The 288358-nt window shown below is 40.5% G+C and overlaps 2 protein-coding genes across 5 annotated transcripts in view; both read right to left on the reverse strand.

Annotated features, from left to right (window-relative positions):
- The window catches only part of AGXT2 (alanine--glyoxylate aminotransferase 2), a 46787-nt gene extending 36955 nt beyond the window's left edge, over positions 1-9832 (reverse strand). The window contains exons 1-3 of one of the 2 annotated variants that reach the window (XM_061187694.1): positions 9745-9832; positions 2202-2287; positions 983-1167 (exon numbers count right to left, since the gene is read on the reverse strand). In XM_061187694.1, the coding sequence (XP_061043677.1) occupies positions 983-1167; positions 2202-2287; positions 9745-9832 (359 nt within the window). Of the gene's footprint in view, positions 1-982; positions 1168-2201; positions 2291-9744 lie in introns of both variants that reach the window. The other variant, XM_061187695.1, reaches the window with a different exon arrangement.
- An 18104-nt stretch (positions 9833-27936) lies between these two features.
- On the reverse strand, positions 27937-202715 carry PRLR (prolactin receptor). Of its 3 annotated transcripts, XM_061187696.1 has the most exons (10): positions 202394-202715; positions 77619-77679; positions 44463-44575; positions 41601-41733; positions 40025-40194; positions 35289-35458; positions 33334-33475; positions 31976-32075; positions 31417-31486; positions 27937-29595 (listed from the first exon to the last, which is right to left on the reverse strand). In XM_061187696.1, the coding sequence occupies exons 3-10, from the start codon at positions 44530-44532 to the stop codon at positions 28573-28575; spliced, it is 1878 nt and encodes a 625-aa protein (XP_061043679.1). In that variant the 5' UTR covers positions 44533-44575; positions 77619-77679; positions 202394-202715; the 3' UTR covers positions 27937-28572. The 3 variants fall into 3 exon arrangements, with proteins under 3 accessions (XP_061043679.1, XP_061043681.1, XP_061043682.1); XM_061187698.1 differs by lacking the exons at positions 33334-33475; positions 35289-35458; XM_061187699.1 differs by lacking the exons at positions 41601-41733; positions 77619-77679; positions 202394-202715 and having other exon boundaries at positions 44463-44523.
- Positions 202716-288358: the final 85643 nt, after the last annotated feature.

Raw genomic sequence — 288358 nt, forward strand, 5'->3', positions numbered from 1 at the left:
GCAGCGTCTCTGCATGTAGGTTGCCTGAGGACGTCTGTTCCCGCTCAGACAGGACGGGGTTAAAGGAGCAGCTGACTAGGGGGCTCTGGCTCACTCAGGCCGGGGGGAGGGAGGGGTACGGATGCGTGGTGAGCCTGCGGCGGCAGAGGCCGGCGTGACGTTGCAACAGCCTGAGACGCGCCGTGTGTTCTCCCGGGGAAGTTGTCCGCGCTGATAGCCGCGGCTCGCGCCTGTCTCTGGAGCTTGTTTAGGCGGTGCTCTGAATCCCCTCTCCTCGCGCACCCCGAAACAATGGTCTCTTGCCTCTTCGGCAGCTCCAGACCTTTTCCCGGACTCCCTCCCGGCTAGCCGTGGTGCACTAGCCCCCTTCAGGCTGTGTTCACGCTGCCAACCCCAGTCCTCTCCCTGCGATCCGACCGAAGCCCGAGCCTCAGCTCCCAGCCCCCGCCCGCCCCGGCGGCTGAGCAGACAAGCCTCTCGGGCTGGTGAGTGCTGCTCGGCACCGATCCTCTGTGCGGGAATCTCTCCGCTTTGCCCTCCGCACCCCTGTGGCTGCGCTCTCCTCCGTGGCTCTGAAGCTTCCCCCCTCCGCCACCCCCATCTCCGCCAGTGAAGGGGCTTCCTAGTGTGTGGAAACCTTTCCTCCTTCACAGCTCCCTCCCACTGGTGCAGGTCCCGTCCCTAAGCTTTTGTCTCTATTATTTCTTTTTTCTTTTGCCCTACCCAGGTACGTGGGGATTTTCTTGCCTTTTGGGAAGTCTGAGGTCTTCTGCCAGCATTCAGTAGGTGTTCTGTAGGAGTTGTTCCACATGTAGATATATTTTTGTTTTTTTTGTGGGGAGGAGGGTGATCTCCACATCTTACTCCTCCGCCATCTTGAAGTGCCCCCCTTAACTGAGGTTCTGAATCACGAACATGATCATTAGCCTGTTTTCCATATATTTTTCCGGAGTGAAAATCCCAGAATATTAAGGATACTCACGGGTGGCAGTGACCAACACTGACAGTGACAATCCCAGAAAAGAAATCCAGGTATCTGTTTCCTTCATAATCAAAGAGCCACTCCATGTGCCCCTGGTGGAGCAACAAGGGCTCTGAGAAATAGGCTGTCAGCACAGGAGAAAGATGTTGCTTGTGGATCTCCAGGACTCGATCATAGGCAAGGGACTGTAGGTAGGCAAGATTTAAGTGTTTAACATCTTCCTTATCCCCACATTGCTTACAACATCACTAGCGGGTCCATATAGCAGGGCCTGGCCTCCCCACCAACCCGGCACAGGGCTGCTGCCCTCGCTCATCAGGGCAGCTCTTTGCCCAGTGACCTCCTTGCAGGACAGACACCCAGGTCCTTCCTCTCAAGTGGAGGAAATTATTCATGTGGCCCTTTAATCCCTTTCTAGATCAAACATGGAGAAGGGGGATGGAATTTTCTACCTCTCAATGGAAAGCCTTGGCGTTGAGTTAATTCTAGCTGTGAAAAAAAGTAAAAGACTTTGGAAGTAAATGTCTGAAGTAATGTGGTGTTTTTCCTCTGTAGTTTTTTTTGAGAATAAAAGAATGAAGTGCTTGTGGTGTTTATGTCTTTAATTACAAAGCCTCTGTCCTATAGTTCTCTTCTCTGTGGGTCCCTCCTGACTCTATTAATTCTACAATTTCTAACTTATGAATATAATGTAGGATGAAGGGGTGTTGGGGAGAGAGGGAGAGAGACAGAGACACAGAGAGGGAGAGAGAGAATGAGTCCAATATTTATTAGCCTGAGAGCAAAATGATAACTTTATAGTTTTTGGTGGAGGACTCAGGAAGGTCAGATTATGCATTGACATATGAGATAGAATAAAATGTGAGCCTTCACATTTGTGATCTATGTATTTCTTTGTGTGTGTACATCTATGCCTACATCCCTGTGATACATATATTGTCATGGGCAGTCTCTTCCTTGCATTCTCTGTCTCCTTCTGTTTAGTCTCTCCATCTCTGCCTCTGTCTGTCTCTGTCTCACACACACACCAACTCATGCAATGCCACTGAATGGGGTAAGAGAGTTCAGATGCTCCCAGTGACTTAAGGGATAGGACATCTGAGATGGATGGCTCAGTGGCAGGCAGGGCCGTCTGTGGGTCCTTCTTGAGGAAGCAACTACTTGAGGTCTCCCAAGAAGAACCACCTCGTTGGGGTATTCCTACAGCTCTTACTCTCACCTGGTATCTTTCAGGTGTGAAGTCACACGGAGGCATGCTGGGCTTTGTATGAAGACCGAGCTTGGTTACAGATGTCCAGAAAGCACCTGCTGAAAGTGAAGTGAGTTAATGTCCTCAGCTAAACATCACACAGGCACGTTCGTAAGAATCATCTATAGTTACCTGAATCAAAGTCCTGAGGCACTTTTGTTTATTTCTTATTTAAATCAGCCTTTGGATTTAAAACTGAGGTATCTTTTTTTAAAAAAATAAATTTATTTATTTATTTTTGGCTGCATTGGGTCTTCATCGCTGTGCGTGGGCTTTCTCTAGTTGCGGCGAGCGGGGGCTACTCTTCGTTGCGGTGCACGGGCTTCTCATTGCTGTGGCTTCTCTTGTTGCGGACCACGGGCTCTAGGCACGTGGGCTACAGTAGTTGTGGCTCGCGGGCTCTAGAACGCAGGCTCAGTAGTTGTGGCGCACGGGCTTAGTTGCTCCGCGGCATGTGGGATCTTCCCGGACCAGGGCTCGAACCCACGTGCCCTGCATTGGCAGGCGGATTCTTAACCACTGCGCCACCAGGGAAGTCCTCTTTCTTTTTTTTTTTTTTTTTTTTTTTTTTAGCAGCTCAGAAAGAGTTTTTACTCACAAGGCAGCCAAGCGAGGAGACTGGAGGACAAGTCTCAGAACTGCCTCCCCAGTTGGGATATTTATGGAATAAGCAGGGTGGTCTTAGATGTGGGGAAAGGTAATCGGTGGTAGGGAAGAAGATGAGGTAATTGGTGCTCTGCGCAGGTGCATCTCGGTTACGAAGTCTGCATATTCAAAACCGAGGCGCCGAGCGGGACCGGATGGTGGAATTTTCCAGCCTCTGACGTCACCAGGCCAGTGAGCACAGGCCCCAAACTGAGGTATCTTAATAATGAATTTTCTTTTTTTTGGCTGTGTCACGCGGCTTATAGGATATTAGTTCTCTGACCAGGGTTTGAACCCAGGCCCTCGGCAGTGAGAGTGCGGAGTCCTAGCCACTGGACCACCAGGGAAGTCCCAATAATGAATTTTCTTAAACAACAAGGTCCTACTGTACTGCACAGGGAACTACATTCATTATCCCGTGATAAACCATAATGGAAAAGAATATTTAAAAGAATATATGTGTATAACTGAGTCACTGCTGTACAGCAGAAATTAACACAACATTGTAAATCAACTATACTTCAATCAAATTAAAAATAAAAATTAAAAAATAATGAATTTTCTGGAGGAAAAAAGAGAGCTCCTCTCAAATCTAGTCAGGAGAGGCACAGAGGATACTGGGGGAAGTCATGGTTTCTCCCACCTGGGTCCCTCACAAGCTTGGGAAGTTCCTCCCTCTGTCACCTGTATGGACTGTAATTCTCTGTTCAGTTCAAACTTCTGCCAGGGCCGGGGGTTGCAGGAGTCCATCCTCTGTCAATAGAGGTGCTTTCTAAACTTTGACCTTCCTAGTCCCTGAATCCCAGTGCCTAGCCCAGTTCCCAGTACTGGGTTGGCTCCAACAAACAAAGAACGAATGGCTTTTGACTATTCTTGTAGGGGATGAGGAGAGAGAGGTGCTAGGCCATGTACTATAATAATAAATACATGAAAGGAGATCTGGAAGACAAAACCTTCCTGTAAAACACAACTTGAAGTCCATGACAACACAAGACCATGGCAAAGAAAAGATAAGCTGAGCCAGAGGAATCATTAAATATTTGGAGCTAGAAGGAAGCTTAGTTTTTTTGGGGGGGGGGTGGTCAAAATGCTCATTTTATAGATGTAGAAACCAGCCTAAAGTGGTAAATTAATTTGTTTAAGATCACCAAGCTAGTTAGCTGCAGAACAAGAACAAAACTCCCAGTTTCTGACTCCCAGCCTGGTACCGTTTCGCTCATTCACTGGCCACCTCCATCCTCCTCCGCCAGCACAGATTTTGACCCCTCTATAGCAGTGGGATGGAATAATAGAATCAGAGAACATCGGAGCTGGAAGAGATATCTAGAAACCTTATAAGTACTCTTAGAAAAGAATGCTGCTAATCTTGAGGATTCAAGGTCAGTATGGAGAAAATTTTACAGGTGGAGAGAGCTGAGGAAATGATGTCTCTTGTTCAGCATGAAGGTTTGAATCCATGGATGTAATGTTGGTGTTTTGTGTGGCTATAAAGTCACCCTCCTGAGAAACACAATGAACAATTGTGTTTTTAAATGAATCTGGAAAGTAATGACACTGACTCTCTTTCTTTCAGAGAAAACTCATCCACTTTTCTGCTCTAAATAATCACGAATGTCGTTAATTTGCTCTTACTTTAAAAGCAAGTGGCTTTTGGCTATCCATACATAGAAATGACCCAAAAAATAATAGCTAAGTTTTCTGAGAATTTCACCTTTTCAAAAGCTTTTCATTGTGTCTCTCTACATTAGTTACTGTTCTAATATGGGGAAAACAATTCTGAGTGTTTCTAAGAATTCGAATTCTCTTCACTCCTGCAGTCTCATTTTACTATCTGCAAAATTGGAGTTACCCATTGAGGAGGCTGAAAGGTCTCTTGACTTCAAAGTTACAGGAAATTATGAAAGTCTGGAGGGGGAAGAAAGAGAGTTGGAAAAATTTGATAAAGAAAAGCTTGAATTTTAAATGGTCAAGTTAGGTATATTCATTCATTCATTTGTTTATTCACCAAACTGATAGGAATATGATGGCTGAATGAGTGCTCAAAATGAAATACATAAAATTCTGCTCTCAGGAAGGAAGGAAGGATGGAAGGAAGGAAGATTAGCAAGCAAGTAGGAAAAATAATGTCAGTAAGTGAAATAAGTCTAGATTACATCTCACACTTGTATGTAGAATCCAAAAAATGAAACAAATGAATGACTATGACAAAACAGAAACAGACTCAGAGATATAGAGAACAAACTAGTGGTTACCAGTGGGGAGAAGGATGAGGGGGAGGGGCCAGGTAGGGGTAGGGGATGAAGAGGTACAACTACTATGTATAAAATAAATAAGGTACAAGGATATATTGTACAGCACAGGGCATATAGCCAGTATTTCATTATAACTTTAAATGGAGTATTATCTATAAAAATATTGAATCACTATGTTGCACACTTGAAATTAATATAGTATTGTCAATCAACTGTACTTTGATAAAAAAAGAAAAAAAGTCTAGACAACATCTTCAAACAGCTGAAAACCTCTCTCGCTAAACAACCCAAACTCAAAAATAACAGTACATATAATAGTTGGTTGACAAAAAGAAAGAAAATGCTTCAGTTTTCATTATTTGCTGTAAGAAATTCAAACCTAAACATGTTGATAGTTGCCTGCATTCTTTATTCAAAATAGCCTATGTTTTGAGGGTGACGTAGAGTTGAGGGTTGATAAAGCTTCTCTTGGGCTCCTGGAAATTGTGTGTGCGCGTGTGTGCACCTGCCTGTTTGCACGCCTGGGGCCCGGGAGTATGGGGCTAGTGGTGGTGGGGAGAAGACAGCACCAAGGGGGTCGGGGAAGGGATAATGAAATCTGGGTTAATAAAACTGAATCCCACATCTATTTTGGCATATAAATTTTTTTTTGTCCCTGTTTTATCATTTTGACTGGTCTGATGTTGCCTTTTTAAGCCTGATGCTGAACATGGATGACAGCTAATGATTTTCATTAAATTCATTAAATTCATCAACTTCCACTCAATTCATCTGAACAACTCAAGACATTTAAAGATGGCATTTGGGGGAGGGAGGGGGAGGAATAAATTAGGAGTATAGGATTAATAGATACACATCACTTTATGTAAAATAGCTACACAACAGGGATTTACTGTATAGCACAGGGAACTATATTCAATATCTTGTAATAATCTATAATGGAAAAGAATCTGAAAAAAAAGATACATGTATAACTGAATCACTTTGCTGTACACCTGAAACTTACACAATATTGTAAACCAACTCTACTTCAAATAAAAAGATGGTTCCGTTTGGAGACCACCACCACTCTTGCCAAGTGGGAAACTAGATTTAATTTTCCGGCTGCCTAATTCTCACCAACAGAGTTCCACAACAGACAAGTCACCTTAGCTCTGTGTTCTTTCCCCCCAAATCATAGTATCAAAAAGTGAAAACCTGTTGGGCAAGGTAAGTGAGAGAAATCCGGTTTTGTAGACATTTGAAAATTCTAGGGGAAATTCTCTTTGTAATGACAAAGATTTTTCTAATATCCACAACCAGCTTTCAACACAGGGTGGGTATTTATTAAGAGCCTGTGACTCTTTCAAATTAAAAAAAGGTTATAAATATTTGAAAATACACAATGGACATACTTGGTAGAACATTAAGGGAATTTATTAAAGTGCTAACGATGACTTATTTCTGCATAGCATATTAGGTCACTTTAAAAAACTTGTCACTTTGGGTATCTCATCTGATACTCGGGCTAGCCAGCGAGTTAGGAGAGGAAGATTTTATCCCTTACCTTAGAGCTGAGGCCGTGATTAAACGTGACGTGTTCGCAGCTTTGAGGTCCCACCCTCACCCCCCATGGGGCTGAGGGCCTGAGGCCACCTCCTTTCTCCCTTCATAAACTGTCCCACAGTCTGCAGGAAGTTACGGAGGATGCTCAGCCTTGATTGAACTGTGTGCTCTAGGTGACCGGATAATAATACCAGCTGCCTGTCTCCCGCCAGGGAAGCCAAGGGAAGGGTGTGAGACCTCTGAAGGGTGAATCAGATGTCCCCGCTTCTGGATCTGAAGTCTTGAGCAAAGGACCAGGATGGAGGGGCTAGCTGGAGGTCCTCATTAGAGCCATGATGTGCTTCCGAGGCTGTTCCTGCCTGGAGTTCCTGCTGTTTCCACGGGGCTTTCCCTGGTATCTTTGCAAGTCCAGTCCTGCCCACCTCCTCACCTTCCTATTGATTCTTATAGCCCCTCCCACCTTCCCTCTGTATCCTTCCAATAAATGTCCTTTTCCCTAAGTAAACCAAGGCCAGTTGCCATTGTTCACCAGCAAGAGCTCTGCCTGATTCCCAGGCTGGTGGCTCCATCCTTCCTTTGGTACTTTTGGGGGCAGGCCTTCTCTGAGCCCCTCCTGGCCCTCTGTTGGGCTTAGCTCAGTCCGCAGATGGCAGCAAGGATGGCCTGGAGGGGCAGGCGGGACACCTACCCTTAGGGCTAATTTGAATGTTTTTCTTAGAAAAGGCTTTGCAGGAGGCTTGGGAAGTTTCTCAGCTGGAAATGGGTGTTATTTGCAATCCACTTGCCCTCCTGGGCACCCCTCCTTGTGGGAGAGAAGGCAGTTGATAGCAAAATGGTATGTTTGAGCATATACCCCACCTGCCTAGACATGTTATAAATTTAATAATCTTTAGCTAATTAGTAAGAAAGAAGGCATGGCTGAGATATTTTCTCCATTCTTTTATCCTGAAAACAAATTGCTTCTGTAACTTTGTGGACATAGCCTAAAGTGATTGTGCCTATCAAACAGAGGTAAGGCTGAACATTGTATGCACACATATATCACATAATATACATGCAGATGTTCTACAAGGATTGTGACATACTCTTTTTTTTGGCTGCACCATGCAGCATGCGGGATCTCAGTTCCCCAACCAGGATTGAACCTTCGCCCCCTGCAGTGGAAGCTCGGAGTCCTAACCACTGGACTGCCAGGGAAGTCCTGTGACACATTTTTATTTTTGCATATCTGACAGCTTTTAACACCAGGTGATCTTCCTGTCTAACATGGCCCCCTGCCTCCCCCTCCGCCCATTTTATTTTTCTATTGCCTCACCATGATTTGGTTTGATTTACAGCATGTATCTCGACTGGATTTCATTTTTTCATATTTACCTGTTTATCTGTTTATGCTCAGTCTCCCCCACTGGGATACATAAGGGCTGAGATTTTGTTTTGCTCAGATGTGGGTAGGTGCTCACATACTTATTGCCTAATGTCTATTTGCACCCCACAGATTCTTAAGAAGGGTGTGTTCAATGAGTGTGTGTTTGGATGAACAAACAAGCAGGCAGGTATTTAGGACTAGTAGGTAAGAAAGTAGAAGCCAAGTCCCAAAGGTTTTGGAAAGACCAGGTAAAAAGTATGACATCCATGTCTACGTGTCCTGGGTTTGCAAGATTACTTTTCCCCTGGAGTGTCCTTGGTGGAGCCATGTGAAGGGGTCCTCAGTGAGTTGATCAAGATCTCTAGGCACCGAGCCTCACCTGTAATTTCCCATCTCCTGCTCCCACCATCAGCCCAGCTCCACAACCCTCAGGGCAGGGGTAGGAAAGGGGAAGAGGCAGCAGAGAGGGCATTTTCTCTTACTTTGTCAACAACCGGTACTTTTAGGATAGCGTCCTCTTTACCGAGCATAAGACTCTGGGTATAATTCTAGCTCCTTCTCAGGAAATGTTGGAGTTAAATAGTGTTCTGGAGAAAGACCCATGACTGGGGGAAAAGACAAATCCAAACAGGATTGGAAAAAGGGTGGGTAAGAAAGGGCCTGGTGGAATCGCTCTGACTTTGGAGCCAGACAGACCTGGCTTTGAACCCCAAGTTGCCACTTCTATGTTTCTGCCTTTGACCAAATTTCTTAATTATCCTTTATTCTTCTGTCTCCTCATCTGTGAAATGGGATAATAGTACTCCCTAAGAAGTTTGATTGAAGATGAGAGGAGATAATGCATTTAAAGCATCAGATATGTATTAAGTTTCAAAGAATTGCAATTGTTAAGGGGGAAAAAAGCAAATGGAAGAGGAAGGAAGGAGATAGGAAAAGGAAAGATGAGGAGAGAATGAAGATAAAATTGATCATGATGGGCAATGGAAAAGGGTCCCCTCTGTTTGTTCGGGGCCTGTGGGGCACAGGGTCCCACTATGATACATCAATGTGCAAATGCCTACTTACGCTCGAGTTTGCAGCAGGGAAGTTGGTGAGGAGGTGGTAGGCTCCTAGTGAAACAAGATAGGCACATGAAGCCACCACCAGACCTGGCTACCCCAGGTCTGTTACTGCTGGAGAAAGAGGAGAGTCTGAGTGGAAGAAGAGGGCTCAGGGTCTAGACCTGGCTTGAGTGACTTTGGGCAAATGACTACACTTCTCTGAGGCTGTTTCCTTGTTAGTAATTGAGGGGGTGGTACCACTTTCTGGAGGCCTGGTGGAAATTTGTGAAGATGCTTTATGTTTTTTAAAATAGTTATCCTCAAGCATCTGTATACTACAGTTAATACTTTATTATTTTGAATTTCTTTCTTTTTCTTTCTTCTTTATGTTACTGCGACTGTTTTTATTTTGAAATTGTGTATAGTCAGATTTTATTATCCATGAATTTCATTTCAGGACGAAAGGAAGCATTACAAAATATTGGACAGGAGAAGGGGACAGTGGGTCTGAAAAGGCGAGGTCTAGCTCACAGGTCTTAGTTGACTTGTCTCTAAGACCCTATCTGGGTCTAACATTCCAGAATTCCAGGCAACAGGCTCCAGAGCTCAGCCCTTCCCCTCTCGCTGACCCTCTGCTGACCCACGTCCCTCTGGTTTCCACTCACCTTTGGGGGAAGGGCATGTCTTGGGAGTCCTGGGAGTTGAGGTCTCCAGGTACAAAGCTCTCAGCAAATATCTCCAGGCTAGAGTCATCTCTCCCAGTCAGGAAGCAAATCCCCGTGGAAGCAGGTCTGAGGAAGGGCTCCACTGCTCACTCACCAGCTGGACTTTGAGATTAGGACGGAAGGGGAGGAGCTCCCCAGGGGAGTCCTGGAGGGGTTACTGCTTCCACTTCCGGCGGGTCCCAAGGGGAGAGAAAGAGAAAGGGAGTGGGAGAGAGGGAAGGAGGGAGGGAGGGAGAGGGAAAAGAGAAGGCAGGCAGGCAGGCAAAGCAAAGGTCTTCTGGACTATTTTGCTAGTTTTATGTCCCATCGGGGTCTCATCAGGATGAGAGTCTCTCTGCGGAAGGGTGGTGATGGGCCTGGAGGAAGGGTCAGGATATAGTTGCAGGGGTCAGAGACTTAGAAAGGAGAGGAGTGAAAAAGAGAGAGAGAAGGAAGATATCCATGAATTAAATGGGTAAAGACACTGGTTTTCGTATTGGGGGTCTTGGAGGAAGACAAGAGGGACTAATGGGGAAGGGGGTAGTCCACGGGAAAGGAGAAGGGCACCAAAAAGCTAGGGACGGCTCTGGACAGCTGCGTATCCCCTTAGGTATCTGAATAGGGCAAGAAGGTGAGAGCTGAGGAGTTAGGGTGCTTTATTTTTATTATGTTTTAATTTCTTAAATTCCCATTTGTCACTCCTGACTCCCCTGCACCCCTAATCTCCATAAGCAACTATTTTGTGTGTTTAATATATACCTTTTTGTTGGTATGTATTCTCGTAAAATGTTTATTGTTTGGGGTGAATGCATTTTTTAAAAAAATTTATTTATTTTTGGCTGTGTTGGGTCTTCGTTGCCGCGCACGGGCTTTCTCTAGTTGTGGTGAGCAGGGGCTACTCTTCATTGCGGTGCACGGGCTCCTACTTGCAGTATCTTCTCTTATTGCAGAACGTGGGCTCTAGGTGCGCGGGCTCAGTAGTTGTGGCTCGTGGGCTCTAGAGCGCAGGCCCAGTAGGTGTGGTGCACCGGCTTCTTTGCTCCACTATATGTGGGGTCCTTATGGGACCAGGGCTCGAACCCGTGTCCCCTGCATTGGCAGGCAGATTCTTAACCACTTCACCACCATGGAAGTCCTATGCATTTTTAATTTATGTCAATAGGTGTGCTTTTGTTTTTTTTCACTCAGAACCATGTTTTAAAAATCCATCCAGGTTGCTGTGAGTAGATCTCTTCCGGGTTTCCAGCTGCTCTGGACTGGGTGTCCATGTGCCTTTGCCAGGCAGTGCCTAAGAAGGGAGAGTGACAAGGGCAGTAGGAGCTGGGAGGGTGAGGGGGTGTTGGGTTGATAACTGGCTCCCATACACAGAGGGCAAGGAAGAGCCAGGCCTCTCCACAGTGGTAGGTGGCAGATTTAATAAACAAGGGAACTTATGAGGCGTGTCTTGGGAGAGTAGGTCTCTGCATCTGCCCACTGGAATCTTAAAATTTTATATAGAGGCCTTAATTGGGTTCAGTAACGTACACCGTCCAGTCATGTACACATTACTCTCCCAAGGCTGCATCCTTGGACCAGCTCTCACTGTGCGAATGACGGGAAGAATGTATATTCCAAGGACGGAGGAGGGGGTGAGGAGCCTCTGAGTGCGTGGATCCAGCTCGCAGGTCAGCCAGTGGTCACGTCCTCTCAACTTTCTCCTCCAGCAGGGTGGGGCTGGGGGAACCGCATACAGGGTGGACGTCTTGTATCACCTTGCACAGAGGACAACTGGCTTGGCCACATCCCCCACATCTGGGAAATAACCTTTTATCCCAAATGCCCATCAGAGGTGAGGTTACCAGGTAAGCACAGAAAAATTTTAAATTCAATGTCAAGTGTCCCCTTTTGCGTGGGCTCCCAGCTCCCAGCCCATCCTGCTCTGGGGGCTGTAGGAAGTGGTTCTGTGATCTGGCTGGTCAAGTGCTGTGGGAATGACACATGTCAGCAAGGCCAGTGGTGAGGCGAGGCCAATGGTGATGCAGCCTCTCCCTGGGGTGCCCAAGCTGTCACGGTGTTGGACTGAGGTGAGAAAATGCTGAGTTCCTGAGGTCTGGCAAGTGTTCCTCAGCTCTACTGGGCTGTGATCTATTTTGCTTCTGCGAGCACTGGAGGCTGTAAACTCCTTGGATTTGAGATTTTTCTTGGGCTGTAAGTTTAAAGGCTATTATGGTGAGAGGTGCCCAACAGCATCAGGGGCTGCCTAGGGTGGGAAAGCAAAACACAGCATTCTGAACAACTTCACAGTGAGAAGTTGTACCTTCTTTATTTAAAAGGAAAAATGTTTATTTTGATCACTGTAATGTAATGTATGCTTTTCGTGAAAACAACAAACTCAAACCTGCCTAGAAAGCATGAGAGAAAGTAAAAATCACCAAAAAATCTAACCTTTATATTTTAGTAAAGATTCTTTCAGAAATTTTTTTTATGTGTGTACCTGTGTATATACATGATGTTTCATAAACTGCTTATAGTCAATAATATAGCTTTTCATTCAAAAAATGTAGATCTGGGTCATCACTCCTAATTCTTTCATAATATTTCTTGATATATTTTATTTAATTTTGGAAAATTCTTGGTCACTGTTACTTCAATAGTTTTTCCCTGTTCTTTCTTCTCCTTCTGATATTTCAATTATACACATATTACACTTTTAGAAATTGTCCCACAGTTCTTGGAGGTTCTGTTATTTTTTTTCCCCCTCTATATTTTCTCATTGCATTTTAATCTGGGAAGTTTCTATTACCCATCTTCAGAGTTCACTGATTATTTCCTCAGCCATGTTCAGTCTACTCATGAGCCAATCAAAGACATTTTTCATTTCTGTTTGCTGTTGTTATGTGTTTTTGATTTCTAGCATTCCTTTCAATTCTTTCTTGCAGTTTCCATCTCTCTGTTTACATTACCCATTTGATATTATATAATATCTGCCTTTCCCATTAGGGCCTTAAATGTATTGATCATAATTATTTTAAATTGTCTGATAACTCCAGTATTTGTGTTATAGCTGAGTCTGGTTCTCATGCTTACTTTGCCTCTTCAGACTGTATTTTTTTTTCCTATCATTTTAGCATCCCTGCAACTTTTTAATGAAAGCTGGTTGTGATGTATTGGGTAATAGGACCTGAGGTAAATAAGCCTTTACTGTGAGATTTTATGTTAATCTGGTTAGAAGCTGAGATGTGTTTGTTTTCTGTAACTGTAAGTGCCAGAGGATTCAAATTCCTCTAGTGTCCTTGTTTTTGTCCCCTGTTATCTTAGGGTTCCCTTAAGAAATTCTCTTTAAATAGAACCAAGGCAGCTCTTTCAGCTGTAATCCACTGTTACTATACTGGAGGCTTAAAACTCTTATGATTAGATCTTAGTCTTTTAGCGGGCCTATGTCTCTGGTCTGGGCTGTGATCTTCACAAGTATTTCTCTATAAATTCTCTGTAAGTATAAACTAAAAAAATTTTCTGCCCTCGACTCCCTCCTCTGGCTTCTTTTTCCCAGTTTGTTTCCTTGAAGACCTTACCCCTTTTGACTATGTTCTTTTCTTTCTCCCTTAGGTGAGGTAGGAAGCATAGAGGTGGCTGCAGTGGGAGCGACGCCCTTCACACAGCTGATATAGGGTTCTGGCAAAGTCATCTGCCCCGGAGAGCAGATCTTTGTTAAGGTGAAGTCTCCGTGCACATCGTGTGATAGTTACTCTTCCCCTTTCCCAGCCAGAGCAATGAAGGGATCTTCACCATGACAAGGGATCTTCACCTGGTGATGTGCCCGTAAGTAAGGCCCAGAAAAGTTAAGGTCCTCCTAAAACTCTGGCAACCAGGGAGTTTCTCATTCTCGCGCTAGTCCACACTCAGCCTCTAGCAATTTGTCAAAATTACTGTTTAATGTTTCTACCAGTTATGGCTCCAGGTTAAGAAGGTCTTGCCTGTGCCTTTGAAGATCTGCCTGTATTTCTAGATTTCAGAGTGACAATTCACTATGCAACCTCACTTCTCTGATGGGTTCAAGAAAAGTCATTGGTTTTCAGTTTGTTCAGCTTCCTCTTGTAAAAATGGGAGTGACATCTTCCAAGCCCTTTACATGGTGGAGAAGCTGGAAGTCTACATATATTTTATTTAGTGAGTCCCTATTGATGGACAGCTATATTTCCTCCAGCATCCTAGGACATAGAACTTTGTGCACTAGATTAACTGTTTTTTCCTTTGGAGAAATACTTGAAGAGGGATTTCCAGGTCAAAATGTATGTCTGTTTTAAATGCACTCCAGTAAGTTGGCAGTTTATAATTCAATTAACATGGCACAAAGTTGTTTTCCAAGATGTTGGGTCTTTTGATCTTTTTAGAATTACAGTGATATCCACTGAGTCTGAAAACTGGGATGAGGAGGAAACTTGGGTTCCCTCCCGATCTAGGAGGCATTTGAAATAACACTCCAAGATCTTCCTCTAGTTTCAGAGGTAAAAAGACTATTAAACAGAAATTATTTCCAAGTTATAAGGGATGTTAAGAGACTTCTGCTCTGGTTCTTTTTGTTCTCTCTCCTTCGAGCAGATCAGGTGTAATTTTCTTCATTTTCTATAAGACCAGAGAAGATGAGGAACTACCCCATGACTGGTAAATAGGAAGGACAGGATATCAGTCAAGAGACTTGCCATCTCTATTTCCCAAATAATGAATTACTTTGAAGATACAGAATATACTTCATCAGCTAGGAAAATATTGGAATTTCTCTTTGAAAAAGATAATTGGCAAAAGAGGAAACATGGAAATTCTGTTGTCATGTTAATAATTATAGGGTTTTTTTTATTTGTACACAGGTTCACTAATGATTTATCAGTTAAATCCTGAGTGAACTTTGCTCTTTGACCCCAATCCTTCTGTCAATACCAGAGCAGGTTCCGTAAGATAACAGCTTTTCCAAAGTGATCCTTTCTCTCTCCTAACTCATGGATTGAAGGAAAGGGAAACATTTTGGAAATGTCAGATAAAACCCAATTTACATGAAACCTCCTATGACAGGTATTCCATTTCAGTGAACGGACTCTGAAGGAGGGCATGAGCAGGTGTTGAGACTGAGGGGCAGAGATGGCAGGTGTGCTGGGGAGAAGAACTGCTGGAGATGAGGCTCAAACACTGCAACCCTTAGAGTTTCAGGCAGCACTGATTTTCTTGAAAAATGGTACAAAGTCCTTCAATTTAGTTATTAGGATGAACTCTTTGAGCAAAGCTCATCTGGAATTATTAGAGTTAATTCTTTTTTTAAATAAATTTATTTATTTATGGCTGTGTTGGGTCTTCGTTGCTGCATGCAGGTTTTCTCTAGTTGCGGTGAGCGGGGGCTATTCTTTGCTGCGGTTTGGGCCTTCTCATTGAGGTGGCTTCTCTTGTTGCAGAGCACGGGCTCTAGGTGCACAGGCTTCAGTAGTTGTGGCACGTGGGCTCAGTAGCTGTGGCTCGTGAGCTCTAGAGCGCAGGCTCAGTAGTTGTGGCGCCCGGGCTTAGTCACTCTGTGGCATGTGGGATCTTCCTGGACCAGGGCTCGAACCCGTGTCCCCTGCATTGGCAGGCGGATTCTTAACCACTGGGCCACCTGGGAAGCCCTGAGTTAATATTTTTTTAAAGTCAGCCTGGTAAGACTTGGGGACACAGTGGTTACCCCAGCTTTCCCACTAGACTGTGATCCCCGGGAGAGCAGAAAGCACGTCCTAATGCTTCCTGAATCCTAACACAGTGCCTGGCACACATGCTTATCAAGTGATGTTCAACAGTACATATAGTTGAATGACTAATAGACCACTTAATGGAGGAAGTGTTAAAAGGAGGGTCTTGAATGTTCAAATTAATTCCTTTTTGGTAGAATGTATGGCAGAAACATTTTTGTGCATAGGCCCCTTAGCAGTTGGATTTCTCCAGTTGTTCATTCCCTTGAACTTCACAAACAAAGCATGCTGTCTCTCCCAATCTCAGCAGGATGAGATTTGTCAGAATTTGGCTCCCTGTGACTGGGGTTGATTCTGCAGGGTAGAGGAGCTGCCCTGAAGTTTGGGCCCTCAGATACAGTGAATTAGCTGACTAGGACCTTTACTTATATCCCATTCCTATAATGACTGTTACAGAATTGTTTGATTTAAATGACAAATTGCAAATAGATTTAGATTGCAAATGAAAAATGAAGGAAGATTGCATCAAATGAGAAAAAGGGAACTGATTTATCACCTAAAAGAAAAAATTCTCAAGTAGAATGAGAAAACAAAATCTAGCTATATCGTGTTTATAAAAGAAACATTTAAAACGTAATGACATAAAACAATTGAAAGTAAAGGAATGGAAAGAGATTCATCAGAGAATTACCACCCAAAAGAAACTAGTGTAGCAATATCAGTATCAGACAAGAAAAATAAGGGTTTTAAGACAAAGAGTCATTAAAGATAAAGGGGATCATATTTAATGATGAAAGGAATAATTTGTTAGGAAGATACACCTAATAATATGGCCTCAAAATGTATAAAGCAAAAATTGATAGAATTACAAGGAGAAAGAGGAATTTCTATAATTCTAGAAGATTTTAACTTATTTACAAATCACCTCAGAAAATTATATCTTAAACAGCACAAAAGATGAATCTCATAAATGTAAAATACTTAAATAAAATGTTACCAAAATGAATGCAGCAAAGATTGCAAAAATACATCATGACCAAGTAGAATTAATTCCAAGAATGTGAGGGTAATTTAATATTAAAGTATTTTCTCTAAATAAATTCTCCGTTATAATTTACATGTTAACTGAATAACAGAGAAAAGTCACATTATCATATAAATAAATTTGAGAGCCTTTAACACCAATTCAAGATAAAAAAAAATATTATTAACAAACAAGGAATAGAAAGGAGTTTCCTTAACATAGCCAAGTGCATCTGCAAAAACCTACAGGAAACATACTTAATGGTGAACTTTTAGTAGCATTTTCTTTAATGTCAAGATCAACAAAGAATGTCCACTATTCTGCTTCTATTCAACCTTGTACTGGAAATCCAACCCCAAGAAATAGATCAGGAAAATGATATAAGAGTTATAAGGATCAGAAAAGAAGAAAACCCAGTTGTTACATTCTGATGATATAGTTGTAAAAACGGAAAATCCAAGAAAACTTACAAGTTACAAGGATTAATAATTAGAGTTCAATAAGGTTTCAGGATATAGGATCAATATTAAAAAAATCAGTGGTTCCTATATACAAGCAGCAACCACTTAGAATAAGATAATCTTTAAAAAGATACCATTTGCAATAGCAACAAAAACATGGTGCCTAGGAATGAATCTAATAAAACACATGTAGACGTTTATGAAGAATAGCATAAAGCTTTATTAAAAACAAAAGTAAATGAAGTGATATACCATGTTCATGATTAGGAAGACACAATATTATAAAGATGTGATTTCTCCCAGAATTAATACATAAATTCTATAAACAACAATTTAAATCCCAGAACAAGTTTTTAGGAAAGTTGATAGGCTTATCTCAAAATTCATGTGATGAGTAAATGGTCCAGAATTGACAGAATAATTTTGAAGAAGGTATGGAGGTGTAGGAATTAATTTACCAGATAGCAAGACTGTATAAAACTAGGGTAATAAAACAGGGGAACATTGGAGCATGGATAGATAAAGAGACCACTGGACTGGAATAGAAGCCCAGACTTAAGACTTACGCTTATGTAGGGACTCAGAAGATGACAAAGATGGCATAAAAGATGAGCAAATCAGGGATGAGTTATTCAGATCCCGAATGGATTCATTAGGACAATGAAAATTAAAATGGCAACAATAAATTATTTTATGCTCATCAAATTGTCAAAAATTAAATATCTGACAATACTAGGTAATGATTAAGGAGTGAACTCCTACACTGCTGACTAGGGTAGACATTGGTACAACCGCTTTGAGAGCAATTTATCAGTATTGAGAAAATGTTAAGATATGTGTCCCATATGATCCAATAATTTCACTTCTAGATGTACATCCTGGAGAAAGTCTTGCAAACACTTAAAATGTGAAACTTGCATAAGAATATTCTTTGCAGAGTCATTTATAATAGTGGAAATGGAAAGTTGATCAACCCAGGGATTAACAAATAAATGTTACATATGTACACAACTGCATACAGCAGATAAAAATCAATCAACTGGAGCTGTTTGGATCTCAAAAACCCAAAGCTGAATGAAAAAAAATCAAGGTGAGTAATGATGTATGTTATTATCTATGTAAAATTTATAAACACCAGAATAATTATATATATTGTTTATAGATACCTATGTATGAAGTAAATGCATTTTTAAAATGGCCAGGAAGGATATACAACTGTAGGATTGTGGTTACCACTGGAGAGGGAGATAGAGAATTTGGTTATTGAGGGATGCCAATTCCTGCATCCATCATGTTTCAGTTATTAAAAAGAAAAGGTATGCAAATGTAAAATAGATAGCTAGTGGGAAGCAGCCACATAGCATAGGGAGATCAGTTTGGTCCTTTGTGACCACCTAGAGGGGTGGGATAGGGAGGGTGGGAGGGAGACGCAAGAGGGAGGAGATATGGGGATATATGTCTGTATAGCTGATTCACTTTGTTATACAGCAGAAGCTAACACACCATTGTAAAGCAATTATACTCCAATAAAGATGTTAAAAAAAAAAAAAAAGAAAAGGTATGGTAAAAAGGTAATATTTGTGAAATTTGGATGTTGGTAAGTGGATCTTTTTGTTGTATCATCCTCCCTAATTTTCAAGTGTGTATGAAATATTTTATGCAATAGACAAAATATTATAAATGGAAGAGTCAACTACAGCTGGAGTTCTAAGTGAAGACATGGGATAATTCCAGGTAGGGGGAAGCAAACAAAAGAAAATGTGTATTGTCAGTGCTGAGATTTGTGGCTTAAGCTTCATTTGGGAGAGTTGGTTGTTTATCAGATTTGGAACCTCTCATCTTTGTTGTTCCCAGAAGGCCCAAGGAACTTCTGAGTGCTTCCAAGCATCTTTGCATTTTTAAAGCTTGGGTCTGGCAAATGGCTAAAGACTGGAGGAACTTGAGGGCAGTGGAAAGAGAAGATGTAGAATTTAGCTGGGTTGGAAGCAAGATGTCAGTTTTGATTTAGAAATAGTAGGAAATAAAATCAGAGAATATGTTGAAAGAGGAGTACAAGAATGTATGCCTGGAAAAAAAAATGCCTTTGATGAGTGTTCTAAGCCAAATATTTTAGCATGTGTCTGCATTAGTATTTAGATTGCTGTTTTTTTTTCCTTCTTTTAAAAATGTATGTCCTAATAAAGTTTGTTGAAACAAAGAAAAAAACCCCCCAAACTTACATTAAATATAAAATACGTGTTTCAGGGGCTTCCCTGGTGGCGCAGTGGTTGAGAGTCTGCCTGCCAATGCAGGGGACACGGGTTCGAGCCCGGGTCTGGGAGGATCCCACATGCCGCGGAGCAACTGGGCCCGTGAGCCACAATTACTGAGCCTGCGCGTCTGGAGCTTGTGCTCTGCAACAAGAGAGGCCGCGATAGTGAGAGGCCCGCGCACTGCAATGAGGAGTGGCCCCTGCTTGCCACAACTAGAGAAAGCCCTCGCGCAGAAACGAAGACCCAACACAGCCATAAAAATAAATAAAAACAAATAAATTAAAAAAAAAAAAAAGTTGAAGTGATGAAATATTTAAAAAAAAAAAAAAATACGTGTTTCACATATATAGAAAAAGACCCTCCAAAAATCATTGCTTAGGAAGTAATTTATTGATTCAATTTAAATTAACCATTGCTACCATTGCAAAAGCAGTTGCTCTGAAAAAGTATTGAAAAATGTATCATGAGATTACATAGTTCAGTAACAATATCAATATTGATCATGTGAAGCAAAACTACTGGCAAATGTCATTGAAGCTCATTTTATAATTTCTAATAATTTATGCAGCGAATGTGTGTCACCTTAAAAATGTACCTGTGACGTTTACAAATTCTTTCAAACACATTTATAAATACAGTAATAAAAATTCCTGAGCTCCCTTAGCTTATACCAGTGTTCGCCAACCGACAATCCATGTGGTGTTTGACTAACACCCTCTAGCCTTTACTTAAAAAATATTTTGTCGCATTTGTAAAAGTATCTGTGCTTCAAGTCTGTTTGTAAGTGTAAGTCTTAATGTGAACCTGATCATAATAAGAGAAAAATGCTTAACACTTGTATGGGCAGCAGGAGTTGAGGGGTGAGGTGAGTAGGCCAGGTTGTAGACAAAAGAATCCCAATTTAAGTGTTGAGACCTCCAAAGTAGAATATGCTTTATAGTATGGGTTTTGTCTCACTTGCATTCTTCAGAAGGATTCTCAGAAGTAAATCTGCAAGAATCTGCTTCCCTGGCCAGTAAGGTCCTATTGGAGGCTTTTCAATAACCCCATTTCTTATAGTCCTGCCCTATCTCCCAGCCCTAAGATTTCAAGGTTTCTGTTAAATAGATATTATATCTCCCAGTCCCTCAAAATAGTGGGGGATTTAGAATGTGTAAAAGTTGGTTAGTAAGTTGTAGAGTTTAGTGGGGTTAAGTTTTCAGATGCGGTTCTGGCAAGATGTGGCAACATATAATTTCTGTTTTCTTTTAGGAAAGCACATGCGATAATTTTGGAAAATTAGCTACACATTACTTTTCCAACTCGTCATTAATTATATGAACGCCGTGTCTGGTGACTAACACTATAATTTTTTCCAGCTTAAAAGTAAAAGTGTGTCTAGTATTTAAAGGCAGATGGCACCAATGTAAGCATGGGGGAGTCAGTGTTTCTTTGACAGAAGCCAAGTTTTAGGGAGTGATACTCACTAAATGAGAAATTTCTCATTCCCTGGTAAGACATGGCATTAGGGGATTTAGGAGGCAAAGAAGAATTTGTAAAGCAAACCCCACACCATCCCACAATTCTGTAACACAAGCATGAACAGTAGGTAAAGATTTCTAGATCTAGATCCATTAAAAGTAAAAAGTTATCATTTTACACTTAATCCAATGAATTTGGTCAGAAAAGATGTTGTTAGTAATATGGATGAATCATACTGTTCAAAAGCATTCCATTTTTTAATGGCTTGGTTTTACCTTTATTTTATAATACTTAAATGAGCTTCTCTGATCTGATCCCCATGTGCTTGGTTCCATCTCACGTTATTTTTAGCAGCTTCTTGTGTGAGGGATGGGGTGAAGGAGGGAGATTACGTTTTGCAATCACGTGGAAGGGTGAAGAGAAAGGAGGAAAATTGTTTTGGTCCAATTTACATAAACAATTTCTGGATTATAGATCCTTAGCAGCAAAAATCCATCAAGAAAATTGTTTCAGCCATGAACGTGTTATTTTGCTATTTACATATCAAATAAAAATAAATAGAGGAAGGGGAGGCAAGGGGAATAAGTATTTATTGAGCCAGGCACTGAGCTGGGTGTTTTCAACAGCATGAATACAAATATAATGATCATATGTTACTGGGATGATTTTGTTTGGCAAGCGTTGTTTTTGGCGTGCAGTAAAAATGAAGACGCTCTGGTAATAGCGATTAGCAGAATCCCCCATACTGCTGACAAGGATTTAACTGTCCATGTTGCCCCCTCAAAACGGAAGGAGACAAATGAATAAATCCATGGGAAAGAGAAAGCACAATGTGCAATAACCAAAGATTTACAGAATTAAAGATGCAAGATAAATCAGATGACTATAGTCTTCCATAATTCTTTAAGGCTAAAAAAAATAGGCATTACAATAAGTTCATGTAGAAATGAGTTTTCAAAATCAAAACAAGATTATTTCTGATATATGGCTGATTTTCCCCATACCATAATATCTTTGATGGTTAAAATCAAATAAGGAAAAGATTTATTTCTAGGGGCTTTAGGGAAGTCAAATTGTGAGAAATATCGCTATTGTGGCTTTGGGTAACCACCTTGAGGTGACTTACGGTTAGGAAAAAATCTGCATCTATAGTTTTGTTGGTTTTTACCTGGTGACTTACTATGTATTCTTTCTGGCTCTTATTCGTCAGCCAGTTTTTATAAAATGGAAAAATGGTTATTGAGAAAACCTAGCATAAACCTACTGACTGGTGAATTAGAAGGTGTATTGTCATGTAAAAACAAAACAAAACCCCAGTAACATAGTGTAAAAATCACTTCTAATTTCCTATGTAATGTTTAAGAATTTTGCTTGGCATTTTCTGGGAAGAGAGAAAAAGCAGAGGTAGTGGTAGCTTTGAAAATATGGAACCTTTTGCTATTCCATAGCCTTCACTTCAATATGGCTTTACAGAAGACACAGATCACCTAACAGTCCGGTTCTATAGGTTGCTTCGGTTTCCGCGTGAGACACATAAATTGTCTGAAATGACTGATCAAGCAGAAAAACAAGCCTCATGATGCAAATAACATTCAAGAAGTATAAGAGGTCACATGAAGCAAAGCTGGGGGGGTTGACTTTTAAACAGTTGTTGGATTGTACTTTAAACACTTACCCCAGAGCAGCTGTACAAGGGCAACTTATACTACTTCTAACAAAGATTAAGAAAAAAATTAGTACATTCATGGTTTCATCAGAAAGATATGATTACATATTTTTTTCAGTTTTGTTTTCCAGACATAGAAACAATCATACTGAAATACATATAGATAGATTCTAAGTCATTAAATAATTATTTTCCTTTGTATTACATGGTGAGTTTCACAACAGGAGGATTATGTATCTCAATGTGTCATACAGTTTTTGAACCACATAAAGCAATATAATATAAAATCATATAACAGCTACTTTAAAGTCAGGAATATCACATGGCAAATACACAACTATAGCACTGAAAATAGTCGAAGTGGGAGATGTGACATCTTTCATTTCTAAATGATAAGCAGTTTGAAGGAAGGCCATTAGAACAAGAAGGGAGGTAGTTACTTTTAAAACTTCAAAATCATTTTATCAGGAATTTTATAAAACAAATTGCTGTTCAGGAAAATCTTTGCCATATAGTTTTTCAATTTCAGATAACACAACAACAAGATATTTTCCCCCCTCAGGATTTGTGAAATTTGCATGGAAAAAACTCAGACTGGATTTTGAAGTGTGTCCAGGTGAAGCATAATTTGACCATAACTATTAAACTATCATTTTTGATATTACTACTTAAGTAGCTAAAGTTTTTAGAGTTAATTGTTTTTTTTTTTAATCAGCAGCAGGTAAAAAGTTAACTAATAGACTGTGATTATCTAAGGGTCTCTCTCTTCACTGACAACAACCATGTAAACAGTACATGTTTTTCCCCTTTACACATCTCAGTGCTTCCTGACATGAAATCAGAGCATAAATCAAAGGAATCAATGTGGACAAAACAGTCGTGGGCATATGGTGTTGTGAGTTACGTACATCTCTTAGCCATAAGCTCAGAACACTGAATAGATTATAGAGTGACTATGTCCAATAAAATTTGGGTTTAGCAGGCTACTCTCGGCATTTTGTGGAATGCTAAGATGCCCAAACATTTGGAAACACCCTATCTTTCTATCTCTTTCCTTTTATTGAAATAGATACCATGTAATGGTCTCAGACCAAAAATCAGCTTCTTGAAAGACACAAATCTAGGGAGAGAACTCCTGTTTGATTTGCAGATGACATGTATACTGATCATGAAATAAGTCCAGGCCATAACTATAAGTAGAACTTCTGGTTAGGTCATAAGCTCTCAAGCAATCATTTTGTATTTTTAAGTTTCTGCTTAAGACCTCCACGGCTGAGTCGTCAATGTAGCTGGATTTATTAATGGCCTTTGAATGAATGAATTGGGCTAGAATCTCTAAGCCTGAGGACCTTTAAACGGGGTAACTTGTGACCCTCAACCTGGGCCTTGATATCTGTGTGGCTGATTTAACACTTGACTCAGTCCTTTGACTCAGGCCAAAGTCATCGTTTATGCATAATTTAGTTTCTTGCAAATCCTATGGTTGCTACTGCAACTCTCAGGAAAAATAAAAGCCCTGGAGTGAGAGCATAAGAAGCCTACAAGATGGACAGCTAAGGAGAAGAGAAGAAGCAAGGATGCTGAATGAAATCCATCTGACTTGGAGGAATGGATCTGTTTTTCTCTTCAGCAGTGTCACAGTCACATTGTCCACGGCTTCAGGTTAAGGCCACACCAGCAATATTTCCCTGTACTGTCCCTGGGCCTTCTATGGAAACCCTGGACTTTACTTAGATCATGAGCATCAAAGACAGTTAGAGCCGGAAGGGGTCTTAGAAACATTTTAGGCCAATCCACTCGTTTAACAGGTGAGGGAACTAGTGGCTAGAGTTTAAAGGACTTGCCTAAGATCACACAGCCTGTTTAGTGGCAGCAGGATGACCTCGACCTGGAAATTGAGCGCTCAGCCCACTACCCTAGCAACAACACAATTATGCATGGGCTGAAAAAGGAGAAAAAGAAATTGGTTCACTGAAGTACACACGAGGCTTTCATCAATGACAAATCCACGTTAGCAACCCTGTGGATGGTAATCCAGAGGCCTTTACAGCTTTCTGCATGTGTGCGAATTTCCACGGTGCATGCATTGCCCTTCTCAGGCCCTGGCATGCAAGTCCAAGCCATTCAGAAGTACATTAATATGTTTTCAAATTGAGGGTCTCAAGTAACAGGGTGGCAGGCTTATTCCAAAATCCTAGCCAGAGTCAATTTCTTGTCAGACAAAGTAAGTTACACTATTCACATCAGCTCTGTGGCAAGTCAATGAAACAATAAATTAAAATCCACTCAATAGTTGCTGATTGGACCTTGGACCGTTTAGTCATTCCCTTTCTGGCTTTTTCATTCATTTATCTAAAATGTAAGATTTACTTTCTAATCGATACACTTTTCCTGCGAAAAGGAAACTTCAAAAAAATAAAAAAGTAAAGAAAGGCACTTTGTAAGATGTGTACAAATCTGTTTCTTTCATGTCTACTCTAAGGAGATAGCGAAATTACTACAGGCAGCGTCAAGTCTTTCTGCCAGTGATGGGCAGTGGCGGGCAGCCTGGAGAAAGAGGCAGATTTGGGGACAGACCCTCCTTAGTCAAGCTGCACCCTGGGGCTCAGGTGCCTCTGGTTGTTCATCGGATTCTCCCGTTCAGTTGGGTCACTACAGGACAGTCAAACTCCTTCATCTCGTATGGATGGTAAGGGATTGACCAGCTTTGGACCAAACCAGTGAAAGCAAGTATTTAGTACATAACTGCCTACCGGAATTGGCCTTAGGCACTTAGGAGATGGAGAGTCTGTTAAATGTCAGTGACATGGCTGATTATAACTTGTGCTCATTTGAGGTGCCTTGTACGCATTTGCTAAAACTGACCAGAGAAGATTTTGCAGTTTGAGTTATAAGCTTCCATAAACCATCTATTGGCTATCCCTTTTCCGTGTGCTTTGTAACTTGAATATTTAAGTGTTTGTTTATAAAAATATGACCTTTATAATTAAGAGCTTAAGGCTTTTAAAACCAAATGTGCAATGGTGGTGCATAATTCACGGGAGAAAAAAAACCAAACCAGAATCAGCCACCTGATATAAGAAAAGTGTATTTCTTTCTAAAAATCAAAGCCTCTTTCAATGTCTTTTTAAAAATATCTCATGCCTCTTCTCTCTACACACATATTTGCACATAATCTTAGACTATGATTCTATACCTACATGATTTATAAAATGCATGCGCAATATGTTAAGATCAGTTGGACTTGATGATTTGCAAGTGAAATAAAACGAGCACATCACTGAAGAGGACTTGTATTTCTATGATAAAGGGCAACTATTTGTTAGCTTAATTATGATACAAGGCATTGGTTAATTATCTTTGCTGGACACTATTCAGTGAATCATGGAATCAAGGAGTCGGAGTTTAAAAGGACATTAGAGATTATCCGGCCTAACATTTCCTTCAGAGGAAACTGAGGCCCAGAGAAGGGAGTTGATCTGTCTAAGGTAACATAATTAGCATTAGAAGCTGGGTCTCTTGACCCCCAATCTGCATACTTTCATTCGACTAGGGGATTCCTTGACAGAAAATAGGCTAGACCATGAAAAAAACATAGTTTATTAAAGAGTGCTAACTGACCATAGAATTATAGCCTTGGCTTTAGTTAACAAGTGGTAGTAATTTACTTGCTAATTGGTGTTTTTTTAAGGATTTAGTTTGTCTTCAGCCATGACATTTTTTCCCATATATGCCAAATTATATATCAAAAGCAGACTATTTTTGAATTTTCATACTATCAGAGTGATTGATATACATCTTGGAGGAGATTGGACTGTTTTGGGGAAAGGTTTAATCTGTATCGGCTTTGAAGGGCAGAGTCTTTTGTCAATGCCTCTCAAGGTGGAATATATTCCCTGGCCCTCTTAGAAGTTGTGTGTACTTTTGCAGGTCATTCTCTACCATTATGTGAATCCTAAACCACTAATGTGTTTTAAAAAATGGTGCCTTTTTCTTACAGTACTGTTCAGTGCAAGTCAAATAGACTCGACCTGTACTTTCCAGGAGAGGATTGCTCCATGCACTAAAATAAGCTTTAGTGGAAATGATCATCTCGGGCAATGCTTCTCAAACTGCACTGCGCACATGAATCATCTGGGGATCTTAGCAAAATGCAGATTCTGATTCTGTGGGTTTGAGGCCGGGGTGGGGTGGAGATTCTGCATTTCCAAGCAGCGCCCAGGGGATGCTGACGTAGCTGGTCAGACCATATTTTGAGTAGCAAGGATCTAGGGGATTGAATAAACTTGGACAACTTTCCCAAATAGCCCCCTCACTCTTAACATGTTGTTTGCATATTGGGAGAATAGAGCCTCAGATTTATTACTTTTGCATTTCTGGAAGCTCTGGCAACGTGTTCACTTTCACACATCAGGCCACTTCTGAGTCCAGTTCCTATCAACATGGACTTATTGGGCTGGAATATTTAGCTCACAGAGGGAGCTCACATTCTCTATGTTCCAGCTAGTGAGTGGACACAGAAATGGATTTGCTGTCAGGTGAAATGGACATAGAGGCAGGCACTTCGATGAGTCACGGATGTGCTCTTTAAAATGGAGATCCAGGCTTCTGACTGCCCTTGGAGAGCCTGCCCTTGGAACTGACTTGGGGCTTCCAACTACCATACCCTGGCCTTTGTAGTGGTTCCCACTAATCCACAGATGCCTGGTTTCTTGGAACTTTTCTTTGGATACTTCTGACGTGAGTTCTCTCCCTGCCCCTGCCAATATTTTGCAAGTGGATCTACTGGATCTACTCCTGAGGGACAGGAACTCCTGGCTTTACTTAAAATGTCCTTGCTGCCCAAGATCATTCAGAAAAGCAGAACAAGAACCCTCTCTCTAGGACAGTGCGTTCGATGTTACCACTCTCCTTTTTCATTGTAGCTTTATGAATATTCACCCAGAGAAGAGCAGAAGCCCCGGAGTAGCCCTAAATTACAAGAGAAGTAATTTCTGGTCTGTGGAGAGCCCTAAAACTCTAGCTCTGTGATTGTTGTTTAAAGTATCCTAGGGATAAAAAGAATTAGCTAAACTATACTACACTGTGTTGGAAACTGAATATTGTCATCCGCTTCATATTCCTCAGTGGGCTTTGGGTTGGTGTGGCATTTTATTCCACAAACAGGGACTGCATGTATCATTCTGTACTGTAAATACTCCTTATAACCACATAGCAGAAAATACTGTACCCACTGAATACGTAAACAGCTGTCCTGGGAAGGTAGAAAACAGTGTTTTACTTACCTAAGTGATAGAAAAATAGTCTTCAAAAATACATTGTTAAACTTACGGGTTTATATTAAAGTAGAATTTGTATGTACAGTAAGGCAGTACTTCCGTTAGCGATTATCTTTTAAATTAAAGTTAGTCTTTTGGGATTTTTTTTTCACTAACAGAAGACTAGGGTGTGTAATAAATTATCTATCATGCTGAAATGAAGCAGGAAAACATTTTAGAAGGATTCACCACATGAAACTCATTTGCCTCTTATGTAAGAAAATTTCACTTTCTAAAACTCTATTCTCCAGAAACTTCAGAATGAAACACAATTTAGGGGGGGAAAATCCATGCTTAATAAATTCAAACTATTTTAAGAAAAAATCGGAGGCATCCTTTTTATTTGAATATTGGCAATGCGTCATTAAGGTAATAGGAACGGATGTAAACAATTTGTCAGGTGTTCTAGAATGCACTCTTTCTTTTTAAGTGTGTTTAATTTGGTTAATCCTAATAAAATGAAAGAGGAGTGCAAAGGTTAAGCAATTGGTCTTCAAAAGTGGTTTTCATGGCATTTTTCTCATATCTACCACCTTCCTGTGGTAAACAGTTTTGACTAGTTCATATCCTTCTGTCACATACCAGACCATGAAAGCCTGTTCCAGGGGATATACCTATTGGCACTGTCCCTCAAGAATACTAAGCAATGTGCTTTTATTTCATTGAACACATAATTTTATAACTGATAGCAAAACGTAAATCTACAAATCACACGAAACTAAACGATTTGCTCTGGAATCAGCTGTTGGAGAAAGAGGCAACTGGTTGAAAATGGATCATGAAGAGGAGTGACCTGGGAGTTTGGTAGTGCCATTCTAACCCTGTTCTCGAGCCTTCTCTGGTAGAGTGCATTTCATGTACTCTGTAGTGTTACCTGAAGGAAAATCACATTTTAACCCATCCTTCCATGAATCAAGCTCTCACTGAAAGGAGTGCATAAAGCCTGTGGGATGCAGGTAATCCAACCCACCGAGCTGGAGTCTGCAGTTGCTCGGGGCCGCGGGGAAGGAGGCCAGGTCTACCTCGGCTGGATTCTGTGGCAGGGATGGCGGGGCCTCCTTGGCTGGTTCTTCAAACGGAGCCAGGTCTTGCGCTCGCCGATCCTGCACCAACACCAGGATGTTGTTATCCATCACCCGGGACACCTTCGAGTACTCCTTGCTGGTTTCAGGGGTGCTGGTCTTCTCCGTCCAGCCGCTGTTCTCGTTTGGTTTCGGGAGCAGTGCCAGCGCTCCATCTTTGCTGACTTTGTGGATCTCCACATACTCCAGGGGTTTAGCAGAGATCGAGGGGGTCTTGTCCTGGGGCAGCAGCCGTGCCGCCTCTTGGTCAGTCTTGGAACGGAAGCTTTCTGACTCCCTCTGTTCAGCTGCCTTTCCTTCCCCGCCAGTCTCAATGGTTTGCGAGGGTTTGAAAGCATGTGTGTCTGTTTTGTCCAACAAAGTGGATGCAGCACCTGCCGTGCCCAGGCCCAGCTTACACACATCAGCAACGCTGTGGTAAGATGATCTGGGGTAGGCCAGGCTGGGGGGCTGCAGCAAAGGCCACGTTGAAGGTTGGGATCCGCTGGCATGAAAAGAGGGGATTTTGCCTTCCACGCTTGTGCTCTGAGGGTCTTGGGGCTGGGTAATGTTTGTTTCAGGTTTCTCTGCCTTCTCAAGGCCCTCAGGAGTGTGGAACTTGGAGGGATTGGCCCGAGGTTCATCACACTTTTCAGACAAAAGGGAAGGGCTGTCGCAGCTGCCCCGGCCAGAGTCGCTGTCGGGATCCAAGTGTGTGGGCCTCACGCCTTGCCCCGGGTGTTCTTTGGAGTGAGCCGGCATCAGCTGCTGGCCCTCACTGTCATCCACCTCTAAGAACTCCACCAGTAAGTCCTCGCAGTCGGAAGTGGGAGGGAAGTCTTGGCAGCCCAGGGCGCTCAGAAGTTCTTCGGACTTGCCCTTCTATTAAACACAGACACAAGGCAAGAACGCTGTCAGGTTTGTAACATTCCAAATCGACATCGCAGCCAAGTCTGTGTTCCTGACTGTGGGCAGGTGGGATGTGGTCACAGCCTAGCAGAATTTCCCAAACGTCAGACATTTGTGTCCCAGGCCATCTAGAATCACCTCCTGGACTATTACTCACCCAATATTTTTCTTTAAGTCAATTCACGATTTTAACTTAGTCTTTCTCTAAGCAATAATGATCACGAGTTGAATGGGCAAGTAGTATCTGTGCATATAATAAAAATATAACTATTAAATAAGAAAAGCTTGGGAAACATCTAAACCCATAGTGCTCATGTGTGCACTTGGTACTGGGACTCACTAGTTCTGAAATCTGGTTGCTGGCCTCCTAACTGGCTCCCTCACCCCACGTTCTAGAGTCTGGTAGTGGGAAGTTGATTCTCATCGTTTCCTTCTTCTCTCCCTTCTCCTCTTCCTTGCTTCTCCCTCCCCATCCCTCCCTTCACCTCCCATTCCACTCCTTCATTTCCTTCGGCTCCATTTCCCCTCCCTCCACTCCTCCCCTGCTTCCTGCCAGCCCATATTCCCTCCACCTCCTTCGGTTCCTCTCCCTCCTCCTTCTCCTCTCTATCCTCCTCTCCCCCCACTTCTCCTCTGGCCTCCTCTTCTTATTTTCCACGCTTCTCCAGATGCTCTGACTTAGGTCAGGGACTGCTGCCTAAATCTTGGCTCTATTACTTATTAAAGGGTCTATGACTTTGGATAAGCTGTTCTGTGATCCTCAGTTTCTCCATTTGTAAAATGGGAATAATAGTACCCATCTGGGAAAGTTCTTTTGAGAATTAGGGGTAATGGCATTAAAAATCCAAGAACTTTTTTTTCTGACACAAAAAGCAGTTTTTAAAAGTCATTAAGTCCCTGTGGCTACAAGGTCAAATTGCAAGCTAAACAATAATTCATTTAGTTAGCTGAGATGTTCATGCTGGGTCTATAAAGGTCAGTGCCAGAGACTGGATAGCAGAATAAGAGCCCAAATTCTGGGGCTCTAGTTCCTGCTCTGCTATCTGCAATCAAAGTGAATGCCATCAAGCCAAATTCCCCAGGACTCTCGCTTCACATTCTTGTGCTTTTGGCCTCACAGTGGCTGGGGTCAAGTGACAATGTGTAGGTGACTGCTTTTATATACATCAGTGTTAAGCAGAAAGTCAAATTGAAACTATATATTTCAACCTGCAGAGAAATTTAAAATGTTCTAACACCTCTTGTCATTCGAAACATTTACATTTAATTCCCACTTGAATCGGTCTAAATGGGCCCTGGCAAACACCAGTTCCACTGTACTGAGCCAGTCTTAACTGAGCTCTCAAACTGAGCAAAAATTGCAATAGGATATTCTGTTACTATGGCCTTCTGTAAGGAACATTCAAGTGAGAGCTTACACCAAGTATGACGGAGGGGCTGGTGGTAGGTTCCTTGTTCGTATTCATCAAAATATTCACCCTCTTTCTCAATTGATTATTTGTACAAAATGTTTTTGATGGGGCATATGAAAAGACCTGATAAACCTAGCAAGCGTTCCTATGTGTTTTGAGGTTTTCTTGGCTTTCTTTCATTGCCCTCTGACACTTAGTATCTGATGGTAAGTACCCTCATGCCTCCCACATCTTTCTGTAAACACACCTGCTGAAGAGGAGGGACAGCTGGTCCAGGATGGCCGAGCTGACCAGGCTGCACTGATGGGAACTGTGTGCTCGTGTGTAAAGATAATGAGTTTAGAGAAGCTGGTCACAATACATTCTTACCTCTGGCACTTACCTCCAGCAGATGAGTATCAAATCCTTTTATTTTTGGCCCAGGAACTGGAGGGAGGATGCAGGTCACCATGCTATAAAAAGATTTGTGAGATAAGATAAATGCACATGTTTTCACTTTGTAATTTTTGAAAGATTAGCATTATCTCCAAATAGCTGCTACATGGACTATGGTGGGTGGAAGTTAGAGCTCCGAGGCTACGTGAAACTAACAATCAGTGGTGAAGACAATGAATAATTCTAGAGGTCAACATCAAAATGAATGCTGGCTAACTAACTCTGGCTGATTCTGAAATGACTAGGGGATTATTTGCTGTTTTTGCCAGATTTTTACTATTTCACAACTGTGAGCCTCCATTTGATGGAAAGAGCATCAACTTCAAATGTGTCTATTCTGCTTTTGCTAGCACTGATAAAAGTTGTTCATGGCGAACACACTGCAACTAATGGCTAAAATGAGGTGCTTGAATTATCTGTAGGTTTCCATCATTTTTGTATTGTCTTTTTTGGCCATTATCCCTGACAACCATGATTGGGAGGAGGGTTGATAGACAGTGAAGTACCTGTAGCCTTTCAAAGCCACTGCCCAGACCATAATCAAACAGATGACAGCAGAAAGAATGGCCACAAAGATCCACACGGTTGCATCTTTCATTGAGAAGTCTAAAAAGCAAACAGCCAGAAAGTTTTGATCACATACAGCATCATTAAAAACAAACAAAAACACAAAACAAATCAATGAAACTTTTGAACATAAGTTCCGCCCCTCCACACCTTTTCTGATTTGAACATCAACCCAGAGTAACATTAATGATGGATTTAATTTTTTCCAATATTATTAAATTTTAAAGTTGCATATATTTTACAGTACTCTAAAATTTTCAAAATTCTTAAAAATATTATTTGATTTGATACTTATATAGGAAGTCCAAGGGTACATGGTCAGTTGCAGTAATAATAATTTAAAAAGCTAACATTTATTAAGTTCTTAGTAAAAACCACATGGTGTTAAGCCCTTTACATACATTGCCTGTATGTAAAGATGAGGAACTGAGACTCTAAGAGTGGTTTACCCAGAGGCATGTAGCTATAAAGTTGCAGTCTGGGATTTGAACCCAGGCCTTCTGCCTCTAGACCCTGTGCTTTTATTTCGTAAGAGCCAGGCTGGACTGGATGCACACTCTTATGGCCTGTAATTCGGTGTTCTTTCCAGTATGCCAATGCAAGCCCTGATACTTTGGCCAGGCAAGTTGTCACGAGAGCTAGGCTTCGCCATGCAGTTCTGGGCAAGACTTCTAACTCCACTGACCTTTGGTTTCCTCCCTTTCAGTTCCTAACGGCAATTCTGTTCTCTCTGAATATTTGAGATGGTTGGGAGGAACAAACAAGGTAAAGACTTTGTAAACTGTAAAGTACTTGAGAAATGCAAATGATTCATTCCCTGTAGAATGCCAGACACCATGTTTAATGGCACTTAAAGAACTGGGTGCCTTTTATATACTGTTCCTTGACTAAGAGACCAACATGTAATTGTCTTCAAGGACTGAAAATCAATTCATGCTTTTCAGATGGGATAGTGCCTTACAAATTTTGGGAGAACTAGATGATGACCTTGAATGATAGGAATGGGGCAGATAGGGAGGGCAGAATGACTGACCATCAAGCCCTCTGAGACATTTCAAGCCCATGACTGCAGACTTATCCTAGAAACTGGTCCTCACTGACAGTGACCCAGGGAGCAATGCTATACTTCCAAATGTCTTTGTGTTGAGTGGAGAGATGATAAACTCACCTCTACTCATTCTTCTGGCTAAGACTCAAAATAGTTTCTCTGTTAGTAGTTACTACATACAAATTTACTAAACTCATTCTATTTTAAAAATATTTAGGAGTATAAGCAAAAGGGAGCCAAGACACTCACCATTAGGTGTCTGGATGGAGCTCTCTGGGCTCCACTCACTCCAGAATCCATGGTCTGGCTTGCAGTGAACCTGGACAAGGTATTTCTGTCCTGGATATAAGCTGAGAATCTTAAACTGAGTCTGCTGCCCAGCGAAATGAGTCTAAGGGAGGCCAAGGAAAACAGAAGTCACTCTGACTTGTGTTATGAAGAAAGAGACTTTTTCTTTAGGCAATAAACTATTGGAGGAGTGAGGCCAAATGATCACACTTAGTAAATACCCTGTTCACACCATTCCACCCTCTCAGCCCATCCCTTCCTCCTGTTAAATACTGCTCACACAAAAATCAATAGGCTTTCTATCTCTCCATTTGGAACTCTACTTCAGAAAGACAAATGTTCTGCTCCCTACACCTTGCTTTCTAAATTCTACATTATGGAAGGTGACTAGTTAATAAAATTGGAAAATTGTTCTTTTCTAAACTCTAATAAAATAATTGATTCAAGGATCATTCACTGATGTAAAGCCACTAGGTGGAAGAGAACTGGGAATTCATGAACACTGAAGCAACTGTGCACAAATTAAACATGACTTTACAATCAAGGGATCAAGATGTGATCTCCCCGATCCAGAGGCCACTTTTAACATCATTTATGGTAGGTTGAGCAGATGGTCTTTGTTTCCTGATATGATAGAGTATGAAGCATATATATCACCTCTGAAGTTTTCTTGCCAAAAATTGTTCACCTGGAATCTAATCAAGTCTTTAGATCTAATGTCTGGTTACAGGAAATATGGGGACAGAGAAATTGGCTAAATGACCTCACAAAGAACTAATCAGACAAATGCAGAAGGTGGGGCATTCTATGTGACAAGTGGCCCAGCCTCCTGAGCACGTTGAGAGTGAAGCGATATATCAGCCAGCCACAGTGAGTGATCCTGGAGTGGATTCTGGTTTGAACAAACCAGCTGTTAAAAATATTTTTTGAAGCAATTGGGGGAATTAAAATATGGACTGGCCATTAAATGATATTAAGGGATTCAAAAAGATGATATTAAGGAATTTCAATTAATTTTCTACGTGCGATCCTATTATTTTGGCTATATTTGGAAATATTCCCTTTTTAAAAGAGACATATACTGGGAATCTAAAAAACAAACCAAAAAAATGGTCATGAAGAACCTAGGGGCAAGACAGGAAAAAAGACGCAGACCTACTAGAGAATGGACTTGAGGATATGGGGAGGGGGAAGGGTAAGCTGGCACAAAGTGAGAGAGTGGCATGGACATATATACACTACCAAATGTAAAATAGATAGCTAGTGGGAAGCAGCTGCATAGCACAGGGAGATCAGCTCCGTGCTTTGTGACCACCTAGAGAGGTGGGATAGGGAGGGTAGAGGGAGGGAGATGCAAGAGGGAAGAGATATGGGGATATATGTATATGTATAACTGATTCACTTTGTTATAAAGCAGAAACTAACACACCATTGTAAAGCAATTATACTCCAATAAAGATGTTAAAAAAAAAGAAGAGACATATACTAAACTATTTAAGAGTAGATTATCACAATGCCTATAATTTATTGTACTATTTGTTTACAATGAAGTATTTTAAAGTGAATAAAAATGCCATTAGCTATGGACTGGTTACACTGACATTTTTTCCTCTCACTTAGTGCCATTTAAGTACTCTCACAGATGTTAGATCTAAGATATCCTGAGGGAGGTGGGTTGAAAACCTGGCAGAAGTGGCTGTTCAGTTGCAAGGAGCTAGTCCTGGGAGAGCTGTAAAGATGAGCCCCCATCCATCCCAGTGGAGGGGAGAAGGCCCTTCCACACATGGGTGGGTAACATCAGCACCAGGAAGGCAACATGGTGGCCCAATAATTAGGGGGCATGACCTATTCTCAGGTGGGGTACTTCATCTTTGCCAAAGGACAGGGTTCCCTCCAAAAGCTTCCGGTTGACTCACCTCCCACTCAGCTGCTTTCTCAGGTTTTAATCGAATTTCATACTGGAGTGTGAGCCAACCAGACCTTACATCAACCAGGGTGGGTGGAAACCATTTTATCCACAGATACGGTTTGCTGTCTTCTGGCTGTTTTAATTCCAAAGTCAGGTTCACAGGAGGGTCTGGTTCAACTGTAGATATGAAAGAAACTCCATATTTAGTCAAATATGGGTATTTGAATCCAGAACTATATGACTTAGAGGCAGATCTCTCTACCTTTTTTCTCTCCATGGTTATGAGACACTTGGTATTTGATGTCAGGTTCCTTTAAGTACAGGTCTGTGAACGCCTCCTTAAGAGTGAGGTGCCTAGGCCATACTCCCCAAAGCAATCTACAGATTTAATGTGACCCCTACCAAATTACCCATGACATTTTTCACAGAAATAGAACAAATAATCCTAAAATTTATATGGAACCATAAAAGACCCAGAATTGCCAAAGCAATCCTGAGGAAAAATAACAAAGTAGGAGGCATAACCCTCACAGACTTCAGACAATACTACAAAGCTACAGTAATCAAAACAGTGTGGTATTGGCACAAAAACAGACATATGGATCAATGGAACAGAACAGAGAGCCCAGAAATAAACCCACACACCTATGGTCAATTAATCTTCCACAAGGGAGGCAAGAATATACAGTGGAGAAAAGACAATCTCTTCAGCAAGTGGTGTTGGGAAAGTTGGCTAGCCACATGTAAATCAATGAAGTTAGAACACTCCCTCATACCATGCACAAAAATAAATTCAAAATGGGTTAAAGACAAATATAAGACATGACACCATAAAACTTTTAGAAGAGAATATAGGCAAAACATTCTCTGACATAAATCGTACCAATGTTTTCTTAGGTCTGTCTACCAAGGCAATAGAAATAAAAGCAAAAATAAACAAATGGGACCTAAGCAAACTTACAAGCTTTTGCACACCAAAGGAAACCATATACAAAATGAAAAGACAACGTACAGAATGGGAGAAAATACTTGCAAACGACGCAACCAACAAGGGCTTAATTTCCAAAATATACAAACAGCTCATACAATTCAATATCAAAAAAAAAAAACCAATTGAAAAATGGGCAAAAGACCTAAATAGACATTTCTCCAAAGAAGACATACAGATGGCCAACAGGCACATGAAAAAATGCTCAACATCACAAATTATTAGAGAAATGCAAATCAAAACTACAATGAGGTGTCACCTCACACCGGTCAGAATGGCCATCATTAAAAAAATCTACAAATAACAAATGCTGGAGAGGGTGTGTAGAAAAGGGAACTCTCCTACACAGTTGGTGGGAATGTAAATTGGTGCAGCCACTATGGAAAACTGAACGGAGGTTCCTCAAAAATCTAAAAATAGGGTTGTGATATGGTCTAGCAATCCCACTCCTGGGCATATATCCAGACAAAACTATAATTCAAAAAGATACATGCACCTCTATGTTCATAGCAGCACTATTCACAATAGCCAAGACATGGAAACAACCTAAATGTCCATCAACAGATGAATGGATAAAGAAGATGTGAGATACACACACACACAATGGAATACTACTCAGCCATAAAAAATAATGAAATAATGCCATTTGTAGCAACATGGATGGACCTAGAGATTATCATACTAAGTGAAGTAAGTCAGAAAGAGAAAGACAAATACCATATGATATCACTTGTATGTGGAATCTAAAATATGGTACAAATGAACTTATCTACGAAACAGACTCGTAGACATAGAGAACAGACTTGTGGTTGCCAAGGAGGAAGGGGGGTGGCGGAGGGATGGAGTGGGAGTTTGGGATTAGGAGATGCAAACTCATATATTGAATGGGTAAACAACAAGGTCCTACTGTATAGCACAGGGAACTATACTCAGTATACTGTGATAAACCATAATGGAAAAGAATATAAAAAAGTACATATATATATATGTATAACTGAATCATTTTGCTGTGCAGCAGAAATTAACACAACATTGTAAATCAACTATACTTGAATAAAATAAATTAAAAAAAAAGAGTGAGGGCCCTAGGGCACTGGCTTGCCTTACCCTCGTCTCAGTCCTGCTGGTCAGTCACATTTTCTCCATTCATTTCTTACCTCCTCAAATCAGTCTCCATTCCAGGTGAGAGAAGAGCGAGTGTAACTCTAGTGGACTTGGCATTATACCTTACAGTTGCCTAAAAAAACAGCTTTAGAAAATTTGCCACTAGTCCTAATGCTTGTATGTTACTAAGTAAATACCTAAGAAAGATTGTTTTATATGGACTTACTAAATAAACATCAGCTATTTAATATAAGTTTTAATTTGAACACAAGACTGAGAAATGTTGATCAAAACATCTTTGTACAAAGGTGCAAGTAAAATGTTCAAGATGAATCCCTGAAAGCAAAGTTTCTCAACCTCAGCATTATGTGTATTTTGGACCAGATAATTCTTTGTGGTAGGGGCCTTCCTGAGCATTGTAGGACGTTAGCAGCATCTCTGGCCTCTCCCCATTAGAGGCCCTCTCTCCCTGTGTTGCAAACACCAAAATTATTTCCTGCCATTGCCAAGTACCCTATGGGAGGCAAAGAGCACCCAGTTGAGAATCACGTTTCAAGTGTCTTCAGCATAGCTAAATATTTCTCAGTGACAACAACGAAATCTATTTCTGAGAGATTATGTGCCAATATCCTGTACTGCAGGTTATCGCTGGATGAGATTCAAGCTGGTAGACTTTATTGTGGTTAAAACTGCGTTGTAAATGAACTTCTGTGGCCTGTCACCAACGCTGTATGCTGCAGGGTTATATGAGAATTCCATGAACACTTCTTTTATTATTTTGAAAAGTATGGCCCAACACATACTTTCACCAGAGAATTTGTTTTCCAGAGTTAGTATGAATTTGATCCATTCATTAATTTCACTTTTTAAACATACTACTTTTCTTTAGTGATCCCATTTTTGTTTTTGTGGATAATCTTCATTACAGCAGTTGTACATTTCAGAACTTCTCTTGCTTTCACTGTTTTGACCTTAAATATTAAATATTTTAACACTTGAGGGCAGAATATTTGAGGGCAAGGAAATTTAAGAAAGAAACTATGAAAATGGAATTATTGGGTGTTTAGCATTTTAAAGACTTCATATCTCAAGTAAATTTATATGAATGGAATTTATTTTATTCCTACTTGTCAGTGGGGTTACTTTTTGATTTTCTTAAGCTAAGATCAAATTCTGTTTCCATCCCCATGCTCATTGCAATAATTTGCTGGGGAGAGACAGAATTCAAATGCGTACCAGTTGATGTTGGAAGCTTTTCTAGTTTTTAAGGATCAGTCACTGATAACACACCAGTGGGATGATATACAGCCCAGTACTTGAGAGTGCTAGCCTGATTTTCCTTGTTGGTTGGTGTTAGGTAAGTCAGGAAGACTTGGGTGACCTTGAACCTAATTAGCTACTCCTTAGGTTAGCTAAGGCCAAGCCATCTCTTGTCCTAAGCCATCTCTTGTCCTAAGCCATCTCTTGTCCTAAGATTCCCTTTGTCGTCCCTGCTAAACCATACAGCTCACTGCAGTTATGTCTCATTGCCCTGCAACTCAATGTTGATCATGCAAAGCAAGAAGCAGCTCTCAGGTCGATTTTGCTTCACTTTGCTAATGACTTCTCCAAACATCGTGGTTGTGATCCTGGCCTTCAGCTTTCTGTTCAAGCAGCACTATTTACTCCCCAAATTCTTTATTTTGAAAAGAATAGCTCCAGTTGCTAAGAAACATATGTATATTGAGAATTGAATTTGGGGCAAAGCAGTTTGGAGCAATTCCTGTGGGTGGAGAAGCAGATGAGACTCTTCTAAGAGGTGCTACTCCATGAAGCAGCTCTGTCTTTCAGGGAGAGAAATCTCAGAAAAGAAATCCCAGCTTGCCAAGGGAGAAGGGGACATCGGTTGCAGGGGGAGGGCTGGAGAGAAGGATTGATAAGGGAAGCTAAATAGAACATTCCTGTTGGGTGCAAGGGAATGGGAAGAAGGGTCAAAGGAAGGCATAAGGATTTTATTGTCTTACCATCATAAATAAAAATTGGTTTACTCAGCCATAAAAAAGAATGAAATAATGCCATTTGCCGTGATATGGATGGACCTAGTGATTATCATACGGAGTGAAGTAAGTCAGACAGAGAAAGACAAGTATTATATGATATCACTTATTATGGAATCGAAAAAAAGGGTACAAATGAACTTATTTACAAAACAGAAATAGAGTCACAGAGGTAGACAACAAACTTATGGTTACCAAGGGGGAAGGAGGGGGAGGGATAGATTGGGAGATTGGGATTGACATATACACACTACTATATATAAAATAGATAACTAATAAGGACCCACTGTATAGCACAGGAAGCTCTACTCAATACTCTGTAATGACCTATATGGGAAAAGAATCTAAAAAAGAGTGGATATATGTATATGTATAACTGATTCACTTTGCTGTACAGCAGAAACTAACACAACTTTGTAAATCAACTATACTCCAATAAAAATTAATTAAATCCAAAAAACTGGTTTAAAACACTCAGTTGGCAAGGATGGTGTGAATTTTCTCATCTTTCTTTATGGGAATCTATCCATAAGCCAAGAAGACTCAAACTGAGTTTGACTATTGGTAGATTCATATTGGAGTAACAAATTCCTCACCAATCACCCTTCCCCTTACCTATGTAAGTCACGTCCACGTAACGTGGATCCGAGGAACTGCTTCCCATCTGGTTCGTGGCATTTACTGTGATGATGTATATCGTCCATATGGAGGTGTGCTTCTTGTTAAAGTAGCAGGAGTTGGGGCCACCGGTTTTGTAGTCTGGACATTCATGGCTGAATGTCTCTCTGCAACGAGTAATATATTAGGAGTCAGTAAGAAAGTGGTAAAAGGAGTCTAGTTTTTTCTTAGTAGATCAATACCACTGGATTTTGGGGAACAGGCATTCCAGATGCAAGAACCAGAGCTGAAGAAGGGCTCCCCAAGTTCTTCTGCCCTGCCCATGTCAGCTGGGGGTGACAAAGGGAAGAGAGTGCTGGAGAAGGGGTGGCAGGGTCATGTCAGAGCCCCAGTGACTCTGTTTCTTACCAACCCTTCCTGTCTACAGGTTGCTGTGGGCTTTGTGATATATGGCCCCTGCCAATAAACACTTGAGTTTTCTGTGGCCAGTGCACCGCTTTCCTCAGGGAACCACCATTGGGTCATCTCAGGACACTGGGACTTTCCCCTGCACATACACATGGGGTGGTGGAGAATGCACAAGGCAGCATTTATTGCACATATGTTTTGAATTACATTTCATTAAAAAATGATTAAAGGGAATACAAACGGCAGTATATTTCCAATTACACTAAGTCAGCCACAGAGAAAAGTGACTCTGAAAGGAGATATTTCAGGCCCACGAGGCTCCTTAGGCTGCTCACATTTAGACTTGGGGGCCTCCCCGCAAGACTCACCACAGAGGTGTGCAGGCTTATTCCACTTCGCTTGCCACTTGGAGTTCCTGAGATCTGTTTGCCTGACACCCCTTTGGGTCCCAGAAGGGATGACAGCTTTGTGTACCACTAAGTGCTGTCACTGGGAAGTGAGCCAGCTGTTTCTACTAGTAAATGTTTTCTTCACTGGGGAAGGATACAGCCGTCCCTGGATTTCCAGGAGGGTCTCACTGTAACTGTGACTAACTCCTTGCCCAGAGATCACCGTGTTTACTCTGCACTGCAATTTTAGCTCCCAATATGCCTTCTGGGAGATCACGGGTCCATGGATTTCCTAAGGGAAACACCTCACCTTCCTTTTCTTGTAGGGCTTGTTATTTTCTTGCACGAGAAACAAGTTCGAAAAGCTAATGTACCACGGTTGTCAAAGATGACATGATAATACCCTTAGGTTACAAAAGTAATGATTACAAAAAATGATAAATGGCACAAGGTTGATAGATAAGCATCTAAAGTTAACTAGCACTTAGGAAACACTTATACGTGACCTTGGGCTACAACCTAAACTTATGACAGGCAATGGGAGCATTGCTGGATTGTGTTGCCGCGGTGGTGGCTGAGCTTATGCACGTGAGGGAGCTCGGCAGGGACGTTAAGGGGAAGATGTGGACGCGTATGTTTGATTCCCTCCCCCAGTAGCAGGAGCCTTATCAGTGTCCATTCAGGGAAGCGTGGCAATTAACCCAGAGTCAGTGTTCCTGTGGCTGGAGAGTGAGGACACCCAGGTGCGCTCTGCTAGGAGAGAAGAGAACGTTTACCCTTCCTTGCGGTAAGTCAGCGTGTAATTGGTAGGTAATCTTCCATCTGCCCCAGGCTTCCACCAGCAGGTGAATGTTTCCTTTTCGGGAGAACGACATTTAAAGATCTCAGGTTTCCCAGGAGGTGACTGTCCTAGAAAAAGCCAGAAGCCACTGGCGTCAATATTAAGGTCCGTTCAACGCTTTGACCATTCTGCTGGTGACAGAAGCAGATGGATGGGGCCGGGCCAGTGATGAGGCCTCGGCGGCAGTAGGCCTAGGGATGGAGGGCTCAGAAGTGCCGAGGTGTCAACATCCAGCAACACTCCTCTGTGGGCTGCCCTGAAGATGGCAGGACTCAGAGAGAGAGAGCTTTGCGGTGGGGGGTGTGTGTGTGCGCGCGCGCATACTGTGAGATAGAGATACTGCACCATTTGATGTAGTTTCAACAACGGTGAGCATCGAGTGCTAGGGATACATATGGACTGAGAAGGAGGACGTGGCCCTTCTATAATCCCAGGGAGTCTATGGAGCGGATACACACCCACAGCCCCATAAAAAGAATTCTCCCCCAGGCACGAGCATCCTGTGGTCATTTGCTGATCCAATGCTCTCTGGACCTCTCCCCTCTGGCTCACTAACCACCATCTTTCTGCCATTCCCACACAGTGAACCCAGCTCTCTTCTCTTGCTCTTTCACTGTATCACCGAGGCTCCCCCTTGAGCTGCTTCCTCCCCATCTTCTCTGTCCCTTCCTTTTCCCCTTCACTCTCCCTTGATTCCATTCAGCTTTGACCTCTGATTCAGCCTTACAGTCTGGTTCCCCATCCTCCCTGCCTCCATTTCCTAATTTGGGTTTTTGGTCCCTTTTCCTTTATATTTCCCGCTCTCTCCCTGGGTCTTTATGTGGCGAGGTGGCAAAGGGTTCCCTTGTAATTCTTGGCTCTTGTTGGGGTAGGAGGCATGGGAGCTCCTAGAGGTGGGCGAGTGGGTAGCTTCTCTTGCGGTTACTAGCTACCGTCATTATCTAGGAGCTGTATTTAGTCCCAGCTGGAAGCTAGCAGGGCTGAAAGAGCTGATGTGGACAACCCAATGTCAAGTGGAGGAAGCTTCTGAGTTCCCTAATCCCCAAAGTTCTTGGTGAGCTGGCTCCCTCTTCCGTTCCTGATCTGTCAGGTCCAAAGAGGGAAACAGTGGCCCTGAGTTTGCCCTGATGCTGCTGGGCTGGGGGGCCCATCCACACTGAGCCACGTAACCCCAGGTGGTGTTTAGTTCAGGAAATCAGGAGCAGAGAGAAGAGCTTCCAGGTGGTGGTCCCTCAGCCTCTGGGGCTTCTCTGTTTTCTGCCACACTTGCCCTTCACCCCTCACGCTGGCTCCCGGGTAGAACTGCTAGCAGGTCAGAAAGAGCAAGTTTGGAGGAGAACACAGGTGGGAAGACAGGGCACTAGGCAAAACCGCTGGAAAGAAGAACTGAATGGAATGGGACGGTGCGGTGCACGGGCTGGGGCCAAGGTCACCGGGCTGAGTGTCAGCCGGACCCCAGCCGCCTCCCAGCCCCCCGAAAACGGTCCACGCCAGACAGCCTGGGGTCAGCTCTGCTGATGTTTGTAATGTGGCTCGTCCTCTGGGGAACATTTCTTCAGGGTAATTTCACAGGGTGAAGCGATTTTTTGTTTGTTTGTTGTTGTGGCTAGGGAGGAGTACGTGAGGTAGAAAGGAAAGTTTACTTTTCAAAAAGCACAAAACTTATGGCTCAATAATGAGCATATTTAGAAGCCAGTTAAGGCCACTGTTGATTATTTGAATACTTAAAATTTCCTTATGGATTATACTGATCTCTGCGTTCCTTTTTCTCTGAAAGCTTCTCTCTCTCACATTTCACTGGTTATTAATAGTACCTCGAGGAAACTCAAGAGAGGAGGGTAAAGTTGTGAAATTATAATTAGTTAAATGTTTCTTTCACCCACTTTAGAGGAGATGGTTACAATGAATGGACTGTCTCACTATCCCTGTAAAATGCACACAAACACAGGAACAACCACAGAGGTACCACACACAGGTACACACACATACACACACACACACACATGCTCAAATAGAGCCCATATCAGAAGCACACCCACATACCACAGAGGAATAATATACACAGATACATACTTGTAGAAGTATACACCAGTACACACACAGGTACATACACAGAAATATACACCCACAAATGTGTACACAGACAGGTATACACAGAGAAGCATTTGCAATCAGGCACATATAGGGAAGTTAAGATATACACAGGTATACAAAAGTATACACACCCAGAAATACGCAGGGGTAGACACACTGAAATGTACACACACAGGCTCGCACACTCTAGTCTAGTTGTAAATTTCATTTCCCCATAACAGATTTGGCTCTGTACCCGTTTCCCACCATGTAACAGCAATCCCCTTATAACTCTTTACAGGTTTTCAAAGATTTTTCTCACACATCTTTTCATCTGAGGTGGAAGAAACATCACTATTCTCATTTTGAAAATGTATAAATCCAGAGAGGTTAGGTAATTGGCTCAAGGTTGCACAGCTAGTAAGGGACAGAACCTGAACTGAAACTCTGGTCTGTTGTTGGTACAGCTCTTTCCCTGCACTCCCAGAATGAGGATGGAAGTCAGAGCATAGTGACAGGATTTTGCATTAATTTCATTCATTCTTTGCCTTAATTTTTGCATTCGTTTTAATCCCCAAAATATTGTAAATAATTTAATAGCAGCAAATGACATGGACATTTTCATTTCTCATAACTGCATTGCAAGAGGACTGTGATGGATTCTCCCCTCCTCTCATATAAACACCCCAGGGAATGAAAGAGAACAGGACAGTCTCTTACTTACCATTCAGAAGGTTGGTGTTGAGAAAGAGTAGCAAAATGAAAACCACTGTGGAGGCCGCATTTTCCTTCATGTTGGCTCCCTTCTCTTTCCACAGGAAATGTATCAGAGGTTCACTGAAAGAGAAGGCACAGGCAACTTTTTTGAAACGACAGTCTGGTTAGGCACATGCACCACTTTACTCTGGGTGTTTGCAACTGATTCTTGCTCCTTGCTGAACACGAATAGCAAAACAGGAGGAAAGGAATGTAGGAAAATGTAACAAGGATGGCTTGGCTCAGAAGCATAGCTGCACACATGCTGGGAAAAATGCCACCACCAGAGGTCATCAGATGACAACGTTCAAGGGCAGCCCAGCCGCAGCTGGCTCTTTGCACACACCCCAAGGAAAAATTGTTCTCTTTGCACCCCACAGTCACCTAACAATAGATCACCTGTTTTACGTGACATAGATTGTATTCCCTACAAAAGAATTGTTCTGGGAGGGCTTTGATCCTCCAGCCAAAATTAAGCCAGGCTGAAAAAGTCAGTGCATTCAGTTTAACTCCAACCTGGCCTCACGGATGCCACCAAGTAAGGGGGGTTTCCCCTGAAGGTTCAGGTTGAGAAGATTCTGGAAGCCTTCTGGGCTATGGGCATGGCTGTGAACGATGCAGTGAACTCTAGTGAACCTCCACATGGTTTCTTTCTCCCCTTTGGAAAAGCCCCATAAACAAGAAATGACAAATCCCAGTAATAATTCAAGTCCCTTGGGTTTGAAGAATTAAGCAAATTTTGAACCTGCAGGGGTTGAGAGTTTTGAGAAATTTATTATTATATTATTATTTTTACCCTTGGAACAACTTTTAAAGCCTCTAAATGTCCTTCTAAGAAAAAAGGATTTTTAAAGACATTTGGAAAAGGTTCATTAGTCTTTTTGGACTCCACACAACTCTCGGAAAACAAGAGATTTGATGAAGTAAGTGTAAATTCTTGGAAACCCATGGCTTACATTTTCCCTTTAAAATTTATGGGGTTTTTTAAATCAGGGGAAGGGCATCCAGGGGCAAGGCTGCCCATCTAGGGACATTGGAAATGACTGAGTGCTGTTTGATGAGCCCTGAAAAGACCAGCCTTTGTCCATTCCTCCTGGTCAGAGGGCGGATCACCATCTGCCAGCCGCACACCACCTAACAGACAACTTCTTGAAGCCTTCTCCACCTGAGATGTACTACTCCCTCTGAGATGTACTCGGAAATAGAAATCTTAGTGACAATAGAGGTTCGGTGTACACAGGCGCCATCAAGGGACTCTCTCATAACTGGGGCTCCTGGTTCAGTAACAACTCCTGTGAAGTAGCCAGTATCCTGTTCTTTGGGGACCTTCTAGTTGCTTTTTCAGGATTCTTTTTGAATATCCTCCCAGGTTACACGTTCTAAGCCACCTGCTCTATCTAACCCCTGAGGGTCATCTAATTAAATCAAGATGCTAAAGGCTCATAATGGGTTTCAAGTCATTCCTCCTATGTATGGAGCACTTATCATGGGCCAGGCACTGTGCTGAGTGTCTTTAAAAAATTTTTTTTCCGGCTGCGTTGCGCAGCATGTGGGATCTTAGTTCCCTAACCAGGGATCGAACCCACATCCCCTGCATTGGAAGGGCAGAGTCTTAACCACTGGCCCGCCAGGGAAGTCCCTGCGCTGAGTGTCTTAATCATCCAAATTGCACTGAGCCCTCACAATACCCCTGTGCGTAGCATGGGCTATTACAATCCCCCCTTTTTTAAATTTAATTTTTATTTTATATGGGAGTAGGTTCATTTACAATGTTGTTTCAGGTGTACAGCAAAGTGGTTCAGTTACACATATACATATATCCATTCTTTTTCAGATTCTTTTCCCGTATAGGTTATTACAGAATATTGGACAGAGTTCCCTGTGCTATACAGTACGTTCTTGTTGATTATCAATTTTATACATAGTAGTGTGTATATGTTTATCCCAGCCTCCTAATTAACCCCTCCCCTCCAACCTTTCCCCTTTGGTAACCATAAGTTTGTTTTCTAAGTCTGTGAGTCTGTTTCCTTTTTGTAAATAAGTTCATTTGTATCATTTTTAAAGATTCCACATGTAAGTGATATCATCCGATATTTGTCTTTCTCTATTACCATCCTTTTTAACAGAAGAGGAAATGAAAGTGTAGAAAGGTGTAGTAAATTGTCAGTCACGTGCCATTGGGAGAGAGGAATCTGGCAAATCTGAGAGCGTCTGATGAATCATCCTCATTTGTGGACAGTGTGTGATGAACATGCAATTATTCCCCATTCTACGGGGGAGACGGTGGAGACCACGGTGACTGAGTCAAGGTGAACAGCACCCCAGCCTGGAGCGGGTGTGGAGTCAAGAGAGCCAGGACTCAGCGAGCTCAACCACCATACTTGTGCCTGAGGATCTCAAACACTGCTGTTCTCCCTAATCCAGCTTCACTGGATCCATCTAGACCTGAAAGAGTTTTTTGTCCTAAAGATCTGATCTCAGCCTGGCTTGGGGATGGGAATTCTACCTACTGGCTGAAGAAGTTCTATAATATCCTTTTATTGAAACTTCCCTTCTCTTTTTGCATCAAAATACTTGAGATCAACTGCTATAAATCACACCTTTTGGGCGAGGTCACGTGCTAACTAGACAGCTCTTCCAAATCAGGGCTCCACGTGTTTGGAAAAAGAAATGACTGGTTGGGAAGCAGGGTGGAGCAGGCAGGAGCAGATACTGTCATCACTTATGCTTCCTGGTATGTTGGTCCAGGCTCAAAGAAACTCTCCTAAATAAAGTTTTCCAATAAAAGTGCTTTCAGGAAGCATTTTATAAACTAAAAAGAAATAAACTCCTCTGGGATTTCCTAAGATATCCTGGAATCTGTTGACTAGCCACGGGTAGTTTCTGATGCCTTGAAACCCCCATGTCAGGGAATTGGACACACTCATAGTGGTCTCGTTACTGTGTTTCAATAAATAATGATTCCCAACTCATCCTGCAACTGACTCTCCAGCAGGGTAAACACAGTGGGGTAAGTAAACCTTCAGAGAGAAAGATAACCCCAACTGCCCACTTCGCTATGCCGACTGTTAACCTGATCATCTATTGTGGTCTCTCCCCACACTGGGCATACCTCCCTCTGTCCACTGATCATTTTTATGGCTGGTGGACACGAGGCTGGGGATAAATTTGGTTTTTGTCTCAAACTAAAAATAGAGTTACAGTATGATCCAGCAATCCCACCCTTGGGCATATATCCGGAAAGGACAAAAATTCTAATTCGAAAAGATACATGCACCCCAATGTTCACAGCAGCACTATTTACAATAGCCAAGACATAGAAGCAATCTAAGTGTCCATCAACAGATGAATGGATAAAGAAGATGTGGTGTATATATACAATGGAATATTACTCAGCCATAAAAAAGAGTGAAATAATGCCATTTGCAGCAATGTGGATTACCTAGAGATTATCATACTAAGTAAAATAAGTCAGACAAAGACAAATATAATATGATATAACTTACATGTGGAATCTAAAAAAATTGATACAAATTAGCTTATTTACAAGATAGAAACAGGCTCACAGACATCGAAAACAAACTTATGGTTACCAAAGGGGAAAGTCGGGGGGAGGGATAAATTAGGAGGTTGGGATTAACAGATACACACCACTGTACATAAACAAGATCCTACTGTTTAGCACAGGGAACTATATTCAATACCTTGTAATAACCTATAATGGAAAATAATCCAAAAAAGAATATTTGGGTCAGATATTATATTCAGATCTGAAGTCTGAATCACTTTGCTGTACACCAGAAACTAACACAACATTGTAAACCAACTATACTTCAATAAAAAAAGTGTGAATAACTTAAAAAAATTTTTTGTTTTTGTTTCTCTGAGTCAACTCCCCCATTGCAGCAGGATCTTGGCCAAGATTATTCACTCTAACTGGGGCTGGAACATCCAGAGTGTCCACAGACTGCTTTTAGTGATGGTTATAGTGGTAAATGGCTCCAAATATTTGGAGTCCAGCTAGGAAAAAGTTAGCCCTATACTCCCACCAGAGGACAGTTATCTTGGTTTCACTCCTCAGTAGCTCCCCTAGTGTGACTGTGGCTTAAAAATGCAAAAAGTAAAACTGAAAAGCAGGTCTGTAGCAAGTCAGCAGCCTCCATGCCTTGCCCATGACAAACTGCCTCGGCTTCCTCGCTTCTGAATCCTCAGAGACTCTCCCATCTTTATGCTCCTCCGTAATCTTATTCAAATATGCCTTCTCTCGGTGCTATGTCCCACTCTGGTATGACCCCACAAACCCTCTTCTTCCTCATCTTGCTCTGCATTAATGCTCATCCTGTTCAGATTCTCTCTGTCCAAACGCTTCCCTTCATCACTCTTTTCCATTAAGCCAAGTCTCATCTACACAGGCCAAGAGTTGAGAAAGCAGGGGCAGGACAGGAGTGGAGACGCAGACGTAGAGAATAGACTTGAGGACACGGGGAGGGGGAAGGGTAAGCTGGGACGAAGCGAGAGAGTGGCATGGACATATATACACCACCAAATGTGAAGTGGATAGCTAGTGGGAAGCAGCCGCATAGCACAGGGAGATCAGCTCGGTGCTTTGTGACCACCTAGAAGGGTGGGATAGGGAGGGTGGGAGAGAGACACAAGGAGGAGATATGGAGATATATGTATACGTATAGCTGATTCACTTTGTTATACAGCAGAAACTAACACACCATTGTAAAGCAATTATACTCCAATAAAGGTGTTAAAAAAAAAAAAACCAAACCTGAGCTTTCACCCTTTACCCCCTGGTAGACTCTATCTGCACATGCTGGCTCACCCAGGCCCTGAGCCAATCCCAAACGCCAGAAATCTCAGCGCTACCATTTTGTGGGACTTGCTCCCAAGACCTGGTGTCAGGTGGTCTTGAAGTGAATGCAATTCTCACCTTGTCTTGCCTCATCTGCTACTGTTGCCCCAATGCTCTACTCAGATTTTGACTCAGTTTCCCTGACTCTGGAAATGAACCTAGCATGCTGGGCAGGGATTCTGAAGACCTACCTAGCTCTTGCAAGCCCAATTCCCATGGATAAGCAGGGCCCCATCCAAGATTTGAATTTCTTTAAAGAATGTCACACATGTGAAATGCACAAGTCATAAGTATTCTGCTCAGTGAATTATCGCAAAGTGAATATGTCTATGTTACCATCAGGTCAAGAAATAGAACACTAATAGCATCCCAGGAATCTCCCTGGTGCCTCCCCACAATCTCTACCCACCCCTTCCCAAGAGGAACCACTCTTCTGACTTTTAACACTGCAGATTAGTTTTGCTTACTTTTGGACTTTACAGAAATAGAATCATACAATATGCATTTTTTGAGTGTGTGTGTCTGGCTTCTTTCATTTCACATTGTTGTATGATTCAAGCTTATTGTTACATGGACTCGTACAAAATTCATTTTCACTTCACCTCATTCATCTTCATTCATATTACACTGAATGAAAGACCATAATTTATTTCCTCCTTCTACTCTTGATGGACATTTGAGGGTTCCAGTTTTTGGTAAACTTTGGATTATGCTAAGATTGATCAAGACTCCGATGGCAGGGGAGCCCTGCACACCTCATACCCACTTTGCGCTCCTCCCCAACTTTCAGTTCTCTACCATAAATGGTTAGGACACCACCTGCCATACCTCCTGACTATAAACGCAAATTAAGTTCCAAATGCCTGTCTGGTCCTAAAAATGCAAACAATCTCATTTCTTGCAAACAAATTTGAAATACATTCACCCATTGTTTGAAATGTTGGGAATTGTGTTAGCTGCTTCCTTTGGGGTCTGCTGGGTTGGCGTCCTCTGCCCGCTGGGTCTCCTTACCTGCTGCTCTACCTGTTAGATGGCCTGAGACTAAAAAAACAGGGCGAGAACCCCACAGGTACCTTTTGATTTCCAGGAATCTGGCATGTCTTTCCAATACAGAATGCTAATATTTAGTTTGGAAAGCAGAGGACATAATCTGCTAAGGGTGGGGAGAACAGCAGGAGGGATTAGCTATTTCACACCAGGCTCAAGATTAAGGCCGTTTTACAAGCTCTGCACAAAGTCAATGGTCAATGACTATAGAGAGAATAAGTGAATCACTGAAGCCTTAAAGTTGAAAAAGCAGAACAAGAATCTGAGATAGGGGATGCAAATCTGCATGCAGAAGAACTGGTCCTGTGCTAGTATTGTCCAACACTGGACTTGCAGCCACCTTAGCGTTCTGTCTTTGACAGGGGAATCTGAAGAGGTTTTCAAGATAACATGGCAGCCACTCCTGAATGCAGGCATTGAATGTTGCGGATACAGTGCTAGGAGAACCCTGGCCTGAGGGTGGGGAGATGAAGGTCCTAGCTCTTCCTGGGTTGCATGCAAACATGTGCCCACAGCACTGAAGTGTTTATCTGTCCATAGCCCAGAAATCATAGTTACACATTTGTTTGTGCAATTTCACAGCAGGACGTTTGCTCATATGTCATCCATTATTATTTTTCTTTTCTTTTCTTTTTTTTAATCACTGCAATGATCAAGTTTACATTTTAATGCTTCTCAAACAGGTTGCCTTCTCATTCCCTGTCCTGAGATATCCTTTGATGGGAAACATCTGGCACTTTCCATAAGGGAATCACTTCTATATAAAACGACCATCCCAGTCGAACCCAGCAGTTTACTCAGAACATCATGGCTGTGTGGATGTTACTAGAAACAGTAGAGAGACTGTTAGAAAATGTCCACCTCTGATTCCAGACACCCCCTCCCTCCTCTCGTGTGAATCCCAGAACTTCTCGAACTTCTTGAAGACTCTCTGTCTGTGAAAATGCATCCAAGCAGAGGGAGTATGCTGTGCATGACCACAGCTGTGCGATGTAAGAGGTAGACAATTAGCCGAGATCGAATTTGTCCAAACTGGAGCCAAATCAGGGTTGGTACTGCACCCGGGACTTACACAGAAAGATCTCCTGGCCCCTAACCTAATCGGGGTAAACCGCTCACGGTGATGTATGCGCCTTTGCACGGGAGTCACTTTAATAAAACAGAACCCTGAATGCTTCCCCACGGCTGGAGGCATCGCTTCCAAATCCAATTACACCAACTCCTCTCACTGGCCGCAACATGCCAGCAGCATTTTTGCTCTCAGAGAGGCTTATTTTCACTCAGCCTCCTGGGCTTGAAGGCAAGAATAGGAATTGGGTGAGTTTCAATTTTCCCCAGTCAGTGCACACTTCAGACAGATGGTGGAAATTGCCCTTTGGCCTGATTTTCAGAGGAACTAGTTCCTCATAAGACCATCAATTAACAACAATTAAAAAAAAAAATCCACAAATTGTACATTAGGTTTTGCAGTTTACAAAGCTCTTCCAGACTCCAGTGGTTTTCAGTCCAGGATTCACATTAGAACCATGTAGGGAACTTCTTAAGAGGACCAACTCTTATGTCTTCCCAGAGGTTCTGATTGATTCAGAATTGGGTCCACTGGCACATGGACATTTTAACAAAGCCCTCCAGATGATTTCAATGTAAAGTCAGGGCTGGGAACCACTGATGCCGCCTAACACATATAATGCCTCTGCTAGGAGGCTTCCCTCGATGGGAGAGGAAACCGAGGCTCAGAGAGGTAACTGGCTTTGCCCACCATCACACAGCTCAGCCAGCACAGCAGAAATGGGAATCCAGTCTTTAGACTGGGAGTCCTGCCTCAAATTAACAACAACATCAAAGACAAAATGACAAAACATTTACACGGAGATCTGTAGTGTTTAAAGCACTTTCACATCATGGTCATATTTTATTCTTACAATAATCCTGTGCAGAGGCAGGAAAGCTATTATTGTTCCTACTACTATGTCATGGCTCCCATGATGAGGAAATGGAAGCCCAAGGGGGTAAGTGGTTTAAACCAACAAGCTTATCTTAAGAGCGTCCAGTGTGCTCGGAACTGCGTGGTGATAAAATCAGCAAACCCTCGCGTAGGACACACTACATGCCAGGCACTGAGATGTAAGTTCTATGAATATGTCCATTTTACAGATGAGGACACTGGAGCCCAGAGAGGCTCCATGAGTTGTTCGAGGTCACACAGCTAGTGAGCAGTGTACGGAGGGAGAGGAACTCTGCAGCTGGGCTCCATGATCTGGGTTGTTAACCGCCATGCTTTGCACTTCTGATGGCTACAAAGGAGTAGTGGCCCCTACCTTCAAGAAGCTCCAACGCACAGAACGCAGCCCGGCCATGGCTTGGTGGACAGGTCAGAGGACCTTGGGACCACGGGTTCTGAGCCGTCTAAGGCATCCCTCTTTCTGATAAAGGGCTCTCTCAACACACTCTCCCTTCCCAAAGTCGGCTCTGATACAGGGTGCTGCGGGGATCTAGGTATGGTCCTTCAATAGCAGTGGATATGCCTGGGGTACTGCTTCTAGAGTCTGTTCTGGGCACCACTGCCCATCCCAGATACAACGGGTCAAAATTTTTGGAGGGCGGGACCTTGGAAGGGGCATTTTTTAAATTAAAAAATGTTATTGGAATATAATTGTGCAGTATTAGCTAAAACCTCTATCAAGTCACATAACAATTATTTCTGTGATGGGAACAATTAAGAGCTAGTCGCTTAGAAACTTTGAAGTTTACATTGTTGTCTATAATCACTATGCTCTGCATGAGATCTCCAGGGCTTATTTATCTACTGATTGCAAGCTGGTACTGGAAGGGGCGTTTTTAACAAGCACTTAGGTGATTCTTTTGAAGCCCTGGTTATAGCATAAAGGACTAGGCAAGGCAGCTACTGGTTAGGAGGTAGGATTGGATCCTCCTCCATCCTCTGGGCCTGGAAAGGGCATTTTCCTTAAAGGACTGACCTGAGTTGAGGGTTCCTTGTGAGGAGGGCTACGAGGTCAAGGGCACTCTCCCCGGGGGGTGTAGGTCTACACCAGGAAGCAACTGTTACATTTTCAAGGAATGTTGTAAGCCAGCGGGCTTCCTGTTGGTAGCTTGAAATCAGCCGTAGTGGGAGCACTTATATGGTGGGAATTGGCAAATGCTACAAATCAGAATGTTTTTTTCTTCTTTTTTTTTCTCCTGGAAGAGCAGTTGTTAAACTTTGACCAGCATACCCCTCACTCCACCTCTCTGGGCTCGGCGTCCCCCCATGTAAGAGGAGGACTTGGGGGTAGTTGAAACGTTCAGGCCAGCTTAATGCAGGTTTGCAGGGAGCCTTTTCTGACTGGGGGAGACCTCGTGAACCCAGGATCCCTTCCCTCCTCCCTTTCCTCTCATCTGCCTCCCTCGCTGTGCTGACTTAACCCGGCCTTCCTCGGGGTCCTGGTCAGACTCCCCCCATTGCTGCCTCTGCTTGCTGAGGCTGCAAGGTTATTATTTTGCTCCTTCCTGCTGACAACTGCATCGGAGGTTAGCGGGACCTCCAGTTGCTTAACACGTTAGCTTTCTAGATACGGTACACAACACCAAAATCAAACAAACGAACCCCCCGTAACCGTAAGCTAAAAACTCAGCTCACCTTGACCCTCGTAAGTGCGCCTCTCACAGTAGCCTGGCGCTTCTGTGATAGAACATTTTCCGTGTGTGTCTATTCACCCAGCCCGGAGAGTGCCCTGACCTGCCTGCCACAGCTTTCCATAGATAGCTGGGGCCACTTGAGCTCCACCTGCAGGCTCTGGGCAGAATGTCCATGCAGTGAGAGAAGCCCAGGGAAGGCTTGCATCGGGTCCTGTTCTGTTCCTGGTGCTGGAATCCTGCGGGGTCAACTGTTAAGACCCCATTTCTTCCATAACAGGCCCTTCAGGCCCTGGATCTCTGCCCGGTGCCCAGATCAGTGGCTGACTCCTAGGGCCGGCCTGCACCCCCATATGCTGTTGGCCCCAGCACCCGTGGTGTGTGGCTGGACCGTCTTTCTGAATGCCTGGCAGGATTCCCGGATACCGCCTCCTTGCAGCCTAGCTTGTCGCCTGACCCCTCCCGTCTCGCGCTGTCCCTCTCACTGCCCACGCTCCTGCTCTTCTTGGGTGGAAGGATAGGTTTCAAGGTCCGGGCTCCTCCTGGCCCTGATCCCTCTCATTCCTAGAGAGCAGTAAAGCACCTCTCTGCATTCTTCTTTTTTTAATAAATTTATTTATTTATTTATTTTATTTTTGGCCGCGTTGGGTCTTCGTTGCTGCGCGCGGGCTTTCTCTAGTTGCAGCGAGCGGGGTCTCCTCTTTGTTGCGGTGCGCGGGCTTCTCATTGCGGTGGCTTCTCTTGTTGCGGAGCACGGGCTCTAGGCGCACGGGCTTCAGTAGTTGTGGCTCACAGGCTCTAGAGCGCAGGCTCAGTAGTTGTGGCTCGTGGGCTTCATTGCTCTGCAGCACGTGGGATCTTCCCGGACCAGGGCTCGAACCCGTGTCCCCTACGTTGGCAGGTGGATTCTTAACCACTGCGCCACCAGGGAAGTCCCCGGAAGTCCCCCTCTGCATATCAACCAAGTTTAATCTCTGCACACTTCCAAAGGTTTCACACCTTCTCATTTACTCATTTTGCTCAGTAATTCTATTAGCTGTGCCTGTTTTCACAACTGCCTCACCTCCCTGTCAAAATATGCTCAGCCTTGTCTAACATGCATGTGCAGGCACACAGACTAATAATAACAGCCCAAATCAGCCCCCTTCCTCTCACCCTGCAGCCCAGAGCAGGTGAACAATTGCTGCCATGTGACTCCTGCACATTCCCAGAAAAATCCCTCGGCCATTTAAAGAGATCATGGGTGTGTCCTCTTCCACCTTGGAGGAAATTCATTGGTGAAATTGGAAGTGGCAGCAGCCACGTGACAGAAAAAGAGGATCGGGACTCAATCAGAAGATCAGCTTGAATTATGCCAGGGGAGGGCGGGCCTGGCCAGGTCTGAGTAATAAGGTAACTTTTTTTTTTTTTCTGTTTCACCAGGATAATTAAATATGGTTGAGTATTCATTCATTCATTTATCAAATATTAATATTTATCTCCTTCACCTTCTTCAGGCCATTGCTTAAACGTCACCTTATCAGCAAGATCTTCATTGACCACTGTCTTCAAACCCCATCTCCAGCACTGCTCCACATTCTTCACCCCCACCCCACTTTACTGTTCTCCACAGCTCATACCATCAACTGACCCGTGATATTTTTCCTCATTTGTTTGTTGATGGTGTGTTTCCCTCCACTAGTCTGTAAGCTCCATTAGAGCAGAGACTATGCAGGACAGTGCGTAGGGCAGTGGCCTAAATCCCAGTGATCTCAGAATGTTCAGTTTTGTCTATGTTCTGGAAAACATGTCATGTCTTACTGAAACAATGTCTGCCCCTTCCAGAGGAAATTGGTTTCCTTGCTCCCCTAAAATTGTAGCATAGCAGCAACTAGCTAATCCATGGTGCTGGGATCCTCCCATTTCTCTTCCCTTCAGAGTATTTAAGAAGAGAGATTTTGGAGCCAAATTATCTGAGCTGGAATCCTGTTCTGTCATTTACTAGATGTGTGATCACAGGTAACTTACTTAACTTCACTGTGCCTTAGTTTCCTCATCTATAAAATGGGAATAATGCACGGATCAACCTCGCAGAGCTATGATGAAGATTCAAAGAGTTGGTATTGGTAATGGGCTTAAAATAGTGCCCAGTCTACCATGAAGACTGTATAAATGTTTGTTAAATTTCCTCCATTCTCCCATTGCTGACTGCTTCTCCCTCCTAACTCTCCTACCCAAGAACTTTCCACAGTGGAAGAACTAAGAGCTAAGGTAGAGTGGCATCCTTTCCATGGGAAATGTTGCAATTAGAATTTCAGTGGAGGCAATGGGGGTGTGAGCAGATTGGATTAGAGTCCCCAACTCTTTGCTCCCTCCCAGTCAGAGGATTCCATATCCCCATCCATTGTCATTAGACACACTCATGTGTAAACAAAGAAGAACAAAGAGTTTGCTCACTCCCCAACTCTACAAGGATGAAGTTGTCAGCCACTGCAGTGCACCCTAAGAGGAATTGAGGATGAAAAATGGGACGAGGCACTCGGCTTTGGAAAAACAGCCCCTTGGATAGTTGGATGCACAGATCAGGGAGAATTTTAATGAACCCAGATTCTTTCATCTTCCCACACATAGAAGAGCAAAAAAATCATTAACTTGAGATATCCATTCTTGTGACTAGCAGTAATCTTTTATATTTTTAAATTTTTATTGAAATATAGTTGGTTGATTTACAATGTTGTGTTAGTTTCAGATGTACAGAAAGGTGATTCAGTTAAATCTATCTATCTGTCTATCTATCTATCTTAGATTCTTTTCCATTATAGGTTATTACAAGATATAAGTATAGTTGCCTGTGCTATAGAGTAGGTCTTTGTTGTTGGTTATCTATTTTATATATAGTAGTGTATGCATTTCAGCATTAATCTTGTACAAGATGTATACTGAATTGCATGTATTTCCTAGCCAAAAATCATATATAAACTCTCTCCTCCTTTACCTCTTCAGAACGGTTCCCTCCGAGCTACCAAGGGGCTGTCTCCCAGATTATAGTCCTCAGTAAGGTCCTTGAATAAAACTTAAACTCACAACTCTTACACTGTGCGTTTTTCTTTAAGGCTTCACATGCACCCTGTGGGTGGAGTACACATCTCATCTCAATGAATTTGGACTTGGCCACATGAAAAACTCTAGTCAATGGAATGTGAGTGGTGGTGATTGTTTTTGCTGTATCCAAACAGAGCCTTAAATACAATTGCATGGTATTGTATTTATTGGCTGAGGCCTTCCTGCTCTTGTTCTCCATATGTCCTCCGGATGTGCCACATGGTGCCTACTCCCTCCATCTGGGTTCCAGAATGAGAAAACAGGTGGAGCCCAGATAAGCTCAGCTGAGTCCAGCCAATCCCAGCAGAGCCACGGCTAGCCTGCTGCTGAGCCACAGTCCTTACGGAAAGGGAGCAAAAAGGAAATGTGTTGTCAGCCACTGAGAGAGCACCATTTGTTACCACTGCAGAACTGACTAATCCAGGGCAAGAGTAGTAGGAGGAGAACATATGTTTTGCAAGACTGTTCAAACGAGATTATTTTTTCACAGAGGGATCTCTGTGTGTGTTATATATGGGTCTGTGAATGTGCTGTTCATCCAATCACAAAACAACTTAAATAATAATCACTCATATTGGTAACAACCTTGTCTACTATGTATATTTCCATTTCTAGAAATGTGGGCTTGGGAAGTGAGAAGGGAAGTTAAAAATAAAATGAAAAACAATAAATTGTTGACCAACTGGCATTACCTCTCTGGCTCCCTGGTTATTTGTCTCAAGAGGAAATGAACAGCAAGAGTTCTAGAATCATGGCATTTTGGATATGAAAGTAGCCAAAAGACACGAAAGGATTCTGATCCAACCTCTCCCTTTTAGAGGTTGGGCAACTAAGGCCTGGAGAGATGAAGTGCTTTGGCCAAGTGCCTGATGGGAGAATCTTTAGAGCACTGAGAGCGGGCTGTGTGCACATCTGAGAAAGTTGCAATATCTAAGAAGAAATTTTCAAGAATGTGTCGAAAGCATTTTTCCTCTCTAATTCCTGTTTTTTTCTACATCTCGGTTAGAACTCTGGGAGACCACAGGAGTAGCAAAAGCTTCTAGTGTCCATCAGAATTTGGTTCTCCTTTTCCTTCTGGGCAGAGAGTTAAAGTTTGCTTCATTGGCTCCCCTGTAGTTAGACAGAGGCAGGTGAAGGAGTTGGGGCCTCTGAAAGTGGGCAGAAATGATGTACTTTTCGTCTAGTCCTGGTCTATAAGATATTCACACATCCTCTCTCTCTCTCTCTGATCCATTACTGCCCAGAGGATGATGAAATGGAAGACTTCAGTCCTATGGGCTTAGTACAGCCCATAGATGGAAGGGTCCTGCATCCTCTTCTGATGCCCACTGGACTGGGACATGGGTGAGAAACAAATTTTGGTTGTTAAGCTTCTGAGACAGAGAGAGGTTGGGTGTTATAACGGCTAGCCTTACTTAGATGACTAATCCAGGGATAATCCAGAGACAATCAGTGCAGCTTAGTTTAGATGGTAACTACCATATTTAACCAAGTAGAAGAGCTGTAAATAAGAAGGAAGCCTCTGACATCTGGCCCACTGCCACTGTTCCTTCTTGAATACCATCGTCAAAGTCTCCGAGTAACCTGTGCCTTGCTTCCTCTGCATTTTCAGCCCCACACACTGTCACATTCATATGTGTCCACAGGTGTTCAACAACACTTGTTGATGGCTGACTGACTACTTTTATAAAGCCGTACACAATATATTATTTTGATTCACAGATCCATTGAAAGAGCACTTGACTTGAGCTCTACAATACATTCTTCCCATTAAGCAACAGGTCTTCCATATTACTGAGGGCTATGTTCTGAGACCCTATGGATTCTTCCAATAAAGCTGCTCATGTTCATCAATTCGAACTCTAGGACAGATGGGAGACAAAGCCAACTGAGATGTGGTTGCTGGATAAGTGAGCTTTGAATAGTGATGCACTTCTGTAGCCCAGAGTAAGACAACAGCACTTAGAAAAAGAGAATATAATATGCTTAACACCTTAAAAGGTAAGTGCTATTGTCAATTATAAAAGAATCCCTCTATAGATTTCTTAATAAGTCCACCATCCTATTAGTGTATATCAACAACCAGTAGGCCTAACTCCCAATTGGTTGCTAGATTTCCTGTGTCAATGCATTTGCACATGGAAATAGAAAGGCCCATGCAAATGTCTGCGTATTTGGCTACCGTGACATTGGCCTGGCAGAACCCAGTAAATCATTGTTGACTCACTGCTTTACAATAATAGCATCACCTCTTTGTACAACGTGTAGTTGATGGTGTGTCTTCCAGACAACCCTCTCTGAGATTACCAAGGAAAAAAAAGATTAGGAAGTCCGTATCTAAAAGCTTAGCCAATTTCTCCTTATCTTTGTAAACATTCTTGTAATATTATCCATAATCATTTTTCATCCTTGGCCTGGCAGACATCCCATACCATGTTTCTCAACTCAGCTTCAGAGACAGAAATTAATTTTAATATTATGACAAGAACAATATAATTTGGAAGGGAAGTTTGCTGCTTTGCTGATACCTCCAGTTCTGTTAATTACCAACTTATTTACAAGTCAAAATATAAATGGCTTGGGATGCTTTTATGGGAGTGCTTCAGCAGAGGGACTGATCTGCACCTGGATGTCTGGAATGCCTTTCTGAATGTCCTTGATTGCTTAAAAAACTAAAAATAGAACTGCCATACGACCCAGCAATACCACTATTGGGCATATACCCTGAGAAAACCATAATTCAAAAAGAGACGTGAGCCACAATATTCATTGCAGCACTATTTACAATAGCCAGGACATGGAAGCAACCTAAGTGTCCATCGACAGATGAATGAATAAAGAAGATGTGGCACATATATACAATGGAATATTACTCAGCCATAAAAAGAAACGAAATTGAGTTATTTGTAGTGAGGTGGATGGACCTAGAGTCTGTCATACAGAGTGAAGTAAGTCAGAAAGAGAAAAACAAATACCATATGCTAACACATATATATGGAATATAAATATAAATATATATGGAATATATATATGGAATCTAAAAAAAAAAATGGTTCTGATAAACCTAGGGGCAGGACAGGAATAAAGACGCAGATGTAGAGAATGGACTTGAGGACATGGGGAGGGGGAAGGGTAAGCTGAGACGAAGTGAGAGAGTGGCATGGACATATATACACTACCAAGTGTAAAATAGATAGCTAGTGGGAAGCAGCCGCATAGCACAGGGAGATCAGCTCGGTGCTTTGTGACCACCTAGAGGGGTGGGATAGGGAGGATGGGAGGGAGACGCAAGAGGGAGGGGATATGGGGATATATGTATACGTATAGCTGATTCACTTTGTTATACAGCAGAAACTAACACAACTTTGTAAAGCAATTATACTCCAATAAATATGTTTAAAAAAAAAAAAAGACCCATTATAATCCCCGCCTTTTCTTTCAGGCTCTGTGCATGTGCCAGGCACACAGAGCTAAAGTGTGGCCAGTGAGTCAGTCTGGGAAGGGCAGCAGATAATGTTCCCTTTAATGTCCTGTGCAGTTCAGAAGAGAGGTTTCCTGCTTAGGAGAAGTCCTCAGGAGCACTTACATGCTTACTGGATGAAGGATGAGTGAACCAAGGGTCACAGCCTCCAACGGGCTGTCTTCGTTCTCACTCTTTACCCCTCTGGAGGTCACATTTAGCCCCATGTCACTTCATGGATTAACAGGAGCAAGCATTTTGTGGGTGGACAGGTACCACATATCACGGCAGGTCCTTGGCCAAATTCCTTATCAGGCATCTCTGTCTTCCCCTCCAAAGTTCTTCTCCTTGTCAGTTGCCTTGTCTTGCCCCTTTATCTTCCTTTCACTCCGCCCTAAATCCCCTTGGAAGTCCCAAGCCATCCTGCTCTCCCTCAGCTTCTGTGTCTCACAGACTAAAATACCAGGCTGATATCTAGAGAAATAACCATGAGTGTTCCTCAAAGTATGCCCCATGGGGGAAGCCTTCCCATCACATGCCTTGTTATACTCTTTGCCCCACAGAAACGGCTCCCTTTCTATGCAGGCACAAGGTTGCACGGAAAATGTGATCTCTCCGTGTTGTTTCAGAAGCAATGGAGATTGACACATGGCTGCCCACTCAAAAGCCCAGCTGCCTCCTTTGCCTCAATTTCGGCTTTCCTTCCTTCAGGCAGGGACTTCCTTGGGTCTCCTCAAAGCGGGGGATGCCCTGTCCACAGAGCACCCAGGACCTGACCCTATCACAGAACTGATAATGAAACCCGATTTACCTTTCTTCCTGAACCCGCCCGGGCCGGTAGCTCATGGATGTCAAGAACTGTGTTTATTATTTTATTATTTTTTCTTCTATGTTCCTCATCCTTAATATAAATCTCAATAAATGGTTTTGAATAAATACATGTATTGGGTGTCAGCTGCATCTAGAGGGAAGTTGGTAAGGCTTTTATCCTCTAATGGACTCTAAATCATTGGCGTATGTGGTTGAGAGGGTAATGCCTTGTCTATATTGGGTGGTTTAAAAATTGATAATAATGGCAATGTGTGTTTTGATAGGATTTCCAATTTTCAAAGTATTTTCTTATAAAATATTTATTTTATTCTTTTCCCAACACCGTGAGATTTCTGGATGGTATCACTGAGTTTGCAAATGCTTGTGGCTGTTCAACAGTAGAGGCAGGGCTGGCACCTTGCCTTCTGAGTGTAAATTGGTGAAATCTTTCTGGTAATACATGTTAAAAGCCTTAAGAATGTAGATACACTTTGTTTTTTTTTTTAGAACAGTATACATAGTTGCCTGTCATTTTTATTTTTTCTCTTTATTTTTAACATCTTTATTGGAGTATAATTGCTTTACAATGGTGTGTTAGTTTCTGCTTTATAACAAAGTGAGTCAGCTATACAGATACATATATCCCCATATCTCCTCCCTCTTGAGTCTCTCTCCCATCCCTCTAGGTGGTCACAAAGCACCTAGCTGATCTCCCTGGGCTATGCAGCTGCTTCCCACTAGCTATCTATTTTACATTTGGTAGTGTATATATGTCCATGCCACTCTCTTCGTCCCAGCTTACCCTTCCCCCTCCCTGTGTCCTCAAGTCCATTCTCTACGTCTGCGTCTTTATTCCTGTCCTGCCCCTAGGTTCTTCAGAACCACTTGTTGTTGTTTTTTTTAGATTCCATATATATGTGTTAGCATACAGTATTTGTTTTTCTCTTTCTGACTTACTTCACTCTGTATGACAGACTCTAGGTCCATCCACTTCACTACAAATAACTCAATTTCATTTCTTTTTATGGCTGAGTAATATTCCATTGTATATATATGTGCCACATCTTCTTTATCCATTCTTCTGTCAATGGACACTTAAGTTGCTTCCATGTCCTAGCTATTGTAAATAGAGCTGCAATGAACATTGTGGTACATGACTCTTTTTGAATTATGGTTTTTTCAGGGTATATGCCCAGTAGTGGGATTGCTGGGTCGTATGGCAGTTCTATTTTTAGTTTTTTAAGGAACCTCCATACTGTTGTAGATACACTTTGAATTGGAAAATACACTTCTAGAAATTTATCCAAAGGAAAAGAGATGTGCAAAAACAATTTTGTACACACACAAAAAATCCCCCCTGTGCTATTTATAAAAAAAGAATATTGGGAAAAAAATCTAAATATCAAATCATAAAGGCTTATTTAACTAGATCATGGTATAGATATTCAGCAAAATATTATTTAATTTAAAAAATAATGTGATAAAACTTTTAATGATATGGAAACATGTGAAAGAAAGAAGATAACTGGGTACAGGAAGTGGATGTGTTTGACCTCAATTCTAATATATGTATCTCCACATGTGCACAGAAGAAAAACTGGGAATATATATATGCACCCAGTATATTAGCAGTGGTTATCTCTGGGAGGATGATTCTAAAATTAAAAAATATTATTTTTGTAATAAAATAAAGTATTACTAAAATACCTAAACAAAATTAAAAGTTATTACTTTTATAATTGAGGGGGAAAATCCCAATAAAAAATTTAACATCATAAAAACAATCCCTTCATGGACACCTGGCGTTTTGGAATGTAAATACATGGATGAAGTCCCCACTAGGGTGGGATACAGAAATTGGTTATACGTGTCATGGCACAATTTTCAGCTGTTGACAGCCAGCCTCCCCGTGTTAATTAGTGGTTGTGTCTGAGCACGTGACCCATCTCTTGGGCAATAAAGAGGGGTTTCAACAGTTCTTGATGTCCTGCTTACTTGTTTTTAAGAACTCCCTCCACTTCTCAGAATTCCATTATTATGTCCATCTTAGGGTTATTTAAAATCCCCAGGGGCAACTAGCTATTATTTGCCTTTAAGCTTCTGACAAATGGATGAGAGGCAATTTCATGGAAAACCCCTTGCACTGAGCCTCAGAAAAGGGTGCGGTCATCTTATTAAAACGGAGTTTAAGAAGTTCAGCTGGGTTCTCTCTGGGAAGCTGGGTACTTGTTTTACCCCGGCCCCTCACCTTCTGGTCATCCTTGGGATACAAAGCAAAAGGAATTAGAAGTTTAAAGTGTGGAAAAGAGGGAAAGAAGGTGGAGAAAGTGGGAGAATCTGGAAGTCCAAAGGGTGGTAAGGAAGAGGGGCAGCTGGTGGACTCAAGGGTTAAAGCCCCACTCTCTTGTCTATGGCCAGAAATCTGAGCATCTGTGCCACGTCCTGAAACCACTCCCAGTGCCAAAGTCCCTCTCTCCCCTTACCTTGCTCCATCTTGTACTGGCACATCCTGTCCCTACCTGATTTAATCACCTGTTCTCACTCTTGTACGATATGTTCTTTCAAACTTCCTTCTTCATTCAAAGCATCTGGGCTACTTACACAGCAAGATAATTACTTGTCTCTCTTACTGGCTTATATTTACTCTTTTTTTCTTCTTTTCCCTTTACTCAGCTTCCCTCAGGAGCCCTCTCTTAGCAGAAAAGCCACCTGTCCAATCAAAGATGTAATGGCCAGGGATCTGAGCTAGGCTGGATCTGTGGGGAGAGCAAAAAGTACTCCCAGTGCAGACTCCTTGAGAAAAAAAGGAAGGAGGAATGAGAACCAGGATTCACCCCTTTAAATGCATTTTCAGAAAACTTCAGGATGACTCTAGTTTAGTGGCTGGAACACCTATCCATCCATCCATCCATCCATCCATCCATCTTTCAAACATCCACTGAGCATCTCTGATGCAGCAGGCATGGACAGGGCCCTGATAATTTAGTCTTGTGCTAAAGCAACCCTCCTAGTACTTAGGGTGGTAGAGAAGAGAAAAGCTAGTATAACACTTTACTGTAAATGACACAAGTATTAAGAAGGAGCTCTGCAGGGGCCATGAGAGCCAACAGCAGGCAGATTTGACCTACTCAAGGAGGGTGGGGGCTTCCCTGGGGAGGCTACCTGAGGGATGACGAGTAGAAAGTCCTTCTTTCTCTATTCACAGCCCTGCGTATAAATGGGTATAGCAGATGCTCCTGGTTGCTTCTCCAACAACCATTTCCCCTTTGTTTTTGCACACAGAGCCCAGTTTTGTCAGCTATCAGCTGTCCAGTCCCAGGGGATGGGGCGTTATCGTTCTAAGGTAACTGTGGTAATCTCACTTCCCATTTATCTGTGATTGGTTTAGGACTGGTTATTCCACCCATTTCTGCACACTGAGACATGGCAGAAGTCTTCTGGGGTCTGCTGGGGAAGATTTTCCTCCCTGGTCAAAAGAGAGAGGGTGGAAGAGAAGGGTCCCCAGATAAAAAGGGTCTGGGTCCTTGGTTGTATTATGATCTCCTAAAGCAAACCTGGGACTGGTTTTCTCAGGACTTCTTTGGCGAGTGTTACACGTCCATGGTTTAGTCTGCTTTTAGCCAGGCATCTGGCCTTTGGGGGATGATTTCATCAAAGTCTGGCATGGACAGCTCAGTGGTCTAATTGGTGAACTGGGTATGTTTTCAACCCTAGTGGCCTCTACGGGTGGAAACGGTGGATGTGAGTGAGAAGTATCAGGATGCTTCTGTGAAGGGAAGGAACAAAGTAGCTTGTGGCTGGGGTATTGCTTTATTGGGCGCATTCAAAGTAATCATATCCTCACTATTGCTTTATCTGTTTGAATATCCTTTTGATTTTTTTCTTTTCAGTTCTCTGGACAATGGCAGATTTAGTGCTAGCAGTCATTAAAAGTGAAAGTCCAATAATTACTCTGCCTATCTGATTTTTGATGTGCATGCTCTGTCCAAGAAAATACGGAATCTGATTGGTTATTTAGCCATGTATGTAAATAGCTCCCACGTTGTGAGACATTTTCTCAAATTTGAGGAAAGTCATCAACATTTGGCACCAACCACTGAAAGTCCTATAAATGGACTAATCTGATTCAGTTTTCTGGATACTTTTCTAGCAAACAAAAGCCACCCGCATGTTCCAGGGTCTCCCACTGCAGACTCAGAGTTTTGGGAGCCAGGAAAACTGTATCTTCCTGCGTCTCGGGCACAGGAAAACAGACTTGGCAGCTCTGGTGCCCAGGCTGTCATGCACGCCATTTCCTCTTTACCATTAATGTTTGTCTGGGAGGGGTCTTCCAGGAAAAGTCACATCCTTTTTCTCAGTCTAGTCCTTTGCTTGGCCATTAGCAAGTGTTATTTGGTAATGAAGAGTCCACGAGATGGTCAGGGCTTGGGGCTGGACGTGAACTGAGGTTGCAGTATGATCCAGGTGGAGGTCACACACTTCGGGGCTGGCACACTTAGGGATCTGGACAGGTACAAAGTAACCCTCATTCACCTGAGAGGTGACGCAAGCTGCAGAAAGAATTGGACAGTGGTTTCTAGAGCTGGTTCTGCCATTTCTCAGTCAGATTGATTTGGGCCCATCTCTTCCTCTTTCTGAGATGAATTTCTTTTAATAGAAACTGTCGAGAGGGTCACATCTGTCTTGCTTTCCTCAGCCAACTATTGTGAGGATGAGATGAATTAATGTTATGAAAATGCTTCATGGGACTCCAAGTGCTATGTGAGTGTGAACCAGTGGTCAGTAAGAGGTGAATGCTCCCAGATCCTCCACGTCTCTCTGACTCTTTGAGTGGAGGTCTAATTCCAGATGGAGAAGGTCCTCCTTTCTCCCTGAATGTCTTTTGATTTAGGAACTCCCAAGTATCCTTGCTTTAGGACTCTAGGTTACTGAGGGGCTGCCATGTGCTGCCATGGTGATGATTTCCCTTTGGCTGGGAGCCCAGTGACCCTTGTGTCCCTCTTGGCTCAGGATTCAGGACACGGTCATTTGCTTCACAAGAAGCCACAGATCCCAGGGGCCATACAATGGAGGAAATGGGGCCCAAAGCCAATGCCAATCGCTCCTTTATTTGCAGGTGTCAACACCAAGAGCTTTGTGGTGGGGTGGCTTCATGTTTGCTCAGGGCTGGAGTCTGGGCAAAGCACACAAAGTTTGCCTTTGGTGCCCTTTTGCTTTCTCTTTCGAATTCTGTTCTCTCTCCTACTCCTCTCTGTCCTTCCCTACACAGAGGTCATTTCAGGCTCCCTCTGCTTCCCAGAACTCTGTGTTGGCAGTACCAGCAAAGTCAAGAGGAGTTCCACACAACAGAACTCCCTACGATGATGGAAATGGTCTATGTCTTCTCTGTCCAATATGGCAACCATAGCCATATGTGACTGTCAAACATTTGAAATGTGGCCAGTGTGACCGAGGAACTGAATTTTTAATATTATTTAATTTCAATGAATTTACATTAAAATTACCACATGAAGCCAGTGGCTAGTGTGTTCGACGGTGCAGGTCTGGAGCTCAATACCTCAATCATTTCAGTCCTTCCACTCCAATCACAACTAACCTGTCCTGCAGATGATGGATAAAGAAGATGTGGGACATGTATACAATGGAATACTACTCAGCCATAGAAAGAATGAAATAATGCCATTTGCAGCAACATGGATGCAAATAGAGATTATCATACTAAGTGAAGTAAGACAGAAAGAGAAAGACAAATATCATATAATATCACTTATATGTGGAATCTAAAATACGACACAAATGAATCTGTCTACAAAACAGAAACAGACTCCTGAACACAAAGAACAGACTTCTGGTTGCCAAGGGGAAGGGGGTTGGGGAAAGGATGGAGTGTAAGGTTGGGGTTAGGGGAGACCTTCAAGATGGCGGAGGAGTAAGATATGGAGATCACCTTCCTGCCCACAAATACACCAGAAATACATCTACATGTGGAACAGCTCCTACAGAACACCTGCTGAACGCTGGCAGAAGACCTCAGACCTCCCAAAAGGCAAGAAACTCCCCACATACCTGGGTAGGGCAAAAGAAAAAAAAAGAAACAGACAAAACAGTAGGGATGGGACCTGCACCAGTGGGAGGGAGCTGTGAAGGAGGAAAGGTTTCCACACACTAGGAAGCCCCTTCGCGGGTGGAGACTGCGGGTGGTGGAGGGGGGAAGCTTCGGAGCCACGGAGGAGAGCGCAGCCACAGGGGTGCAGAGGGCAAAGTGGAGAGATTCCCGCACAGAGGAGCAGTGCCGACCAGCAGTCACCAGCCCGAGAGGCTTGTCTGCTCCCCCGCCGGGGCGGGAGGGGGCTGGGAGCTGAGGCTCGGGCTTCGGTCGGATCCCAGGGAGAGGACTGGGGTTGGCAGCGTGATCACAGCCTGAAGGGGGCTAGTGCACCACAGCTGGCCGGGAGGGCGTCCGGGGAAAAGTCTGGAGCTGCCGAAGTGGCAAGAGACCATTGTTTTGGGGTGCGTGAGGAGAGGGGATTCAGAGCACCCCCTAAACGAGCTCCAGAGACGGGCGCGAGCCGCGGCGATCAGCACGGACCACAGAGACGGGTATGAGACGCTAAGGCTGCTGCTGCTGCCACCAAGAAGCCTGTGTGCGAGCACAGGTCACTATCCACACCGCCCCTCCCAGGAGCCTGTGCAGCCCGCCACTGCCAGGGTCCCGTGATCCAGCGACAACTTCCCCGGGAGAACGCATGGCGTGCCTCAGGCTGTTGCAATGTCATGCTGGCCTCTGCCGCCGCAGGCTCGCCCTGCATCCGTACCCTTCCCTCCCCCCGGCCTGAGTGAGCCAGAGCCCCTGAATCAGCTGCTCCTTTAACCCTGTCCTGTCTGAGCGAAGAACAGATGCCCTCAGGCGACCTACATGCAAAGGCGGGTCCAAATCCAAAGCTGAACCCCAAGAGCTGTGCGAACAAAGAAGAGAAAGGGAAATCTCTCCCAGCAGCCTCAGGAGCAGCGGGTTAAATCTCCACAATCAACTTGATGTACCCTGCATCTGTGGAATACCTGAACAGACAACAAATCATCCCAAATTGAGGAGGTGGACTTTGGGAGCAACTGTAGACTTAGGATTTGCTGTCTGCGACTGACTGGTTTCTGGTTTTATGTTTATCTTAGTTTAGTATTTAGAGATTATTATCATTGGTAGATGTGTTTATTGATTTGGTTGCTCTTTTCCTTTTTTTAATATATAGATATATATATATTTTTCCTTTTTTCTCTTTTTGTGTGTATGTGTAAGCTTCTTTGTGTGATTTGTCTGTATAGCTTTGCTTTTACCATTTTTCCTAGGGTTCTCTCTGTCTGTTTTTTTTTTTTAGTATAGTTTTTAGTGCTTGTTATCATTGGTGGATTTGTTTTTTGGTTTGGTTGTTCTCTTCTTTCTTCTTTCTTTTTTTAAAAATTCCTTTTAATTTTTTAATTTTTAATAATTTTTTTATTTTAATAACTTTATTTCTTTTTATTTTCTTTCTTTCTTTCTTTCTTTCTTTCTTTCTTTCTTTCTTTCTTTCTTTCTTTCTTTCTTTCTTCCTTCCTTCCTTCCTTCCTTCCTTCCTTCCTTCCTTCCTTCCTTTCTTTCTTCCTTCCTTCCTTCCTTTTTTTCTTTCTTTCTTTCTTTCTCCCTCCCTTTTCTTCTGAGCCATGTGGCTGACAGGGTCTTGGTGCTCCAGCCAGGTGTCAGGCTTGGGCCTCTGAGGTGGGAGAGCCAAGTTCAGGAAATTGGTCCACCAGAGACCTCCTGGCTCCATGTAATATCAAGCGGCAAAAGCTCTCCCAGAGATCTCCATCTCAATGCTAAGACCCAGCTCCACTCAACAACCAGCAAGCTACAGTGCTGGACACCCTATGACAAACAACTAGGAAGACAGGAACACAACCCCACCCATTAGCAGACAGGCTGCCTAAAATTATAACAAGGTCACAGACACCCCAAATCACACCACCGGATGTGGTCCTGCCCACCAGAAAGACAACATCCAGCCACATCCACCAGAACACAGGCACTAGTCCCCTCCACCAGGAAGCCTACACAACCCACTGAACCAACCTTAGCCACTGGGGGCAGACACCAAAAACAACGGGAACTAAGAACCTGCAACCTGCAAAAAGGAGACTCCAAACACAGTAACTTAAGCAAAATGAGAAGACAGAGAAATACACAGCGGATGAAGGAGCAAGGTAAAAACCCACCAGACCAAACAAATGAAGAGGAAATAGGCAGTCTATCTGAAAAAGAATTCAGAGTAATGATAGTAAAGATGATCCAAAATCTTGGAAATAGAATGGAGAAAATACAAGAAACGTTTAACAAGGACCTAGAAGAACTAAGGAGGAAACAAACAATGATGAACAACACAATAAATGAAATTAAAAATTCTCTAGAAGGAATCAATAGCAGAATAACTGAGGCAGAAGAATGGATAAGTGACCTGGAAGATAAAATAGTGGAAATAACTATGGCAGAGCAGAATAAAGAAAAAAGAATGAAAATAATTGAGGACAGTCTCAGAGACCTCTGGGATAACATTAAATGCACCAACATTCGAATTATAGGGGCACCAGAAGAAGAAGAGAAAAAGAAAGAGACTGAGAAAATATTTGAAGAGATTATAGTTGAAAACTTCCCTAATATGGGAAAGGAAATAGTCAAGTGCAGGAAGCGAAGAGAGTCCCAAACAGGATAAATCCAAGGACAAACTTGCCAAGATATATATTAATCAAACTATCAAAAATAAATACAAAGAAAAAATATTAAAAGCAGCAAGGGAAAAAAACATAACATACAAGGGAATCACCATAAGGTTAACAGCTGACCTTTCAGCAGAAACTCTGCAAGCCAGAAGGGAGTGGCAAGACATATTTAAAGTGATGAAAGGGAAAAACCTACAACCAAGATTACTGTACCCAGCAAGGATCTCATTCAGATTAGGTGGAGAGATTGAAACCTTTACAGACAAGCAAAAGCTAAGAGAATTCAGCACCACCAAACCAGCTTTACAACAAATGCTAAAGGAAATTCTCTAGGCAGGAAACACAAGAGAAGGAAAAGACCTACAGTAACAAACCCAAAACAATTAAGAAAATGGTAATAGGAACATACATATCGATATTTACCTTAAATGTAAATGGATTAAATGCTCCAACCAAAAGACATAGACTGGCTGAATGGAGACAAACACAAGACCCATACATATGCTGTCTACAAGAGACCCACATCAGACCTAGGGACACATAGAGACTGAAAGTGAGGAGATGGAAAAAGATATTCCATGCAAATGGAAATCAAAAGAAAGCTGGACTAGCAATTCTCCTATCAAACAAAATAGACTTTAAAATAAAGACTACTACAAGAGACAAAGAAGGACACTACATAATGATCAAGGGATCAATCTAAGAAGAAGACATAACAATTGTAAATATTTATGCACCCAACATAGGAGCACCTCAATACATAAGGCAAATGCTAACAGCCATAAAAGGGGAAATCGACAGTAACACAATCATAGTAGGGGACTTTAACACCCCACTTTCACCAATGGACAGCTCATCCAAAATGAAAATAAATAAGGAAACACAAGCTTTAAATAATACATTAAACAAGATGGACTTAATTGATATTTATAGGATATTCCATCCAAAAACAACAGAATACACTTTCTTCTCAAGAGCTCATGGAACATTCTCCAGGATAGATCATATCTTGGGTCACAAATCAAGCCTCGGTAAATTTAAGAAAATTGAAATCGTATCAAGTATCTTTTCCGACCACAATGCTATGAGAGTAGATATCAATTACAGGAAAAAATCTCTAAAAAATACAAACACATGGAGGCTAAACAATACATTACTAAATAACCAAGAGATCACTGAAGAAATCAAAGAGGAAATAAAAAAAATACCTAGAAACAAATGACAGTGAAAATACGAGGACCCAAAACCTATGGGATCCAGCAAAGGCAGTTCTAAGAGGGAAGTTTATAGCAATAAAATCCTATCTCAAGAAATAAGAAACAGCTCAAATAAACAACCTATCCTTACACCTAAAGCAATTAGAGAAAGAAGAACAAAAAACCCCCAAAGTTAGCAGAAGGAAAGAAATCATAAAGATCAGATCAGAAATAAATGAAAAGGAAATGAAGGAAATAATAGCAAAGATCAATAAAACTAAAAGCTGGTTCTTTGAGAAGATAAACAAAATTGATAAACCATTAGCCAGACTCATCAAGAAAAACAGGGAGAAGACTCAAATCAATAGAATTAGAAATGAAAAAGGAGAAGTAACAACTGACACTGCAGAAATACAAAGGATCATGAGAGATTACTACAAGCAACTATATGCCAATAAAATGGACAACCTGGAAGAAATGGACAAATTCTTAGAAAAGCACAACCTTCTGAGACTGAACAGGAAGAAATAGAAAATATAAACAGACGAATCACAAGCACTGAAATTGAGACTGTGATTAAAAATCTTCCAACAAACAAAAGTGCAGGACCAGATGGCTTCACAGGTGAATTCAATCAAACATTTAGAGAATAGCTAACACTCATCCTTCTCAAATTCTTCCAAAATATAGCAGAGGGAGGAACACTCCCAAACTCATTCCACGAGGCCACCATCACCCTGATACCAAAATCAAAGATGTCACAAAGAAAGAAAACTACAGGCCAATATCACCGGTGAGCATAGATGCAAAAATCCTCAACAAAATATTAGCAAAGAGAATCCAACAGCACATTAAAAGGATCATACACAACGATCAAGTGGGATTTATGCCAGGAATGCAAGGATTCTTCAATATATGCAAATCAATCAACGTGAAAAACCATATTAACAAATTGAAGGAGAAAAACCATATGATCATCTCAATAGAGGCAGAAAAAGCTTTTGTCAAATTCAACACCCATTTATGATAAAAACCCTCCAGAAAGTAGGCATAGAGGGAACTTACCTCAACATAATAAAGGCCATATATGACAAACCCACAGCCAACATCGTTCTCAATGGTGAAAAACTGAAACCATTTCCTCTAAGATCAGGAACAAGACAAGGTTGTCCACTCTCACCATTATTATTCAACATAGTTTTGGAAGTTTTAGCCACAGCAATCAGAGAAGAAAAAGAAATAAAAGGAATCCAATTCAGAAAAGAGGAAGTAAAGCTGTCACTGTTTGCCGATGACATGATACTATACATAGAGAATCTTAAAGATGCTACCAGAAAACTACTAGAGCTAATCAATGAATTTGGTAAAGTAGCAGGATACAAAATTAATGCACAGAAATCTCTTGCACTCCTATACACTAATAATGAAATATCTGAAAGAGAAATTAGGGAAACACTCCCATTTACCATTGCAACTAAAAGAATAAAATACCTAGGAATAAACCTAGCTAAGGAGACAAAAGACCTGTATGCAGACAAATATAAGACACTGATGAAAGGAATTAAAGATGATACAAACAGATGGAGAGATATACCATGTTCTTGGAATCAACATTGTGAAAATGACTATACTATCCAAAGCAATCTACAGATTCAATGCAATCCCTATGAAACTACCAATGGCATTTTTCACAGAACTAGAACAAAATATTTCACAATTTGTATAGAAACACAAAAGACCCCAAATAGCCAAAGTAATCTTGAGAAAGAAAAACGGAGCTGGAGGAATCAGGCTCCCTGACTTCGGACTATACTACAAAGCTACAGTAATCAAGACAGTATGGTACTGGCACAAAAACAGAAATATAGATCAATGGAACAGGATAGAAAGCCCAGAGATAAACCCATGCACATACGGTCACCTTATCTTTGATAAAGGAGGCAAGAATATACAGTGGAGAAAAGACAGCCTCTTCAATAAGTGGTGCTGGGAAAACTGGACAGCTACATGTAAAAGAATGAAATTAGAATACTCCCTAACACCATACACAAAAATAAACTTCAAATGGATTAAAGACCTAAATGTAAGGCCAGACACCATAAAACTCTTAGAGGAAAACATAGGCAGAACATCCTATGACATAAATCACAGCAAGATCCTTTTGGACCCACCTCCTAAAGAAATGGAAATAAAAACAAAAATAAACAAATGGCACCTAGTGAAACTTAAAAACTTTTACACAGCAAAGGAAACCATAAACAAGACGAAAAGGGAACCCTCAGAATGGGAGAAAATATTTGCAAATGAAGCAACCGACAAAGGATTAATCTCCAAAATTTACAAGCAGCTCAATATCAAAAAAACAAACAACCCCAATGCAAAAATGGGCAGAAGAACTACACAGACATTTCTCCAAAGAAGATACACAGATTGCCAACAAACACATGAAAGAATGCTCAACATCACTAATCACTAGAGAAATGCAAATCAAAACTACAATGAGGTATCACCTCACACCGGTCAGAATGGCCATCATCAAAAAATCTACAAACAATAAATGCTGGAGAGGGTGTGGAGAAAAGGGAACCCTCTTGCACTGTTGGAGGGAATGTAAATTGATACAGCCACTGTGGGGAACAGTATGGAGCTTCCTTAAAAAACTAAAAATAGAACTCCATACGACCCAGCAATCCCACTACTGGGCATATACCCTGAGAAAACCATAATTCAAAAAGAGTCATGTTCCACAATGTTCATTGCAGCTCTACTTACAATAGCCAGGACATGGAATCAACCTAAGTGTCCATCGACAGATGAATGGATAAAGATGTGGCACATATGTACAATGGAATATTACTCAGCCATAAAAGAAACGAAATTGAGTTATTAGTAGTGAGGTGGATGGACCTAGAGACTGTCATACAGAGTGAAGTAAGTCAGAAAGAGAAAAATAAATACCGTATGCTAACACATATATGTGGAATCTAAAAAAAAAATGGTTCTGATGAACCTACGGGCAGGACAGGAATAAAGACGCAGACGTAGAGAATGGACTTGAAGACACAGGGAGAGGGAAGGGTAAGCTGGGACGAAGTGAGAGAGTGGCATGGACATATATACACTACCAAACGTAAAATAGATAGCTAGTGGGAAGCAGCTGCATCGCACAGGGAGGTCAGCTGGGTGCTTTGTGCCCACCTAGAGGGGTGGGATAGGGAGGGTGGGAGGGAGACGCAAGAGGGAGGAGATATGGGGATATATGTATATATATAGCTGAGTCACTTTGTTATAAAGCAGAAACTAACACACCATTGTAAAGCAATTATACTCCAATAAAGATGTTAAAAAAAAAATAAAGGTTGGGATTAGCAGATGTAAGCTATAATATATAGAATGGATAAACAACAAGGTGTTACTGTATAGCACAGGAAACTATATTTAATACCCTATGACAAACCATAATGGAAATGAATATAAAAAACAAATGTGTATATATATATACATATATATATGTATATACTTATATACATATAACTGAATCACTTTTCTATACAGCAGAAATTAACACAACATTGTAAATCAAGTATACTTTAAAAAACCCAAAAAACAATTAACCTTCCTGTGTCCCAACCTCAAGGCCCCCTTCTTAGAGAGGTACCTACAAGTTAATCTGACAAACAAATTCCTATCCATGTATTAAGTTCTTACCCTTCTTAGGTAAATGCGTAGGTATTGAACAATGTCGTGCTTCAGTCAATGCAGAGGCTCAAATGATAGGCATTTGAAGGACTCTGGTAGGCAAGCACGGTGGGTGAGAAGATTATAGGCTTAGAGTTTTAGAGTGACCTCAAAGAATACTCTATGGATGGGCCCATCCTCCCCAGTGCCCTGGGCTGCTTCAAAGTTCCTCCTAGTCTCTTGCAGTTTGGGGAGAGTTAAGGTCAAAGATGTGTAGATGGGAGCCTGGGAAAGAGCTGGACGTGGGAGGGTTGGAATGGGCAGAGCCTAAAGGATGCCAACCTCCTGCAAAAGAACCTGGCATGCCATTCAGAGTGGCATTCTGTTCCACCCTGGGGAGGAGGTGCCAGGGAGAGGTTGTTAGGGAGGGGTCATTACCACTGGACAGGATTGAAGGGTTAACAGTTCAAAGAGACCAGAAACCAGACTGAAGGCCACAAAATGGACTGTGGCACTTCCGGTGGGATATCAGACAGGAAGTGTGATTCTACTCTTAATTCTAATCCTCCTTTATAGGGACCATTTTGTTTCCTCTGAATTCTTTTATGAACATTGCTTTCTGGATGTTCCTTTCACCCTGAAACTGAGCAGCGTTTCTGTTTCTCTTGGACAACCATGGGACTGCTCTCAAGTTCTTGCCTGTGTGTTCACAGATACCTACTGGTATCAGAAGCCAACATTTTCACACCAAACACTAGGTTGGGTAAAGGGTTGAGGATAATGTGGGGCGGATGTGGTTTGTAAATAAGTATACATATAAATAAAAAAGAGTAGCCAACCCCCCCCCGGTGCTTTGCAACGCAGTTCAGATCATGCTGTGCTTTTCCAGACCTCATGAAGGGCAGGATTGCTCAAGCATTTAGTGTTACTCTGTCCTCTCTCGTTTGCCTTTCACTCAACCAAACCTCATGAGGCATTTGGCATCAAGGGGCAGAAGCCTAGGAAGAAGAAAGAAAATCCGAGAAGCTGGTGGTTTGGCTGGGTTGATTCACCGGTTGCAGTGTTACCAAATACTCCTGGGCTTTAAGCCAAAGGGTCTTGCTGTGAGGAAGCAATTTGACAACTTATGGCATCCCTTCTGCAAGTCCTTGCTAATGTTTACTCTGAACACTATAAATTTCAGTCTACTCGCGTGAAAACTACAAGTCTTGCTGGGCTGAGGTAACTTAGAGCAGGGGTTTTTCTTGTGGGGGATTTTGTCTCCCCCAACCCAGGGGACACCTGGCAATGTCTGGAAACATGATTTTATTGTCACTACTGAGGGTAGGACTTTCTCCTCTCTGGAACCCTAGGCGACATCTGAAGACATGGTTGGTTGTCACAAGTGGGGTGGGGGGTGGAATACTGGCATTTAGTCGGTGGAGACCAGGGGTGCTGCTAAGCATGCTACAATGCACAAGACAGCCTCCACGACAAAGAATTATCTGTCCTAGAATGTCAACAGTGCTAAAGATGAGAAACTCTGGCCCCGAGGGAAAGCCGAGGCTTGGTTCTTGACACTGATGTATCAGATGGTCCTCAAAGGACAATCACTTTTCAGTATTGGAGGACAAGTACCCTGGGGTGACCTCAGGAAATCCTAGGATATTTCTCATCTACCCATGACCTAGTCAGTTTCATATCTTCATGAGTCCTTAACTTAAGATGCTCTGAAAGAGAGAGTGAATCCTCAGGGTGACACGTGCCAAGTTGGTCTCAGAGGGTCAAGATCCCATTTTTCTGTAGTACATACAGAGGGTAGCCTTGAGGCTTGGTTTCTCCATCTGTCAAATGGACTCATAATACTTTACGACCTATTTAACAGCTGGGCCTGGTATCCTAGGGAGATGGAGTTGGGGTATGGTATTTGAGGTGGCATGAAGGGGGAATATGTGAGTTAAGTACTTCTACCCAACTCCGACTCCAAAATGGCAATAGGATATTGTAGGTGGGGAGAGGCAAACAACAACTTGTGAGAGCCAAGTCAGTAGATTGTGCCTGGGGTTCAGTGGGTCATGGGACCAGGAAGTGATTTTCCCTGCCGATGGTAGATAGGGAAGATGCAGAGCCCAGCATGTCTGAGTCTTTCCATGAGGAATGTCAGTGGGCTGGGAGGAAGGGGACAGGCAGCTGTGACAATCGTAGGGGTTGAAGGGGACACAGAAAGCCATGGCAAGAATTTATGCAGAGCTGCTTGGGAAAATAAAAGCAAACACAATATTTCTTTTTCTGATTTTAAAAGAATAACGCAGTCATTGTTGAAATTTTCTCAAGTACAGACAACTATGAAGAGAAAATTAAAATCTCCCATAAATGCACCACGAGGAGATATCAGCTCTTAATAGGTGTGGTATTTTCGTTGAGAAAAACAGAGAAGGGTTTTCTGGGCAGGATAGGCTGGGGAGATTGAAAAGGTCTTTGAGAACAGCAGAATGCAGCAATGTGGATGTTGACTGGTTCGGAACTATTCTCTCTGTGAGCCAAGAGAGAAGAGTCCTTTCCTGAGCCTGGATGAAGCGCACAGTAGGACAGTTGGGCGATGTGACAGAGGGGCACGTGTCAAGTTCCCCTTACCTCAAGGTTCATGTGGAAAGCATCCTTAGCGTTCGCCTCCATGAATAGAAGAGTTCTTTAGCTGAAAGAGGAAATGACTCATTTTAGCTCAAAGATGATGAAACAGGAGACGCCATTTCTTACTCACTTTGCAGCAATAGCATGACTGAAATCACTGCACTTCAGTGATGGCATAAGACAGCTCTAGTTTTTTTTTTTTGAATTAGTGTTCTATCAACCTTATTATGAAGTAATTTCAAACTTATAGAAAAGTTGCAAAAATACTAAAAAAAATGTTATATTCCCTTTACCCAGATACCCTAATTATTAATACTTTACATTTGGTTTACCATACTCTTTCTTCTTTTTTTAAAAAATTTTTTGGCCACACCATGCAGCATGTGGGATCTTCATTCCTGACCAGGGATCAGACCTGCACCCCCTGCAGTGGAAGCCCAGAATCTTAATCACTGGACCACCAGGGATGTCCCTATCATTCTCTTTCTTTTCTGTATACACAAATGATTATTTTTATTAAATCATTTGAGAATAAGTCATGATGTCTCTTCGCCTTCTAATATTTCAGTTGTGTTTTCCTAAGAGCAAGGGCATTCTCTTATATAACCATCATGTAATGACTAAAATCAGAAAATTAACGTTGATATAGTACGATTATCTTATCTACAGATCTTCCTAAAATGTTGCCAGTTATCCTAATTGGGATTTGACTTTGTGAAATTTGGCCCTGGAGACCTTGAATGAAATTTATTGACATATCCTGTCATAGCCATGGCTGAACTGGGAATTTGGCCGCTCCAGCTCAAAGCTCGAGTTTGATTCTATCTCATGGGTTCATATGAACATTGGCAGAAGCCTGCTTTTCGAGATGTGAATAATTTTTGGTAGTGACAGGGTTGTTCCTGGGCTGTTGCGTGTGGGCTTATATCATCTGGGCTATGCCCATCTGGAATCATGGTTCCCATCTTGTTCCTTCCAATATATCTGGCTCTAGGTTTTGTCTAAGACATTTTAAACTCTGAGGACTAACTTGCCTGGGTCTCTGAGGCATGAGGTGACAATTGCTAATAGTATGGATCTGAGTTAGAACAAAAATGATTTCAGGACTTGAATACAAAATAGGCTCCTATATGTGTGCAGTTACTTTTTAAAATTTGCTTTAATATATAGACAACAATTCCTAATTTAGTGCTCAGTTTTCTCTTGCACATTCCATGCAAAAACAAACAATCTAACCAGAGTAGCAGGCCAAATAATACTTTTAAATAATTTCTATGTCTTCAAAATCCAGAATCTTGGGGATTATTGTTCAAGGAATCCAGGGTTGAGTGTTGTCCATGCTGACACCCATGGAGAAGGAAGTGGAAGGCACGCAGCTGCAGATTGCTACCAGTGGCTTCAAGCCAACACGAATCTCTCTCATACACCCCCAATTCCTCAGCATCACTGCTACTGGCCTAATGAATGCAGAGCCCAGACATCTTTGCAATAAAAACCTATGATGTGATGAGCCCATCTGAGCTTAAAACGGCCAGCCCCAAAGCATCAGATAATGAGGTGTCTGGTGAACCCAGAGTTCATAACGCAACTGTCTGGGGCAGCTTTCTCAGAAGCCACCAGTTTTTCTCCATAGGATACAGTGATGCTGAATTTTTCATTTTAAAATTCTGAACATTCTAGAATGTATTTTAAATTCTGGGAATCATTTCAGGACTTAAAGCCCTCTCTTTGATAATGTTCTAACTCTGGTTAAAACAACCCCTGCTCTGCTCTGTTACCTCCCAAATTAAATTCACACTTTTTACTCTTTGGCGGGAAGCGCTGAGGGGTCAGCAGTGGCTAAGGGAGGGTGCAGGAGTGGAGCACAGGAGGAGGGCCGCGTTGGGGGTGGAAAGTCTGGAATGACGAGCAGCAGTAGTCAGGGCTCTGGAGCAAGAAGAAGTAAAGGAGATTGTGGTCCTTTCACTCCTGCAGTTCAACAAACATTGACTGAGTGCCAGGTCTTGGACTCACTTCATTCATTCATCTGTTTATTCATTCAGAATTAAAAAAAATGCCTGGCACAACATTTAGCTCTTGTCACTCTCTACCCAGACTCCCACACCTACTCTCAGTCCTCCTCTGTGCCCTGCGGGCTGGCTCCTGTGATGCTCTTGTCCTCCAGCTCTGGTTGGGTCCCACCCATGGGAGGCAGAGGATGGGAGCAGAACACATCAGGGTATCTGTTTCCCAACCCCCCTGCCTTCGTCCTGGCCTGCTTCCAGCAGTGGTTGTGTCTCCACTGCCACAGCTCCAGGTGGGCAGCCCCAGCTCTCACTGGGTCCCGGCAAAATCCCTCCCTACCCATTCCCCTCTAGGCAGAGAGGGTGGTGACAAATTCCCTTGTTTCTTGTCTCAACTCTGCCCACAGGTATGTAAATTAAAAGATTACCTTTTCTTAAACATCCTAGCTAAGTATGTCATCTTTTTCCTTTCTGACCCTGACTGCTACAGCCCTTGAATATATGCTGAATTGTTTTCTGATTGCTTGGGGCAGACTGCAAAGATTAAAGTTTTGTAGATAGTGTCTGACACTTGGCTTCACCAGTGCAGGGTGGGGAGGCATAACAGAAGCTCCTGCGGGAGAAATCTCAGAGGTTTAGTCCCTGATAGACTCCAGTATTGTGTGTCAATCAAAGACTGACTTGATCTCTGGCCACATAATTAGAAGTATGATGTCCAGAAAAAGGGAGGTGATAGTGCCACTTCATTCTGTCTCCATTTAGAGTTCTAGGCTCAGTTCTGGGATTTCCACTTTAAGAGGAGACATGTTAGTTGTCTTTAAGTGTTTGAAGTTCTGTCATATAGAGCAGAGGTTGAACAAGTTTTTCTTTAAGGGCCAAACAGTAAATATTTTTGGCTTTGTGGGCCACATGTTCTCGTTGCAACTACTCTATTGTGCAAAAGCAGTCACAGATGATATGTGAATGAATAGGCTTGACTGTGTTCTAATAAAACTTTATTTACAAAGATAAATGGTGAGCTGGATTTGGCCTGTAGGCTTTATTTTGTTGACTTCTGATATAAGGGGAAAAACATGGATATTTTTCTGGGTGCTTCCAAAAGGCAGAAGTTAGATCCACATGTAAAAATTGTAGGGAGGTAGATTTGTGCTAATTTTAAGGAAGATCTTTCTAAAGGTAATGACTGTTCCCAAACAGGATAAGCTGATTCATGAGGCAGTCGGTTTCTTGTTACTGAAAGTATTCAAAGGAGAAGCTGAACGTCGCAGAATAATTTTCTGCAAAGCACACAGAGTAACTCAGATGATGAGGAAGGTAACAATACCTCCTATATGGGTATACTTAGTACAGTACCACACACAGTAAGTCTTCTAGATTTTATACTCTTAGAGGGAAGAGACTGTGCCGTATCTATCTTTGCATCCTGCACACTCCCGAAAGCCTAGGATAGTGCTTTAAACACGGTGGGCGTGACCAATACATGTTTTGTCAACTTGGCTCTTTAAGTAAAATCTTGCTGACAGATGAATTAAACTAATTCGTCTTTAGTACAGTCATCACTACTAGTCACGTTAAATTAGTTCAATTACCTCTAATAAGCTTCAATATTGAGGATTTTCACTGAAAAGAACAGACATCATAGTGAACATTTATTAAGTTCTAAAAATATGCCAGCTACTGCGCTAAGAATTTTACATGCACTATTTTAATTCTCCTAAAACCTATGAGGTAGGTGCTATTATCACCCCCATTTTATTGATGAAGAAATTGAAATCCAGAGAAGTCTCAAAGATGGGAAGTGGCATAATCAAAAATCGAGCTGGGATCTCTTTGATGTCAAAGGCTGTTGTCCAACCACAACGCTATCCTGTTTCTCATTCATTTGTTCATTCATTCAGTATTCAACAAACACCAATTGGTGGCCTGCTATTTGCCAAGCACTTCAGCTGTTGAGGACAGAGCTGTGATTATAAACAGATCAAGTCCAGACTCCGAAGGAATTTACATTGCAGGTGGGATATATCTGGGATAGATGTATCATTGACAAAGGAGAAGATATTAAATGGTAATTCATCACAAGACACAGAGATTAAAAAGAGAATCAATATTTCTGTCCACATCAGAACTTCTGGTATAATCCTAACTGATGAGTTTATCCAAGCTCTTTCTTTGTACTGGCATTGGCCCAAGTTTAGTCTTTAGTCTTTTGTCAAATTCTCAGATGGGTTCAGAGATTCAGAAGGAAGCTTCAAGCATTCTGGCAACTGATTCAGATCACTATGGCAATTTGTAGATATGTGAATGAAGCCCTCGAAGGGAAAAAAAACCCATGAAGCACTCAGTTATCACTCTTCCAGGGCAAGTTGAATGTGAGCATCGTCAAACTGGGAGACCAGAGGCAAACAGATGAAAAGAGGTAGAAAAAGCCAGTTCAGTTAACACAAAAATAAAGAAAAAAAAACCCTCTTGGCAACGTTCCATTTTTTCCCTTTCCTAAAACACAGAAATACTAAGAGCCTAAATTCTAACTCCCAGCTCCCAGTATCAAAAAAAAGATCAATATTTATAACAAATGCTACAATGTTGAGAGGAAAACACACCAACTTGGGTCAAGCGGATGGGCCTTGTTTAGAAGGAGGAGAGCTACCAGGGCGCAGGCAGGGGAGTGGAGGGAACCAGAGGGAAATTCCAAAACCTTGAGTGAGATTGAGATAGAGAGAGCAAGAGTGCTAAGGTTCAAACAACACAAAGCCAAATAAATTGTCAGGTCCAATACATAAGTGCTTACTGCAATGGGAGACAGAGCCCAAATGTCAGGGGCTGAATAAACAGGAGCCCCGAGGAGGAAGTGAAAGAATTCAGGACTTTGTATCTTTTTGGGTGCTAACGCAAGCTTTGTACCTTTTTGGGTGCTAACCGCAAGGGGTGGGCATGGATGGCCGAGTTAAAATCACAGGATAGGAACTGACAAATACTAGTGATACTTTTGCAATTCCAGAATTCCTTTTGTCAGTAGATTGCAAAGTGATTTTCAGATTGGTGAGTCCTTATCGTGTTAGCATGATCTTATTGCTAAGATCATGGCTAGAAAACAAAGAATGATAATTAGTTAACATTTATTGACTGCCAGACACAGCTTTTCAGCACTTTAATGCATTGTCTCATTTAATCTTCCCATGTACATTTTGAAAACCAAGCTCTTTAATAGAGACCTAATTAAAAAATGATTAAAAACAGAGGTACATTTGGAGGAAACCATAAAATGTCTTCAGAAACAAGTACTAGTCATTTATTCATTCTTTTGTTTCCTGGACTATTTCTTCAGCCGCTAGTGATCGAGCACCTAATATGTGTTGGGTACTATCAAGGGTCTGTGCAAGGGTGATTTTACTGATTTCCCTCATTGTTTAACACACAGGCAGTAGAGGGTTAAAATACGGGTGAGTGGTAAAATACGGGTGAGTGGTAAAATACGGGTTCCATTTTAGCCCTGCCTCTAACTGTTCCTGTGGTCCTTGGATAGGTCAGTTTCTTCTCTGTTTAACGTCTTATAGTGTAAAACAAGGAGCTGGGACCACATGATGCTTGAGGTCTTTTAGAATTTAGTGGTAAAGTCTTCAGTAGCTTTATAATACTTTGTATTTTATAATGAACATTCACTTATATTCTATCATTATCCTCTCCCATCACCATTGGGTAAGTAATAATACTATGAAGCTTTAGAGAAATTTGCCAGGGCTTGAAGCAAATTCCTCTGCTCTGTCCACTAGAACCCTCTGCCTTCTGTGTATGAGTCCATGCTTAGTTTCCAGAAGAATTATACGAGAGCTGGGTGCAGATATCAGAGGAAAAGGAAGAGATATAGGAGATACAGAAGACAAGGAGAAGTTGTGAGTAGGAAGATGTGCCAACACTCAGGGAAGATGTGCCAACACCATTTAGGGCTGCTGTGATCACTGAGGAAGTGTATCCAAAGGCACAAGAAGAGAAATCCTCTAACTGGAGTAAATTACATGGAGGTAGATTCAAGTTCAATGACTGGGGAGTGAAGTGCCTCCCTGGACATTCCACTTGTCCATTACTGAACAGAACTACAATGAATGGGTCTTGTTATAAGGCAGAAGCCCTGGACTCAAGAGGAAGAATACCTTTCACATGATTATTATGCCCCAAAGATGAGATGGGCCCCTCTGGTAGGAGATTAGCTGCTTAAGCAGAGACCATATGAAACCCTACAGGGGTTAGCGACTTGGATCAGGCCTGGAAGACCAGTAAGGGGACTTCCAACTCTGAAATGCTATGGTTCTGGAGACTGGTGTCTTACAATTTAAGCTGTAGTCTATCATTCCTACTCCAGAGTTTAGATATTCCTGCAATCATCTGTTGGGAAAATTCAAGGTCCTTTTCCAGCTACTCATATTCAGGACAAGTTCCTCAATTCATTTCTTTCCAAGAAGTTCCCTGTATGGATCCTTTCCGGCATATCCACCCTGACCTCCTGGTCTTGGTGTTTCTGACCTCCCATTCTTGACAAATATCCAGGATTGGAATATCTTTGGAAGCCAGAGTTGAAATCAAACACCATTGTGTTGGACCAACACATTGAAACTCTAGCCTTATCAGTCTATTGATTAACAGGGTGACCTTGCATTTGTCCAGTGTCCTTATTTTCCAAGGTGTTTTCCATCTGCCAGCTTTATCAGAAGCGTATAAGTCCATTGGTATCCTGAGGGTAATCACTTTCACAGGAGAAGGTACATGGAAGTGCTTTGTAAAAGTGAAACATTGTGAAAGGTGAGATTTTTTTTATTGTTATAACATGCCCCGGGTCACAGTAAAGCAGAGCCATATCTAAAGCAGGTTCCTTCAAATCCTTTTGGGTATGAGTGTAAAGTAAATAAAGAGTACTATGGATAATTTACAAAGAACCAAAGTCCAGATCTCCTTGATTGATTGGTAGGGAAGGATAGAATTTAGAGCTGGATTTTACAAGTGTGATAGCACCAAATCAGGATCACTTAAAAGCAGGCTGGTTGTTCCAGTACAATGAATAGCCACGGCATGAACATGAATCTGCATAAATTGGCCAATGGTCATTTTGAATGGGGCAACCATGGGTTGGATGAGGTAGCCACCAGCAGTGGACCTGAACCAAAGGGCTTTCTGCTTATTTTAGCTCAGAGACCACAGGTGTAAATCCACCTTCCCAGAGAAGCTTGTAGCATCTAACAAGCTAGGGTTACACTCCTAATTCAGAGGACAATAAAAAACAACCTCCAACGATGAAAAGACCTTAGCCAGAATTCTCAAGAAATTGGCTTAAAAAATAATCCCCAATTGATTGCAACATTATGAACATTCTTAAAATGTTACCTTTGTCCTGATGTCTAAACCCCCATGAAGGGGTTTACGAAAAGGTTCTTTATGCATTTGAAGCCACTAATACTATAAGTGGGGAAAGAACACACTCTTTTAATTAAAAGAGCAGATTGTTATGATTGTGGTAATCTGAATCGAGAACATCTTTTTACCTAGAAATATGAGAGAATAAATATTTCCCGGAGTTAGTATCCAAAGCTTGGGATTATTTAGGATTAGTAGCCAAAATTGTTCTTTTACACTGTATAATCAGGAAGGCTGCTCAGAGGAGAATGTTAGAAGGAAAATCTGTTTTAGGTTTCCTGTTACTCCAGCCAGTTGGGGACCATCTAAATGTCATTTGTCTCCGACCCTTGAACGGTCTTCTCCCCCACTCTTGGGGCAACACAGCCAATGACCCTCTTGGAGCAGCAAATAACTGGCATATATCAAGGCTAACACTTCTGCTTTGCAGTCTAGTTGTTTGCTTGACTATCAGATGTTGCCTTTTTTAGGTAGTTGAACTTGGCAGAATAATAAACTGTGCTTCTGTTTACTCTTTTGTTCTCAAGGCTAATTTAAAAGTGCTCTTGGTGGGTGAGTGGTGATGATAATGGAAACATCTTAAACCATTAGGTTGAGAACTGAAATACCAACATGGGCACAGGAGACTAATTCCGTAGCTGATGGAAATGAGTCAATGTACCTTCTGTAGCCTGAGTACCATGTGCAATGTTCTTTTAGTTCCCATAAACCACAGGGTCTGGCTCCCCAGAGTTGGGAGACTATAGCATCTAGCCAGAGGATTTGCTTTACTTTGAGGTTCTTTAAGCCCCATGTTTGTTCCAACAGCCTCAACTCAGCCCCTTACTACTGTTTTCTCCCCATGGGTTTTGGTCACATCATTTTCCAAAGTCGCCCAATTGCATCAATCATTCATTTTTATTAAAACAAATGTGGGTGTGTGTGTGTTATTATAGCTATATCCCACTATACAGCATATTGGCTAACATGATTCATTGCATAGAGGCACCATGGTTCAACGAATGTGTTAAGAACCTGAACCAGACCAAAACGTATATAAAAGTGACTTGTGCCATTTTTTAGCCATGTGACCTTGAGGAAGATACGTAACTTCCTTGAATCTCAATTTCTTCATCTGTAAAGTGAGAATACCTTTTGCTACCTTTTTGGATTGTTGTGAGGATTCGATGCACAGTATCGAAGAAATAGCAAGTAGTGAATACATGCTAGTGATATTAATGGTTAACACTGTTAATTTGTTATGCCAGGAATTACGGGCATCCTCAAAGCATCTCTAGGAACTAAGACCCATTATTATCTTCACTTTGCTGATGAGAACAAGAGAGACAGGTTAAGTACTTGCCCAGCATCACAAAGATATGAAACGGCCATGCCAGGATTCCAGAGTCCTCAGTCTGGCCACTACTCCCCATGTAAGAAGAGTGGGCAGCAAGGGTTTTGACACCTTAAGAAAGTGGAACCTTATTTGTTCCCTCTCACTCTTCTTTTCCATGCTTCTTCATTCACACCTGAGTCAGAAGCAGGGAAAGACAGAAACTGATACAATAGGACAGTGTAACCAGTAGACCTCTGGCAGACCAGCTATGGAGCTTGGCCTCAACCTCAGCTGTGAACTTGTTGGCTGAACATAAAGGCAGTTGTTATATTTCATGTAGTCAAAAGATTTCAAACATTCTAAAGTTATTTTATTAGAAGGGAGGAGTGAACACTCTTCTATACAGATCCACTCTACTGAGATCACTGAAAAGCACAAATATAAATATCATGACATTATTATATTATTATCATTAGCTCATCCTGCAAACATCTACTCTCCACAAACTTAAATAGAAATCATTTTTGCTATCAATACTAAATCTTAAATCCCTTACTAATCTTATCCCTTAAATCTAAGATATTAAGATCAGGAACCGTTTTATTAACTCAAACCTACAGCAAAAATCTGTTCAACTCAGATTGCCGAGATCGTGGCAATTTGCTCTTTTAATTAAAATACTAGTGTGACTAGTGTGTTGTCCAACAGCTGAAGAATGGACAAACAAAATGTGGTATATCTACAATGGAATTTTATTCAACAACAAAAAGGAATGAAGTACTGATATATGCTACAACATGGACAAACCTCAAAAATGTTATCTCAAGTGAAAGAAGCCAGTCACAAAAGACCACATATAGGGCTTCCCTGGTGGCGCAGTGGTTAAGAATATGCCTGCCAATGCAGGGGACACGGGTTCAAGTCCTGGTCTGGGAAGATCCCACATGCAGTGGAGCAACTAAGCCCGTGAGCCACAACTACTGAGCCTGCGCTCTAGAGCCCATGAGCCACAACTACTGAGCCCGCGTGCCACAACTACTGAAGCCCGCGTGCCTAGAGCCTGTGCTCTGCAACAAGAGAAGCCACCGCAATGAGAAGCCTGCGCACCACAAGGAAGAGTAGCCCCCCGCTCGCCGTGACTAGAGAAAGCCCGCGTGCAGGAACGAAGACCCAACGCAGCCAAAAATAAATTAAAAAAAAAAAAAAAGACCACATATAGTATGATTCCATTTATATGAATTGTCCAGAAAAAAGCAAATCTACAGCGACAGAAAGTAACTTAGTGGTTGCCAGGGGCTGGGGATAGGGGAGAAAGGGGAAAGGGGAATGACCACCGCTAATGTGTACTAAGTTCCTTCTCTGGTTGTTGAAATATTTTAAAATTAGGTTATGATGAGGGTTGCACAACTCTGTAAATATACTGAAAACCACTGAGTTGTATACTTTAAAGAGGTAAACTTTATGGTATGTAAATTATATCATAATAAAAATATTTAAAAGAAACGGTGTGTTATTTCCCCTACTTACTTGCAAACATGATAATAGACATTCTTTCATGTTCAGCAATCCTCATTATTAGCAACACTCTTTTTGAATAAACAGTGATGAACATGAAAGCATTTATCTCCTTCCTCCCCCCACCCTCCCAAGAGCCTTGATAATTAATCTTGTCTTTACTTTTAACCTCTCTGTCAAGTATTTGACTGCTGGGAAGTCAGAGTTCTAGAGATAAATGGCTCTCTATTTAAGTACAATTTTCAGGCCAAACCATCAAATCTGCCTCCATCTCTGGCCCCTTCCCTGTGTTCTCTTTCTTTCTCCTCCAAAACCTTGCTGCTGAGGACCCAGTGTTCCAAATCAGAACTGATCTGGAACAGGGCCTCCACACTGCAACGGGAACAGAGCCAATTGTTAATGAATACAAAGCATTATAGACAGAAACTGGCGGGGATAAAAAGGATGGTGCCTCATCCTTTTGGATGTTGGTGGTGGAAATGTAGGCAGCTTTTATTTCAATACGTGTGCCTTACAACAGGAGTTAGACGGGAACTGGGATGCCAGTTAAGAGAACTGCAAAAAAATCATGATTGGCATTTAGGCATCAAGAGAAAAAAGTTCTCTCCTTAGTGTTCTTGATTTGCTCCATTTACTGTACAAACAACCAAGGCAATGGCAAAATCGTATCCTTTGGATGGAAATCCCAGTCCAGTTTCTAAATATTGAGAGTTCTGTTCTCCACTCAGCTTTCCTGCCAGGAGATGCGCCACATGGATTTGTGCAGCTCTGCCAAAACCCTTCCTTTACGTTCCATTCCTCTGGTCCAAGGAGGTTAGGGAAGATTTACCCATAGGTCAAAGGATTAACCTTGGCAAACATGGAGTAGGGGCTCAACTGGTTTTAAGACAGGAGGAGGCCCTGAAATCTGGAAAGATTCCAGTATCTTGGTCAAATCTACTCCCCCTGTCATTCTGAGATCATTACCTCAGATAATACTAAATCTTGATCATTTTACCCACTGTTAATTTTTTCCCCCTTTGAAGCATACTTCCCCTTTCTTTTCTTTCCTTCCTGTTCCCTTCACCTTCCAACCTCTGTCGGTGACAGAGTAGCTTAACTCCTTTACCTACATGAGAAGGCAGGTAATATGCCAAGCAGTGGGGTGAGAGTGAGTACAGGATTCTGCAAACACACTTTCACTGTCCCCTCACCCCCAGAGGACCTGATCCTCATCCAGAGAGAGAGAGGGGGAGAGAGAGAGAGAGAAGAGAGCTTGTGACACCAGGAAATCCACCCAGAATCCAAGAAGCCTGGTGACTTACCCTGGGCATGCCACAAGCCAGGTGAAGTTTGGACCCTTGCTTCAGAATTCAGAGGGTGAAGGCACAGAACTTGCAAGATTTAATGAAAGTGCCTGGTAGGGTTTGTTCCTGGCTCTGAACACCCTCAGAGACCAGTCTGTGCAGCTCTGATGTGCATCAACCCGTTTGCTGATTACCCCTAGGCAAGCTGATTCAGGAAGATTAATATTTGCCTTGTGATATATAAGGCCCTTACTGCTTCTCCCCCGCACTGCAAAAAAAGCAATAATTGGATAACTTGCTTGTGACAGTGGTTGGATTTGCTTGGTTTGGCTTAATTTGGTTTACAGTTCACTTGCCACTGAATCAAAGATTCAAAGCAGCTATTGTTTCCCAGCAAAGCAGAGAGGATGAGCAAGGCAGAGGGAAAGACTTGAGACGGGTAAGGGCCAGGGCAGCAAGGGCAAGCTACAGTGGGTGAGTCATGAATCCTGCACTGCCCTTCCCACTACAAGCTTGAGTTTACCCCGCCATCACTGTGTTGCCAACATCTGATCACTCAGGTTCTGTGAAGCGTGTCACACAGGATGCGACACGTGTTTCCGAAGGGGCTGGCGCTGGCCACGGAGCTTGGGCTGTTCTCTCAATCCTTCTTGCCAAAAATCACTTTCCAGACAGAAGTGGATTTTTAGCTCTAATATTGTGTAAAGTCAGGAGCCTAGTCACAACAGTAGATGCAAATGGAAAACTTCTCTCAATGTCATTTGTTTGGATGGTATAATGGGTTGAATCGTGTCCCCTCAAAAGAGATGTTAAAGCCCCCCAGGACCTCAGAATGTGACCTTATTTGAAAATAGGTTCACGGGAGATGGAATTAGTTAAGATGAGGTCATACTGGTAAGAAGTAGAGACACACAAGGAGAATGACCTGTGATGACAGAGGCAGAGACAGAAGTGATGCAGCTTTAAGCCAAGGGACTCCAGGACTTGCTGGCCACCATGGAAGCCGGGAAGAGGCAAGGAAGGAGTCTCTCCAGAGTCTCAGAGGGAGCATGGCGCTGGTAAAATCTTTGTTCCAGACTTCTAGCCTCCATAACTGTGAGAAAATAAATTTCTGTTATTTTAAGCCATCTAATTTGTGGCACTTTTTTTTACAGAAGCTCTGAGAAACTAATACAGAGGGTTTGTATCTCAGTGAGCTGATGTGCTTATATAAGCACCTTTTCTGTGACCAATTCATACTTCTTTTCTGCACCAATGCAAACTTTGATTGCACTTTTAATCAGTGAAAAGAGTTGGACTGTACAGGATTTGGTCAGCCTGACTAATGTAGACACAGCACAGTCCTATTCTAGGGCAGCATCTATACTTCCAGTGGGAAAGTTGCTAATGTAAGAAGCCAGCAATGGTGTTCTGAGTTCACTGCTATGAGGTCTGGTTAATTTTTATTTAAAGGAAAGCTCTAACCACTAGAAGGGGCTTTAAGAACGATTAAGGGGACTTGAATACTGGACAGACACAAAAACCCTACAGGAAATATGGTGCCAAAAGCATATTTACGCTTTTGGCAATTCCCCAGCAGGAGTGGAAGGAGATATGGGAGAGAGATAGTCATGGACCCGCATCCTTCAATCCTCATTCTGGCTTTGATGTTGTCATTAGTTATGTGTCCCCAGCAAAGGCACTAAAACCTCTCAGGGCTTCCATTTTTTTCAGGGGAAACTGCTTTCAGCTTACCGTCCTATCCATATAACATGGAAGAAAAAGGTGAATTAATTCAACCTCCATATTCCAGATTTTCAGAAAAAGCTTTGTGTGGCCTCTAAAGCATCAAGTCTCTTGGTTCTGTGTCCACAACACTCAAGACCATCCACATCTGCTTACTCCAGACTCCTGAATCCTTTTTCTAGAACATAGATTCCATACTTAGAAACATTGTCAGCTCAAAAGAGATCTGGATATATTATTGGATATATAACTTTATTATTTTTAAAAAAAGCAAATCTCAGGCATCATGTTATTTTACACCTACCTATTTCAGTGTGATATCTAGCAATTACGACCATATTCTTACACAACTATAGTGTTATTTTCATTATCTAACTGGATTAGTAATAATTCCTTGATATCATCTGATACGGTCCTGATTATATTTTTGCAATTCAAAATAGGAAACAAAGTGGTCAATTAGTCTGTAACTTCTTGAGTTGGAAGGAACCTCAGATAATCAGCTTCTATTAATATCTACTCAAGGCAGAGGCCTCCCTGTCCTGTTTTCAAATATCACAGAGCATTAGTGTGTTAGAAAGGACTGTGGCGATCACCCAGCTCAACTTCTCACTTGACTGATGACAACACTGAGGCTCTGAAAAGTCACATAACATGCATGGTCACATGGCAAGTTAGAGGTCAAGGTAGGATTGTGATCATTCCTCCGATCCCGATTTCACAGCAGACTGTCTCTGTAGCAAGAAACGCCACAGGCTTCTTCCAATAGTCAGATCTATAATTTAATCCCGAAGTTATCGTTTCGGGCTCACTAAACTGCCAATTATCTGTGCTTTAAGCTTGTTTCTTCTGTGAAAATAGCGACCAACGAGCCTGAATTTTCTTTCTGTTCATCTGTCATGCTTTTGGAGACCATCATTAAGTTGTATTTTAGGCTATTCCTACGAGACTGAGCAGCCCTGAGTCTGATCCTATCCTCACAGAGTTTGCTTTCTCTCCTGAACTAGTAAAGGACACAGTTACTAGGAGCACGAAAAAGGTCTCGCTCAAATGAGGTCACGCTCTAATTTTTGCCAAGTGGTCATGAGAATATGCCATCAAAATAGAATGCACTCAGGGGCTTCCCTGGTGGCGCAGTGGTTAAGAATCTGCCTGCCAATGCAGGGGACACGGGTTCGAGCCCTGGTCTGGGAAGATCCCACATGCCGCGGAGCAACTAAGCCCGTGAGCCACAACTACTGAGCCCGCGCGTCTGGAGCCTGTGCTCCGCAACGGGAGAGGCCCGCGCACCGCGATGAAGAGTGGCCCCTGCTTGCCGCAACTAGAGAAAGCCCTCGCACAGAAACGAAGACCCAACACAGCCAAAAATAAAAAAAAAAAAAAAAAAAAAAAAAAAATAGAATGCACTCAGAAACAGGCTCTAAAGTCTTCAGCTATGTTTAATTAAAAACAAACAAAAAAACTCTTCACATGTCAGATGAAATAGAAACCAGGAAGCTGAGACAGAGTTGGAACCGGGTGGGCTCTTGAAGTGTTTGCTGAGATGGTGAGGTGTGCTTGAGGGCGTCTGATGGCTACTTTCTCCTTAGATTATCACACAAAGATCTGGTGCCCTGGAGACCAGATTGCTCTCTACTGACTCTGGAGAACAAGGTGGAGAATAGGTTAGAAAATCCCCAGGGTCCAAAACTGTGTCTGAATAAATTAAAACACCAAGTTACGGAGCTGAAGATTAAACTAACAACCCCAAGTCAGTGAAATCGACTGTTTTGACTACAGGATGCCAAAATGCTACTCTGCTATTTTGACTGATGTAAGCCATTTGCCCAGCTGGTTGCCTTCTGGCAATAAATTAGAGCACAATCTCAATTAACTGGGATTTAATTCAATTAATTGAAAAAAATGTGTTTTCTGTCACATTTCACTTTTTGGTAAAAGTGGCAAGATAGCAATCCAGTATCAGGGCTTTATTAAAATATCCTCTATAAGGCAGTGGCTTCCAAAATCTGTTGCACATTGAAATCACCAGAAAACGTTAAAAAATACTGATTCTTGGCTTCCCCCGCCAACATTCTGATTTAATGATGTAGGGTGCCACCTGAACTTCAGAATTCTAATGTATGACAAAGTTTGCGAACCATTGTTCCAAGGTATTTTGGGGGGTTGGTGTGAGGCATCCCTGTCACCCAAACCATTACATAACAATGGGTGGAGGAAGATTTGTTTTTCTCCCTTTGGATCTACTGACCCAAAGAAGAACAATCCATTTAAGGCTACATAAATACAAATACTGTATAATTTAATGTGGTTTAGAGAGTTTTGTGTTATTTTTCCTTAGAGAGTTCTGTTGGTTTTAAAATTAAAAATTAGGAAATAAATACTTCTTTACTATTCAGTCAGACAAACAAAATTCTGTCCTTGTGAAACCGGCTAAGGGAAAAAGCTAAGGGGCAGGGAGGGATCAGAGAGAGAAGCAACGAGAAGCACAAAGGACAAATCCAGTTTCTCCGTGGCCCCTTGGCTTCCTCGACAAATGCAGCTTTTCCGGCTGTCTTGTTCTATAAGCCTCTTGACCGAGATTTTATGTGGATGAGCTTCTGGTGAGAAAGGAAGAGAGTAAAGGCAGCAAGGGAGACACAAGTGCCTTGCTTTTGATGTTCATTCAGTTGTATTGGCTTGTTTCTGCTTCTGTACCTGAGCTTATCCTGTCTTGATTATGTGGACCCCGTGAGCCCTGACCCTTCTTGCTTGACCCTGGATTGCCTCCCCAGCTCGATTCCAAGAGCCCTCGTCACAGGCTTCGGAGCCTGCTTGTCTTTGCTGCACCCTGCGTTCTGTTTAAGATCGACTCCATGCTCTTCCTACTTTTCCAGACAACCTGGTGGCTTCTCCAGACAGAACCCAAGCCCTGGATTTTCTTCTCATCATCTTAGTTAGACACGGACACTGTGGTGCCCCAACCAGTGCCTATTCTGAGGGTGCCTGTCATGGACAGTCGTGTATGTACTGGCTGACATGGCTTCCCTCTGGCCTTACCTGTCTCACGGTGGATCTGACCGACTATTGCATTGGGTTGTCAGAGGCCCACAGGGGCGTCTGGTTTGAGAAACTCTGTCCAGATAAGGGAGAGAAGTGACAATCAGATGTTTTATGCTGGGAATTTGAACTGGCCAATGGAACAGGAAAAAGAGAGCAGCGGTAAGGGTAGAAGTTGAGAAGTTATAATGTAGAGAGACGGCAGAGTGGCCATGATTCCAGGAGGAGCTGAAACCACCAGCAAACTGTAGTGGGGAAGGAGCTGAACACTGAGGTAGAGAAATAATACATGGAATTAACAAAGAAAAAGCCTTCTGAGAATCTGATGAAAGCTGTGCACAGCCCCTTTCCCAAACCTTGCCTTACACACAAATAAATAAATAAATAAAGGGACAATAGTTTGTAAGCCTTTGTGGGAGTTTACCAACTCTCTGAGGCCCATCCATGGGCCCGTGGAGGGTTCACAGAAGCCAGTTTGAGAGCTTTAGGGTAGAGGGTAAAGAAGTTAGCAGTTGGTTATGGGAAGAGAGGCAAGTGTATCAGGAGGGAGATCTCTAGAGCAGGGTTTCTTAACTTCGGCACTATTGACATTTGGGGCTGGGTAGCTTTTCATTGTGGGGCTGTCCCGTGCGTTGTGGGATGTTTAAGAGCATCCCTGGAGCCTGCCCACTAGACGCCAGCACTAACTCCGCAGTCATGACAGTAACAAATATCTCCAGATATTGCCAAATACCATTGGGAAGCAAAACTGTCCCTGGTTGAGAATTACGGCCCTAGAAGCTGACTGATTCACGGGAAACATAGCATCAGGGTAAAGACCTATCACTGTCAGTTTCTGAGGTCCTTGGAACTGAACTTGGATCTGGTTTCCAATCCTTAAGAGACCCAGTTATTATTCGACTCCTATCTCTACTATGAGATAGGAGTCTCATAGCATTGCCCATACCTCTCCTGCTCCCACTTGAGCTGCCTAGTCCAAGTGAATCGATTCTTTTCAGTGGTTTTCAAACTTCAGTGCACATCAGAATCACTTGGAAGGCTTAGTAAACAAAGATTGCTAAAATCCACCCCCAGGGTTTCTGACTCATAGGTTTGGGGTGAGGCTTGAGATTTTACAATTCTAATAAATTCACAGAGCATGCTGAGCCCAAAGTCCATACCTTACAGGAAAGAAAAGGTGTCTACTTAAAACTCTTTCTGGAGCTCTTACAGCAGAGGCAGAAGGGCAGAAGACAGAATGAAAAAAAAGTGACATCACATCCATGACTGTTGTCAGTACCCTGCAGGTACTGATGCAGGCTACCACCGGCACACATTCATCAAGGACGTGAACTTCATGTGAGACATAATTAATACTGTACTCTATTTTTATAATCCTCTCAGCGACTTGGAGATAACAATAGCCAATATTTTACTCACAAAGAAAATGAGGCTTGGAAGTTAGTGATTGGTCTAAACCTCACAGGTTTTAAGGGACTGGGCTATAATTTGAACCTAGATCTGTTTTTATTAGTCTGAACTTTCTCTACTCTTCAAGACTTTTCTTTAAAGCAGCACAACTTTCTCTTTCCTTTATGAAAAATCTATATAGGATCTCAAAATATAAAACCGATAGGAATAGTTGAAAGGGGAGAAGAAAGAGTAGGCGACCAGCCCCATCCATTTGGCCTCTTGTTTGTACCTTTTGGCTCGCCTGGAGGCACCAGCGCAGAGGTCTAGGGCTCCTAGAAATCCAGCAGGAAAACCACTGCCTTACCTAATTCGGTCTTTACAATTAGTTCATATATTTCAAAACAATCTCCTTCAACAAGGATCCAGTTATCTGATTCATCCACACACTTGAATGCATACCATGAAAGGCTATTCTCTGACTCCAAAGAAGCGTACTATCAATAACAAGGCAAGACAAGAAACGAGATGTGGGAACAATTACTATAACGCGTCAGCTTCTTTAATGGAGGGACACATTCTTTTTTGGTGGGAACCTACAAATAAGAACCATTTTAAAGTATTAAAGTGTTAAAATATTAAAACGTTGAATCCCATTTTACAGACCAAAACAGCCATTTATACTTACACACACATATTTAAAGAGAGTAAAATTAGAAAAAAAAATGTTGAAAAGTTTAATCTGGGCTGGGCTAGAGCCAACCCTCTGGCTTGAGGCTTGGAACTATTTGAAAGAGTTCTGACAAAAATTGCAAGGGCTGTGTAGCTAAAAGATTAGAGAACTGCCTTTTAAAGGATATCACAGTAGTTCCAGTTTTGCCAGATGAAAAGAGTTCTGGAGATTGGTTGCACAACAATGTGAATGAACTTAACACTACTAAGTTGTACTCTTAAAAATGGTTAAGATGGTAAAATTTATGTGCATTTTACCAGCATTTTAAAAAGAGAAGATATCATGGTAACTACAACATTTTCGTTGAGTAGCTAAGGCGGCCAGGAAGTTAGTTATTTAGCGATTTGTTTGCTGTCTTGGTGGGGGACGAGTGGAAGGAGGATTGGAAATTTACAGAAAACAGGACATACTTCAACATAGATGTATACTTTGGTTTTGTGAGTCATTTGCAAGGCATAAGTCAGTGAGATCAAAAACTGTAGTTGAGAAAAACATCCCATGTAGAGAATCAAAAGGAAGAGTGTTTATACACTTACTCTTATTTCCTATTTTCAAAGACTTAAACCTCGTTCTGGTTAGGATATAAGATGGCACGAGGCAGGAACAACTGTATGATTCAGGGCAGATTCCTGGATCATTCAGAAATTCTTAGAAGTACACTGTACTGTTGGAGATTATTTCAACGCATGTGAGAAGCCATCAATTATTTTATTTGCTACTGTTATTTTATTTACTGCCAAGAAAAGAAAACCTCCAGTTAAATCATGATATGCCAAAAATTTAAAGAGGTATCTCAATTTCAAAGCTAATAAAATGTATGTAAAAAAAGTTCATCTTAGAATTGAAAGTGTATGGTATAAAGAAGATAACCCAACATACTGTCTTAATTAAGTTAGCCTGGCAGAAACATAAAAATAGATTTCCCTAGAGGACCAAGAAAAGATGTAAGTACATACCTCAAATATTAAGAGGAGCCAAAGCAAGAGATTAAAGTAATGAAAAAGGCACCCACTATATTCTAACATTTATTACTCCATGGAATCATTTTCATTTGAGAGGTGTTTTAATGGAAATGATGATTCAAAGATACGTCTTTCCAAAGCCAATTTGGAAATTGGATATTGCATATATATGCTTTTCTTAGTAGCCCATTAATTCTTCAAATAGTTTCAGATATATTTGTATTGCATTTCAAGAAACACACAGAATGGAGAATAAACTGGAGAAGTAGAGCAAATGAAAAAAGTGTAGTAGAAACTGAAATATCATTTAAAAATGAGTAAAGCAGAGAAAATAAAGGCACTTGAAAAAAATTTAGTTGATTAAAATTAAACTATGAACATTAAAAATACATCTTTTTTTAAGAATAAGGATTGATACATGAATTTCTGAGTTAATCTCAAGTTTATAAGAAAATTAAATTAAGTAAAATGCTCCATCCCAACCTCTGAGCATTATGGTTACTCAAGATGTGAATGAAAAGAAATAATACACTATTAGGTTTATTACAGGCTTTAAGAACCAGATGCATCTCTTTAAGGAACTGATTTTTAAAAATTCTTTACACTAACAGGATGGGGGTGGCTCCTTATTAATTCTATTCAATCTAATAAATGGAGGGAAAGGTCTTCTGAATATTATGCCTGAAACTTTTTGCTTCAGGTAATACCTCTTTCTCTTAAGTCTATAATAATCCTTTTGAACAGTTGTAAGAGATCTGAACAACCTTCAAAGCCCAAATCCCTCTGCCAGTTTTATAATCAATTGTACAGTGGCATTTAGGATATACAGTCACCATTCATAGGAGTTATTCATTCCTGAAGAAACAGAATAGGTAATAACTTGAATACTTCTTTACTTGGTTGTCTCATCCTTAGATTATAATATGAATAATTCAATTCCTTTCAACAAAAGTGAACCCTTACTCTATGTAAATGTCACTTTCTTGGGGAATGGAAAGAGTATACATAAAATATAGTAAGTCCCCTACATACGAACGAGTTCTGCTCTGAGAGCACATTCATAAGTCCAATTTGTTCATAAGTCCAACAAAGTTAGCCTAAGTACCCAACTAACACAATCGGCTATATAGTATTGTACTGTAATAGGTTTATAATACCTTTCACACAAATGATACATAAAAAAACAAACACAAAAAATAAAGAAAACATTTTTAATCTTACAGTACAGTACCTTGAAAAATACAGTAGTACAGTACAACAGCTGGCATACAGGGGCTGGCAAGTGAACAACAGCTAGCATACAGGGGCTGGCAAGTGAACAGGCAAGAAGAGTTACTGACGAGGAGGGAGAAGAGGTGGGAGATGGTAGAGCTGAAGGATTGTCAGCAATAGGGGACGGAGGGTGGGGGGCAAGCTGCAATTTCACTCACGACGGACGTTGATGGAACGCATCTTTGAAAGTTCGCAACTTGAAGGTTCAGATGTAGGGGACTTACTGTATAGTCTTGTCCTTGATGGACTTCGGCTTTACTACGTGGGGGGAAGAGGGATGATGACTATAACGCCAAATAGAAAAACGTGAGGGCAGCTACTCAGCAGGTATGTACCGCTACACGGTTCTGGCCAGCATCTGTTCTGATTGGTCAGTGGCTATGCCAGTCCTGTTTTAAAATATTTTGAATATTACATCTGAATAACCTTCAGAAAATGATGCAAGCTGCCTATCCAATATCCCTTCTCCCTTTCCTCCTTATCAACACAGCCCTCATTCTGTTTAGTGCATCAGTGTGCCCAACCAAAGGAAAGAGCATTTCCCAGACTTCCCTGCACCCAGGGGTAGCCACGTGACACAGTTCTGACCAAGGAGTTTTAAGCAAATGCCACTAGGGCAAGCTCTTTCAAAGAAAGCCGATTCAGCCAGCCCTTGACTTGCCCTTGTTGATATCCCTTCTTGCGTGGAGCCCAAACTTGAAGCTTATAGAAGGAGCAGCTGTCTTGGAACCATGGATGGCTAAGAAGAGAGTTTGAAGGAACTTGGGTCCCCGATGCCCTTGTTTGGCTACTTCATCAACCATGGGCTGCCTACCTCTGGACTCCTTAATAAATGAGAAAAATAAAACCCCTAATTTGCTTCAGTTTGTGGTCAGTCAGGTTTGGTGTGACACACAGTATAATACAGTTCTAAAAGACACACCATCCTAAGGTTCAGAATTGGGAAATTCCACATGAAGCCACAGAGATTAGTAAAGCATTATGAAAAGGACAGGACTTAAAAAAGTAGAATTTTAGAGGTGGAAGGAACCACAAAAATCATTGTGTTCAGTATCGTTATGAAGGTGAAAGGGCCGGGGCCGAGTAAAGTTGAGTTCTTTGTCCAAAATCCCACAGCTGGTTACTAGTAAAGTGAGGCTGGATTGATTCTCTTGCTACCTTGAAACACAATAGCATCCATGAAACATTGCAGAAGGTGTGCTAATTTGAATGGATGAGTACCAATTTTGGAAGTGTGTAGAAATATACACTGAGAAAAGGTTAATAATTCAATAAAATGTTGGTGATAAAACCAGATGTCTTTCCTCGACTCCTTAATTTCCAATCTTCTCCCTTCCTACACTCCAATTTTGATAAATTTTACCTTCTAAATTTTATATTTTAGGGAGCCTTCCTTGACTATGCCCTCTACCCTCAACTCCTAGTTGGGTGCCATGGCTTTGGACTGCTCTATCATCTGCACTCTGTATATCATAACACTCACTACATTGTATATTCATTTTCTCTTTAATGGTCCCTATCTCCACCATTCCATGAGGATGGAAATCAGGGCCATCTGTGTGATAAGGTACTGTTTAGCACTTTGTGGTTACTCAATAACTATTCATAGCCCATACTTGGACTTTGAAAAAAAATGGCAATTCTCTAATGTTTAGTGTTTTCATTGGGTGTGTAAGTGTTTCAGTTCAAATGCCTTTTGGAAGCTTATACCAACCTATAGGAAATCTCTTCAGAGGTGAATAGACTGCCAACAAAAAGATACAGAGATATAGACGTCTTTCATAGAGATTAGCACATATAGTTTCAGGGATACTGTTGCTATCCTAGCTTGAACTGAACATCACAAAATTTGGGCTTTCTGAAATAGATTTTTCAGCTGAGTTTACACATGGTTGTACCAAGGATATCTAGGATTTTAGTGGAAGTCACCCAGAAATCCAGGGAGGGAATGCTTAAGTTACGCTGGATCCTTAGGAAATGGGGAGAAAAGGAAGGGCGACAATGGCTCCAATGGTACCTCTTACAGCCAAAACAAGAGAGAAGGTTGAAGAATTATCTGGTACATTTAGTAATAAGCACATTTGGGTAATTAAAGAAACAGTCTGGATTTCCAGCATGGGCATTCCTGAAATAACCAATTATTTACCCAATGCTTCTCAATGAATCTTGAGAGGAAATCACTTGGAAACTTTCTTTACATTCTGAATGCTAAGCAAGGAATAGCTGCAAAATTTGTCTCTAAAGCAAGTTATAAATTCTTTGAAGCAAGATGTTTGCTTACTTGTGCAAATTAGGAATAGATAGGTAGTTTTTTTAAAAAAATAAATTCATTTATTTATTTATTTTTGGCTGTATTTAGTCCTCATTGCTGTGCGCGGGCTTTCTCTAGTTGCGGTGAGCGGGGGCTACTTTTCGTTGCGGTGCGCGGGCTTCTTGTTGCGGTGGATTCTCTTGTTGTGGAGCAGAGGCTCTAGGTGCGCGGGCTTCAGTAGTTGCAGCATGTGGGCCCTAGAACGCGTGGGCTTTAGTAGTTGTGGCGCAGGGGCTTAGTTGCTCCGCGGCATGTGGGATCTTCCCGGACCTGGGATCGAAACCGTGTTCCCTACATTGGCAGGTGGATTCTTAACTACTGTGCCACCAGGGAAGTCCCAGATAGGTAGTTTTAAGCCATGGGGTTTGTTATGGTGGTGGAGTTGCAGAATGTTAAATCACAAAGGCAGTTTTAGGACAGTGTTTATGACCCAGGCTGTCTGGCTTTGACTCTTGATGCCACCACTTCCTTGCTGTGTGACATCAGGTGAGTCACTTAACTTCTCTGTGTCTCAGTTGCCTCATCTATAACCTGGAGTGATAATCGAACCCACCACGTAGGGCTGTTGTGAGCATCACGTGTAACGCAATTCACATAGAGTGCTTAAAACAGTGCCTGGGACATAATTTCACTCAATGAATGTCAACTGTCATCACTAGGTGCAGTTTAACAGGGTTTTCTGTGAACTGTTGATTTGATCTCACAGAGTTAAAGACAATAGAATAAAAAATGATCACAAATGTAACGATTATTCAAACTGGTGATTTAGATCAGGGGTTGGTAAACTTTTTCTTTTAAAGAGCCCCATAAATATTTTCAGCTTTGTGGGCCATGGGGTCTTTCCTGCAAGGATAAAGCTCCGCTGTTGTGTGAGAATGGCCGTAGACCATACGTAAAAGAATAGGCTTGGCTGTGTTCCCAAAACACCTTATCTACAAAAACAGGACTAAAATGTTTTTATAGAAGCAGATGGCAGGTGGAATTTGCCAACCCTTGATTTAGATAATTGTATACTGCTTTTGTCCAGAGCCATCTTTTGTAAACAATAGGTGAATATTCTGTTTTCTGCCTCCAATTCTTTCCCTCCCCTATTTGCATGATTGGCTCCACCTGATCACCTTATGTAAAGTACCCTTTTACACACACTCACATTCACACCCACGCACGTGTGCACACACACCATTTGTTTTCTTCATAGCACATATCACAATTTCTAATATCTGGCATTTTTTTTTTGTCTATTTATTTGTTTTCATTGTTTTCTTATCCAGTGTAAACTTGAGGATATAGGACCCTTAATTCTTGGTGCTTAGAACAACAGCTGACTTATCCACAGTAGCAGATCAATAAATATTTGTTAAATAAATAAATAAATAAGATAATTACTGACCACAAAGAACTAAAACATTCTGACAGTTTAAATATACATAAATTAAGTGCTACTCTCAGTAAAACACCCTTATGTATTCACTTCTCTCTTAGTAAACTGATCTATGCATCTGTTTTCAATACCCCAGGTCTATAAATGGGGCTTTCTTCCCCAGATCCATGGGCCCAATCATGCTGTTTCCAGCTTATCAGTTTACCCACGGCTACTGACTGAAATATGTATTCTGGAGAGCTTTTGAGTCCTCTCATTCATTATTAATCCACTTTTATTTAAGGCATCTATTTCATGTTCTCTTTTGTCTTTAGATGATGCCACAGTTTTTGGAAAAGTTTGAAAAAAAAAAAAACATTCCCTGAATCAGGTGCTTCTATCTTTCTCGTTGTTGTGTGTTTAAGATTGAGCGTAGTGTCAGGCATACAGTGGGTACTTAATATATATTCATAAATCAACAAATGAGTCTTCGTTGAGTTATTCTAGAACATTCCACAGTAAGACTATGAGCAAAGGGGTTGCACAGTCTAAAAACACTGGTCAAAACAGAGAAGAATGTACTATATGTGTTGTGTGGGCGCCAGAAAGTGAGCACAGGAGGAATGTAAAATCCAATTTTGAGGTAACCTTGCCTTTGATATTTTTGCAGCATTTACAAAAGACAGAGAAATTTCCGGGAATAAAAAAAGAGCAATGGGAACATTGTGTTTCTCAAATTACCATATGCATATTATTTACCAGCATGATGAGGCAAGTAATGAATAAATTAGGAGAATAGCACTCAATCCCTTTGTATTCATGATACAATATCAGCCCTATCAAATCACCCAGGAATGAATAGGATGGTTGTGGAAAGCTAGTTCTCACATTAGCCTGATCCGGCAGGTACAGAAAATTGATTTCATAAACATTATGCTGGTATCAGAGCACAGACTCTCTCTGACTGCACAGAAATACCTATCTTTTGTTTTTCCCTGACATCTATTGCTGGAGCATTCAGTTGCCCTGAGAATGACTTAATGAAAAAAGCAAATAAAGATGAGAAGAGAAATGTTACTCTTCAGGGTCTGCTCCTCTGATAGATTCATGGCAAGAAAAAGTGAACAACACCTAATTTATATCACCTGCACACTAAATGGTTGTCTTCCTCCCTGGCTAAGGGAAGAAGTCCCCCACTTTACAAAGCTCTTAGAATCTCAGGGTTGGATGAATCTTTGGAGGTTGCCTGTTCCTATCAAATGCACCCTGTAAGCAACTTTTTGTGGCACACCACATATTAGAGGGTTTTCTGAACTCTGCTTGAGCATTTCCATTGCTTTGTCTATGCATCTACTCTACTTTGTACACACTATTATTATTGCATTATTGCAACTCAAAAAAAAAAGTTTGCCTTGACCATTTGACCATCTTGAAGACAGGGGTCTTACTCCACATTTGTGTCTCCAAAACTTTGCTGAGTGCCTGCTCATGGCAGGATCACAACAAATGTTTGCTGACTGAATAAAACAATAAATAAAAGGTTAATATGTCAAACAAAATTCATTTCTCTGCTTAGAAACTTCTATTTTATAAAACAGTATAAAAATATAAGAAATAGCTTACATTTCTATTTCTCAACAACTAAGGCAACTGCAGTTGAGAGAGAAAAACAAAACCCCCATCACAACATACTTGTTATTAAAATTAAAAAAATATTTTTATTGTGTAAGGACACTTAGCATGAGATCTACCCTCTTAAATTTTTAAAAAGTGTACAACACATTACTGTTGACTATAGGTACAATGTTGTACAGCAGGTCTCTAGAATTTATTGATCTTGCTTAACTGAAACTTTATTCCCATTGATTAGTAGTAACTCCCCAATCTTCCTCCCCTCAGGTACTGGCAACCATCATTCCATTTTTTTATTCTATGAATTGGTCTATTTTAGATAACTTGTATAGGAGGAGCCATGCAGTATTTGTCTTTCTGTGACTAGCTTATTTCACGTAGCATAATTTCTTCACGTTCTATTAATGTTGTAACATATTGCAGGATTTCCTTCTTTTTAAAGGCTGAATAGTATTCCATCATGTGTATATACCACTCTTTTTTTTTAAACATCTATTGGAATATAATTGCTTTACATTGTTGTGTTAGTTTCTGCTGTATAACAAAGTGAATCAGCTATACGTATACATATATCTGCATATCCCCTCCTTCTTGCATCTCACTCCCACCCTCCCTATCCCACCCCTCTAGGTGGTCACAAAGCACCTAGCTGATCTCCCTGTGCTATGCGGCTGCTTCCCACTATCTATCTATTTTACATTTGAGAGTGTGTATATGTCCATACCTCTCTCTCACTTCATCCCAGCTTACCCTTCCCCCTCCCCGTGTCCCTGAGAAAACCATAATTCAGAAAGAGTCATGGACCACAATGTTCATTGCAGCTCTACTTACAATAGCCAGGACATGGAAGCAACCTAAGTGTCCATTGACAGATGAATGGATAAAGAAGATGTGGCACATATATACAATGGAATATTACTCAGCCATAAAAAGAAACGAAATTTAGTTATTTGTAGTGAGGTGGATGAACCTAGAGACTCTCATACAGAGTGAAGTAAGTCAGAAAGAGAAAAACAAATACTGTATGCTAACACATATATATGGAATCTAACAACAACAAAAAATGGTTCTGAAAAACCTAGGGGCAGGAAGGCATAAAGGCACAGAAAAAATTGTAGTTTTGATTTGCATTTCTCGAATGATTAGTGATGTTGAGCATCCTCTCATGTGTTTGTTGGCAATCTGTATATCTTCTTTAGAGAAATGTCTATTTAGGTCTGAAAAGAGGCTGTCTTTTCTCCATTGTATATTCTTGCCTCCTCTATCAAACATAAGGTGACCATATGTGTGTGGGTTTATCTCTGGGCTTTCTCTCCTGTTCCATTGATCTATATTTCTGTTTTTGTGCTAGTACCATGCTGTCTTGATTACTGTAGCTTTGTAGTATAGTCTGAAGTCAGGGAGCCTGATTCCTCCATCTCCGTTTTTCTTTCTCAAGAATGCTTTGGCTATTCTGGATCTTCTGTGTTTCCATACAAATTGTGAAATGTTTTCTTCTAGTTCTGTGAAAAATGCCATTGGTAGTATGATAAGGATTGCATTGAATCTGTATAGTCAAGTTCACAATGTTGATTCTTCCAATCCAAGAACATGGTATATCTGTCCATCTGTTTGTATCATCTCTAATTCCTTTCATCAGTGTCTTATAGTTTTCTGCATACAGGTCTCTTGTCTCCTTAGCTAGGTTTATTCCTAGGTATTTTATTCTTTTTGTTGCAATGGTAAATGGGAGTGTTTCCTTAATTTCCCTTTCAGATTTTTCATCATTATTGTATAGGAATGCAAGAGATTTCTGTGCATTAATTTTGTATCCTGCTACTTTACCAAATTCATTGATTTGCTCTAGTAGTTTTCTGGTAGCATCTTTAGGATTGTCTATGTATAGTATCATGTCATCTGCAAACAGTGACAGTTTTAATTCTTCTTTTCTGATCAGGAATCCTTTTCTTTCTTTTTTTTCTCTGGTTGTTGTGGATAAAACTTCCAAAACTATGTTGAATAATAGTGGTGAGAGTGGGCAACCTTGTCTTTTCCTGATCTTAGAGGAAATGGTTTCAGTTTTTTACCATTGAGAACGATGTTGGCTGTGGGTTTGTCATATATGGCCTTTATTATGTTGAGGTAAGTTCCCTCTATCCCTACTTTCTGGAGAGTTTTTATCATAAATGGGTGTTGAATTGTGTCAAAAGATTTTTCTGCATCTACTGAGATTATCATATGGTTTTTCTCCTTCAATTTGTTAATATGGTTTTTCACGTTGATTGATTTGCATATATTGAAGAATCCTTGCATTCCTGGGATAAACCCCACTTGATCATGGTTATGATCCTTTTAATGTGCTGTTGGATTCTGTTTGCTAGTATTTTGTTGAGGATTTTTGCATCTATGTTCATCAGTGATATTGGCCTGTAGTTTTCTTTTTATGTGACATCTTTGTCTGGTTTTGGCATCAGGGTGATGATGGCCTCGTAGAATGAGTTTGGGAGTATTCCTCCCTCTGCTATATTTTGGAAGAGTTTGAGAAGGATAGGTGTTAGTGCTTCTCTAAATGTTTGATAGAGTTCACCTGTGAATCCATCTGGTCCTGGGCATTTATTTGTTGGAAGATTTTTAATCACAGTTCCAATTTCAGTGCTTGTGATTGGTCTGTTTATATTTTCTATTTCTTCCTGGTTCAGTCTCAGAAAGTTGTGGTTGTCTAAGAATTTGTCCATTTCTTCCAGGTTGTCCATTTTATTGGCATATAGTTGCTTGTAGTAATCTCTCATGATCCTTTGTATTTCTGCAGTGTCAGTTGTTACTTCTCCTTTTTCATTTGTAATTCTATTGATTTGAGTCTTCTCCCTTTTGTTCTTGATGAGTCTGGCTAATGGTTTATCAATTTTGTTTATGGTTTATCAATTTTGTTTATCTTCTCAAAGAACCACCTTTTAGTTTTATTGATCTTTGCTATCGTTTCCTTCATTTCTTTTTCATTTATTTCTGATCTGATCTTAATGATTTCTTTCCTTCTGCTAACTTTGGGGTTTTTCTGTTGTTCTTTCTCTAATTGCTTTAGGTGTAGGATTAGGTTGTTTATCTGAGATGTTTCTTCTTCCTTGATGTAGGATTGTATTGTTATAAACTTCCCTCTTAGAACTGCTTTTGCTGCATCCCATAGGTTTTGGGTCATCATGTTTTCATTGCCATTTGTTTCTAGGTATTTTTTGATTTCCTCTTTGATTTCTTCAGTGATCTCTTGGTTATTTAGTAGCATATTGTTTAGCCTCTATGTGTTTGTATTTTTTATAGTTTTTTCCTGTAATTGATATCTAGTCTCATAGTGTTGTGGTCGGAAAAGATACTTGATATGGTTTCAATGTTCTTAAATTTACCAAGGCTTGATTTGTGACCCAAGATATGATCTATCCTGGAGCATGTTCCATGAGCACTTGAGAAGAAAGTGTATTCTGTTGTTTTTGGATGGAATGTCCTATAAATATCAATTAAGTCCATCTTCTTTAATGTGTCATTTAAAGCTTGTGTTTCCTTATTTATTTTCATTTTGGATGATCTGTCCATTGGTGAAAGTGGGGTGTTAAAGTACCTTACTCTGATTGTGTTACTGTCGACTTCCCCTTTTATGGCTGTTAGCATTTGCCTTATGTATTGAGGTGCTCCTATGTTGGGTGCATAAATATTTACAATTGTTGTATCTTCTTCTTGAATTGATCTCTTGAGCATTATGTAGTGTCCTTCTTTTTCTCTTGTAATCATCTTTATTTTAAAGTCTGTTTTGTCTGATATGAGAATTGCTACTCCAGCTTTCTCTTGATTTCCATTTGCATGGAATATCTTTTTCCATCCTCTCACTTTCAATCTGTATGTGTTGCTAGGTCTGAAGTGGGTCTCTTGTAGACAGCACATATACGGGTCTTGTTTTTTGTGTCCATTCAGCTAGTCTATGTCTTTTGGTTGGAGCATTTAATCCATTTACATTTAAGGTAATTATATGTGTGTTCCTATTAGCATTTTCTTAATTGTTTTGGGTTTGTTATTATAGGTCTTTTCCTTCTCTTGTGATTCCTGCCTAGAGAAGTTCCTTTAGTATGTGTTGTAAAGCTGGCTTGGTGATGCTGAATTCTCTTAACTTTTGCTTGTCTGTAAAGGTTCTAATTTCTCTGTCAAATCTGAATGAGATCCTTGCTGGGTAGAGTAATCTTGGTTGTAGGTTTTTCCCTTTCATCACTTTAGAATTGTCCTGCCATTCCCTTCTGGCGTGTAGAGTTTCTGCTGAAAGATCAGTTGTTAACCTTATGGGGATTCCCTTGTATGTTATTTGTTGCTTTTCCTTGCTGCTGTTAATATTTTTTCTTTGTATTTAATTTTTGAAAGTTTGATTAATATGTTTCTTGGTGTGTTTCTCCTTGGATTTATCCTGTATGGGACTCTCTGCACTTCCTGGACTTGATTGACTATTTCCTTTCCCATATTAGGGAAGTTTTCAACTATAATGTCTTCAAATATTTTCTCAGTCCCTTTCTTTTTCTGTTCTTCTTCTGGGACCCCTATAATTTGAATGTTGGTGCATTTAATGTTGTCCCAGAGGTCTCTGAGACTGTCCTCAATTCTTTTCATTCTTTCTTCTTTATTCTGCTCCGCAGTAGTTTTTTCCACTATTTTATCTTCCAGGTCACTTATCCGTTCTTCTGCTTCAGTTATTCTGCTCATGATTCATTCTAGAGAATTTTTAATTTCATTTATTGTGTTGTTCATCATTGTTTGTTTGCTCTTTAGTTTTTCTAGGTCCTTGGTAAATGTTCCTTGTATTTTCTCCATTCTATTTCCAAGATTTTGGATCATCTTTACTATCATCACTCTGAATTCTTTTTCAGGTAGACTGCCTATTTCCTCTTTATTTGTTTGGTCTGGTGGGTTTTAACCTTGCTCCTTCATCTGCAGTGTATTTCTCTGTCTTCTCATTTTGCTTAACTTACTGTGTTTGGGGTCTCCTTTTTGCAGGTTGCAGGTTCTTAGTTCCCGTTATTTTTGGTGTCTGCCCCCAGTGGGTCAGTGTGTTTCAGTAGGTTATGTAGGCTTCCTTGTGCAGGGGACTGGTGCCTGTGTTCTGGTGAATGAGGCTGAATCTTGCCTTTCTGGTGGGCAGGACTGAGTCCGGTGGTGTGTTTTGGGGTGTCTGTGTACTTATTATGATTTTAAGCAGCCTCTCTGCTAATGGGTGGGGTTGTGTTCCTGTCTTGGTAGTTACTTGGCATGGGGTGTCCAGCACTGTAGTGTGCTGGTCATTGAGTGGAGCTGGGTCTTAGCATTGAGATGGAGATCTCTGGGAGAGCTCTCGCCGATTGATATCATGTGGCACCTGGAGGTCTCTGTGGTCCAATGTTCTGAACTCGGCTCTCCCACCTCCGAGGCTCAGGGTTGACACTTGGCCCGAGCACCAAGACCCTTTCAGCCACACGGCTGCTTCTTCCTTGTTTTGCCCCAAAAGCAGTGTTCCACAGAGAAAAACAGTAGCCTTGAAAACATTCACAGCTCTGAGGTGGCTTTTTTTTTCCTTTTTGCTTAGTCGGTTTCACTTGCTCACAGGGGGCCATGTGCAGAGGCCTCGCACCCGGCTCTTCTGACCAGAGGTCCTAGTGCGGAATCTATATCACTCTTTAACCATTCATCTGTTGATGGACATTTAGGTTGTTTGCACATCCTGGATACTGTGAATAGTGCTGCAACTAACATGGAAGTGCTGCTATCTCTTCAAGATTCTGATTTCCATTCTTTTGGATATATACCCAGGAGTGGAATCCTTGGATCATTTGGTAGTACTATTTTTAATTTTTTGAGGAATCTTTATACAGTTTTCCATAACAGATGCAACATTTTGCATTCACACCAACAGCATGCAAGAGTCCCAATTTCTCCACATCTTCGACAGTACTTGTTGTCCTTTTTGTAATAGCCACGCTGACAGGTATGAGGTGATATCTCACTGTGGTTTTGATTTACATCTTCCTGATGACTAATGACATTGAACATTCTTTTCATATCTCTTTTGGCCATTTGTATGTCTTCTTTGGAGAAATGTCTATTCAAATCATTAGCCCATTTTTAACTGATGATTAGTTTTCTGTTGTTTGTTTTGTTTTTTGCTGTTGAATTGTAGGTGTTCCTTGCAAATTTTGGATATTAACTCCTTTTCAGATATATAGGAATATTTTCTACCATTCCATAGGTTCCTTTTTCATTCTGTTAATGGTTTCCATGCCTGTGCACAAGTGTTTAGTCTGAGGTAGTACCATTTGTTTACTTTTATTTTTATTGTCTGTGCTTTTGGTGTCATATCCATGAAATTATTGAAAAGACCAATGTCATGAAGCTTTCCCCGTACATGTTCTTCTAGGAGTTTTACAGTTTCAGGACTTACATTTAAGTCTTTAATCCATTTTGAGTTGATTTTTTTGTATGCTGTAAGACAAGGGTTCAATTTCATTCTTTGTATGTGGATATCCAATTATCCCAGAACCATCTGTTGAAGAGACTATCCTTTCCCCATTGTATATTCTTGGGACCCTTGTCAAAGACCGATTGACCACATAAATGTGGGTTTATTTCTGGGCTCTCTATTCAGTTTCATTAGTATATATGTGTGTCTTTATGTTTTGATTATATAGTTTGTAATATATTTTGAAATCAACAAGTGTGTTGCCTCCAGCTTTTTTCTTCTTTCTCAAGATTTATCTGGCTATTCATGGTCTTTTATGGTTCCATATGAATTGTAGAACTTTTTTTTCTATTTCTCTGTAAAATGCTATTGGGATTTTGATAGGGATTGCATTGAATCTGTAGATTGATTTGGGTAGTGTGGACACTTTAACAATATTAAATCTTCCAACCCATAAACATGGGATATCTTTCCATTTGTTTGTGTGTTCTTTAATTTCTTTCATCAGTGTTTTGTAGTTTTCAGTATACAAGTCTTTCACCTTCTTGCTTAAGTTTATTCCTCAGTAGTTTATTCTTTTTGATACTATTGTGAATGGGATTGTTTTCCCAATTTCCTTTTTAGATAGCTTGTATTTTGTGTATAGAGATACAACTGATTTTTTGTGTGTTGATTTTGTGTTCTGCAACTGTACTGAATTCATTTATTAGTTTTGACAGTATGTTTATGGAATCTTTAGGGTTTTCTATATGCAAGATCATGTCGTCTGCAAACAGGGACAATTTCACTTCTTCCTTTCCAACTTGAATGCATTTTATTACTTTTTCTTGCCTAATTGCTCTGCCTAGAACCTCCAGTACTATGTTGGATAGAAATTGTGAGGAATGGGCATCCTTGCCTTTTCTCCTGATCTTAGAGGAAAAGCTTTCAGTTTTTCACCTTTGACTATAATGTTAGCTATGGGCTTTTCATATATGGATTTTATTATGCTGAGGTACTTTCCTTTTATTCCTTGTTTGTTGAGGGTATTTATCATGAAGGGATGCTGAATTTTGTCTAATGCTTTTATTACATTTATTGAGACAATCATGTAATTTTTGTCCTTTATTCTGTTAACGTGTTGTATCACATTAAATGATTTTCATATACTGAACCATCACTGCATCCCAGTAATCAATACCATTTGGTCATGGTATATGATCCTTGTAATGTGCTGTTGGACTCACTTTGCTGTTATTTTGCTGAGGATTTTTATATCCATATTCATCAGCGATATTGATCTGTAGTGTTTTCTTGTGGTGTCTTTGGGTGTCTTTGGTGTCAGGGTAATGCTGGCCTCATAACAGGAGTTTGGAAATGTTTCCTTCTCTTCATTTTTTTAGAATGGTGTGAGAAGAATTGGCATTGATTCTTCTTTAAAGGTTTGGTATGATTCACCAGTGAAGTCATTTGGTCCTGGGCTTTTCTTTGTTGGGTGGTTTTTGATTATTGATTCAATCTTTATGCTAGTTATATCTGTATTCAGACTTTCTATTTCTTCATGGTATAGTCTTGGTAGGTTGTATTGGTTCTAGGAATTTATCAGTTTCTTTTAGATAATCCAGTACTTTGGTATATAACTGCTCATAGTAGTCTCTTATACTCCTTTGCATGTCTGTGGTATCAGTTGCAATGCTTCCTCTCTCTTTTCTTATTTCATTTATTTGAGACTTCTCTCTTTTTTTCTTAACCAATCTAGGTATGGGTTAGTCAATTTTGTTCATTTTTTTCCAGAGATCAATTCTTGGTTTCATTGATTTTTTTCTATTGTTTTTGTATTTTGTATTTCATTTATTTCTTCCCTAATCTTTGTTATTTCCTTCCTTCTGCTAAGTTTGATTTTAATTTGTTCTCTTTTTTATAGATCCTTGAGGTACAAAGTTAGGTTGTTCATTTTAGATTTCTTCTTTTTTAATGTAGGAGTTTATTGTAAAAATCTTCTCTCTTATAGCACACTTGTTATTTACATGGACTTTTATTTTCCAAAAGTCAGATCATGCAATGGTAACTTTGCAATGCTAGGTTAGCTTTTAACTGCTTTTAGCCTTTCCTGGCCCACAGTGGCATAATAAGTCTGAGCTTTCTTTTGTCTCTACCTTATTTGTTTAAGGTTTACTCATTTTTGATTCATCAATGAAAGAGAAAAAGCATTAGTGAGGACTGGCTTCATGGTCTTCACAGTGTTTTTGAGTATAGTTACTTTATTCACAGTAAACATCTCCTTGCAATGTGCACATTGTTTCAATACATTGGAGATTAAGTCCCTCCCATAAAGGTCTTTACATTCCTAAAGCCATCTCAATTTTGAAAGCAAATTTGGTTATATTCAATGCCTAGTGTGGTTAACTCATCATTAAGGGCCCTAGAGAGCCCAGATACTTTAAGTTTTGTAGCTAAGGCTATTGGTGAGTTCTAAATCACTTTGGAATCTGGTTGACTCTTTTGCTGGTTGAGGAAAATGTTCACAGTGAAATAAAACAACTAAAATGGAGAAGGAAACAGTAGTTGCCCTGGGCTGGTTACTTCATCACTCACTTTTCCCAAATTTAATTAGTCCTAAGTACTACACATGTTGACTAAACATCTCACAGTAATAATTATCAGAAGAAGGAGCCTGGAGGGGGAAAAGTCATGCACAAACCAGAATACTCAGTGAGAGTTAGAAAGGCTCGATTCCATACTGAAATGTTTTTCAAAATATAGCCAAAGCAGATGGTATTTGAACGCTGTTGAGTGGAGGAAGATCTTCCCCCCAATTAATTAGGTGATACTAATTGCTTTAAACATGTCTGTTCATAATAGTCTGCATAAAATTTCCTTAAGCTATTGGTGGTGTGAACAAGTTGACAGAGAACCTCCACAAATCCTTCATCATGATCTTCAAATCTAGGATGGTGGAATTCTTACAAAGCTAGACTTGCCAAGTCACTGCCAGAGAGTCTGGTTCTATCAAGTAACCAATCAATCAAAGTAGGCATTCAATGTGACATGTTTAGTGCCAACTATTCAAAAGGGACTACACTAGCTGCTGGTGGGGGGTATAATAAGTAGCATATATACATGTAATAAATGAGATGCTTGCCTTCAAGGAACCTACAGTGTAGTGGGAAACAGACATGTAAACAAATAATTTGCAGTACAGTTTTGTAAGTGTGTTTTTGAGTTACTTTCTTCATAACATACATCTCCTTGCCATGTGCACATTGTTTTATTACATTGGAGATTAAGTTCCTCTCACAAAGGCCTTTGCATTCCTAAGAAGAGACACCCTTCAACAGAGCTCTTTCTCAAACACTACTGTAGTCACTATGTGGGTGGCAACCTTATTTCCTAATTGAGGTTTGGGAGACACCTGAATGTCTTCCCCATGCTTGTGGGGATTATAGCTATAAACTCCTCCTGAGAATATGAAGTCAAGCACATATGCCCAGGGTGGAGCACCACACCTGCTGTCAGTGGTTTAGAAACGTGGAAATTTAATTCCTCTCTCTGCAGGGAAGGATGAAGTTCTCAGAATATAAAGGCATAGGGTAATGAAGGACAACCCCAGTGCTTGTCTGAGAGTAGCGCTCCTGCCAGAGCAACTGTTTGATTAACCAGGGCAATCAAGGCAGCTTTTTTGAAAAAGCAAATCCAGGTTCTGCACTTATGTAGTCCCCCTAAATCTTTCTGAAGCAAGATTTCTTTCACTCTTTTGGAAAGGAGTTGGAGAAGAAGAAAAGAAGAGGGAAGAGGAGTTATCCAACAGGCTTGGGAACAGAAAAGAACCTCCAACCATCTCACCCCCCCATGCCTGGCACCCCCAACTCTTGTCCCTAAACTTCCAGGGACCCAGAATAGGAATGGATGCTGTGGAGAAGAGTAGGATGCTAAAGCGAATCTCAGCCCCTCCTTCCAACACTACCTCATCTGCCAAGCCATTAAAAGTCAGTCCCTTTTGTCTCACCATAGGCCACCGATTCTTCATATAGTTTTCTCTTTCACAGTTTCTTACATCAACCCAGCTAGAAAAGCAAAGATTTAATGCAGTCATGGCAGGGGGACAGCCATAGCTGGGAAAATGACTGGTCAGGTCTGTGATTGGACCTGCCCCTGTGAGACCCACTTTTCTGCGCTAGTCACTGTATCGTTCAGCTTTCTCTGAGATTTACTGTCCACTCTAGTTGCACTGTCTCCGGCTATGCCTGAGAAGCGTCGTGGCTTCATTTCTGCCCTCATTTCTGGGAGATGAAATGCCCCCTCAGGTTCACATGAGTCTGCTATCGTCTCCATTTCTGAAATTATTAAACCACAGCTTTAGAAAGCAGATTTCTTTCCTGTGTTGAAATAAAACACAGAGACAATTCAACCATTTTTTACCCAGAGTAGACATTGACAATCAGAATGTAAGGCTTGGGAGGCAGAGTTTAATCAAGGCTGAACGGTAATGGGACTGATGATAGCTAAAAGCTGTGATTATCTGATGTGTGTACTCAGGGTTTGTGGAGAAAAATGCTTTTGTAAAAATCAGAGCCAAAATAAAAGATAAATTCCAAATCAGAAGAGGCAAACTTAAAACAACCACAATTTAGAAGAATCAGAATATAGACAAAATTCCAAGCACTACTGACTTCCTGAAAAGAGGTCTTGGACAAATATATTTTAATGCTCAAAAAAGAACACACAATGAAAGTGGTAAAAAACTCCAGAAAACCAAAGATTTGTCAAATACATATGTTACTCCTTCTGGAACAAACTGATTGTCATAGGTAGTACATGTCAATGCATTTACTATGGTAGAATTAGAAGAAAATTGCTTTTTAAAACTTTCTGAGAACAGTAAGTTAAATATATTTGTGTTTGTAATATAGATAGGGAGACAGAGAATTCATCACAGATTTAATTTTTTCATTCATTTTTAAAGAAACGAACTCAGAAAGGTGTTTTGGCTAAATTCTCTAAATTGACAGCACTAACTTAAGTTGGACAGTTTTACAACCTACTCTCTAAAATATTTCAAATTGTCTTTTCCTTAATAGCAGTTATTTTGATCTTAATTATCTAGAAAATTGTTTCAATCTCTACTTCACTTTGTGGCATCAATCTTTAGGTGTGGATCTACTACCCTCTACATACTAACAATATTCCAACCATTCCATTTGGGTTGAACTTCCAGGGTATGTGCTTTTTGAGAATTAGTGATACTTTTTGTGATGTCAATAAAGCGAGCCCCTCCTGAGAAAAAGTAAAAGGCTTAATATTTTGCGGTGTGGATAGTCACTGTTTACTGCAAATTGCCATGTGAGCTGAGGAGAGGCAAAGATGAGAGAGAGTGGGCTTTGATGCTGGACAGATTTGGGGTGGAATTCCAGCTTCACTACTGATTGGTCATGTGAACACTAACAAGCTTTTTAGCTTTTGTTTTGTTTTGTTTTGGCCATGCTGCACAGCTTGTGGGATCTCCCCTGACCAGAGATTGAACCCGGGCCCTCGGCAGGGAAAGCACCAAGTCCTAACCACTGGACTGCAGGGAATTCCCTGAACAAGCTTTAATCTTTAGGAGGTTTGGGTTTTTCATTTGTAAGAGAAGAATAGCATTTACCTGATAGGGTTGTTGTGAGCACAGGGTGCATAGTATATGCCCAATAAATATGAGCTCCTTTCCTTCTCTCAGAGAAGGGAGAGAGCCTAGAAGCCATTTAGTTCAAACCTTGATTTTAAAAGAGACAATTTTAAAAATTAACATTTTACAGGAATTTGAGTAATGCCAACAAGAGAGATCCTAGTTTCAGATTTTAAAATGCCATTATTTGCACTTAAGTATGAAAAAGAAATAAATTATAGGTAGCATGTATGTTTGGGAATTTTTAAAAGTATGCATACATGTAGAATTCTAAAGATGTAAGACATATACATCAAATATATACATACATATAGAGTTTCTTTAATTTTTGAGAACTAGTAAGCCTTCAAAAGTTTTAGAAGAATGCAAGAATGTGACTTTAAGAGTATAACTTTGGGCTGTAAAATAGTGTTTTGGACTCCAAAGCACCAAATAAATATAGTTGGTAATCTTTATCTGCCATGATGTAACTAAAATTCTTAGAATTCAAAATGTCGAGTTGCTTGGTAATTTCCTTTTAGTATAATCATCATCATCTAGCTTAGTTTACATCTGACTGACCTTAAAAGACCTGCGATTTTATTAAAAGGTAAAGTCATCATCAGAATACCTATTGTTAGTTTTGCTTGTGGTTTTGATAATATCTCTGTTTATTTCTTTTGGCTCAGTCATAGATGGTATGCTAAGTCTGAGGGCTAACTCGTTGACCTAGTTGGGCAGACCTAAGGAAGCCATATAGTTTTAGCAAATTAAAACCTATGTTAATCATCCTATAAATAACCAGTTTTCACCCAGCTTACGTGTAAAATACTGGGATAAACTAGCAGACAACTAAGTTTCTTACACAATTTCTACAAGAGTTCTTGTCACTGTGGGTGCACTTCAAAAGTTAGGGGTCTCTGGTGAAGAGTTTTAGCAATCCTGATTTTAGTTTTACCAACTACACATTTATTTAAACACATCTTGAAGATATTTTTAGTGTGCACCTCCAATGATTTCCATTATTTATAAATCCTATTATTTGCTTTTAAATAAGAACTTGCCCTAAGTTTTCAATAAATTAGAAAATTTCAGTGGGAAATTCCATAGTATGATTTGCTGTATGGATCAACCATGGTTAAGAGTGATTTTCCACCTACCTCGACAGCCATCGAGGCAAAAACACAACATTCGTGCTTTAGCCTATCGTAGAGCTCATTTCTTCCTCTTTATTCTTTCTTACCAGAGAGTAAGTGTTGTCCTATGGTTTTCCATTAGAAACACACACTTTCGAATTGAAGACTGAGACACAAACCGGCCCGGAACAGAGCTCCTGCTGGTTTTTGTTCCTTTTATTATTGAAATGTAGCTTATGAGCTCTGCTTTTGGAAAATAGGAGACTTCTGGCCACACTGTTTACAGCCCCGATATCTAAATTTCCTTTAAAACAACAACAAATGGAATCATGCTGTCAGACTAATGATGTGTGATAACTCTAAACTGGATTTAAAGCCATTTAATTTATCATACATTTTATTGCTATGGCAGTGTCCAATTAATAGTCACCATCTGCATTTTCTAGAAATACAGTTGCATCCTCAACAGTCTGTCATCAAATTAAGGCCTGCAAAAGGGGAGATAGATGATGAATATTGAAAGAAAAAGGGTTCTGACTACACTAGTGAATGAAAATGATAAAATCGATGAAGTGGGAGGTAAGGAGAAAAAAAGTTTTATTTCATATGCCTTGGAGGGGATAGGACAGTGTAGGATCTGAAAGACACATCCCCCTGCCCCCATAGGAATCAATGACAAAGCAACTGAAATTTCAGTTGTTTTTCTGGAGTAAAATTATATGCTTTTGGGGGGCAGCTGAATTCCCTCTAGGAGCTAGCTACTGACGTGTTGCACATAGTAGGCATCTAAAACATATTTGTTAGATGGATGAAGGAATGAACGAGGTGCTTTGACAAAAACCAGCACGGAAAAGAATTACAAGGTTTCACTACTCAGGCAATATCTCTGAGGCTGTAATAAACACTACTGCTATTTGCCAACATTCCTAGCTCTCTTTTCTTTCTGGGCACACCGGAGGGCCACGCTTGCTTGCTCTCCTGAATTTAGGCATGGCTGTGAGAACCATGAAATGTGAGTAGACATGACTTCTGTCCCTTCCAGATGGTGGTCTCTAAGAGCTGGTGTGTGATTGTCCATGCTGCTCTTACCCTGCAGCAGTGGTTGTGGAATCATGAGTTGATATGGAGAGGCTAAGCCAATAGGAGAACATCTGCTCTGGAGAATTGCCTGGATCCACAGAAGACTTTGAGCAAGAAGTAAACCCTTGTTGTTGTAAGCCAACACATGGCAGCTGGGATATTCCAAAGACCATCAAGCTGGCCCATAATATCTCCCATCCAACATGTTCTTCTTCAGTGTGAATTTGCCACTCTCCCATCAAGAGCGGATGCTATTTCCTTTCCCCTTTGATTTGGGTGGTGGAAGTGATGCTGTATGACCTCTGAGACTAGGTCAGTAAAGGCCAGGAAGCGTCTCTTGGAGCATTCACTCTCCTGGAACACCTGCTCTCTGCACGGTCCCTCTCAGAATCTAGCCACCCACACAGAATCCCAGCTAGTCTGAGTCATCTCAGCCAAGTACCAAACATGTAAGTGAAGAAGTTTCTAGAAAATTTCAGCCCCAAGCCATTTGAGAGTTCCCAACTGAGACCCCAGACTACATAGCAGATACAAGACATCACCACTGTGTTGCATCTAATCTCCTGACCTACAGAATTTGTGAGCATAACAATATAATTATTATTTTACACTACTAGTTGGGGCAGTTTGTTATAAAGCCACTGGTGTCTGGAACATACCAATCTGGAATTTGTTACCATACCATAATTTAGTCCATCCTAATACAAAGGTGATTTCTGGAAAGTCAAACAACATAAATAGCAAAGTAAGGTGAACAATAATGTTTTCAGTTTTTGGGTAGTAGTACCCTACATGGTACCACCATAATGGGGGAGTTATACAGGCTTAATCTGGCATCCATTCTCCTTAACTACAAATCACATTCCCAGCACCTCATTCATGTATGCAAGGTTTAACAGTCTGAATTTACTGGTGCACAGTAACAATATTTATTGTTTCATCCAGGCAAGATCTATTCTACAAATAACTGTATCCTTCTGTGCCTCAAGGAAACAAATGATACATTAAAATGTATTTACACATGGTAAAATGTTAGGAAGAAAACTGGGAAGCTCATTTGTGGCATGATTGGTTGACATTACAGAAATAGTTGGCATCTAAGTCAGCTATGTTACATGTAAGTTTCAGATATTGCCATGCAAGTCTGGGAGATTTCTTAGTAAATGTTGCTCTTCCCCTTCAAATTATTAGTACAAAAACTTTTAACCAAACGACTAGAACAGCTTAGGAGTTCACATCACATTATATTAGGAAGTGTGGATGCAAGGAATGAAAAAGCATAGAAGAAAATTGCCAACATGACACACAACTGTAATACTGATTAATTAGCTTAATTTTAAGGTTCTACAGTTCTAGGGACAAATGGACATCACAAATCCACACTAGTGCAACTTAGTCTGAGTTAAGGTCTGTTCACAGCTTCTTAATTAAACTTCATGGGCCGATTTTCATTATTCATAACGTGTTGGGAGATACGTGTCTCAGAGAAAATATAAAATGTACATCATTAGTAGTTTGCAGAGAAGGCAAAATAAATATTCCAACAGAGGAGCAAACCAATCCAGAGCAAGGAACCAACTATACACAGAAGACATTGATATATGTGATGACTTCATGTCATTCATGTCTGACTCATAGCAACAAGACAGGCAGAATGGAGAGAAGTATGTAAGGGTCCACATACTAGGGTCATGGACATGTTCACTAAGTATCACACAATTTAATAGAGGCTAGCTAAAGGCCATGGGGCTTGCCATTGGCAAGACCCGGAATTAAATTGCAGCTCCTCTGTAACTTGCTGTTTGACCTTGAGCAAATAACTTTTCTATGTCTCAGTTTCCCTAACTTTAATATGGGGATAATAATTTCCATCATGCAGGGTTATTTTGAGGAGAGGAAATCATGTGTATAAAATAAAATGCCTGATATATTGTGAGCACTTAATAAAGGGTGGTTATCATTGTCATATTTTAATAAGAAATAGTAGCAGTCTAGTCAACACAAAACGGTTTTGTAAACCCTTGGATTACAAAATCCAGCAGTCAGTTTGCTTCTTGGTGGTTTGCTGAGAGAGCTGCCACTTGGATTTAGGCAAAGGCTTTGGATTGTCCTCTTGTTTTGCTCTTTCATTTTGTTGCCAGGGTAAACTCATTAGGGACTTTTTCTCTCAAAAATCTTTGTTAAGGACCAGTCTCAAATCTGCCTGTTCAGGTCTGTGGGCCAGAGATATAGATCCCCACGTTTGAAGCCTTTTTCCACACACGAGCCATATGCAAAACTAGCCGGTAAGCCATGATTCCCTTCTGGGCTTTCATCAACGACACTAAAATGATTGTTATTATATAACAAAAAAAGGGAGGAAGTGATTTGCAAGCCAATTATTCACACATAGCCAGTGTTGCATTCTAAGAAATTCTTTGATTTGCTCAGGGTGGGTTGCTGTTTTTACAATTGTCTTTCTTTTTCCCATTTCTTCCTCATCTCTCTGCCAGCTGTCCTCCCCGCCCCCATCCTTTTACCCCATCTCACACACACACACACACACACACACACACACACACACACACACACCATTATTTCTCCAATACTGTGGGAAGCCAGCCGCTTTGTCCCCGAGCAGTCCCCTGGACCCATGGCTGATGGTTGACTATTTGGTTACGTCTGCAACAGTATCCAAATCCCAGGTGCCAGCCTAGGTTGCTTTCTTTACCACAAAGTCTGTTGATCATGAGGTTCCTTGCCTCCAGAGAGAGCCCTGCTGACAGATTTCAAAATCAATCACATAGAGTTGATGATTCCTTTCACTGGGTTTGGTAATTATTTTCTCATATCCCAGAGGATCTATTGACAAATTACTGCAGTTCACCAAAACTGGATTCTAAAATTTAAGATTAAATAAAATATATGTGAAGATATTTTCTATGCCAAACAGAAGGAATAGTTTCCAGGTAGAAGACTCATAGAATTACAGATCTCTTAAGCTGGAAGACCTCTTTGAAGTAAAGGAGTCCAACTTCTTGGCTTACATTTGAGGAAGCAAAGATTCTGAAAGCCAGCACTGGAAGCTCAAATAATTTAAGGTGTAGAAACTCTTGGAGGCCATGAAAATAATGTCACAACCATTTTAGTACCTAAATACTTCATGACACATTTTCAAGTTTACAGTTATTCAGTCTCACACTGTCCTTCCTCTATTTGACTTATTTTAAAAATGTATTTATTTATCCTTGGCCATCATCACAAAGCATTCAAGGCTGTGTCTTTCCAATACGAAGAAAATATTACTCTCAGCAGGGACGCTTGTTTCTTGAACTGTTTTCTCAATGGCAGAGATGGATTTACACTCTTGTCTGTTTCATTTTGTAATCAATTCCACTCATTTGTGAAGCTGAGCCAGGTGTGTGGCCAGGAAACAGAGTGAAGCTAATTTGTGAGAATACAACCAATTGAGCTAACTGGTTTCACCTCTTTGTTCACATAAACCACAGCTAAAAAAACCCATCATTAACTATTTATAACAAGGAAGAACAATGAACAAGTGTAACAAGTGTATAAATTAGAATAAGGGTAAGACCAAATATTTGTTTAACTAAGCTTCTGCTTAAATAGAGGCCATTAGGATTTAATGACACCTGGGATTTGGATGCTGTTTCAGGGTTGACAAAATGAGCAACCATCATCCTCATTTTTAAGATTTGGGATCTGACGTTTAAAAGAATTAAAGAACTTGCTGGAGATCCCAAAGCTAATGAGGGCCATTCCCAGGACTTGAAGCCAGGACCAAGGGTTCATCCCCCTGTACCCTAATAATTTAAGGTGCTGACCTATTGATTAAAGGCACAAAATGGAGCTCAAACAAAAGATAATTCACAATTTTGCAAAGTTCTTTCCAGCTGTGAATATTAGTGTACTGAAAAATATACATGTACACATTTTTATACATTGCTTGCCTATGAAGAGCAATACAAGTTCATCTCCCTTCTCATTTAGAAACTTTCATTTTTACTGTACTTCAGATCATCCAGGTGCTTTTTTTTGACTGCCACCAGTAAGATAGTTTATGACTATTCCACCCCTATGTTACTGAAAAGCAAAGTAAATGAAAATACTGACTTTATCTTTCCAGTTGCTCAAACTAAGAAGTCTTGGAGTCATTCTTGACTCCTTCCTTTTTCTTTTATGCCATATCCAATCCATTGGCAAATCTTGTTGATTCTACCTTTACAGGAGATAGAAAATGCAACCTTCTCTCACTTTCTTCTCGGCCACCACCTTGGTCTAAGCGATTGCCATCTGCCTGGAGGATTGCATTCACCTCCTGGCCGATCTCCCTGCCTCTCTCCTTACCCTTTACAGTCTATTTCCAACATAGCAGCCAGTACGATTCTTTTAAAACAAGTTAGATCCTATCACTGCTCTATTCAAAACCAGTCAATGGCTTCCCATCTCGCACAAAGTAAAAGTCAATGTTACTGTAATGACCTACAAGACTCTTCAGGACCTGGTCTCCAGGCAACTCTGAAATCACCTCATACTATTCACCTCTCCCCCCCGGCCCCACTTGTGCCACTCCAGCCACTCTGGTCTCCCTGATGCTCCTGGAACATACCAAGCGTGTTCCTATTTCAGGGCTTGTGCAGTTGCTATTTTTACTGTCTATAGCACTCTTTCCTCAAATATCCTCCGTGGATTGCTCTCTCAACTCCTTTGGGTCTTTGCCCCAAATTACCATGTCAGTGATTTCTTCACCAGTTCTGTCCTTTGACTCAGGCAAGAAGGGCAACTGTCCTGGCTCTCCCATTTTAGAGGGCCCTGCTCTGATTCATCCCTCCCCAGTGGGGCAGAGAGTATGCAGGGCTAAGTTGTGTTGCCTGATTAGAGCTCACTCCCCTCTTCCCACTTCTAGACAACATTCTGAGTACCCACAGTTCCTGGCCAAGTGGCTCTGAGCCCACTTCCAAGACAGTGCTGCCGGTGGGCACACACCTAGGCCTGGGAAGAGGGCCGAGCAGCAGCTGTTTATGGGGTATGTGGTTAGAACTTGGACTTATGGGCTCAAGTGTTCACATGCATGTGTTTGAGATCCCTCATGATGCAGGACATTGCTGGAGGTAGGGAAGGAACAAGTGAACCCTTCACTTTCTAGTGCAGCACTCGGAGGGGTCTGAGAGTGCCAGATTTGAACATGGCCTTCTAAGACATAATGAAGGTTTATGGTTAAGGAAGGAAGATGATCCATATTTGACTTCAGAGTTTATCAAATATTTAGACATTTGGCATGAAGTCCTTCATTTGTAATTTTCCTCCAGGCCCTGCAGATATCAGGGGCTTGTCTGGCTCTCCATGACCGCTCTATTCGTAATTGCTTCCTTTCCCATGGACACTCCATATCACTCCTCCCTTCTTTTTATTTAACTCCTTAGCACTTATTACCATCTGGCATGGTATTTGTTCAGTTTATCTCCTACACAGAGCATGTAAGCTCCACTGAGGGCAGGAGTTATTTTCTGTTTTGTTTATTGCTATTTCCCTAGTACCAAGAGTAGCCCTTCGCACATGGTAAACACCATTAAACATTTGTTGAATGAATGAATGGTTGTTGGCTATCTTCTAATAAGCACCTACTGTTTTACATGTGTTATGTCATTTAAATCTAACTAACCCTTTGAGCCTATTACAATAAACCCAATTATTATTTCCATTTTACAGTGTAGTCTTAGAGGGTTGAAATAAATTCCCTGAGGTCACACAGCTTCCAAATAGAATTTGATCACAGGTCTCTCCACTTCCAAAGCCCATGTTCTTTCCACATATTGCCTTTGGATATGCTAAGATCCAAATAGGAGATCTAGAAGTTTTGTGATGCAAGGATTTCCATCCCATTTGCCTGGCTGGCTGACTCTCTCTTTAAACTCAAGAGAGGACTGAATTGACAAGAGAACTTGAAAATGGTAGAAATTTTTCTTTCAGCAATTTGAATTTGTTTATTTTCTTTGTTTGGCCTGGACAGGTAGTGATGATGTATATTAGTTGGGGAAATTCACATAAACATGGTGCTTGGACTGAAAATATTCGGAAGGAAAACAAATATTTTCTACTAGTCAGATGTGTTCAAGATGGATGACTTACACAATGATTCAGGGTGGAGGTGGGGCAATTATCAGTGGTCCATAAAATAGCCTGCACTTCGGAAGAAAGGCAGAAATTGGAGGAAAAACAGGACTTCGCTGCTGTTTTTCCCAGTGTTGTTAGGTTTATTCATAACTGTTTTCGTTTGGTTAGGACTATGAATATTTCATTCTTAGAGTGCCACGTGGACCGTGGGTTGAGATGTCATGGAAAAATTACAGATGCCTAGGTGGGGCTGCTTCTCACCAAAGCTTCCTCAAGTCTTGTGACTGCCTCCTTTCTCCCAGGATGTCTCATTAAATCCCCAGTCTAGCTCCTGATTCAAAGCCAATCTCATGTTCCAGGAAACAGTCCAAGATATTTCCTGCCTGGGGTCCTGCCCCTGGATACATTAACGCCAGGCTGCCCTTTTCCTGTAAACCGTCCTTGAAAGCTTTCCTTTTGAATCACAGCCCTTTGGGCTCATTTAGGAAATCATAAATCTTCTCTGGATTCAAACAAGGTCTTATTTTATTTCAGAAGATGTTGATTCCTTCTATGCCAGATTTGTTTACTATACTATTAATATATAGTATAATATGTATATATAGCATAATGCCAACCTTTCATACCATTTTTTTAAACTTTGCCTCTCTGAGTTCCATGAATAGCATTCATTCATTTTCTATATATGTACCGAGAGCCTGCTGCATGCTCTGGTTGGAACAAAAACCTGAAACTAAATGTAGTCACCACATTCACAGAGTTTACAAACAGACTTAACATGGAAACAAATACAACAGTTATCTAGGGACAGTGATATTTTAATTGGGCTTCTCAGTGTAAAAGAAATGATATCCAAGGTGGCTTAGACTCAGCTTTCCTCAAAATGTCAAAAAAAATTAATTCCTTTATCCTTCTGTAAATGGATATTTGTGTAGCTGGCTAAGGGCAATATCTTGGATCTGAAATATGCACTTCCTACCAGGTCTGGGGGCAGAACTCACTGGCAGTCCAAATTTGTATCAGCACAATATCTTCTTAACATTTTATGCAAGGCATGGAATTTCGGGGGGCCTCATGGACACTTCCAGGGGGCTGAGGTGGAGATGTCACCATATCCAATTGGAATAATCACTTCCTGGTTGATGAGATGTCTCATCCAGGAGAGGACTTGACCTCTTCCCTTAACAGAACAGAGATTGGTGGCTCTTATGCCACATCCAGTATAAGCCCAGAATATAGGTCAGGAAGGTGGCCACAGGATCACAGTGTGTCCCCACTGGAGAGGACCCTGGGCCTTCATTCATCCAAATGCCTAATTTTATTCATGGGTGTCTAAGGTTCCAAAACCGTCAGGCTTCTACTCTGAGTACACACAGCTTCATCTCTTGAAAGCCATTGGAGAGCCTGAAGAAGGTAAGGAAGGAACAAAAAGAGTGAAATCCTGATGACTTTATTCCCTTTTCCCCTGCAGATTGTCATTTCTCTTCTTCAGGAGTCATCTGTCTTCATATTTTAATATTGCTTTGGGTGAGTTTTAGCAGCCTTTAAAGGCTACCTTGAAAACACTTTTTTGGCGTATTTTATCTAATACCTCCTTCCCAGCTGAGGAAGCTACTGATTCATTTTCCATTAAAACATTAACTGAAAATTCATTATTTTCTCGCTTTGTTCTTGCCATGGTGTGAGGCTCCCCCTGTAGGCCAACTATTTGCTAGCTCCACTCTTTGGGTATGGGTTGCGCTGAAACTGATGGTACTTTCATCTGAATTAGGGCAGGCTTCTGTCAGGCAGTGATGTTAGTCCTGACCTCAAAGTCTTTGCACTGTCTAAACCTTCACAATAGCAGAGGGAGATGACCTCTCTTATCCCTGTCGTATTTGACCCCCAGCAGAGTGGATCACCAGTTGATCCACTCAATATCGCTCTGTGATATTGAGCAAATATCACAATCTACTGTAACGACTTGTATGTGCGCTGTTTACGGGTTGCCTTCCTGAACTAGACCATGAGAATATTGAGAGCAAGATGGGGTCTTTTCCATTTGTGTTCTGTCAGCTCATAACCCAAAGAAAGAAAGGAAAGAAGAAGACCAGGGAATGAAGAAAGAGTAAAGAAATGTCTAGGGATAACTGATGATTCACCAGGTGTCTTCTGATTTGCTTACTGTTGATGAAAAGCACATTCTTACTAAACACAGACAAGTAATTTACTAGCATAGTGCACAGCTTTCAGTTTTGCGTCTGTCCCACATTCTTGGATTTTCAGAACTTCCTCCTGCTCATTCCACCTGATTCTAGTAAGACCAAGCAGATAAGCATGTGACCCACACAAGCCAGTCAGAGGATTCCTGCCTCCTGGACTCACGGATAAGTCCAAAGGTGAACATATGACTCAAGCAGGGACATCAGGATCTTTTCACAGAGACAGAAATAGATGCTGGGAGGGATGCTCTCTTCTTTGGAGATTGTGAGTTGCAAGGACCCTACGAGTCTGGAAAGGCTGCAGCCCATCTTCCCCTCCACATGGAGAAAGCTCCTCAGTGCACGAGACCAACATAGATGAGAGCAGAGAGAAGAGAAAGAAAGGGAAGGAGAGATGATGTTTGCTGCGTGGATACTGGATACAACTGTCTGAAGATCAACCTATAGTTTTTTTCAGACTTTGGAGCTAATGGTATTTATTTTTTTTTAATGTATTTAATTTTGTTTGGGTCAGTTTGAGTTAGGCTCTATTACTTGCAACCCCAAAGTCTTGATAACAGTAAATATTATAATAGGCAACATTGTACCAAAATAAGTGATTCTAGTGAGGTATCATGTGTGACAATATTGTAGGAGCAATGTGAGTTAGTGGTCCTCAGAGCCTGGCACCCCGGGAAGGCATGTGGAGTGCTCACCTATAGTCCCTTCCTTCTGTGGTGGCTCCAGCCAGAAGTCACGACTGTGACAACTAAATGTTTTGGCTTCCTTCAGCCTTCTCTTGGCTTCCAGAAAACCTTAATGGCCCGCTCTTTTCCTCTGAGGGCACTCCAGTCAAGAAAGGAAAAAGAGCACAGAGCATTATTCCCTGAGCTCAGACCTACTGCCCTCACCCACGTCAGAAAAACCACAGACCTGCATCTGCTTCTTCTCAACCCAGAAAAAACTAGCGAGTGTTACCAGAGGGCTGTCCGCTCCACTGATACAAATAAACAGTGTCCGCAGGAGAGAAAGCCCTTGGATTTCAAGGGGTTGTTTGGCTGTTATGTTAAGTGAGTAAACAAATGAGGCCCATTCAGGGAATGGGCCACCAGAGTGCCTACTGATCCAAGGAATGTGGCAAATTCCTGAGGCTGTTATTTATATACAAAGCCAAGTATTTCCCTTCATGGTAAACATGTAGTTAGGGATCTTAGCACGGAGTTTGGGGCTTTTTCTGTATTTCTCACTAAAGTGATGCTAACAAGCAACATTCATATTCTCTTTTGCCCTGTGTTATTAAGTGCAACCCAAGCCACCACCACCCACCGAGGATGTAATGGCATTTGTGGCGGGGTGTGTGTCAGAAGGAATTCTTCCCCTTGGTCCTTCTCTCTGTGAGCCCTGTGACTTTAGTCTTACCTACAATGACTTTTATTAAATGAGGCACTTTAGAGACGAAATGCAAAAGTGACCTCATTTCAGTGTCTAATGTGACAGCACGCACACAGAGGAAAAGTGAGATCTGAGGTTCTGGGGTGTGGAATGGAGCCAGAGAGGATGACTACTACCCAGGATATAGATTCTTTCCTGGGCTGGCTGTGTTACTGTACAATATAGATAGACAAGCACTGCCCTTGGGCCAAATCCAGCCCACCATGATCTAAGAATGCTTTCCACATTTTTAAATAGGTGGAAAAAACCAAAAATGGAATAATATTTTGTGATGTGTGAAAAGTATATCAAATTCATATTTCAGTGTTCATTGATAAAGTTTTATTGAAACACAGCCACTCCTGTTTTGTTACATACTGTCCATGGCTGCTTTTATGTTACAGTGACAGAATTGGGTAATTATGGCAGAGACCATATGGCCTGGAAAACCAAAAAAATTTACTATCTGGCCCATTACAAAAATTGTTTGCTTACTCCTACTCTACAGAGATCTTTCTTCCAAGGCTACGGATTATATCGCTATCCTTTGCCAGTCATCAGAGAGGCATGTGATCCCACAGAAGAGCAACCAGGGTTCCCATCCTGGCTTCGTGCCCAGCTACCTGTGTAACCACAGAAGTGATTTAACTCTTGTAAGGCCTTGTTTCCTCCCTTTAATCCCTCATTACAGAGCTAATTCCAGCTCTCAAATTATTTGCTCTCGTGAAGGCCTGATGATGGTTGCAAAGGAATGGATTGGATGGCTTAAATGCCCCTTCATCACAACCACAGATTAGTGCCCGGGAAGGGACCTTTGCAGGATCATCATTCCACAGAAGAATGCAGGACTACATCCTTAAAAGGAATTCTGATCCCTAAAAATCACAACTCTATCCACATGACTTTATTTTCAAGACTGTGGCCGTAATTACAGAAGCAAAGTGAAGCAGAAAATTGAAGGAACTGGCTGAATGGTATCCAGCTTGTCAAATGCTTTGTCCTGAAAATATCTGCTTGTGGTGTAAGTCACAGAGGATGCATTAAATCTATCTAATGGGGGAGGCTCCTTGCTTCAACAGGCAAGCTTCTTTTAGTTTTCTGAAGGGGGTAGCTGATTTGGGATTATCTGGATAAGTGCCTCGGCTGTGCTTTTGACTTGGCTAATGAAGATCTGGCCAGAACCAGAACCCCTGGCAGCCCAGATCCACGGTGGAAGATCCAACTTGCACCAATATTGCATCCAATATTGCAAGTGACAGATTCTTTTCCTTATGAGTCTTTAAACACTGTTGACCCTAGTCCTGTTCCAATAGTCTTGTGAGAAAGGGAAAGCTTGATGTTTGCCAGATGATACTCTCTAAAGCCAATTTTCCAAGGCTTTAAAACCCTTGAGCTGCTGTGGTTAGCACCTAATCATATTCTTCTGTGGATGTGATGCATGGTCACAATAAATGGCTGTCACTTACCCAGTTAGTATTCTGCATAAAGAAAAATTCTGGGCATTTAATTCTAACACTTATCCAACCTTTCATCCTTCCCAGTAACAAAAGGTTTGTTAAGGATTGCGGTGAAAAAAGTTCTGCTTACAACTTAAGTGCAGCACAAAATAAAATCTATCTCAGCATCACTGTTTATAAGCTTCAATATCATTTAACATTTCTGATAGATCACAAAAGATCTCAAATTCAAGCTTAGTCCCCAAAACAAACCACAAAGCTCAAATAGCCCACAACCTTGATTGGCCCCAACCTTGTCTTTAACCAAAGGAGACTGTTGGCCTGTAATGTTCACTTTTCCTATTTTCTCATCCATGTTTTGAGGAAGTGTATACAAGGATTTTTCCACTCAAAATAAGCAGGAATACAAAAGTAGCATAAGAATGAATTTCACTGGATATGAAACTCTGTGAGAATACTAAGTATGTAATTACATACTCAACCTTTTGAGGAGATTCTTGCTCGGGACTGCAGTTTCAGAAGGCAATGTTTCTCGAATCAGAGGTTCAGAGTTGACAGGGATCTCAGAGGTGAGTGGTCCAGCTGTTGTATATTCCAGATGATGAAAAGGAGGCCAGGGAGGGGAGGGACCTGCCCAAGGTGAGCAGCACACTGGTTGTAGGACTGCATTCAGGTTCTACCTCTCCATATGCCTAGTCTCTGTGTATACTGGGCCGTTTCCTCTACTCCACCTCCATTTTGACAGCTTGTAATTCAAATGATTAACTATTTTTAAGACTCATTGCCACGTGAGTGGGAAAAGGGTACAGTGATATATTTCAATGGACACCTTAAGTGAACACGTCTATATTATCTACCACTTGGTCTTGTTGGATCACACTTTCCTCTGCAATTGGGAGTCCCCTGGACTTATTTGCACTACCCAGACAACAAAATCCTGAGCCTTCTGGAAAGCCTGTCAGAGTGATGTGGGATTTGTTTTGCCCAAACCCTGGAACTCAACAGATCCAGACGGACACCACTTCCTGAGGAGGACCCAGCATGTGAGATAATGACGAAGTGAAACATGCATTGAGGCCACATAAAAGAAGGGCTTCTATGAACATGAACCTGAGCTGAAGGAGGGAGGGCTGTGCCTCCTTTTAGTTCTGTTCAAGGTTTCACTCTCAGAGTGGAATTTGCAAGGCAAAGGGTCAGAAACATGGTAAATGCTACCTGGGGATGTATTTGCCTACATGAAGCATATGTATTCCTGAAATCCTACATGTAATTGAATCACAGATTTCCATTATAATAGCAGAGAAGGTTTATGTTAATTTCCTAATACTCTTCAAATACCAAAGTTTCCTAACTTTTTAAACTTCCAGTTTCTCTGGCTCTCACATTCCTGAGAATTTCATTCATTCATTCATGCCTGCATCAAATATTTACTGATTGCTTACCATGTAGAAGTATCATACAAGGAAAACTGTGATAGAATTAAGCTAGGAATCAATATCAGAGATGTAACTAGAAAATCCCCAAACATCTATAAATCAAATATTTACTTTTAATAAACCCATCAGTCTAAGAAGAAATTACAATGGAAATTAGATCATATTTTGAACTGAAAATAATGGAAATATTTCATTCCAAGAGAAGCAATGAAAAGGCCGAGCAATGGTTGTCCTTTCTGAAAAAAAAAGTATGGCAGAATTAAGTAGCCTTGGGACTTTTGAAGATCTTGTTTTATTTATGGTGTGACTACATCACGGATTGACACCCTGCAGATTTGACAAAATGATGTTACATGTTCCAATTTGACATTTCCTTTATTCACTTGATATATAATATTGATATAGGACTTCGATATAAACCCACAAGTTTGTCCTCTGTTCATATCTTGGTCAGACCGCCAGTGAATCAAGATCCCACAACTCAGATCCTGGAAAGCAGGGTCTTCATGATGCTCTGGATGATTGCAGAGGCAGAGCAAATTCTTTTTCTCAAGTGCTTAACTGAAAACCCTTCATTAAATGATGACTAAGAAACCAATTCTAGTGGGTGGTGATAAATCAGTAATCGATTAGAGGTCTCCTACTAAGGATGATTTCCTGCAGTAGCATTGTAGCTAATCAGTCTCATATTAGTTTGAGTAGTGCTAAGTTTTGCATAGACTTTTCTTCCAGGAAGATCAATGAGGAATTGAATGACCCAAGGCATAGTGTGGATACTTGTCAAATGTAGATGGAAAGGGTATCGGAGTCTCCACCTGACCATGTAGCTCTATTATCCATAATATATGCAGAAAGATTTTATTTTATTAGATATTCAAGGTTTTCTTTATTAGTTTATCACTAAAGCAAAAAGACATTTCATGCTTATAAGTACTTGTTGTGGTAATTGGGTCAATATAAAAATATTAATTTCTGTACACCAGCTTCTGATTCCTGAGAATGGTCCAGGAAATCTCAAGACAATGACTTTGGAACAGCAGGAGTCCTAATGCTGTAAATTAATAGTGAAGACATGAATTCATAGTCGTGTGAAATGGATCTGTACCAAGAGCTTAACCACCAAGGAGCCACATTGCATATCCCCCCATGACATTAACAGTACCTCTTGTTTGACCATTGCCATCTTGGAGAGCGGTGTGGTCACTGAAACAACTTTACTAAAGACCCTTATGAGGCAATATTGTGAAAGATCTCAAATCAATTACTGATTTACCACCACCCACTAGATGGGCTTCCACTTTGTTTGTTACCCTGAACTTTCTGAATTATCAAACAACTCCTAGACACCACTTAGTACTCACAAATCATCAGGTGGTATGGAATGCTTTCCACTTCTACACAGTGTGCTCTTTCACGGTGGCCACTTTGCTTGCATAGTCCGCACTTAGCACTCCTAAATGCAAGCAGCCTGAGGCACTTCTCTGAATTCATCTATAGCATGAGTTTCCTGTGTGCTGCCTAATGTTTTATTCTAAGGCTCAGTCTCTATGATAGGGAGAGTATTTCTTTCAGATGCTGCCACTTTATTTCCTATGGTGTAGTGTTACAGAATATCACTAAGGAAAACTGATTAATGGAGGTTTATAAGAATGTAAAATTTTGGCTTAGTCAAGAGGTTCTGTTGAGAACATACAGTTGTGATCCCATAATCCATTTAAGAAATCACCCAAATTGAAGTGATAGGATAGATGCTATGTGCTACAATACAAGCAGCAGTTGTGTATGCTGTGGATTTTGATTGCAAAATTTGAATCTGAGGAAAATAACTGATCTGCTGGTGGGAACAGACTTCAGGCATCATTAGAAGCTCATCATATGCATTAGGTGAAGGGGCCTTCCTTAAAATGTCTTCTCTAGGGACCACCACAGTTTCTAAATAAGCCCTTGGTTCCACTCACTCTGGGAGATATCTTTTAAAGAAACTTCATTTTGAAAAAGTAAAGATTTCTTTCCTCCGTGTAAATAATCTCATCTAACTGTGTGTTTTGAAACACCAGGGTTTCTTAAACCAGAGCAAAGCTGTACTACGTATTCAATAAGTTATGGCAATATCAAAAACAAACTGTCTGGGGAAGACCTTCAAGATGGCGGAGGAGTAACACGTGGAGGTCACCCTCCTCCCCACAAATACATCAAAAATACATCTACATGTGGAACAACTCCTACAGAACACCTACTGAATGCTGGCAGAAGACCTCAGACTTCCCAAACGGCAAGAAAATCCCCACGTACCTGGGTAGGGCAAAAGAAAAAATAGAGACAAAAGAATAGGGACGCACCTGCACCTCTGGGAGGGAGCTGTGAAGGAGGAAAGGTTTCTACACACTAGGAAGCCCCTTCGCGGGCGGAGACGGGGGTGGCGGAGTGGGGAGCTTCGGAGCCACGGAGGAGAGCGCAGCAACAGGGGTGCAAAGGGCAAAGTGGAGAGATTCCCCACAGAGGATCGACGCCGACCAGCACTCACCAGCACAAAAGGCTTGTCTGCTCACCCGCCGGGGCGGGCGGGGGCTGGGAGCTGAGGCTTGGGCTTCGGAGGTCAGATCCCAGGGAGAGGACTGGGGTTGGCTGCGTGAACACAGCCTGAAGGGGGCTAGTGTGCCACAGCTAGCTGGGACGGAGTCTGGGAAAGAGTCTGGAACTGCATAAGAGGCAAGAGGCCATTGTTTCAGGGTGTGCGAGGAGAGGGGATTCAGAGCACCCCCTAAATGAGCTCAAGAGATGGGCGTGAGCTGTGGCTATCAGCACGGACCCCAGAGATGGGCATGAAACGCTAAGGCTGCTGCTGCAGCCACCAAGAAGCCTGTGTGCAAGCACAGGTCACTATCCACACCTCCCCTCCCGGGAGCCTGTGCAGCCCGCCACTGCCAGGGTCCTGTGATCCAGGGACAACTTCCCCGGGAGAATACGTGGTGTGTCTCAGGCTGTTGCAACATCACGCCAGCCTCTGCCTCTGCAGGCTCGCCACGCATTCTGTACCCCTCCCTCACCCCGGCCTGAGTGAGCCAGAGCCCCCTAATCAGCCGCTTCTTTAACCCTCTCCTGGCTGGGCGAAGAACAGACGCCCTCAGGCGACCTACACGCAGAGGCGGGGCCAAATCCAAAGCTGAACCCCAGGAGCTGTGCAAACAAAGAAGAGAAAGGGAAATCTCTCCCAGCAGCTTCAGGAGCAGTGGATTAAATCCCCACAGTCAACGTGATGTACCCTGCATCTGTGGAATACCTGAATAGACAACGAATCACCCAAAATTGAGGCAGTGGACGTTGGGAGCAACTGTAGACTTGGGGTTTGCATCTGCGACAGACTAGTTTCTGATTTTTAGGTTTATCTTAGTATAGGTTTTAGCGCTTGTTATCATTGCTAGATTTGTTTATTGGTTTTATTGCTCTCTTCTTTTTCTTATTACTTCTTAATTTTTTAAATAATATTTTTTATTTTAATAACTTTATTTTTTAAAATTTATTTATTTTTTCTTTCTCTCTTTTTTTTCTCCCTTTTCTTCTGAGCCGTGAGGCTGACAGGGTCTTGGTGCTCTGGCTGGGTGTCAGGCCTGAGCCTCTGAGGTACGAGAGCCAAGTTCAGGACATTGGACCACCAGAGACTTCCAGGCCCCATGTAATATCAATCAGCGAGCGCTCTCCCAGACATCTCCATCTCAACGCTAAGACCCAGCTCCACTCAATGACCAGCAAGCTCCAGTGCTGGACACCCTATGCCAAACAACTATCAAGACAGGAACATAACCCCACCCATTAGAAGAGAGGCTGCCTAAAATCATAATAAGTTCACGGACACCCCAAAACACACCACTGAACATGGTCCTGCCCACCAGAAAGACAAGATCCAGCCTCATCCACCATAACACAGGCACCAATCCCCTCCACCAGGGAGCCTACACAACCCACTGAATCAACCTTACCCACTGGGGCCAGACATGAAAAACAACAGGAACTACGAACCTGCAAACTGCAAAAAGGAGACCCCAAACACAGTAAGTTAAGCAAAATGAGAAGACAGAGAAATACCCAGCAGATGAAGGAGCAAAGTAAAAACCCAGTAGACCAAGGAAATGAAGAGGAAATAGGCAGTCTACCTGAAAAAAATTCAGAGTAATGATACTAAAGATGATCCAAAATCTTGGAAATAGAATGGAGAAAATACAAGAAATGTTTAACAAGGACCTAGAAGAACTAAAGAGCAAACAAACAATGATGAACAACACAATAAATGAATTTAAAAATTCTCTAGAAGGAATCAATAGCAGAATAACTGAGGCAGAAGAAAGGAGAAGTGACCTGGAAGAGAAAATAGTGGAAATAAGTACCGCAGAGCAGAATAAAGAAAACAGAATGAAAAGAATTGAGGACAGTCTCAGAGACCTCTGGGACAACATTAAACACACCAACATTTGAATTATAGGGGTCCCAGAAGAAGAGAAAAAGAAAGGCACTGAGAAAATATTTGAAGAGATGATAGCTGAAAACATCCCTAATATTGGAAAGGGAATAGTCAATCAAGTCCAGGTAGTGCAGAGTGTGCCATACAGGATAAATCCAAGGAGAAACACACCAAGACAAATATTAATCAAACTTTCAAATATTAAAGAAAATACAAAGAAAAAATATTAAAAGCAGCAAGGAAAAGCAACAAATAACATACAAGGGAATCCCCATAAGGTTAACAGCTGACCTTCCAGCAGAAACTCTGCAAGCCAGAAGGGAGTGGCAGGACATATTTAAAGTGATGAAAGGGAAAAACCTACAACCAAGATTACTCTACCCAGCAAGGATCTCATTCAGATTCGACAGAGAAATTAAAACCTTTACAGACAAGCAAAAGCTAAGAGAATTCAGCACCACCAAGCCAGCTTTACAACAAATGCTAAAGGAACTTCTCTAGGCAGGAAACACAAGAGAGGAAAAGACCTATAATAACAAACCCAAAACAATTAAGAAAATGGTAATAGGAACATACATATCGATAATTACCTTAAATGTAAATGGATTAAATGCTCCAAACAAACATAGACTGGCTGAATGGATGCAAAAACATGACCTGTATATATGCTGTCTACAAGAGACCCACTTCAGACCTAGTGACACATACAGACTGGAAGTGAGGGGAGGGAAAAAGATATTCCATGCAAATGGAAATCAACAGAAAGCTGGAGTAGCAATTCTCATATCAGACAAAATAGACTTTAAAATAAAGACTATTACAAGAGACAAAGAAGGACACTACATAATGCTCAAGGGATCAATCCAAGAAGAAGACATAACAATTGTAAATATTTATGCACCCAACATACGAGCACCTCAATACATAAGTCAAATGCTAACAGCCATAAAAGGGGAAATCAACAGTAACACAATCATAGTAGGAGACTTTAACACCCCATTTTCACCAATGGACAGGTCATCCAAAATGTAAATAAATAAGGAAACACAAGCTTTAAAGGACACATTAAACAAGATGAACTTAATTGATATTTATAGGACATTCCATCCAAAAACAACAGAAAACATTTTCTTCTCAAGTGCTCATGGAATATTCTCCAGGATAGATCATATCTTGGGTCACAAATCAAGCCTTGGTAAATTTAAGAAAATTGAAATCGTATCAAGTATCTTTTCTGACCAGAATGCTATGAGACTAGATATCAATTACAGGGAAAAAATCTGTAAAAAATACCTACACATGGAAGCTAAACAATACACTACTAAATAACCAAGAGATCACTGAAGAAATCAAAGAGGAAATCAAAAAATACCTAGAAACAAATGACAATGAAAACATGACTACCCAAAACCTATGGGATGCAGCAAAAGCAGTTCTAAGAGGGAAGTTTATAGTGATACAATCCTACCTCAAGAAACAAGAAACATCTCAAATAAACAACCTAACCTTACACCTAAAGCAATTAGAGAAAGAAGAACAAAAAATCCCCAAAGTTAGCAGAAGGAAAGAAATCATAAAGATCAGATCAGAAATAAATGAAGAAGAAATGAAGGAAACAATAGCTAAAATCAATAAAACTAAAAGCTGGTTCGTTGAGAAGATAAACAAAATTGATAAACCACTAGGTATAGAGGGAACTTACCTCAACATAATAAAGGTCATATATGACAAACCCACAGCCAACATCGTCCTCAATGGTGAAAACTGAAACCACTTCCTCTAAGATCAGGAAAAAGACAAGGTTGTCCACTCTCACCACTATTATTCAACATAGTTTTGGAAATTTTAGCCACAGCAATCAGAGAAGAAAAAGAAATAAAAGGAATCCAAATCAGAAAAGAAGAAGTAAAGCTGTCACTGTTTGCAGATGACATGATACTATACATACAGAATCCTAAAGGTGCTACCAGAAAACTACTAGAGCTAACCAAAGAATTTGGTGAAGTAGCAGGATACAAAATTAATGCATAGAAATCTCTTGCATTCCTATACACTAATGATGAAAATCTGAAAGAGAAATTAAGGAAACACTCCCATTTACCATTGCAACAAAAAGAATAAGATACCTAGGAATAAACCTAGCTAAGGAGACAAAAGACGTGTATGCAGAAAACTATAAGACATTTATGAGAGAAATTAAAGATGATACAAACAGATGGAGAGATATACCATGTTCTTAGATTGGAAGAATCAACATTGTGAAAATGACTATACTACCCAAAGCACTCTACGGATTCAATGCAATCCCTATCAAACTACCAATGGCATTTTTCACAGAACTAGAACAAAACATTTCACAATTTGTATGGAAACACAAAAGACCCCAAATAGCGAAATCAATCTTGAGGAAGAAAAACGGAGCTGGAGAAATCAGGCTGCCAGACTTCAAACTATACTACAAAGCTACAGTAATCAAGACAGTATGGTAGTGGCAGAAAAACAGAAATATACATCAATGGAACAGGATAGAAAGCCCAGAGATAAACCCACACACATATGGTCACTTTATCTTTGATAAAGGAGGCAAGAATATATAATGGAGAAAAGACAGCCTCTTCAATAGGTGGTGCTGGGAAAACTGGACAGCTACATGTAAAAGAATGAAATTAGAACACTCCTTAACACCATACACACAAAAAAAACCTCCAAATGGATTAAAGACCTAAATGTTAGGCCAGACACTATCAAACTCTTAGAGGAAAACATAGGCAGAATACTCTATGACATAAATCACAGCAAGATCATTTTTGACCTAGAGAAATGGAAATAAAAACAAACAAATGTGACCTAATGAAAGTTAAAAGCTTTTGCACAGCAAAAGAAACCATAAGCAAGATGAAAAGACAACCCTCAGAATGGGAGGAAATATTTTCAAATGAAGCAACTGACCAAGGATTAATCTCCAAAATATACAAGCAGCTCATGCAGCTCTATATCAAAAAAACAAACAACCCAATCCAAAAATGGGCAGAAGACCTAAATAGACATTTCTCCATAGAAGATATACAGATTGCCAACAAACACATGAAAGGATGCTCAACATCACTAATCATTACAGAAATGCAAATCAAAACTACAATGAAGTATCACCTCACACCAGTCAGAATGGCCATCATCAAACAATCTATGATCAATAAATGCTGGAGAGGGTGTGGAGAAAAGGAAACTCTCTTTCACTGTTGGTGGGAATGTAAATTGATACAGCCACTATGGAGAACCGTATGGAGGTTCCTTAAAAAACTAACAATAGAACTACCATATGACCCAGAAATCCCACTACTGGGCATATACCCTGAGAAAACCATAATTCAAAAAGAGTCGTGTTCCACAATGTTCATTGCAGCACTATTTACAGTAGCAAGGACGTGGAAGCAACCTAAGTGTCCATCAACAGATGAATGGATAAAGAAGATGTGGCACATATATACAATGGAATATTACTCAGCCATAAAAAGAAACAAAACTGAGTTATTTGTAGTGAGGTGGGTGGACCTAGAGACTGTCATACAGAGTGAAGTAAGTCAGAAAGAGAAAAACAAGTACCGTATGCTAACACATATATATGGAATCTAAAAAAAAATGGTTCTGAGAATCTAGGGGCAGGACAGGAATAAAGACACAGATGTAGAGAATGGACTTGAGGACATGGCGAGGGGGAAGGGTAAGCTGGGACAAAGTGAGAGAGTGGCATGGACATATATACACTATCAAATGTAAAATAGATAGCTAGAGGGAAGCTGCCGCATAGCACAGGGAGATCAGCTTGGTGCTTTGTTACCACCTAGAGGGGTGGGTTAGGGAGGGTGGGAGGGAGATACAAGAGGGAGGGGATATGGGGATATATGTATGCACCTAGCTGATTCACTTTGTTATACAGCAGAATCTAAGACAACATTGTAAAGTAATTATACTCCAATAAAGACGTTAAAAAATAAACAAAAAAAAAAACCAAAAAAGAAAAACCAAACTGTCTATTTCTTCTCCCCCAACCACAGCAAGCAGGTTGTTTACCAAGAGGGACTGAGGTGGCTGTGAGGGGTATGCTTTTAGAATAGCTAAAATGATGCTTCCTGCTCTGGGCTATCTGGACTGCTTCTAGGGGCTTTCTTGCCTTCTGACTTCTAGGATGAATTTGGCCCACATTCAGCCTTGGCAGGAGACGGAGGGAGGGAAGGAGTGTTTGGGGCATTTTTCCCCCTGTTGGCCTACTGTGAGGTCACCTGGGGCTGACTGAAGGTCATTGCTTCCCTCCAGTTGGTCCTTTCAACACAATTCTCCCTTTGGGAGTTGGGGTAGAACTGTTCTCACCCTGATACTCCATTCTCCTGTGGTTCCGAATGGTCTTCTCACACCATCAAGCCCTTCTCAAACTGCCCTGTCCCTGCAGGGCCCCTGTGCTGTGGGGACCACTCCAGTCTCCCCACAGTTTCTGCAGCAGCAAGAGGTCCCTCCCCACACAGCGTGGACCCTGCTGACCACGACCCATAGTGGAGCCTCGTGTCTGCTTTCACTGCTGGAAGCACTTTGTCCTCCAGGGTGAGAGGACTTGATTTGTTCTGAGGAAAAAGTTAATATTTTTATTGAAGCAGAAATGGCTTCCAGTTCAGGAAAGGAGTCTATGAAAATGTAACCAATTCATTTTTGCTTTAACTTTGTGGATAAGAAGAAAGTTTCTGATACTAAGGCTGTATGGTTTAGATTTTCTTTTTCTCATATTTATTTATTGCCTGGCTTTCTTTTTAAGTTTTAATTTTTTTTAAATTGAAGTATAGTTGATTTACAATGTTGTGTTAATTTCTGCTGTACAGCAAAGTGATTCAGTTATACATACATACATATATATATATTGTTTTTTTAATATTCTTTTCCATTATGGTTTATCATAGGATATTGAATATAGTTCTCTGTGCTATACAGTACGACCTTGTTGTTTATCCATTCTATATATAAAAGCTTACATCTGCTAATCCCAACTTCCCTCCCCTGACCCTCTCTCCCTTGGCAACCACCAGTCTGTTCTCTATGTCCATGATTCTGTTTCTGTTTCATAGCTAGGTTCATCTGTGTCATGTTTTAGATTCCACCTATAAGTGATATCATATGGTGTTTGTCTTTCTCTTTTTGACTTACTTCACTTAGTATGATAATCTCTAGTTGCATCCATGTTGCTGCAAATGGTATTATTTTGTTCTTTTTTATGGCTAATATTCCATTGTATATATGTACCACATCTTCTTTATCCATTCATCTGTTGATGGACATTTACGTGGCTTACATGTCTTGGCTATTGTGAATAGTACTGCTATGAACACGGGGGTGCATGTATCTTTTTGAATTATAGTTTTCTCCAGATATATGCCCAGAGTGGGATTGCTGGATCATACAGTAGTTCTATTTTTAGTTTTCTGAGGAACCTCCATACTGTTTTCCATAGTGGCTGTACCAACTTACATTTGGCTTGGCTGGGTTTTGTTTGTTGCTGCAATTGTTCTTAAGATGGTCTCCAGAAATGTGAACCTTGGAAAAACTTGGCTTGTTGGGGAAATATGTCTTATTCACACTTTTTGCCCCTTTTGTCCTTGTTCTGTCTCCTACCCCTCTTCCCTCATCCCCACCCCACATCCCATCTGTGGTTTATTTATCAGTCTTGATCTCCAGGGACGTTCACCTGGATGTTGGCTGATAAAATTCAATATCTTTCAGGGCTGGGTTCATCTTTATTAGGGCCTCTTACAATCTAGAAATCCTTCACTGTGATGGTGGGATGGCAGGCAGACAAAACGAAATTATTATTTTAGGCACAGAATCCTTTCATCACCTGCCTTTACTCTTCCTTAGCTTTGATCTGGTTCCCTAGAGAGAGTCATTCCAGCGAAGGAGAAACAGCCAAAGCAGGTCTGCTGGACCCTGCACAACTCAATTCTAAGGGATTTGGCAGAATCATTTAAGAACTCAAGGGGCAAGACTGGCCTGAAGTCCATGGCTATTTATTTAAGGAAAAAAAAAATTGGGAAACAATATGCAGAACCTTACCCTGCTCAAAGGCCGCTGGCAAGAGTGACCTTCTAGTTCAGAAGTTAAATTCTTCCCAGTTTCTCTTTTATTTTTGGCAGCTGAAACTTGTCTGCCTCTTGTTCCTTCAAAAAGACATGTCACATTCAACTGAAAGACACGTCAACTGATGTTTCACCAAACAAATTGTGAAAGAAAAGGGAAAGAAAGAAATGATTGTCACTATGCATTCCTTTTAAGGGTAGTTTTTTGTTGTTGTTCTTCATTTCCTATGTTGACCCATGCTGTTCTGGTTTATTAATTTTCCATGATGATTTGAACCCCACGCCCCCAATCAACTTGTTCATTCCTGTTGATGGGTGTTTCCCACATTGTTTTCTTACAAACAATGCTGCTGTGAACCTCCTCTAGCTCAAAGCCAGGCCCAGATGCAGAGACCCTGCCATTTTGCCCCATCCTCTGTCACTCCCTTTCTTCCACCTCCTTTTCCAGGGAACCCTTTGCCTCTGCCCCACATTGAAGCCACTCTGTTTGGGCTCCATCTCTTGGCTCCTATTGTCTGACCAGGCCCTTGTTTCCATAACCTGTTTTGGGACCTACCAACTTGACTTTACCCTTGGGAACTCCTCCAAAATGAAGCCCTTGTCTCTCCCCTCCAGCTTCAGACTGGAGATTATGGGTAAGAGCCCCACCCTGAGCTCCACAAAGCCTGTAGGACTTGTCATATGTGCACTAGCTTCTTCCTGGCTCCTGCTTGACTAGACTGTAAGCCCATAGATGCAAGAAGGGGTCTGGCTTGGTCAATGATAGACGCTCAGCTCAGGTACAAGGCCTGGCACGTGTATAATCTTAAGCGTGATTTTAAAATTATTTTGTGACTTAGCAAATTAAGTTTCATGACTTTTAGGTGTCAACTGCCTTGTAGACATAATAAGATTAAAGATAGATAGATGGATACATAGATAGATACATAGATACATAGATGATAGATACATAGAAACATAGACACATAGATAGATACATAGATAGATACATAGATAGATACATAGATAGATCTGTAATAGGCCCAGTACCTAGTGGCTTATATAGAGTATACATATGGATGCCTCAAACCAAGGGAGAACCTGGTAAACAAGGGGAAAAAGACTTTTGTATGCTTTGCCTCCAGAATTTCTAAGAACAAGTCTTTTAAGCATTAGCATTTCAGAGGCCTTGCCATGCCAAACTCTTCTGCAGTGATGCCCACCTTACTCTGTTTTCTCCCAATGTGACGACAAGTCTTCTCAAGTAGGGCATTATTAGTTAGTAAGACTTCAAAAACTGCCCCTACTTTCTTGGTCTGATCAGAGAGTGCACTTCCTCAAGCAACAGCCTTCCACACTCACTTTTTTCACTTCCTACTTAACTATTACTCTATGATCACTGCACACAAAGTAAGAGAATACTGAGAAGCAAAAGGAAGAAAAGGAATTAAATCACCCAAAATCCCACTAAACAGGGACAACTGCTGTTAACATTTGGGTGGTGTATTTTTTGAGAATTTTCCCCATGTGAATATATATACATTATATATATATATATATTATTATTATATATGTGCATATATATATTACAAATACACACACACACCTCTCTCATATAATCTGCCTGATTGTTTTCATAAACCTCAACTTACTCTCCTTGTGTACCATCTCTTGTTATCATCAAATTCTTTCCCAGTCTTCTTTGACTCATCCATCTCTTTGTTTATAACTTCTCCCAATTACAATCTTTTTTCATGGCTTTCCCCAAAACCAAGAACTAATTTCACTACATGCTCATCTGCTTCAAAAAACCATCAACAATTCCAAGTTTCATCTTTTTAAAAGTCCTTTTTAATTTTTTAAATGAAGAAATAATTCACATACCACAAAATTCACCTATTTAAAGCACACTAGTCAGTGTTTTTTTGGTATGTTCTCAAGGCTGAGCGTCCATCACCACAATCAATTTCAGAACATTTTTATCACAACCAAAAGAAACCCTGTAACATCAATAGTTGCTCCTCCCCATTACCCGCTCCACAAGTTCCTGGCAACCAGTAATCTACTTTTCGTCTCTATGGATTTACCTATTCTGGACATTTTATATAAATGGAATCAGCAAATATATAGTGTTTTGTGATTGGATCCTTTCACTTTGCATAATATTTTTGAGATCCATCTACGTCATAGTATGTATTGGTATTTCATTCCTTTCTATGGCTGAATACTATTCCATTGTCTGGATCATTACATTTTGTTTACCCTTTTATCCGGTGATAGACATTTGTGTTGTTTCTTCCTTTTGGATAGTGTGAATAGTGCTGCTATGAACATTCACGTACACGTATTTGTTTGTGTATCTGTTTTCAATTTTGGGGGGTACATACTTAGTATTGGAATTGCTGGGTCATGTTGTAACTTTATGCTTAACTTTTTGAGGAATTGCCGAATTGTTTTCTGAAGTGGCTGCAACATTTTGTATCTCCATCAGCATAATATGAGGGTTCTAATTTCTTCACATCCTCACCAACACTTGCTATTGTCTGTCATTTTAATTACAGCCATTCTAATGGGTATGAAGTATTAGTATCACATTATGGTTCTGATTCATATTTCTCTAGTGAATAATGATGCTGAACATCTTTTCATGTGCTTATTGACCATTTGGCTATCTTTTGTGGAGAAATTCTTTTGTGGAGAAATGCCTATTCAGATGCTTTGCCTATTTTAAAAATTGGGTTATTTGTCTTTGTATTGTTCCAAGTTTAACCTTCTTGAAACCAGATTTCTGCCACTGGTTGCAAACTATGCCTTCAGGAAAGATGATATTAAGGAGCATTTCTACACTGGATCTTCTCCATCTTCCCACTTGCCCTTAGAAACCAAATATACTTGGCTCTTATATGTCCTAAACACCTCATATCAAGGTGATGTATATCTATGCCATTAGCTATAGTTGGCATGATTCATGGGGCCCAAGGATAGTTATGTGGCCTGTGAAGGAACTAGCTTGCAACCAGAATATACATTGTTAAAATCTGGCTGCCTATACAAAATGCAAAAAGTTCACTGTATGTTCCATAGGAAACAGTACTGGGCAGGGGTGGTTTAGTTATTGATGTTCGTTATTACACTGTGTGACTTTACATAAATGTAATGGAGCAGATGAATTCTAGCAAAGTGTGCTCTATGATGAAAGTTTCATTATTCCATTGAATTATATTATGAAATGAAAGTGTAGTCTGCTAGAAAAGACTTTTGTCTATGAATATATTCAAACCACATTTTAACAATGCCCTAAAGCTTCTTAGAAATACAATATTTAAAGAAACAAGCTGTATTTATGAAAACATTACAAATCACTGTTAATATTAACATACTGGTTAAGTAAAAATGAAATAGAAGTGCAAATATAATCCAGCCCTGGAAATTCTGAATGGGTGAATATATATCTCATGGAAAGTTTTGAGATAGCAATTCTTAAAGTGTGTGCATCCTGGCTAAAGTTTCCATCACTAATGAACTGTCTCCTAGCAAGGATGTCATAAGAACTCCTGGGACCTTTCCAATGACTTTTCAACCTTCCTTAGTTTAAATTTTTTGCTGGTTTTCCCTGTCCTCAGGACAAAGCTCTCAAGGCTCGTCCCACCTAATGAACTCGATTCCTCACAGCTCTGACCATTTCTAATCCCAGTTGGCCCCGTCCCACCTCACACCATCCGGGCTGGTCTCAAAATCTCTCCTCTGCCCACAGGAATGGTGTTTCTTCCCCTTGGTACCCATTCTGCCCACGCAGTATCCAGCACACGGTGAGGGAGCTGCAAATGTTTGCTGAGAAAATGAAAGGATATATTTGCCATGCTAATCCTTGCTTCCTGTTTTGGTTCATCTGTTCATCCTGCCGTTAAACTTCCATGTGTGTTAAAATTTTGCCCATCCTTCAATATTTACTTCCTCTATGTAGCTTCATCTGCGTGACAGTCTTTTACTGATTGCTAGTTACAGGCCAGATGAATAGAACAGACATGGTAATAACAGAGTTACTGGCCCTGCCCTCATGAAGCCTCCAGTCCAGCGTGGTGGTACAATTACACACAAGAGAGCAGATGAAGAACCATCTATCATTGTAAGTGCTTAGGGAGCACTGGGGCGGGGGGGGGGTCACACAGTGACTTCATATGGCACTCCTCTATGCTTCTCATTTGGACATTTATTGCACATAGTTCTGTACAGTTATTTACTTTTTAAAAGAAAGTATGTGTCTCCTACCTCCTCAATTCAAGATTGAAAGTGTTTTTGAGAGCAGTGGCATATGGTAGGTATTTAAGAATATGTTGTTGATTAGTATGTCCTCAGGCAAAAGCACTGAGCAGCATATTCAGTTAAGTCCTAAAATGTTCAATTCTTGAGGTTCCATAAAAATGAAAATTTGTCCTAATATTTGTACTGGGATATGTAGTTGAAGGTCCAACAACCAGCTAACCTCTGCTAACAATTTTTACATTGGAATGCCACTGGCCAAGAGTGATCTCATTAGGGGCTAGGATTTATCAAAGTCATGATGAATACTGGCACTAATTAGTCAGGCATTAGAGTCTACCTATTGGTTAGTCTAATACAAGGGTGAACTATACCCTCCAGCTGGTGAAGTAACAGCAAGAGAAGGATGATTTGGCACCCTTAATTTTAGTAAGGTTGTGGGGCAGAGATGCTGTGCACTTATATTAATTTTGAATTATTTAATGGATCCATTAAATTCAGAAACATTTCTAGGAAGAAAATTTCTTAATAGGCATCTCTATGCCCATTAAGTGAGAGATGCCACTCAGACTGTTATTATTCTTCTAAAAGAGAATCCTTCCCTCTCTCTTAATAAGTTTAATAATACCCACTTGCAATATTCAATTCTCATAACATCAGAACTCATTTACAGATTAAGTGCAATCCTTTGTGAAATAAGGAATAAAGTCAAAACTCAAATAATTCAACCCGGTAAATTCCTTTTTTATGATTAAGGGGAATAGATCTTAAAGGCTTCCTAAGTGGGAAAGGCTCTTAGGAGGGAGAGAGTGCCTTGGCAGCTACAGGCTCTGTGTGTGCAAGATGTTGGCTCTGATGCTCTCTTCCTCTGTCCACACTCACTGAAATGTTTCTGTAGGTTCTTCTTTCTGGAGATCTCCTTCCATGGAGTCCTGACAGCTGTCTTAAGGTTGTTAGGTAGAGTTGACAAGTGATCACACGTGGTTGAGACGAGACTTTGAAGATGTCACACTACATCCCACCTGTGTTTACCATTACCCTGAATGTTTTCATGACATATTCTCTATCTGTGAGAACATAACATGCTGGTTCACAGTCTTACGCCAACAGGCTTCGTGGGCATTCTTTACAGGTCAGTATGCAGAATCTTCCAGACAAAAATCTTTGTGAAGAAAATTCTGCCGAATTTCACCACCATCTATATATGTACTAGATCAAATAAAGAGACAGAGAAAGACAAATACTGTGTGATATCACTTATATGTGGAATCTAAAATATACCACAAACTAGTGAATATAACAAAAAAAGAAGGAGACTCACAGATAAAGAGAACAAACTAGTGGTTACCAGTGGGGAGAGGGAAGGAGGGAAGGGCACTAGAGGGGTATGGGATTAAGAGGTACAAACTATTAGATATAAAATAAGCTACAAGGATATATTGTATACCACGGGGAATATAGCCACAATTTTATAATAACTATAAATGGGGCATAACCTTTAAAAATTGTGAATCACTATATTGTACACCTGTGACATATATACTATTGTACATCAACTGTACTTCAATTAAAAAAACAAAACAAAAAAAGTAACAAACAAAAAGAACAACTAATAATTGTTGACCTAAGGAAACCAGGACACCGATTCTGCCTGAGTCTAAGTCACTAAGTTAGCTGGCCAAATACTGCCTCTTAAGTTAAATGTTACAATAGTAACATTTTTCTATTGTATTTAGAAATATTTTTCCCTCTGTGAATTAAGTGATGTTATGTTCTATATGGTGGACAGATTTCCACGCAGATAGATTTTAACGGCTAGTGTCATAAGTGATAAAAGAATGAAATAATAATAGAAAGAAAGAACAAAGCAATCAGGAGAAACAACTTTCACCTCACACTTGATTCTCGCTCGTGTTTCATCTGCACTCAAAATTTGAGGATAGGAATAAGTTTGAAGAGTCCTACGAGATGCGCATGTGCAGATGATGATGGCGTATCACCCAATCACTGAATCGTGATTCAGGAGCACACTAATGAAGCGTAACAGTTCTTAGCATTTTGTAATAATATTGGTTTTATAGACAATCCAGGGAGAAAGGAAGCAATTGACATGGCCGTTCTTGACACCATCCAGCTTCCGGAGAGACCATCCGGAGTTGTCTGCGGTCTCCTTGTATTTACTGCGAGCGTGAAAAAGAAGCTTGTCCTATCACATGCGATTGATCACTTAAAATTAGGACAGAGCTGCCTTATTTCACAAAGAAACAAAGTGATGTAACTCCCAGGACTGGAAAACATTTTGCTCAACAGCTGACCTCTGCTATTTCCCCAGAGATCTATTTCATTTGGATAAATGAGCAGGCAGAATCTCAAGAGCTGCATAATATGTCCTGAGAGGGATGTTTGAAATCTTTCTCCCCTTCCTTTCATTAGCTGCCAGCCTAAAAAAGTGATGACAGCCTGAGAAATTCAAAGGACCAAAAGGGGATGAATGGCTCCTCCACCCCAACAAGCCCTCTCAGTGCAAATTATCAGGCAATTATCAAGATGAGAAACTAAACCCTCTTTTGTCTTTTTCTCTTCTTTTCCTCTGGTCATGCAGGTGCTCTTAGGATAAGAAAAAAAATTTAGGGGAGAGATGATTAAGTTGTCAGCCAGATGTTACTGCATTTTCAACATGGGGGCAGATGAGCAATCTGAATGAAGCCTTGATCTTTATTTCTCTTGGGGAAGCACGGAGCCAAAATACAGCCACAGGAAACAGTGGAAATCCCAGGGACTTGGCTACACTTCCATTCTCTTTGGGCTCCACTACTCAAAAAAAAATCACTGGACTCTATTTTTTCCATTGCTTCATGGGACTCAGCTGTCATTCACTCCACTTACAGGATTTATCACTCCTGAATTGGCCCTAAAAATGTCGATTATTACCAAAAAAGCAACCATATTTAACTCTTCCTTTTCATGACATCACAAATCAAAAGAAACATACACGTTTTTGTTGCAAGCTGATGCCCTGTTGTTTAAATTCTCTCATGGACCTAAGAAATGATAATGATTTCTCCTTGTCTAACAATCATCACTAACCTTTACTGAGTGCTCACTATGTACCTGGCATAGTTGTCACATTTTAGGTGCATTCACTGACTTCAGGCTCACAACGGGAGGAGGAGGCAAGGGTTAACCTTTCCATCTTACAGCCGCACAAGTGAAGGCATAACTAAGGTCACCCGTCCAAGTTCACGGAGCTTAATGAGGGCAGAGGAAGGATTTGAATCCCTGTGGGTTCTGCTTTCACGGCCCACGCTCTCACCCACACCGTGCACTGCCTTTTGTGATCCAATCGCCTCCCAGAAAGTATTTTTAAATTACCCTGCAAACTTCTTAGCTTTCCTGTTTCTCAAGTTTTCCATGCATGAAATAATTAATGTGGGAAATGATAGTTTGTGGAGTACAGAGACCATAAACCCACCTTTATTGCTCACCCATTTAAAAAAATCATAAATCCATTCTCTTTACAATTAGCAACAACCTGAGTAAATCTCTAGTCCAATCTCCCACCCAAAGGAAGGCATCCCTCTTCAACCTCCCCTACTGGTGTCTCCTTCTCCCCCCGTCACTGAACCAACACATCAAGCACCAAGAAAGGCACCAACCTGCACAGTGTTCGTGCACTACAGACAGCTCTGCTAGAAAAACCTGGCTGTCCCATAATCTCCTTCCACTGGTCCTACTTTTCACAGTTGGAACAAAGAAGAATTCCTCTTCTTCCTCTTCTATGTGAGTGCTTTAAAGAGTAGACAGCCGTCCTATTCCTCTGGGGCTTTCTCTTCTACAGGAAAGAACATCCCAATTCTTTCTCACATTTCTCTGGTTTTGTCAATCTGCTTCCTTGTCGCCCCCTACTGGATACACTGTGAGTTGCCAATGCCCCTTGTCAAAGGTCCGTCACAGAACGGGGTATAGGACTCTTAATGTGTCCTAGCTTTAAGTGTTGGTTTCTACAATAAAGCTGGCAGGTCTACGGCATGCCTTCCACGGCCAGAAAGTGTGGCCTGATCCCAGGTCCCATGTCTCTCTCCTATGGATCCCATCACATTTGCTTCATTTAGGCCAAGGGTCTCCAGGACACAGAAAACAAGGTCCCTTAGACTCCATGCATTTTCCCTTTTATTTTATGCATGGAGAAGGGCCATACAGCTCAAATGAAATCCTGGTCCTGAGTCGGTCCATCTGTGGTCAGCTGTAGACACATATGTTGGCATGTGATTGTTTCGATTTAGAGAGCTCAGAACTGAGTGGACCGTTGAAACCTCAGGGTTATAGACTGATAAATCTCTAAGAAAAACAGAACAGGCATGGTATTTGAAGGATCCCGCCATCTGCTTTTGCCAAGTCACTCATTCAGGGTTATAAGAGTTTTTTTCCCACCTGAAAGAAGGCAACCCAAGAAGACCTGAATTTATTCTTATAGAAAAAATTCACTCTGGAGTAGATCAGACTAGATGTCAAATGACCACCTCTGAATTGGTCTGAATTCTCAGGCATCCCATCTGAGGCAACCTCAGAAGCTTGGCCTTTTCTTGTGCCTTTACCTATATAATCTTGATCTTTTAGATTCGTGGGAAGATGTAAAAGAATTCCTGATAATGGTTGGCTGATTCAAAGCTTATCCCTCAGAAGAGTATTTGCCTTTAAGTGAGGCTCCCTTAAACTTTCAGATGAAAAAAAAAAGTAGAACCCGGTAGACTAGAATGAATTAGACGTGGGCATGGGGGCCGTCGCACCACAGAAATCCCCAGCGATAGGGGTCTACCTGTAAGTTCAGCCCTGCCTGCACATGACCTCCTTCCATTCCTCACAGGGTGTGGTTCTACATGGCCGAAGCAGGGATGCCCTGAGGCTGTAGGTGAGATGGGGTGGTGGAGTTCTAAGCACTTTGCATGTATTTATTCAGTTTTCCAAATAATACAAGTATCCGTAAGGCACCTGTGAGGTAAGTCACCTGACTGTAGGCTCAGTTTAGCACAGTGCTACACATATAGTAAATGCTCAGCAAACGTAGGTGTTATTATGAGTTCAGAATGATGATATTTTGGTATGAGTTAGGCCAAGGTGCACTTCTGTTATTATATCAATAAAGGAAAGTTTTGTTTTGCATAAAAAAATTCAGGGGACTGCTTGAATGTCTTTAGAGAAACAACTGTTATGTAAGTCATTATAAAGCACCCTAGGCTTTCAGGTCTCCTTGGGCAGGAAGCAAACTGGCCTACGAGTCATTACTCTTGCTCTCTAGACTTGGAACTTCCTTTCATGTCAGACACTTCATCCATATACTGAGAAAAGACAAAATGAGTTCCCACATCCCTTCCAACCAAAATTCCAGGATATGTTAATTTCATGGTGAGTATAGTAGCCAATACATCTGAGAGCTTACCATTATTTAGAGTTATCTTGAACAATGAATAAGTTCTCTTCAGATACTCCCCAAGTCAGGCCAGACTACCCCAGTTCCTTATAAGGTAGTGTGATTTTATTCTCCCAAAACACCTGTTTGGTTGAGATGTCAAATCAAAAAGTCTACTTTCCTAGAAAAATCTTCCAAGTGAGTTCCCTGAGGTTTTAGGCTTGGGTCTATTCTAACTAAAATGACAGGCCCGACGTTTTTCTGTCTCTGTGTCCTGGGCCCTGAGGAGGAATCCGATCGGGGCAAAGTCCTCATGGAAACGTGCTTCTAGAAAATGCACAAGTCCCTGCTCACTGTGAATTTCTTTGGTTGTTAATAATTAATTCTGGAAATCCTAGTGGGGGCAGTCACACCGGTAGAAGGCAGAAATTCTGTTTACACGTACACACTGCTGAGAACTAGAGGTGGAGCCTTATCAAGGGACGAGAACAGTTGTTTCCACTTTGACCAGGTGTCTTTGAGGCTCCAAGACTAGCCTGTTGACCCTTCTGAGAGGCTGGGTTGGGGAGTCGGGGAGTCGGGATTATATCTTGCAGCATCTGTTTCTGTTCAGAATACGAGGAGCAAGAGGAAAGTTTCCCCAAGCATATTAGTACATTATAGGTCTACTGGGTAGTGTTGCTCTGATGGGTACAAATAACCCCACCTCGGGGCTCTCCTCCAGCGTGATGTGATGCTGATCTGATGCCCAAGACTTGCTGTAATGCTGGACGGTGCTGCCGAGCATCAAGACTAAACTTCATCTAGACTCACCCTGGAGAGACCTTAGAGAACTTAGTGAGCTCAGAGGGTGTCTCTTCTCCACCCAAAGGAGGCACTGACGTCTCAACTGAGGCCTCAGTTTACCCAGAGGGAGCGGCTCTCCCCTGAGACCCTGAGAGGTGCTGGCACTACTTGGGACACCTGTGTTCCAGTGCCTCTGGCCCTTTAGGTCAGGGATGACAGGGTGAGGGCAAGAGAGTCAGTATAAAAACCTCACTGAAGCAGAGAGGCAGCTGCCACTCTGCTACCCTAGGGTGGACCTGGCTAACTCATTTTGCTCCACTTTTGATGAAACAGTTTATTTCTACTGTCACATATGGAACATTTTCTTAAAATCGCATCTATCTATCGCAAACTAGTTCACGCTGGGAAGATGGATATTACTTTTCTGCTGCTGTTGAGAATAAGTATTCTTGCTTGCCTGTCCCGACTCCTGTGATGGACCCATATGCTCTCAAGAATCAGGTCCCTGCTCTTGCTGAGCTTGGTGCCAGGGCACCCAAGGTGGCCTGTGGCTGGGATTTTCTGCAGGCAACTGGAGGCAGCTGGTGTGCAGCAGGAAGTGCACCAAACTAGCAAAGTCCTGGCTCTTGTACTCAGTAGCTGGGGATCTTGAGCAAGCCAGTTTCCTTACTTATAAAACGGGTATAAGAATATCTACCTCAGAAGGTTGTTCTGAGGCGTAAATGTAAACACTCTGACACTATAAACAGAGGAGGGATCACTGTCGTTAACAGAATGGGTCCCAGGTAGGAGTCAGGACACCTGAGTCCTAGGTTCCTGTTCCCTCATTAATTCAATGACTGTGAACCATTCACTTAACTTCTCAGCCTTAGGCTCCTTATCTACCAAACGGATCAGACTGGATTCCTAAGATCCCTTTTAACCTGAAGAGTCTATGACTATCATGACTCCAAGCCCCTCAAATAATAGATGAGGAAACTGAGCCCAGAAAGGTTAAACCACTTGTCCAAGGTCACACAGCCTGGGGGCAGCAGAATCAACAGGTGTCCCGCCTCCCAGTCGAGGGTTTTCCTACCGGAGCGCAGAAGCCTTCCTATTTACCTACTGAAAACAGACGGGAATTTGAGAGGCAAGAGGGAGAGAGCGACCTTGCCTTGGCCTTGGAGGTCAGGGAGTCTACCCCCTCAAAACCTCCCTGTGGACGACAACCTTTCTGGTATTTCCCTCCACTGAAACTGTATATCCCCAATCTTTTTTCTTCAGCAGCTCAGTTTGACTTTGGTCTGGGTCAGCTACCCCCTCTCCCGGGCCCATGCTGTCTCCTTAATCCCCTGCCACTGCAGTCACACGGCAGCCGCCAAGAGGGGTCAGGGGGCTTGCTAAGAAGAAGAACCTTGCGATGTCCAGAAAGCTCTACAGAGGGGCCACTGGGTCCCCCAGGCCCAGCTCTTGCTGATTTCAGCAGCTTGCTTTCTGATATTTCCTCTTATTCTTCTTTACCTGGAATTCATTTGGGGCCACCAGATTTGTTTAGCCATCCACACAAAAGATCAACACACCTTATTTATTTTTTAAAGGGCTCATTCTAATGTGAACCGAGGCGAGCAAACACTTTTATTCACGTCAGCAGCTCCCCCAGGCAGCCTGGGCTCAGCCCATTTATGACATCCTTCAGTAAGCTTCATCTCCAAGGCCCAAGGTGCTGGCCCCATCCCAGCCCCCAGGGCTGAGACATCGACAGTGGGAAGTTTCCTTTTGTGGGTTCATCAGGAAGACAGGGCCTTCTTTGGTACCTTGCTAAAAGAAATGAGAGTTGCTTTTTTCCCCTCTGGGCTACTTGCATTGTGCAGTATACACAGCTTGGAGAACAGGGAAGCAAAAGCACAGACCTCATCAGATCTACACATTCTCATCTTGCACCTGTTAGCCAAGAGTATTATCCAAAATACTCACTTGATATGGTGTAAGCCCTGACCAAAAAAAATGACACAAGTCGTAAATAATTGGTAAGGCCATACTGGTGGAAACCGGCCGAATTATAACCCTGCCATCCACTAACCTGGGAGTTTTTTATTTATACCTAGCATAATCTAACATTACTGAGAGCTTCTAAGTGCCAGGCACTGTTTTATAGGCATTAATTCGTTTAATTTTCATTGAAAATTCTATTTAGGTGGGGTGATGGGTTAAATTGTCTCCCCCCCCCCAAATTCATATGTTGAAGTCCTAATCCCCCAGTACCTCAGAAAGTGACCGTATTTAGAGATAGGTTCATTACAGAGGTAATCAAGTAAAAAATGAGGTCATTAGGCAGACCCTAATCCAATATGACTGGTGTCCTTATAAAAATGGGACATTTGGATGTAGACACTCATTTGGAGAGGACATCATGTGAAGATGAAGGCAGATATCGGAGTGATGCATCTACAAGCCAAGGAAACACCAAAGATTGCCAGCAAATCACCAGAAACTAGGTGACAGGCATGGAGTAGAGTCTTCCGCATAGCCCTCAAAAGGAATCAACCTTGCCAACACCTTGATCTCGGGTTACTAGGCTCCAGAACTGTGAGACAATACATTTCTGTTGTTTAAGCCTCTCAGTTAGTGGTACTTTGTTATGGCAGGCCTAGCAAACTAGTACAGGTGGGCAACAGAATTATCCCATGTTACATGTGGAAACTGAGGCACAGAGAGGTTAAATGCTTCCCTAATGCCACACAGCTCACAAATGGCAGGTAGCATGCTCCAGAATCTGTCTTCTTACCTACGTTAGAAGGAGGTATTTGTCCACTGCCAGGCTCAGGGACCCAGCTGCCTGGCATATACTCACAGCATCTTTTAGGAGGACGTTTCCTCTTGGATTAGATGCAGGGACACAATTATCCAGACACTTGTTCTAGCCCAGGATGGCAGAATGACATGGGCTGGACTATGGCCTCACTAGGAAGGGTCATGGACCGCCAAGGAGTTCATTTACTTCTTTCTGTTTACTATAGGACTGCGCCGAAATTAAGCTTCATTTCAAAGGAAGAGCATTCAACTGTTTAAGACCAAGACAGAATTATTTTTAAATACTGTAATTAAGAAGGCAGATTCTGGAACAAGCTGCCCACCACTTCTTAGCCGTGTTGCACTGGGGAAACACTTACTCTCTCTGTGCCTCAGTTTCCACATGTAACACAGGATCATTATACTGCCCACCTGTGTTGGTTTGCCGGGGCTGCCACACCAAAGTGCCCCAAACTGAGTGGCTTACACAACAGAAATTTATTTATAGCCTCACAGTTCTGGAGGTTAGCTATTATCAAGAGGAAATATTTGCATGATGCTGATTTTACATGACTGTAAAACAAAGCATTATAGTCACTGACAGCACCAAAACATTGCAATTAACGAGTGAGCTATTTTCCCGAAAACCTGTTTCGCCAGCTTGCTTTCCCCTGACAGGAAGCCTGAGGTAGACAGGTGTGGACATAGAGACTTCCGAAGAACAGCGTTTCCAGATGATGTTATTGCAACAGCCTCCTACGTGTTCTCCGTGCCTCTGGTCTCGTTGCTTCCAATCTGATCTCCACATTTCAGCCAGGATTTTCCTTCTGTAAATGGGAATCTGATTGCACGTCTCTCCCATCCACAGTCCTTCTGTAATTTTCCGTAGCCTCAGCATCCTTGCTGGCCTCAAACTCCATCCTTAGCTGCCTCTGCCTTCCGGCCTCAGGTCTCACCCATCTCAGGGTTCCGTCCACTTTACACCCTAGTTTCCCCATTACCACCTGCTCTCTCAGTGCCTCTGCTCTTGCACTGGGCCCCTTCTGTCAGGAATACGCCATCCGGTGCCCTACTCCTCCCAACTTTACCTTCAAGACTCGGTTCAGGCATTAAGTCCTTGCAAATTCTTCCCAGATCAACCCAGTTGGGTCCCAGACCTTCTCCTGCACACCCACTGCCCTTGGGTCTCTCAGGACCACCGACTTCTTCACACTTGTTATCGCCATTTCTGGTCCATGTGCCAGGGTCACCCATAAGCTTCTTGGGGACAAGGACTGGCTTTCATGTATACTTCCTGTTACACAACTGGTGCTCAATCAACATTTGTTGAGAGAATGAATAATTTGTTGAGAAATGAATAAATGAATGAGCCACAGTTTAATATTATAAATAATAAGGGCATGGCTCTGTACTCTGTCATGAGTGTCTACCCCCTTATGTTCCCAGACATTCAGGGGCCCTTGTGAAGGAGCTCTGGCCATTCTCAGCTCTGTGCCCTCCTCTCTCCCAACTCCCAGTTTCCTGGGGAGCCTGGACCCCTTGCTGAAGCTTTACCTTTGTTATGCGTGGCTATTTAAATGTGCTCCAATGTGGGTGGCTGAGAAATACAGGGTGGGTGGGAAGAAAGGGCATAGACTAAGATAGAAGGAGGTTAAGTCTAAAGAGTGTTCTGGAAAGCTGGGGAGAAAAACTGTGAGTGGGAGGAAGAGAGAGGGGAAGGCTTTGGGTTGTGAGTGAATCCTAGTCCCAGGACAGAGTAGGACTGAGCCTAGCACTGCCTCTTCATTTTCTCTCCACTATTACCAAATGTCGGACTTTGCCCTGAATTTCCACAAGCAGTCCCCCTGATGAAGGCAAACGCAGGTAAGCAAGAAAGTAAAATAAAAATTCTGTGCTGGTGAGCACCCAATAGCAGATGCCCTGAGAAAACAGATTGTGGTGAGACGTGGGAACTATCTTTCTCATAGAAATGTTTGGATACAGAGAACTTAATGGTCATTCTCTGGGGGCCCATATGTGCAAGAAATGCCCCAGAGACCGGCCAGGCTCAGCAGATGGGGCCAGATGCCGGTGTGTTAGGAGAGGCCAGCTGTCCCAACGCTGAGTGAACCTTGGCTCTCCCCTGCTTGCTGTGTTTCTGGCTACTTGGAGGTGTTGGGGCCACTTCTGCTGCCCCATGGCCGAAAGAGCACTGATGCTGATGACTTGAGAACACACAGAATCAACACTGGGCCATCCTCCCCGTGGGTGTGTCCCCCTTCTTCGGGGATTGCCATTTAGGGGGCTTCAAGGTGGGAAGGCAGCTACTCCTTGCATCTCGACCCTCTGCCTCTGATTAACTATTCACCATCACCCTCAACTCCCCTAGTAGAGATGGGGAGCCATATGTGTGTCTCTGGATGAGCCCCCCTGTTCAAAACAGGCTTCAGGCCAAGCAGCCCACGTTCTTTCCCTTAGATAAGAAATTCTCGGGAATTCCCTGGCAGTCCAGTGGTTACGACTGCACGCTTCCGCTGCAGGGGGCACGGGTTTGATCCCTGGTCAGGGAACTAAGATCCCACATGCTGTGAGGCGTGGCCAAAAAGAAAATAAATAAATAAAATAAACTGCTGTTTCTCAAATATTAAAAAAAAAAAAAAAAGAAATTCTCAAGCGTTCTCCACCCTGGTGCTGACTCTGTAAGTCATATGGGCACAAACATGGGTTAGGGTATGGACAGATCCCAAGCAAAATACCCTCATCGTCTTACCAGGCTCATTCACCCCTCTCATCACAAGAAGAGAAAGTGCTATGGGTACCAAGGAATGCCAGTTATCACACCCTGGGAGAGGACCTGATTTTAAGCAGTGACCTTGCGCAAGACAAAGGTCTGGTTGGTAAACTCTTTTGCCCAGGAAGCACTACCCACTTGGTGAATTCTGACTGGTGAATGGCTATTGATCCTGCAGTTTCTGAGCTGATTTTCCAGCTCCCCTGGAGGGCTATCCGCTTTCGCCCAGCCTGTTAGCTGCACTCCCTTGGCTGGGCTCCCACAGCTCCCATGCGTGGGCTGCTGCTATGTGGCACAGACCTTCTCTCCTCCCAAATGTGAACATCTGGAGGGCATGGCTCGTCTTCTTCTCACAGCTGTTTCTTAGCACCTGAATCACCCATTTGGTCTTCCTGTCTCCAGAGCAGTTGTTTGGGCTAATTCTGCTGCCTTGTGATTGGGTTGAAAAGTGAGTGCTTGGAGAGCTGGATTCCGGTCCTTTGGTGAGAGTGCCTTTTTACCTGGGATGTTAGGTTAGTTTGAATCTCCCTTGGTTTTCCTGGCTCCCTACAGCTTGCGTCTGCTTCTGTCCACAGAACATCTCACAAGGCAGGGGCAGATGGTGGCAAGAGAGATGCATTCTTGGTTGAGGAGGGGAATGTCCCAGGCAAGCTCTACCCCACCTCAGAAAAGGGCTCAGCCGAGCGAGCGATGAAGACCTGCCTGAGATGACCGGCCAACCTCAGAAGCTTCAGATCTTCTGGTGTCTGGGCAAACTTGCTCTTTAGGAAAGGTCTTGGGAGGTTTAATGGGTTCAACAAATATTTATTGGATGCCTGCATCACACTGGGCTCTCGGGACGAGACTGACATGGTTCCTGCCCTCATGAAGTTTCTGTCTATAAGAGCAGGAAAGGCCTGGGGGAGGGTCAGTGAGAAGCAAGCTTATCCCACCGAGCACTAGTCTCAAGAACCTGCCTTAGGCCGATTCAGGCCTCTGCGCTCATGTTTATTTTCCCACTTCTCCAAACCTTCCTCCTTCTTCCTTCTATCATGTCCTGTGGACCCTGCTGCTTTCTCTGCATCCACCCTTTCCATTGTTTCTGCTTTTTTATCTTACTGAAAAGTCTGCCCAAATGGATAAAAATCCTGTTGCACATCCATACAATGAGAGATTACTTAGCGCTAAAAAGAAATGAGCTATCAAGCTGTGAAAATACATGCAGGAACTTTAAAAAGCATATTGCTAAGTGAAAGAAGCCAGTGTGAAAACCGTACATCCTGTAGGATTCCAACTATATAGGGAAATTCTCTGTGGAAAAGACAAAACTATAGAGACAGTAAAAAAGGTCACTGGTTGCCAGGGGTTTGGGAGAAAGAAGAAAGGGATGAATGGGTGAAGCACAGGGGATTTTTAGGGCAGTGAAACTATTCTTTATGACACTGTAATTGTGGATACACGACCTTATGCATTTGTCAAAACCATGGACCTGCACACACAAAGAATGAACCCTAATGTAAACTATGGACTTTAGTTAATACTCATGTATCCATGCTGGTAATTGTAATAACTGTACCGCACTAATGCAAGATGTTAATAATAGGGGAATCTGTGCGTAGGGGAGAGGTGGGAAATGGGAATTCACTATATTTTCTGTGCAATTTTTCTGTAAACCTAAGATTGCTCTAAACAAATGAAGTCTGTTAAAAACCAACAAACAGGAAACAAAAACCTCAGCTCAAATCACCAAATTTCTCTTGATCCTCTGGTGCAGCCTCCACTGGGTCTTCACAGTTCACTGCCTGGCCTCTCTCTGCCTCCCAGTGAGATCCGGAGATGCTCCGGACTCCCCATCAGTGCAATGCATCCGTGTCTTCGCCATCTTTTGCTCTCCCTTCCCACACCCTCAGGACTGATATGTCATGTGACCAAGCCGTTATGTCCTCATGCTGCCCTTTTGATCTTCGCTCCCATGCCAGGCCCACACTCTCTCCCTGGAACACCCGGGGTCTAGAGGGGGGCCTTCATGTTGGTTTTTATGTTCACATGCCAGCTCCGCGCTCATCTTTTCTTAAAACAAGAACCTCTCCCTAAGATCTTTGTGCAGCCATTGATACCCTCATCATACTCCATGCCTTCTGCCCTTTTCCAATCCCAGAAGAGAAAAACCGAAAGGAAAGACTCAAACCTGACAAAGAGAGCTGAAAGTCTCTCACCTGTGGCCTTCCTGCCATCTGTCACCCCGCTCCCACTCCCGGCTGGAGCCTGCCGCATCTTTGTTATGTGTCTTAGAGGCCAGTGGCCTGAGATGACATTCTCCTCTACATTTCCTCTCCTGACAAGGAGAGCATTGGGATTCTAACCAGTCATCTTTTTACAACCTGGGAAAAGGCACAACCCACTGTTAATAATTTATTTGCATATTAAAGTACAGAGGGTTGTTAATCATTGTTCAGTTATGGGGATAGGGCAGGCAAGACAATCTCTTGCTAAAAACATGAGGGCACACTTTGTCTCTGCAGGTTTCAAGGGTCAGAGCCTGGGGTCAGGGGAAGGCTTGCTCATGTGTGTCTATTGGGTTTGGCTGGGGGTGAGGGAGAGGACCTTAGTCTTTAACAGGTTCTAAGTGAAAAGTCAATGTTGATTTGGAAGGAAACTACTAATACTCAAGTTTCCAGAAAAGGCAGTCCGTTAACTCCTGTGAAACAAAGGCACTGAAAAAGACCAAGAGACTGGCTTGTTCTGAAACCACATTCAACGGTCCCATACTGAGCCCACGCTCCACGGAAGGCCACGCTGAGGAGTTTGAGCTCAATCCTGCAGGCAGTGAGGAGCCTATACGCTTCCTGGGAGGTGACAAGAGTGTGGCAGGATAAAAGGACAGGAAGTGAAGAGAGGCAATTCAACGGAGAAAAAACAAAGGGAATGAAGGAATAGTCCTACTTTCTTAAAGGTTCTCATTCACACGCTGTCTGCCTGCTCAGAAACTGGACACACATAGACAAAGGGGACTCATATACGAGAGCACATTTGGGGTTGTCTAAGGCCAACTGAGACCCTTGAAGGAATCCTCCAAAGACTGGTTTCCCTGGGGAGGAGCACCTCCTCACACCCTCGTTCCTCATACATTATCTCTTCCTCCCAGGAGAAGCCAGCAAGGGGAGCGGTCCCCCCGCAGTGCGGGCTAGCCGAGGCCAAGGGACACCTGCTCTGAGCATAGAAGCCTCACTGGCCGTGAGGGTCTTGCTCTAGATTCTTAACTCCCCAGGCTTTGCAAAGAGAGAGAGTAGTGCCACGCACTTTGTAGCTCTAGAACCTGGTACATAGTAGTTACTCAATAAATGCTTAGGGAAGAAATGGCTGTATGACATTTAAGCCACCGCTTCAGGATAATCTCCTTCAGACTGCCTAGGCCAACTGTTCTCTTTTTGGATGTCGCAGCACTGAGGATTGTAATGCTCCCATGAGGCTGGGCATGGAAGGGGTGATATGAAAGGCCTAGATTTCTCTTCCATCTCCTCCACCAGCATAAGAGGATGCTCAGGGCACAGTAAACTGTCACACTGCTGGGAGAATAGCTCCAAGTTTTCTGAAGGAGACACGGCAGGGTTGTGTGATATTTTTAGTAATTCCCTGGCTCCCTGAGAGAAAAACAGCAAAGAAAAGTAACCAGATTTTGCTCATCAGAGTAGAAATCTCCAATGTGTTCTGACTGTTCATGCCTCTGGCCACCAAAGGAAGCCATCACAATGGCATTTGAAAGAAGAGAAGTCCTCTGTTCCTCTGAGGAAGTTGCCAATGACTGCCTTACTTGGAAGTTCTTACAAAATCATACTCTGAAATGTGAAACTGATTTGGGCTTGGCCTATTGTGCCTGAAGGTGGAGTCTTGAGTGGGAGAGAGGAATACTCTCTGCCAGGGGCTTAGAAGGAAAGTCAATATAGGGCAGGGGGAAGGCTGGGACCCCAGAGAGCAAAGCAGAACAGAGCCGTAGCTGATGAGGCTCAACTCCTTGAGAAGGTGGTTTCTGCTGAGACGACCCTCCGTCTCCCAGCCTTGCCACGAGCACTGCTCTGCAGGAGGGAGACGTGGACCTCCTGCCTGGGAGCCTGGGCAGCAGCCCACAGACCCTGGCAGGACTCTCCAGCGTGTGTGCAAACAGACTAACTGGAGGCCTGTTAAGACCTCCCCCAGGGAATGGGTCTCAGGGGCTGGGTGTGTAAGTTCCTGGGAACCACTTTCCTCTGACCTCAACATTTTTTTTTTATTCAAGATCGATTAATTTGTCAAGAACTTCAGCCATGATGGGAAATAAAATGTCACAAGTGGGAAAGGAAGAGAGTAAGGCCGGTTCTACCCATGAGCTTTGCTACAGAGTAGCAAATCGTTGGAGGGATTCACAGGCTCATTAGCAGTGTTTGAAGCTACAATCATTTTTTGGTTTTCTTTTTGCTTGCTTTGAACTTAATCAGCCACAGGGCCAACTCCTCCCCTTCTGGCTGCTTCCCCAGGTCAAACTAACTGCCGGGTTTCCCCTTGGGAGGGTTCCCTTGTGGCTCAGATCTGGGAGCGACCGACTCAGGTGAATGATTAGGGTGAATGATTAAGACTCTGCCCAATGCCACCCTTGCTGAATTTGCATAGGTGCCGCCCCTCAGCAGCTCAGCTGCTTCTGTCTGTCACTTTTGACTACAGCCGCTCGGCACCTCATCACGCCCTTCAGTCTTTGAGGCTGGAGAGACGAACCTACAGGGCATAAGTCTGGGAGGAGGCTCACAGTAAATCCGCCAACTCACCTGGCACCATCCCTGAGAGCGCTCCCGGGCCTGTGGCGGAGACCCGCCCGCTTTGGGAAGCTTCCGTCGCCAGTGAGCGCGGCTCAGAGCACGCGGCCTTAGTCAATCTGCGGATAGGAGCAAAGCTCCCCGAAGGCAAGGTTCATTCAGGGTTCCCACCCCACTTGGGTTTGCCATCTCGCATCTGCATCTGGCCCTGAGGATGCTCCTCGGGCAGGCAAGGGCATGCGGACAGAGGCTGGTGAGCTAAAGGAGTAACGCCCGTCCTGGCAAGAGGGAAAACCAGCCTCTGATACCCGCCCTGACGATGGCGGAGCAGTGCAGGGGTGCTGCATTGGAGATGCTGATGGGACCATCGCTCTAGCCAGCTCTTCAATTCCTTTCCAATATCCTCACCCTCCCTTCGGATCCCCCAGTGACAGGGCAGCCTTCTAGGTAGCCCAGCTCTACTTCGGGAATTTGCCAAGGATGGTGAAAAATTTTACACTCCTGCTGTGGACATCTCAGGGACCCTCTGAGAGCAGGAAGGTTGAGAAAACCTTGTCCCAGAGAAGGATTCCCTTGTCTTGCTCAAAGGGTGCTGGCCCCAGGCCCTATCGGAGTGCGGCTTAGCGAAGTCGTCTTACACCTGCCAAAGTAAGCAAACAGAGCACTATTATACCGTGCCCTTGACTCTCTGGAGTATTCCTCCAGGTCCTAGGAGGATGCAAAGCTGGTAACCTTCAATAGGCTTCCTTGGCATTGCACAAAAGGGGTGTTTCTGTGGGATGCTTACAGAAATCTCTTTTTATTTCATCAAACACTGGCATTTTCAACTTCTTCTCTTTGCCTCTCTCCTTTCTCAAAGATAAGAGCCTGAATTCCTGACTCTGATTTCCTTGCCCCTGCTCTTTAGTCAACTGGCCTTTTAATCTTATTTAATTTTATTCTTTGTTATTTGTGGTTAAGCGGGAGACACTGGTTCTCTAAACAGGAAAATATTTTGCCTGCTGAAAAAAATATTCTTTCGGTTTCTTGCTTCGTATCACTAGATGCCACCACGCGGTCTTTTTCCTCTCTTTCCTCCCTGCCCCTTCTTTGCCACTGAAAATTATGTAATGCCTACCTGGTTTGGGTTATAAAATCGGTCACTGGGACTGTGTCTACAGCAGCTCTGACTGTGGTGTCCTCAGTGAACTGCAGACACTCTACAGGTAACTTGTTAGTCCGATCATCTACTTGTGCTGAGAAGCCGGAAACCTTCCCTGCAGCCAGCTGATCTGTCCCCCTTGAAGTCTTTGCTCCTAAATCACAATCACCACCACAATAACAGCAGCAAAGTTCAAACGAACTGAATATGTGTCGATTGCCCATGCCCTGGGTTGTCCCCTCCAGGCTGGGTTCTGGGTTTTCCATAGAGCTGGCCGCAGAGAAAGCAGCGTCCCTTGGCAGGAAGCTCCAGCATTGGAATAGAGGTTCTTTTTCTCAGAAGCAGGAAAAGTAAGAGAAAATGCACAGAAATGTAGTCCTAAGCACCCCCCCTCCGAAATTCACCAAAAGTTTCAGAAGGCTCATACAGTTCCCAAGTCAACCGGGCTTTTTCTTCAGTGTAAAGAAATTTCTACAGGAGAAAAAGATCAGCTAAGAGACAGAATTCGATGCAGACCCTCTATCTTTTCTCCCCCTAAGCCAGGCTGTGCACTTTGTGGACATTTTCAGTTTAAGATATCCCAGATATGAAAGTGGTTATGATTGTGAGATAAACAACATACCCGGTTGAAAAATGTCATTTTCTCTGAAAGGAAGAGCTGTGATCTATTTTGTTGTACCAAATGGCTAGGAAGAATAATAATTCCCACTAATCTTCTGTGATTAGGGTTATAATAGAAAGGTTTCCAAGGTGTCATTTTTATAGCTATAAATTTACCCTAAAGGGGACTAATGGGAAACAAAAAAAAAGTTCTCTAAAAACTTTTTTTCAAAAATTGAAAATAGAAAAAAATCCAACTCATTTAAAATATGTTCTCCCCCTTTACATTTTACCTTTATAGTTCTCTAAATAAAATCTGGTTATTTACATGAGCAATGCATGTAACCTATCTTGATATTCTAAAATGAGGTGATTGTAAACCTGTAAATGAGACTGAAAATTAAGATTTTGTGTATTTCAATTCCCACTACATTTTGCAGCTGCCTTACCCCCCAAAATTCCAAATTTGTACTCCAAGGCATCAAAATTTCCCAAAATATATCTATCATCATAACTAAATAGAAACCCAGGACTGAATGAATATAAGAAAAGCAAAGGCTTTGATAAACTGTCCAAAAAAAAAAAAAAAAAGCAGGGGTAGGGGTTGGTCATAGCCCAAAGCGTGGGTGTGAGTTTTAGAAAATGCAGCTCTCTTTCCGGCCAGCATGGTCCTCCAAGCCCTGAGCAAGAAAGGAATGGTAGGGCTGGATGAGGAAAGGGTGGCACTTTGAAGATGGCTGGTTGTTTAGGTGACATGGAATGGATGACATAGGAAGAAGACCAGTGTGAAATTGACTAGCTCTGAGGTCCTGGGCAATTCCTGCAGTCTTCTCCTCTATAAAACGGGAATAAGAATACTTCACATGGCTATGGTGAGGGTTAGAAATAATATACTTAGTGCACGTGTCCCACTGGAGGCACTTGATAAATGGCAGCTCTCATGAGAGTCAATGACCCTGAACACAAGAACAAATCAATTCTGTCTTGGCCACAAGCTACCAGGGCCTTCCCTCTGTTTACTCTAGGGCAGAAGAGGTTGCTAGTCATTCTCAGAATATAAAAACACTCAGGGCAGTGATTCTATCCACCTGGTTTGTTGACGGACAATTGCTTTGCCCAGCAGCCAAAGAGAGGGTGCTCAAAAATATACTCTTTGTAAATGGCAGCTAAATTTCACTCACTGAGTTTCTATACTATAAGGAAAGGGAGATACTCTCATGGACACATTCTGTAAGAACAAAGCTTTTTTTTTTTTTTAAAAAAAACGAAACTGATCTGGCAGCTGTGGAGAGAATATGGGACTGAGGGAAGAGCCCAGATTTTCTGGGCATTGCTATAAGCTGTCAGGATATTAGGGCTGTAGTCCCAATTCTAACACGAAGAATGATGCCTTGCCTTCGTACCATTCTCTTCAGTTTAGAAAGCCCCTAGGTATGTCTGGCCTGATGGATCCTCCTATGTGAGATATCAGGCCAAATAATACTGATAGGGATAGATTAGGATAATTAAATAGTCCGTTTTTAGAAATCCCAGTAGGGGACTAAGGACAGAAAGGGAATTTCAACAGAGTTTGGGAGACTGTTGTAAGCTAATGACTACTCAAAAGAAGAATCCAGTAACCTAGCAACAATCTACACTACCTTGAAGGAAGACCAGGCGTATCCAAGAGCCAGACACACTCAAGCCACAAACTCTGATAATTAAAACGCAAGACAATAGATATGGGACCTGAGTCTTGTTACGTGAAATCAGAGAGTTAATAGTCCTTGAAAAGCAGCATTTCTGCATGCGGCCAAGACAGAAATATGGGTGAAAGGGGAAAGAAATTAGGTGAAAGGGGACATTATATCGAAACCTGAGATAAATTACCGTATTTTAGTGTATGTTACCACACTTTTGCTAATATACGTATGACTTAAATAGCACCATGACAGTCCCGGTTAAACCATATAGGGCCGCAGGAGAGACTAATGATGTAAGCCTTGACATCTGCTGAAGAATGAGTAAGAAGGTGGTCTTCTCTCCTCCTCACTTTTTCTTTGATTATAAAAATGTAGCCCTCGTCATTCTCAGGGCTGCTGTGCTCCCTTGCCAGCCCACTTGTATCTCTCACAAACGTCCTGTGTTAATAAGCTCATTCTTTGCCTGCGGCTTTGCCTCACGCTGAATTCTTTCTGTGATGAGACAAAAGAACCCGAGCTTCAGTAACAGGTGAGCGGTTTTAATCAAAAGACAGTGGGTTCGAGCCCCCTCCTAGTCAGGGATCATGGGTTCAAGTCCCAATCTGAGTTTTGGCTGGGTTCAAGTCCCATCCGAGAAGGAGCGCGGTTTCAGCAGCAGCCCCATTTTATAATAAGAAGCCGAGAGCCCAAAGGGTTAACAGATTTTCCCAGGATCATACTGATGAATAGAAGCAGAGTTAGAACTAAACTCAGATCTTTTATCCTTCATAAGACCCTGCCTCTTCTCCCAGATTTTAGCTATATGATACTAGCAAATTCCATGGCTCAATACCCAGGTCTGGAGATAGATTCAGTCTCTACCAATCTGTATCTTTAAGCAAGTCATTTATGCTCTCTGAAACCCAGTTTCTTCTTTAAATGGGGATAATAATGATAGCCCTCAAAAATTACGAAGAGTAGAAGCAATAATGCATATGAAGTAATAGTACAGTATCTAGCACATAGCAAATGCTAAAAAATCAGTTATTAATTTTACTATTATCCTTGTTCCAGACTTTGATTCCCGTCCTGGAACTAGGAAGGCAGCCATGGAGTAGAAGACAGAGCACAGGACATGGCATCTGTCGGAAGACCAGAGTCTGAGCCCTGGCTTGGCTGCTTCTCAGCCATGTGGTCATGGACATGCCATGTCACTGTGGTGACTTAGTCTCTCCATCTCTGAAAAATGAGGCTATTAATATATACCTACTGGAGGACTTCCCTGTTGGTGCAGTGGTTAAGAATCCGCCTGCCAATGCGGGGGTCACGGGTTCAATCCCTGGTTTGGGAAGATCCCACATGCCACAGAGCAACTAAGCCCGTGTGCCACAACTACTGAGCCTGTGCTCCAGAGCCTGAGAGCTGCAACTACTGAAACCCGCGTGCCTAGAGCCCGTGCTCTGCAACAAGAGAAGCCACCGCAATGAGAAGCCTGCGCACCACAACGAAGAGTAGCCCCCGCTCGCTACAACTAGAGAAAGCCCGTGTGCAGCAACGAAGACCCAATGCAGCCAAAAATAAATAAATTAAAAAAATAAATTAAAAAATATATATATAACTCCTGGAGTCGCTGTGAGAATGGAATGAAAAATACAATCCCTTGAAATACTCTGCAAGGAAAGGTAGTGTGCAGGAGTGAACAGAAATCCAACTACTGCAAACTTTCTCTACTTCTTCTCTATGTTTTAATAATGAAGTATGTTGCCAAAGAGCCTTCTATCTCACAAGAGTAGCTGAAAACTTGGATCCATCTTTTGTGACTCAAGGAAGCTGCATAAAACAAAGATATGAGTTCAATCACTCACTCTGCTGGTGCCATCTTGAGGAACTATAAGGAGAGTGGCATAAGCATAGCAAGCATTGCTTTGGAGCAAGGGAGTAAGACGAAAGAGAGGAAGTGATAATTACCTGGACCAAAAAAGGGTGGAATCTTCAGCAGAGTTGGCACAGGCTAATTTTGGGGGGTCATCTCAGCAGTGAAAGAGAAGGGCAGCTAGCACTGATGTGTGCTTGCCTAATGAGTACTACAGATGAATCTTTATGGCAAGAGATAAGACCCATGCTGCCTGGAACACAGACAGGCACTAGGGAGTGAGCTCACTTGATTTAGTGTCTACCAAGATGCCTGGGAGCTCTGGCAGTTCTAAGAAGACACCCAGTTCTTAGGGAAACCATTGACTTGGGAGAACATGGCCCATTCTCTTGCAAAACCATGACCCCCAACATATGTAGTTGATCTTTGAGTGAGATTTCTTGTACAAGGAAAGCCAAAGCAGAAAGAAGTTGACTCTTCATTTGAACTCATCTCCAAGTAGAAGACTTCACATCTTTTTTTCAGGCTCTCCAGCAGGACCTAGCCGAACCATTATCACTACCTCTCAACATTGCAAAAAGAAAACAAACCAACTCTCTTTTCCATCTAGCAGTTACCTCTGCTTTATACAGCCTCCCTAAGGCAACAAGTGCTGGATCCAGTTTGGCAAATGCTTCTGAGAAATATATCATCCGACCCAGGCGAGAGCTGATATATGTAGGGAAGTCCACCTTTCACATTTATCTTGTTACTTCTGTCATGTAGCATCACATTGTCTGAAATTTGTCTGGCTATTGGGACACTTTGACTTGTAGCTGCTTCATCAAATGTAAATCGTGTGTCTCCTTTGGGCTGTGAACAACAAATTCTAGGGTAACAAAACAAAAGATAAAATCTTCCCATAGAAGGTAATCCAAATGCCTCATGGTCCCTCCCCTTAAGGAGTTTTTAATTATAATTAAAACCAAACAAAGTGTCCACAGGTAAACTAAAGGACTATCCAGAGGGCCATTACCAATAAGCATTGGAGACAGAAGGACATGGAAAGATGCTGGGTCCTGGTTTTTCATCTATAATATAATCATAGAAATACTTCTTCATGTTCTACCTTGTAAATATGATCAGAGGATTAATGAAATACTGTTAAAGGTATGTGCCATATACACACACAGACATATAAATCTATATATCTATATCTAACTCAAAGTACATGAAAATTTTGGAGGTATAAAGATGGACATGAAGATGACAACTACTTCCAAAAAGTGGACTGAATATCTTTTTCCATATGGGATGGGTGAGCATGATAAAACAGAATACTAAGTTCTCGGTGCAGGCCAGTACTTGTAAATTATTTCATACTTTCGAGCTAGAGAAACCTTCTGAGACCATTCTCGTCCAGCCTCAGACATCATGCTCTTACTCTGCCTTAGCACCAACCTCCAATAGTTATTCAGTCTCTGCTCAAACACTTCAGGGGAAAGGGAGGTGAGTACTTCACTTAGCAGCTGCAGTTATCACAACCCTAGTTAATTTGAAAGCTTTTCTTTAGATTGCTAGATAGGTCCTGCTGTAACAATTCCCATTGTTCTGGTTCTAGCCTTTAAAGCCTCCCTCCTCCCGCACAATAAATCTTTGATGTTGAACTTCCAGCAAATCCTGATTCTTAGTAAGGTATTGAAAAGCTGGGGATACTCAAAACACAGTAGCTGATTTGTAAAAATCACAAAATTTGAGTGATGTTGTAAGAGTATACTTAACATCTGGGCTTCCAAGAAAAATGATATCCTACTCTTCTGGTAAGGGCAAAGTAAGAAGACAGCCCTAAGGCCTGTTTGGATGTTATTAATATCAACGCATAAAGAGAAACACTTGCAGGACCTGTCTGTCTGGTTCTGACTTCAGCTTACACTCCAATGTCTTTTCTATTCACTCTATGAATATTTAAACAAAACCAAACAACCAGTATTTATTAGGCACATAATATTCTCTCTTAGATTTTTAGCTTTTACCTTTCAGTGTCTTGGGTAGTAAATGCAATTGCAGTATTTGTAACATCTCAGAGGGCTCATCAAATCTGTTAATATTCCTTTGAGATCTTTCTAGTATTTCTCCGTGCTTAACAGGAAACCAGTTCCAGATATCTGGTTTCATATAGCCATGAAAGGGTAGGAAAAAGATATCTGGAGACATGACTAGGGATTATCCTTCATTCCTTGACCCTGAGACCTGTATTATCATAAGCATTAATCCAGCGGCCCCCAACCTTTTTGGCACCAGGGACCGGTTCCGTGGAAGACAATTTTTCCACGGACGGGATGGGGGTCGGGGGGATGGTTCAGGCGGTAATGCGAGCGATGGGGAGCGATGGGGAGCGATGGGGAGTGACAGATGAAGCTTCGCTCGCTCACCTGCCGCTCACCTCCTGCTCTGCAGCCCAGTTCCTAACAGGCCACGGGCCAGTACCAGGGGTTGGGGACCCCTGCCTTAATCCTTTCAGTTTCAAAATTGGCCAGTTATCAAAACTGTCCTGGAAGGCAGCCTTTACTTGTCAAAACTAGCATCAGTAGAACACAGACAAATGCATAAAGTTTGCTAGATCAAAGGAAGATAAAGTGTTGTTAAAACTACAGACTCTGCAGTCAGATTGCCTGGGATCACCTAACTAGTTGTGTGACATTGGACACATTACTTAACTTCTTTATGCTTTAGTTTCCTCATCTGTAAAATGGAGATAATAATAAGAGAACTCACCTATTGCTTCTAACAGGTAATTTATATATTTCCATTGGGTGATCTTTAGTCAAATCCAGGGTGGTGGTCCCTAGCTTTTGGAGGGATGAGTGTAATCTAGCAGAGAAAACCAAGCCTCTGAACCAAGAGACCTGACTTCAAGTCTTCTACTAACTGTGACTCCCCCAAATCACAGATCAAACCACTTAGCACAGTACTCAAAGCTCTTTACCATCTGACCCCAACCTACTTTTTTAGCCACACTTGCTGTCACTTCCTATTTCTTCTCTTTATGTTCTGCCCATCAGACTACTTGCAGTTGCCCAAAATATTAGGGACATGTGAATCACTGTAAGTTTGTGTGTGCTATTTCCTCCATAGAATCTCCTCCTTACTCTCTTCCTGCTTCTTCAATAAGTGCCCTCACTTCTACCCGTGACTGTATTACAGCTCTCTCCTCCACTAGACTGTGTGCTTCTGGAAGGTAGAGAGTGGTCACCTTTTCATCTTGGTGCCTAGCATAGCATCCAACATGGTGGGCAGGCAAGAGCTGCTTGCAAATGATTGAAAGAATAAATGAATATGTTTTACGAAAGTCTCTTAAGAACGGTGATCATAATAGGGCTCCTTCTCCATTAGAAAAATACATAAGGGCATCACTTTGAATATAAACTAATAATACAAGATATACTAACAATGAAACCTTGACTAAAGACATGAATGCTGTATAGCCTTAGGCCACTCCTACACTCCTTTGAAAGCCTGAAAAAAAACATTCAAGTGGCAATTATTTTATGTGTCCCTGGAAATGTCAGTGGAAATTTCTCTGTTAATGGAGCATCTGTCCTCTGACAATATGGGGGATGGTGCATAATGACCCCATTCGTGGCTTTGCTCTTAAACACATTATAAATCCCTGATGACTTCTCATTGTCAGCTGTGTCCTGGATAGATCCCGCCCCAAAGGGCAGTGGGGACAGGAGAGGATCTGAGTCAACCACATCTTTCATCTGGCCCTGGAAGGAGCACCAGTTACGAGGCCACCTTGTTGACATGTTGCCTCATATGCTCCCTGGTTTGAGAACAATCCTTTTAGAAAGACTGAGCTGTCCTTTTCAATAGGCAATAGAAAACTCAAAGTAGATTCTTGTGCTATAGAGGTTGGGCTTTTGGCAAAGTATGGTTTAAAAAAATCTTTAGGTACCATCAAATATCTGGTTATGCCAGAGGTGACAGTGGTGACAGAAGATGCCTTGCTCAGCAGGACGTTTTCCTGAGGATGTAACTAGCAAGACCCACTAAGTAGAAGAAAAGAGGTGAGAGACCAACATTTCCTGAGCTCCTACCATGGCAAAGTGTCATTAGGTTGTGTTTGAAATCATCACAAGAAGGCAGATAGCATCCTATGGTGCCAAAACTTTGGATCATTCTGCCCATTTGTGGTCTGAAGTATTGTCCACCACTCATGGTGCAGAGGGAAGCAAATACCTACTAAATGATGGTCCAGTGGCTGGAGGTGTTAATGTAGATCTGATGGGGGCTTTGTGCTAGTCTAACACAGCTTTGCTAATAACTTGTCAAACATCTGTGTCAAGACAGCAATAATTTATATGGAGTATTAGTGGGACTAACTTCTTGAATATGGTTTCCTAATAACAAAGATCCTCTCTTCATCTAGTGGGCAAACATGGGAGATTTGAGCCTTTACCAAGAGCTCGGAGTTGCTGTACTAAATATTTTGGGCAGGTAGTTAATCTTTCTCTCCTTGAACCTTTCTCTTTGTTTGGTATCCTTGGTGTTGTAAGCCAATATTGAGAAAGTTGAGATTGATTTTTCTGAGGGTCATTAAGAGAACAACACAGCTCTTATTTTTATTGGTTGTGATACGAAAAATCATCAAGATGAGGACATGCGTGTTTCTTAGAAACACTGTTTTTTGGGACAATGTTTTCATGGTACTTTAGGGAATATATATTTCAAAGGCTAATTGTGTGAAACTTTTCTCTCAAAAGAAGATTGGAAATTAACATTGTTGTCTTACTTCTGGATTAGAAAAGTATCCTGGGCTGAGAGTATATAATACATACTCATAAGCAATGATGAAATGCTTAGTTACATTTTGAATCTTATGACTAGGGTAGATCTATTTCCTGAGGGAGCAGCTTTTGGGATTTTTCATTGTACACAGCAGAGGGTACCTACAAAATGCCCATAGAGCTGTGCTGAGATTTAGTCTTAAGTTTCTGAGCCTTTTGGTGTCATTCTTCAGAGACTCTCACCTCCTCAATCTTAGCATCCCCAAGGAACAATGCAATATAATTCCAGAGTCAAAAGCTTCCCTGGTAGACATAAAGGACATAATTCTAAGAGATTAAAAAATACATTTGTATGAGAGTCAAAAGATTTTTAAACAATATAGGAGACTCTTCCCAGTTCCAAAGACTGGACTCACCATTTCCATACATGACAGTGGTAGAGGTCAAAGGAACAACTTGAATTACCCAGTGTAGGAGACTGTGTCTTACACATCTCTATATGGCTAATTTCTAGAATGTGCCTGATACATCACAGGACCTCAGTGAAGATTAGTTGACTTGAATTCAAGTGTCACTCAGAGATGATAATGCCACATCTTTCCAGACATACACCTAATCACCTTTTTAAGAAAGTAACAAAAATATGATTAACTACCTTCCTCTCACCCCTTTCCCCAGGACAATTGGTCATCTGTAAAAGGGTTTTCTTGGTGAGACAGCACTTGAAAATGCTAAAGACTTCTAGAGGGTTCATTATGTATTTGCCATTATTTATGTGTATAAAACAGAGAAACATGTTAGTTGTTTATACAAACTTGGATTTGATTAAACTGAAGGTATAGTCAAGATTTGTGGGGGAAATATATAGAATGGTAAAATCTTAAAACTGGAAAGAATTTAAAAAGACACTTACTAGATTTCTGGAGAGATGTCCCTATTTTTGATTACTTGTAAAAACATGGGGTGGAGGAGGGGAGAGAAGGAAAACTAAAAAATACCCAAAAACCAAGACCTACAGTCAGTCTATAGTCAGAAACTTGAAATGTTAAGATGAACATAACCCATGGCACTGAATTGAGAATCATCATTATTAAGCAACATGTGATTTGCTGCTAGAAACAAAGCCAAACTGTTGGCTTCAAAGAAGGTAGGGAGTGTGTTCGTTCCTTTCCTGAAAACTGTACAGCTAACCCTCTGCTAAATGGAACCATCTTCAACCCAGCCGGGTGCCCCTTCCATATCTGTATAAAAATCTCAATCCCCAGAAATCAATGAAGTTGGATTTTACAAGACTGAGTAGTGGCACAATGAATCCTGGAACACACATTCAATAAGAAAAGGCTACAGGGGAGAAAGGAAGAGTCCATGGAAGAAGGGCCTTCTAAAGATGATGAATTTCTGTGTTCTCTATTTTGAGTGCAGGAGAATAGACAGTGGGAGAAGAGAAGGTCCTAACTGAATACACAGAGCTCTATCAGCGGCATTCTTGTCAGGAGCTGATCTTGAACTAGGACAGGTCATTCTGCCCTCCAGCTGTGGACCAGAAAACTTACAGCCCAGTACATATTGAGCAGGTCCAGGAACACACTGCACATGCTATGTGTTCACAAATATCGGGTCTAAGGAGATTGATTTTCATTCCTGGATGAATAAACATGAAAAATAAATAGCATAGCTAGTGGAAAAAGTGCGTAACAAGGGAACTGAAACATCATCTCAAAGACAATTTTAGAAAACTGCTTCTCACCCTCAATGGATGTAGAAAAAGGACACTGTGGAAAAGGACAGGTAGCTATTCCGAGATAAAGGGATGAAAGAAGAAAAGGTGCTGGGTGAGATAAGGAGGGATTGTAGGGAAGCAAAAAAGGAATAGCATTAATAATAGTATTAATATGTCCACTGAAGGCAGTAAGAGGTAAAACTGACACTATAAGAAATAGAATCAGACACTCCCTAAAATATAGAAGCTGTACACATTGTACTCCCTAAAAGGAATAAACGTGGTAAGAGATGGTAGATACATAAAATGGGGAACAGAATCAAATCAGTGTTAATTTGTACTTATGAAAAAGAGAAGAGTTATCACCATGACATACAACTACATACCCAATAGGACAACTAAAATGAGAGTAACAACACCGTATGGTAGTGGGGCTATAGGACAGCTGAAACTCACATGGCTGGTAGGGGTGTTTTACACAACCACTTCGGAAAACTGTTGGTAGCTTCTTACCAGTTAAACCTATTCCCACCCTTTGACCTCAAAATTCCACCCCAGGTAATTAGTTATACAAAGGAAGTGAAAAATGTGTCCACAACAACCCTTACAAGAATATTAATAGCTCCAAACTGGAAATAGCCCAGGTATCCACAAATAGCAACATCAATAAACAAACTGCAGTGTATTCATATAATAGAATTCTACTCAGCAATGAGTGAAATGAATTACTGATATAAGCAATAACATGGACAAATCTCAAAAAACATTAGAAAAAAGTGAAAGAAGTCTCATACATAATATTGTAAGATTCCATTTATATGATATGCAGAACAGGCAAAACTAATCTAAGGTGATGGAAATCAGATCAGTGGTTACTTCTGGTCGTTCGATTGCCTCGGAAAGAACATGAGGGAATTTTCTGGAATGATGGAAATGTTCTGTATCTTGATAGAGATGTGGGTTACTCAGATATTTGCATTTGGCAAAACTGCTAAAACTATACACTTTAGAATCTTTGTATTTTATCAGATGTAAATTACATCTCTAAAAAAGCATTCAAATTTTTAAAAATATACTTTAAAAAAGAAAATATTCTTTTCCATTACAGGTTATTACAAAATATTGAATATATTTCCCTGTGCTATACAGTAAGTCATTGTTATTTATCTATTTTACATTTACTAGTGTGTATCTGTTAATCCCAAACTCCTAATTTATTCCTATCCCCCGTTCCCCTTTGGTAACCATAAATTTGTTTTCTATGTCTGAGTCTGTTTTGTAAATAAGTTCATTTGTATCTTTTTTAAGACACAACATTGTAATTCAACTATACCTCAATTAAAAAAAAGAAAAAGAGAATAAAGAAAATATAACCAAAGAAATATTCAAAATTATAAAAATTTTTTAAAAAACCTTCCCAGTGCTAATGCAAGGTCTGACTCTGGAAATTGAATTGATTCGGCAAGTACTATGCAAAATCAGTAAAAAGAGCTCACACCTAGATAAATTATGATAAAATATTTGAATTAGAATGTAAAACCCATAAAATCCAAGAAGAAAAACTGATGACTAAGAGACAAAAATATGGATGAGCTCAGATTTTTCTACCACATGACTAAATACGAAAGGCAAGAAAGATGGTGAGATAAGAATTTTATACCCAGACAAATCATTATGTTGAAATCTGACAGAAATTTGTTCATGCTAACCCAGGGATTAAAAATATATATATATGACCTACCTGCCCTACTTACAATAATTCTTGAAGACATCTTTTAGCTGCCTGAGAGACGAATTAAAATAAGAAGTCAAAAGTAAGTAACTTGGGTTGTAAAATGACAATAGCTATGGACACAGAAATCAGATAACCATAGAACTGTCCAGGAATATACTGTAAATGATTACCTGCTGAGCAGGTAACATAATTCATGGAAGAGAAGTCATGTAATATAAAATACTGACAGTAACTTGAATGAAAATGTTGAATTATTCTTATAAATACTGAGAAAAGGGTTGGAAGGAAGTAAAAATGGATTAAACTTCTCATCTGTGAGGGGGTTTTTCAATCACACCATTTCATTCTGAACTTGATTAGAAAAGTGGATGTTCCTGTCTTTGACTTTGGTAAGCATAAGGTATAGGTAGAAACGTTTTGAAAAATCTTAAGTGCAATCATTTGTAGAAATAAAAAAGAGAATGACAGTCCTCCAAATTATTGGAAAAAAATAATAGCAAAACCAAACCGTAGTCCACATGGCAAAAAGATAGAGATAAGGATGCACAAAATATTGAAAAAAGTAAGATCAAATTGACTGTCATAACTGATGTAAATTTCCAAATGAGAGAATAATACTTCTGAGGTCAAATGAAGTTTAGAAATGCTCAAACTCAGTAGAATGTTTCTTTACTGCGGATCTCAGACTCTTAACACATTAATATAAATTATGAACCCCTGAGGGACAGGATTTCATTTGGAGCATTTCCCAAGTTTATTTTATTAGTTCTCACAGAATATACTTTGAACTATGTTAAACAAAGAGGCATTCTTCTTAAAATTGGTATTAAGAGAAGATGCTCACTGTTATCATTATTATTTACTAGAAATTATAATCAATATTGTAAGACATCAAATAGAAATTAGATGCAACTATTAGAAGGAGAAAAATTATCACTATTTACAGACACCATGATTACAAACTCTTATAATCAACTAAAAACTCATAATTAATTACAATGAGTTAAATAGAAAATATACACACATTAGTATAGTATTTTCCTATATTTCAGTAATATCAGAGAGAAGATATGGAAAAAAGATCCATTCATAATGAAAACTAAAATTATAAAATGCATAAGAATAACCCTAACCCTCCTAAATGTGAGGACCTATATGAAAAAATTTGTAAGGTTTTGACAAGAAATATAAAAGATAATTCAAATAAGTTCAATGCTTCCTGATGGTCTGACTCAATACTAAAAAGAATGCCATTTCTTCCACAACTGACCTATGAGTTTATCACATTTCCAATCAAATTACCAATGGGAAATTTTATGTGTGTGTGCGTGCGTGCGAGTGTGTGTGTATATGTAAACACACACATACACACATATACACATATACAGATATGTATTTACCCACATATATGTTATATATATGCATATACTCTTCAAACTTTTCAAAATCATTTTTGAATTTATCTAAGAGAACACACTGGCAAGAGTAGATTTTGAAAGTAAAAAGTGATCAGAAGGTACAAGCCCTACTGGTTTAAATGTTTCATAAAACTCAAAACCAGTAGATACAGTGATGCTGTATCTTGGGCCAGTGATGCTGGCCCAAGAATGGACATAACAATAAACCTAAATAAATCATTTTGCTTTAGACAGTATGATGTGCATAAGAACGTAATATATACTGCTTGTCAAATGAAAAGGCATGAGTTATACAGCACATTCCCTGCCCATCATCATTACCTCTCTCCTGGACCACGGCAGCAGCCTCCCCAAGGGTCCTCTGCTCATACTGTTGACCGCTGCTCCCCTCACCCCATGGCGCATACACACACACACACACACACACACACACACACACACGTGCTCTAGGCATAGAGCGCGTTTAGCATTTAGGTGACTGAACCTTCACACATACTGTTTCCTCTGCCCCAGTTCACATTGTCATTGTCTCTTCATTCTCAGCTAGGAAGCTGCTTTCTTCCAGAAGCCTTCCCTTACCCCCAAAATCCAGATTAAGTGTCTCAAACACTCTGTACTTCCTCTTGCATAGCTTACAATAAGCTATATTATTTATAAAATGGCCTGGGTTTTGTTTGTCTGTCTCCCTCATTAGGCCGTAAGCTCTGAGGAGGCAAAGTCATCTCTGTCTTGTTTTCTGTTTTATCCCTAGTATCTTGCTTAGTGCCTAAACACATAACACTCTATAAGTACTTGTTGAATGAACAGCTAAAAAGTAATCACAAAGGAAACATGTGATAGACTTCGAGCCACAAAAATTTACAAATTTGTTTGTCAAAAATATTTTCAACAGAATTAAAAGACAATCACCAAATCAGGGAAAATAGAACAAATATTATAGAAAACAGATTGATATCCTCCAAATATTGAGAGTTCATTTTTAAAAATTAAGAAATTTTAAGAAAAATGAAGAAAAGATTGAGTCAAATGCAAATCTTGATAAATCAATATGAAAGCTTAAGTAATAAAATAAGAAATATGGAGGGTGGTAAATGTATGAAAAGTTAGTTATACCTGCTAATCAAAGAAATGAAAATTAATATTATTTTAGACTTATCAAATTGGAAAAAATAGTACATTCATATAAGGGAATGTTATGGAAGCTTAAAAGCCATGTTTTCAGAAACAATTTATTGACATAAGACTATCATATAATATTAAGTTTCAAAAGGAGGTTTAAAAACAAGATATACATACATATTCCTAAATTTTTAAAGAATGAAAAAGGAAAAATTTTAGTCATACATAAACAGTGATTTTTGGGGGGGAGTGGTTGAATTATGGGTGCTAACAATTTTCTTTATTCCATTCTATAATGCCGGAGAAAGGTTATAAAATTTTTAAGCCTATATAAAAACCCCTTTTCTAACCTTTTACCAACTTCAGGAACCCACTCTATAATATGTGAACAGCAAGCTTTTATATTCTTATGCAAAATTACCTTCTTCCATCTTCCTAAGGTACCGAATAAAATCAAACTTTCTTAGAATCCGTTGATCAAAAACAGATTCTTCTCCTGGGGCAAAATGAGTGTCGAGAGGTAGGCCAATAAAAAACAAATAAACTTTCAAAGACCAATAGGGTACTTAAGACCCATGGTTCAGAACTGACCAGACCTGAGAGGTAAACCAGTTATTTGGTTTATTGCTGGAAATAATTCTCGGAGATGGAAATCCCAAGTAGACACTAAGAAAAATCACATCATGCCTGAGATCCCGAAGTATTAACACTCACGGAGGGTGTCAGTCAAGCTGAGTGGTACAACAGTCATTTGCACCTGTTTCTGCAGGAAGACATCTTAACTGTGTTATGGTACACAGGCTTGGGCCACCTAACAGTCTATAATTTAAAAATCATACTAGGCAAGCCAGCACTGTGGCTCATCTTTCTTAACAACTGCCTTAACCTCTGAGTAAGTCCACAGGCATTTTCTCTTGCCTCCCACAATATTCTCCACAGAGCAGTCTGTGTGGTTCTTTCTATTTATCTCTTATTTTTTTAAATCTATTTTTAAATTTTTAAATTATTTTTAATTGAAGTATAGTTGATTTATGTTTCAGATGTACAGCAAAGTAATTCAGTTATACATACATACATATATATTCTTTTTCAGATTCTCTTCTACTATAGGTTATTACAAAATATTGACTATAGTTCCCTGTGCTATATAGTAGGTCCTTGTTGTTTATCTATTTTATATATAGTAGTGTGTACCTGTTAACCCCAAATTCCTAATTTATCTCTCCCCACCTCACTTCTTTTAAACAATACGTATCGGCTCATGCTATCCCTTTTCTTCAAACACCCCAAAGGCTTCCTATTTCTCCTTGAGATTCTGTGTGGTCTGGCCTCTCTCTCATTCTCGTTTTTTTTTTTTCCCTCCTATTTTGTTTCAACTTGGTTCAGTCACATGGGGTTTCTTCTATTCCCCCACGTTTGGCATGCTCTCACCTACGCTTTTGCAGGTGCAGTTCCTTTTGCTGAGAAAAAGGAACTCAGCAAAAGACCCATTCTGATTTTAGGTCCATCATCACTTTCTCAGGGTTGCTCTCTTAGAGAATAAAAGGCCTCCCCTTTCCTGTCCTTACCATACTCACAAATGCACATGCATTTGATTGACATCTGCTTCCTCACTATATTATAAGCTCCACACAGGCGGAGACGATTCTGCTCATTATTATTTCTCTAGCACCTAGCACAGTTTCTAAGGGGCTTGATGAATGTTTGTTTAGTGAATTTTGCAGGATCACTCCCAATGCTGATTATGATAAATTTTAACCCGAACTTTTGCACAGGACTGTCAATGATGACACAGTCCCTCTCTAACTGATCTCACTAAATTTAGGTTAACTTTTACCACTGGGTCAGGAGGGCAGAGGAGAGAATTCCATGCCAAGGTAGAACTTTCCAGATTAGTAGTGTAGCCCAGTCTGGGCAGCAGAGCTCATTTCATGGTACTAAATTAGGTCCCAGATTTTCTCATCCCACATTAGAAGTGTGGTTTGTGTAAACTCTGCATGGTTGGTATCCAACAGAGACAAATTCTCACCTGAGCTCTTCACTCTAAATTACAACAGGATCATTCCTAGGTAAAGCAAGGTGTTGGTTTTGTTCTTGCTCTTTTCAACACTCCAGAAAGCTTAATTGTGGTCACAACGAAGATTTAAGGAATTATGGAATGCGTTAGTAGCCAGTTCAAAGTGTTTTGCAAGAGGCAATGTTTGCCTTTCATGTAGTCCCATTTGCTCGTCCCCAAATCCTCTGGGCTTTCTCAATTTCTTCCCTACTTTCACACTTTTTGACTTTGTTTATTGCTTGCTGCAGTCAAAAGGTAAGGCTGGGCGTCATTAGGAAGAGACGATGTGACCAACCTGGAACACTGTGTTCCAGTCTAGTCACTAAACTTCAACGACTCACAAAGCCCGAAGAGACTCAGTGATGGAGGCATAAAATGATTGAGGAACCGAGGGAGGGAGAGGGATTTATCTAAGAGTATATCATGAAGATCAGAATTATTCAGTCTGCAAATATAAAAGCTACCACAAGACATGGTTAATAGCAAGGAAGGGATAAGATAACAGACTTATTCCCAATACTGTAATTATGTAAAATCCCTTTACATCAGAAAGAGTTTAGGAATGGGGAGAAGATTCGCTATATTATCCAACAGATAGTTAACTTAAGATACTCGTTACCTCAGGGTGTGTTTATTGTTTTTTTTCTTTTAACATCTTTATTGGAGTATAACTGCTTTACAAAGGTGTGTTAGTTTCTGCTTTATAACAAAGTGAATCAGCTATACATATACATATATCCCCATATCTCCTCCCTCTTGTGAAGGTGTGTTTATTGTTGACAACAAATATTGATAAAGTAAACAAAGATTTTAAAAAATTCACATATACATGACAACAAATTCATGATGTAATAGTAATAATGTCTAAATATTAATAGGTCAAATAAACTTTTAGATAAATTCCTATGTGGTATGACAGCAGATTCAGAAGGTATTATATAACATGGACTAAAATATGAATAGGTTAAACAGAATTTAGGATAAATTTAATCTATGTGGAGACACAGGATGGATACTGTGGCATTAAGAGACTATAGAACAGGGGTCAGCAAAATATAGCCCATGGGCTAAATCGGACCCATTGACTATTTTTGATAATAAAGATTTGTTGGAACATAGCCACACATTCATTCATGCACTGGCTATGGCTGTTTTTGTGTGACAAGTACAGAGTTGAGTTGTGACAGAGACTGTATGTCTCGCAAATTCTACAATATTGACACTCTAGCTCTTTACAGAAAAAAGTTCGCTAATTCCAGTCTAGGACATATTAGGAACATGCTAATAGTATTCATATTTGAGGCCCACATTAAGCAGGATGAAAAAGTTCTTTAGATAGCACTCCTTGGTAGGTGCAGAATTTTTGCTAGGGCAGAAATTACTGACAATTATATGAAGAGTCTGAAAAAACACATATTTACCAGTCATCTAATCGTCACATTTTTGGAGGTTGGGTAACCAAGTTAAAGATGCTTCCTGAATTTGAGGAATATGGTGAGAAAACAGGTTTTTTGATGCTTTTCAATTCTGGTCTCCTCATCTACAAAGAATCAGGGAATTGTTGGGAAACAAAGCTCAGAAGTATGAAGTAATGTCATAAGGTTAGCTAGAACTAATGTTAGGGCTTCTGATTTTTGGATAAAACTGCTGTGCTTTCCTGTACACCAAATACATTAGCAGTGTTCTACCCACAAAAACCCCCAAATTCATAGTCTTCAGAAGAGTGACTTCTTTTTTTCCCAGTGAAGTTCCCTGTTATGAAATCAATTTGTATACATGCATTAGGACATGACTTTGGTAATCCCAGTAGTTCTACTGCCACTGAAATGCTTATATGAGAACAACTTAGGAAAAGGAGTCCATTGTTCAGGCTCCTTTGTTGCCACTTTGCATAATGAAACACATTCTGGGACGGATTTTCTCTCATGGATCCCTCTTCTGATGGTAGTGCTCAGAATATAGAGACCACTGTTAAAGGTGGAGTTCACAGTTGAATCTAGTTCATACATGATAGATAAACTGGTATCAATGAGAAGGCAAGGAATTGCTATTTTGGGGTTGGCACTATTAAGATACTTTCTATTTTCTAAAACATTGAATCCCCTTAGATAATTCAAATTTTCTGTCAAAACAGAGGAAAAGAGAGCCACAGCAGTTAATGATCAAGATCTAAATTTTGAGGTATCATGGTTAAGCTCTTCAAGCACAGGGCTCTGACTCAATCATCCAGTCTTAAGTATGAGAATCATTAAGTATTTCATTTTTCAACCTGTCATCAATAATAATCAGTGTCATTCTCCCACTCCCATTGAATGTCTGCCATTTGTTGGGCAAAATCATCCACAAAAAAGGAAGTCTCTATAGCAGCCATCTACCTACACAGAAGAAAGATTCTCAGAGAAGCTTAATGCTTCGCCACTGAATAATAACCTAGCTGCTTTGATAATCAGAGCTAAAGTCCTATCTGAAATTCATTGTCTGCTTCCAAAGGAATATCAGTAAGAAGGTCCCAGTCAGCTATACCCACCCCAGTCCCTCTCATCAGGAAACTTGCACAAGCCTCTTAGATAGCCTCATCCACCAGAGGGCAGACAGCAGAAGCAAGAAGAACTACAATCCTGCAGCCTGTGGAACAAAAACCACATTCACAGAAAGATAGGCAAGATGAAAAGGCAGAGGGTTATGTACCAGATGAAGGAACAAAATAAAACCCCAGAAAAACAACTAAATGAAGTGGAGGTAGGAAACCTTCCAGAAAAAGAATTCAGAATAATGATAGTGAAGATGATCCAGGACCTCGGAAAAAGAATGGAGGCAAAGATCGAGAGGCAAAGATTGAGAAGATGCAAGAAATGTTTAACAAAGACCTAGAAGAATTAAAGAACAAACAAACAGAGATGGATAATACAATAACTGAAATGAAAACTACACTAGAAGGAATCAATAGCAGAATAACTGAGGCAGAAGAACGGATAAGTGACCTGGAAGACAGAATGGTGGAATTCACTGATGCGGAACAGAATAAAGAAAAAAGAATGAAAAGAAATGAAGACAGCCTAGGAGACCTCTGGGACAACATTAAACACAACAACATTCGCATTATAGGGGTCCCAGAAGGAGAAGAGAGAGAGAAAGGACCAGAGAAAATATTTGAAGAGATTATAGCCGAAAACTTCCCTAACATGGGAAAGGAAATAGCCACCCAAGTCCAGGAAGTGCAGCGAGTCCCATACAGGATAAATGCAAGGAGAAACACACAGAGACACATAGTAATCAAATTGACAAAAATTAAAGACAAAGAAAAATTATTGAAAGCAGCAAGGGAAAAATGACAAATAACATACAAGGGAACTCCCGTAAGGTTAAGAGCTGATTTCTCAGCAGAAACTCTACAAGCCAGAAGGGAGTGGCATGATATACTTAAAGTGATGAAAGGGAAGAACCTACAACCAAGATTACTCTACCGGGCAAGGATCTCATTCAGATTCGATGGAGAAATCAAAAGCTTTACAGACAAACAAAAGCTAAGAGAATTCAGCACCACCAAACCAGCTCTACAACAAATGCTAAAAGAACTTCTCTAAGTGGGAAACACAAGAGAAGAAAAGGACCTACAAAAACAAACCCAAAACAATTAAGAAAATGGTGATAGGAACATACATATCGATAATTACCTTAAACGTGAATGGATTAAATGTTCCAACCAAAAGACACAGGCTTGCTGAATGGATACAAAAACAAGAAACATACATATGCTGTCTACAAGAGTAACCCACTTCAGACCTAGGGACACATACAGACTGAAAGTGAGGGGATGGAAAAAGATATTCCATGCAAATGGAAATCAAAAGAAAGCTGGAGTAGCAATACTCATATCAGATAAAATAGACTTTAAAATAAACAATTTTACAAGAGACAAGAAAGGACACTACATAATGATCAAGGGATCAATCCAACAAGAAGATATAACAATTATAAACATATATGCACCCAACATAGGAGCACCTCAATACATAAGGCAACTGCTAACAGCTATAAAACAGGAAATAGTAACACAATAGTAGTGGGGGACTTTAACAACTCACTTACACCAATGGACATATCATCCAAAATGAAAATAAATAAGGAAACAGAAGCTTTAAATGACACAATAGACCAGATAGATTTAATTGATATTTATAGGACATTCTAACCAAAAACAGCAGATTACACTTTCTTCTCAAGTGCACACGGAACATTCACCAGGATAGATCACATCTTGGGTCACAAATCAAGCCTCAGTAAATTTAAGAAAATTGAAATCATACCAAGCATCTTTTCTGACCACAGCGCTATGAGATTAGAAATGAACTACAGGGGAAAAAAACGTAAAAAACACAAACACATGGAGGCTAAACAATATGTTACTAAATAACCAAGAGATCACTGAAGAAATCAAAGAGGAAATCAAAATATACCTAAAGACAAATGACAATGAAAACACGACGATCCAATACCTATGGGATGCAGCAAAAGCAGTTCTAAGGGGAAGTTTATAGCTATACAAGCCTACCTAAAGAAACAAGAAACATCTCAAATAAACAATCTAACCTTACACCTAAAGGAACTAGAGAAAGAAGAACAAACAAAACCCAAAGTTAGCAGAAGGAAAGAAATCATAAAGATCAGAGCATAAATAAATGAAATAGAAACAAAGAAAACAATCACAAAGATCAATAAAATTAAAAGCTGGTTCTGTGAGAAGATAAACAAAATTGATAAACCATTAGCCAGACTCATCAAGAAAAAGAGGGAGAAGACTCAAATCAATAGAATTAGAAATGAAAAAGGAGAAGTTGCCAGACACCGCAGAAATACAAAGCATCCTAAGAGACTACTACAAGCAACTCTATGCCAATAAAATGGACAACCTGGAAGAAATGGACAAATTCTTAGAAAGGTATAACCTTCCAAGACTGAACCAGGAAGAAATAGAAAATATGAACAGACTAATCACAAGTAATGAAATTGAAACTGTGATTAAAAATCTTCCAACAAACAGAAGTCCAGGACCAGATGGCTTCACAGGTGAATTCTATCAAACATTTAGAGAAGAGTTAACACCCATCCTTCTCAAACTCTTCCAAAAAATTGCAGAGGAAGGAAAACTCCCAAACTCATTCTATGAGTTCACCATCACCCTGATACTAAAACCAGGCAAAGATACTACAAAAAAAGAAAATTACAGACCAATATCACTGATGAACATAGATGCAAAAATCCTCAACAAAATACTAGCAAACAGAATCCAACAACACATTAAAAGGATCATACACCATGATAAAGTGGGATTTATCGCAGGGATGCAAGGATTCTTCAATATATGCAAATCCATCAATATGATACACCATATTAACAAACTGAAGAATAAAAACCATATGATCATCTCAATAGATGCAGAAAAAGCTTTTGACAAAATTCAACACACATTTATGATAAAAACTCTCCAGAAAGTGGGCATAGAGGGAACCTACCTCAACATAATAAAGGCCATATATGAGAAACCCACAGCAAACATCATTCTCAATGGTGAAAAACTGAAAGCATTTCCTCTAAGATCAGGAACAAGACAAGGATGTCCACTCTCACCATTATGATTCAACATAGTTTTGGACGTCCTAGCCACGGCAATCAGAGAAAAAAAAGAAATAAAAGGAATTGGAAAAGAAGAAGTAAAACTGTCACTGTTCGCAGATGACATGATACTATACATAGAGAATCCTAAAGATGCCACCAGAAAACTACTAGATCTAATCAATGAATTTGGTAAAGTTGCAGGATACAAAATTAATGCACAGAAATCTCTTGCATTCCTATACACTAATGATGAAAAATCTGGAAGAGAAATTAAGGAAACACTCCCATTTACCATTGCAACAAAAGAATAAAATACCTAGGAATAAACCTACCTAGAGAGACAAAAGACCTGTATGCAGAAAACGATAAGACACTGATGAAAGAAATTAAAGATGATACCAACAGATGGAGAGATATATCATGTTCTTGGATTGGAAGAATCAATATTGTGAAAATTATTCTACTACCCAAAGCAATCTACAGATTCAATGCAATCCCTTTCAAATTACCAATGGCATTTTTTACAGAACTAGAACAAAAAATCTTAAAATTTGTATGGAGACACAAAAGACCCTGAATAGCCAAAGCAGTCTTGAGGGAAAGAAACGGAGCTGGAGGAATCAGACTCCCTGACTTCAGACTATACTACAAAGCTACAGTAATCAAGACAATATGGTACTGGCACAAAAACAGAAACTTAGATCAATGGAACAAGATAGAAAGCCTAGAGATAAACCCACGCACCTATGGTCAACTAATCTATGACAAAGGGGGCAAGGATATACAATGGAGAAAAGACAGTCTCTTCAATAAGTGGTGCTGGGAAAACTGGACAGCTACATGTAAAAGAATGAAATTAGAACACTCCCTAACACCATACACAAAAATAAACTCAAAATGGATTCGAGACCTTAATGTAAGACCGGACACTATAAAACTCTTAGAGGAAAACATAGGAAGAATACTCTTTGACATAAATCACAGCAAGATCTTTTTTGATCCACCTCTTAGAGTAATGGAAATAAAAACAAAAATAAACCAATGGGACCTAATGAAACTTCAAAGCTTTTGCACAGCAAAGGAAACCATAAACAAGATGAAAAGACAACCCTCAGAATGGGAGAAAATATTTGCAAACGAATCAACGGACAAAGGATTAATCTCCAGAATGTATAAACAGCTCATGCAGCTCAATAACAAAAAAACGAACAACCCAATCCAAAAATGGGCAGAAGACCTAAATAGATATTTCTCCAAAGAAGACATACAGATGACCAAGAAGCACATGAAAAGCCGCTCAACATCACTAATTATTAGAGAAATGCAAATCAAAACTACAATGAGGTATCACCTCACACCAGTTAGAATGGGCATCATCAGAAAATCTGCAAACAACAAATTCTGGAGAGGGTGTGGAGAAAAGGGAACCCTCTTGCACTGTTGGTGGGAATGTAAATTGATACAGCCACTATGGAGAACAGTATGGAGGTTCCTTAAAAAACTAAAAATAGAATTACCATATGATCCAGCAATCCCACTACTGGGCATATACCCAGAGAAAACCGTAATTCAAAAAGCCACATGCACCCCAATGTTCATTGCAGCACTATTTACAATAGCCAGGTCAAGGAAGCAACCTAAATGCCCATCGACAGACGAATGGATAAAGAAGAAGTGGTACATATATACAATGGAATATTACTCAGCCATAAAAAGGAACGAAATTGGGTCATTTGTAGAGACATGGATGCATCTACAGACTGTCATACAGAGTGAAGTAAGTCAGAAAGAGAAAAACAAATATCGTATATTAACGCATGTATGTGGAACCTAGAAAAATGGTACAGCTGAACCGGTTTGCAGGGCAGAAATTGAGACACAGATGTAGAGAACAAACGTATGGACACCAAGGGGGGAAAGCCGTGGGGGGTGGTGGTGTGATGAATTGGGCGATTGGGATTGACATGTATACACTGATGTGTATAAAATTGATGACTAATAAGAACCTGCTGTATAAAAAAATAAATAAAATAAAATTCAAAAATTCAAAAAAGAAAAAAGAAATCACATTAGAAAAAGAAAAAAAGAAAAAAAAAAGAAGGTCCCAATCACTGGCCACTTTGTAAAGTAGGCCTTCATGAATTACCATTGTGGGGAGAAATTGTTTTACACTTGAACGTGTATTCCTCAAGTTCTTACATACACAGTCTCCTGATTACTTTGGTGAGAATCTATAAGCCTTGTTTATGCTCCCATTGAAGATTTCCCTAAGCCACAAGCAACTTCTGTTTTAAAAGGAATCCACAACCTTTAAATTATTACATTTTGATCATGCCTTAGATTTCAAAGTATTCCCCGTGTACATTACTGATGTTCACCTTAACAACCTAACATAGGACATTTGGAGCCCATGTTACTGCAGTTCCTAAACCTATTTTAGTCTCTTAAAGATTTTCGCTACTGGATTCTTACTACACACTGTTCACAAATGAAATTATATCACTAATTACAATTATGTTTAAGAAATCAGAAATAAACAGAAAGAACCCAAATTAAATAGCGAATAATAATAAGCATCTAAACCTGACAGTTCCTTCTGGTGCACACACTGCAATCCAAGTCTGAAGCCTCCCCCACGTGGCCAAAAGAAGCCAAGCATTTTGCTTTCATTAATTGTTTGGCCTTCCAAGTGGGTCAGTGAGTCACAAACCCCATATCTTTTCATTGCTCACAAATGGAAACAGGCCGGCTTTATTAGGTTGGTTTTCAATCCTCAGTGCCTAGGGTCCAGTTCTTGCAGAGCCCAGTCTCTGGCCATTCAGGGCTTTGTCCAGTCTGAGGCCAGTCTGACAGCCTCTCTAGCATCAGTGGGGACCAGCGCTTTCCCCAGCAATGTGAGTTTTTGCGGTACATTAACTGCCTTCCCTATTATGCTTGCCAGTGGTGCTGATATATTTCTGAGCTTTTCCATTTTCCTTGGCTTTACTAGAGGAAGAACAGGTACTTCTGCCTTCTCCTCATTTCTCAGAATTGCACACTGCCCAACCGGCTCTGATTTGCCTGTGGCATCAAAGGTAAGGCAAATGGAGAAGGTATATTCAGCTGATCGCTGAGCTTCATCTCTCTTGAGAAGTTTTCCTGAATACTTATCAGATCTGGGTCCCAAAGGCTCATAACCCAGCTCCCCGGTTAAGTATTTGGGAAGAACAATGGCCTTGAAAGTGTGCCATTTGTAGTTGGGTGTACAAAGCACCAAATCAACAAACTATCTGTTATCATTCCAGAGCCTTCCCTCCATGTGTGATGCACTGTTCAAACCATCCACATATGTGGGGTCATGGGAGAAAGGAACGAGCTTGTTCTGACGACAAACTATAGACTACAGGTCATCCATTATCTTGGTCCATCCTCAAAATAATCCTGGAATAGGGCATTATCTTCATTATCTTATTTTTACAAATAAGGAAACTAACACTCAAAAGAAGTTAAGCAAACTTTCCATGAGTCACATACCTGCTCTGAGGCACAGCCTCAAAGCAGATTCAGCAGAAAGAAGTAATATGCTGCTTTTGTATCCAGAGAGGGTAACTTCTTTTATAAGGGTTGCCAACCGGAAGTGCCATGTTGGTCTGCTGGTGCAAGAAGGAAGGGAAACGGTTGAATTGAGTGGTCCATACAAGGATTTCTGAGGACCTTACAAGCTTACTAATGCATGCTAAGCTCACACTCAACACTTACTCCATGCCCTTGGAATTTTGCCTCATTGACTGTACATTTGTTGGTCTCCCATTAAGCCATGAATTCTTTGATGAAAGTGATACTCCCATGAATTGGGGGCTTCCTTGGTGCCAAGTGTTTTTACATACTTTATCTTGTCTTATTTTCCCAGCAACCCTGGAATGCAAGTTTTAGTGTCCTCATTGTACAGATGAGAAAGTAAGGCACAGAGAGGCAACTAAATTGCTCCACAGCCTTGCCCCTGAAAAGGTTGAGCTGAGATTTGTGCTGAGTCTACCTGATTCTAGTGAATGTTCTCATTGGCAAGACACACATGAGACTCTTACTCAGAGGGCAAGTTCCAGGTTCTTACAAGATCCTAATTCACTGATGTTTAGAAATAAGAGTAAGGGCTTACTTTTGGCACCAAGGGCTTACTTTTAACTCAGCTGGATAACAACAAGGCTTCTCATACTTGTAATATTACACGTCAGCCGCAGAGGAAACTACTGCCACATGTGATTGTACGTCTTCACTTGCCCCAAATATGTTTCTCCCACCTAGCTGCTAGTGGTTCCCACCAGTACAGATATTAGGTTGAACCATTGCTATTAAACTGCAAATGCTGGGAGTGTTCAGTTCTTGAACTATGGGGGCCTGAACGGCTGACCAAGTTCTTTAACAAATTCTTAGGAACATTCCATTCAGAGGAGGAAGGTGTTTGATGGAGGAAAGCAGACAATAGAGTGTGAGTGGGGACACAAAAATTGGGGGGCTTACATGGGGGCATCTTAGTGTGGTAGGTGGAGCCAAAAGGGAATTCTTTCTGGAACAAAGTAAGATGATAGTGCAGGAGAGATGAAATAAGGAAGTGAACTTATTTCTTAGGTCTTCCATGCTCTCCTGTGTGATTCGCTAGAGGAGACATGCATAGAATGGTCATTAGTGAGTGATGACCATAGACAAGCTGTGCCCTAGGTCAACACAAAAGACTGCACTGAGGCTCAGGGAACGCCGGGAGGAGCTTATACCGCCAGCCTTCTGAAAGTGGGTATGTGTGGCAGCTTTGGGGGCTAAGGGAACCCCAACATCCGTAAGCCCCTGCAGAAGTCTGAGCCCAAGAAGGCTGAGACCCCAGGACTCTTATCCTGATACTTAACGACCCCATCTGGGTTATTTGTAAACTCACCACAGAAAACACATGTCCACCAATACCCAGGGTGGGCATCTCATGTAATTGCATCTTCTCCTCTGTACTTGGCAGGTGAACCCTCCTCTGAAAATACTGCTGTGCATCCTCTAATAATACACTTGAGCTGAGATAGGAAGCTCCAGGTTCAAGAAGGGATCGGTGCTGGTAGGGCTGGGAGGTCAGTAATAGAATGTACGTTCTGGCTTCCCAGAGCACAGCCTCTCATGTGAAATAACTAAAAAAGGACACCTAGCCTATATTTATATACATAGTGTATTTTTGCAAAGGTATAGGATATTTTTATAATAATATGAGTGATTGCCTTTGGGGACACTGGGTAGCCATGGGACAGGAGAGGGAAGGCCTATTTTTCATTGAATACTCTTTGTTACCTTGAATTTCAAACCCTGTACAAAAATAAATAAAAAATTTAAAAGTCACAGATATGAACAATGTTATGGTTTCAGCGATGTCCTTTGAAAAGTAAAATCAGAAAAGTTTACTAAAAGAAAAAGAAAACTCTTCTGGTCAAACTCCAAATGAAGCAATGGCATCACCCCTATGATCACATAGCTTCCATGACATTTTTCTGATCTTTGAATGACTTGGTTTTAAGACGTATCTACATTTGATACACATTTACTCTCACTTTCTGCTGAGTATTTAATCAAAACCATCCAATAAAGGAGGAATTTACCTTATAGATTTGAAGATAAAATTAAAAAAGAATTATGCTGTTTGCAGGATTCTGGGCTATTTGGAGGATATTCAAAGGCCTGAAATGGCTTGCAAGCTTTCTGTAATTAATTGATGTTCCACTGAAATCTTCCTAACTTCAGTAAGATGATAGCCTAATGCAAATGCAACTATATTTCTTTGTCTCCTTTGTAGTTTTGAATTTGGAAGTTAATATAACCATAGGAAATATCTGTCATGTATATCATTTTAAAATAACACTTTTATTGAAAGTCAAACAGTTGAATGAGCAGATTGATGATTTGATTAGGTAAATTCAACAATTCCCATGATTGCACATCAATCTCAATAGAAAGTTACCCTATGGCAACTGGAGCAAAAAAAAAAAATTGCCTTCTATTTAATTCAAATACATAACAAGCTAAAACTTATAGAAGATGAATCACCACAATTACTGCCTTTATAGTCATTGCTGGAGAATTCATTAATGGAGTTAAAGAAACTTTAATGAACTTCTTTGTATAAACCTCCATTCTGTTAAATTCATTGTCATTACCACCATTAGGAAGAGGGGAAGGTCTGTTACTTTCACGCTGATTATTGGAAAACCAAGTCACTTGAGAGAAGACTTTTCTGGAGCCGATATTCAGTAGAAGGTACAGAAGACAGCATGACCTCCTGTGTTCACCAGACTTACTGAACTTCTAATAATACAACTCTAGGGAGACTCTTCAATATTTTTAAAGCAAAACTGTGATAACAACTGAATTAATGACTCCTTTTTGGTTAGTTTCTGAAGGCCAGACTCAGATGACCTGGAGAGCTACTAGAATTTGCTGCACGGCTTATTGAGTAACTTTGGTATTTTCCATCCTTTGAGAGGGGACAGGTAGGTGGGTACAACTACAGGAACTATGCATAGTGGGCAGAAGAGGGGGTGTGGAGAAGAGGGAGCATTTCCTCGAGTGTCCTCTGGTGTCAGCACCTTTGTCCAGCCAGCTCCCTAGGTGGGGATTTATCCTTCCACCTTGGCAGATGGCAGGCAGTTCAGATGTGAGGCCCTCCTGGAGGGGGCTGGATCATCCAGCCTCTGAATTATGCCATTTCCCCAGCAGTCCCACTCCTGGAAGCCCTGCTCAGTTGAAGTGCCCCCTAGTGGTACCTTTAGGTTTTTGCAAAAGAAAGAAGTTTAATTCCGAAGTCGCAGCTTCAGTGATATAGGAAAGACTGAAAAGGAGATCCATGGAAAGTGGCACAGCCAAGCTCTGCAACCAGACTCTTTTCAAAACCTGGCTTTGCTACTTACCAGCTGTGTGATCTTGGGTGAATGACTTAAACTCTTTTTTTGCCTCAGTTTCTTCTTTTATAAAATAATAATAATAAGGACACTAAAGGATGGGTAGGAGGAATAAAGGTGTTAAAACATGTGAAATTCTTAAAACAATGCCTTGATATATATAGTAAGTGCTCATTAAATGCTTGCTATTATGATGTTAGAGTTTATATGGAGAAACTGACCAACTGCAAAAGGCCATGTGTAAATGTCCAACAGCGTGAAGGGCTCAGTTAATACAGCCCAAGAGTCAAAATACTCAGAAAAGAGATAAACTAGCAATGTGAATGTGACATTTCCAGCACTTACGAAAAGCAGAGTAATCAGAAACATCAAAACCCATCAGAACAGTCTTAACGAGACAGGATGAAATTTTTATGGTTAGGAGGTAAAAAAACAACAAACAGAAATTTCTCCTTGGACAGGAATTTGGTTTTTTCCCTGCTTAAATTGGTTACGGTCAAAATCCCCTATGTTTTCAAATAACACTAGATGTTTTTCCATTTTGGTTCAAAACCAGTGGCCCAAGTCGAGACAGGGCAGGGGCAATGATCTCAGACAGAACTAGGTCTGGTATCCCTTTCACTGGCCTTATCCATCTGAAAGCCATGCTGGCCCTACCTCCACATCCTGAATCCAACACTTGTTCTCCCCACTGCTACCCCTTAACTGCCCCAGCATCACCTCTTGCCGGACTCCTGACCAGCCTCCCAAGCTCCCCCTCTGCTCCCAGTCTACAATGCACTCTACACACAGGAGCCCGAGAGACCTCTAAAATGCAGTGTAAGACACATTACTCCCCTACTTAAAAGCTCCCAGTGATTTCCTTAAAGCACTTAATCCTAATTCCATGCATGACCTCGGGCTCTCAGGGCTGTTTTCCTGTCTGACTCCATCCCTTCCTCCCTAAGTGTCCAGCCACACTGGTCTCCTTTCTGTTTCCTGAACACGCCAAACTTTCTCCAACCTCAGGGCTTTTACTCTTGCTGTTCCCTCTGCCTGGTTCTTTCTTCCTGATCTTTGTGTGGCTTTCTCTTCAACGCTGATGTGCTAGCTCAAACGCCACCTCTTCAGAGAGGGCAACTCCTGCAAACCTATTGAAGGCAGCCCTCATTGGTCTGATCCTTTTACCTCACTTCGTTTTTCTTCATAGCACTAAGTGATTTTAGTTTATTTATTTGTTTCTTAGTATGGATATCTGTTTCCTCTCACTGCAAAGTAAACTTCAGATGAGAAAGAACATCATTACTTTATCCTGTAATGGTCCCTGGCACAGAGCAGACCCTCTATAAATATTAGTTGAGCGAATAACAATTGCCGATGCCCATGATGCTTGGCTAACAGTAGACCTTTGCCTATCCTTCTCTCTGCAATCTCCTTAACAACTTCTCATCTCCTAATCCTGCAATCTCAGCCCTCCAGAAAAGTGGAGTGGTCCATCCTTCCCCCTCCCCCCAAATCTAGCACAAGAACTTGGTTACTTTTTGATATTAATACAACCTTCTGAGAAGGGTTGGCATCTTAGACTTAACCGGACCCTGGATAATTATTCTCAGACTCATTCTAGAATCACCTTCCATAACCTAAGTTCTTCTCTATTTGGTATGACTTGTAACTGGCTCTTTCCAAACCCAGATTCATGACTCCTTTAGCCCAGTCTGATGCTGGTGGCCTCTGCAACACAAATGATTTCCTGAGACCGAGAGAGTTTTACACAACCTAGTTAGTTCTTGGCCAATTCACCTAATAAAGTCTACCCAATAACAGAGAATACTGCTGTAATTATATTTTTAATAAGGGTGTGAACTGGAATGGAGTCATTTGGCTTTAAAATGGCTGTGACAGGAAAGCAAGCGTTAGCTGACTAAATACCAACACAGCAACTGGGAAATCTAACACATGGATGGCAGGGAGGCTTAACCTTTATCTTCCAATCTCACAATTATCAAGCTTCTGGCAACTTGATTTCCAAACTGCATATACAGAAATTTTAGTCATGAGGCAGTGCAGGGCCACTCTGAATATGGAGTTAGTTTACATAGGTAGAAACCTCAATTTTATGCTAGAAATCCTGCTTCCAAAGAGTAGACTGATGAAGTTGCTACCCAATGAAAATACGGTTTGGATGGTTCTCTGGGGTCCATGACACCTATTAAAACAAGGCAGAAGAAGAAATAGAAATAAGTCATGAAGATTTGGACCTTAGCTGAGAAGTAAGGTCAGCTTTTAGCGAAGATCACCTGGAGAACTGTAAATAAATACGATACCCAGGCTCCATACTCAGAATCTGGATTTAATGGGTTTAGGGATGGGGCCTGGGCAGCCTTATTTTTTAAAGCTCCTAAGGTGATTCTCATGTGCAGTCAGTGTCAAGGACCACTGTTTTAGAGGCTTGCTTTTTGCTATAGCTAAAGAGATTGGAAATTGTTTTTAAATCAGTAATGGATTTCAAGACAGAGAAAAAGAAAAGAAAATAACCATTTTGGAATGGCACAAAACTGACCTATCCTCATGTCCTAAAGAGGATGCAATGCTAAGACTCTAGCTTTGTTCCATTACCCTTCATAAAGACCTCCCAGCCTCACCATTGGCAATAAACCCAGAAGTTAAGACATACATGGAATTCTTTAAAAATGCAGCTTGTAAAAATTGCTGGGCTTTCTTCTCTTTTTTTAGGTGTGTAACAAAAACCATTATCCTTTCAGTGAACAGAAGCTTCAGAGAAGAGAAATCAGAACAGCCTGAAAGCTCTGGGACTAGAGAGACTTCACTTCCCACAGGTAAGAGTGGATAAGATTGACCACGCTTTCACTTGAATTCCAGGATGATAGGGATGGGGCTCCTGGGACCACTGCAGCTACCTCCGGGCTGCTGACACTCATAATCACAGTGTTGCCAGCTGGGGCAGACTAGTCATCCTTTGCCTACTGATCTGTAACATTCATTCATGAAGAAATAACATGGCTAAGTACAGAGTTTTCTAACAGCAGCAGGAGACGGGGCACACACGCCTTAAGAGCCAAATAAGATACGGGGAATTCAGTGGCTGAGAATCCTAATTTCATTCTGTTGCCAGCAAGCCTCAAGGCCCAAGGCAAGTAATTAAACTCCATTTCCCAATTTGTAAAGCTGGAAAGGTGAGGCAAGGTTACAGACTGTTAAAAAATAGCTACTGTGGGCGCTAATGGGCATGATAATGAAGCCCTTTGCAATGATTACACAAAGCCTGGTGGATACAAAAAGCTATGAGATACCAATCGCCCCACACTTAGCCAGGGTTGACTAAAGGGCACCCCTAAAGCACACAGAGTACAGGAGTGGGCAGCTGGCTACACCATTCAGCCACAACATCCAAGTCGACAGAATCACTACAAACAATTGTCCATGAATTAAAAAGACTGCATTCGTGTATATAAAACTCCTACAAAATAAAGACCATACATCTTAATTGTCCATTTCATTCCCTTGAAAATATTACCCTTTTAATTTTATTGTCCATGATGACAAGACAAAGACTTTGTGTTTTTGCTTGGTCACTTTCAACTCTGGCTTCACGTTAGAATATTCTGGGGAATTACAAACAACAAACAATAACACTGGCACCCAGGCACCATTCTTAAATGAAAATTCTGGAATGGGCTGGGGACCTCAGTAACTTTTAAAAGCTTCCCTGGTGATTCCAACTGTTCTTTTTCACATCACCAAACACTCCAGGCACATTTCCATCGCCAGGCCAGGTGTGCTCGTCTCCTTACTTGAGTGCCTTCCTCCCTCCATCCCCTACCCCCAACGTCCATTGGTCTACAGCCCAGCCTTACATCCTTCAATGTCCATCTCTTACCTTGTCTTTCTCAATGTACTTTAGGGCTTGGGGGCACCATGCCCTCTGGAATCTCCGAACTCTAACTGTCCGTTGCTAAGCGTCCAGGTAACACTTAGAAAATGTCATCTTACATTGCTCCTGGTATTTCATGTTTATGCCATGTTCCCAGCGAGATAACATGCTCCTGCAGAGCAAGGACCTTGTTTTAAGATTTTAAAATTTTCCCCATGGAGTCTGGCACAGACTGCTTGGCTTAGAAGATGCCAAAAAATACGTATTACTGTTGAGGTAGATACACTAAAATTAGCTCCTGTCAGCTTCTTACTGCTATTTTCCCCCCAAGATTTAGATTTCGAGTGGAAATAAACAAATGCCATTTGTATATCTCAAAGAGCATCTTGTACAGGCACACCTCATTTGATTGGTCTTCTCTTTATTGCACTTTGCAGATATTTTGGGTTTCTTTTTTCTTCTTTTACAAACTGCGCTGTCAGATGGTGGTTAGCATGTTTTAGTGATAAAGTATTTTTTAATTAAAATATGTACAGTGCTTTTTAGGCATAATGCTACTGCACACTTAATAGACTACAGTATAGTATAAACATAACTTTTATATGGACTAGGAAAGCTAAAAATTTGTGACTCATTTTATTGCAATATTTGCTTTATTGCAGTGGTCTGGAACCAGCCCAGCAATATCTCCTAGGTCTGCCTGTATACCCTGTTCAAGCTGCAGAAAGGAAATTCTTCCCTGTAGGCAAATGTCTACAGTCCATGGCCAACCATTTTATAGTACATTTCTCCATTAGCATCTTATGTGGCATTATCTCATCAACTCTGACCTTTCTACAAGATTGTTGGGGGAATGAGGGTGAGGGTAACACACAAACCAGTAGACAAAAGTCGAATCCAGGCCTCTGACATCCCAGGCCAGAGGCTTCCCCTAACAACCCCAGAATCTGTATGTTCTTCCCTTTGGAATACATCAAACCAATCATATCTTCACTGCATTGACATATTCAAAGCCACTTTAGCTAGTGGACAAGAGGAGAAGTCAAAATGGCCTTCTGTGATGTCCTTGGAACAGCCCTTCTGGAAACTTGGACTGCATCTTGTTCAAGCTATTTTAAGTGAAAGCACAGAGAGGGGGAAACATTTATCACCACAATGAGATAATTTATTTAATGATCTTTGCACACAGACATGAAACCCTGGCTGTCTGCCAGGCTGATTTTACAAAGTCTCGGAATGACAAAAACATTGTCCTAGGAAATGATTTTATGCTAAAAGTATATCCAGGTTCAAAATGACCCTTTGGTCATAGGATGCTTGAAAGCTTGAGATTTGCCTGGGTGAGGGAATGGGTCCTGGTGATGAAAGTAACCACTGAGTCTATTTCATCAAATCCCATAGTGGCGTGATGTAGTGGGTTTTGAATGATCACCCACTCAGCAGAATAATGAAGGTGAGGGAGGACACAGAGGGACCTCTTTTTCTCTTGTCTACTGTTTCACTGAGTAACTGAATTAGGGGACAGACCTGCGAAGGAGTCTGAGCCAAGAATAAAGGAAAAGTTGTGTTAAGAAGAAGGAGGAAAAATTTCCTATCCTATCTCTGTCAACTGATTAGTCTATAGCAGTGCTGTTTGATGGAAATATAATGCGAGTCACATATGTGATTTAAAATTTTCTACTAACCACATTAAAACAAATTGAAAGGAAACAGGGAAAATTAATTTTAATAATATATTTCAACTAAACCCCTACAGCTAAAATACTACAATTCTAACATACAGTCAATATAAAAACTAATGAAATAGACATGTATTTTTTGGTACTAGGTCTGTGAAACCTGGGGCGAGTTTTACGGCACATCTCAACATGCACGAGTCAGTCACATTTCAAGTGCTCAGTCGCCACGTGGGGCTAGTGCTACCGTACTACGCAGTGCAGGTTTAGACATGCTGACTGGAAATTGGGACGTCAGATAGAAATCACTGCCAGCATTTAGCTACCTAATAGACTTTTGATATTTTCTTTCTGCTAGCTCTTTCACTATCCCCTAGAAGAGATGATCTCAAAGGCCACATGCTGTGTTAGCAAAAAGTTTGGGGCTTTGCCGCAAAACAGACTGTGGGATTCAAATACCAGCTTTATAACCTTGGACTAGCTGCTTACCCTCTACACGTCTCGGTTTCTTCAACTATTAAATCAAGACAGAATAGCTAACTCACCAGAACGCTGAGAAGATTAAATAAACTAGGCAGAAAGTACACAGAACAGCCTAGAATAGCATAATAGTCAGTCAAACAATGATTTATCCTTTATAAAACTCGACTTGATTTCTAAGGGGCTATCTCATTGTATTTGAGGCTCTACTGTTTCATTTATTCACTTCCAGAACTCTCCCTCAAGGTTTCTTCTGCTAAGGCAGCCTTTCCCCAGATTTTCATGGGGCTGGCTTCCTCTTACTCTGCAGGTTTACGTTTAAGGGTGACCTTCTTATGGAAACCTTCTCTGGCTGCCCTATTTAAAGTTGCCCCCAAGCCCTGTTACTCTGAGCCCCCAGCCTCTCTTTACTTTCTTTATAGCATTTATCAATATCTGAAATTATCTGATTTATATATTTGTTCACCTGCCTCTTATACATCTCTCTAGCATAGCCGCTTCACAAGAGCTAGGGCCTTGTCTGTCTTATTCAGAGTTCAGCAAGTATTTGTGGAATAAATGAATGAATGAAAGAATGCTCAACACAGGGAGGCAAATGTAAACAGTGTCCTGATTCTAAAGGTAATGGAGAATGAAAATTCCAGAGCTCTTTCTGACCTAAATGAGAGCCAGCCTCACCTGCTGGGGGTGAGTATTGTCTTTCTTGAGTCTAACAGCTGGGCTGGGGAAGGGGCAGGAAAATTATTCTCCGCAGGTGATTTCATTGCTACCTGTTGATGTGTATCACATGCAAAGTGTATGGTCATGCCTTAAATCACCCAAAGGATTTGGTTATTCCTGCCCTTTGAAAGAAGAACTGGGTTGGGACCCAGTTAGCATGATGCAACTTTCTGACTGCAGGGAGTCTGGCAGCCCTGGGTAGTGGAACAAGAGTGGGTGTCAAAGTCAGACAGACCTGGGCTTGGATCCCAATTCTGCCTTTTACCAGCTATGCAGACTGGGCAAGTCATGTAAATTTCTCTAACCCTCAGTTTCCGTATCTGTAAAGCTTTAAGTGATAATCCATACCCTGCGATGTTACTGTGAGAATTAATTGAAGGAATGTAGGAAAGTGCTTAGTACATCTTGAAGACTCAGTGAATAGTAGGTATCAATATTGTCATCTTTGCATTCAAGAATGCTTTGCCAGAATATACTGATCGATCTTTGGAATGGCTACTTAGAGGGAATCCAATTTCCATTTAAGATTCTGATAGTTCTCTCCCCCATTTCTACGTCATTCAATTCTTGCAACTGAGGGGCCAGAACCACGGAGAGAGACAGAGGGTATTAGCTGAGTTGATTAAATCTGTGCCGAGCTGAGAAAGATGGAAATGGAGACATTTCTCTTTACAGAGACAGTTTGTGGCGTATCTAGAGATGGATGCAGCCATCAGACCTCTCCAGTTTCCATACCGAGATGCTTGTAGCCACAGGCACAGATCTAGCTGTTTTGTATTCAAGATTATGGGCCAAAAGAGAACTCAGAGAAAGGGTCAAGAATCCACTCCAGTCTAGACACATTTCACTTGCTGGAAGCACAGAACGCTCTGCTTGACAAAGGTGAAGCAGTAAGCCCAACATTGTATTCTGAACCCACCATTCATCTTTTAGAATAACTAGACCAGGACTGATTTTACTCATTCTTTTGCTGACATAAGCCCTATAGGAGACAGAGTAAACTGCTCTAAAAAAGGAGGAGACTATTTACCACTGACTTATAACCTCACATTAATATCAATAATAGCAGTCTCTCATTGACTATAGACTAGGCATTTCCATTTTTTATTTTTCATTTTCCTAACAACTGTGCAAGAAAGCAGTATTGTTCCCCATTTCACCAATAGGAAAAGTGAGATTCAGAGAAGTTCAGTGACCTGCCTGAACTGTGAGAGCCAAGATTTGAAGCCCGGTTTGTTGGGCTCCAAAGCTCCCTGTGTCCTCTGCTACACCTTGCTGGCATTGCCAATGGAAGACCCAGGTCCCAAGAGGCATGAGTCCCTAGTACCTTAAAGGAAAACTGCAGAGGTCCCAAAGAAGACCATTACTATTCCTACTATGCATCGGGGAGCAAATAGCACTTCGTTTCAAAACCAAGCCTTGGTCTCACTGTCTGACATCCAGCTAGGGGACCAGAAGAGCTCTTTAATGAGACAGTGACCCTCTGCAAGTGTTCTCCAGTGCTGTTTGCAGGAGTGAAAACTCCAGGGCTGAGGATTATCACCTTAGGAAAGTCATTACAAGAGTTTGTAAGGAGGGTTTCCCACAAGGCAGAGACTGGTGAAGCCCTTGGGAAACAGTGTCCCGGGAGCTCACTCATGAAAGGAAGGCTCTCTCCTTCAGCAGCACGGCTGACTCCAGACCCCCAGGGAAGCCTGCCAGATTACTCCCACAGCCAGCCCAGCTGCCTGCAGAGGTTTGGCTGGATAGTTGATGCAGGCCCTTGAAAGGAAGGCAAGGGATGTTCACTTGGGGTTCAGGCAGGGTCTTCAGGGGATGTCCAAAAACCCCCAGGGATTGCTTTCAAAACTTTATGTACATTCCATAAGAATATTCCCCCTCCCCACCCCTTGCTCCTTTGGGAGAGGACTCATATCTAATTCTCAAAAGGACTTATGATCCCCAATTTTTAAGAACCACTAAAATTTAAAATTTCATCAGCTTCTTTCTTACACTATTCTGCGGCACTTTTACCCCACTAATTTTACATATATTCATATATAAGTAGTGATCTAAATATATATATATATAGTAGATGCATATGTATACACACATATGCACACATTTAGGGCAATATATATATTGCATTAAATGTTGCACACACATATGCACACATACAATGTTAGTGGTGTATATATACATATATATATATATATATATATATATATATGTATATATAGCCCTAAATGTTGCAAGGAAAACTGAGGCCCGGAGACCATAAGTATCTTGCCCAAGTTTGCACAGCCAGAGGCAGGGGTGGGATTAGCAACGCTCCCCTGACCAAGAAGCATGAAACTTGGGTGGGAAATCTTTGCCAACCAAGTTGATGAATGAAAACAAATGAATCCCTCCAGATTAATAATAATGTTTTGCAACCATTTTCAAGTCCAGTCATCGAAAATCCTAAATTGCTTGTTATTAGGGCAACGTGGCTGCTTGCCCAGGACTCAGGTAGAGGTCACCAAAAGGATTTTCTCCCACTCAAAGAGCTGCAACTCCAGCCCTCGCTGCGGCAGCGCTCTGGCTCCCCAGTTACCTGAGTTTGCCTGACTTCCCCTCCTCTCCTCTGCTCTCCTCTCCTCTCTCGTCCTCTTCCCTCCAGCGGCTCCCGCAGCTGCCTCTCCAGCTGGAATTCCTTTGCTGAGGTCGGGCCGCCTCCCTTCGGCTGGGCTCCGGATGACAGCCAGGAGGCTGCTTACCTGCCACTACTCCCACTGCCTTTTTTTGGTGGGGAGGGAGCCACGCCTTTCGGGTCAGCACGGGTACCGCTCAACTTTGCACGCCGGATACCCGGGACGTGACGCGTGCTGGTGCTGCTGGGAGAATCCTCAAGCCCGCCGTCAGCGCATCACCTGTCTGAGCCCCTTCCCCCTCCCCGCTATTTTTTTCTTTTCAATTTGATGTAAATTATGTGCCTTGTGAGAATCCCACAGTCACGCCGAAACTCATTCTTAAGGGTGCATCTGAAGATGCCTTTTATAAAGACTGATGCGTGCAGTTGTAAAAGCGGCAGGGGTGGGGGGCGGATAGCGTATTTTTAGTTCCTCTGAGAGGGGACCTCCCTGCTGTCAGAGCCCCGGCTCTCCGCCAGGCTGCCGCCGGGCGGTTCCGCCGGGTTTCTGGCGTTTTCCGGAGCAGCCCGCACTCGCCTCCCCGCACGCGGCCTCGAACCCGCGGCCCCGGCGCCGCCCGCGCCGCCCCCGTCACCCCTGGGCTCTCGGTTCAGCCCGCGATGGGTACTCACTTTTGCCGGAGAGCAAAGTCTGCCATCTCAGTCCGTGAGCACTTCCTGTAAAAGGACGTGGAGATCCATCGTGTGTAAAGCTGTTTCAGGAACAGCCGGTAAAATCCAGAAAGAGGGAGAGGAGCGAGTTAAGACCCAAATGGAAGGGGGTGGGCGGGCGGGAAGCCCAGCCCAACCGGGGGGTGTCCCGGGATCTCAGCCTTGGCTCCCCCAGCCCGGCGGCTCTGGGAGAAGAAGCCCAACAAGTGCACTTGTTCACTCTTTCTTCATTAGAGGAGGAGTCAGGGTTGCAACATTTCTGTTCCTTGCTGGAGGCGAAACAGTGATTTTCTTCAGCCTGCAAAACGTCCAGAACCAGCCAGCTTTGCCAGGTGAGGAAGGGAGCTGGGGAAGCCGAAATGCAGCAAAGACGTGGAGAAGAAAGAACGGATTCTCCCCAGATGGGTTTTGCACGAGCAAGACCACACGTCTTCCACTGAGACTGCAACAGGAAAATAGACGGACAAAACAATAATAAAAATGTCTTCATGAATGGCATGACCTCAAAGATGGTATTTCTCCTGGCAGCCAAGATGTGGAGTGGCTCCTTGTCAAATTTCTTTCCTTATTTCTGAACAACACTGAACAGCAGCTTGACAGCATTGGAGGGGGGCTCCAGAGATTTGAATCTCACCTTCCCTGAGAAAAAGAAGGGGTCAGAGTGAAAGGAGCAAAAGAAAACAGTCAGTGACCCGAGAAGGGGAGAGAGCAGGTTTTGCTTTCTTTTTGATAGCCCAAAGCCCAAACTTCCGGGGCGCGCCGTGTTTATTCTCCGCTACATGAGTATAACACAGAAACACTGGTGGTGCTGAAATAATCCACGCTTTCGTTGTTTTCCACAAATATAAAATTTATCTTTTCTAATATCTTTTCTGATGTGGGTCTGACTTTTTTTTTTTTGGTAATAGCAAAACCATGAAGAACCACCACCTTTCTCTGGCAAAAGAAAAAAAAGTACTGAAACAAAAGTAGTAGCTGCCTGAATCAAATAATTATCCCTCAATTAGTAAGTTGCTAGTGTCCGTTTGATGCTATTAAGTAATATTGCATCTGATTGTTTCATAACCCAGAGGGGCACCATGGAGATATTTTAAACAAAGACTATAAAGTTTCAACAAAAAAGTTATTGGAATGCTGGGCTTTTCCCTTTTGAGTTATTGCCACTCTGGAATAACGGGCAAATGACATTCGGTAGCAGCCACTTGCCAAGTCTCTGGAAGCCACTGACTATTCCAGGACACTTTGGTGATCCTTTTGGACCGGAAGCCCAGAGGCACCTGCACAGGCATGACCACCTGACGCTTCCTGTTCAGTAACATGACCTGGGACAATTCAATTATAGACCCCATCTGGTTCTCTCAGCGGAAGGGAGATGCCTCTTTCTTGCATACTTACCTTCGCTCATGGGTGGCCACAAAGGTATGCAACCCCTATTTACTTTCAAAACCACTGGGTGACATGAGATCATCAATGGCAGAATATTTCCACATGACCTTTGCAAAGCAAGGGATTGTCAGTTTTTTGGAGTTGTTCTAGTCAGACAATTTTAATAGTTGGTGAAAAAACCTCGCCCTAGTAACTCTCGACTGTCAGCTCTTGGAAGGTGGGACCCTCGCTCTTCCTCCCTGTGGTTCGCAGTTAGCTGCAGGCAGCTCAGCTCATTGGTGCTCATCCGTGCTCCTGGCTTCCAGATTGACAGATTGGTTGTTGAGTGACTAATCCACATCTCACTGGGAGAGAAGGGCGAGGCTCGCTTTCCGCTCTATTGTGCAGCACACAGGCACCATCCACGAACCACCAGCGTTAGCTCTCGGTGAATTAATCACCTTGCCCTGGCTTTACTGAGATCATGAAGGAAGTCCGCGGTTAACCTCAACTTCTTTCCTAACTGCCCCCTGCCTCCCTCTCTAAACACAAACATGCCCCGCCCCTTTACGTGTATTCCCTTCTTGCACGTCTCTGTCTTGTCACTCTCTCAGCTGGTGTGTTCCTCCTTTTTTCCAAGCTACTTCTCCAGGTGAGTCCTAGACCCCAGCCCTGCCCGCTGCCTCCAAGACCTTAATCCATGGCTGATGCAGAGGAAAGAGCTCAGCCGTTGGCATGGGTTTGGGACTCTTGTATTTACATGGCTTCCCTAAGCCTCACTTGCCTCATTGAAAATCAGATGCGGTGATATATGCCTCAAAACTAACAATGGTAATTATTAATCACCAGTAAAAGGAGTCATAATGGTGATAACATATGTAAAATGCCTGACAAATAGCAGAAAATCTAGAAACATTAAGTTCTTTTTCTCCCCCTTCCTTTTCTCCCTATCGTCCTCTCATAGTTAATGTTTTCTCCCCCATCGGCTTCTTCTGCAGCCAACAACATCCTCGAATCTTCCTTGACCCTGCTGACTCTTTCGGTGGCTTTATGATTTAACTCCCTCCGTTCTTCATCTGTCAGACGTAGTGGAAGAATGATCTACACTCAGCTCCCCTGACTCACTAAGCTCTCGGTGCCTTCCCTCAGTGGTTCTTAACCTTGGCTGCACACCTGGTCATCTGAGGAGGGTTTCAAACCTACCATATACGGGTGGCCCTTGCAGAACTTGTAATTCAGGAGGTTTACGGTGGGGCTCTGATTTCTCTGTTTCTACCAAGATGCACAGGCAGGGTAGACAAAGGCTGCCCTAATCCCCCCTGCGCCACGGCTTCCATCGCTACTACTCATCAGCTGCTCTCTTTCCCTGGGCTGCGCCATCCCAGGCCTCTTGGCACCCCTTCTCTCCCTCCTCTTGAAATTCTCATTCCTTGGCTCTCAGGCCCTGTCCTCCCTTGGTTCTCCTCTGTCTGTCTGTATCACTCTTCTATTGCCTTTTGCCACGGCCCCTCTTCTTTCTCCTCCTTCCTGAATGGGAACAGTTTTGTCTTTGGTCTTTTATCACGTGCTGTCCTTCTTTCATCTGATCCCACCCCCAGAGGTGATCACCATTAACTTCTTGGTGTGTATCTATCCTTTATCCTACAGGTATATAGTCATGTCTCTATTTGCTCATGCTTCTATTTTTTAAACTAAAAATGGAATAATTTCTGTGACTTGTCTTGTGTCATACAATTATATATTCTAGGTTACTAGTTACAGACTTAACCCATTCTTTTTTAAAATTTATTTTTATTTATTTATTTGTAAACATCTTTATTGGAGTATCATTGCTTTACAATGGTGTGTTAGTTTCTGCTGTATAACAAAGTGAATCAGCTATACATATACATATATCCCCGTATCTCCTCCCTCTTGCGTCTCCCTCCCACCCTCCCTATCCCACCCCTCTAGGTGGACACAAAGCACCAAGCTGATCTCCCTATGCTATGTGGCTGCTTCCCACTAGCTATCTATTTTACATTTTAACCCATTCTTTTTAATGGCTGCCTATTTTGCAATTTATTCTGCCATTCCTCCATTGTTAGGTCTTCGGTAACTTTAATTTTTTATTGTAAAAAGTACTGTCATGATTATCTTTGCCTGTACCTTAGGATAGATACTTAGAAATGGCATTGTTAGGTCAAAGGGAATGAAAACTAAAATTTTGCTATATCACTGCCAGATTGCTCTCCAAAAAATGTTGTAGAAGAAAGTCCTAGAAATGAGAGTACTGAGTCATAGGGGAGGAACGTTTAAAATTTTCATATGTACCTTTAAATTCTTCCCAAAATATTTATCAATACACACGTCTACCAATATACACTCCTAACAAGGATGTTTTCTCACATCCTTGCCAGCACTGAATTTTATCAATATAGTTTTTGTTAGTTCAATAGGCAAACTATACTGTCTTAGTATTGTTCTAATTCACAATCCCCCGACTTCCAGTGAGGGTGAATTCACATGCTTATTACCCTTTGAGTTGTTTTCTCTTATGCTGTGGCTTTTCATTCCTACTCCTATTTTTCTTCTGGTAAGTTTGTTTTTCTAAAAAAAATAATCTTTCTGTACTATTGTATATATTAACACTTTGTTAAATATATTGTAAACATTTCTAGGTATCTGTCATGTTTCCCTTGATTTTATTTATGGGCTGTTTTACTGCACAAAAGTTTTAAATTTTCACCCAGTCAAATCTGTCAATTATATTCTATTAAGTCTCTGAGTTTTCTCTGTTGCTTCTTTGCTTCTAATACTGTTAAAAGTTTCTTTAAAAAGTTCTTTATCCTAGGAATGGTTTTAAAATATTATATGAAGTAGCAAATTAAATTAATTGTCTTCTGAAAGTCTAGTCAATTATCCTATTACCTTTTATTGAAAAATTCACAATTTCTCCACTTATTTCTAGTGTCAAATATTATATATTACATTTTCATGTATATTTATATCTATTCTGGACTATACTCTGTTTTGTTTGGCATGATGATTTACATGCCAATAATGCACAATTTTGATAACCATATTGTAAAAATAGTATAGTATAACACCCATTACATTAGTGCAAGTAATTGATCAGTCTTTGCTTTTAAAATTTGCTTGATAAATGTGATATATTTATTTTCCCATAAAATTTTAGAATCAATTTGTCCAAATAAAAAAAAATTTGGTTTTACATTACCTTTATATATTTATTTGGGAAAATTAGCTATCATTAAGGCATTAACTTTTCCTCTCCAGGAAATATGTTTACTTTAAAGAAATCTTTAAAATGTATCCTTCAATTTTAAAATTTAATCTTATAATGTCACTTTATAATCTTAGTGCACAAAATTTACTTAATCATACCGTATGATGAACATTTAGGTAATTCCCCAATTTTTACTCTTAAAAAAATGCTGCATTGAACATATTTGTGGAAAGAGATTTTGTTTTGGGAGGATTTATTTCCTTAGTCTAAAATCCCAGTGAGACATACTTAGGTCAAACGACATGCACATTTTTATGGCCCTTGAGATATAAAAACTTATCTATTTCTGACGGCTTCAACTCTTAATATTCCCTCCATCACACTCTACATCCAATTAGGCACAAAGTCCTGTAAGTGTCTTTTTCCCCTTTCCACTGTTAAAGGCACTGTTAAATTCATGCTTCTTCCCTTTCAATAACCCCTGGCTGGCTTCACTTTCAACAGTCTTGCCTACATCAAACTCAGATGCTTCCAGGTGAATCTGATTATATCAACTCCCTGAATTAAAATACTTTAATGGTGCCTACATCCCACCAAAAAAAGTTAAAACATCTTTGCTCCTGCTGATTCCATTGGGTTTTAGAGTACTAGCTCAAGACATATTTACAGTATGTCTGCATCCCTTCTTCCCTTCTTGGAATGTTATTTCCCCCACTCCTTGCCTACTTGAACTCTATCTATTCTTGATTTTCATATTCAATGTCACTTTCTTCTAAAACCTTTCCCTGATCACTCCAACTCTGAAGGCACTCTGCTTGCTTCTGCCACATGGGTTTGTAATACACCCCTCTCTTCTACCTCCAAGTATCATCGTGAGACTGATATGAGTTTACATATGTGAGTGCATTTGTAAATTATAAACCATGTGTAAATAAAAGGCACTACTATTATTAGACAGTGTTTCCTTCCTTCCAAAGAAACCCACACCACTGAATAAGTAGCTAGGCTAAGTACAGCCAGCCTTTATAAACATGAGAATGGGAGTAATTTTCTCCTTGTAGACTTGCAATAGGAAGATGCTAAGGTTGCTGGCCTGTTGAGTAGTAAGAACTCGTGTCTCCTAAGCCCAAAGAGGGAAAATCAAGCATACTGAATAAAGTGCATGGATTGTTAGTCCCTGAAGTAGCTACATGGGGTTCTTCAGGCTATTGTGGTATGAGTCTTGCTACTCAAAGTGTGGTCCTTAGAACAGCTGCATTGGCATTACCTGAGAGCTGATTAGAAATGCAGGATCTCAGACGCCACCTCCACCTTCTGAATCTGACATTGCATTTTAACCAGATCTGCTGCTCCATTGCTCGATTTCATAAAGCCCAAGTGATGGCAAAGTGAGTGTTCCTTCTGAAGTGCCCAATTTGCCGGGGGCGGGGGGAAGTTGACTTTGACTTATGTGCTTTCTCCATCTTTATCTCTATCTGTGTGGGCGTTGGGGGGAAGATTTAAGGACAGGCTGATGTTACAACGTTCCAGATTATAAAGTTGAAGAGTCATACAATTAGGAATGTACTACATTTTCAGTTAGGTTTCTAATAGGTAGTGAATATTCTTTTATTTTCTTTTGTTTTACATTGTAGTAAGAACACTTAACATGAGATATACCCTTTACATTTTTAAGTGCACAATACAGTGCTAATTATAGACACAGAGTTGTACAGCAGATCTCTAAGACTTATTCATCTTGCATAATTGAAACTTTATACCCATCAAACAATGACTCCCCAATTTCTCTTCCCTCGGCAACTACCATTCTACTCTTTGATTCTAAGGGTATGACTATTTTAGATGCCTAACATAGGTGGGATCATGCAGTATTTGTCTTTCTGTGACTGACTTGTCATTTAGCATAATGTCCTCCAGGTTCATCCATTTTGTTGCATATGGCAGTATTTCCTTTTTAAGGCTGAATAATATTCCATTGAATGCATATACCACATTTTCTTTATCATTCATCTATCCATGTATACTTAGATTGTTTTCATATCTTGGCTATTGTGACTAATGCTGCAATGAACATGGGAATGCAGATATTGCTTTGAGATCCTCATATCAATTTTTTTGGATATATATCCAGAACAGGAATTGACAGATCATATATTAGTTATATTTTTAATTTTTTGAGGGACTTCCATACTATTTTCCATAGCAGCTGCACCATTTTACATTCCTAGCAACAGCATTCAAAAGTTGCAATTTCTTCACATATTTGCCAACACTTTTCTTTTTTTTTTGGATAATTGCCACCCCAACAGGTGTGAGGTATTACCTTATTGTAGTTTTGATTCACATTTCCCTGATAATTAATAATGTTGAGTACTTTTTCTTGTACCTGTTGGCCATTTGTATGTCTTTAGAGAAATACAATTTAAGTCCTCCGGCCATTTTTTAATCAGATTATTTGTTGTTGTTGTTTGCTTTTGAGTTATAAGAGTTCCTTATATATTTTGGATATTAACCCCTTATCAGATATATAGTTTGCAAATATTTTCTCTCATTCCATAGATTTGCTTTTCATTTGTTGATTGTCCCTTTGCTGTGGAGAAGTTTTTTAGTTTGAGGTGGTTCCACTTGTTTATTTTTGTTGCTGTTGCCTGTGCCTTTGGTGTCATATCCAAAAAGTCATTTCAAGACCAACATTAAGATGTTTTTCCCTCTGTGTCTTCTGGAAATTTTACAGTTTCAGGTCTCACACTTAAGTCTTTAATTCATTTTGATTTGATCTTTGCGTATCTGTAAGAGAAGGGTCCAATTTCATTCTTTTGCATGTGGATATCCAGTTCTCCCATCACCATTTGCTGAGAGGCTCTCCATTCCCCATTGTGTATTCTTGGCACCCTTGTCAAAAGTCAGTTGACCATAAATGTATGAATTTATTTCTGGGCTCTCAGTTCTGTTCTGTTGGTCTATATGTCTGTTTTTATGCCAATACCATACAGTTTTTTATTATTGTAGCATTGTAATATAGTTTAAAATCCAAAAATATCTCTCCAGCTCTGTTCTTCTTGCTCAAAATTGATTGGCTATTCAAGGTATTTTATGGTTCCATATGATTTGTGGGACTGTTTTTGTAATCTGTAAAAAATGCCATTGGGCTTATGATAGAGATAGCATTAAATCTATACAGTGCTTTGAGTAGTATGGACATTTTAATAGTAGTGAGTTTTCCTATCCACAAACATGGGATATCTTTCCATTTATTTGTATCTGCTTTAACTTCTTTCAGCATTGTTTTATAGTTTCCAGTGGGCGAGTCTTTCATCTCCTTAGTTAAGTTAATTTCTGAATATTTTATCCTTTTGATGCTACTGTAAATAGGATTGTTATCTTAATTTCCTTTTTGTATAGTTCATTGTTAGCATATATAAATGCAACTATTTTTGTATTTTTATCCTGAAACTTTACTGAATTTGTTTATTAGTTCTAACAGTTTTTTGTGGAGTGTTTAGAATTTTCTATATACAAGATTATGTCATCTGCAAACATAATTTTACTTCTTTCTCTCTGATTTAGATGCCTTTTATTTCTTTTTCTTGCCTAATTGCTCTGGTTAGGACTTCCAGTACTATGTTGAATAGAAGTGGTGAGAGTGGACATCCTTGCCTTCAGTTTTCATTCATTTCATTTTTTTTTTTCCATTCTTTCATCTGTTAACAAATACCAGGCTCAGTTTTAGGTGCTGGATTACAGCAGGAAAAAATTAATTAGACTCAGTCTGAGATCTCTTCCATGGCATTATAATCTGGGGTTTGGAGGAGGGGAGATTAAAAACAAAGAAATGAATCATATGTCATGTGGTGATATATGCTAAGAACTAAAACAAAGCAAAGAGGGGGTTTGGATTAAGTCAGAGAGCCAAATTGGCCTCTTTGATAATATAACTTGAGCAGAATCTTGAATAAGGACTATGAAGCACCTTTCTGGCTCCTCCTGGGAAGGAAGAGGGAGGCCATTGGAGTGTTAAGCAGTGTGACAGGAGCGGATTTTTATTTCAAATGGATCACCCTGCCTGCTGCCATGCAATGCTATTGATAATTGTCATCCCTGTCTCCTTTGTTCCTTTCTGAGATTTTTGCCTCATGAGCTGTCCTGAAAGTTCACTTTCTTGATGAAATCTTTCAGATTCAGCTTTGTAAGCTGAAGCCATCCCTTTCTCCGTACGCCACCTCTCAACTCCCAAGGGAAGAAGGAAAATACTATACAAAGAAGCTTTCACCACTGAGTTTTCACCATCTGAACAGCCTCAGGTGACAAGAACCTGTGGCTGGAGGCTATTGCTTCCTTCCTGGTTCAGAGTGAAGACTTCCTTGAGCTTTGTCTTCTCTGATGCCTAAAGTGTGGGAACTAGGGCTAGTCTTAGAGTCTTTTCTAGAGCAAGGCTGCCTTTCTGTCTTTGCCAGAGTACATTTTCCTGACTAAATTTAGAAATAGGAAAGGTTACTTTCTACTTTGGCGACATAAGTAAAAGCTCTATTGATAGCCAGTTGTCCTGGGGATTTGGATTTGGGAATTTTATACTCTAGGTGTCCTTCCCCAAGATCCCCCTACCTTCTATGGGCATTCTGTCCACACTTGGGGTAATGTGACATGGTGGAAAAGAGCACTAGACTGGGAGCCAGAAGGTCTGAGTCTTAGTCTGAACTCACACTAACTGACCATGGGTTTGTTAGGGGAGATATGGCAGAGCAGAGTGTAATGAATTATGATCTCCAGAGTCAGACTTGCTAGTTTGCATGTCTGGCTCTAATACATACTGGTTATGTATCTTGGGCAGATTACTTAATTTTTATATTTTCTGTTGTCCTCATCTATAAAATGAGAGTCATAATTGGACCTATCTCACAGGACTGCTTGAATATTAAGAGAGATAATTGAAGTAAAAGCACTTAGAACAGCATTGGGCATGCAGTAAACTTTATGGTTAGTATGATTGTTGATAAGACAATCATCGAAGTTATGTCCAAGTGCTAGAGGCTGCATCGTGTGTGGAATGTCCTATAGACCTGATGATGTTTGGCTGAGGAGAAAGAAGGCAAATAGGTTAATTTTCTTCAGTCATGTAAAGGATTGTCACCTGAAAGAGGTATTTCTTTGGGGTTTCTTAGAAAGTGCTCTGGACTTTAATTCAAAATAATGGAGAATTTTGATATAATCAATAATTTCCTATCTTTTCTTGCTTATGCACTGGTCGTCTTAATCAGTGTGGGCAGCTCTAACAGAATACCATAGACTTGGTGGCTTAAACAACAAACCTCTATTTCTCCTGGTTTTGGAGGCTGGAAGTCTGAGATCAAGGTGCCAGCATGGTGGAGTTCTAGTGAGAGCTCTCCCCCTGGTTCATAGATGGCTATCCTCTTGCTGTATCTCCACATGGCAGAGAGAGCTCTGGTTCCCTGTATCTCCTTATAAGGGCACTAATCCCACCATGGGGGCTTAACTCTCATGACCTCATTTAAACTTAATTACCTCCCAAAGGCTCCACCTCCAAATACCATCACACTGGGGGTTAGGACTTCAACATACAAATTTGGGGGGGATACAAACAGTCCATTGCATGTCTAATTCCTCTTGCTCTGGGCCTTTATATTTGCAATTCCCTTTGCCTGGAACATTCCCCCTCTCCCATAGCCACATCTTTCTCTCCTACCTCCTTCAAGCTTTTCCTCGAGTCCCATTTGTTTCCTATCAGGGAGGCCTTCCTCGATATCCTCATTTAAAATGGCCTCTCATGGCCCTCCCTATCCTCTTTTCCTATTTGTTTTTTACCATAGCATTTATCCTTCTTTCATAGTTTGACTTACCCCAGAATTCTTGTGCCAAGCATTCAAGTATATGTGGTTTTTGGGGGGAGATGTTTCATAGTTACCCCACCCAAGTGGAGAAGAAGCTGGACTATTTTTATAAAAGCTTCCACCAGTCGTTGGTTGTGGGCTTCTTGGGGGTGGAGTGTTAATTTTCTGCTTCTACTCAAAGTGGGCAAATAAGCCTTCTGTGACTTTGGAAAATGTTTCAAAGCAAAGAGATGCAGATGTTGGCCCTTGGAATAGGAAGGAGCACACCTAAGTGGCGATGTAATATGATATCCAGGGACATGAATGGGGCACCAAGAATATCTGCTGTACCATCTGACATACCATATGATTTATGAGATATATCATATATATCACATATCATATATACACACACACACACACACACACATACACACACCCCTTCCAGAATGTAAGCTCTATGAGGATAAGTATTTTTGTCTGTTTCATTCTCTGCTGAATTAAAAACAGTACCTGGCGTCCTGGCACATGTTGGTGTGTATAACTATTTGCTGAAGAATGAATGACCTAGATCAGAGATTTCAAGCTGTGCATTGTGACCAATTTAGCAGGTCATGAAATTAATATGAGTCATGACCAGCAATAAAGAGAGAAAATAAATAGTAAAAGTAAATACTGTTTTATAAAAGATTTCACTTTGATTATTTGATATACATATTATAATTATTAAATTAAAATATATAAATTAAATGTATACTGGGTCTTGAAAGAAAATGTGCTTTTCACTTTGGGTTGTGATATTTGACAATCCCTGATCGATTTTCTCATTTTAGAGACTAGGAGATTAGAGCCCAGAGAATTAAAGACTTTCCTGAGGTCACAAAACGGAGCCCAGGCAAAGCAGTACCGTGACCTCATAGCACCTCTGTGAGTCTAGCAACTAGTAGATGTTGGTAATTCAGTTTATGGAACAAAGGCCTCCAGCCAGGTCTCCCTCTGAGCCAAAGGAAAGCAGATCCTTTGTAAACATCTGACAAGCCAAGTTGCAAAATGTGAGGATCTGGGGTTCTTTGGGAGGCTGAGAGACTGGCTGGGCTACCAAATGGGTTTGGGAATGGCATCCACCTGCCAGAGTACGTGCCCTCTGTGCAGCAGGATTAGCTGGCTTTGCCCTCTGCATCTCAGCGCGAAACAGTCTTCCTAGGTGTGCCTGGCCTGCTAGCTTCCCTCCACACAGTCATTAAAAAAAATGTTGACGCTAGGAAGTCCTGTTAAAAAGAGATTTTCTTAAGCATTGTCTTGATTATCATTTAATTCCTTCTTTTTCTTCAGCTTGGAAGCAAGAACATTCTCTGAGCCTGCCTCTCTTCTTGCTTGTCCTTTCCTCTCTTCTCTTGTACTTCCTACATGGAAAGGAATAAATGTAGGGCATCTTCAGAGTTTCATGGCCATGGTTCTAAGAGAACAATGCTTCCAGTGATTGTCATCTAGAAGGTGTTAGGCAGATTTCCTCCATAACCTGAAGTTCTTTGCCAGAGCCAGAGAGAGAGCTGCTGACATTGGGGAGAGAGGGCTGGGCAGGCGCACCAGTGCTTTGCTCTCTGCTGCCTTCCTTTAACCTCACGTCACAAAGAAATATTTGGGAGTTTGTTGAAATACATTCCCAGCCAGGACCATAGGCACAGTGAACCTCCATTTAATCGCATCTCAGGGCAGGGTGTGGCTTAAGAAAAAATAAAAAAGAACCATCAGTTTGCAGGGACCAGAGGGGTCAGGATGGGACCATTTGAGGAGTGAAAACATACTCCAGACATTATAAACACATTAATCTGCAATGTTCATGAGTTAGGAAAGGAGAGAGAGAGAGATGGAGATAAAGAAGAGGGGAAGGGGGATGGGGACAGAGAAATACAGGGAGAGTGACAGGGAGAGAGAGAGAGAGAGAAGGGGGGCAGGGGAGGGGAGGATAGGAGAGGGAAGGGGAGGAGAGGAGAAAGGAGGAGAGGAAGAACAAATGTATGTATTTGTCTTGCTTAACTGCTGGCCTGCTGCCCTTTCTCCTTCTCAGCTGGCTTTTTTCAGCCTGGGAGCACAGATCCACTTTGCCACATACATGAGCTCTCAGTCCCAGCTTATTTACACTATAGCCATCCATCCAGACGGAGTCATGTCTACCCCGTCCCAAGGCTTGTCTTTGGGGCGGTGGGAGCAGAGTCAGGAAGGGGAGTGGAAATGGTTTCAGAGGCCCTGAAATCTTGTCCCTCACACTCTGAATAAATCATCAGCCTCACCAGCCACTTAGCTAAAAAGTGAGAGAAGAGGGAAAAGCTAGGAAATTATCCTGTTATCTGCTGTTCTTTCTTTTTCTTCTTAATTTTAAAGGGAAGGTAGATCTCTGTCCAACATAATGTGCATGGAACAAGATGCTTCCTTGTGGGGCAAGAAAAGCCACTGGCTTTTCAGCCACTGGCGGGGCTGAGCCACAGCTGGGACACTTGGCAGGCTGGAGCTTCACCAGTTCCTGCCAAAGAAACCATGGCCAGCGGCTTCTCCTGCCCTTCTCAGTCCCTCTCCCACACCTGTGGGGTCCCTTTGTTGGCTGAAATCATGAAACCAACTCTTGCTCCCTATGGGAGGAGCAGGGTGAGTAGAGGCTAATTTGTATCTCAAGATTCATCCCTGGAGAAAGAGATCAGCTAGGCAAACATCAGAGTGACTTCACCATTGTCCCCTTCACCCTGTCTCCTGCCGCCTGTTGACTAATAATGCAAGGGCAGGTCAGGCAATTCACAGAAATCCTATGTGCCAGGGCTCCTTGTGTGGGCAGGCTGTGGCTGCCAAGGCAAACACATCATGCTCCGCTCGGGCTGAAAGGCAAACAGCATCACTCACCGTTTCTATGATAACGCAGACCTTAGCACTGTTCACGGAGATGCACGGCACTGTCCTAAACTGCACTTGGGATAAAGTGATTTGTTTTTCTGTAGTTGGACCACCTGCCTTCTCTCAGGCAGCATTTCAACCAGTATAAGTTGGTCGATGCTATCAGGACAAGTGGAGATTGCTCCTTTGCTTGAGTCAATTGGCTTATTCTCTTCCTGAGTTAAAAAGCCCACAGGACCTGGATCATCATGAGATCTTGCACTCTTACTGAGAAGTGGAACTGCTCTGAAAATTGTACTGATGTTTACTCTTCTCATAAACACCTCTCTTAAGAAGAGACTACAGCCATCTTTATCAACCACACAAATCTTCCAGGAAATAATATGTTTCATAATGTTGAATCTCTAATACTGCCATTGCAATTTTAGCCAATCACATAGTTCAGGTTTCAAAGTCTGATACAGTGTCACTTCATTCATATGTAAAACAGAGTCCAGAAATAGCAGCCTTAGCCTTGAAATTGAATGCAGCTCATAGACTTTCATTTCCCCAAATCATGAGACTTTACCATAATATCCATATGTGCAGCATTTCTTGAAAAGCACTGTCTGTCCCCATGGGACACACATCCCCACCTGTCACTAGTTCACTGTCACTGAGCGTGGGCTCCCTCTTCCATGGAGCCTACCGTCCCCGGTTCACCCAGTCTTCTCCCTCCCTGTTACTGACCCTGAAGCCGCATGTCAGTTGCTATATATTATTTCACTTGCATTTATTTTTTAGGCTAGAAATATATTTTTTTCAGTGCCAGGTAGTTATTAAAAGTGAGAAAACAAAAGTTAGACTGATAGAGGCTCATGTTTCTAGGGGAACACGTGGAAAGATTACAGTTGTTAAATGGAAGATAAGTTTTTTATACCTAGACTCGCTTCACTCCTTCCTGCTGTCTCCTGACTGCCATGTGCATTTGTGATTGCGACCTCTGGTCTAGCCCGTTTCCAACACCCTCTCCACACATTTTGAAAAGTCAGCTCATTTGCTATAGCTTGTCTTTGGTCTTACCTCCATCCTCTACCTCATTCCTTTTAGAACACCTCCAAGAAACAAATGTTGAATGATTTGAGAAAGTAAGAGACCAACGGATCAAAGGTAAGATTAGAATTCCCCATGGTCATCAACAAAGGGCAAAAGTAAGATCTGGAGATAATAGGAGATGTGGGTTTTTTCTTTATTGCTGACTGGTTGGAGAAACAAAGTGACTATGTTTTGAAAAATCACTGTTAGGGCTCATAAAAGACATACTTTTACTTTTCATCACATATAGGTAAAATCTGCATTAATTTTCTTCAAGGTGTGCATAGAAGATTCTGCAAAGGTACCCAACATGATAACTATAATTACCCTTCATTTCTACAAAAGCTTCTCATTAGAGATTTTAGGAAAGTGCTTTGAGGCAGAAGACAGTTTCCAAAACAAAGCCGCAATATATCAAATTCTTCCTGTTAGTAAAAAGCCAATGGAAGATGAGAGACCAGAACACAGATACAGTGATACTGAAAAAGGAGGGTGTTCGTTAAGTGTCTCCTCAGTATCTACCAAAGCTCCAGAAGAATGTTAGAAATCCCAGAAGAACTGCAGCCCACCTCTCGCAGTGAATCCCAGGGACCTATGATCCCACCTTACCACTCACCCCAGTAAATAACACTTGAGTGAGTAAAGCTCGGCAAAATTAGGCAAATCCTTTCTGTATCAGAAAGGTGTGACTCATCCAGAATGAGGCATGGAAAAAAATGCAGTTTTTTTTTTTTTTAAACTTAATCCAGTATTTCCCAAATTTATTTGAACATGGAGTTGATTTTTCAGACAACTATCTTTTTTTAAAAATTTATTTATTTTTATTTATTTATGGCTGTGTTGGGTCTTCGTTTCTGTGCGAGGGCTTTCTCTAGTTGTGGCAAGCAGGGGCCACTCTTCATCGCGGTGCGCGGGCCTCTCACTATCAAGGCCTCTCTTGTTGCGGAGCACAGGCTCCAGACGCGCAGGCTCAGTAATTGTGGCTCACGGGCCTAGTTGCTCCGCGGCATGTGGGATCTTCCCAGACCAGGGCTCGAGCCCGTGTCCCCTGCATTGGCAGGCAAATTCTCAACCACTGAGCCTCGAGGGAAGCCCCAAAAATGCAGTTTTTAAGAGAGGTAAGTTGTGAGAAAATGAACTGTGGAGGCAGGGGATCAGGAAAGAAGGGAGTTTAGAACCGCGAGGAAGGAATTAATCTGTTTGGGGTTTAAAATGAGAGCTATTTTGCAAGAATTTACATACAAGTTGGCTGTGTGAGGGAAATGGGGGCCAGGGAAAGATGGAGAGGTAAATAGCTAAAAGGGGAGTGCTTCCTAGATTGTAGAGAAAGAAAGAAATCTTCACACACACATACACACACAATTATTTGACATTTGCCATATTTGCTTTATCTCTCATTCTGTGTGTGTAAGTATATAAATGCTTGTGTATGTATATAAGCATATGCATATCTCTCCTCCACTTTCTTTGTGTATATATATATACACACACACATATACATGTATATGCATATATGTATACACACACACTGAGAGATAAAGCATATGTATAAACATATCTATACACATGTATACATATCACTGTTCTATCTCTCACTGTATTTGTGTGTATATACATATATATATTCCCCACCCCCCCTGCCCCAGAACATTTGCTAGGAAGTTGCAGGTAGCGCAAGACTACATCCCTAAATACTTTAGCAAACAGCATCTCAGAACACAGACATTCTCTTATATAACCATAATGGTATAATGACAAGCAAGAAATTTAGCATTGAGACAACAATATTATCTAATACACTGTCCATGCCCGAATATCTAAAATTGTCCCCAAATGTCCTGTATTAGCTGTGTATGTATATTTTCCCCAGACCAGGATTCATTGATGTTTTGCATTTGATGGTCCCGTCTCTTTAATTTTTATTCTAGGACCATCACCCCGCCTTCCATGACATTGATATTTTTGATGAATTCATGCCAGTAATCTTCTGTCTTCCTGTATTTTTAAACTTAAATCTGTGTGTGTTTTGCTTGCATTAATAGACAGATCTCATTGTTTAAATACACAGGCTCAGAAGCCAGGTGGCCTTGGTTGGAATCACAGGCCCGTTAATGAGCTTTGGGATCTTAGGCAAGTTACTTAACCTCTCTGTACCTTAGTCACATCTAGACAATGGGTATAAATGGGTATAATAGTTACATGAATATTTGGCTACTATTGTTTTTATTGTTATTATTAGAGAATACACTCCAATTCAATCTTATAGCAGATGGGAGAGTTTTGTATGATTCCTGATATGCTTTAGTTGCAAATGACTTGAGAGTAATTTATTCTTAATTTAGAATAATGATAATGGTATAATAATAATAATTGTAGTAACATATACTGACTTCTGAAGATAAAATTATGTGGTCTCTAATTACTGTATCTAAAAGTCCAGGGGCTTCCCTGGTGGCGCAGTGGTTGAGAATCTGCCTGCCAATGCAGGGGACACGGGTTCGAGCCCTGGTCTGGGAGGATCCCACATGCCGCGGAGCGACTAGGCCCGTGAGCCACAATTGCTGATCCTGCGTGTCTGGAGCCTGTGCTCCGCAACAAGAGAGGCCACGATGGTGAGAGGCCCGCGCACCGCGATGAAGAGTGGCCCCCGCTTGCCACAACTGTGGAGGGCCTTCGCACAGAAACGAAGACCCACCCAACACAGCCATAAATAAATAAATAAATACTTAAAAGTCCAGATTTAAGATAATGTCAACATTGTATACATAATTATGACACTGGCTAATAGTATACATAGGGTAAACTGTGTGGGCTAGGAAGGAGAAATATTTTGACTTGCCAGCCATCTTGGCCAGTCACGAGCTATTTGACTGAGCAAATTACTTACCTCTCTGGGCTATCATTTCCTCACCTGGTAAATGAGAATAATAAGAACTATCTCAGAGACATGTTTGTAAAACTCCATCTTCCTTCCCTGGTACCCAGCAAGCCCTTCAAAAAGCTTGCTCTCAGAGTCTTAGTGTGAAGTCTTCCCTAGAACAGACAAAAATGCACTCATTAACTTGCTTTCAATAGATGTTACCAACACTTAATAAAATTACTAAAAATTAGTGAACATCAGTGATTTTATGATAAACCTAGCCTTAATGTTACCTTAATTTGACTTAGTATTAGCTAGACCATTCTATCTTTGTTATACATAGAGTATAGGCTCTTTTTAGATGGTACATAGATCTGTACCCGAGAGGGTAAAAGTATTTAAAGAGTTCATTAACTTGCAGAAGTTGTTTTGTTTTATTTTATCACCATTAATTAAAATTTGGTAAGAATTTTGAGGAGAGGCAACACAGCATTGTGAAAAGAACACGTGCTGTGGAGAGAGAGAAGTTGGCACTGTCCCTCATTCATATGTGGTTTGGGGAAATAACCTAACATTTTCGCACCCACCCTAACTTGCTCTTTTGTGAGAGCGCATACAACACAGTGACTGAAACATAGTGACTACTCACTAATGCCTTCCTCCATCCTTCCCTGCTGTTTTCTTTCTTTTCACCTTCCCTTTTTCCCCTTCCTCTCATCATGTCTTCTTGGGTACATGAACCAAGGTATGTAAGTTAAGAGTAAGTCCAGGGAAATATTTTAGAGACTTTTAAGAAAGATCCCATCCACTCTCCCTAATGGCTTGGGAAATACCGCATCTGCGTCCTGCACGTTATCTCTGACTTCGGGGCAAAGGCTTCCTGTGCACCTATGCAAAGGAAGTATCTACCTTTCTATATGGCAATATCAGGGTCTCCAGAAAACTCTCTCTGCCTCACAAGTTAGCTGGAGACTGATAGTGTTTATTAAAAAAGATCACCTTTTGTTCCTCAGTGTGACAAAGACATGCAGTGCCAACTCCTTTGGTAATGGGAAAACAACAGCTTAAATATTGCAGTTTTCAACAGACGACAGGTATAGGATGCCCGACTGAGTGAAAGACTCCACGGGAAATGAACTAAGGATGCCGGCCCTCTTCAAATATCACCCAAAACAACAACACAGGCAAAAGCCACTCCACTGCTGTCAGGATTTTGTTGAGGGCCACCTTTTCAGATATTCTTGAGAAAGCAAGTGTGTGTTTTTGCAATTTTGGGTATGTGGAGAGGTTAGAGTGGCAGTTTTCAAGTGTTTACGTCTTAGGACCTTCTCATTCTCTTAAAATCATTGAGAACTCCAAACGGCATTTATTTATGTATGAAGTTGTTTACCATACTAGAAATTAAAACTGAAAAAATACAAAAATGCTTATGTATCAATCTATCTAAAATAACAATAAAAATATATCACACGTTAACATACGTAATATGTTTTTATTAAAAACTTCTCTTTTCCAAAACAAAGCCATTGTGTGAGAAGTGGTATTCTTTTACTTTTTTGTAAGTTTCTTTTAAAGTAGGCTTAATAGAAAACAGCTGTATTTTCATAGCTGCCTCTGCATTCAATCTGCTGTGATCTGTGATTTTGATTGAAGTCTGTGAATTAAAGCTAGCCTCATATGAATATATAGTTGAAAGGGTATTTTAATATTTTTAATAGTTTAATAGCCTATTCAGATAATTATGGACATTTTTCTTTGATACTACACTGAAACTCCACAGGTAGTCGTTCCTTCAAATTTCGCTGCAATGTGGAATCTGAAACCGATGTGAATCAGTGACTGAACTTTTGAGAGTCTGTTACATTAAAATCTACTGTTGTACATTGTATTTCTAGTAAGTGTTTCTGCCTGGCTCTGTAATATCATGCATTGGTCATTTCAAAAAAATTGGTTCACTTGAGTGATCAAGGTCTTCCAAATGGTGACACACTTCATGATACATATCCAGAAATTACATTTGTTAATACCATAAAGTCTTCAAGTATTGGGGTGTTGTCAGCCTCACAGTGATGATTTTTCTAAATTTCTAATTTTCTCTGGAAAGCTCAAATTTTATCATTGGCAACAAAGGCTGTCAGTTGTTTTCCTTGATGTGACAGACATACTTCGTTCATTTCTGAGATGTCTGTCAAATACCTGAGTCTGAATAGCCACAGTTTGTCATTCATTCTTTCTTACAAGTAAAACTGGTGCTCTGGGGAAAAAAAAAAAAAAAAGAAGAAGAAAAGAAAAAAAAAGTAGCTGGGCTATCTTCCAGGTCAATTACCTGAGTCCTTTTCTCACATAACCCTTACACTTGGGTATGAGGAAAGGTGTTTCTGTGAACTTCCCATTTCACCACAATGTATAAAAGATTTGTACTCAAGGTTTGTGATTTTATAAAATTAGTAAATTTTACTGCTTCATTAAAGACGTTCCTAGGTGAAACTGTCTGTTTTGATTTTTCCCCATGAATGTGTGTCTGTAAAAAAAATACAATGACGGTTAACACAGTGTGGGCCCTGTCTTGATTTATACTAATGTGTCAGCAATTTTACTCACTATGGCTTACATCAAAGTAAATGTCAACACAGTAAAAAAAGCAAATAACTATTATTATTATTAACCTAATATTGTTATGAAAGTAGTTTTGACCTTGTAGTCCCAGCTCTGAAATTGTGTTAGGTTTCCCCAGAGATCCGTGAACTGTACTTTGTTTGAGAATCACTGTGTTGAAGACGATGGGTCAATTGAGTTTTGATTTTGCTGGTATGCTTTCTGCTAGGCTTCAGGGAGAAAACAAAGTTGTCTAAAACCTAGTCTTGGGGAGCTAAAAATCTAGCAGATAAGATAGACATATATACCACTAGGTAAAAACCATGCCAAACTTCAGGTACTATGGATGCTGACAAAAGAGTAATTCTTTCGATCTGGAGAGGTTGGGGAAGCATTTGCAAATAGATCATGTGTGTTGGGCCTTGCAAACCATGGAAGATTTCCACGTTCCAAGCACAGGCATTAGCCCATACATGTAAGCGTCTGAACCCTTAGGGAATGGCAAGGGGCCTGGGTTGGCTAGATGATAAGGTGCCTCAGAGTAGGCGGTCCTATGAAACCGGAAAGGGAAGTGGGAGGGGGGCTGGTTGGAGGGGACCCTGAAGGCTTTGGGGACACATAGCTTTTTCACGTTGCCTTGAGCAAACACATTAATTTAGTCTAGAGCAGTGGTCCACAAAGTGTGGTCCCAGACCAGCCGCATCAGCATCACCTGGGAACTTGTTAGAAATGCAGACTCTCAGGCCCCACAAAGACATACTGAACCAGAAACTCTGAGGGTAGAGCCTAGTCATCGATGTCTTAATAAGTTCTTATTAAGATTCTGATGCCTGCTAAAGTCTGAGAACCACAGGCCTAGAGCCTAGAGTGTGGTTCTTTTGAGAGAAGTGCCACCTGCATCAGAATCTCCTTGGGGTAGGGGGTACGACACCTGCATGTCCCTGGGTCTTACCTCAGAGCTACAGAACCAGAACCTCTGAAACAGAGTCCAGGAACCTGGATGTCTGCAAGTCTCGGTGAAGCACAAGCATCACTGACCTAGCAGAGAAAAGGCTGAAGGAAAACTGCCTAATTTTTACCAGAGAATATATTTTGATAGAAGGAATTTTAGGGGAAGGAATACAAACACACATTTCACCCTATTTCCATTGCAAGTCACCGTCTATGTGCATTTTTACAGGTCATAAGAGAAGCATGAGTTCTCTGCAGTATCACCAAGGAGATCCACCATTTTTTCCCCCGGAAGCCTCTTCATACATTACTGATCTTTCAACTTTTGGTGTGGAGTTGGGAGGTGGGAGAGAAGTAGGTGACTAACTGCATAAACAATTGCAATGCATAAACAATTGCAAAGCACAATAAGATCTTCTGCCAGAATGAAGGCACACATTATAATTATCTAAGGAAAATTTTATCTTCTGGTAGTTACTAAGAGTACCTAGATATCGAGTTTTGTTTTTCTCCCAGCTAAACATATGTTAAGGGACACCCACAACTTAATTCCCTTAAGTAGTTAGTCTAATCAGATGTGTTATTTTCTCAATCTCTACAGTAAACTTGAGTTAAATATCATGTAGCTGGATGTTAAATGGACAGTAATTTGCCAGGCACTTTAAAATTATAGGGTATCTCACATAGATCTGTGGGAGATGAGGGAAAATACACTGAGGGATTGAGTTTATGTGTGTGAGCCTAGGAAGTGAACACAGCCTAAGATATTGAACGAGCAAGAGCCCTTAGAAATATCCTGTGTAACTGCACATGAATGGGACAGGATGGGGAAGTGGGCAGAACCAGAAAAAGGGTGAAATTGAAGGAGGAGAGGCTATTTGAATCTTGCAGTTCGTTTTTTGTTTTCTTCTTCCAAAAGGAAAATTAAAAGCCATTTAATATGCTTTTATATATAAACCTTATAAGTGAATAAGAAAAGACTATAAAAAAAGAATGTATATATACATATATATATAACTGAACCCCTTTGCTGTACAGCAGAAATTAACCCAACATTGTAAACCAACTATACTTCAATTGAAAAAAAAAAGAAGAGACTAGTTATTCTGCAGTGCTTGGCTAGTGTCTTTACTTTGAAAGTGGCTGAACTTTTATTTCCTGTGTTTTATAAAATGCTTTGGGACAAAAGTTACCATGAAATGAGAAAAAAAAAGGCAGTACATACTACACACTCAATGTGTGAGTCTTTCTCCCTGCTCTATTTGCCAGAGATCATTTAAATAAAAAGGTTTCTGTGATTAGCTAAACTTAAAAAAATTCATTCTTCACTTGGAGGAAAATATCCCATAACCAGAAAGTCTTTTATAATTTCCAGCAAATTGATTTTAATTTAAGAGGAAAGGTGTTGTGGGCTTATAGGTAGAGGAAGAGGATTCTCAGACCTCAAGGCACTTTGATCAGAAGTCTATGTTTCTTATAGATACTCTCTGGTCCCATTTGTGTTGGGACATTAGTTTCTGAGGTGCTTGACAGAAAATGAAACTTCCCCGCCCAGTGCTTTAACTGATTCACAGGTGTGGCAAGCACCTGCAGAGCACCCAGAGCTGGCCCCAGGGCAGGGGCGATGCTACCTAAAGGCACTAGAACAGGTCAAAGTGCAGAGCTGGGTCAGAAAACATAGTTCTTGATTTTAATCTAAAAGAAAATTCTGCCTGTGGCCATTTAGAGACACACACCCTTTTAAGAAATCATTTGGGAAGAACTTGCCTATGCATTAATTGAGGAAAGAAAGTTCCAGACCACTGGGTCTCCAGGGTCTTCTCTGCTGTAGAACTGTCCATCTTGGTAATATTAGCCATGTTTCCCAAGTGGGAAGAAATGCTATTTCTGCTGATAGGCAATTGCAGTCTAGCTGATGTTCACTGTCTATTTGGAAGGAACAGATCAAGTAAACATATACCTGATGTAGCTTTCTTGCCCAAACCTGCAGTGATTGAATATCACCTTAATATTTCCTATCATTATGAATGCCATCTATCAAATTAAGGTAAAATTTATTGTGTAACTTCTATATGCAAAGCACTGTGTGTGCTCCACCCAATGGAAGGCTCCCCTGCAAAAGATCTCTGGCTCTTATCCCTTGAGAATCTCCAATTTAGAGGAGGATAAACAAGAATGTAAACAATGTTAATACAAAGCAGATTCTGATAGGTGCAGTAAGGGAGGCAGAGAAACAGTATCTCACGAAACATATAAACACATGTAGGAACTATGCAAACACACTCATGCACACACACACTGAGTGGGTTGTATATTTCTAAAGCAAGTCTTGTTAATTCATGTTATATATTATCTTCAGTACTTTTATCACCATTTAACTGAAGGAGAGGGAGGCACATTCTTCTGTGAATATCTGCTTATTAAGGTTAGATTAAAGCGTATTCAGGAGATTTATTTCTTGTTCAATGACATTAGAGAACTACCATTTAAAACCTTGAACAAATTTTATCATACAAGCTTATGACCATTTAGAAATATTGTTCCCCAAACCCAGAGGTGAACTCTTTTGTCTACACAGAGGAGATAAATACATAATACAAATGGAATTAAGGAATGTGAAACGTTCGATGAAATATGAAGTACTGGTGGAATCTAACGAGGTCAGCCTTGAGGTGGGAACGAGGTGAAGAGGGGAGATATTTGGGGAAGTTTTTCAGATCCTGTGGAGTGTGCCAGGAAAGGAGAGACCCTCTAAGATGGAGACATTCTCGATAACAACGGCCTCACCAGCTACTCACGGAAGGCCTCCCATTACAGTATATATGTTGGGAATACAAATGCAACAAGATACAAAGGGCACCTTCCTTCTCGGATCTCTCAATATATTAGGGAAACAGATCAAAATGTGACAAAGGACAGATAAATGATATAGATGAGAAAACCCCAGGAGTCCAAAACAGGAGAGCTTCATAAGAGCCGGGAGGGGTGGGAGATGCAGTGACTGGGATAATGTATCTAGGAGGAGGTGGGATTTGAGTTGAGCTTTCAGGGCCAGGTGGGAATGAGAAAGGCAGAGAGGAGGCCCGTATTCCAGGCAGAGAAATACTCCAAGTTCTTCTCTTCATACACCCACAGCAGCGCCATATTTTGCATCACACTTCAGGGGAGGTTATCACTCCCTTACTGTCCCACGGAGCTTACAGGAGTCCACAGACCTGAGGTGAAGACACCTGCTCTGAAACTTATGAAACTGCAGTATTGTGTACTAGTTGTGCCACATAGGATTCCTTTTTTTTGCGACTAGAGCAGGAAGCAGCACATGGTACTTGCTAGACGGGAGAAAAACACTTCTGCTCCCCAAATTCCTCAGTTATAAAAAATAATTATTCAGAAACATAAAAAAAAAACCCTGTGTATGTGCCCCATTTCCTTTCACCATTTTTTACTTCTGAATGTTTACTTTGTGTATTTAAAAGCAACGATTGTGGTTCCACTTAAAACAAGGATGGTTGCTCGCTACCATTTCTTGCTACCAGATGTCTGTATGTGTTTTTCTTCCTACTCCTCAACAAGTGTAACTACAGGCATTAATAATTAAATTGCAGTATTCTTGAAATAAGATATGGTTACAAATGCTTTACGTTTCATAAAATTATAGTGTTTCAAACACCTCTACCTAATACTTATTGAGTATTAATAAAAGAATGAAATGGGTGTGTGCTGAGATTAAGAGATTCATTTCCATGTAGAACTACTATTCTTACAGGTTTAGTGGTGGAGTCTGTTTTTCAAGATTAAGTATCTATATTCTACTTCTATACTCTTTGCCTCCTAATGAAAGGACTATCCCTTTTTTTGCTTAATAGTTTTTCTTGTTCAGTGATATTCTAGAACATATGTCTCTCTTAGCTACCAAGAACTAGAATTCACTGAGGTAAAGAAGGTGTCATATCTTCATTATTTGTCCAAGGTTATATCAGTCTCAGTAAGTGTGTGCGATGTGAGTTGATTTAGGACATACTATAGAGTATCATGCAGTGTTACAATTAGCAGACTCAGTGTTCACCAGTATGACAGCATCTCCACAGTGGAACCCCGCATCTGCACTGAAGGAGAATCCACATTTGAGAATCAGGAGTGTCACTCATTAGCAATCTAAAGGAAATCTGTGTCTCAGACCCATCGCCTTCATGATGATTCACCATCTGGAAAATGGCAACTCCTAGAAACACATTAAGATGAGTGGCAAATGACACAGGGCAGTAAGAACCAAACCCTTCTCCCACACTCAAATCTTTGAATTATATGAGGAACAGACAATCCCACACTCGTCAAGTAATTTTTTTCAGAATTAGTAGAGAAAGCCTGGAGTGTACACAAGACTAGCTATTTAATTTCCCAACCTAGTGAAAAGTGAAAATGCAGGGCCTGTTGCTCAAAAATTATTAAAAATTTCAAGAGGGCAGAAGCTGAGCATTAAACCAAGAAGCCCAGGGCCCTTCTAAGTGCACTCTTGTGTGACTGCCTTGCCTTTATCTGTAAAACAGGGTAATTGTTAACTAACCAATCTCTAAACAATCTTCTAAATTCAACATTTCATCATTCTCATTATAGCTTCTTATATGGTCTCCTTCTCAACAGCTGCAAGATTAAGAGATGATTTCCCTTAAAGACGTTTCTCCCAACCACTCCCTACTGATATTTCTTTCATGGTTACCACTGTTCTTATACTTTCTCAGAGACATCTTGGTTTATTTCTTTTCCTCAACTCCTCTGATCAACAAGTCACTAAGTCTTGCCCCTTATAATGTTTTATGTTTACTTATTCCTTGCCATTCTTATGGCCAAAGACCACATTCAAGGTTCTAGGTTGTTACAACACTCTTTTTATAACCTAACCTTACCATCTTTATGAGTTACTTAATGTAGTGTAACAAATCATCCCCAAATTTATTATCTTCACAGTTTCTGAGTCTTAGAAATTCAGAAATAGGTTAACTGAGGGGTCTGGCTCAGGATCTCTCTCATAAAGTTGCAGTCAATATATCCCCAGGGACGCAGTCATCAAAGGCTTGACAGGGTGGAGCATGTGCTTTCAGGATGGCTCATTCATGTGGCTGGCACGTGGATGCTGGTTTTTAGTGAGAGCTCTCATTATCCTCCCTACTTGGGCCTCTCCATAGAGCAGCTTGAATGTCCACATGACATAGGGGCTAATTTCTCCAAAGTGAAAGATTCAAGTTTCAGGCTGAAACTACACTTTGGACCACCTAACCTCAGAAGTCACACACTGTTCTTGTTGACATATTCTACTTGTGAGAAGTGAGTTATTTAATTCGGCCCACATTCAAGGGAAGGGAGATTAGGCTCCACATTCTGGAGGAAGGAGTGATGAAAATTTTACAAATATATTTGAAAACCATTACATCATCCTTTTCTCTACCTGCTGTAAGCCACCTTATATGTTCCTTTCCAAATCCACCTTCCTAAACCAAGGCTTTAGTTGATTCTGTTCCCTGATCAGAAAATATAAATGACTTTAAAGTATAAAAGAACAAGTAAGAACATCCCTTATTGTTCTACTCAACACATCTGTCATCCATCATATTTCTGGACCTTGTCATCCTTTCCAGCAAGGCCTGCCACTCACCAACCCCAAACACACCTGGATCAATCTGGGGTGGACATCATGTCTTTGTCCTCACTGTTCCTTCCAGTTCTAATGTCCTCTGCTTCAGCATTTTCTAGTTTCAAAATAAAACCCATTCAGCCATCCTTTCAAATTTTCTGTGGAAAGTCTTCCAGAATTCAAAAACACACAGTGTTTTCCCTTCACTTCTGTTTTTTTTTAGCCATTCACTGGTGGTTTATTGGACACCTAAAATAAAATGTGCTGAGAGGTGGGGATATAAAGGTGAAACTGTTTTAAAGTATTAGGAGTATTCCTATCTAATGCTCATGTATTCTCCTTCTAAATTTCCTTTCGGAAGAGCACTTAGGAGTCTTCTTCATTGGGCCTAGCCTAGTGCTAGGCTATATGCTGGGTATTCATTAAATATTCAGTGATTGAAGAAGCAAATAAAGATTATAATATCAATAGATAATTATCAGAGGTAATTCTCTCTGTCAAGAAGTGACATTTTGCTTTTTTCCCTTAAAAAAGAGGACTATTTTGAAGCCTTTGAGAGAATTAAAACTATTTTGTCTTAAACCGGAATTATACTACTTGAATGTTAATCTGATTACAACAGCACAAAGATAATAGCTTCAAATTGATGATTGGTTTTCTGCTACCTTCTTCAGCCCACCCTCTAATCGTGTATCTGGTTATAATACTGTCATCCCTACTTGATCTATTTTTGATATTTAAACTAGTTCTTTAAGAATTCTGAATTGTCATACAATACAGTCAATAGGATAAGGAAAAAGGACCCTTCTGAAAGCTTTGTGGGACCCTACCACACCCTCTACCTGGGCACTCCTGCTTTAAAATGCCCCAAATGCCTCTTGTTTTGATTTTCTGTAGATACTTAGTGAGATACTTCTGTAGATACTAAGGAGCAAATCTTTATAGTGAAACATTTTAGCTTCCAGAGCTCTGCCTTATAAATATTCCCTAAAAGCTTAGGAACTAGTCATGAGTCTGACTCCAGGAAAACCTTTGGCCACATGGGTCTGAATCATTCCTCCCAAGAGACAAAACAAGGTGCTAAACAAAAATTGCCTGATGCAGAAGGAATGTGATCTGTGATGTCATGCCTCGCAAAACACAAGGGATCTTCTGTTGGGCTGGCTTGGCTTTTGCTTTTTAAAATCCATACCTGAGATGAGTATCAATAAATAGGGGAACTTGGCATTATTTGACCTAAGGGAAGAAATAAAGCTAGAATCAGGACTGGATTCTCCAGGCTACTGTAGAAGGAATCCTATTCTATGCGCTAGATGAGCAGTCTGGGTTAACTATTTGTGAGTCTTCATTACGAAAAGAGAGAAATTGGGAGAAATCAGAATCATGGATACCTCTGAAATTAAGGCTTCTCCACCAGAGCCAAAGACAATGACTGTGTCGTCTCATTTCCTCAGTGGGAGTGTTATGTGGCTAGCTGATCCATACTAAACTTTACCTTGTTAAGAAATCAACCATCTAACTAAGAAATGACTTAATATTCTCTTCTTGTTCTGCCTCCACAAAGGCAATGTGGAGTTGAGTTGTTTGGTTTTCAAATGCATCCTTTCAAGTTTAAGCTGCCTTAGAGTTGGGTACAGAGTAAACTTCTTGATTGTGTATGAGCTGAATATTGGAAAAAATTGGGTTTTAAAGATCTTAAAAATAATAAACTGTAATGGAAAAGAATAGAAAAAAGAATATAGATATATACAGACATATATATGTATAAACAAATCACTTTGCTGTACGTCTGAAACTAACACAATATTGTAAATCAACTATACATTAAAAAAAAAAGGAAAAAAATCAAAAAAAGAAACAACCTAGGACAGATTCTCATTAAATGGGGAAGGTTACAACAGGGTTCTTTCTGGAGGCTGCAGGAAGAAGTGAAAACTTCTTTCAGAATATGGCTTGATGAAGAGAAGTGACCAGCCTTGCTCCGTTTGTAAGACTATATCATAATCCCCGTGGATGTTCTCTTTCTCCAAAGATGGATTGCTACATTCTGGTTATGTCCTGAGTTGTTTAAAGGTCCTAACGACCAGGTAACCAACTTTAGGTCATGCTACAGAAATATAATGAGCACCCTTTCAGGGGTTATATAACCAATCTTGTAACACGGGGACTGCAGGACACCCTGGGCTGCCCTTCCATTAACAGCTAGGGAAGCAGGAGCTTGACTTCTTGGAAGGAGCATTGATCAAGGTACCTCTGCAGGGCTGGGAAGCTCTGACTTCTAATCTTGGGCTCCAGGCATGGTTTCCTCCTCCCCACGCAGTGATTTGGCCAGAGAGACAATATTCCCTACAGACACAAGGTGAAGTTCTCAAAACTTTTTCAAACTTTTTCGAACTAATGGATGAGGGGAAAGTCATCCGGGGACTCACAGTTAAAATATGTATATTTTTAGTTGGCAGTAGCACAGATAGGAGTCTACAGGAAAAATTTGAGGTGTGGTGTAGCTATAACTTCATTCCTCTCCCTCCCAGTGATCTGGGTCACAATCACATTCTTGAGAATCCTCACTAAGCAATACATCAAGATTTATGTCATTGCACGATCCCAGAGACCTGGGGTGACATGAGGTAATGCAATGAACTGGGGTTCTCTGACTCCACTGACTCTTATAATCATTAAATACTCATTAACCCTAATAATCTTAAAGGGAGTAGTAAAAGAATATCACAAAAGAAGCCCATTGGGACCTGCACAACTTGGCGGGGTGAAGGGTCTGGTCCCACTCTAGCAACGGCTAACTATTTGACATTGGGTCTAATTTCATCTGTGGCTCATTTTCCTCCTTCATGAAATTAGGGAATTAAACTAGGTGGTCTCAAAAGTCCCTTGTCTATAATCTTGTGAATTTATAAATTCATACAGATTTTTTTTTTACTTATATAGCCCTTGTTTTACATGATTATTAAAAGAATTTTTTTCAATAAAGAAACCTCCCAATATTAAATTTTAATTCACTTAATTTTACCATAAAGCATTCTGACCATTACTTTTCAGAAAGGCTATAATGAAAATAAAATGAATCCTATCCCCGTGGAATAAACAAGGATTAAATAAGGGAATACACATAAAGTGTTGCACGCAGTCTTAGCACTTAGTAAGTTCTCAATAAGTGGAAACAATTCTTATTGTTGGTATCGTATAATCATTTATTCATTCATTCATAAATATTAGTGCATATACCAACTCGTGGCTATAGACAAATGCTGAACAAGACAGACAAGTTTATTGTCTTCACTCTTATTATTTACTGAGCCATAGTGATTCCAAAGCTGACCCAGGCCATTTGAGAACTTGATGAGCAAATGCTCAGGACTGGAATTGTCCTCTTCCCTTTGGTCCTACCCTGTTAAGGACTAGGGATGGGGTGGATCTGGGGGACGACATCAAGGGCAGGAACCCTCTCTTGCTCTGATTTGCCGACTAGTCACATGGATAGTTTCCCATGTTTCTTACTCCATGAAGTCCACTCCAGGCTTATGTCTTTTGTCTTTGGTCTTCTTCCTGTTACAGAGTACGGTGGCACTGTGCTTGCCTAAGGTAATGTGATACCCTCCCATCAAATCATTTACTTGTGTTTTTTATTCCCTTTAAAAGCTAAGTAATAACCACGAAGTGCAGCAAATATTGCTGGGAAGTCTTATGGATTCATCCTGGTTAATCATTCTGTACTTCCTGGATGCAAGTTATACACAAAGGGATCCCTCCATCCCCCCCCCACCCCGCTCCCCATTTAGAAAAACTTTAATTTGGTCATGTAAAGAGCTGAAAATTTCACAGGGAGGAATCGTTAATGCTCTTAGTGATGAAGTTGCCTAGGTAAACCTGGTTCTACTGTTTTTGTTCAGTTTTCTATTTAGGTCTTTGAAAGTTCAAAGCAGCAGATTTATCCTTTCTTTCCTGGTGAGATACTCACCAGGATATTAATTTTTTTCTTATATTGACTAACACATAATAAAACATAATTTTTCAACTTTCCTCCCCTCAACATAGGCACACATTTGACCACATATGATGGAATTCAGTTCCTAGGAGCAGCCTAATCCAATTAGAAGACTTTGTGGCTGCATACATGGGCTCCAAATCATACCGAACGCAGATGTTTTTCTATTCTTTCCAGTCATAAAGCTGGGAGGAATGGGAAGCTGGCAAGTGGGAGGAAGAATTTTTTCCCTTCTTTGCTGCAAATAATGCCAGTGCGAGGTAAGAAAGCATCTGTTGATGACATTAAGTGATTTAATTAACAGAAAGGAACAAAGAAAAGTTTTCCTTTTATTGTATAGAGACACCCACAGAGATTTTACATACCTTTCCTTAAAAAGAACAGACATAATGAGGTGAGTTATGACCATGTTAGAAAGAGTATAAAAGTCAAACTGTTATTATTAGCATGTTCTGGTTCCCATGCAAATATCCTCACTTACTCTGTCAAAGCTACATGACACACCACACACCTTACTGCAGTTGAGTCAAGCCATCTTCATGACTTAGGCTCTGCCCTTCTCCCAAACTGGAATATTAATTAACTTTGCTGCTTGCTGGGCTTACTTACTCCCTCCTATAGATGAGTCATTAATTTCAAGAAGGAGCAAAGAGGAGTTATTATGCTCTTGGGGGAATGACAGAAAAAAAAGAGTTTGAAAGACACAGAGGCAAAGGTCCTTGAACCTGGGCAAATGTTGCTTCTTTGCATGCCCATTTCACTACTATTTTGCCACTGATCATTCATTTATTGAACTTATAGTTTGCCATAAGCTGTAGGGGATGCAGAAAATGAATCAAGGATGGTAGATAAAATATGTAAATAATATAATGTAGTATAACATATTCTTTCAATCAAGCATTTATTTACAAACTTCTGCTGAATTCCTACTATAAGTTATTCTGGGCTAAGTGTTGGCAATACAAAGATTAAAGACATAGTCCTAATGTTCAATTGTTAAAAAATTAAAAATAATACCGATAAAGTGCCTTGGATTCTTAGAAAGGAAAAGGAGTATAAATAATCACGGGAAAAAATTTTAAAGGCAGGCTGCATGCTGATAAGAGAAATAAAATAGTAAGGATGTTAGGGCAAAAATTATGTCCAACCCATACTGGACGTAAAATAAAATAAATAAAATATTTATTGAAAATAAAAGCAAGAACTATCTTTTTCACGGAAAATAATTTTGCTTATATTTTTTCCTCAGCAGAAGATAGACTTATTTTAAAAATTCACCAGTTGTAGAGTAACCGTGGATAATAGTTACACAAAGTGTCCCACACTAAGTAAACAAAAGGACATAATACGTAGAAATGAGAAGGCAACAAAAGTACTTATAAATCTTAACAAATCTCTGTGAAGTGAGACAAAATATTAAAATAAATTTTCATCATGGTTACAAACAGGGACTTTTAGTGGTGGGATAAAAAAAACTGGATTGCCTATAATTAAGCCAAAATACACATCCCTCTTTTTTAAACAAATAATTGTTAACAATTAAATGATTAAACCTACTGTAAAGGGTTTGGATATAAAGAAAACCAAGTAATACACTCAAAGAATCCCTATGGGAAGAGGTTCTTAAAACTCTCCCCCAGGTGCCCCATCCCACTCTGCCCTGCATGGAAGAGCCAGTTCCATTGGACCCTACCGTGATCTGACCTACTCAATACTAGAAAAAAGTCTAATTCTAACACTGTGTATATTGAGAAGGGGAAAATCCAATTGAAAGAGATAATTACTTTCTGGTACAAAGGTAGTTTTGTTTCTGACCATCCAAAGATGGACAACAGTCTCACATGCCTAGTGTTGCCCAGCGGCTTGCATGCTGTTCCTCTGTAAATCCCTTTTCCTATCCAAATAGGAAACTGTGAGATTCATCAGACTTCATGGCTCTTGGTCTCTCACTGTCTGGACAATAAGATTTGTTGGCTTCAGCAATGGGAAAAGCTAATTAAGCCTTTATCCAACTCTCAGGCCAGAATGAAATTACTCTTTTTGGTTATAGCATTGTTACGTGTTTTATTACCTCTTTGCACTAGAGAAATAATATTACAATAATTTTGTTCTAAATCCAGGATCTCTGTCTAGTATATATATGTAGGATATATCTATATATGTATATATATATATATGCATGTATATATAACAGTTATATAAGTTATATATATATTATATATATAATTTAGAAGCATGCTCATTAGCTCTACTGTTCCTGGTGTCCTTCCTTTTTTTTTCTTGATGAGGGAGAAGTTGTTCAAGTGACCACAGGAATTAGAAAGGAGCAGGACTGAAGAAAGATGATGGACAAATTGATACCTGACCTCTGAAGTTGCACTCTGACTTTGAAAAATGAATGTAACAATATTCCATCCAAATTGGTTTGCATCTCCTAGGCTTAATGTGGCTGGAACTTAAAAGCACACAGAAGATGGTATTCCTACCATATACCCAGGATATTTTGGTCATTAAGACATCTATGGACTTATATTTGGAAAGATCTTAACTAACCCTTAAAGGTACATTGGTATGGTCATTGGAACTGATTTAAAATGGGAGGCAAGAAAGACCACACTTTTTGTCAAAATCTAATCTTAAAAAAATTCAAGCTTAAATATGAACTTGTCTCTGTTGTGATAATTTTTTCATTAAAGTGATGCGTCTAAGAGTGTTCCAGAAAACCCTTAAAGGAGCTGACCAATTTAGTAGTTATTCTGATATATTGCACTTAAAGAAGATGCTGTTTCTGAAATCTGGATTAAAAAAAAAACATAAATAGAGAAGATTACATATTTTACAAGAGGTTCCACTACATTATCTTATTAAAGATCAGTCTCCTCTTATGTATTAAAAAGATTATTACGACTAAAATAAATCTCTAGTTTAAAACTTGATTCAGAAACCAACTAATTAGAACTTCAATTAAATTGTTTATTTTTTTCTCTATAGTCTACTTTTATAACAAAGAGTCAGATCACAAGAAAAAAACCCCCACTGATTTCAGGGCTTTATTTATTTACAGAGTTATTCACATTTACATATTTATTTACATATTTACAAAGCAGATGGTGTTTGGCAATCTTCCTCCTTCTTCGACTTTCCTTCTTCCCTTCTCTTCTGAGCTCATAAGTATTTACTGAACACCTACTGTGTCCCAATCTTTGCCACATGCCAACAAAACAATGGTGAGCAAGGTAGGCCAGGTTCCAAGCCTGACGGAGGTTACAGTCAGCTGGGAGCATAAACAAGCAAACAGGGATTTCCAGTACTGTCCTGTGACAGGGAAAGCCCTGAGTGCTTGGGGACCACAAAGGAGAGATGCCTTTCTCCAATTTGGAGATTAGGGCAGTGACATCGAAGCTGAGATCTGAAGGATCAGTAGCAGTTGCCAGTCAAGGAAGGCAGAGGAGTCTTCTACCTGGAGGGCACAGCATGTGTGAAGTCTCAAGTGTAAGGGAAAGAACACAATCTTTGAGGAGTTGTAAGAATAGATAGAAATTAGAGGCCAGTCTGGAGAGGTGGCAGAGGAAGGGCAAGAATGGAGACAGAAGACTAACTGATTAAAAGGATATTAACAGTTATCTAAGCTAGGGATGATTTGACTTTGAACTGCAGCAGTGGCAGTGGGGATGGAGCACAGTAGTTGATTTCCAAAGCTATTTGAAAGGTAAGATCAATAGGTGGCTTTGAATAGTGAGTGAGTGTGTGTTTGTGTGTGTGAGTGTGTGTGTGTGTGTGTGTGTGTGGTGGGGTTGTGGAAGAAGAAGAAGAGGGAGAAATAAAGCATGGCCATAGAATTTCTGGTTTTGGCAATTATGATGATATGATGATGCCTGAGATATAGAACACAGGAGGAGGAGAAGGTGTAGGACAGATTGTGAATTTAATTTAGTGAGAAATTAGAGTCAAAATGACTAGCAGAGAGTTGGCCATATGGCTCTGAAAATGAGTAGAGATATCACAGTTGGGGATGCAGAACTGGCAGTGTAAAAATGATTATCAAAGCTATGAGAGTGAGTGAGGCCACACGAGAAACAAACTAGAGAATAAGACTAGAAATTGGCTGGATATCTGTCCATTCCGGTCATCAATAGGCAACAATCTTATATACAATGATCTGTCAATGTTCTCTCTTTGAGGCCTCTTCTCATCTGTAGAGATTTCAGATTATGACTCCTTCCAGGACCTCCTATAATGTATTGTAGGAAGAGCTGTTTGGAGGAACCATCCAGATGTCCAGGTGGCACAAGCTCCTGGCTCCTTTAAGGATTGGCTCAAGTCACACAGAAGGCATGTTGGCCCAGTGCTTCACTGAGTTAGTTCCTGGGTGCCACAGAGTTGTAGACAGTTGTGGAAGGAGTCAAACTATTTGGATTCAAGTTTCTTTAAAGCTGCCACTTCCCCTATGCATGGTCATGTCAGTTACATTCAGGTATCAGCTTTTAAACTAGAGAGAGAAGGTAAGATTATATCTGCCTCCAATCCATGTAGAGCTGTCTATCCCTTTTCTATTTCTCTCTCATAGTCTGGGGACCTTTAGTACAAAGTGACAGATGTTTCATCTTAAAGTAGACATCAAATTGCTCTGGAAAAAAGCCAATGGCAAATGTGTATGTGTATGATGGTGGGTCTCTGTGTTTAAGAAGATGCAAGAAGGGAACAGCACTTGCTAAGTATAAAACCAAGCAAGTTATACAGAACAGTAAATCAAATTACCCACCTTTATTTCTTGAAAAACCTATGTGCTTTCTGAGAACACTTAAAACTGTTGAAAATGGTTCATTAGAAATACAGTTGATAATATCAGTCAGAAGAAAGTGTAGCCATCTACAGTCCATAAACTTTCCAGACAAATCCCAGGTGAAGTCTATAATGATTCTCTTGAGACTTTTGTCCAAACCAGAGTTTAAAAATTCATTTTGGGGAAAATGGCTTGAAAATAATGTGAACACTATAGCAAAGCTGTATAATTCAGGTTGGTAAAATAAGTATTCAGAAAGATACAAAGTTAAATAAATTGAAAGTACAAGTGTGTAATGAAATGCTCTGCGGATAACTAAAAGCAAAGAAGAAAAAAACCGAGAAAAATGGTTATGCCAGAAAATGGCAAGAAAACTGGGATTCTGCTTGCATGATAGTGAAATCAACACTTAAATTACATTGCCCGTTGAATTCCTGTCTAAGGAAGAAAGAAGCATACACATACAATGAAATGCTGTGAAGATTAATGACTGTGTGTTCAAAGTCTTGCAAAGAATCCAGATGAAAGACATTGTACACAAACAAAGCATTTGTATTGTTTAATCTAACCACGTCTAAAAGCCCAGCAATACCATAAAAAAGCATCTTTCTACGTGAAGGAACTTGAACTTCAAAGAAAGGGAGACAAGTGCTTAGCATAACTGACACATCCTAAATTTTCCTCTTCCAGATTTTCTTGATGGCTATAATTTTTTCTTTTAGAATTCCCTGAATTTCAAACCATTAAAGGATGTTTTTTTTTAAACATCTTTATTGAAGTATAATTGCTTTACAATGGTGTGTTAGTTTCTGCTTTATAACAAAGTGAATCAGTTATACATATACATATGTTCCCACATCTCTTCCCTCTTGCATCTCCCTCCCTCCCACCCTCCCTATCCCACCCCTCTAGGTGGCCACAAAGCACCGAGCTGATCTCCCTGTGCTATGCAGCTGCTTCCCACTAGCTATCTATTTTACATTTGGTAGTGTATATATGTCCATGACACTCTCTCACCCTGTCACATCTCACCCCTCCCCCTCCCCATATCCTCAAGTCCATTCTCTAGTAGGTCTGTGTCTTTATTCCCGTCTTGCCACTAGGTTCTTCATGACCTTTTTTTTTTTTTTTCCTTAGATTCCATATATATGTGTTAGCATACTGTATTTCTTTTTCTCTTTCTGACTTACTTCACTCTGTATGACAGACTCTAACTCCATCCACCTCATTACAAATACCTCCATTTCATTTCTTTTTATGGCTGAGTAATATTCCATTGTACATATGTGCCACATCTTCTTTATCCATTCATCCGATGATGGACACCTAGGTTGCTTCCATGCCCTGGCTATTGTAAGCAGAGCTGCAAGAATGGTTTTTTTAAATTAAACTGGTCTGTTCTAAAGTCACAGGACACGGTTCAACTTGTTCCTTCACTTCTATGTGATGCAGCAGCACACGCGCTGGGAATCGTGGAGGGAATGCAGTGTGTTGCTCAGACCATCCTCAGGCATATCAAAAGCACTCAGATTTTTATTTTTATTTTATTTATTTTTAAAATTTTTAAAATTTTATTTTTTATTTGATTTACAATGTTGTGCTAGTTTCAGGTGTACAGCAAAGTGAATCTGTTACATATATACATATGTCCACTCTTTTTTAGATTCTTTTCCCTTATAGGCCATTACAGAGTATTGAGTAGAGTTGCCTGTGCTCTACAGTAGGTCCTTATTAGTTATCTATTTTATATATAGTAGTGTGTATATGTCAATCCCAATCTCCCAATTTATCCCTCCTCTCCCTTACCCCTGGTAACCATAAGTTTGTTTTCTACATCTGTGACTCTATTTCTGTTTTGTAGATAAGTTCATTTGTAGCCTTTTTAAAGATTCCACATATAAGCGATATCATATATTTGTCTTTCTCTGTCTGACTTACTTCACTCAGTATGACAATCTCTAGGTCCACCCAAGTTGCTGCAAATGGCATTATTTCATTCTTTTTTATAGCTGAATAATATTCTATTGTATATATGTACCTCATCTTCTTTAAACATTCCTCTGTTGATGGACATTTAGGTTGCTTCCATGTCCTGGCTATTGTAAATAGCAAAGCACTCAGATTTTTATGTGGGGATAATTAACAGTAGAATACAAAACAGAAGAGTTCAAGGCACCTTAGTGTAGACATAGAGTATTAGTGTTGTAATGACCAAAAGTTCCATCATTTTAATTTGTAATTTGCCCAGTGGTAGAGTTGTAATGTGGAATCAAGGATGGAACTGTTACCCACCTGCTATTTGGGCACAGAGTGATTTATCAGTAATAACCTTGACTATTGCTGGAACATGTTTATAATGTTCTCCAAGGGCAGGTATGTGTGCTGGCTGATGTTCTCAATTCAGGTTCCAAATAGGAAGGTGCTCCTTCTCAAAGGAGTTTATACAGATGAGTGGAGAAACTGAAGATAATATACCACCAAAGAGAACATGCCACCAGAGAGGGTGCAGGTAAAAAACATTTAGGCTAGAGAGAGGCAGAGAGCTGCAGTATCACATGAGCATTGCCATTAACTAGTAAAGACAACAGCCAGTCTTTTCCAGAATGAAATAGAGGAAAACAGAATCTTCCACAGAAATTATTGATGAACTCTCTGAAGGCACAGAACTGAAGAATTATGGGTGACTTTAAGGTCTCTGAATCAAGAAGAGGATGTTCCCACAAGATGATCTGGAGCCCTAGAGGAAGACTGAGAATGGCCAAAGGACAGGTTCTTGTCTTTGATACAGAGGATAAGAGGCATTACTAGATTCTTGGGGGAAAGAAGAAAAAATTAATATAAAACTCCCTTTAAGCTTTATAAATCATCATTTTTAAGTGTAGATCTTGATAGTGTGGTCCAGGCATTCTCACAAATCTGTTAAGATACTGTTTAAATATAAGGACACATGAACTGGGTGGTCCCTCCCCAGTTATTTAAAGGTTGTGGTGGCCAGTGGAGAGAAGACCAGGTAAGAAACACCCTTATGAAATTCTGTGTTAGTGAGGTATGCTTATGACTGAGAGAGCTAATGTTTCAGAAAGGGTCTGCTTTGCTTCTCTGTTCTCATCTGTAAAATAAATATGGAAAATAGTCTTCACTTTATATAAGTATCATGAAGACCAAAAGAGAAAAGGTACATTAAGCTTAGCAAACGGTGAGTGCTCAATAAAAGGTTTGTTATGATTACTCACTGTCACTCCTCACACACACGAGTGTTTGTGTGCACCCCTATTTATAGACACACAAGCTATAATTTAGTTTTTAAAAAACAAGAGTCTTGGAAAAGAAAATAGAGGTCAGAAAGAAAGTAGTGTTTAATTTGTTTTGAAAGAAGAGAATATTTTTATTCTCCCAACATAGAACATATTGCATTACTGTATTTCAACAATCTGTAAGATAAATACAGGCAGACCTCAGAAATATTGTGGGTTTGTTCCAGACCACTGCAATAAAGTGAATATCACAATAAAGTGAGTCATATGAATTTTTTCATTTCCCAGGGCATATAAAAGTTATGTTTACACTATACTGTAGTCTATTAAGTGTGAGATAACACTATGTCTAAAAAAACAATGTACAGACTTTAATTAAATATACTTTATTGCTAAAAATGCTATCTATCATCTGAGCCTTTAGTGAGTTGCAATCTTTTTGTTGGTGGAGGGTCTTGCCTCGATGTTGATGGCTGCTGACTGATCAGGCTGGTGGTTGCTGAAGGCTGGGGTGACCGCGGCAATGTCTTAACATAAGACGACAATGAAGTTGCCACATCCATTGACTTTTCTTTTCACAACAATTTCTCTGTTGTGAAAATGCTGTTTGATAGCATTTTACCCACAGTAAAACTTCCTTCAAAATTGGACTGAATCCTCCCAAACCATGCCACTGCCTTATCAACTAAGTTTACATAACATTCTAAATCCTTTGTTGTCATTTCAACAATCTTTACAGCATCTTCACCAGGAGTAGATTCTATCACAAGAAACCACTTTCTTTGTTCATCCTTGAGAAGTAACTCCTCATTCATTTTATCATGAGATTGCAGTAATTCAGTCACACCTTCAGGCTCCACTTCTAATTCTAGTTCTCTTAGAACTGTAGTTACTTCCTCCACTGAAGTCTCAGACCCCTCAAAATCATCCATGAGGGTTGGAATCAACTTCTTCCAACCTATTAATGTTGATGTTTTTACTTCTTCCCATAAATTGTGAATGTTCTTAATGGCATCTAGAATGGTGAATCCTTTCCAGAACTTTTTCAATTAACTTTGCCCAGATCCACTGGAGGAATCACTATCTATGGCAGCTATAACCTAACAAAATATACTTCTTAAATAATAAAACTTGAAGGTCAAAATTACTCCTTGATCCATGGGCTGCAGAATGGATGTTGTATTAGCAGACATAAAAACAACATGAATCTCATTGTGCATCTTTATCAGAGCTCTTGGGTGACCAGGTGCATTGTCAATGAGCAGTAATATTTTGAAAGGAATTTTTTTTCTGAGCAGTAGGTCTCAAAAGTGGGCTTAAAATATTCAGTAAATCATATTATAAAGAGGTGTGCTGTCATCAAACTTTGTTGCTCCATTTCTAGAGCATAGGTAGAGTAGATTTAACATAATTCCCTAACATTAACATAACCCTTTAACATAAGGCCCTAGGGTTTTTGGTATGGTCAATAAGCATAGGCTTCAACTTCAAGTCACCAGTTGCATTAGCCCCTAACAAGAGAGTCAGCCTGTCCTTTGAAGTTTTGAAGCCAGGTATTGACTTCTTCTCTCTAGCTATGAAAGTCCTAGATGGCATCTTCTTCCAATATAAGACTGGTTCATCTACATTGAAAATATTTTGTTTAGGGTAGCGATTTTTCATTAATTAGTTTAGCTGGGTCTTCTGGATAACTTTCTGCAACTTCTCCAAGAGCACTTGCTGCTTCACGTTACACTTAATGTTATGGAGACAGCTTCTTTTTTTCAACCTCATGAATCAACCTCTGCTAACTTCAGACTTTTCTTCTGCAGCCTCCTCACTTCTCTCAGCCTTCATAGAATTGAAGAGAGTTAGGGCCTTTCTCTGGATTAGGCTCTGATTTAAGGGAATGTTGTGGTTGTTTTGATCACCTTGCCAGATCACTAAATATTTCTCCACATCAGCAGTAAGACTGTTTCACTTTCTTAGCATTCGTGTGTTTACTGGAGTAGCACTTTTCCTTTTCCTTTGCATTCACAACTTGGCTAACAGTTTGGCGTAAGAGACCTAGCTTTCAGCCGGTCTTGGCTTCTGACATGCCTTCCTCACTAAGCTTAATCATTTCTAGCTTTTGATTTAAAGGAAGAGATGTGCAACTCTTCCTTTCACTTGAATATTTAGAGGCCACTGTAGAGTTATTAATTGGCCTAATTTCAATATTGCTTTGTCTCAGGGAACAGGCCTGAGGAGAGCTGGAGAGACAGGGAATGGCCAATAGGTAGAGCAGTCAGAACACACACGACATTTATTGATTAAGTTCATAGTGGTATACGGGAGTAGTTCATCTTGCCCCAAAATAATTACAATAGTAACATCAAAGATCATTGATCACAGATCACCATAACAAATAACATTATAATGAAAAAGTTTGAAATATTGTGAGAATTACCAAAATGTGACACAGACACACCAAGTGAGCAAATGCTGTTGGAAAAATGGCACCCCTAGAACTGCTCAATGTAGGGTTGCCACAAACCTTCAATCTGTAAAAAACACAGTATCTGCAGAACACCATACCATGAAATGCAATAAAACAAGGTACGCTTGTATAAAGATAACAAATTGGGTAATTTTTTTCCATTTTGAAGAAAAAGTTTCTGCCTGTGAATGATCTCTGATTAATCTGTGAAAAAAGCATTTTTATTCCATTAATATATATTCTTCATTTATAGTGATTCCATCTCTTGCCAAACCATATAAAAAAGTTAGTAAACATTCCTGTGAGACAAATCAACTCTAAGATTCATATCCTGGTGATGTTAGCCATAATAAAACATTTTCCAGAGCATGTTACTCACATCAGACATAACTCTTCAAAGCCTATGCCCATTTGTAGCGAGAAAACTTGGTAACAATACGAATTAGAATTAGAATGGAGATGTTTTGTATTCATCAGGCTGTCTCCTGGCTTTCTATCTATGTAGATGCCTGCTGAAAATCTTTACTTTGCCCTGTAATAATTAAGTATGATTCAGTCTTACTTCACCAGTTTTCACTGAGACCACATCTATATTAGCAAATCTTTCATCTTCTTCTCTGACTCCCTGCTAAATATAAAGTCAGGTTACAACAGAGACTTAGAAACAATTACAGTCCACATTCTCCCTGCTAAAGTGGCTGGGGAAAATGATTAGGGGTAGGGGGTGGCTGCTTTGTCCTAACAAATTGCCTCCCTTATTTATTCCCTTTAATAGCAAGAATTGGTCAGTGGTTGCTCAGGGCATACTAAGTTAATGGTGTTAGGACTATTCTTGATAGCACAATATTTCTACCCAGCATATTCCACCTGTCTTATTCAAATACCCGCTGGCAATGCAGAGTTTGAAAAGGTTGCTGGCAACCGTTCTCAGGTATGAATCAAAAGAAGAGTCCCAGATAGCTATTAAAGGACAATGATTGGAAGTAGGCCTTGGTAAAACGCCGAAGCAGTTTCATGTGTATATAAATGAATAGTCAATAAATAACCCAAGCATTCAACTTGTATTGAAGACGACAGAAGATGTCTGAGTTTGAGTTCATAGTTTTTGCCTGATTTTTCAGCTAGGTAAGGAAATTGGCCAGCTGACATAATTTAAAGGTGCAGCAGGTGGTAAAAAGAAGTTTCTCAGAACCCTACAAAATCAGCATCACCAGGAGTGATAATTTATTCAGCCTACAGTTGAACTATTTGTTGCTTCTCCCTGTGAAATTATGTGTTTCTCATAATTTTCTGCATTTCTTTCAAGAGTTCTACAGCTTTTATAATGTTTAATTAAAAGAGCACTACATTCCCATGGTGTACACACTCATAAGTGCCTGGGCATAAAGAGAGTTATAATCATTCTAGTGGAAGAAAAATTATTTGATTCTGCAGAGTCTTGCCTAAGCCAAACTAAATGGAGGCAAACACAATAATGGGATGTGTTTGGCTTTCAAGGAAAGACCACTCTCAGCTTCTGTTGTTAAAGATGTTCTAGAAAAACATTGTCATAATGTAACAAAATAATTATAATGAACATTTATTAATTTCTCACTAAGATTCAGAATAAATGCTAAACACCTCAATGCACTGAATCATTCAAACCTTCCAACACGTCCACTATGAGGGTACATTTATTGTCCTCATTTTATTTGTTTATTTATTTTTACTTTTGGCTGCTTTGGGTCTTTGTTGCTGCACGCGGGCTTTCCCTAGTTGCGGTGAGTGGGGGCTACTCTTCGTTGCGGTGCACGGGCTTCTCATTGCGGTGGCTTCTCTTGCTGTGGAGCATGGGCTGTAGGTGCGCGGGCTTCAGTAGTTGTGGCACGCGGGCTCAGTAGTTGTGGCTCGTGGGCTTAGTTGCTCCACGGCATGAGGGATCTTCCTGGACTAATGATTGAACCCATGTCCCCTGCATTGGCAGACGGTTTCTTAACCACTGAGCCACCAGGGAAGTCCTGTCCTCATTTTATGTATAAGGAAACAGGCTGGCAAGAAGCAGAGAAGGAAAACAATGTTAAGTCGGCCTAGCCTAGAGCCTGTACACTCAACCACTAGTTACTGCCTGTACACCCCAGAGAAAGCTCTGGAGGGCTGTGGAGATGGCACAGGTAACCATTCCAGTATCCTGGGCTGAGTTCTGCTTAAGAGCCATGACAATTGTTAGCAACAATTCAATTCCAATATTTTCTTAGCACCCAACTGAATCATCCCCTTGATGTTATGGTTGAGGGAACAATGATTTATTACTTCTCAGATTTATAAGTGATAGATATGCACACAGAGGGAGAATAATGAAGAAAAAACTGAGAGTTTTTTTGTGATGACTGAGAGTCATGACAGCTGGATTTTAGACTCAGTTTTTCTAGTAATTAACCGTGTGCATTTGGGCAAAATGATATTATGCTAAATGGAATAAGTCAGACAGAGAAAGACAAATACTCTATGTTATCATTTATATATGGAATCTAAAAAACAAAACAGACAAACATAACAAAACAGAAACAGACTCATTAATATAGAGAATGAACAGGTGGTTGCCAGAGGGAAGTGGGTGGAGGGATGAGTGAAATAGGTGAGGGAGGTTAAGAGGTACAACCTTTCAGCTACAAAATAAGTGAGTCATGAGGATGGAATATAAAGCATGAGGAATATAGTCAATAATAATGTAATATCTTTGCATGGTGACAGATGGTAACGACTAGTCATAGTGGTCATTTTAGAAAGTACAGAAATATCAAATCACTATGCTGTGCACCAGGAACTAACATAGTGTTGTATATCAATTATACTTCAAAAACAAACAAACAAACAAACTCATAGAAAATGAGATCAGATTTGTGGTTACTAGAGGTGGGGAGTGGTGGGAAGTGGTACTGGATGAAGGTGGTCAAAAGATACAAACTTACAGTTATAAGATAAATAAATACTAGGGATGTGATGTACAACATGACTAATAAAATTAACACTGCTGTATGTTATACATGAAAATTGTTAAGAGAGTAAATTCTGAGTTCTCATCATAAGGAAAAGATATTTTTCTTTTACTTTTATTTTGCATCTCTATAAAATGATAGATGTTCACTAAACTAATTGTAGTAATCATTTTATGATGTATGTAAGTTAAATCATTAAGCTGTACACCTTAAACTTGTATAGTGCCGCATGTCAATTATATCTCAATAAAACTGGAAGAAGAAACTCCAGCTATTATAGACATAATTCATATATTCAAGAAGGTAAAATAAGATATGAATATTATGAAGGAAACAAAAGAATGATATAGAAAACACCTGCAATGAACATGCAAAGGCAAAATATACAACATAATTACACCCGATAAAAATTACACTGGATGGGATTAGACACTGCAAAAGAAAAGAGTAGTGCATCAGTGAGCTGGACAATTAATTTAAAGCTGTCTAACATATTTTTAAATAGAGTCCCAGAAGGAGAGAAACGTGTGTGTGTGTGTGTGTGTTATGAGGGCATAATGGCTAAAAATATTTCCTAATTTCATGAATTCTGTAAACACAAATTCAGCAATCTCTACTTACCCCAAGCAAAAGAAACATCAAACAAACTACACCAAAGAACATGATAATCAAATTGCTGAAAATCAGTGTCAAAGAGGAAGTCATTAAAGCAGTGGGGGAAAAAAGAGGTTTCACATTTAGAGACATAAACAAAAGATTGACAGAAGACTTCTTATAAGAATAATGCAATTAAGAAGACAATGGCATATCTTTCAAGTACTAAAATTTTTTCAGTCTAGAATTTTGTCCTTAGAGAATATATATTTCAAAAATGAAGGCAAAAAGAAAGATATCTTTCAGACACAAAAAGGCTGAAAGAGTTCATTAACAACAGACTTGCACTGCAAGATATGTTAAAAAAATTCTTTAGGCAGAAGGAAAAAGATACTGAATAGAAATTTGCATCTATCTAAAGAAATGAAGTGTAATATGTAGATAATATAGAAGATATTTCTTTTTCTAATTTCTAAAATATCTGAAAAAAATAATTGACAATTTCAAGTAAAACTAATAATAATGCATAATGGGTTTTTACATATGTAGAAGTAAAATATTTGACAAAGATAACATAAAAGCTGGGAGAGTTAAGTAGAAGTATACTACTGTAAGATTCTTATACTGAATGTTAAGTGGTACAATATTTGAGTACAGATTATAAGTTAAAGATATATACTATAAATCCTAAAGCAACCACTAAAATCACATACAATAAAGAAGATAAAATGGAATAATAATAAATATTCAATTAATTTAAAAGAATTCAGGAAAAGAGGAAAAATAAAGCAAATAACAGATAGAACATATAGAAAAAAAATAGCAAGATGTTTGGCTTAAACCCAACCATATCAATAATCATATTAAATGCAAATTTTGGACAAAGTTTAGCAAATCAAATGCAACAAAAAATAAAAAGGATAACAAATTAAAACCAAATGGAGTTTATCCTTGGAATATGCAGTTGGCTTAGCATTTGAAAATCAATCAGTATAATTTGCCATATCAAGAGACTAAAGAAGAAAAAACATTTGATCATATCAACAGATGCAGTAAAAACACTTAATATAATCCAACATCCATTCAGGATAAATACTCTCAGCAAACTAGGAAAAGAAAGGAACTTCCTCAACCTGATAAAGAGCACTTATGAGGAGACTGACTGAAAAGGGGCCTGAGGGATATTTTCAGGGTGATAGAAATGTTCTTTATCTTGATTGTTTTGGTTGATGCATGTCTGCTTATGGTTTTCAAACTCATCAAATTTTATGCTTAACATCTATAAATAAATAAAATACCCATCATCATAAGTAACATTCTGATGTAAATAAAATGTGATCTGAGGGCACAAGATATGTAAAGACTGACTCCAGGAAAGTCAGGGATGCTTTTAGGAATCTTGACTATTTGACTTGGTCTTGAAGTTAGAGTAGGTGAAAGAGAAGGTGCAGGTAGTAAGCATACTCTTCAGCTCCTCCCTGCGGGGAGATTATCTTTCTCTTTCCTGTTGATTCAGTGTGTCACTGGCTTTGGCCAAGTCCTAGTGGAAGCTTTATTACATAGTGATTTGCTCTGATCTTTTTTCTCCTTGTCCCTTCAACAATGCTCCAGATAGTACCTGCTCTATCCACACATCACATGACTGAGAAATAAACCTGTGTTTATTTCAAGCTACTGAGATTTTTGGATCATTCTTTTGTGTTTTAACTTAGTATATCCTAACTGATACAGAATGTAAGAGTGATCTAGGAATAATTCCAATAAAGCCGTAGAGGTTTGGAGGATTAAGGAGTATTAAGAAGGTCAACGTGATCAGACTGTAGAAGCATGGAGGAGAGTGACATGGAAACAAACTGCGAATGACAGTGAATGCCAAGTTAAGGCATCTCAATTTTTCTTCTTGACAATGAGAAGCCATTCAAAATTTTAATCAGAGGAGTAAAATTAAAAAGAAAATTTAACTAGTGGTAGTGCTGAGAATGGACCTAAGGGGAAGAGAATGGTTGAGTATCTTTCCATAAAGTAAGTTGAAAGAGAAACTTGTTGTGTGTTGGTGTGTTATCATTTACAGGTTCACAAGAATTTACATGGACATATGCATTTTATACTCTATAGATTTTCTATTTATGCATATTTGATAACACATAAAAGTTTTCCATTTTTACATCCTTTGTGTGTATGTGATGGTGATAAAGTTGAATTTTAAAGGCCATATCTCTCATCTCTCAGAACTGTGGTAAGATTTATTACCTCTCTCTGATATTATCAATTACTTAAAAAAAAAACCAAATAAATCACTCCAAAGTATTATTAATGTCTGAAGTATCTTGCTGCCAATTATAGAAGTCAAAAAGTCAAAAAGATCATGTAAGATATACATCTCTCTATACATATGTGAATGTATACATACATATTACATATATATCTAGATAGATAGATAGATATACTGTGTCCATTTACAGTCCCTTCTGAGTGACTCAGCTCCAGATAATTCCTCAGAAAATACTAGACTCAAAACCAGGGGATCCTGCCTTTCTGGCTACAGCTGGTAAGGTCAAATGTGGGCACTTGGACCAAAAGCAGCAAGTCTACCATGTCTATAGTTTTGATTTTTATATAAACAAATAGGCATATAAAGGCATTATTGTTTATTATCAAAGAATTTTAAATTAACAGAAGAGCTCCTGCTACCAAGGTTAAGAATTAAGACATTAATATTTTTTGAGACCCAAGTATGCCACCCTGCAATCACATCTCCTTTCCTATCTGCCTTACCAGAGGTAACCACTATTCTAAGTTTGGTGTAAATTATTCCTTTTAATTAAAAATAATTTAAACAATTTTAGCACCTATATGTATGTATATTTACACATATATACATACCTATTTATATACATACTTATACATATATATATATGGACATATACTGTCTATATGTTCGGCTTGTCTATTTTTAAAAGCTCTGGAAATGCCTCCACACTTTGCCTATTCTCTGATGACTTGCTTGTTTCCTTCTTTTACATAGTATGATGTTTTGAGATTCAGCCATGTTTATACTGAATGGCTCATTTGTTTTCATTGCTATTCCAGTATATGAATAGATCATGATTTATTTATACATTCTATTCTTAATGAACATTTATGTGTTTGTTTTCTTTAAAAGATTCTTGTGCCTAGTATATATATACAAGTATTTCCCTAGGTTATTTATCTAGGAGTGGAACAGCTGGGTCATAGAGTGGGTACATGTACAACTGCGTAGGGTGCTATTGTTTTCCAAAATTGTTGTAATAATTTTTGCTCTCAACAGTATGAATGAGAATTCACATTATTCCAAATATTCACCTACACTTGGCATTGTCCAACTTTTAAATTTTTGCTAGTCAGGTATGAAATAGTATTTCATCGTGGTTTTGATTTTTATTTCTGTGATAAAAAATATGGATAACATTGTAAAGCAGCTATACTTCAATAAAACACCAAAACTTAAAATTAAAATTAAAAAAAATTTTTTTTAATGTGGATAAGCACTTTTATTTTTCACACGAGCCATTTGTGCTTCTTCTTGTGTGTAATAATACCATTTGCCATTTTTGGGGTGGAGGAGGGCTGGGTTGTTTGTCTTTTTCTTGATTCATTGGTGTTTTGAACATTAGTTTTATTTTGGTTGTATAGCTGTCAAATAACTTCCTCTAGTATTTGTCTTTTTTTACCTTTTTTTTTTGGGTGCCTTTCGACAATTTGAAGTTCTAAATTTTAATATAGTCAAATTTATAGTATTATTCTTTATGGTTTGGGCTCTTTGTGTCTTTTTTTCTTTTTTTTTTTTAATTAATTTTGTGAGTGAAATAGGGAGCATTTTTTTTTAAATTTTATTTATTTATTTTATTTATGGCTGTGTTGGGTCTTCGTTTCTGTGCGAGGGCTTTCTCTAGTTGCGGCAAGCGGGGGCCACTCTTCATTGCCGTGCGTGGGCCTCTCACTATCGCGGCCTCTCTTGCTGCGGAGCACAGGCTCCAGACGCGCAGGCTCAGTAATTGTGGCTCACGGGCCCAGTTGCTCCGCGGCATGTGGGATCTTCCCAGACCAGGGCTCGAACCCGTGTCCCCTGCATTGGCAGGCAGATTCTCAACCACTGCGCCACCAAGGAAGCCCCTCTTTGTGTCTTAATAAGAACAATTTCCTACCCTGAAGTAAAAAAATATATATATCTTCCTATTTTTAATTATAATAGTTTGTAGTTTTTTCTTTCACATTAAATCTCAAATTCACTTCAATTCACTTTTAATCTTCATAGTGTTTACAGTTTTTTGTCTCCTGCTTATATTTTCAAACTATTCTTTTGTTTCTTTAAGTATAATGTTATGTTTTGTGTTTGATATTTCCAATGTTGGAAGTTTTTGAGGACTGTTTAATCTGGATTTCAATCATTGTGTCTTCTTTGTGTTTTATGAATTTTGAATGTGGGCTGCTCATGTTCTTTGAGTTTTAATCTGTGGTACTTTGAGTGCCGGTGTAAACTGAGTTTCATCTGAGGTTATTTGTATTTGCTTCTGTCAATCACCCTTAGCAGTTGTCTTCCATCAGTTGTGGCAAGGCTAAATTAGGTGAAATTACAAATATGCTCCAAATCTCAGTTGCTTAACATAACAAAGGTTGATTTCTTGTTCATGCAAAGTCTGTTGTAAATTCAGGGAACTCTCCAGGGCATGTGATTTCTATCCAGACCAATTGAGTTTCCAACATCTTATAGATGCTATATCTGGGACACATGTCCTCCTGGTCAATATTGTTGGGGAAAGAGACCTAGAGTACATCTCACGAGCTTTGCTATTCTTCTGCCCAGAAGTAACTTCTGTCTTTTCTACCTATAGCCAGTTGGTCAGAATTAGTCACATGACCCAGTTGCAAGGGAACTGAGAAATGGGAGAAACCCTTGGTATACTGGCTGAGCACCACTGTCTCTGCCACAACTAAACACAGCAACACCAGGTTCAAACCCTCTGCTTGAAATTTTTGGATCAAAAATGGTAAAGTCAAAATAAAATTTGTGTGAAAGCCAACTAGGAAAATTCTTATGGGAGATTTTTCCTTCATCTGGTATCCAGATTAAGAAGAGCATGTTCTCGTGCTGTCTTATTCTGCATTTATTTCTTGTTTAATCTAACAGAGTGTTACCCTTCGAGGTTCCAGGTTTATGTGGAGCTTTCCTATTAGGTTCCTTGGAGAGCTTCTATCACCTGTACATTGTACCAGGGGCAGACAACCATCTCCAAGTGGAAGCCCCAAATCTTTATCATTTGGCAGAAACCATCAGGGCAAAGCTGGTTTTGCCTTATTCACTTACCCACCAGGAGTTTTGTTTACACTTTGTTTTGTGAGATCAGCAGATTCCTTACTTTTGTGACAGCTCAGCAATACATTTAAAATGATGCTTTTAATTTGCCTCAGCTTTTTAGTTGTTTCCCTCAAGAGAGTCATGCAGGGTATCTAATGTGCCATATTACTGGAAACAGGAGTCTACTATAGAATTTTTAATTATTTAGTATATTCTTAGCCATATATTACTTAATTCATACCTGTAATGGCCCATTAGTTAAAATCAAGAAGGATTAGGTGTAATCAAGTTAAAATAAAACTTAGAGGAATATAAAAGACCATATACCTGCAACTTTACTTTGAGATGCCTTTTAATAGCTCTATAAATTGTATTCATTTGGTCAATTAGTATATAGCTATCAAGTCATCTCTACTACTTCAAAAATCTACATTGAAGAGAGAAAATATGATAAGTAAATGTGATTTGGCTTTTCGTTCAATGGTAGCAAATGTTATTCATACCTTTAATGAATCATTTACAGAAAAGTGGTTGAAATTTTTAAGCCCCTTATCTAGTCGTTTGAAATAAAACAGATGTATAAAAATAGTCCAGTTGAATTTATTGTAAAACAAAATGAAATAATTCAAGGTTAAGGTAGAAATTTTTCCATTTCAGTGCAATGACACATCTCAAATCTACGTCTTTATACTCAATACTAAAACCAAATATAATACAATATCCTATAAAATAAATTTGTCAATAATTCATGCATTTCTCTTAAGTGGTTTAAATCACATTAAGCCATATGTATCTCTAATTATCTGTGAGAAAAGTCATGTTTAATGTCCTTGTATATCATAAAGATCAATTTGCCAGTCTTTAACTTTTAAAATCTAGAATATTTTTATTTAATCACATTTAATTTTATTGCAAACAGATGTATGATTAAAACAATTCTTAATGTGGTTTGCTGGATTATGAATAACAGTGAAAAGAGTTTGGGAATAAAAACTGGATGGAAAAACTGCTGTACTTGAGAATCCCCAACTGCACCAACAAGAGGAGATCTTTTCTCTGACAGAGTCAGAAATTGAGCCACAGGGAAGGTGAATGCAACTGGCGAGGTGCAGCAGGGGAGCAGAGAGTGGGTTGCCGAGTCACCCCAAAGGTGGGAAGTGAAACTGTCTTCACACCCACAGGGACAAGGAGATAAGGCAATTGCTAGAACAGCATTGACTGCACTGTATCTTGATCTACTCTTGCTCACCTAGGCTTTATTTCCATACAGGGAGAGATGGGGACTAGTCAAGCATCTGGCATGATTGTCCTCCTTATTTCTAATCTTTACAATAGACCCCTATGACTTCATTTTTTATTTTAGCTTTATTGAGATATAATTGGCATACAACATTGTGTAAGTTCAGAGTGTGGGATGTGATGTGTAGATACACTTACATACTACAAAATGATTGCCACCATCGCATTAGCTAACACCTTATCATGTCACATAATTACCATTTCTTTTTTGTGGTGAGACCATTTAAGATCTACCCTCTGAGCAACTCTCAAGTATATGACACAGTATTGGTAACTATAATCACAAGGTGGTGCATTAGATCCTGAGAGCTTATTCATCTCCTAACTGGAAGTCTGTACTCTTTGACCAACATCTCCCTAGTTCCTATGTCCCCGAGCCCCTGGCAACCACCATTCTACTCTCTAAGTAGACAGAGTTTCTACTAAGTCCGGCATTTTTAGATTCCACATGTAAGTGAGATCCCACAGCACTAGTCTTTCTCTGCCTGACTTATTTAATTTAGCATAATGCCCTCAAGGTCCATCCATGTTAGACCCCCATTACTTTAATTTAAACCGAATGTGTCTGACTTTTAAAAATAAATCTTAGAAAAGCTTAGCAGAGGTTAAAAGAATAAGATCTATGCAGAAAGTTTAAAAGGAGCTCAGAGAAAAGAAAACCCAGGAGACAACAGGCTTGCTTGCACTATGCATTACTTGATATATTGTTTAGCCAAAGGTAGGACTTCAGGACGATGGCACCTGGCATGGAAATGAGTGAACATGGAGGACAGAGTTCTCTTCTCAAGCCAAAAGGATGTTTTGATGAGACCCCCAAAGGAAGAGAAAGGTCTATTAAGTCTTCCACCCCAAGAGCATAGCACAGCAGCAATTGTTTCCAATTATGTTTAAAACACAGATTTACTAAAACTTACCAACTCCATCACGTACATAGAGTCTGGTAAAGGTGCCCACCTGAACTTCTTTCACCTGTTTACAAATTTTCTACAAAATGTTTAGTTGTTTGCCAATCTGAAGATGAGCCATGGCTCATTCGGAGATCCCAATACATTTTTTTTCTTTTTTTTTAAGAATTCTAATGGGTTTTTGTTTTTGTTTTTTTTTAAAGAGCTCCTGACTTATTTATTTATTTATTTATTTTATTTTATATTTTTGGCTGTGTTGGGTCTTCGTTTCTGTGCGAGGGCTTTCTCCAGTTGTGGCAAGCGGGGGCCACTCTTCATCGCGATGCGCGGGCCTCTCACTATCGCGGCCTCTCTTGTTGCGGAGCACAGGCTCCAGACGCGCAGGCTCAATAGTTGTGGCTCATGGGCCTAGTTGCTCTGCGGCATGTGGGATCTTCCCAGACCACGGCTCGAACCCGTGTCCCCTGCATTGGCAGGCAGATTCTCAACCACTGCGCCACCTGGGAAGCCCCCAATACATTTTTTAAAGCCCTAGTTTGTGCTTTCAGGATAGTCAGGAAAAAAGAAGAGGAAGAGATTTTCCCTTTTTAATAAAGAGTTACTGTTTAAATGATTTCCTATATTCCTTACCCTGTCACATTGAAACAGGAGGGAAAGGGGCAGGGCATAACCTATAAAAGAATGATATAGCCATTGAGGCTATGACATAACTGGTTAGAACTGATTAGGCCCAAGATGGTGGAAGAATCGACTTCCAGTGGACCTTGAGCCTCATTACACGCTCACTGTAAGACATTAGCACGCTAAGTGACACACCCTCAGGCACCATGACCGTAAAAGGCCAAGAAGTGGGCGGTGGCCCATTTCCTGGAAATCTCCGCCCCTTCTCCAAAATAGTTGGAATAATCCTCCTACTCATTAGCCTATGAAATTACCCAGCCCATAAAAACTAACCACCCCATATTTCGGGGCCTCTCGCCTCCTGAGATGGCCCACACTCTGTGGAGTGTGTTTCTCCCAAGGCCGTTCTCGCCTTCTGAGACAGACTGTATTCTGTCTATGGAATGTGTATCTCTAAGTAAATCCACTTCTCACATACAGCTTTGTCTCTCACTGAATTCTTTCTGCAATGAGACATAAAGAACCTGAGCTTCATTAAGTCCTGAGACCAGGTGTGTGATCTCAATTAAAAGACAGTGGGTTCAAGTCCCAATCTCAGTTGCGCAGTTTCAACATCAGTTGGAAGGACTCGTTTTTCTTTGTGCTAACAGGAGGTACAGCTTTAGAACACACTGCAATGAATATTTAATTTGGTCAATGAGAAAAGCCAGTATAAAAAAAGTATCTCCTATTATTTTTCCAGTGTCTCTAAATAGATTTAAAAAATTTTAATGGCTAGAACTGCTTCTTAACAATTGCAGGAGATCAAGAATTTGGTCAGCAAAGATGTTCCCATGAGGACGGTACACAAAACCCCATTGCCAGGATTGGGTGTTTATGTTAACCAGAAATATTTGGGCTTATCAAACAAGAATAAGAAGAAAATGTCTGGAGCCAAATTGGCCGTATGCTACTTTTGTGATGGATGAGACTCAGGAATCAGGTGTCTGCAGTCTGAACCTTCTCTTGAAATGGAGTACCCCTAAAACTGAGCTCCTCGGCTGAGTTTATAATTAACCTCTCTATCCAAAACTTTGTTCCCTTTCTTATCCTGCCCTTGTTTCCCTCAGGAGTGAGCAGTATTAAAGAAAAGGGGGAATTGAAAGCAAGCAGGATCCTGCAGGAACCTCCTGGGTACAAAAGCCCCTCCATTTCCCTTGTTTCTTGTTTGTAGAAAAAGGCTTCAGTCTCCTAGGCCTTCCCTGAGTTCCAAAGAGCAGGCAGAGGCAGTTACTAATGAGGGAAGGGAGGGAATGCAGAAACAAAGGAAAAGCAGTTAAACAAGAAAAGTAATGACCCTGGTTCAGCCATAAAACAGAGCCCCCATTCCTCTTCAAGGGGTACACATAACAATCCAATGGCTATCTTTGAGTTGTTCTTCAGGAGCTAGGGCCTCTCCCCACCCCGTGTCCCCTGCCTGCCTCTTGTTTGTAGAAGAAGCTTGGCATCTCTGACTCCATACTGTACCTGTCTCTTCTGCTGCCTTAAACTCTGAGTCATAAGCCTCTGCTTAGCCTTGCAGGTACCCATGTTAATCCCTAAAGAGATTCTGCTTACAGGTTATGATTTATGCAAATAGCCCCTTACTAAAACTTGCCTCCCACTGGTATAACAAAAATAATGATTGTTTTGTCAAGATTTATAGGACCATCATGACCAGACTCACACCAACCAAAGTCAACTGACCAAGAACAAAGAGTTTTCACAACCCTCCTTGGACCCTTGCTGGTGCCCAGATATCTGCAGTGGTCCATCGATTCCCGATCTTAACCCCATCCTGCTTCCCCTTTCCCTAGCATAAAAGAAGCTTGAATTCTACCCCGAATTAAGATGGTCCTTTAGGGCATTATTCCACCATCTTCTCGGTTTGCTGGCTTTTTGAATAAAGTCACTTTTCCTTGCCCCAACACTTTGTCCCTTGACTTATAGGCCTGTCCCGTGGCACGTGGTACAAGATGAAACTCAGTGACACTCTCACGTGGGGAAACAAGTTTCTTCCAGGTGTTCAAAACCCAGAGTTTAGGCCAGCGCTGTTCAATAGAAATATAACATGAACTACGTACATAATTTTACATTTTCTAGAATCCCCATATGAAATAAAGGAAAAAGAAATAGGAGAAATTAATTTTAATAATATATTGAATTTAACCTACTATATCCAAACATCATTTCAACATGTAATTAATATAAAAATATTAATGAGATATTTTACACTCAGTCTTCAAACCCATTGTGTACTTTACATTTACAGCATATCTCAGTTCTGACTAGCCCCATTTCAAGTGTTCAGTAGACACATGTGGCTGATGGCTACCATATTAAACAGTGCAATCTAAACCCTGAGCTCAAGATTTCTCTCCCACAGATTCCAGACGAATCTTGATGGTCCAGGTTTCCCTCCACCAATGAGAATTCCAATTCACTGCAAGGATACAACTTGCCCCTCTGATATAAGCGGTGAGTTTCCTGCCCAGATGGAAGACTAGAGAACCATGAGATGTGGCTGAACCAGTAGGCCTGGACCACTTCAGTATGAAAGTGTCAAAAACCTATAGCCAGGTGGCACAGTGAATGTTCACACATTTCACTTTGGAGCTATGGTCTTTTCAGCTTTAGGAATTAGTCTGCCTAGCTTCCTGACTCTACCTGCCTGGGCCACTGTTCTAGACTTCCCATATGTCTGACACCATGTTTGTACCCTCCTTGGGGCTCTCTACTTTGTGTGACTCTGTCAGATTTGGTCTGCCTTATCTTGATTGCCTACTCTTTTCTTTTTTTTGGTGGGGGGCCTGTAACCCTGCTGTCTTGCATTACAACCTCGACTCTTGCTAACTCTTGGCTTTGGGGGTCAGATTCCTAGCACCCTGAGGCAGTCTCTGACCTATTCCCTCCATTGGTGTTGACCATTCAACTTTTCTGTCTAGGCTGGTACAACACAAGAGATAAATATAGGTAATCATATTTATTAGATTTAGCAGCCTGAAAGCTTTTAAGCTAAAATATCTATCACACCTTGCACAGATCCTGTGCAACTTGTGGCTGTAAATACAACTTATTTTCCTAACGGAAGGAATGCCTGTTTTCCCCAAGGAAGTTACTGCCAGAAAAAAGTATCCTCCCTGGGGACTGGGGCCAGAAGCAGGTCCTGAGGGCCCTCTTCACCAGAGTGAGCTCTCCCAGTGGGTCTGCTCTCAGCCTGCCTGAGTGGCTCTCCTCCCTCCCCTCCTGCAGCAGCCATGGTTGCTATGGCACTGCTTGACCCTCTCCACTTCCGGTTAGACTGATTCCAAGGCAGTGCCAGAGATGACAGCTTCTGGGGCCACCTTGCCAAGGCTGAGACCCTTAAAAGCAGCTCTTCTCTTTTTCTAGATGTAATGAGTTGGAATGATGCCCAAAGTCCTCTTTCCTTGGTGGTTAGTTGTGTTTTTTTTTTTCTTCCCTAAATTGCATTTAGTGTACTTGGAGCTTTTGATATGTTACTCTGCCCTTCTGCTGATCTTCTTGGCTCACACCAGTTTGGCTCTCTGATAATGGAAGGAGCCAAAAATAGCAGTTGTGAAGCATGGGCTTTTTGCTGTTTACTTGTACACTACGGCAGACTGGAGATTGAATGGAGCCCAGCATAAAGTGACTGTCTTCTTTATATTACTTACCCACATACTCAGAAAGCAAAAACTACTGTCACATCGTCCCTCTGTCCCTGGGGTGTGATGCAGCTGAGGAACTCAGGAAGGCTCAACACATATTTTACTGTGAAAATACATTTTGGATATCAGTCTCCCCCAAGTATATTTGAAAGCTTTCTGCATTTTATCCATTAACTTGCAGAAAATCTTTAATATCTACCCTCCTGTGCCTGTTATTCACCATTTAGTGAGATGAAGTCAGTTATTAGCTTAGCTCAATTCCATTTAGATATTCCTAATGAGTACATGAGCTCACTTGGAGTATTTTTTTGGTTTAGGATGTATATTATCCTAGTCTGAATACTATGAGTTTGCCTAGCACAATTCCATAAAAACAGAGACTTAAAGGTTCAAGACATTACTCCTGAAATCAATTCTCTTGTGTATGTGGCTTGTCAGGTTAGGTCAAAGGCAGCATATCCTCCAGACTGGCAAATTCAAATATCCCCAGAGAGAGTGGTAGAATGTTTAGATAATCTGCTCACATTTCCAAGGGACATAAGTCATCATGTTTGACCCATTCTTAAAGAACAGGGGAATGTCAAAGCTAAAATATATCAGTGAAGTTAATAATAAATTCTGATGACTCAGTAGGATGACATTGTTTATTGTCAGGTGAACAATTATTCAGTCTCCACATTTCTCTCAATTAAATCATTAGATCATCAGAAGTCAAACTGGAAATCTTTCATCAATAATAAAAGTATTTTATGTTGCTAGCAATGTTTGGAACCTCCCCTCTGTATAACAATCTTATTACTTAATAAAGCATAAATCAACGTAGAGGTTTTGTTAAACCCGAGGAACTGTAAATCCAAACTGATTTTTCATTACATTTGTATTTTTTAGGGGGTTCCCAGGTTTATAGTTTTCTACTTTTTCACATTTCATGTTTTACTCAGGTGAGGATACTGTCTAAAGATAGAGCTGCCGGTTAGGAGAACAGGGCTCTCCACTACTGGTGCAGAGTGTGGCCCTCAGCATCTGGGCTTCCCAAGTCTCAGGGGCAGAAAGCATGGTGGGAGGTAGATGAATTCATGAACCCCTGTACTGCCCTTTACTAGCTGTGTGACCTTGGGGAAATCACTTCATCTCTCTGAGTCTCAGTTTGCTTTTGCATTGACTGTTTCTAAGTTAAGCCCAGAAAACAACAGCAAAGAAGGCAGGAGAGTAAATGTCAAAAACACAAGTCAACGTGGCAAAAGAGTCACATTCATGAACTTCAAGTTAGGCAGGAGGGAACAGGTAGAAAAAAATAATCTGGGCAGGATAAAAGTTACATCTGATAAGACAACGTGCCAGAACTGGGGAAACTAAAAAGGGGTTGGAAGCCAGACTGAGGATCTCAGAGAAAAACGAAATCAAGCCAAAGAGTAAGGGAAACAAAGGGCAGGGTGTAGGGATGGGTCCGGGTATTACACAGAAGACACCAGCAGCCTGGTGTCAACCAGGCTTTTGTAAGACTTGGCCCCTGTATTTGCTTGAAGGGATCTTGGCGAGCCTGTGGCTCTGATCCTAAGATCAGATAAGAAAAGACCAGAGAAGGTGGGACTGACCTTCTGATGAGGCAGTTCCTGACAGCTATGCAAGAGAGGATACCTTTTCGATGCTCTTTCCTCAGAAACAAGCTCACTTTTAAAGTAGAGGCGGAAGTGGGTATTCCCTATAAAAAATAAATAATAAAATAATAATAAACTAATATGTTTTGAAAATATATCCCTCCAGTTAAATATTCTGTAACGTCAAGGATTTGTCACTTTAAATAAAGTTACGTTTCGATAAAGTTGTGTGAATATCTATGACTTTCATCAGAATTTTTTTCATCAGTATATTATAATTTGGGGGCAGCTTTGTCTCCTCTTTGGATTGTTCTTGGTAGGCAGATGAGATGATAAGTTTTAAGTTACTCAGAACCATAGAGCATAGAACAAGTAAATTAGATTTGGTAAACATTTTATATGTACTTTTACTATTAACCACTATTTAAAGGAGTGAATATGAATTCCTCTGAAAGCAAGAAATAGTTTTTGAATTAAAAGCAAAAGTAAACAAACGGGACCTAATCAAATGTAAATGCTCTTGCACAACAAAGGAAACCATAAACAAAACAAAAAGACAACCTTCAGAATGGGATACAATATATGCAAATGATGTGGCCGACAAGGGCTTAATTTTCAAAATATACAAACAGCTCATACAACTCAATATCAAAAAAACCAAACAACTCAGTCAAAAAATGGGCAGAAGACCAAAATAGACATTTCTACAAAGAAGACATACGGATGGCCAACTGGCACATGAAAAGATGCTCAACATCACTAATTACTAGAGAAATGTAAATCAAAACTACAATGAGGTATCACCTCACACCGGTCAGAATGGCCGTCATCAAAAAATCTACAGTAAATGTTAGAGAGTGTGCGGAGAAAAGGGAACCTCCTACACTGTTGGTGGGAACGTAAATTGGTGCAGCCACTATGGAAAACAGCATGGAGGGTCCTTAAAAAGCTAAAAATAGAGTTACCATATGATCCAGCAATCCCACTCCTGGGCATATACCCAGAAAAGATGATAACTCTAATTTGAAAATGTTCATAGCAGCACTATTTACAATAGCTAAGACTTGGAAGCAACCTAAGTGTCCATCTACAGGTGAATGGATAAAGAAGATGTGGTATATATATACAATGGAATAATACTTGACCATAAAAAAGAATGAAATGGTGATGTTTTGTAGCAACATGGATGGACCTAGAGATTATCATACTGAGTGAAGTAAGACAGACAATGACAAATATCATACGATACCACCTATATGTGGAATCTAAAAAAAAAATGATACAAGTGAACTTATTTACAAAACAGAAACTGACTCACAGACTTAGAAAACAAACTTATGGTTACCAAAGGGGAAAGGGTGGGGGAGGGATAAATTAGGAGTATGAGATTAACAGACACACAACACAATATATAAAGTAGATAAACAATAAGTATTTACTGTATAGCATAGGGAACTATATCGATATCTTGTAATAACCTATAATGGAAGAGAATCAGAAAAAAATATATATGTATAACTGAATCACTTTGCTGTAAACCTGAAACTAACACAGTATTGTAAATCAACTATTCGTCAATAAAAAATACTTTTGTAAAGGAAATGGCAACCCACAAAAATCTGATTTATAAATTTGTACACATATATCTATCTGGTGAAGGATTACTTGTCAATGTGTGCTCACTCAGAACATTTAGTCCTATGGGCAACATTAAAAATATTAAACTGTGCAAAAGATCAGAGTATTGAAATATGAAGGCACATGTGTCTGATCTTTACAATAAATGTCTTACCTTGGGAACATTCAAAAATTGTGTTTTTGTTGTATGTCAACTATACTTCAATTAAAAAAAGGGGAAATAAAGGAAATAATTTTTTAAAATGTGTGTGTTCTTTGCTAATGGCTTTTAAGCTTGTTCTCTTGAAGGTGAAAAAAAATGTCCTAGGCTTTTCTAGTGATTGAGAAAGGGAAACTCTTTTGGACCAAATATCAGAGTGCTTTTTTTCATTTTGGAGGGCTCACAAACATCTGAGCATCTTGTTCATAACTAGTAAAGTGAGGGAAGCTAGGTCATAATTCTAAGGAGAAGGTGGTTTGGATAAGAACCAGTTTAGGCAACATCGAAGAATGAATGATTCAGCACTAGCCCAGATCTCTGTAACTCTCAAGGCCTCCACAGAACCTATGAGAAGGTGTCCTAAATCACGCATAGACAAACATCATTCAAAAGGCATGAGAAAGCCATATAGCTGAGAACCAATCAAATAGATTTGCCCAGTTTGCATAGATGTTGGGACACTTTTTCCCACAGCTTATGGACTCAAAACCAGATACTGCTAGGTGAAATCTTATTCCACTTGCCCTCCTACAACATTTTCAGCTTTGAAATGCCTCTAGTTCAAAAGGCCAAATGAGCTAACTCATGAGCCTCCTTTGCTGTCCAGTGTGGTAGACAAATTTAAATTAATTAAAATGATGTAAAATCAGAAATCCAGTTCTTCAGTCACACTAGCTACATTTATTTTTTTTAATTATTTTTTAATTGAAATATGGTTGATTTACAGTATTGTGTTGGTTTCAGGTGTACAGCAAAGTGATTTGGTTATATGTATATATCTATATACTTTTATAAAATTCTTTTGCATATAGTTTATTGATATTGAATGTAATTCTCGTTGCTATACAGTAAATCCTTGTTGTTTATCTATCTTATATATGGTAGTGTGCACCTGCAAATCTCAGACTCCCAATTTATCTTCCCTCCCACTTCCCTTTTGTTAACTGTAAGTTTGTTTTCTATGTCTGAGTCTGTTTCTGTTTTGTAAATAAGTTCATTTGTACTATTTTTTAAATTCCACATGTAAGGGTTATCATATGATATTTGTCTTTCTCTGTCTGACTTACTTCACTTAGTATGATAATCTCTAGGTCCATCCATGTTGCTGCAAATGGTGTTCTTTCATTCTTTTTTATGGCTGAGTAATATTCCATTATATATATATACCACATCTTCTTTATCCATTCATCAGTCGATGGACACTTAGGTTGTTTCCATGTCTTGACAACTGTAAATAGTATGGACACTAACTACATTTCAAATGCTTGAAAGTCACACATGGTAGTGGCTTCTGTACTGGACAGTGCAGATATAGAACATTTCTATTATTAAAGATGATTCTGTTGGACAGTGCTAGTTTTATGTCTACTTCTATGGCCACATGACATCTGAGCACATTTTAGAGCTGGAGTCTCATCATCAATATGTGTGGAACTTTGGTGGGATCTTCATATTAATAGATGCATTTTTGAAGACTGAGTCTGTCATGCTCATTGGGTGGGGGTTAGTGAGGCTATAAGGGCAGTTAACTCTCTGAGGAGCAGGTTCTCAAAAACTTGAATAAGATGACCTATGCTCATAAAGTAGATACAAAATGAATAAATAAGTTCTAGGGAAAAAGTAGTAAAAAGTATCTGGACTATAATTAAGATTGAAAAAAAAATCTAAATTTTAAATAATTGAAGCTCTGTAGGATAAACCCATTGATGGCCACTGTCCTGAATTAGAGCCTTCAGAGACTGTTAAAGGGCATACACAGTGCTTTTTCTTCTTCTTTTGTCACAATATATGCTGGCACTGCATACGGAGGTCATTAATCCATACTGGACATGAGTCTCTTCATCTTAGATGCTGATAGGTCAGTTCAGATTTTTGGCCTTCCTGCCTTTCTCTGTCACTGACTATTTCATTTGGCAAGAAGAAAATGGTGAATAAAGAAGTGTTACGGAGCACAAATTGTCTGATTCATTATGGTTACTGGAATTTTTAATGAACAAAAACAGAAGCATGGGAATAAGTTGTATTTTTTCTTATTTTCTTATTAGCAATACAGCCCTCTATTTTCATTAGAGAATTATTTCACAGTCACAAGGAAGTTTAGCAATGATCATTTATGTGTAACCAATTTTCTTTTCAGTAAACAACCTAGAATCACAGAAAGATTCCACTCAGTGACTCCTCAATTTATTAGCCTCTGGTTAAGAGCTGCTTTGACTGTAGAGGTGGTAAATTCGACTTGGCTGAGTAGAGGATTTCAAGCTAAAACACGGCTCAGAGGATTAAAAATTAGATGCCCAGGGCCATGCTTCTCGTTTTAGGATATATTAAGTCTTTGGGAACTTGGTGTTGCCAGCATGTCAGGAAAATATTGCAAGATTCAGGAGCAGATTTTCAATCATAGAACTTCCTCTGAAAGTCAGTTTATTTAGCTGCAATGACGATTTACCAGGGAGACATGGCAGTGAGTGAGTCATGCTCAGTGTTTGTCTCTTAGATAAGGAGAAAACTGGCACTGAAAGATACTTCAGACACTTTGTTTTTTATAATAATCCTGTGCTAATAATCTGTGGGGGAGAAAGTACAGAGGTTTTCCTACATTGACATATATACACTAACTAATATGTATAAAATAGACAACTAATGAGAACCTGCTCTATAACACAGGGAACCCCACTTTGTTAACACCACATTGTAAAACACTATACCCCAATTAAAAAATAATAAAGCATTAAGAGGAATTTCCTGAGGCGATTTCATTTTAGCAGATGATACATTCAAAGAGACTTCCACTGTAATTTATTTGTATCTCAGTCCCAGTTTAGCATCTTGATAAGATTTATGTTAACAAAATCAATGAGTTAGTCATATAATTGTGTGTCTGTGTGTGACTCAGTCCTCATAGAAAAGCCCTGTGGGACAATCTCTATAACTAACAAACTAAAGTCTTTCCCAATATATATCCTTGGAATAAGATCTTCTATTTTATTTGAGTTGGTTAAAGAAATTTTGAAGTTGTACTTCTAGAAGATATAAGAAGTTACTTTGGAGTATATAGGTTTAGGGAAATAAATGATAAAGCATCAACCTTAAATCATTTAAGACCAGAAAAGAGAGTCTTCTAGTTTATCCATTGCTGCATAACAAGTTTCCCCAAAACCTCCTGGCTGAAAACAGTTCATACTTATCATCTTATAGTTTTTATGAGTCAGGCATTAGGGAGAACCTCATTTGGTTGGTTCTGGTTCAAGGTCTCTTATGAGATTGTGATTGAGATATTGGCCAAGACAGCAGTCATCCAAGGCTTGACTGGACAAAAAGATCTGTTTCCAAGCTTATTCCTGTAGCTGTTAGTAGGACTCCTCAATTCCTCAATGGCTGTTGGCCTCAGTTGCTCTTCATAAATGGGCCTCTCCATAAGGAAGTTTGAGTGTCTTCACAAAATGGTAGCAAGCAATCCCATAGAAGAATGTGAGGCTGCAGTTACAAGGTGTTTTATAACCTATCCTCAGAAGTAACATACCATCATTCTTGCCACATCACACAGACCAACCCTGGCAAAACATGGATGGGAAATACACAAAGTCGTGAATACCAGGATATGAGGATCATGGGGGCCATGTTGAAGGCTGACTACTAGAGAGGGAGCGATCTAGAGAAGTCAACTTTATTTTAATAGTTGTGGGGTGGTCCAAAATATTTGACTATAGACTGTGACTTAAGAAATTGAGTCAAATTTTCATTTTGTTTTTGTATTCCCAATGAACATACTCATGGATTGAAAATTTCCCTGTACCTAAACCAACAGATGTGTAAATGTTATCATTCTGTTCCCCTACTTCATAGGAATTATGTTGTAAGAAATAGTCATCCCAGTAATTGTTGATGTTATATAGAAGGGAGCTATAATACAATTTTCCTTTTTAAATCTATGTGTAAAGCAAGTTCAGGTACCTCTCACAACTTGGCATGTGCTGGCTATCAGCAATACCCTAATTAGGAGCTTGGGTATTTGCTTCACTTTAAATGACTATTTCTTTACAGGTCCCTCGAGGATTGAGCACTTGAATACTTCAGTAGCCTCAAGGGTTGAGAAGATTGACTCATTACATAGCTCTTAGGTTTCTTTCTGTAAATTCACACAATATGGGGACGGCAGTGAATGGTACAAAACCAGAGGATGTGGTCTTGCTTTAAGTGAAGAGTTACGTGAATTGGTTGATAAGTATTTGGCACTGGTCTCATAATTTCCAATGCTGGAAAATTAGGTGGATATAAATTCCAAACAATGAATTATTTAAAAAAACAAAACAAGGGGGGCTGGAGTCAAGACGGCATACTAGGAAGATGCAGAACTCGCGTCTCTGCACAACTAAGGCACCTACCAGACACCGGTGGGGGACCACGGACACCTAAGGGTATAGGAGGAACCCCCAGTGACCAGGTAGGACGTGGGGTGTGGGGGGAGAGAAGGGGGAGGAGAAGTGGAGGCGGGACGGTACTGGCGCCCCTGAGAGGTGGCTGGGGGAGGGGAAGGGATCCCACGCCTGAAGGGGGAAATTGGGGAACCACTGGGAGGGCAGAGGATCAAAAGGGAGCATGGTCAGGTTTCCCCTGCCCACTTGGGCCCCCAGGAACCTGCTGAGATCCTGGGCCTGATCCTCTGCCCACCGAGGCCCCTTCCAGGCACGAGTTCTGAGGGAGTGGGAGGGAGGGAAGTGGGAGCAAAAGTAAAGGCCAGGCCTCTGGGATTGGCACCCCTGAGGGGCAGCTGGGGGAGGGGAGGAGCTCCTACACCCAGCGGGACCCACCCATGGTTGGGGTCCAGCAGCGATGGGGGAGACCCTGGGGGAGATGGTGGGGGAGGGATGCGAAGGAACAGAAGGGAACGGGACCAGTGCTTTCCCTGTCCACTTAGGCACCGGGAAGACTGTTGGGCTCCCAGGTCTAGTCCTCTGCCCTCGGAGCTGCCCTCCTGCCATGCAGAGCCCAAGCCCCGCCTGTATACCCCCACCCAGGGCCCTACGTCTACACTCAGAGACCCCCTCCAATGAGCTGGGCCTAAACTCCACCCACACATCCTCACTCAGGGCCCTACCTCCAAACTCTGGAACTCCACAATCCAGAGGTCCTCCTTTCCACATGCTACCTCTCCCCTTCCATGCAGGTCCTAAGCAGAGGCCCCTCCCCACACTCAAAAACAACCCCCCCACACCCACATCTCAACACATAAGGCAAATGCTAACAGCCATAAAAGGGGAAATCGACAGTAACACAATCATAGTAGGGAACTTTAACAACCCACTTTCACCAATGGACAGATCATCCAAAATGAAAATAAATAAGGAAACACAAGCTTTAAATGATACATTAAACAAGATGGACTTAATTGATATTTATAGGACATTCCATCCAAAAACAACAGAATACACTTTCTTCTCAAGTGCTCATGGAACATTCTCCAGGATAGATCATATCTTGGGTCACAAATCAAGCCTTGGTAAATTTAAGAAAATTGAAATTGTATCAAGTATCTTTTCTGACCACAACGCTATGAGACTAGATATCAATTACAGGAAAAATACTGTAAAAAAATAAAAACACAAGGAGGCTAAACAATACGCTACTAAATAACCAAGAGATCACTGAAGAAATCAAAGAGGAAATCAAAAACTACCTAAAACAAATGACAATGAAAACACAATGATCCAAAACCTACGGGATGCAGCAAAAGCAGTTCTAAGAGGGAAGTTTATAGCAATACAATCCTACCTCAAGAAACAAGAAACAGCTCAAATAAACAACCTAACCTTATACTTAAAGTAATTAGAGAAAGAAGAACAAAAACCCCAAATATAGCAGAAGGAAAGAAATCTTAAAGATCAGATCAGAAATAAATGAAAAAGAAATGAAGGAAACAATAGCAAAGATCAATAAAACTAAAAGCTGGTTCTTTGAGAAGATAAACAAAATTGATAAATCATTAGTCAGACTCATGAAGAAAAAAAGAGAGAAGACTCAAATTAGCAGAATTAGAAATGAAAAAGGAGAAGTAACAACTGACACTGCAGAAATACAAAGGATAATGAGAGATTACTACAAGCAACTGTATGCCAATAAAATGGACAACCTGGAAGAAATGGACAAATTCATAGAAAAGCACAACCTTCTGAGGCTGAACCAGGAAGAAATAGAAAATATAAATAGACCAATCACAAGCACTGAAATTGAGACTGAGATTAAAAATCTTCCAACAAACAAAAGCCCAGGACCAGATGGCTTCACAGGCGAATTCTATCAAACATTTAGAGAAGAGCTAATACCTATCCTTCTCAAACTCTTCCAAAATATAGCAGAGGGAGGAACACTTCCAAACTCATCTTACAAAGCCACCATCACTCTGATACCAAAACCAGACAAAGATGTCACAAGGAAAGAAAACTACAGGCCAATACCACTGATGAACATAGATGCAAAAATCCTCAACAAAATACTAGCAAACAGAATCTAACAGCACATTAAAAGGATCATACATCATGATCAAGTGGGGTTTATGCCAGGAATGAAAGGATTCTTTAATATATGCAAATCAATCAATGTGATAAACCATATTAACAAATTGAAAGATAAAAACCATATGGTCATCTCAATAAATGCAGAAAAAGTTTTCAACACAATTCAACACCCACTTATGATAAAAACCCTCCAGAAAGTAGGCATAGAGGGAACCTACCTCAACATAATAAAGGCCATATATGACAAACCCACAGCAAACATCATTCTCAATGGTGCAAAACTGAAACCATTTCCACTAAGATCAGGAATAAGACAAGGTTGCCCACTCCCACCACTATTATTCAACATAGTTTTGGAAGTTTTAGCCACAGCAATCAGAGAAGAAAAATAAATAAAAGGAATACAAATTGGAAAAGAAGAAGTAAAACTGTCACTGTTTGCAGATGACATGATACTATACATAGAGAATCCTAAAGATGCTACCACAAAACAACTAGAGCTCATCAATGAACTTGGTAAAGTAGAAGGATACAAAATTAATGCACAGAAATCTCTTGCATTCCTATACACTAATGATGAAAAATCTGAAAGAGAAATTAAGGAAACACTCCCATTTACCACTGCAACAAAAAGAATAAAATACCTAGGAATAAACCTAGCTAAGGAGACTAAAGACCTGTATGCAGAAAACTATAAGGCACTGATGAAAGGAATTAAAGATGACAAAAGAGATGGAGAGATATACCATGTTCTTGGATTGGAAGAATCAACATTGTGAAAATGACTATACTACCCAAAGCAATCTACAGATTCAATGCAATCCCTATGAAACTACCAATGGCATTTTTCACAGAACTAGAACAAAAAATTTCACAATTTGTATGGAAACACAAAAAATCCCTAATAGCCAAAGCAAGCTTGAGAAAGAAAAACGGAGCTAGAGGAATCAGGATCCCGGACTTCAGACTATACTACAAAGCTACAGTAATGAAGACAGTATGGTACTGGCACAAAAACAGAAATATAGATCAATGGAACAAGATAGAAAGAACAGAGATAAACCTATGCACATATGGTCACCTTACATTTGATAAAGGAGGCAAGAGTATACAATGGAGAAAAGACAGCCTCTTCAATAAGTGGTGCTGGGAAACTGGACAGCTACATGTAAAAGAATGAAATTAGAACACTTCCTAACACCATACACAAAAATAAACTCAAAATGGATTAAAGACCTAAATGTAAGGCCAGACACTATAAAACTCTTAGAGGAAAACATAGGAAGAACACTCTTTGACATAAATCACAGCAAGATCCTTTTTGACCCACCTCCTGGAGAAAAGGAAATAAAAACAAAAATAAACAAATGGGACCTAATGAAACTTAAAAGCTTTTGCACAGGAAAGGAAACCATAAACAAAACAAAAAGACAACCCTCAGAATGGGAGAAAATATTTGCAAATGAAGCAACTGACAAAGGATTAATCTCCCAAATATACAAGCAGCTCATGCAGCTCAATATGAAAAAAACAAACAACCCAATCCAAAAGTGGGCAGAAGACCTAAATAGACATTTTTCCAAAGAAGATAGACAGATTGCCAACAAACACATGAAAAGATGCTTAACATCACTAATCATTAGAGGAACGCAAATCAAAACTACAATGAGGTATCACCTCACACCGGTCAGAATGGCCATCATCAAAAAATCTACAAACAATAATTGCTGGAGATGGTGTGGAGAAAAGGGAACCCTCTTACACTGTTGGTGGGAATGTAAATTGATACAGCCACTATGGAGAACAATATGGAGGTTCCTTACAAAATTAAACATAGAACTACCATTGACCCAGCAATCCCACTACTGGGCATATACCCTGAGAAAACGATAATTCAAAATGAGTCATGAACCGCAATGTTCATTGCAGCTCTATTTACAATAGCCAGGACATGGAAACAACCTAAGTGCCCATCGATAGATGAATGGATAAAGAAGATGTGGCACATATATATACAATGGAATATTACTCAGCCATAAAAAGAAATGAAATTGAGTTATTTGTAGTGAGGTGAATGGACTTAGAGTCTGTCATACAGAGTGAACTAAGTCAGAAAGAGAAAAACAAATACTGTATGCTAACACATATATATAGAATCTAAAAAAAAAAAAAAAAGGTTCTGATGAACCTAGGGGCACGACAGGAATAAAGATGCAGATGTAGAAAATGGACTTGAGGACATGGGGAGGGGGAAGGGTAAGCTGGGACAAAGTGAGAAAGTGGCATGGACATATATACACTACCAAATGTAAAATAGATAGCTAGTGGGAAGCAGTCCCATAGCACAGGGAGATCAGCTCAGTGCTTTGTAACCAGGTGGAAGGGTGGGATAGGGAGGGTGGGAGGGAGGGAGACACAAGAGGGAAGAGATATGGGGATATATGTATATGTATAACTGATTCACTTTGTTATAAAGCGGAAACTAACGCACCATTTTAAAGCAATTATACTCCAATAAAAATGTTAATAAATAAATAAGTAAATAAATTACCAAAAAAACTAAACAAACAAACAAAAACAAACAAACAGAAAACCCCAAAAAGAGTCATGTATTGGAAAGCGACAGGGGGCTGGGGGTGGTGGTGTGATGAAGTGGGCGATTGGGATTGACATGTATACACTGATGTGTATAAAATTGATGACTAATAAGAACCTGCTGTATAAAAAAAAATAAGCATGATCTAAAAAAAAAACAGTCATCAGGGATCATTCTGGATGATGAAAATGTTCTAAAAGTGGGTTGTGATGGTCACTGCACTTAAAATTGGTGAATGCTATATTGTATAAATATACCTCAATAAAACTGCCTAAAAAAACAACACTAAGGAGGTTAAATTTGTTTGCTGCTTTACTTTGCAGAGTAAATAAGCAATGTGCACTGTAAATCTCTAAAAGAGGGATAGATTACAGACCATTTCCCAAACTTATTTGACTCATGGAACACTATACATATATAAATATATCAAATGTAACATATATGTAGTATGTTATATATATATATATGAATTATATGTAATATAAATAACATATAACATTAATAATAAATATATATATTTAATATTAAAAGAAAGAGTCATGTACCACAATGTTCATTGCAGCTCTATTTACAATAGCCAGGACATAGAAACAACATATATATGGAATCTAAAAAAAAAAAAAAGTTCTGATGAACCTAGGGGTAGGACAGGAATAAAGATGCAGATGTAGAAAATGGACTTGAGGACACGGGGAGGGGGAAGGGTAAGCTGGGACAAAGTGAGAGAGTGGCATGGACATATATACACTACCAAATGTAAAATAGATAGCTAGTGAGAAGCAGCCGCATAGCAAGGGAGATCAGCTCGGTGCTTTGCGACCACCCAGAGGGGTGGGATAAGGAGGGTGGGAGGGAGACCCAACAGGGAGGGGATATGGGGATATATGTATGCATATAGCTGATTCACTTGTTATACAGCAGAAACTAACAGAACTTTGTAAAGCAATTATATTCCAATAAAGATGTTAAAAATAAATAAACAGAAATACAAACGTAGGCACCAAAGACTAACCCAGGGCAGTTTACTTTGTATTGTCACTCAACACTAGCTCATGGGAACACACTTCCTGATCTTCAGCCTTATTCCACACTGTCTTGGAAGCATCCAGTGAGATGCCTGGAGTCCACATCTACTCTTCTTCAGGGACTCTTTCTGTCTCAACTAGATTTTCAAGGCAGAGTGTAGATGTGATCTACAGGTGATTACAAACTAACAAACTAGATCTGAGTCCTACCGTAGCCCTCAGAGCACCCTTCTTTTCTCTATGTTTAAGTCAGCCTTGCTGAGAATTTGCATGGGCCCCTCTACTTTCTTTAGCTTTCATGTACTTCTGAGGAAAATACCCTGTGCATGGCACTGGCAGCTGCCGAATGAAGGACTTTCGTTGGAAACATATTCAATATCCCAAATCTAATTCCTCTGTCCATTTGGGTCCAAAGAGGTGCTTCTATCTTCAGCTGACGAAGTGAGGAATGGAGGCAAAAGAAGTTGGAAGAGCTGGGCTACTTCGGTTCTATGGAACCACCAGAAGGACAGAGACTAAACCACTGAATTTCTTTTTAGAGGAGGGCAGGTTACCCACTACTTTGCCCCAAGAACAGTGATTTTTACTTTCTTATTTACTACAGAATTAGCTTCAAGTTGAAACCTTTATAACCACGGCTCAAAACAATGAATACCTTAGAAAACTTACCAAGGGCAAGGGAAGCATCAGCAGAGCCTAATAGGAGGAACTGAGAATTCCCCTGACGGTCTCTCTAGACCATTCTTGGAAAGCCCCAGGCCAGTGCTGGTCATATTGCTTTATATTCTAAATCTTAAGTACTAAACCACAAAGGGGGCAATTTTGAATTTTTCAAGAGCACTAATGTACCAGAAATAACTGGGGTCAGTAAATTGGTAGATTGGAAAACCCCACCAAATACCTAAAAATAAGAGGAAGGCCTGTAGAATTGAAGAATGGATCTAGAAGTAATTGGGAAATTTGGGTTATATTGCTATTATGTGGTTTGGATATTTTCTATAAATTCTTCAGCTGCTGTATTGAACAAAAAATTTTGCTTTTATTCTTTTTTTACTTACTCCCAACTGTAGGAAAAAACCTGACACCTGATATTCCTCAAAGCTGCATTGAGAGAACAGCTTTCTCATCAAAGACCCTTAGCAAGATGTTATTTTAGATGAGTACCTTAGCTCTTTCTGAAGGCAACACACACTTGTGGAAAAGATTTCCCATACTTTGTAAGCCTGGCTTATTATAGCTTTCTGCAATGACAAGCTGGTTTTGTGGAATGACTTTTTAAATTGTTTTTCCAAGTAATTTCCAATATTTAATTAGACCTTAGCTAACCGACTTTAAGTTAATTTAAGACAAATGGCTCTGCTGTGGCTAATTGTTAGAATATGCTGATCTGGGAGCATCTGACTACAGTGGGGGTCTGTCCTGCATAGTTTTGCTGAGCGTGGCTGAGAAGACCCAGAAGGGCCTGTCTGTCCCTGCTTGGAAATCACCTGTTTGGGGTGAGTAATCTCAGCTCACTGCCTGAGTTGACCCCTCAGAGTCCAAGCTAACCTGGTATGGATTGAAAATTTAGAATTTCATTATCAAATGAATCAATAATAACAACTTGTATTTGTTAAAAGTAGGCGTACATCCATTATGTCCAATGCCTTCCCAAACCTACCACATTAGAACTGGAATGGACCTCAGAGGATGGCTGTGTCAATGCCAACAGTTTGATAGAAACAAAAAAAGGACCAGAAAGGAGGAATGACTTGCCCAAGGCCACGTAGACTTTAGAACTGGGGTCTTCTACTTCTTTCTCTCTTCTGCCCTCTTCCTACTCAATAAATTGTATTCAATTTACCAGTTAACTCTAACTCTTTCAGGACAGGAGGTCAGAAAGGACTTGGGCTGGGAGGTGGGAATGAACATTCCTGACTGGCTGACATGTCCAGCGTCCTAACCCCTGACTGCCCTGGCTGTTCGTGGCCTGTCTCCTGCTCCTTCCACCTCCAAGGCTCAGTGCCCGAGAGAGCAGGGCCTGCAGACTGGTGACGGGGCCACTGTCCACGGGCGTCCTGAGGACAGAGGGCAGGGACTGGCATGTCGAGGGGACAGGGAAAGACCTTGTAACACAATTCAGCGAAATAAACGGACACCTGTGCCTTTGCCTGAAAGTTGTGATTCTAACTACTCAGTCTTCTTGAGGTTCCCCTCACCATTTCCGAAGGATGAACTTTTTGATTTTCTTATTTTCAGTCATTTCCTGTCACTCACTGCCTTCCTGTCATCTTCCCTCTGCCCCCCACTTCCCTCTGTTTATTTCCTCATGTTCATTTACCTTTTCTTCTTGGTTGTGTCTCTCTTGAAGTTCTCACTTCCTTCTTTGTGTTTCAACATCTTCTCCATTTGCAGCTTAAACTGACCAGTTTTCTGATTTTCATAGGTTGGTATGATGATTGAGTTGAAATATACAAACATCCCAGAACAATATCTGATGTATAATAAGCACTCCCTAAAGGACAGCTTTTTTTTGCCTTGTTATCATTCCATTTGTTTTCTTATCTTTCTCTTGTTCTGCCAACAGTTCTATTTTTATACTATGCTCTTTTAACAAACTCTTACTATCTCCTGTTACTCAGCTCTCCATTCAACTTTGAATGCTCCCTCTGTGTTTACCCTCTCTTATAGATCTGACATAATCGAGGACAAGCTGTTCTATGAAGAGGTTATTCACCTTCTTGATGAAAAAGTGAAAGCATATGCCTTTAAGATGTTATTTAAAAGAGTCACATTATATACCCCCTCCAAAGCTGTATTTTATGACAGTTGTATTGTTGGAGCTTTGTACTTTATTCAACACTGTTACCTATTGTAAACATAAATTTTAGCCCTCTTTGAAATTTTCAGAGTTTATAGAATACTTATTTACAGAGACCTTAAAAGTATAAATCTTGAAAAAAATTGTAAATCTTTGAAAAAAAACAAAAAAGAGCAAAAGTTGATATGAAGGTAATAAGCAAAATAAGTAATGACATATTTAGTTTAAAATTGTATATATAAAGTAATAATAGAGAGTCACTTCAGATATTTGTCATAGTGGGAAGATAGGCTGTCAGTTATCCTAACAACTGATGAGATAACAAACGTTAAAAAAAATCTTCATGAAGATGAAGTTTGTCTTTAAATACAGATAAGGTTGACATTAAAAGAAGAAATTTATGATGTGGGGTATATGTGAGCTAATGCACATGTTGAATACATTTAGTTAAATAATATGTCATAGTTCACAGTAATTTTATTTTCACTAGTCCTAGTTTGCCCTCCTATATGTTGTTGGAAATGGGATAAATGTTCTACATAGATTGAGGCTGTTTAAAGACAGGACTTTGTGTGAAGTGACTGCCACAAAGATAGTTTCAATTGAAGCCCAGAACAGAAATGACATGGTTTAGAATTTCACAACAATTATTTTCAAAAGCAATGCAATTTCCTTTTCCAAAATGCAAAACAAAACAAAATGGTGCTACTCTTTCTGAAACACTTTTGCCGCCTGTCTTTAACTCTTGATTGCTAGCAATATTTTAGATTCCTAATTCGTATCCAGAAAAAAAAATATAGGCCACCAAATCATTTATCTGATATAAAAGCATTATAACTAATGAGAATGGGAAGTTTGTTAAATGTGCCTGGATGGAAGTTTAAAAAAAATCATGAAAAACAAAACTCAAGAGAGGCTGGAAAAAAATGAAGGAATATATTATTCCATGTGCCGTGATAAGCTTGGCCCTGGACCAGTCTTCTAGAGGGAAAATTTTACTATGGTTAAAGCTTAGGTGCTTTTCCAGCAACAAGATTCAAAGGCTGCATCTATTAAGTACTCTGTGGTCATCATGATACCATTTGGTGATTTTTACCGTCCTGATCGATTTACAGAAGATAAAAACCCTGCTTGCTCTATAACAGAGATGAACATAGTAGCCAAACCCTTTGATTCAACTGTGGGCCAATTGGAACATTAAAGGAATTTCTATGCTCTGGCCACAGAAGCTTAACTTTGTTAGTTTCTTGTGAGATCTATTTCAATTTTGAAAGAAATTCGGTTTAGAAATTGTAATAGATTTTATTTTAAATCAATCATTAATCTAGCCCTTTCTGCCTCACTAGACAAAACTCTGGGTTACTTTATTAGCCAAAATATCCTAATCTTTTCTTCAGGAAGGTTGTAATTGGTCATAATAGGTAAAGGTCTATGTGTGTGGACTCGGACCAGACTTCCTGGTGGAATTTGGGTTCCACCTTCCTTTTGACTAGAGTAGGTTAGTTAACCTCTTCATGTCTCACTTTTCTCATCTATCAACCACCTGAGCCCGGGTGAGTATTACGAAAGATAATATTTGCAAAGCGATGACATGGTGCCTGGCATGCAGTAAGTGCTCCATACATGTCACTTAAGAGGGTGATGATGTGGGGCCTTTCACAACCTCTCAGCAGCACCCTGGGCCTCACTTAGGAAAGCACTCATCATGCAGTGTTGCCATTGCTCACTTAACTGTTTCCCTTCACAGCCCGTAGGCTCTAGGAGGGTGGGGACATATATGTCTTATTTCTTGGTTGATCACCAATTGATCCCAGCACCTACCATGTTGCCTGGCATTAGTAGGTTCTAATCAATAGTTTTCCATGAAGGAATAATTGATACATGGTACTTTAAGATGATTTACTCATTGTGGGACTCTGGGAAAGTTGCCCCATCTCTTTGAGGCCTAAGTCCCTCAGCTATAAAATGGGGACGAGAGATTGGAGATAACCAGTGTGAAAGTGTTTTTTAAAGTTTTGTTTTATTTTATTTTAATTTTACAAAGGTAGGAAATAGTTAATAAGGGGAAGTACAGCAAAGTGAAAATAGATAGTAGTGATTCACTTTCAGAAAGGTACTTTGATCTAGTAGTGAACAACCTTTGTTTGGTCCTAAAGCTTAGTCCTGTTATGGCCCAATACAGAGTCATCTGTCAAAAGACTTGCACACCTAAAAAAAAAATACCTTTCTAAATCTTAAAAATCTCTAGATACTCCCAAATTGAGGGATATCCAGATTCAGACTACTCTGAAAGACAACTCAAGGTCCTCTACGTTATCCACTGATCAATAACGAGAACCTGTAGCTTATGCACAGGCTGCTTGGTATTCTCAGATGATGGACATTTGTCAGGCGTATCAGTGGATGTGTTTGCATGGTGGGTCCACTCAGCAGATGTCATCACATCTTTCTTGTCATTTTTTTATCTGGGAAGCTCTATTCCCATGGCGGGATAGCCAGAATGGTACAGACCTGTTTTTTTCCCATTCCCAAATCCTTTTAGCAAGACGGACAGACTGACTCCCCATCTCTTCAGCTGTACTCCTCACTAGTGACGTGACCATTGTGGAAATAGTCACTGGTTATTACAAAGTCACTGACTATTATAAAAAACTAATATCTTGAAGCCATGTTCTAAATTAAACACAAGATTAAAGAGGAAAACATTACATAACAAACAAAAGTTCCAGTTAAAGCAAGAGCTGTTTGCTCTTCTAGACAATAAAAATATTTTAGCACTGTTCTCCTTGGCAATTTCACAGAATTTATTCTTTGCACAGTCTACAAGTCGAGTTATAGACCATGCACATTGTTAATAGTATACAGTGGTCTTGCAGGAAGCAGAAGATAGTTGTAAAATAAAACGTTTCATAAAAACAAAAAAAATATCGATTGATTTGACAGTAACCCACTTAAATGTCCAATTAAAGTAGTGACACTACATTGATGCACTGATATTGTATACTTACATATTAACAAGAACATATTTGAGAAAAATAGAATGGTAAATATCTTGAAATGCAACATAAATTATAGCAATCTACTGTAATGAAAATTCATTGCAATTCTGAATTTCATACTGAAAATTCATTCTCACTTTATGATACTTTTCATAAACTCTGACAAGAGCACTTTTTTCAAACATGTGAAGAAAAATCTTTCACCTACTAGTAAAAAATCCCTTGGAGACAAAATTTAAAATACAAACCACAACCTCCTTCCTGGATAAAACATATGATTTTCCTCTTTAGGTACGTGGATTTAAAACAGCTGCCAAGCCTACTTAATTATGGGCCCTTAGAGTCAAAATAGAAATGACAGATTTTCATTTTGATGGCAACCACGTTGAGTGTTTATTTAGCAATTGTGGGTAATTCTTCGGGTTCTTATTTGAAAATTTTCTCCAGAATTGGTTGCATATTGTTCATGAACTGCTGTGATCTCAGTACTCAGCATTTCAGGGTCTCTGTCTCCTCCTCCTTTTTTTTTTTTTTTTTTTTTTTTTTTGATGAGGCTTTTCTCCAAATTTAAAAAGTGATTTCTCACCTACAGGTACACAAACATGAATTCTATCTCCGGAGAAAGAGATGTATTCAATTGTTGATGGAAAAACATTTTTATATTTCAGGGCAGAGGTATGAAAGCAAAATGTCCTGGTCATCAGCTCAGGGGGTCACTTTTATGGCCAACATTTTTCATTCCAATTCTTTAGTTCATTACTGAAGTACTGAAGCCAGGCCAATGGTTCTTCAAGGAGGCCCTTAATTTATGAAAGGTAAGGGGATGAGGGGCCCATGGTCTATCTGCTGATCTGAATTGGTTTCCCGAGTAAGGAATAAGGCAGAACTTCAAGCTCCTAAACTTGAAGTTGTACAAAGAACTTTCTACTATTACTTTCTAATATACTCGCATATTTGGGAAGTATCTTGTCTTCATTTATCTTGTTTTAGCATCACAGCAATAATAGAAGGTAAGTAGGAAAGACATTCTTATTTCTGTTTGAACTGATAAACAAACTGAGTCTTAGAGATGTTACGTGCTTTGGTCAAGTCAAACACCTATACAGTACGCTGGGTGCTGGAATTCAAGGCTCAGAACTCCTACTGCAGGGTTCTTTGCAGTATAGCCATTGCTTCTGGTATCTTGATGGAGTGGAGGGGAGGAACCTAGAAGCTACCATAAGAAGAAAGACTCACAAGAGCGTGTTTTAGGGTTGCCAGATAAAACACAGGACACCCAGTTAGAGATGAGTTTCATATAAATAACCAATACATTTTTTAACATAAGTATGTCTCCTAAAATATTTGGGACATACTTCTACTAAAAAATTGTGCATCATTGATCTGAAATTCATGTTTAATTGGGCATCTTTTTTTTTCTTCTAAATCTGGCAGTCCTATCCTGTTTCCACCTCTGATTGGGTAACCCAAGTTAAAAAGATACCAGTGTCAACAACTTGCAGTATAACCTAGTGTTTTGGGTTGAACTGTGTCCCCCAAAGAGGACATGTTGAAGTTCTAACCCCTGGAACCTCGAATGTGACCTTATATGGAAATAGGGTCTTTATAGAGGTCATCAAGTTAAAATGAGGTCATTAGGGTGGATCATAATCAGTATGACTGGTGTCCTCATAAACAAAGGACATCTGTTTTTTTAATTACATTTTTATTTTATATTGGAGCATAGTTAATTACAATGTTGTATTAGTTTCAAGTGTACAGCAAAGTGATTCAGTTATACATATACATGTATCTATTCTTTTTCAGATTCTTTTCCCATATAGGTTATTACAGAGTATTGAGTAGAGTTCTCTGTGCCATACAGTAGTTCCTTGTTGATTATCTATTTTATATATAGTAGTGTGTATATGTTAATTCCAATCTCCTAATTTATCCCTCCCACCTGCCCCCCACCTAGAAAGGGGACATTTGAACACAGAGACAAACACGCACAGAGGGAAGACCATGTAAAGACACATAGGGAGAAGACGGCCATGTGACTGGAGTGATGCATCTATAAGCCAAGAAAAACCAAGGATTGCCAGCAAATAACAGAAGCTAGAAGAGGCAAGGGAGGATTCTCCCCTGGAGCCTTTAGAGGGAGCATGGCCCTGCCAACATCTTGATTTCAGACCTCTGGCCTCCAGAATCGTGAGACAATGAATGTCTGTTGTAAGTCACCCAGTTTTTGGTACTTTACGATGACAACCCTAGGAAACTACTAAACCTAGTATAAGGTGGCATACAATTTACATCTCTTACTGTCACATTCTTACCGGCCAGAGATTCTGAGGTGCTTCTTGCATATACTTACTGTCTATCTTTTCATTTGGGGACCTGTGTAGCTGGTGTAAAGAGCTATGCCTTGTGGTAAGCACTGCAGCCATGTTGAATCACTGTGATTTTACAGTTATTGCTCCACCCGAGGTCTTACCAGGGCTTCTGGTTCTCCTCACTTTCTATACCCAAACATGAATAATTCACATCTGAGAACATACCACAATGTGTAAACAACAGATTAACCAGAGAGGATTACTAATGAATTAGTTTGGTCACAAATCCAATCAAAATCTCCTGCCAAGTTCTAATAATTTTCAAAATATTTGATATCTTGGAATGGTATAATCAGAGCCACAAAAAATGTCAAATGTGGCAGCAGAAACTAGCACGGACTCTTTAGGAGAGGACAGCTCTCCTAAAGACATGTTCTGTGTAGTAGCTTTGCTCCTGCTCTGTTGAGAGGCCAGTCAGCCCGAGTTCAAAAGAGCTGAGCAAACTGCATCGTGCGGTGCCCCAGCAGCCAAGTAATGACTTGGATTGCTTTGTTCATTAAAAGCTTGTTTCCCTCTCCAGTGAAGCTTAATGGAGAGGGTGCTTTTTTTGAAGTTAGCACCTGGCAAGAAACACAACAAGCATATTCACCTTCTGATCACCCTGCCATCTCATTACCTTGGAATCACAGAATGACAAGTTATGGAACACAACATATTATTAAACTTAAACAAACACATTGGTGACTAGGTACGTCACAAACCCAGAAGACTGCTAAATGCCATAGAGTTATTCACTCTCTGATTAACGCTAAAGCTACAAGAGATTTGCCCATAGGGGCAAGCCTCCTTTTAAGGTAGTAAGACTATCAACGGTTTGATGCACATCCATGAATGTACAGCCTGTGCCCTTGATTTTGCTTTTGCTGTTCCCTCTACTTGTTCTGTTGTTCTGCAACTCTTCTTCATTATTCTGGTGTCAGCTGAATGTCACTTACTTGGGGATCTTTCTGGACACACCTCCTCTCTTTTTCCATAACTCTCTCTTTGTTGCCCTGTTTTATCTCCTCAGTGCAGTTATTATTCCGAAAATTCTCATTTGTATGTTTGCTATATGTTTATTGTCATCTCTCTCCACTAGAATAGAAGGTTCCCTGAAGGCACCTAGGTGGCTCTCCATCCATATTTGTTTAAAGAATGAATGAGTGAATGAATGAATGAGTGAGTGAATACTAGCTCCGTGACTATGGTCAATATTCAGTTGTCTTATCTGTAGAATTGGGACAATATTGGTTATCATAGGCATGTTATAAGAATTAAGTGAGGTAATGATGCTAAAGACAAGAACTTGTATCCTTTATCTATCTTAATTCTTATAAGCATTTCTTGAGCTAAGTCCTAAAATGTCACCCCTATTTTACAAAAGAAGAATGAGGTTTCAGAGAGGCTAATTAACTTGCCGAAGACTATAGAGCTAGCAAATGTTAGATCTAATATTTGAACCCAAAGTTTTAGATTCTAAAACTGTTTTTCCAAACTGCTGACAAGCTTTACAGATACACTCAACATGAAAAATCTCAAGGAAATCCAAGTCTGGATTTTCTTTCTCTATCCTAGCTGCTGTCTAGACTAAATTTTGTCTTGGTATACACCTTCTGAAGACTGGAAAGAATAAGAGCAATCCAAGAAACTGGGATCAGCACATTTATGAGGGAAAGAGGAAAGAGAAAATAACAAACTTTATTTTATTAAGCAAATGTCTATCAGATAATATGTTTAAAAACATTTTGACAATTTGCAAAATCTGCCAAATTCACGTGTTAAGGAGGGGATGTAGGTAAAAGAGAAAATGGTACTATGCAATTTTAGAAGATGTGATGTGACGACTGAAAGTCCATCCTAGTAAAAGCCTACAAATGGAGCAGAATCAGTGATGTGAGGCCACCAGAGCTAGTGTTTGTGAGACAGAGAGAAAGGAAGTAAAAAGTAACTTCTTCTTCCCACTTCTCTCTAATGATTGAAAACACATTCAACAATGAAAGCTGGGGTGGGATCAAGATGGCTAAGTAGGAAGACCCTGAGCTCCCCTCCTGTCCATGAGCACATCAAAACCACAACTACATAGAGGGCAACTCTGTCTAAGGATGACCTGAGGACTAGCAGAGCAGCTCTTCTATGATGAAGGTTATACAGAAAGAACCACCTGGAGTCTGGTAGGAGAGGAGGAGGCGCGATCTGTTCAGGATCCACAGCCATGGTGGATCCCCAGAAGATGAGGGGAATGTCATAGGATCAAGGATCCTCCCTAAGGAACGAGAGGTTTGAGCCCCATACTGGATATCCCAACCCAGGGGTCCAGCACTGGGAAGACCCTTTGGCTGCTTTGAAAACCACTGGGGCTTACAGGGGGCTGTAGGAAACTGAGACTCTGCTCTTTAAGACCTTGTGGACAGCCTTGCTTGTTCTCAGTTCCAGAGCAGAAGCAGCAGGCTGAAAACTGCCTGGTGTTCTGGCCATCCTGCCAGGACCTCCCCAGTGCATCTCCCAGCCCACACAAGGCTCCTGATCCAGGCCCTCCTGCTCTGGCACTGCTCCCAGCCAAGGTGGAGATCACCATCATGCTGGAGATAAGTGGAGCTAGCTTAGATTTGCAGATTTCGCCCCTTGGGCCTCGGTCCACCCCTCACCAAAGACTACCGTCGCATCAGGGAGAAGTGGCGCTCGCTCAGATTTTTGGCTCCAGCTGCTGGGGCCCCAGCTCTGGCCTCAACCAAGGCAGAGACCACCATTGTGCTGAGGAGAAGCCCAGCTCACTCAGGGCTCTTACTCCAGCCCCTTGGGCCTCAGCCCCTCCCCCTTCAGGGTGGCAACTGCCATCAAGCCTGGGGGAAGCCCTGGATCACAGCTGGCTCTGGCTATGACCCCTCCATCTCCAGCCTTATGCCCCACCAAGGTGACGGCTGCCAGTGCACTCTGGGGGAATGCATAGCCTGTCCTCACTTCAGATTCAGCTCTCCCACCAAAACAACTGGGCAGAGGCAGACTGCAAGGGGACACACCCACATAGGGACACACCTTCAACACCAGGATAGGTAACTGTTTTGCCTAATTGCCTAGAGACAAACAGAAAAGGTCAAACAAGGTGAGAATACAGAGGAGTGTGTTCCAAATGAAAGAACAAGATAAAATGCCAGAAAAAAAAAAAACCCTACTGAAACAGAGATAAATGATTTATGTAATGAAGAGTTCAAGGCAATAGGAATAAAAATGCTTACTGAACTCAAGAAAAGAATAGACAAAGTAAAACTTCAACAAAGAATTAGAAAATATAAAAAGGAACAAGTCAGAGCTGAAGAATACAATAACTGAAATGAAAAAATACACTAGAAGTAATTAACAGCAAATTAAGTGATACAGAAGAATGCATAACTATCAGAAAGAGAAATCAAGAAAACAATCCCATTTACAATTGAATCAAAAAGAATAAAATACCTAGGAATAGATTTAACCAAGGAGGTGAAAGACCTGTTTTGTGAAAATTATGATATTCATGAAGATGATACAAATGAATGGAAAGATATATCATGTTCATGGATGGAAGGGTTTATATTGTTAAAATGTCCATCCTACCCAAAGCAATCTACATATTTAATATATACCTTATCAAAATACCCATGACATTTTTCACAGAACTAGAACAAATAATCCTAAAATTTGTGTTGAATCACAAAAGACCCTAAGTAGCTAAAGCAATCTTGAGAAAGAAGAATAAAGCTGGAGGTATCACATGTCCTGACTTTAGACTATACCACAAAGCTACAGTAATCAAAACAGTATGGTACTGGCACAAAAACAGACACATAGGTCCCTGGAACAGAATGGGAATTCCAGAAATAAACCCACACACTTATGGTCAATTAATCTATGCCAAAGCAGACAAGAATATACAAGGGGAAAAGATAGGCTCTTCAAAAGTTCTGTCAGGAAAACTGGACAGCTACATGTAAAAAAGTCAAACTAGAATATTTTCTCTTACCAAATACAAAAATAAAATCAAAATAGATTAAAGACCTAAATGTAAGACCTGAAACCATAAACTCCTAGAAGAAAGACTAGGCAGTATGCTCTTTGACATTGGTCTTAGCAAATTTTTTTTTTTTTTTGGATATGTCTACACAGGCAAGGGAAACAAAAGCAAAAATAAACAAATGGAACCTAATCAAACTTACAAGATTTTTGAATAGTGAAGGAAACAACAAAACAAAAAGGCAACCTAGGGACTGGGAGAAAATATTTGCAAAAAATTTATCTGATAGAGGTTAATTTTCAACATGTATAAAGAACCCATACAACTCAATATTTAAAAAATCCAATTAAAAATCAGGCAGAGGACCTAATAGGCATTTTCCCAAAGAAGACATACAGATGGCTAACAGGCACATGAAAAGATGCTAACATCACTAATCACCAGGGAAATACAAATCAAAAGCACAATGAGATATCACCTCACACCTGTCAGAAAGTCTGTTATCAATAAGACAAGAAATAACAAATGTTGATGAGGACATGAAGAAAAGGGAACACTTGTGCACTGCTCATGGGAATGTAAACTGGTACAACCACTGTGGAAAACAGTATGGCGGTTCCTCAAAAAATTAAAAATGATCCAGCAATTCCACTCCTGGGTATTTATCTGAAGAAAATGAAAACACCAATTTGAAAAAGTATACACACCCAAATGTTCATGGCAACATTGTTTGCAAGAGCCAAGATATGGAAGCAACTTAAGTGCCCATAAATAGATGAATGGATAAAGAAACTGTGGTAAAATATACAGAATGGAATATTACTCAGCCATAAAAAAGAATGAAATCTTGTCATTTGCAGCAACATGGATGGACCTAGAGGGCATTATGCTTAGTGAAGTAAGTCAGACAGAGAAAGACAAATACTGTATGCTTTCACTTTATATGGGGAAATCTAAAAATAAAACAAACTAACATGTACAACAAAACAGAAACAGACTCACAGATATAGAGAACAAACTAGTGGTCACCAGTGGGGAGGAGGAAGAGGGGTAAAATAGGTGAAGGCGATTAAGAGATACAAACTACTAGGTAAAAAATAAAGTTACAAGAATGTAATGTACAACACAGGGAATAAAAAGAATATTTTATAATAATTTTGTACAGAGTATAGTCTATAAAAATATCAAATTACTACTTGAAACAAATATATTATTGTAAATCAACTGTATTTCAATAAAAGAAAGAAAAAAGTTGTTCAATGCTCTGAATTGGAAAGTTGGATTGTGATGATGATGAGATAGTTCAGTGTCTCTTTCACACACACACACACACACACACACACACACACACACATCCTTTTCTCATGTTCTTAAAATTTGTCACAGGAATGGAGAAAAGGAGATAAGAGAAAGAGAAGCAGCAGGAGATTGAGGAAAAGTGCATTGATAAATGAGGTGACAAGGCCAAGATAGAGATCCTTGATTTTTAAAAATTTAGTCCCCTTCTTAGTTAGTTAATATTTTTATTTCTGGAGCATTTCAGTCTCCTTGAAAAAATTAACATAGCACGTGGCTTAGTGAGGAATAAACAGGGAAGACCTAGAAAGCACTTTGAAAGTCATTAACTGCTGTACAAATAGTAAACACACAATAATGTTAATAACTTTAAGGATCCTATCTGTCCTGCAGTGCCCTAAAATAACAGTGTTATGAAACCAGGAGGGCTAATAAATTAGTAAAGTGAAAATGAAAAAAAAAAAAAAAAGAAGAAATATGTATGATTTTTTAAACATTTGGCCATATTCTAAAGTTAAGGGAAAACACTGTCTTCGATCTCTATCTGAAACCAAACATTTGGTGAAGATTCTTTTTCTGGGCCAAGCACCTCTATCAGTCTTTTAAAGGGCTAATTTAGAGAGCTAATAGACATTCTCCAACATCAGTTAGCACTTTCATTACATTAATTTTAAAATTTAAATATAAAGGAATAGAGAATAAGGATTTAATTTCCTCTAAAATAAGCTATCTTAAAAAATAAGAAGGAACAAGTTAGTCAAAAGACAATAAAATGAAGGGTTCTCTTATTTTAAAAATTGTTAACTCTTCCTGAATTTTAGAGGAGAAAAAATAAACTCCATAGGCCTGTGATCCTAATATTTTGTGAACTGTACTGAAAAAGCACATTGGGCTCCATTCATTCATTCTTTCACAGTCTATCTTTGTACTCCCATCATGTTGCCAAAAGGGTTAGAAGGATATCAAGCCCATACAATGAACGGTGTCTTCAGTGTTTAAGAGGAAAAGTGAACTCTTTCTCATGATTCATACTAGTCTCCTTGCTGTTCCTATAACTCCAGGCATGCTCCCACCTAAGGTCTTTGCACTTGTAAACGTGCATCTTCTTCCTGGATATCCACACCACTCTCTTTCTCTTCTTTAGGTCTTTGTGAGACATTCCTTGACCAAGCCATTTAACCATTTCCATGTTTCCTCAATTCGGACCATACATTCACTAACTTCCCACCACCCTCATCTTTCTTTTTTCAGTAGGACTTTGTATCACTTAGCATATCAAATGTTCCACTTCTTTTTAAAAGTTTTCTTTTTCAGTTCTGAGAGGGGCAAGGCATTTTGTCTGGTTGTTCACTGCGGGGATCCTTTGGATGTAACATTCTTTGAAGGTTTATCATTTTATGTATTATAAAGCCTAAATTAATACCTACTTCATAGAGTTCTGTGATAATTAAGATAATTTAAATAAAGAGCTTATCACAGTGGCTAGCACTTATTATGGCTATTATTTTGTTATAGACAAACTTGTATGTTATATGTCTGGAAGAATCATGGAAAGTCTTGAAATGGCAAAAATAAAAAAAAAAGAAAGATGACTGGATTTCTCATCTAATGTACCCTCCCAGGTTATCTGTGACATTGTCTCTGAGGTATTTTACAGCTTTGTAAATTGTAGAAAACTGTAGTAATACAAATTATTCTTGTCCATAGAAATGCAAATGATTTTTGCCCAGAGGTGCAATTGATTAATACGGCACTGATACTGACCAGTTGTGCATCTGTTAAGGAATTCACCTCAGCATTTCTAATTGCCTGTATATGTGTCTGCTCTTTGGATTCTCCTTTGAATAGGTTGTGACTGATAAACCTTATTAATTAACAGTTTAAACAAAATCTTTGACATTTTATATTTTATGAGGATTATAACTTTATCTTTTCAATATCCTTTAACAAATATATAGTTCCCGTTACAAACTATGGATTCAGTCATGAGCAACAAGTCATTTTATTATTTTTATCAATGTTCTAAGTGTGTGTATTTTTTTTTTGGTGGGGAGGAGACATTTTATTTATTTATTTATTTACCATTTTTACCCATTTTATTTTTGTTGTGGTAAAATACACGTAACAATATTTACCATCTTAACCATTTTTAAGTGGCATTCATATTATTGTGCAACCATCACCACCACCCATCTCCAGAACTCTTTTGATTTTGAAAAAATGAAACTAAACACATTAAACAATAACTCCACACTCTCCTCTCTCCCTCCATCCCTTGGAAACCGTCATTCTACTTCCTGTCTCTATGATTTTGACTTCTCTAAGCCAGGTATGTGTATTTCTTTTAATAAATACTCAAGGGTATTAATTTGTGTTATGTTGATTTGTGCTCAGTACTCAACTTACAAATAAATAAATAGAAAGAAAATGGTCAGAGAGGAAGTTGAATAAATAGCTCTATAGTAGGGTAATGCCAAAGGAAGGAAGAGTGGCAGAAACCAAGATGGTGGAAGACTGGGTGCCAGACTGAGGAGTTTGTGTTTGGTTCTGAAGACTGTGGACTCCATTTGAACCATATGGACACCACTGCAGTGCTCTTACTA

The sequence above is a fragment of the Eubalaena glacialis genome, chromosome 4 (assembly GCF_028564815.1).
Source record: "Eubalaena glacialis isolate mEubGla1 chromosome 4, mEubGla1.1.hap2.+ XY, whole genome shotgun sequence".
Lineage (NCBI taxonomy): Eukaryota > Metazoa > Chordata > Mammalia > Artiodactyla > Balaenidae > Eubalaena > Eubalaena glacialis.

Coding starts and splice junctions, on each gene's coding strand:
- PRLR (XM_061187696.1), bottom strand. CDS start 44,532: ATGAAGGAAAATGCGGCCTCCACAGTGGTTTTCATTTTGCTACTCTTT. Junction 32,076..33,333: donor CTCCATCCAGACACCTAATG/GTGAGTGTCTTG, acceptor TTTGCTTTTTAG/ACTTCTCAATGAAAGATGCA. Junction 31,487..31,975: donor GTGGCTTTGAAAGGCTACAG/GTACTTCACTGT, acceptor ATCTTTTTATAG/CATGGTGACCTGCATCCTCC.